Below are 285,360 nucleotides of genomic sequence, written 5' to 3'. Positions count from 1 at the left end.
ATTGTGAAATGAAATTGTGATATTTCTGATATATTAAAATATTGTATGTACATATGTAAGTAGTTTCAATTTCTTACATTTTATTTTTAATTAGGGAAAGCTTTCTGACTTTATATTGATTGCGAGATCTAATGCAGTAATTTTAACTAATGCTACTATATTAAAAAAAAAGAAATCAATTCATAAACAAGTATTCACCATTAAATAGAGCGCAACAGAGAAGTGAGTTATAACCAAAGTAGACTATTATATTGATTTGGTGATTTATTTTATTTTACTTTTCCAGAGAAGGTATTTCCAGAACGTATGTTGATATGATTAATTTCGATACCAAACTATTAAGATGTTAAGGTTTTTAATTTTCTTTCGGATGTTCCTTTATTTCTATCAAACATTCTGCCTTTGCAGTATTTCTACATTTTTTACAACATTCCTATTTCATTTATATGTATTTTTTTATTAAACTATGAAATATTCAAATTCTCTATTTAAATTTCAGTTAAATAAACTCGTTAATATATATAATGTCTATGATTACATTGATTGCCAAAATTATTTTCAAAATAGTGCCATCATTAGTGGTAAATCTTCGATTGCCAATTATTGATTTTAAAAAAATTGAGAATCGTTTGTTTTAGTACCACTGTGAAGAGGCCACATTGGACACGCTCCGTTGCCGAAGTGAAAATGAAATGTGAAATGTGCGTGCTATGCCAAAAAAAAACCCCCTAAAAAATAAAAAATATTTCTCGCAGTTGGAGCCGTTGCCTCAGTCGTCGTCAGCGTCAGCGTCAGCGGCTTCGCTCCACCTGCGCGCAAAACTCTTTCAAAACTCTTTTAAACAGCCGCATATCAGGTGTTTAAGGGGCCAGCCACAACATGCAGATGAAGAAGATTGTCCGAGAGAGACGTGTCATGTATGGGCTTTGTTGTTGGTTGTTGGTTGTTGGATGTTGGTTGGGCTTTGCGCTTTGTGCGCAACCTCTGACCGAATTTTCAAGCGATAATTATCGGTTAGCGTGCAAATATGCGGAAAGAATTTAACTCTGTTTGTTGTTATTGTTGTTTATGTTTTGACTGCTGCCCGTTGCAGTCGCTCGTTGCATATTTTATATGGAACTAATTAAATTTTGGCGCAGAAAGCGTTAAACTTCACAAAGGCACACCATCTCCAGCCACCAGGCACCAGGCATTCATACAAATGTGCAAACATTTCTGTGGACATACTGCATGCGTACGTATGTGTGTATGTGTGTGTTTGTGCCTATAATTAGGCCTTGTAAATCTACACAACTGCCAGAAGACACACAAGCACAAACATGCAGCACGCCCCATTCTGCCACATGCGCTCCACTTCACAATCCTCAGCCCTCGCCCCAATATCAAATGCAAAGCCCAATTTCGGCACAGAGACACTCACACATTTTGTTATTGTTGCCCAAGCTTTGGGCAGATGGCCCGCTTCAGACCGGGAAACAAGTGCGAAGACAGGCTGTCTGCCTCTGTCCGCCCCTTCGCTCCGCCCGCCCCTCGGCCACACACCGCTCTGATTTAGTGTCATATAAACTTGTAAGTGAAGATTATGTTACCAGAATTAATTGCAGCAAAGGTGAAGGTAACAAAGCGTCAAGCGTAGGCACATCAGACACACACACACACACACAACCACCCATTTGTAAGGCAATCGGAAGGGGGAAGGGGCACAGACAGAGCGACGGAGGAGCCATGGAGGACAGACCCGGCAAGCGTCGTTGACAGCACGTGCTGAAGTTGGCATCGCCTGTCTGTCGACTTTGCCGACTCTGCCTGGTCATGCCGCTCGACTGACTGGCTTTCCTGGTAATTTTTATAATTTAATTGAAAAAATGACAGGTTTACTTTGAATGGGGCGTTGAAGCCTTAAAAAATGTTGGCAATTGATGTGATATTGATTTTATGTACTGTCTGCGTTCCGGAGTCCCTTCCCCCTTCCCCATTCCCGCTTTACGACTTTTTGTCTGTTGTTTGGTATTTAATTTAAGTGTCGTTTGCTCATGAAAAGGGATGGGAGGATTGTGCTTAACTGTTGTTTACGGCCAGCTAGCAGGAAGTCAGTGCAGGTGTTTGTTCTGCAGATTTTGTGCCAGCGTAATATTATGACTTTATAACTCCAATATGTTCTTAAAGACAACAAAAACAATCCCCTTTAATTGCAAAGCATAAATGTAATGATGTCATATTTAGCAGAGCTTACAAGTATTTTGCAAAATGTCAAATAAGTAAAAAATACTATTTATATATATACTTATATATGGGATGCACATTTTCGTAACCGTAAAATATTCTAGATCTAATGTAGTTACCAGATATAGAAAAATCTGTTCTGAATTTGTACATATATAGTAACTGTAAGGTACAACTAGAATCGAGTCTTCATTGTCAGCTTGTTAGATGCAGTTCTTACTATAAAAATAATTATAGGTTCCACAGAATTGTAAAATATTACAAACATAAATTATTTTCACACACAATTTTTTTTATTGCTCAGAAATTTATTTATTTACAATTAGTGTTTTAAATTCGTAATTAACAGAAAAAAAAAAAAAACAAAACTGAGTTTTTCCAATATTATTATATTATTTGTTGTAATATCATATTAGCAGAGCATACAATAATATTAATGAGATTTGGAAAGATTTTTAATCATAAATATTCTGGATTTGCTTAGCATCTCTTCCTTTATCAGCGTGTCTCGTTTAGCAAATCTTCATAAAAAACATCTTTAAACGTATGTATTTAAATATCCTAAAACGACGAAATGTTCATAAATTTATTTGAAATACACAAGGGGTTTCACTTTTGTTTAGAAAAAGATCCATATAATGCATTACTTTGGCAGACATACCGAAACTGTTTGTTCTTTCCCAACTATTTTCTCTTTATGCACTTCATAGTTCCCTTTTCTTATTTGACTAAATCTAATGCATCATTCAATCAATATTTGACAATCAATTCAATGCAACTGCTGCGATATGCGATTTATATTCAATGTAACCTTTGTGTGAGCGTTTTCCACATGAGCGATAAAAATCATACGCACCGTGTGTCAGAAAAATGCTTAACGAAATTGAAATAAAAGCGAAGCCACAGCTGTTACTGTTACTGTTCCGCTTGACATTCATGCGCTTTAAAATTGAATAATATTATGGAAAATGTGTGATGAAAATGTTGCCATTTAATGGGCCGTCGTGTGGAAGAAGTAAAAAATACGTGGAGCTTGCTTCACGCTTCCTTAAATATAAACACACGGCATTCAGCTGCGCGCATACGCTGCACAAGGTCCTGCCTACAGTCTGCAGTCAATTTAGAGTAAATGTAGCATATCTCTCGGCTGCTCTATGCGGTTGTTGCGGCACCGGGGACCTTGGGAGCTTTTTCCCGGCCCAGGCCGTCTGTCGGCCCGTCTGCCGTTGATCTCATAATTATGCACGCAATTACATGCATGTGGGTGCCCTTTCAAGACACGCTGCACCAGAAATTCCTGCCATCCTTGCCATAGCATTTACAACATATATGCTTAATAGATATATGCTTTTACATACAAGTATATACTATACACGGAAAATATAAAAATTGCACGGCAGAAGTTGCAATCGTGTCAGGCAGCCGCACATGTTGTGGATTTGGATCGGGACGTGCCGTAAAAAACAATTACCATGCGCCGCAGTGAGTATAATGCATATCAGTAGATGTCCGTCCCATTCGCACAGTGGAGTGATTATATGCTTAAAATTTAATTAAATGAATTTGACGATACCAAAATAAACAAACATAGTTCGCTTTCTAGTTTCCATTTGGAACTGGAATTTAAATTTAAATGGTCCTTTTCCTTCTCCCACATTCATTTCAAAATTTCTTTGTAAACTGTCCTCCCAGAGTCTTTTCATTTGCTGCTAACATTTTTACTTTTTCTACATTAAACATTTTTCAAAGTTCTCAAAACATAATTGTAGATATCGAGAAGAAAGCCAACGTACTTGTACATATATATGTATGTATTGACATGTCTACATATGATTATTATTAGACTAAACTCGACTAGACTCGACTAGACTAGACTGGACCAAAAATTAGTTTCTTTTTGTTTGAAAAAGCTTTCACGCGAGAACGAATTTTATGTGATTCAAGCATAATACAAAATTTAAAATAAAATAATATAATTTTGTAAATAAAAGGTATTTATGTGAAGAAAATTGTTAACAGGTGGTTATCATACACAAAATCTGTAACTTATTTAAAATGTTGAAATAACTTCAGTTCATGGAATTTAATTTTAATTTCTCACTCGAGTTTTTGTACTGTTCAATTAGTATCTTAGACGCTTGAGTGCAAGGATTAAAAAATAAAATTATAAATATGAGTAATAAAATAAATTATAATAGGGAAACTGAATGAATACAAAATTCAAAATAAAATGATATAATTTTGTAAATAAAAGGTATTTATGTGAAGAAAATTGTTAGTAGGTGGTTATCATACACAATATCTTAAACTTATTTAAAATATTGAAATAACTTCAGTTCATGGAATTTCATTTTCATTTCTAATAATTGATTTTTGTGCTGTTCAATTAGCATCTTAGACGCTTAAGTGCAAGGATTAAAAAATAAAATTATAAATATGAGTAATAAAATAAATTATAATAGGGAAACTGAATGATATTAATACCTTCATCTAAAAAGCATTATGCTATGGAAGACTCGTTTCATTTCAAGGAACCCTTCCAAATTGAAAATAAAATACAGCATTTTAAAATTGGTAGCGAAATAATGTGAGTTGTTTGTTATATGCACCACTATATAGTACTCTCTCTGCATATATGTAGATGTACATATGTATGTATAGCTCGCTTGTATAGTATGTAGCAACGATTGAGCCTGAGGTTCTGTGCATGTTACGTAATCCTTTTGCGAGCACACAGAAAGCAAGCAGAGTTGTTGGAGAAAATTGTTTAGATTTTTCGCTACATGCATTTTGTATGCTGGTGCCTGACTACTGCCTGACTGACTGCCTGCTTCCTTTTCACTTTTCCATTTTTCCACTTTTCCACTCGTTGCTGTCTTCTGTTGGTGTGCTTTATTTTTGATAATTTTGTTTGTTGCATTTCTGAGTGGCAGTGGCAGTGGCAGTAGATGTAGAAATGGAAGTAAGAGGAAAGCGGATTTCGTGGCATATTTTATGAGCGCCAATGTGCGTTATACACTGCACGAAACTTTTTCACTGCTCTTGGGTACTTGATGTTTAATGAATGGAATTTAACCGCCCTATGCTCACTTGAACTTTTACTGCTGACCTTCATGTGCCACAAACTTTTTATGCAAGTGCACCATAAAGCCATTGAAGCAGACTCTAATCAGCATTCAGACGCAGAACGAAGAACGCATAGCGCAGAGAACAGAGCCCTTCATAGACAACTACTCGTATTGTGAACCCAACAAGCGCACAACTAACTTGGAGTGTATGCCTGGCATCGAGCTCAGAACAGAGACAGAGCAGTAGTTAAAAATAAAACAGTAAGGGCTCTGCTCACATCACCGAACTTAACATACCCTGCAAGAGAAGTAAACGCAAAAAGACAAAGTACTTTTATCAAATTGTTAGTAGTGGTTTGGGGTTGAGAGAAGCATTTGATGTTTTCAGACAGTAATGCGAAATCTTTCTATTTTAACTTAACCAATTCTGTGAGACTGACAGTTGCATCGACTCGTAGATTCCTACAACAAGTTGAAACTATTTCGCATGCATAACAAATCTACATTTCTTTTCTTTGGATTTTGGTTTTATTTGGCAACTTTCTGTTTTTTTTTTTAAATTTTTTTATTAATATTGTTCCCAATTTATGTGACGAAACAATGCTTTTGATACATACTATATACTGCCCATGAAACAAGTTTAAGATGAGATACATACGTATGGTACATAAAAAGGCCTCGTGTCTTTTTTCTGAACGCTTTAATGAATTTGAACAGATCCTGTCTATCTCCAATTGTGTTCTATATTATAATGTTATTCGTCACACTTCTATGAAGGAATATGGTCGCCAATGCCTCAATTTAATCATTTTAGTTAAGGAAAACATTTCAATAATCTTACCCCATTCAAATAGTACACTTTCATTAATATGAAATGAAATTCAGTTCAGTAATTCATGTTTGTTTATAAAATTTGAGTAAATGGTGGAGAAAAGTTAAGTTGAAGTTTGGATTACAAAAAAATTACATTAATTCATATTTTGTATTTCATTTACAAAATAATAATAGATCCTAACTCCAAGTGTTATATTTCAAATATAATGGATGGGTATCTTTGGTATAGAAACCTCCAACAGCTAAGTCCGCTTCGGTAGCTCGTATATAGGTAGTATGTACTTCATTGAATTTAATGTGGAATCTATAGCTTTAAAAATCGTTCGATTCAATTCAATTCAGCATTAGAAATATAAACAACTCTTGGAGAAGGGTATATGGAAGGAAATATGAAAACGCGCGTGCCACGATGAGCTGTGGGCGTGGGGGCGTGCAGAAGTCCATGGTGCACGAGGCAGAAGATGATGAGAAACTTGAGCGTCAAGCAGGCAGAAGCTTTAAGCCGCTAAATTGTATCGGATTACAGCAAATTCCAAGCCATGAAGCAAAAATTCCTTGCTCACTCTGTTCCGCAGCCGGTGGCGGGCGAACCCTGCACGGGTATGTTAATGAAGGTGCTTCAGTTGGCGGGGAGTGGACCGAGCGGGTGACGTCGCCATCTTCGTCGTAGCGACAACAACTAAGCCGAATTGACTGGAGGGGCAAATGCATAGAAACGAGGCAGCCAGGAGTGGGGCTGGCAGAGGGCCGGGAAGTATTAACTGCATAGTGTGGATGACGCACAAGTGCTGCTAGCGTCAGCTGAACTCTTGAACTCGCGTGGGCGAAGTCAAGCGGGATATAAAAAAATAAAGAATTATGAAAGCAGCGGGCACGGTTGGGGAAAAATCTTAACACAGTTTCTTCCGTTCACGAAGCGGGCAAACATTTAAAAACGCGAACTGACAATCAATGGGCCGCAATCTGCATTGTTGGCCGATCGGCCGGGCCGGACGTTTCCTTATTGCCGACCAGCACACAACTGTGTTTAGGGCACCTAAAGCATACCAAGCGAACGAAGTCCAAAACAAAAAATTGCAGATAATTTGCCTAATTCGCGCCCCAAAACAGGATGAGCCGAGGTGCTGGGGATTGAGAGCCCAAAGAAATTGAAGGCTACAAATACAACCACAGCTAAATAAAAGGCAAAAAAGTACTGCGGCTTTGTTGGTAACTGCAATTATTGTTTGCGGATTTTCAATTGCGCGGCGGCAGCCTCTTCGCACTCTTAGTCTTAGTCTCAGTCTTTCAAAGTTGCAATGCCAGTCTGCGTCTCAGTCATCATAAGGTGAGAATATAATGGCGCAGTCGTGAGATGCGTGACTGCAATTGCGGGCCCACGTTAAGGACCAAGAACCAGAAACCGGGCTGGTGCTGGGGCTGGGGCTGGGTCCATGGCCATGGCCGATGGGGCAAACGGCATTTGCTGATAAGCTGCAGCCCAAACAAACAAATAATAATGCACGATTTGTGGCACAAATGAAACATTGACCGACCATCCGTACCCGTCTTGCCCCTCCAATGAGTCTGATTGAGCAGTGCCTTTAACTAATTGAGGTTTTTATTATGCCCTGCTGCAAATTGAAGGGCTGCCCTTTGACCCGCCTCGGCAACGGTCCCAATGTGCATTCCCATTCATTCCCAGATCAGACAACTTCGCTATACTATATACGAGTATATTTAATTAAAAGCGAAATGCGCTTGTTAAGAAAAGGTCTGTCTGCCTGTCTGTCCCTTCTCCAGCTCAGCGCAATGCTCAATGTCAAAGCAGTTGCGGAAAATTAAAAGTTTTGTGAGAATCTCACATGTGAAAAGTGGAAATGTGGAAAACTGTAATGTCTGGACGAGTTGCTGGCCAAGTGACTGGCATGAGGCGTAATTGTTTGAAACTTTTTAAGATTTGAAATGTTTTTGCTTTTAAATTTTCCATTAGTATTTTATTGACAGCCAAGAAAGAGATGGAGACTTTACTTTCTTAATTTTCCCAAAAGCGCCACAAGCTCTATATATGTATGTATGTACATACGTTCTTTGTATATATAGTATACATACATATATGTAGTATACATGCGTATGAATATGTTACAGCATTGCACATAAAATACATATGTCTTTCTTCATTGTTATGCCAACTTTTGGCCAACCTCAATCAGAAGGGCTCCTTGCTGCTCCCACACTTCCTACATGCCCCTAAAAAAGCAAAAGCTTAAAAGACAACTCATAAAATTCCGTATCAAAACTTTTGTCAGTCTCGCAAAAAAGGAGAAAACACACGAAAAGGAAAATCATATTAAAGTGCTCACAAAAAGTCAAGTCTATTAAACTTCTTGCCACACACAGCGTTGTTGCCACAGAGAGAAAGAGAGTAGGACTGCCAAGCAGAACTTCGCCATGTATAAAACATATGATTTTTGCTTTATGGCCCCGCGGGCCAATTTATGTCTAGAACAAATGGAGTTTGCCGAGCACCGAACAAAGCAGGGCATCATACTCGAATATACGTCTAAGGCTGGCAGGACGGCAGGATGCTAGACGAAGGCGCGTTGCTCTAATAAAACTGACTTGAGTAAGCGTGGTGTGCATTTGTCGTGGACTGGTCGTCCTTAACTTTATGTTTCGACCAGGAATGGCAGCGTGAGGTTTTCACGAAATTGCAATAATACAAATAATTATAAAAAGACTTTTGTGTTGTTATGTTTTCTATTACACATATTTTCTATTACTAAAACCACATATATGCATAATATAATCGTTTCCGGTACTTATGGTTTGTGATTACCAACGATTTGTAAATGAAATTTTAAAGCTATTGCTTGAACTCTTTTTATCAATGAATTTTATTTTCTTCCATGTTGCTCATTGCTTTTACATTCGAGATTAACTTTTGTTTGAGCTTCTCATTCAAAGGCTGTGCCAGTTACATCAAATAAGTTATTAAAGATACCATTTATTTTTGATAATCATTTCAATTATCTAATAATGCTAAAAGTTATTAAAGCTGTTAATGGTTTGAAATAATATTAATGTAATTTATAATATTACTTAGATCCTTAAATACATCAAAAGATAATCATTTTTAAATTAAAATATTTTGTGAAATATTTCCCATCAAAATAAACTCTGAAAACCTTTCAAAAAGTATTTAAATATTATAAATTGTTCTAACTCCATAAAGAATACACCTAGAATTTGTTATTGCGAATAGCTAGGAAAAATTCTTTTAAGACAAGGAACAAACTTGGCGGTGTTGGGTGTTTGTGGAATTTGATCATCGTTTTGAAATATTTTGATTCGGTCCGAATAGGCAGCCAAAAAGATATGAAAGTTGGCTTTGATGTGTGACGATACTATTTTATAATATCTTATTACTATTATGCAGTATGCGATACTAAAAGAGCCATAAACGACCGTTCGTAATTTGGCTAAAGAGTGTCTAGGAATTCCCCTATTTGTGTGCTCACACAGCACGCCCATCTCCAAATACTAAGGATAAGATTGAGGCCCGGCACGTTGAGACTGAAGCTGGAAGCGGCTCCTGCTTGCGGGTTGTAAATTTGAGCGCCTTTGCGCTCGTGCAAACATAAATTGTGTGTTAAATACATTTTATGCGTTTGCGCTGGCAGCAAGTGTAACAACAAACCAACAGCTGTGTGTCGTCTCCGGAAGTCAGTTGTAAACGCAATCAAGGTCGTGCCGGCAACTTAAGACGCAATTTCTACACAGACGTCATTGCTGTTGTTATTGTTCCTACTATTGTTGCTGTTGTTGTTGCTGCTGCTGGGGTCGTCTTGCGTTATATGCCTTAGAAGGCTCAGTTCTACGCTTGTTATGATGTATGGCGGTCCTTTGCCTGTGCGTTTTACGTTTCACACAACGTGTCGTATACGTTGCGTATTATATACGCACGTAAAATTTGCGACCGTTTGTCCCTTCTCCCGCCAACCAGCCAGCCAGCCAGCCAGTTTGTAATCCTTTTGTGTGTGTGCCAAGTCTAAGGATGCTTTGTCAGCCACGGCACCAGCTGAGCGTACACATGTTTGTGTCACATTTGAGCCTGGCAACCTATATAATGCTCCTTCGTAAACACCCGACAAAATGAAAGGCTTAAAGCAACTAGAATACATATCGCCGAATAGAGAATTAATGCTGCTTGTGGTAATAAGAAAAAATAAAGGCAGAATTTTTACATTGGCAGTAATGCGTCCTTTACAGATTCTCATAACTGGTTGTATTCCTCCCAAAAAAGTATTTACCTTATTTCTGTTTTTAGAAATTAAAAAAATACATAATTCTTGTAGGCAGTCTCTTTGCAAATTTTAAAGTAGGGCGAAATGGCATTTGGCACTTGTTAACATTTGTGTTTCTGATCATAAACAATACCCCTTTCTATTTTGTCTAGAAACAGCCTAGAGCTGACAACTAACTGAGTTTGGTTACCATTACATATTTCCAGATAATATTATATAGTAAGACTGCTGAAAAACTTACGCAATGCAGTATTTTTTATGCTGATAATATACAAGTAATTAGTTAAAAGGACTGAACAATATTCAGAGGAGCAAACAGTGTTAAGAAGTTGAAGAAAGCGAAATACTCTGTGTCCAAAAAAGTACGTAGTACATAGGGTCGTAGTGCTGAAGTAAAATTGTGTTTTTGGGTAATAACTTTTCTTATGACTAACCGATTTGGAGTAGAGATAGAGTAGAGTTTAGATACCAAGTTCGGTTAATTTCGAATCTCAGTTCATCCAAACGGACGGACGGATTGACGTGTCTGAATCGATTTGTTTCGCTGTATTGATTAATATACCCACATACTTTGCAAAAACGCAGTTCGGGCAAACACATAAGGTTAATACAAATACAAATATTAAAATAATTAAATTATATGTCGCGTTTGCACTTCCGTGTTGATTAAAAATGGCTGTGCATTTTGAAGGTGGATAAAATAGCCCAAATGTCAATGAAAATAAAATAATCAAAGTCAATTGTGTTTAGCTTCCAGCTTACTAACTTCAATGAAAATAAATGTAAAATTGAATATTTAATACATTTTAATATTATTATTTGTATTTATTATTTGATTGGTATATATTGAATTATGTAATAGGTAATGTAAATGAAGACAAAATGGCAACTTAATGTTCGACGCGAGAACTTTTCAGCTTGACTACTTAGCAACTTTACAACTTTTAAGCACGACGGTTTCAACTGTATCGACTGCACGACCAACTGTGTGTACAGCGACTGACTGACTGATCTGTCCATAGGTTTGCCACATGACCGCAATACTATCCCTTCTTACATAAATACACTACTTGATATTAGAAAAACTAAATAAGCTTCGGCTGAAAAAATACTTATTTTTGCTTAAATCTGGATATTTCATCTTTGGTTCCTTTCTGTGTCGTTCTTAATTTTTTCTTGGCAGATACACATTTACAGAAAGAGTATCCTTACTCACTTTTATTTGCTGGGTGGGTACGTTTATATGTTGGTGTGTTTTACTCCTTTAGCTTGGCATTTCCTTTTGTGTATTATAAAGAAATTTGTCGGTCGTTGTTTCTGCAGCGTATTTCCATCGTTCTTTGTACAACTCCCACTTCCTAGGGCTTCGTTTTGTTTGCTGTTAAGCGGCTTCCGAGCAATGCGCTACAGTTGTCTGGGGGAAGCTTTGTCTCCAATGTATGTCGGTATCTTGGTGTGTGTGTGTGTGTGTGCGTAGGGTGGCAATTTATGCTGGCAATGCTGCATACAAATTCAAAGCATACTTTTTAGGGTATGCTCAGTTTTAATTTACGCAGGAAGAACTTCAGTGGCACCTAACCGGAAATGGCATTAGTCCCTGTCTTTTCCCAATCCCACTGCCACTTCTACACTCCTTGGCGACGCAACACTTGTTTGCATTCTGCTTCCTACATTTTACTGCATTTTAATGGCATCATCACCTCATCGTTCATCACTCGTTCCTTAAAATGTGCTGCTCTGTTATTTATGTTTATATTTAAATTCATTTCATTTTAAGTTGTTGCCTTACTTCTTGTATTTAGCAAAGTGAAAAGCGCGTTAATTACCATCATTTCTGGCACCTTCACCTCGGGTTAGCCCTTGAGGTCCTTCAGGCTTTCGAGGTTCCTGGTTTACTTTTCTGTTTAGTGGATTTGAATACTGGCTGCTGAAGTTGTTGGTTTTGTTGTGGAAACAGTTTTAGTTTATGTTTTATTTCGAAGAGTTGGCAATTCACTTCACTGGTCCTTTGGTGCAAAAGCTTAACTAAAACAACAAAGCAAGAGTAAATACAAAAAATGCAATTTAACAGCAATAAAATAAAATTGTTGTTTTTAGTTGGTTTAACAAATTTTACCGCAGGATATTTTCAGCTCGAATTTTTCCCATTCTTTTTCATTTATATTTTTTTTTTGTATTTGTATGCTTGTTTTTGCGGTTTATTTACGTGCTGCTGGCCACGTTTAATTCACACTTGTGTGTAAGGATGATGATGATTATGTATGTGTATGTGTGTTTGTGCATTTCATTTGTGGCTGGGCTCGCAGCGACTTTAAATGAGTTTAAGGATTTTAATTGATTTAAATAAAACATGCGTGAATTTTATTAAATTGCGATTTCAAATGTTTTATTTATGGTTTGCCATTGTGTGTAATTATTTGGTTATTTTCTGTGCATGTGCCTGTGTGTTTGTGTTTCTATGCGTGTTTGTGGCAGCTCTTAATTGTGTTTATCAAATGATAAAATCTACATATTTGCACATGCAAAGCGGCTTACGGCTAATCAGCAAAGTAAATGAATATCAATTGACAGAATTTGTAAATGCTATATACCTACCTAAATATTTATTTGTGGCTCTGCGGAGTGTATAAAGTTTATACAGTTAATACCATTCATGTAATAGACAAACGATACAACATGGCGCCATTATATCTCCACACTAATTGTGATTGGCAAGGCAGACTAAGGCAGAGCAAAGCAAATCAACTCGTCTAACAAACACACAGCGTCAATACAATAAGCACTTTGAAGTTGAGCTCTAGAATTTGTCATGAATTCTTTTATGGAAATCAATTGAAGCAGGCGAGTGCACAAACTCCAAGGCGGATAAGGCTCGCAACTACTTAACCTCGCTTTGTAAGCCCCCCACAATGTGCGCACAATAAAACAACAACAACAGTAATAGCAGCAGTAACGGCAGTAACAGCAACAAGCAACAAGAATAAAATAATAGCTGTTAGAGATGAACAATATGTGAGCGTCAGTGTATGAGAGTCACCGAATTGTGATCGACTGAAAAAATCAATGTATGTAGTACATACATACTATGTACGCTTTTCTTCTTCTATTAGTCCAGATAGTAATAGTCCAATTTGCTCTCAACATAATCTAAATTTTTTTAAAATTTGAATCGGGTGTACTATTGAAGGATCCAAAATTTTGGAAATTGAATAATCGGAATTTGTTTTCGTGAGTGCAATTCGGTCACGAGTCCATCTCTTGTTGCTGCTGCTGTTATTGCAGCAAGCGCTAGAAAATTGAACGAGCGGTAGTTGCGGCGAACGCAATGGCGACGGCGACGGCGACGGCAGGGAGCCAATAGATAGATAGATGCCTTTGTGTCACTGCAATTGACAAAATAATCACTGCTACATGGCTCGCTGTGCAGCGCCGCTCGCTCGCTTGTAGTCTACAAAGTCTTTACAACTACAACATGATGCAGAAGCTGCAGCAGCAGCAGCAGAACCAGAAACAACAACAACAGCACAGAAGCAGCAACAACTAGACAAAAGCCACACACATATTTTTGCCGCCTAAACGCAGCAAGTAAACCGACAAAAAATGCTCAGAAACAACAGGCGTAGCAACAACTACAAGAAAAAGGAACAGCAACAAAAACAAAAGCAACAGCAACAATCAACAACAATCTTTATGTTTTGGACTCTGGCGCGCTCAGCAACATTTTCTCATGTGCACGATTCTGGCATGCAGCAACATTCCGCATAGAGGCAACGTTTGCCTGGCAAACTTGTTGCAGCAACATGCAACATTTCAATCGGGATGCTGCCGGCAGATGCTGCCAGCAACATTCGTGCACAGCAGAAACAACAACAAGGCTTCGGCCAACACTTCGTGTCGACTTCGTGGATACGTTTTCATTACATTTTCCGTGCCATTTTTCAGTCGTTTTGCAAAAACTTTTTGCGCGCTCAGTCTGTGTTTGTTGTCGTTTGCGGGCGGTTCGTTGAGCGCTCCAAAAATCCATAGACTGTCTTTCGAGGCATCATCCTCAATCCATTCGCCTACGCTCGAACTCCGACAATTTTTGGCGTCGATTCACGCGCTTCTTGTTCGTGCGTTGAACTTGCGGCTTGCGGGCGTAAGTTTTGTTTACCAATGCGCATAAAAAATAAAACAAAATGAAATAAACGCGCGCAAAAACGAACCCACCCAGAGCCGAAAACATCCGCATCAGCTACTGTGCCGGCATTTTGTATGTGAGACCAGTCAACAGTGTTTGTGTGGATGTGAGTGTGTCTGTGTGTACGAGCGGAAGTTGCAACGCCACCATTGTTGTACAGCCGAATAAAAAACGGAAGTGTGTTATTAGTGTGGCGGAAAATTGTATTTACTTAAAATGTACTCAAAATTTATGAAGTAAAAAGTTTTCTTGTGCACCGCACTACAAAAAAGTAAATCAAATTAATTAAAATTTATGGCAGCTTGCCACGTGTGTGTATATTTGTGAGCGTGTTTTCTCTATTTATGTGCTCGCATGTTTGCCGGCTTTTCTGGCTTGCATATGTGCAAGCTTTTTGCCTGCAAAAGTTTTAATTGAAGAAAACTTCTAGCTGCATAAATATTCTTTATGCTAATTGAATTACGACAACAACTTCAGTAATAATAATACATCCAAAAGAAAAAGAAAAACAAAGGCCTAAAGAGGTTTGTATGCTTTACATACATATATGTATGTACATACTTAGTAATACTTTACATTTGTTTTATGTACATAAGTCACATGACTTTCCTGGTTAAGTTTGCTATAATTGTTCACTTTACTGAAAATAAGGTTCAGATTACTGTAAGGAGCTGAGAATGCCGAGTTGTATTTTAGCTTGAAAATATAATAAGATGATCAAATTCATTTTGAACAATAACTAATACTGAATTAATAGCAATATTAAGTAAAATTGAAAGGTGCCTATAATAATAATATATAGACCTATTTTAAATATTTGTATTTTTTTATTTATTTCATGTATTGTTTTGTTGTTTTGGATAATACATATTTCCATTCTGCAATCGCTTATGCTTCCTTTAATCCAACTACACAGAATTGTTATAGAAAGTAGCTAATTTATAAAATATTCTAAATGATACTTAAAATAACACAAAATAAAGAAATAAATCGCAATTTAATAAAGACTCTTTATGCACATTATATATGAGATTTATTTAAATAAACATAAATCCTTGTTTTTTGACAGATTTTAATAGATTTTAGAGATAAAGAACGAATCATCTACCGATCATCAATGTCTTTTTTACACTGTTATTTTACACGACTTTTTCTGGAACTAATTTAACGTGTTAAAATAGAATTAGATGTATTCCATGCTTCTTATTCTTGTCCATCTGTCTATTATTAAGGTATTAACCTTTCTACTTATTTTGTTGTGAACCTAACGTTGATACAAGGAACTTACTGTTGAATCAGTACATTTTCTAAATAAATTCCACTGCGCGCTTGTAGTTAATAAAGTAATAGCGTTTTCTCACTCTACAACATCGGTTTCCAACCCTTCAAGGCTTCAACTTTGCACCCACTTCAACGTCAACTCTCATAACTCTCGTTATGAACAATCTTCCGATCATTAATAATTTTTAATGTGCAAACTTTGCGCGGCCAATACAAAAAACCATATAATATTCAATAATCACTTAAACCTCATAAATATTTCGCTGGCTTGGATAAATGGATAAATAAGGGCAAGTTGGCACATAAATATGGAAGCTTGCCACCCTCGACTCTTGTTGGCCTATCAATGCCACGGATGCTGTTGATATAGTAGCCCGGGGCTCGTGCGACTGTCCGGACTGTCGGTCTGTCAATGTCACTTCAATGATTAAAACTTCAGCGAAAATAAAGCGAAGCGAAAAGCGATGCCGACTACCAATGGACTCAGCAAAGAACGCACCCCAATGCACTCTGCCCACTTTTTAATGAAAACATAAACATCTCTGTTACCGCAGTGCGAGTATATTTTATTTGCTTTCGTTTTTTATTTTTGATTTTCCTGTGTTGCCACAATTTGCCTTTGTTTTCTTTGCAACCGGAATAACGACGACGGTGGTCGCAACAGCCCTTATAATAAATTTTTAATTTTGCTTAATTGAAAATGGCCCCGCCTGGCGGCAAATCAACAAATTCAACACAAATATAAAAAAATTCAGCCGGCTGCAGAAGAGTGTAGGATTATTATTGAAAAAGTATTTCAGACACAACAATTTTCAGGGCTTTTCTAGATTTAATATTTACAAAGTGGTGCATGTCACCCCCTACCCTGCTGCTGAGGCATTGTGTGCGCATTTTTGCGGACGGTGTTGCTGCCTCAAGCTCTGGGCGCGAAATTGTTAAAGTTGCTTTGTTTGGCATTGGCTTGGACCCCGTGGGACTTGCCTCGGTGATGGCGCCCGCCGCAGACAATGAGCCACTGTGCCACTGCCTGAGCCGCTGTCTGCTTGTTATTATTGTTGCACTCTCTGAGCCACTTGAAAGAGTTGCATACGTGTGTTTGGGCGTGTGAGTGTGTGGAAAGGTGTTAAACGCTGCTCACATATTTATGTAGCTGCTTGTGCCATATATAGGCAAACATTTAAGCAAACAACGACTTGTGGGCGCTAAGGAGAATGAACGACAAAAAAATGGGTCACATTCTTGCCTGGAGGCGGGCAGACAACCCAGACTGACGCACTTGGCGTTTCTTATGAATGCCGGGCATTCTGTAGCCAGTTGTTGAACGCGTTAAAATGAGTAAGTGGCTTGCAGCAGCAATTGCCTCAAATTGTTTGGAATACAGCCTCATCTTATTTGTCTCGGTGTACACTCAGAAAATTATTTTCTTGTGATGCTATTAAGAGTAATCAAATTAGGGAACATTACTTTGTATTAATTTAGTCACAATTAGTCCGTGTAAGCACAAGATTGCGGGTGGTCATGAATATAAAAAGCCTTTGTAGTGTTGCAAAAGTGGGGTATTCTTTATAACACATTATTGAAGAGCACCCCAGGCATTCAATGGAATACGTCTAGACCGATGGATGGCTAAAATCATCTGTAGCTTTCCGACTTACATGATATTTTCGAGTATGCTGGTATTATATTCGATTTTTCAAGGTTGATTATAATTTTTTTTTTACTTTAATTAAATACTATCCTATGACGCCTTTGAAATAGAATTATATATAGATAGGAAACAAGGTAAAGTGGAATTAATTCAGGATTTATTTAGAAATAAAAACAAACTACTATTCTCAAAGGAATTAATCGTTTATTGTCACTTTGAAATAAATGGTGATAATTTTGTAATATACTTTTTTTTAGATATTTTTTTTGTGTTCTTTTTAGTAATGTTTTTGTTTCTGAAATTCATATTTTTATAAGTGTAGGCCTATGTTGGTAAAATGTTCCCACACACACAAAGAATCTACGAGCCAGTGAGCCTGCCAGGCCAGGCAGCTAGCAAGCGAGCCCAGCTTATTTATTGCATATAAAATGACACCTCGGCAGCAACTAGCCAACAAGCAGAATGTTCCCCTTTCCCCCTTTACCATATGCGGCTTTATACCTCCCATTCAGACGCTCTTCATTGGCAGGCAACGGCGCTTAAATGACGTCGTCAACGTCGCTTCAACAACGTTTTGGCATAAATTAAGGCAGAGTAGGTTCAGCATTCAACCAGCATTCGCACACAAACACTCACACACACACACGCGTACAGCAACCATTGTCCAGCGTGCCTGCAACATGGCATGCCCCCCAAGTGTGTGGCAGGTTGTAGTTGTGCTGTCTGTGGGCTGCTGGCTGCTGGCTGCTGGCTGCTGGATGTTGAATGTTGGCTGTTGGCTGTTTGCAATGCATTTTGTCACACGTTCCACTGAAAGCGACGCCAATTTGTCTGAAATGTTTTGAATGCTAAGCGACGACATCCACAACGATGTCGACATCTTGATGGCAGAGTACTTTCACCTCCATACGGTTTGATGAGCGTATGGGGGCCAAAACTGCACAGCAGGACATCTGAGCAGAAATCTCTCCTCTTCCCACCTCGCCTTCTCCATGCGTTCCTCTGCAGTAACTGCCCTCCTTGTTTAGCGAAGCTGCAAAGTTCGAAATACGTGAACACCCTGGTAGGGAGAAAAAAACATCATGCTAAGTGATATGATATTTGGGAAATAAAGGACTCTGGTATATTATATTTAAATTAAATGGACACTAGTTTATTTTACTTCAGTTATTGTACATACATTTCAAGCTTGTAGCTTATTTCATTGTTAATGTAAGTGAATAAAAAAGTAGCTCTAGAATATGGATTTGGATTATTATTCTTCGTACAGCTTTACTTAAATAGAAAACCTACTTTATCATTGTATCAAATTAAAAAGGCATTCTATTTATGAATCTATGTTCAATTTAAAATTTTAATTATTTGTACTATCCTAATTTCTATAATTCTATGTAATGCACCACATATTATTATATTATTCTATGTTATTTGTTTTTCTTATAAAAATAAAAAAAAAACTCTTTGTTTTATACATTGTTGGCTTATTTGAAAGAGCAAACATTCCCTTTTTTATGGAATCCGATTTCTTTTATGTGGCTGCCCCTGTTAGCTTCTAAATAGCACATCCAGGTTCTAATTCAGTCAGTCAGTCAATATACATAAAATGTATGACTTTTACAGTAGGGTATAAGCCGAATGCTATTCTAGGTTAGGTCGAATGTATGTAACACCCAGAAGGAATTTCAGCTAAATATAGTATGTAAGTATGTACATACAGATATACTTTATTCATCAGTACGATACAGTGGGAACGAAGGTTCACAAAAACTATGAAAGCTTTGATTACCAAATTATAGCCACATTATTTACGTTCTTACATATGTATGTACGAATTTAATTTTGTTCAGTTAGAACAATAACTTACGATTTTGTGTGATGACGACATCAATGTGGTTCCTTTGAAAGTTTCTTCAAATTATTTACTATTATTTATTTACGACAGTGTCTTTGAATGACAGATGCACTCGTTGCTGGTCAGCCTGCGGCTATTTGGTGAGCATTTGTTTGGTTTGCTGGGCAATGTGTGAGTGTATGGGTGTCTATTCTCGTGATATGACGCGCTCAGACGTGTTCTTGCATGTGTGCAAGCATTTAAAGCTGAACAGCAGTCGGTTTGTTTGTCTTTTTCATTTGCACAGTCCGATTCGCACTTGATGGTGAGTCAATCAAAATAGGTTGGTGGAGCACTTGGCTGTGGCCTCGAATTGCTGGCAATGATTGCGACTGCCTTCAGATCTGCGTCAGATCCCAGTCCGCTCCGCACTGCACGGCAACCGTCTGTGCTTATGTTTGTTTGTGTGAATTATGCGGCGATAAACTTGCTTGCAACTTGTTACCCATATTGTGTTGCAACATGAAAGCGAAACACCTGCTGCTGTGTGAGCTCTCTGTGTGCAGCAGATGCCACAGCCAGCGCCCGTGGATGTCGTGGTTGCTCACACGCTGATCTTATCGATGCTGCCGCTCCGCTCTGCTCTGCACACACTCACACACACGCACACACACACACCCAAATGAAAAAGCTGGCACAAGCGGCTTCAGCAGCTCGAAATGAGGAGCTCGCACCGCACTCCGTTCTCATTGCTCTTCTCTGGTCCGTCTGGGCTGCCGTGCTACGTAGCCCCCGATGCGGTCTTTTGTGCGCTTATCGCTCCGAACAGCGAGCTCCACGCGTTCCTTGGCTGCTTCGGCCGCCCTGGCCTTGGGCATATTGGATTTTTGATGCTGTTGCTGGCTCTGTCGTTTTTCGTTGCCATTATCCCTAGCACCATTTATTTACATTCATTTTTAATACCCTCTACCCGCGAAGTGGTTGAATGGGTTATATTTATTTTATTTAGGCAATTGTAACACCTCATTGAGCAACTTCGTGAGGTTTGGTACATGAGATCCTATTTATAGGTACTTTGCTTGACCGTATTAATGGAAATAGAAACTATACAAGTATATATTATAAAACAGTTATTTTACATAAAGATGGCTTTCTCCACATTCTCTGAAAACTGGTAATGGAATTGTAAGTTGTTTCTGAATGAGGCATTTACTTTCAAATATAAACAACACCTTGTTTATAAATCAACGCGTGAGATAAATTGAGATCTACGCTATAATGGATATTGTTTAGTTCTGGGTTATTTTTTGGAAATTCAATTCGGCTATTACATGATGTTAGTGCTTAGCTCAACTCTGCGTTGCACACAAAATCATAGACACCAGCCCGATGAAAATTCGTGTTTTACATATCATTTGTTTAAATATTTGTGGTTAACTATTTAAATTTGAAATTCTTCATCAAAAATTAAAATAAAATATTCCGTTAAAAGTGGGTAGAGAGCTTCTCAGAGTGAGGCCCTAGCATTTCATTGTTTTTATTACATTTCATTTTCTATTCTACCAATCGCTAATGTGGAAACCAGGGTATCCCAAAGTCCAAGGCCTTAGACTATTGAAATCTCGCTGGTTTTCGTTTTTTTCTTTTGCGGGCAAGCAAGTCAAGGGCCCCAGCTAGCATCACCGTCGTCGTCGTCTTATTGTCTGGCCATGATGGCAGCGGAGAAGACGACGACGACGACGACGACGATGTTGGCTGCTAATTTCACCTTTTCACAGATATTTCGTTGCTCCTTTTTGCATTTCAGTTGAGGTTGTGCGGTATGTGAATGTGTGTATTAGTGTGGTGTCTGCGTGCCTGAGTGTGTGGGTTGTGACTCAAGCTGCAGCCGTGTCGGCGGCATCTGGGAGATGGAGACGGCATCCGTGTTCCTGTTTCGAAGCCCAGCCTAACTCGCTTGTGGGAGGCTCATGAAAAATTGAGCAAGTGCCGCACTTGCAATTTCAACAGCTCATCTGCCCCAGCGCAATACAATTTCGTTCCTTCCGAGCGACTGTAAACTCGTATCTGCTTAGCCAGTCTCACCTGCCCCATCTGCCTGCAACATCAGCTCTTTGTGTAATCCCTCCGATTGTTGTGCTGTTTTTATGCCTTTTCGTAATGCCTACGCTTTGGCTTTGGCATTGGCATTGGCTTTCAGAGTGTTGAGTGCTTAATTTTTTGTTTTTTGACTGTTTGTTCTTGAATGCTTTAGCGAATGGCCAACAATCTATGAACTTCGATTTAGGATAGAAATCGCCTTCTTCATATTTTTCAAAGTCAATATATCTGATGAGCTTCAAAATGGCACAATATTTTCAACCTAAGTACTCTTAGCAACAGGTTCTTTTGAAAATGCTATTCCATTTACTTTCGTTGCCATTAATTGGAGTAAAGAAAGCTTACTTTTGAATCATTTTATTTAGCTTCAATTGCATTATGCCTTGACCCTTTTACCTTACATTCCTAATCGATAAGTTACGTTCTATTGATAAAGATTAATTTTACAATTATAGGTGTAGTTTTTCATAATTTCTTATGTACTGTATTATATGTCTTATCTTATTATTACTTTGATGACAATATTGACAATATTGTACCTTCTTTTTCACAATGAAAAAAATCCATGCAATTTTGTGTAAACTCTTATAACAACAGGACTCCTCCAGGTGGGAGGGGGGAATCGACCCCCTAAATCTTTAGAAGTCGACCACACATACATTGTTATAGCGCACTATTTCGCCTTAAAATGGAACTGAGTTGGATTTCTTGAAGTTTTTCTGTTGATCATATGCATAATTAAATATTTTAAAGCATCGTGCATTATTTAATAAAAATTTTAATTTTTTGGTCCAACCTTTGAAAAAAGCTGCGTAAGCCCTTGGGACTCCTGCAAATTTCAGTACTCTTTGATTTCAAAAATGAACCTTCAGAGATGCTTTTGTTAAATGCATTGAACTCTGATTTACATAGTTTTTTTTTTGTTGAAGTAGAGATATAGTATGTATACAAATATTGAGGAGCCGCAAGTAGCAAACCCCGTTCTATTCCATCAAAATACCTAGTATATGGATAAGAAGAATACAGAATATTGAACATCTTTGGCTAACAATAATTGTGTGTGAAAGACTCTGAGAGTTTGATGCACCATGTACGACTACACAGGCAGCAATTCAATTATATGCTAAGCTCAGTTCGGGATCTGTTTTCACCCACCCTGATGGCAAGTGCCATGTCAATGACCAGCTTTTCGTTTACCTGACATGACATGTACCCGCACGTGTGTGTCATGGGTATAGAGCCCTACTTCCGATAAAACTGCCGAGCTACATATGAATATGCAACCCATGTGGACTGCCGGTTTCTCGCACTGCTTGTGTATTTTCTGGATGATGTTGGAATGCGTTTTACCCTCATGCTGACAGTCTTTTGCACTTGCCACTGCCACTGCTGGTGCTGCTGGCGCTGCAATTGCTGTTATTGTTGTTTTTGCTAGCATTACTCCCCCTGCTCAATCTCTCTAAATATATGTGTGTATACTATATACATACAAGTATATCTGTCCCATACAGAGTCGAAGTGAAAACACACACAAAACGAGCCATAGATTTCCGTTTGTGCGCCTCGAAACAATGGCATTTTCATGTAGTTCGGAAAACGAATCATAGCACAAACAACATCATCCGTAGCAGTGGCAGTAACAGCCGCAGTAGCAGTAGCATTAGCAGTTGTAGTGGCAGTGGTGGTAGCAGCACCAACAGCAGTTACAACAACAAAGGGTACCGTCAACTTTAACGACAACAATAACAACAACAATTGAGCAGAGGATTTACGCACACGATAGATCTTAAGTGCAATTTCATTTTTCACCGATATTTGTGCCAGTGGCGCCATTTTAAGTGCAAATTGTAAAATGTTCAATGCATACAGTGGATACGAATTATGGGAAAGTGCATTACGATATGGGCTGGGGGTGGGGGTGCACAACTACTCTGAGGACACCCATAATTTGTCGAAGTTCTTTTAATGGAACACAAATGTCCGCTGGCCATGTGGACAGGCAGAAATATGTGAATTTCGAGATAAGGCGATATCCATGGTCAGTCTTTGTTTGGAAAGACTCGTATAAATAGCAACTTCGACGGCTTAGGAGCACAGTGCACTTGCAACACTCACAATGGTAAGGTGTAGGAAGCAAGAAAGAGCAGCTGAAAAGCTACTGAATAAGTATTTTCCTATATTTTCGGCAGCATACCCTACGTCTTCTGGCACTACTGGGCTTGGTGCTCGCAGCGCAGGCGCGGGTGATCAACAACAGCGAGATCTACCCAGATGAAAAGGTGGAGCCACAGTTAAACAGAGTAGAAGGTGAGCAGCAAGGGAGCAGTGTGGAGCAGAGACCACATCGCTATGCCAATGCTGACCTGTCCGAGGAAGAAATCAGTGACCAAAACCTACAACTAAATACCAATGATGTTCCAAAAACTCCGGGAAAGCAGCCTACAAAGGAACAGTCCAATAAGGCTCTTCAGAATCAAGTGATCGTTGAAACCAAGCCAGAGGGCAGTGAAAGTCACGTTGTTCCAGTGGAAGGTGAAAGTCGTATACGCGGTAGCATTGACAGTGAAATCGACAGTGAACCCAACACCGAGGGCATATTAAAGCAGAAACAGGAAGTGTCCAATGAGATTGGCAAAGAAGACGTACAGAGCTTAACAGTGCCAGAAAAGATTGTTATCCAATCTAAGCCCAATGCTACCCAAAATGTGCCACAACAATCCACTGAAGCGGTTGAAGAAACCAAGCTAGAAGGCAGCGGTAATCAAGTGGTCCCCGTTGATGGCCAAGGTCGTATAATCAATGGCACTGTGCAAGAAAGTCATGGGACATTCCCCTCACTAGCCTTTGTGAACAGTGTTGAGGAAGCTGCATCAGCATTAAATAAGATCCTCAATTATCGTGATGAGATTGAAGGCCCCTCTCACCACACACCACACACAACTACTCACTCAACCACTACATCCACAACAACAACAACAACTCCCTCAACTACTACATCCACAACAACAACAACGACTCCCTCAACTACTACATCCACAACATCCACAACAACAACAACGACTCCCTCAACCACTACTTCCACAACAACATCAACGACTCCCTCAACCACTACTTCCACAACAACATCAACAACTCCCTCAACCACAACATCCACAACAACATCAACAACTCCCTCAACCACTACAGACACAACAACATCAACGACTCCCTCAACTACTACAGACACTACTCCCGATCCCACATTGAAACCTCATGGCGGAAAACCTGGCGGGTTGCCATTCCCGTTCCCGATCCTGCCGAATCCTTTTGAGAAAATATTATCATCGCCGAAGGTTGTTGGCTTGGGTCTGGTAATGCTCCCAAACCCATTATATGTGCATGAAGAAGGCGAGCACAAGCATGATAAAAATAAGCATGGTTTCCGTTCTTTCCCGGACGGCTATACCAAGCATGGATTTCATACAACGGGCAGCTCTGATGAAGGAACGGCAAAACCGAATGCTGCCAACGCGACTACGGTTCATTTAATGAAGGTAGCAGCCCTACCAATACTGGTACCCAATCTGGATTATTTTATCCTAAAACAAGAGGCCTTACATAGTTCCAACAAGGACGCGACAAATGAATACGATGGACAAAAATTCGGTTCTAAATTCGGTTCCTCGAATGGTGGTCTGTACAATAAGACTGGCAGCAATAAATTTGGATCGAGCAGTACAAATGATAGTGCCCATAAGGACTTTTACATGGCGCATCCCCTTCTGTTTCCCCCGATCTTCAAAAAGGGCGACAGCGGTACATACAACAACACAAGTGATAGCGCCAATAAAGACTATTACTTGGCGCATCCCCTTCTAATGCCCCCGTTCTTCAACAAGGGCGTCGGCGGAACATACGACAACACCTATGACAGTGTCCATAAAGACAATTACTTGGCGCATCCCCTTCTAATGCCCCCGATCTTCAACAAGGGCGGCAGCGGAACATACGACAACACAAATGATAGCGGCAATAAAGACTATTACTTGGCGCATCCCCTTCTAATGCCCCCGTTCTTCAACAAGGGCGTCGGCGGAACATACGACAACACCTATGACAGTGTCCATAAAGACAATTACTTGGCGCATCCCCTTCTAATGCCCCCGATCTTCAACAAGGGCGGCAGCGGAACATACAACAACACAAGTGATAGCGCCAATAAAGACTATTACTTGGCGCATCCCCTTCTAATGCCCCCGTTCTTCAACAAGGGCGTCGGCGGAACATACGACAACACCTATGACAGTGTCCATAAAGACAATTACTTGGCGCATCCCCTTCTAATGCCCCCGCTCTTCAACAAGGGCGGCAGCGGAACATACGACAACACAAATGATAGCGGCAATAAAGACTATTACTTGGCGCATCCCCTTCTGTTGCCCCCGCTCTTCAACAAGGGCGGCGGCGGAACATACGACAACACAAATGACGTTGACCAAAAAGACTATTACCTGGCGCATCCCTTGCTGTTACCCCCGCTCTTCAACAAGGGCGGCGGCGGAACATACGACAACACAAATGACGTTGACCAAAAAGACTATTACCTGGCGCATCCCTTGCTGTTACCCCCGCTCTTCCACAAGGGCAGCACCGGTATATACGACAACACAAATGAAGGTGCCCATAAAGGCTACTCCTTGACGAATCCCTTCATGCTGCATCCATTCTTCAGCAAGGGCGGCAGCGGTACTTACGACAGTGACATCTTTAAGACCAATGGAATCTTCGGCCAGCCAAAACATAAGGAAGAGACTCGATCCAACAGTCAAGATGTGCCCGCGCCGAACAAGGAGGAGAACGCCGTGCTGTTTGCTGTGGAAATTCCAAAGCCCATCTACCGCTTTTTCAAATCTGTCTTTGGGGTGTTCTCTAACTGAATTCAATCAAATACAAATATTTAATAAGTTTCAAGCAAAATAAATCATTTTGATTAATGCAAACTCCAATGCCTTTCCCCTTCACTGCCTTGCTCTCCATCCAGCTCGTCAGCCTTCTTTTCGAGAGGAATAATGAATTTTATAATTGGTCTCCTTTACAGCACCTACTCGGATTGGACACCTACTACTAGCTTTTCACATTTCCATTTTACGTGCAAGGGGGAAAATGTGCACAGTCAGAGGGCTAGCCGGAAAAACATTCACACACTTGTACACTAGGCAGCTAACATATGTTGACAAGTCCGTAGCACAACCACCGCCCTGGTTCCTATACTTTCTTCTTCTCTTTTTGGTTATTTCGAACATTATTATTTCAAAAACAGCTAGAAGCTCCAAATAAACCATTGTGTACAACAGATCTCTGCTACTAGAAGCTCGAAAAGATAACTCGAGAATCGGTTACAAATCTCACACTGAAGAATGCAGGACAGTAACAGAGAAAGGCCTCTAGCTTTTGTTCGTAGACTTGATAACAAGACTTTCCCTCTATTTTTCAGGACACAGATACCACATATTTGTTCTCAAAATTGTACGCTTTCAACTTTTTTGCAATGTTATATCCAATTGAGACTCTTGAACATCAAATGTCATTGGAATATAAATATAGAACACAAACCTATTAAGACTGTGGTTTTATTTATATAATTAAGTATGTATTGACATTATAGTTTGGGATTATTTTCTATGCAGTATCTGCCGTAATAATTTTGTCGACCAGTGTACCTTTCTGGCAAACACATACATAGGCTCTGGTCACTTCAGCTTCACATATTGCTTCATTCATACAATAATAATGGTCCTTCGCTCCTGCTGGCTGAGAGCATCAAGAAGTGCTCATAATTGGCAGGATTATGCTGGCTCGTACTCGTAAAGATCCGCTCCATGCTGCTCCATGAAATGAGCGCATTCGTATGTTGGCACTCGTATTTGTAATTCACTTCAATGAGTTTTCATATGCAGGGCAAATTGCTTTTTGCCGCTGATAGCGTTTATTTAATATTTAATTGATTTTACGCCCAGCGATTTTTCGATTAACATTGCGCCAATATACACCCACATAGTACACAAATAACCAAACAAACCGTTTCAGGTTGAGGACCGACTGAGCATTGTTATTGTTACATTTTGTATCCTGGTGTCCCTGCTGGACTACCACCGCCAGATAGTCAGGTGGCTTATCAGTATAATTTTGTATTTGTTGAATAATCGCTGAAAGATTTTCAAAACCAAAACCACTGCACTGTGGTTTGGTGCAGACATCTACTCGTAGAGTAATTTGTTGTGCGTTTCATTAGCAAAGCTGTAGCGCCCATTTGGTCACAACTGTGCGGGACAGCGGTCGCCAATGCCAAACCACAAACATTGTAGAGCTCTTGGTAGAAACAACATGCCATAACCAGCAGCAACAACAACAGCCAGATTGAAATATAAATAAATGTGCCGCTGGAAGTAGTGGGACAGCTTTTAAGTTCAGGTATTCCAGATATGTTGGAGGAGGAAATTTTAACTATGTAGTGCAGCGCAAAGGCAAGAATCGATGATCTGCAATAATAACGTACTAGAAAAGTGTAGCCATCAGATGCATTAGAAATATATGCTATTTATTTAGAAATACTTGTAAAAAACCACCACACTGATTTTTTCACTGCTTAAAAGTAATTCTGTGAAGTGTAAAATATTATACTTCCACAATTTGCCATTTTTCCTTCGGTCAAAGTTGAATTTCCAAAACCAAATTCGGTTATTTTTATTCCTTGTATACAACGATTATTAATTTGTAAATTTTGAAACCGTTATATTTTGTAGTGGACAAATTTTATGAATTAATGCCTATTAATGATAGCTCCGCACAAATCTGATCCTGACAAACTTTTTATCATATTTAAATGCTGCTCATAATTGAGGAAATATGTAAATTTTATATTCATATTCTAACTATGAACAATATTTGGAAACGACATAACCCCTCAGTAGATTATCGCAATGCTACAGGAGCTTTTAAAAATGGATGTCTTGCTATGTCCTCATTCATCGAGTAATCTGCCAAACTGAAGCCAACACTTTAAATGCACATGTTTTAATTAGGATACTTTTATTGAATCCAAGCTACTATGATAAAACATATTGGAAACTATAATGAAATGCGCTTACGGTAGATTTTGCAGCGAGACAATGACCAGAAGCATACCTCGAAGAAAGTGAAGGAGTGGTTCCGATTTCACAAAATTAGTACTATGGAGTGACCTGCAGAATGGCTAGACCTTTATCGAATAGAACACCATTGTATAGATATTAAGAAAGGAGAAATGCTAAGCCGAAAAATTCGGAAAATATTTCAGTGTCTAAATGACGCTCTTTTATAGCCCACTTAAAGTCCAGATGTGTCGAAGTTATCAAAAATATTAGGGGAGCCAATTCATATAAAATGTAAAGGCCCAAGTGTGGGTAAAACTATAAATCTTTTGTTGAAATTAACTTTCGTGCATTTGTTTGTATGTGTGTTTTTTCCGAATAACGGATTTTCGATTTTCGATTTATCTCAACAAGCAACCAGAACAACAAAATAGGGAACATAAAATAATTAAATCATACAGGGTGCGCCATCTTTTATGTCGGTATGTAAACATTGAATATCTTTGAAAATAAACAACCGATTTTAAAGTATGAGATATTTTTATTTAATTTGGTTCTGTACAATTTCTTCAGTCAATCGGTTCACTAATGACAAAGTTATTCAATATTTACATACCGACATAAAAGATGGCGCACCCTGCATATAATATAAATAATATATGTATTATTATTAAATATATACAATTATTATAAAGTGATTCCAACAATTTTATGGAACGTTCACTTTTCACTTTTGTTGTTCTTATTTTTTAAATGTTCATTCCATTTATGGGCAAATATTGCAAACTCGTTATTTGGTTTCTTTTTTTGCGGCCGTATACTTCGGAGAATTTTCCTAATGTTCCAATTCGAAGTGAATGAAAATTCAATGATCCTCAGAATCAATGCCATTTTATGGGCGACTGACTGTTTACACAATATCAAGCAGTGCCCCCCCAATATTGAAACATAAAATTGTTGCCCCAGCTGAATATTAACTTGTAAGCCTTGCTGCTGCGACTTCACGACTTTTTAACCAAAAGTTTATTGCTCAGAGGAATTGCGGCCCAGTGAGCGACAGAAAGCCATAAATATATCATGAAATCAAAAACTTTGCCACAACTTTTGGCAATGCTCTTTGCTCAGCAGGTTTCCTTTTTATATTGGCGGCATGGCACGCTGCTTCTTCTGTTGCCCCTAAACTTGCGTGTAAACGTGCAGCAAGGGGAGCACCTCAAAGCTCGAGCGCGCCCACACGAGGGGCTTCCACAACAACATGGCTACAACAACACAAAGCAGAGTAATGCGTTTCCGTTTCCGTCTCTGCCATTTGGTCATGTAACCCACACCGCTCCACACGCTTGCCACTTTTTGATGCCAAAACTCACTTGTCGGCATCCTTCCTGCACACATACATACACACACGTACCTATGTACGTGTATATACATATATACGTGTATTTCTTTGGCCAAGTCAATTCAATAAAAGTTGTGTCCATTTAATTTAAAATTCTCTCTCTTGCTGCCGACATCCTGTGCGTCGTCCACTCGTATTTTTGCCTTTCGCACTCGCAAGTTTACTTGCAAATTAATGGCGTTAAAATTAGAGCCCGAAGGTGAAGCAGCCAGCAGTCTGGCTGCCTCTCTGTCTTTCTGTCCATGAAAACTTTGCCGTTTCCTTGGGCTATTTTGGTGTCTCCTTTTCTTTTTAGTACATATTTGTTTCTTTTTTTCTGTGGCAGAGTTTATTTGCTTGTCACTTTGTGAAAATTATGCGCCCTTGTTGTTGCTTTGCTTGTTAGGCATACGACACGTGTAAATGACAGACACTTTAATGGCACTTTTATATTGCAGATTAAGCCATTTTAAAGTTTTGCGTATAACTAACCTGTCTTTCCTCCTTTTTGGTCATTTAACAGCGCCGCCAGTGGAGGAGCTTCGAGTCCATCGAGAGCCCCAGGAGCGGGAACGTCGCTTTTTTGGCATACTCCGTGCTGTCAAACGTAAAAACGGTAAGCGGAAAAGAATTCAGTCCTAATGAAACCAATTAAGCAGCTGCCAACTTTGGCCGCACGCCTTAGGGAGGGGGAAGCCAGGCATCAAAGGCCAGACAATGGGTAAACAGAGGGGGGACCGGGCCTTCAATTACACCTCCAACTCTCCAACTCTCCAACTGCAACCGACGACCGACTGTTGTATTCAATTACAAGCTGAAACAATTTTGAAGCCGTGCACACACAGTCATTGAAATGGATCATATTTGTTGCTCTTAACTGGTGGGTCAGTCGTGGCGCCCTCGAGCTGCACCATATGCGGAGCCATTTGCCAAAATCAATACATTTAGTATTTGAAATACTGCCTAGAGGGCAACCTGTTCCTGAAAGTCAATGATTTGCAATTCCCCATGCATGTATGTACGAGTGTGCAGCATGAGTGTACTATGTATTTAGGTATTTTTTGAGCATTTGAATAGATTTTCTGTGGACGTGCAGTCAAACAAAATATCTTCACTCTGCTATTATGTGTATCGTCTATAGTCCATAGTTCGTCCTCTGCCGTATGCCATATAGCCGTGGGCAGCTTTCTGCATCAGCCACACTTCAAATATGTGCGCAAAGGCTTTAAAATTTCAATAACGTCACAAAGCAGCTGAGAGACAAAGCCGGGGCTCAACTCATCACCGCAAGCAGCTGCCAGCTTGCAGCTCAAAGCTCATAGCTAGATACAGCTCAGTGGTTTATTGACTTTGTTTAAACGAGTGCAGGCACAAGAAGAGTAGACCTTCCTTAAACGAATTCAAAAATAGAAATACAAATTAAGAAAAACTTGAATGAACAACTTCGCAATTAGTACTAAATAAAAGCCGAGATATTCAAAAGTAATAGAAACCTTTCTGCATTTTATTTATTACATTAATTTAGTTTCTATTACTTATAAAATACTTCTTTCAGTTTTCTTGAAAGTGAAAGAAGTATTTAATTGGCGCTTCTTTGGGGGATCTAAATACATACATACATACATACATTTATAAACATTTATAAACATACAGCCCACATCTTAAAAGAGCTGTAAAAAGGCGATTTTTGTAATTGTACAAGGGTACTCCGAAATATTTTTAGCCTGACAATAAAAGAATAGTTTAAAAAATTTCAGCATAATCTCTTTCTAACTCAACATACTTTTTTCAACACCTCCAAAATGTATTCATCGTCTCAAAATGGTTGTTTACGAAGGTAGTAACTCCCTTAATTGATACAAATTTCTGTCCTCCAACTTTAAACTTGAGGAATAAAAAGAAGTCTCTTGAGGCTAGATCTGGAGATTAAGAAGGGTGCTGACGCAGTTCAAAACTTATGTAGACATCTTGGAGGTCTCAGCTATATCTCTTACTTTGATTCGGTGGTCGTCCAGAACCCTTTGGTGATTTATTACAATGTTTTCGTCATGTATCTCATCTTCTATGCTCGCACGTTCATGTTTAGATTCCGCTGACGAGGACTTAATAGTTGCAAATAATGGAGAAGAGTGCCCATAGACAACGTCCATCTAGTTTTGGATTTGCGCACGGTATTAAACTTTATATATTTTTACAAGAGCCCTGACATAGATAATTGATGGATGTGCGATACCTACAAGTATAATATCGATATGGGTGAAACTTTGGAGAATTTACAGAAACTAGCGGATCATAACTAGCCAATAGCCACAGTCTAGATGGGATTTGAATTATATCTAATTTCGGATCTCAGTATTGGGCTTCGGATATGGATTCCAATATCGCGATGCCATTTGGAAGATCCGCGCCTAATTAAATTATGTTTCTGCTATCAAAGCTTCACTGTGAACATACGAGTATATGACACAGATTAGTCACATTTAAGCTCCTAAAATCTTTATTGGGTGCAACAATGTTGCAGCAGCCTTCGGACCTCTCCTCTGTTGTATTGCGTGAGCGGCACGTGCGATTAATATCGCTGCATTTAAATGTCATTACCACTTAAATGGCCTTAAATGGCCACATTGATCTCCAGGGACCACTGGCAACTGGCGCAACGTTGGCGCCACCCTGGGTCTGGCCACCCGTTGCTTCGACTGCCGCCTGATTTAGCGCGCCTGGCGAGCGAGGAAGCCAACAGCCAGACAAGCAATGGTCGTGCAGTCAGACGCATTTATCATCTGCCCAATGACACGCTGTCGCCTTCAATTACATTCGAATTATTTCGAGAGCAGGCATGGCAAGAATGGCGGCATTTTGGCACCTGTGCTGAGAGACTTTAAGTCTGCGAGTCTGCCCAGACGGTGAGTGATCAATCTAGTTTATGTCAGACACTTTTCTAGCTAGAATGAAATCTGCTGCCCCTCATTGACTGACACTTTAAATGGATGGCAGCCTCGCCAGCTCTCTAGCTCCAGCTAACTACTTACTAGCTGAGCTTCTAGCTTTGCAATCTTTATCTGAAGTTTATCTCGCACTTGTCCATCTGTCGATCTCAATTGTCCACCATAATGTTCTATGACGGAGCACTCCAAGTAACTCAAGAGCTATGCAAATATTCCTTCGTGGCAAGCTGCCCTTACCCTCGCACTCCGCACCCTCTGCCAAGTGGATTTGCGTGGCTGACCACATCAGCCAAGTAACAAGTTTCTTTGCATATCTTCCTTCTTCATTCTTTGCTTGCTCCTCCACGCTTTTAATTACACAATATAAAAACGGATTCGGCGGCATTGGGACACTCGGCAACAAACAAAGCGCCATCCCGAACCCAGACCCCTGGCCCGACGCCAACCTTGTGCTTCGACGGGCTCGCTGGCTGTCAAGGCAAAGACAACTTCATAGAATGAAAGTTTTTCGCCAGGAATTTACACAAGGCTGGCGACAAGACTCAAACAATTTTGTAATTACTTTGAACTCACGGCTCGATGGCGGCATCTTACATGCAAATTCTAGCTTGGAACCACTGCCGTTCCCGTCTTCTTTCAGTTGGAATTTTATAATTAAGCAGCCTGCTGGTAGGCATTGGTAATGGCAATCTGGCAAGCTTTTCGCACGCTCTCTTTATTCGCATACACATACACAGACACAAACACAAACACACAAATCACATCCAGGCATCGCGCACATCACTAACATCGATGAACTCGTCCTCCTCCTCGGGATAGTCCTCGTCGTCATGGCGAGAATAATGATTAAATATCATATCTTGATGTCCGGGCATTAGTTTGCCGCTCTCACAGCCGTGCATGTCCTCGTAGGTGATTTCGCCGTGTCCCATGCCCATGCCCATGCCCATGCCCATGCCCATGCCGATGCTGCCATGTCCCATGCCCATGCTGCTATGGCCATGACCGCCAGAGGCACCACCTCCATGTGCCGAATAGCCGAGTACCTTGTAGACAGTCTGCTTGATGCCGCCACCCCCCACCGCCTCCACCAGCAGAGTGCAACACTTTGTAGACGGTGTGCGTGTGATGATGGGTCTTCATCTTGACGGGCACGTGTATGATGAGACGTCTGTGCGAGATGCGTCTTGCCTGGAGCAGCGAAGCGGTCAGCAGCAACAACAGCCCCCAAACATTACGTCTTATGTGCAGCTGCAAAACAAAGGCAATAAACACTAAGCCACTAGATACGTGTATGTGAAGGACTATGCTTCTAAACAATCACTTATGTATGTACATAATACTGTTTTTACACGATTTAAAAATTCAAAATTGCATATATATTTCTTTAGCGATAAGCAACCAATCACCTCTTTTTGCATATGATCAATGTCTTCTTATGCACGGTTGTTAGAATTATGACGAATGACGAATGGATGATTTGACTCATGAATTTTATGAATTATATATAATAATTGCTTATCACACTTTCGATCTTTTAAATAAGACTCACTCTTGTCACATTGCGGTGGGCAGCAGCCGCTGATTGCCTGCCCATTGTTAAGTAACTATTATCCTTTCCTTTCCGGATCAAAGATGCGCCCACTCTGCCCGCCACTTCGCTCACAATCACTTCTTGTACTGGCTGGGCCAGTTGGCATCGTCCAACTTTTTATATCAACCTGGCTCGTTTGCGTTCACAGCGCGCAGGTTCAGTGCACCATGGCCGCTGCATGTGGTATGCAGTCTTATTGTCTTGCAGCGCATGCTTACTCCACATCATCAACATCAACATCAACCGTCACATCCACATCCACATACACATACACATACAAATCGACAGCAACATCATTATTAACAGCGCGGCCGAGTGTCGATCGCATTTCATGTCGGACAAACAGACCACAGACTCCGCCGCCACCTTCGCCTTCGGCTTCTTCAACGGCATTGCCAATATTTGCATGCCCCACAGTCCTCGGCACGTCCAACGGTGGCTTACGTGTATTTAATTATTATTTACAACTTCAACTCCAACTGCTCATTCATGCGCTCCACGAGCGTAACAAGCTAGCTGAACAATATTCGCCGCAGCTTCTTCTCGTCTAATGTGACAAACAGTGGTTCAACAACAAATAATTGTAATCAGGGGCTCAACAAATTGGTTGGCGTTCCGAATACTAATATAGTAGTGTACAAGCAATTGCACCTTTTCCAATTTAGTTTTATCCAACTCTGATTAAGATTGTTGACTCATATTAACACATGAACCACCTCATATGTTTGCTGGGACTATTCTCAAAAAAGTGTTAGCTTAAAATAAACTGAAGGCAAGCTATATACGTCTGTGCCAAAACCATATACCTTTTACTTTGGCTCACAATAAAATCATAAATCCTTTAACGCCATGGGCCGCCAATTATCTATAAACCTTACAGAGTCTGTTCTATATATTGTTCACCAGAAAGTATTTGATCTCTTTTCTGCATTTGCTTATCCGTGGTCAACTTTCATGATTGTTCCTTTGACAGCTATATCTCTTACATTTTTTCTTACATTACATAGCTTTAAATTGTACCAGAAGTAGTGACGGATGTGTACAAAGAGATTTATTATATATTCTTGATCATGACGTCGCCGTCTATAATGAAGATACGTCATCAGATAGCTTTTTAAAGTAGTATAAATTTTATGATAATTATGAATAAATCGTTTATCAACAAAATATAACCTGTCGAAATAGATTAAAATATACTTTCTTTAAATTTTAAGAAAGGAAAAGATAATCAAGCCTTAAAAATAGTTAGACAATATACAATAATGTCCGTTATAGGAGAAAGGAAAATCTCCACGCCGGTCGGGAACAAGCTATCCCTGACTCTACAGGGGTTAAAAGCTTCGCCGGAAATTATTATACAACAAAAACTTTTTATAGAAAGACACTTTTATCGAAAGTAAGTGAGAAAAATCATTATAATTAGAGCTATAAAAAGTGTAGTTAGTTGTGCAACTAGACAAAATCAATTAATTAATTGGTGGTTTACAAAGAACTGCAAAATTAAGGCGACCTAAAAGGGCAGAGGAGTCTACTTCACCAATATTCGCCCTGTGGAGAAGAACGACACAAACAACAGTTCTATGGGTTGTTAGTGCTGGAAGACTTAGAAGCAAAGCTTGCTAGAATACGATGGAAAGTGAACGTTTTAATCCTATCTTAAGCGTAAAAAAAATAGAAATTGCTTCTCTACCGACTCACTAAGTTCCTTATTCTTCTATACTGCGAAAACCAAACGCATGAGCAGTATTCCAGCACAGGACGTACTAGAGAGGTGTATAGAACTTTTGTAGTGTGAGGGTCATTAAATTCCTTGGACCGATTTTTAATGAATCCAAGTACAAATTGGACCGCTACAAATTAGGTCTGCGATACTGTGCATCGACTGTTATTGGAGCTGGCAGGCCGCTTCCGTTTTGCATAGAGTCGCTGCCATCAACGGCGCTTGAGCAGCTATCGGTGGCAGTTGGTGTTAGCTGAGGAAATTGTAAGGCGCCCCGCTGGAATTCCACTTAATGTGCAGGCAGCATCGCTTTGTGCAACATTTTATGCAATCGCGTTTAATGCGGAAAAGACATAGATTTCCATTTCACTTGATGGACGATATGTGGTAGGTAAATGGATTGCTGTGGCGACTGCAATTAGACGGCCAAGCCATATGTTGCGTATAATGGGCCCATTAGGCGACCACTTTCATTTACATAGGCACGCACTCCTAACTTGGATACTGGCTCACCTACTTAGTTGGACCGCCAAGTGGCACAATTCGCAGGCAGCTCACATGTTGGACACACTCCGATTCTAATATCTGCCACAATCTTGAACCAAATAATATTCTGACTAATGGAACGAGCAAAAGTTTTTGGCAATGCTCGGCAATAAATAAACTCAACGCGTTGCAGAAACGTGCCCCATGAATATCATAACTTTATGGCAATGAGCCATTTTAATTGTCCTAAAACATGCCGCTCTCGACGTGCCCACGAGCTCGCAGTGCAGCCTGCAGGATAGTGCTGTGTCTGCCCCAATGTGAAAATGTGGAAATGTGGAAATGTGTGTTTGTGTACGCACTTCAACGAGCACTAATAATTTTGATCAACTTTTATAAGCCTCATCAACGCAAAGTAAGTGGAGCACGCGAGGCGGGTGGGGCAGACGGTGCACCCCAAATGAGGAAGACCACCAGATGCCAGTTGCATGGCTTAGTTGTTTGCGCTGTCGTTGCTGGGCCTAGTCGTAGGCAACCATAAACTGCAGGCCAAATTGCCAAAAAGCACACACAGACATGTCCAAAAAGTTGCTCATTTCAGCCGGAGAACTAACAAGTAATGGTTGGAGAGAGAGAGAGAGAGAGAGAGGGAGACGGGAGCCTAAGCGAGAAGCTTCCGGAATGCTGCAAATAAAATGAAGCGCGGATAACCAAAACCCCTACGGAACTAGGGGGAGCCAGGCCTAGCCGTACTCGTAAATCCTACGGCTGCTCTATAGACATAACTTGCTCAGCTTTTACAACCAACCCAACCACGAACCCCATCCAGCACTATGCCTCTACCGACCTTTTTTATCGTAGTCCTCTCCGTCAGCAGCATCGCTGCCATCGCCATCACCAGCCAAACCATCCAAACCATGCCCAGCTCAACCAAACTCGTAAATTTGGGAAATTACAACATGAAAGTCGCAGGCGCCCAACTAAGTAAATGCGTTGAGCGGCGCGCAACTCTAAATTAAATAAAATTGGGCGGCGAGAGGGTGTGGTTGGGCCAGACCTGGTCTGCTGGACTTGCGAATATACACGCAGACCAGCTGCGGTTGTGTGTTGATGAGAATTTTGGGTGGTTCGGTTAAAAGTTTTTGCACCTGTTTCGTGGCTGTGGGTGGCTGCTCGTATCTGGATTGGGTAGAACAAGTGGCTCCGTTAATTATAGCTGCCTGCTGCAGTAACCATATTTCCCACAAAAGTTGCCAGAGTCTCTCTGAATTGGCAGACGCATCAGATTTGTGGCCGAACAAAGTTTCGCCAGGCGCTTGAGATTTATGTCAAACTAAAGTACTTGATAGTTGGCGTTTAATGGCTGTATTATTGCAGTTTCAAAACTGTGGCATTGAATGGCTCATATATATTGTCAAGTGGCCAAGTTGGCCCTTTCAACAGATAATAACCCATCAACTTCAATATTATACTTGTACGCAGTAACCAAGACTGACTTGAAACTAACTTTTTTCACCACAGAAGCGTATACTTTGCTCACAAAGCCTATATTGTACATACATATACATATATGATCGTTTGGAGGTGTATAGCTCCCAAAAATAACGTATCTAAAGCACAATCAGACTGAGGGCAAGACTCCAATAAATCTGGATCTATTCAGGTTAAGTGTAGTGACTGCAGTTAAAGCTACGTGAGCAAATGAGACATTTGAAAGAATTGGATGTAATGGAATTTTCAAGGACTCTTTTTGTTTGGTCAGATTAATTACACCCTGTACCCATACGGTATAAAGGGTATATTAAGTTTTTTGCAGAGTATGTAACATGCAGAAGAAAGCATCTCCAACCCCATAAAGTATATACATACATATACATACCAGCGATGCTGGTGATGGAGAGGACTACGATAAAAAAGGTCGGTAGAGGCATAGTGCTGGATGGGGTTCGAGGTTGGGTTGGTTGTAAAAGCTGAGCAAGCTATGTCTATAGAGCAGCCGTAGGATTTACGAGTACGGCTAGGCCTGGCTCCCCCAGCCGTGCATTCAGATTAGCACCTTAACAATAAATTTTTACAAATATAAAATAGCCCAACCTCGAGCACTTCCGCGCGAGGATTAATAAGTTAGTGGTGGATTATGCTTATCTAAATGTTTTGAAAAAACCTAATCCTTTCAGTCTTCGCAAAGGTCTAGCAGGAAGGAGTCCTCTTGCAAGCAAACTGCGGCCTGTCACTGTATCTACTTGTATGCCTTCCAATCTGCTCCCTCCTTCTGTATAAAGGCTGGAATAACCAAAATTGGTATCCAGATTCTCGCAGGACGAGTTTATTTTATTTTTTTAATTTTGCCACCGCTACAGAATTTTGTCAATAATGTCCACATTTCAAAAGCAACATAAATCAAACTTTACACGCATAATCTATATACAATTATCTACTTTTGTTTTTAATTTCATTTAAATCCGTCCATTCCAAAAAAAAGTTATTAGCGAGACAATTTCAATCCAGTACTACGCTCACAAACTGTAGAATCAATATTGCTGTTCTTCTTTTTTTGCTTCTGCTAGGGGCCGGAAGTTTGTCTAGTTACAGGGTTTGCTCGATGGAGCATTCTACCTTGCTTCAATTCTATAAACATACCACTGCACATTCTATAAGCAAGATATATAAATTCCAATTATAACACATAAGAAGATTAGGGGGTCTTAATATGACCCCGAAGACAAATTAAAAGAATTATTCCTTTGTATTAGTAATTAGATCAAACAAATGTTACATTTAACTGATACGTTGATAACGGCAATATATTATTTAACTATTCGCTATTAATATGCACGTCCAAGCAGAGCTTTAAATCAATAGCGGCTTGAGGCGGTACAATAAGTTTCTTGTACACTGTCAAGCTGCATGAAGCTGGTCGCCGACATGTCTTCAATGTGTTGTCTTCCAGCCACGAGTGAATGCCACGCACATCGGCCAACGACCATCAGAACCAGCTGTGCATACCGGCTGTCGGGCAAGCGGGCAGAGAGGGGAAACCCGTATTCAAATGTTAGCCCCAAACGAACTTGCCACACACAATGAGTGCGGCTGTGAGGCTGCTTGATAGAATTTCAAGTGCGTCCCAATGGCAGTTTCGGCCTCCAGACCTGCTCATCTGCCCGGGATAACTGAACAAAATGTAATAAATTTCGATTATATAATTTGTAAATTGTTATAACCCGGTGAAATTACCATGAAATCTTCCACAAAGCATTAAAAAATCTGCCACCTCACGCAGCCTTGTCAGCCCCCATGAGTTGGAGGCAGAGTCGCGTTGCCGACTTGCTCGCTGGTTGACTCCTTGGCTGCTCCATAAAGTTTTATTGTGGCATGAGGTTCGCGCTGCTTAGATCTAAACATTGTTTTCGGGGCATTTTAGCCATGAAATGAGGCTCCTCCGCATTGCACTTCCCGCTTGGGTGGGCCAATTGGTGGGCCGACCCGCTGGTTACGCATCGATGCGCACTGGAATGAGGCGTAGCACAGTTTGAGCCAAGTGGTGCCGCCCCTGAGATGATTCCTGTAATGCCGCGATTAGTTTTTATGCCGGCCATTTGAATTTGAAGCCCATCAGACAAACGACTCAAATTTGACGGTCAGTTGGCATTTCGTGCGGCTAATTAGTAATGGGCAATGGTGCGCCTGTAATGGCAAATTGAAAGGCGGCACCGGCACCGGCACTCTCCCAGCTTATCTCCCAGGTCTTATCAATGTAGCAAGGAGCCACGGGTACGCATAGGGATACAGAAACGGGTATGAGTGCGACAAAGCATCGTCATCGTCATCGGCATCGGCATCCATAGCAATGGCAGCGAGGACAAGGACAACCGCGGCGCACCATAAATCAACAGCCAATTACAATAAAAATTTATCATGCTACAATGTAAAACTGTCTAAGGCGCAGAAATAATTTACATGGCGCATTTTAAACATTTTTCACCAAAAGGAATTTATAACAATGTCCCCAAAGGGACTCGTGGAACACGGCACAAGGAACAATGCGATTTTAATAAAGTGCTCGGCAAGCTCTGATTTGTGCATACATATCTATATCTAAGTAGATTTTTGTATGTAACCGTATATATGTAAATGTGCACTAAAAGAAAAAATTATATTGCATTCAGGTCTGGAATAGAATATTCTTATTTTTTGCAGAATATTTATGAAACATTTTCCGAATCAAAAGTAAACTAATCACACTCTAAGAACAAATAATTCAAGTACCCTCCACAATAATTCTAATTCTTATGCTTAAATAGACAACTTCCAGGGTTTTTATCTTTTTATACCATGCACCCGAAGGGTAAAATTAAGCACGTGCAGGATGAAGCATATCCGATCCTATAAAGTACGATTATGTCCATATACTCGTATACTCTTAATTAGCATGATGCGACAAATCGATCTAAGCACGTTCCTCCGGATGAACGCCTGGATTTCAGAAAATGATGATGCAAAACTTGGTTTGTAGACTTTTTCGTAGTCTCTAGGAAACACAAGTTTATTTTATTTTTTTGACACATAACATACATACTTTTACATATGTATCTTCTTCGGGATTTGAAGTCACGTAAAGACTGTATGACTATGTGTATCTATGCAAGACAGTGTTTGAGTTTTGACTATGGCCATAACCAAATATCCAAATCCAAATATCCAAATACTTGTCCTCTTCTATTTCTTATACCTTCTGATATCCGAGACGTACGAACAAACGGAAACACAAATTGATTCGTAAATTTCTTATAATTCATGACTTACATATATTTTACATTTGGTTATCCATGGTAGACTCCCATGATTGTCGTACAACCATCTGATACGACTACAACAGTTTGACATTACCATATCAAATTTTCATCTCGACATAACTAAGAGTGTAAGACTATGGAAAGAAGGACAGATGGATGGACGAACAAACAGACAACGCGATTTGAATTAGCCTGATCATGCTATTCTTATATAGTACAGGTAGTATGAACCTATATTGTGTGATCTACAATTCTTTCTGCAGGGTATCAGAAAGAAACACAACCAGTTTTTAGAGAAGGGTGTAGGAGACAGAAGTTTGATGTTAAAGCAAGTACGAGATGAGAAAGAGTTATCTCCATCTGTTAAACATCAGTCAAAATATCTTAATGTTTTACTTAATAATTTAAATAAGCAACCTTCAACTATATGAGTCAAATGCTTTATTTCGAAAACCATCATCAAAATTGCAATTGCTATGCGCTAAATAAGTGGAAAAAGCTTAGATGTGGATCAGTTATATATTTCTTATAGCAGCTGATATTAATAGGTACAAAATTTGCTTAAATATGATTAAAGTTTTTTTTTTGCAGCTGCCTTATGAAGTTTTTGATTTATATATACAGACGAATTCATAGCCTCCTCCTCTTTTGAAGTCGGTTGAAAATGATTATAATAGAGGGGACTATTATTCATTAAAAGCAGTTGTAGAATATTATTTTTTTTAAAATAAAAATAGAGGGATTTTCAAATAATTGTAGTTATTTTAACCAATTCTTAAAGGAAATCGTTAATGATCTAAAAAGGGAATTACCATTTCACACTGGACTTGCGGACTTTTTACAGTTTTTTCCATATCTGATTCATTCAATCGATTGCATCTGCCATTATTTTTCGCTGAGTGTGCGTCGCGCCTTACCGTGGGTATGGAGATGGGTGTAGGAGGCGGCTTGTGCGTGAGATATACTCGTACGTATAGAGAGTCGTGGCTTTAATTTCGCTCTAGTAGTCAAACGACACTTTTTAGACATGAAGTATATGAATAAATGAAGCGATATACTTATACTCGTATATGGGTATATGTTAAAGAGTAGGCCAAAGTGCATTTTATTTTGCTCATCCATTCTAGGCTGAGGAAGCTCATCAGCATTTGGGGCCAGCAAATCAAATGCGTTCTTTTCATTTCCGTGGCGAGTTGTTATTTTTGTTGGTGTTGCCATTCGGTCTTTTGTTGGGCTAGGTTCGACTTGGATATAGCTAAAAGCTCGTAAGGGTTGTGCGAGTTATGTTTTGCGTTGGCCGCGTATTTCAATTTACATGCCGCCTGGAGGACTTATTGCTTTTTGCTTTGATGTTGGCTGTCCCCCCATTTCAGCGGCCATACGGAGTCAACTCATTTGAATATTTCGTACTTTTGGCCCACGGTTTTTTCAGTCGCTTCGCTCACTTCTTATCTGCCGTCAGTCGGTATTCATTTTTTTGTTTTGTGGGCCATGTCCTTTGTGGCATGTCCTTTGACGCTTATCTGGCGCTGCGTACTGTCAGTGCGACGGCATTTGTCTTTTGTTAACTTGATTTTCGTCTCTCAACTGGCGGGAGCAGCAAGCTGCTTGTCGTCTGCGCTAGCTACAGGACTCGACGGGTCTTTGCCATATGTAAAGAGTGCTTCAAGTTCGTCCAAAGTAGTCATTGAGTAGTAAATACGCTCACTAACAATTGCTTTTTGTCTGTGTGTATGTGCGTGTGTTTGTTTGAATCAGTGCCGCTTTAAGGAAAGTCCTTGAGCGTGCGGGCACTTTGTGAAGCAGATCCTTTCCATACTCACCCCAAATCCTGTTGGCATATATTTACAATTGCGGCTAACCAAATTTGTTTGCTGCAGGCAGTTCTATTCGAATCCTTGTTCGCTCAGTCAAATGTATGGCTTTAGAGTTGTAAACGACATTGCATAATTGTAATTGCGTTCGTTTAAATCACCAAAATTACGAGAGAAATTACAGGAAACATTCGGCACACCTTGCCACATTTCCATTGCTCAACAGCCCGGCACATTTAAATTTATTAAAGCTGTAAAATAATATTTCTGTAATAGGCATAAACGATGCCACAAATGGGCTCATAAATATTTAAAACCATTTGAAACGCACAATCGAACCGAGGAAATAAAAAACAGCTCCAATAAGCAGCAACTACCAACCGCCAACTGCCAACTTCCGACTGCCAGCCACCAACCCAGAACCACTAGGCAGCGTTTAATTTTATTACCCTGAAACCGCAGCCCAGCCGCGTCCCACGCTCAGACACGACCAGCTCCTTGAACCTGCTGGGGCTCAGCTCAGCCCAGCTCCCCAAGTCTATAAAAATGTAAATTCTTTTTGGCAGCTCTCTCGCACCTATTCGGAAATCGCAGCATCAAATCATACAAAGATTGTTGACATGCCCCGTAAGCGTGTGCTGTGGCCACCCAAAAGACAGCGGGCATTAAAAGGCCATGAAGAGGCATTAAAATTGGCTAAATAGTCTAGTCAGCCGCCGCTGGGGGCGTAACATGAGACGTCTAATTGCTTGGGTAAAAAAACTGAATTTTTTGTAAATTATTTTGTGCATAAATTTGCGCTTTTCATGGCATGGTTGCAACCGCCACGAAGTTGCCACTCTGCGGCATGTAGCGCCACAGCACAATGGTCGATATCAGATATTTTGCTTACTGAATTATTGCAGATTCAAGAAGAGCTTTAAAACGGCTTCTAAAAGTATTATACTTGTATGTATAGGTACATACATATGTGTTTAAAATCGTGTATCCAACACAATGTTTTTCTATTTCAAGTCACTTAATCAAATACATACAGTATATATGGAGTCCCAATTAGCGAATTCAATAAAAGCGCTGACTGTGCAATATAATTTACTTGAATAGTTTGTTTCGAACTTGAACAGCACCTTTAGTATTATGGTAATCAACCATCCTTGTTGACATAGAAAACAAAAATAAATAAAATACAATTTAGAACCCTGCTTTGGGTGCATTCCAATAATTTATTGAACATTTTAATGCGGTAACTACGGGTTTACAAGTATGTGGATAAAATCGGAAACTTTCTTTGAAGAGAATAACTTTAACAAATTCAGCGGAATTTACATTTTATATTTCGATTTCATGCATGCAGAGATTGCACTTCCAAGCTCTTATATTAATATAAAGAAACACTTCCATTAAAAATGTCTTCCTTTTTTGAAAAAAGTTTTTTCACTATTGGTCCTTTCGGTAGATGTTCGGGATATCAATTTCTGTAATGGGCTTGTACGATTTCGATACTAGAACTCAGAAAATATGGCCAAAACCTACCTGAATGTTAATTTAGGTTTTTATTTTATTTTATTTAGTACATCAACAACAATTCTGTCGATTATATAAAATATATTTTAACATTTTATATAAATTAAAATAAAAAATAAAATGATGATATAACTTAATATAACAATTTAAACTCAACTTAAAAGATAAGAAAGCCTAACACAAAGCTGAACAATAACGTTAGGGGAATTTTATTTGCCAGTTGGCCAGCTATGCCCCGATTCACAGCCATATGTGGTCAGAGACATTATAGAACTAAAAAACTATACAAAAAGTAAGTAGAGGAAAATTAATTCTATTTAAGAACTAATTGGAAAAAGTAAGAAGTAGAAAGTGGAAGAGGAAAAGAGAAAAAGAAAGATGAAGAGAGAGATAGAGAAACAGGGAAAGAGAGAGACGAAAAGAGAAAGAGGGAAATCTCCAACCCGGTGGGGGAAAATTTAAATGCCAGTCCGGCAAGCTATGCCCCAACTGACAGCAGTAAGTGGTCAGAGATTTCCCCGAAGATAATTATAAAGAATAATTTTTATAGAAAAGATAGAGAGTCCTGTCGAAAGTAAATGTGAAAGATCATTATAATGGCTGCACATGACCCGAAAACGATTGTGCAAAGCGTAATCGGTTGTGCATCTTGCCAATATGAACGGCAAATAATACCTTGTTGGTCTACAAGGAACTGAAAAATTAAGGCGACCTAAGAGGGCAGAGGAGTCAACCTCACCGATAAGCAACTTGTGGATAAAATCTACTCCAAGAACCTTCCTACAATTTTAATTTTTTTAAAATTTTATTTTAATAAAAGTTAGCATTTATTTTCTATCTATCCAGATTTGTTATACAGAATGTGCTTAGTAATAGAAGCTTTCTAATCGACTTCAAACCTGGATGAGTAATATGATTTTAATAAACTTTCGATTCATAAGAATGTAATACTGAACATATGTATGTACTTATTTTGATAAGATTGGATTGGATCCCAAATATTGAAAAATACATGGCATCCTGATATTAAACACTAACACCCCGATATTATAAAACATAACACAGAAATCTCTTCGGCAATGATGCCTCAATTTTTCCCACGTAGTTATAGTCCAATGCCCCATAGTGGACGTATGCTAGATTCAAAATGTCAACAAGGATTACGGGTTTGTGTGAATGTCCGTTGAGTTAGTGACAATCAAGCAAGTTTATGTGGGATTTTATGAGCTTTGCTCTCTAGCCTGACTGCAGCAGGCTGGAGTTGCTGTTGCTGCTGTTGTTGTTGTTGTCGTTGTTGTTGTTGTAAATGTTCTTGTTGAATTGAAGATGCTGGTTACTTTTATGGGCCAACGGCGCTGTTGTCACGCTTGTCAGCATGCACTTTTAATGACTGGGCCCGTGTGTGGCGCTGGTCGTTAAATTTTTGATGAGCGCTTTCAAATTGTTTGGCACCTCTGCACACATGCTGGAGTGGAGCTTTGGGGCGAACATAAAAATCAATTTTAATTAAGCCCGAACGAAATCAGTTTATTTGCTTACTACGTGAATTTTGTTAGTCCATTAGGCAGTTGTTAATACGACAACTCCCTGATAAATAACAAAATATGATGATTGGGATCAATACGACGACTATAATGTTTCCAATACTTTACAATACTCGTATGCAGATAGCTGGTCGCTAATGGAGAATTCCAGCAAGATAGAAATAATAACTTCTCGAAATGAGTTCATTAGCTATAAATTTTATTGATACATTTTTGGTGTGGATTTTATTTTATTTCATTTTTGGATACCCTATTCGTCTGCCATATGGGCGATCGCTGGAATAGTGAGTAGAATAACTTTTTGGTTCATTTAGGCCTCTTAACCAAATATTTCTTATTTTTCATACCCTGTACCAGTAGATACAATCCTACATTCTACATTCGAGCTATGAATTTTTTGTATTGATATATTCATTCAACTTAATTTTAACAAATTGTTGTTGCTTGCAGCATCCGCAAAATTAAATCTTTAACGTAAATCCATTCTTACGTGACTGATTAACTGATAGGGCTCCTCCAGTTCCTTATTTTAGGTACTTCGAAAGTAATTTCAGGAAATCGCCGGTAGGGTTTTCCTACTTGGCCTAGAGTTGATAGATCGCCAACGGTGAATTGTGAATTGCCCGACAATATGCATTTAACGTGGAAGCTGTTTAGATATATTACACATACTTGGTCGCTTTGATTCCTCCGTTGTGGAATCTGCCACATAACATAAGTCGGATAAATCTGAACAACAACTGCATGCAATGAGAATTGTATAAACAACTGATAAAATACCATCATAGAATGAAATATGTGCAAAGTTTGGTTATTGTAACTTTTGAAATGTGGACGCTATTGACGAAATTCTGTAGCGGGGGAAGGGGGGCGAAATTCCAAAAATTCCTTTCTCGGACATAGGAGAATACCAACCATGGATACCAACTTTGGTTATTCTAGCTTTTATAGTTTCTGAGATCCTTGCGTTCATCCAGACGGACAGACGACGGACAGACGGACTGACAGTCGGACGGACAGTCGGACGGACAGACGGACGGACAGACGGACGGACGGACAGACGGACGGACATGTCTAGATCGATTTCTCTCGTCATGCTGATTCAGAATATATATACTTTATGGGGTCGGAGATGCTTCCTTCTGCATGTTACATACTTTGCACAAACCTAATATACCCTTTTTACCCTACGGGTACAGGGTATAAAAATCAGTTCGCAAAAATATCATGATAATATATGTATACTTACTTAATAGTGATATGACAAAGATGAATGGAAAAGTGGTGAAATCCTATAAAATGGACATAATATTGTTTAAAAATATGATCCGGAATTAAGGATTAATTTCGATTATTATTGTACAATGTCTGAAATTATTCAACACGGACTTTTAATATTGTGCTGAGCATGGAATTTCTGCAGCCAAAACGCTAAGTATGTTGCAGAATGATTTCAGGTACGGGTATATCAAAAAGATTATGAATGTCAAAAAATGTTCTAAGCTAGGCATAACTAAAAGATCTAGCAGGAGTGAGCTTGCTTCAGAATGGGCTCTGGTTCGAATCACGGCACTACCGTCGTCGCAGAAGTATGATTTAATACAAATAAAATACTTGCAGTCTTCAATTATGTCAGTGTGTGGTCTCTTACAAAATTTTAAACTGTCGCGTTATGGCCAAAGTCGAAGGTCAATCCGCAACATAATAGTTAATAAAAATAATAATTTTATAAAAAATACAAATTTCACAGAGGGTGGAGAAAGCGACGACCAAAAATATCAACTGATTAACAACACGTTAAGCAAAGAAAAGCATTGGTTCCCAAAATTGTTGATTGATAACCAGAAGAAAACTTCTGAGGCTCGTTAAATAAAATCTTGTTTTATTCCAAAAACACTACACACAAGTCGCATATGGTTCCAAAACCTCCATATTCGCCTGATTTAGCTCCGTGGCGCTTCTGGCTAATTGATGAATTAAAAAGATAACATCGATATCACAGCTTTAACATAATTGAGGAGATTTAGGCAGATTGGAAGAAAGTACTGACCGGCCATTCCAGAAAAAGATTTTTTAGATTATTGCACTGCATCTGGAGGAGATTACTTTAAGGACTTTAAAGGACAACAAATAGATTTTGTAAATATGTTTATTTGTTCCATGTCATCTAAACCACTTGTTGGATTGCGAAAAAACTGAAATGCCGCACTAAGTAGAACAAGCGCGCCGGAAGCGTTCCATTTTTTGGCGCATAAGCATTAAGGTGGGCCGAAGACTCCTAGAAGGTGAATAAATTCCCGTTTTCCAGCTCAAACACATAAGGTGTTATTGAGCTTCCAGAGTGTCGAGTGGAGGGAACTACAGAGCTCGATCGAATTCGTAAATCTCACCTAGATATTTGAAAAACAGATCGTACAGCCCTCGATTGATGTGCAAGTGCATGGGATTCTCTCTGCGTGTGCATTTGTAAGAATGTGCTTGGATTTCTGAGCACGTCGTTCAATTTTACAGTTGCTTGGCCTACAGGCGGTCACTCATTGAGTGAGTGGAACGTCTGGGCGGATAGGCGGACAGACGGACAGACGGCCCCTTGTCTTGGCGGTGGCAGTGGCGCTGCCATGTTTAGTGGCAATTAAAATGTTTTTATCTTATTAGTGGGTCTTATCTGCAACCGCCATTTAAGATATACGAGCGGGCAAGCGGCCAAGCAATATGTATAGTGAACGGGGCCAAGAAGCGAACCAATCTATAATTGTTGGCCATTTGTTTTTTTAGCCATATATTGCCAATGTTGTTGGGCCTTATGCCGTGTTCCCGTGGCTGAAGAGAAGAACTGTTCATAATCAATTGCCTACACAATTATTTGTTCAATGGCTGCCACAGCCCACTTTCGTTGCCTCTGTGGCTTATCCCATGCCGCTCCAATCAATTCCAAACGCCTTTTACGCTGACACAAATCAAACGGCCGTTTTGCACGCTTCGACATTTCGAGATTGAATTATTATCACCAACAGCGATGACGATGACGATGGCGACCAACTGACCAACCGACAAACCGACCAAGGCGCAACCATATGGATATGTAAGTGGCCAATACCCCAAGAGGCCGTTTGGTAGGCAGACACATGTCGAACCGCTCGTCGTTCCATATTTGAGCCGCAACAAGTTGCAAAACAAATTTGTCAGAGTTTTTGCCATTTTGGGTGGTGGTGGCCAAAAGAAGCCCGCCGCAGCCTCCCAGCACATGCAACTGTGATTTCTGCAATCTTGTCATTAGCTAATTTGGCATTTGCGCCTGCCAGTATTCGTTGGTGTGTGAGAGTGTGGGCTTAATTGGTGGGGTGGACCGCACAAGGCACAACACTTTCGTTTTTTTTTTTTTTTGTTTCTGTTTTTTGTTGTTTTTTTGTTTTTGTGTTTTGTACTTGCCCGCCAGGCTCCCAGAGCTCACGTAAAGGCCATTAAAGGCCGGCCCCAGCATCACGATCTGCAGCAATGGCAGCAGCAACATGTTGACCGATCCACTGGACCGCTGAAGAAACGAACCTGCAAGTGAATGACTTTGACTTGGCCTGTCGTCACACCCCCATGCGTTGAGGGGCGTGCGCACTTACATGTAATCCTCGCACGATCTGGCATGAGCTCTAGCGATTACACTGTCCAGCGCGTGACAATGCTGCTTCTCACAGGCTTCACGAACCACTCACGACGTATAATTTTCAATTGAGCTTCACGCGTTAAGTGATTTGTTTCTTTATGTGAAAAAGTCGCATCGAGATGTCAGCTCTCGCGCAGGACAAATTTTAGAGTATTGCAAATTAAAGTCGTATGCACATTGACCATTTATACATTCAAGATCTGAAGCTAGTCTAGAACTAATGAGAATTAGGGATGAAAAAGTGGGTTTAGAATTTGAATACCGGATAGTATGTAACTGATATACAAGTATGTTATGCTGAGGACTAGGTCAACAAAAGCAAAAATGTTTTGATTAATCATTATTTTATGAAATACCTAAAAATTTCTGGACTGTTCTTCTATAATATCGTGAGTATGCGTTACATTTGCTCATTCACGCGATCACCACACAGCCAGTCTTTAAACGAGAGTCTGACTGACAGCTGCCGCCGCCGCCTTGTAAAGGTCGTTAAAGTCGTTGCTGGCCCGCAGCTTTTGCCTTCGCGACCTGCCTGCCTGCCTGCCTGTCTTTTCTGTTCTGTGGCCCAAGGCTGTTGCTCCTCGTTGTCCTTTCTGCGCTTCATCAAGTTTTAAGCATTTTTATTGAACGTTGTGCAAATGTTCGCGTCATGGCTGCCCAAAATCGGCAGCTCAAGAGAAAAGGGAGGGCAAGGAAGCTAGGGAGATACAACATATTTTGTATTTTTGAAATACCGTCACGTTTTAACATTTTACTACTCACTTCTGACCACGTTGTTGCCATTGAGCATATCAGTTTGGAATTTTATTGGCCACGCTTCTTGCGTATCTTCTAGTTTAGTCTGTTGTCTTCTGTTGCCGTTGCTGTTGCTGTTGTTATTGTTATTGTTGTTATTTCTCTCTGCTTTGTGTTGGTATGGCTCTGCAAAGCTTCGGATGTACCATTTCGAGCGCGCCGATCTTGGCCTTGATAGCGCACATAAATGTGGCCACAAACTATTGGCAGCAACTGCAGCCACGATGTGCGACGCCTGCTTGCCACAAGCCCATGAGGTTGACGTTTATATTGGCAAATATTTTAAATGTTCGCCGCTCAGCTTGTGGGGGTGTCGTCGTCTTCGTCGTCGTCCTCGTCCTCATCCACATCCACATTCCCTTCCCCATCCTTTGGTCCGCTTTTAAGCTGCCTTTTCAGGTGTTGTTATCGGTTTTCAGTGGTCTTTATGGCCGCAGGCAGAAGAGCAGACCGACGGACAGCCACAACATTGTTTTGAAGGGATTTCGCACATATAATTGGAATTTTTATTGTCAAAAGGATGCAAAGTTTCCCAAAGCCTAACCGCGATCAGAATAGCGTGTAGGTATGTGTGGAATGTCAGCAGCTTAGCCAACCAAAAACAAATCAGGTCTCAGGATGGAGCAACTAATTGGAAGGTGAATATCTAACTTCCCACCTACAACCCGCAAAACAAAGCCGATGGGTTCTCTGAAATACCTTTTAAAAGTGTTCTTGATAGGTGACCCCTTTAGGTGAACGGGACAGTAAATAACTTTGTTTGTTGAAATAAATCCCTAAAGAAAACGTAAGTGTGCTTTAACTTATAATATTTCTTTTATCTTCACCTGCAGCGTCCAGTTATCAGAACAATGGGAGTGCCAGCTCAGCAACTTCGCCAGTTTTAGAAGGTCTCGCCGGGTACGGCGAGGTCAGCACTTTAGAGTTACAGGCGCAAGAAAACTTATACGTGATAGCGGCTGGCAACGCAGGTCAGGAAGCTAATCGCCGTACTCCACCACCTCTGTACTATCCTTTGCCTCTGACTCCACCGCCCAGCTACACACCGCGACTGCCAAACAGACCGTACGTGCAACAGCAGCCCGAAGTAGCTCCAGTTCCGGCTCAGCTGCTACAGAGAGCTGGAGTGGACGATGCAGCAGCGACACGAGCAGCCGCAACAGCCAGAGCAGAAGTCGAAGCAGCTGATGCAGTACGCCAGCAGGCGAGACGTCGACGTCGTCAACGCGAATTGCAGGAGCAGCGCCTGGCCAGAATCATCAACGCAGCAAGCAGCTCGAGTAGCACAAGTCGCACCAACAGCCAAGGCCAAAGCGATAGCAGTGAGAGTGAGCCGGAACCACTAGGTCTAGGACACGTAGGCGAAACCAGGCGCCATCGAGGGCGAAGGCGCCGTCGTGGTTTAAGGGGTAAAGTCCTTAATATGAGAAAAAAATTTACAACAAACTAATCTGGCTAATTACCCCCACAGATGCATATTGTCCGGATCTGCTGCATGCTTGTGCTTTGATACTGCATCAGCAGCCCATCAGCAGCGACAGCTCCGTAGGAAACTTTACGGCAACGCCTCCGCCCACAGCAACTCCGCCACCAACAGTCGCACACATTTCAGCTTCAGCGCTTGAATATAGCTCGGACTATGTTGAGATTGATGAACTGTTGCCGTTAGTGGGCGCCGCACGTGCTAAGAGTACCCCGGAACTGCAACTGCAACATGTTGTAGGCTTGAACAGCAGTCTAGCAATGGGTCAGAATCTGAGCCTGCGACGACCGCGTATCTCACTGACCTGGGTGCTGAGGGAGCAACAGCAACCTCAACAGCAGCAGCAACAGCAACAGTCGCAGCAACAGACTCAAAATGATAACGACAACATATCCGGTGATAAGCCACCTAACGGACACGCCCATACCAACGGCAGCGCAAACACAAGCAGTACTTTAAGTAAACAACGCGTCGATCCTGTGCCGACCCAGCTGGACGTAGGGACCGGAAAGAAACGGTACCGTGTAAAGCAATTACCCGGCGGCACTGAGCCACTCAATGGGTACGCCACCACTCCCACCGCCCACTTGCCCCCCTCAAACGGACAATTGGCGGCCCAAAAGTTCTTCAGCAATCAGAATTTATTGGACTATAAGGACAAAGCGCGTGGCCCTAGTGCTCCAGTCGCCTCCACATCCACCAAAGAGCTACTCTTCGTCTGCACACCTCAGCGTGCCCCCAAGAGTGATGCACATAGCGAGGCGTTGTTGCTGGCGCGCAAGCGCAACGAGATTCGCAAGAAGTTGGCAAGCAAGTTGCAGCAGGCACGAGCCGCAGCAGCAGCTACTGCCACAGCAGCACCAGTTCCTGACGGGGGCGCCGAAGCCACTGCCGAGTCGCTAAAGGGCACCTACTCTGAGCCGAGCCTGGTGGCGGCCTCGGAGGGTGTGCCGCAGCAACAACACCGTCGGCACCGTCATCGCAAGCGACGCGATCGCAATCGCGTCCAGCGCTTTGGCTACGAGATACACAATGTGGACGAGTTCTTGTCCAAATGTTCGCTGGCGGCGCCCGGCAATATTCCCGTCGTCCTGGCAACTGCCAGCACTCTCTACCAAACTAGGCCGGGTGGCTATCAGCTAGAGATTCCATTACCTCTGGGCATGGTCGTGAATGCGGTGTTTAAGAACCAGAATTGGCTTTATGTGCAGACCCCGCATGCAGAGGAGGGGTACGTGGGCTATGCGTGTTGCCTGCCCCTCGGGATTCTGCCGCCAATGGCACGCGGCTCCAAGCACACCCCCTGCTGGGAGTCCAATGCGGATGTGTTTCCGCGTCCGTGCGGCAACATGACGGACTCTGAGAAGGAGATTCGATTACGTGGCGGCACGCGCTCGGATGGTGCTCGCACACCACGCTCCAAGCCAACGGAGGAAACTCTGCTGCAGCACAGCAATCACAACAATAACAACAACAACAATAATCACATGCCAAATGGCAGCAGCAGCTTGGCAGGCTCCCTCTATGGCGAGCAGCATGTGGACAAGCTGTATTTGCGCGCTGCTTCACAGCCCAAGCTAGTGGAGAAGGCCTATGCGCAGCTTCGGTCCACAAAACAGGTGGCCACCGCGTCGGTGCGCTCCACATCCAATGATGAGTACGTGACATTGCAGCAGTCCCGATCAAAGCAGAAGCATCTCCATCAGCCGCCACCACAGACGCGACGTCTATCGAACGCTTCATACATCACCAATGGCCACAATGGCCAGCATTTGCATCCAAAGAGCATCCAGCAGCAGCAGCCGAATGCTGTACAGCAACCACCGCCATTACAGCAACCGCCGGTGCTAACCGTGCCCCAGACGCTACTCAATGCGGTACGAAGGCAGCAGCAGAATGGCCTGCGCCAAACTCTAGTCGCCATCAACTCGGACTACATCACCGACAGCATTGCCGTGCACAAGGGCGAGATTGTGACGTTGTGTGAGTGTCGCGAGTCGAAGGACCAGCGGCAGTGGTTCTATGTCAAGACCCGCGACGGGCGCGAGGGCTTCATTCCGGCTGAGGTGGCCGGCCATGGCTACTTGTAATCACCACGAACTTGCACATCCTTAGAAGCTTAAGTCACACAACACAGTCATGCCACACACTCACAAAAGGCAACACACTTTTATTTCTTAATCCTTAGTTGTACGCTAACGCTTTTAGTTGTAAGTACCTATAACTTGTACTTGTATGTATTTACTATATGTATATGGGCGTGTTTGTATTTATTTAGAGAATAAGTTTATGTAATTCCCTATGTGATGTTACATAACGACACAATTAAAGATGCAATTCATAACTTAAAAATGCAATTCTTAATGTTTCAATTCGAATAATCAAAGAAAAACCAGAGCAGAGCTCGAATACAATAGTCATACTTGATATTGGGAATCTGATGATAAAATACAAGTATAAGCTCTTACTGGTCTTACCGCTCTTACTTGCATTTAAAAAGAAACATTTTTTTTCATGTTTCGCGGATTTCATCTTCTATAATTTGACGTTTTTGGACCGTTTTTGGACCGTTTTTTAAATTCTCTATTTTACTTGTAGCTACCAGCAGCAATTTAGTGTGCGATCTACAAATAGATAACTCCAGGTGTCTGTTCCTGTCTGTTCGTAGCCATAACAGCCAGAGACACCTACTTGATATGTTACTAATCTTCTCGAAAGAATAAAGATATCATTATCGAATTTATTTATGCTCATAATACAAGTTCATTTCTAATTAATTAAAAGAGGTAAGAGGTGGAATTGGTTTACAAATTTAAGGACAAATTTTTAGACGTGATCCAAATCATTGTCAGAAGCAATTAGCAGGTAACAGCTTTTAAGAAATAAGTTAAAATTATAGTTGCCTTGGCACAATTCCCTTCTCTTTTTGTAAATCCTGTACTTAAAAAGAAATATAATACTTTAACTTTAAAATTCAAATACATAGTAGGAATTCCTTAAATTCCTTCTTTTTATGGGTACATGGTTATTAAGTGTCGGGCCTATAAGAATCTAGTATTCCATTCTCATTTAAGAAATTTGTGGGTAATAACTAGGTTAAAAAAGACATTTCAGCCCGTCAATGTTAAGCCAATTAAAATGGCTTTAATTTGATGAAAACGTTATTTCTGTGGCATCCGAAATATAACACTCGCACTGAGCCTCAAATGATATTTTGTATACCTAAATAATTTTTTCATTTGTTAGATCACTGTTTAAAAATATATATAACACATCATTATTAACGTTTTAATTTATAATATATAATTTCTGTACGTGAAATACATATAAATCGGTACATTCAATGAAAAATTAAAAGAAAAAATGTATTTAAACGTAGCGACGGTCTTCTCTATACTTACCTAATCGTATCATTTGTATGAATTTTTAGTTGAACTATAAAACATCAGAGGTTTTTCGTTAAGTAGGATATAACGGTGTCAACATATAAGTAGATATCAAATTAGTTTATTTTAAGAGAAGTTGTTTTTCGTTTATTGTGATCAGTTATTTTATTGTAAATATTTTCTTTTACACAGCTACATGATCTTTTTGGCCAATCGAGGAAAGTCTGCTTACAATTTACAAATCTAACCCTAAAATACACTGTACTTGACTTGCTTGTATGATAAATGATATCCAAAAACATTATGCGATAAAATAAATGCGATATCGCAGCTATATGAGATGTATGCCCTGCACCCAAACGTATACCCTGCACCCAAACGAAAAATCGTTAGGGCAACAGTATACAACATGCAAACACGGATACATATACGCGCAATATTTATGTTTAAAATACATATTTTTTTCAAATTATCCATTTTACAAATGTGATCAAAAGGATTTGTTTAACGCATGGGTACAGGGTATAAAAGGGCCGAGCGCACACGCATTCCATTTTTAGTAATCTACTCGATAATTCCACTTAATTATACTTGTATGTATGTGTCTTATTTAAAATGTAAATACAATTTTATTATTTTTTATTTTAATGTATTATAAATGTATATTTATTGCTTTGTAAAAATTTATTGCAACCCTTTATTTATGCCGAAGCGGTACAGGTTGTCTTAAAGACGTAGCACGCGCAGCGCTCGCACAGCAAATTTTAAACTTTCCTCCAATTATATTGTACAAAATTTTCAACAGGAAGAGGTACTTAATTCATAATTAACAAGAGAGAACGCTACATTCGAGCAAGCCCGACAGTAAAATAGCCTGTACTCTCCACAAAAAAGGAAAATTAAACAAGTAAAACAGCTAAAGTCGGGTGTCCCGACTTTGAAATACTCTGTACATATGTTTACAATAATTATAGAAAAAAAATAAGAAAATTAAAAAAAATTGGATCGATTTTACCTTTCTCGGTATTCGAATTCACGTAAAGGGTATATAATTGCACATATACAAAGCAATTGCGTCTATGTGAGTGTATGTATGCCTATGCGCATCTATTTGTGTCTGTGTAAGCATTTTCGCAGTCAACTAAACAGCAACATCAACAACAGCCGCGGGCAGCGCTTGGGCAGCGCTGCAACAGCAAATATATTTTTGGATATAACTTCTTGTTAAATCGGTCTATCATAGTGAAACTCGGCATACGGACACATAATAACTAACTGGGGGAATTTCCAAAATTTTAGTTCGAAATTCCAAGAATTACGGGAGTTAGAGAAAATCGCGATTGCGGGGGAGGGGGAGGGAGGGAAATTCCAAAATATACATTTTCTGCGTATTCACACAAGGCATCTTGGACTAAAATTTGGTGTTCCTAGGTCTTATAGTCTCCGAGATATAAGCGATTATACGAATGGAAAATCGGGAAAACCCCCATAGGGGGAAGTGGGGGGTAAAATCAAAAAAATAAAACAAACTCGTATAGTGTACACATATAAGGCATCTTTGTGCAAAATTTGGTGTCTCTAGCTCTTATAGTCTCTGAGATCTAGGTGATCATACGGACGGACGGACGGACGGACAGACAGACAGACAGACAGGGCTAAATCGATTCATCTTGTCATGCTGATCAAGAATATATATACTTTGTGGGGTCTACCACGCCTCCTTCTGCCTGTTACATTTTTCAGCTCGCGCAAACCTAATATACTCTTGTACATTTCATGTACAGAGTATAAAAAAATTTATTTAAAAAATTTAATTATTTAAAAAGAATTAAATTAATTAATTAAATTAAATATAAATACATACATAGAAGACATGTTTATGTACAGTTTCAACAGCATACATTTTCATCGTCGTGTCTATGCGTGTTTTATGCGAGTATGTATGCAACGCAAAGTTGAACCAAAGCAGCAACAACAACAACTGCGGGCAGAGCTACAAGCAGAGCATTTATTTACGGCTATAACTTTCTTCAGAATTGACCTATCATGATGAAACTGGACATACGGATACATAACGACAAACTGGATGTATATGCCAAATTTGAGTTTACGGGAAAGAATTACGGGAGTTATGAAAAACACGAATTGTGGGGGTGTGGGGGTGCATCAGAAAAAAACATAAACTCGTCCTTTCTCGGACTTAGGAGAATCTGGATACCGAGTTTGGTTATTCTTGCTCTTGTACTTCTTGAGATCCTTGCGTTCATACAGACGAACGGACGGACGGACGGACAGACGGACAGACGGACAGACGGACATGGCTATATTGACTCGACTTGTCTTCCTGATCAATAATATATATTTTTTGTGGGGTCTGCCCCGCCTCCTTCTCTGTGGTACATACATTCTCGCAAAACTAGTATAGCCTTTTACCCTTTGGGTACAGGCTATAAAAATACAATGCACATAAGTATTAGAACAACTCAGCTCAATCAATAATTAAGAATATACAAAAAGGTATTACAATTTGTTAAGCAAAGGTGGCACAATTAATTTTGAGCAATATTTTAACACATTACGCTAGGGGTGTAGGTTCATAATTTAAACAAGAGAGAACGCTACAGTCGAGCAAGCCCGACAGTGTAATACCCTGTACCCAGGTAAACTTCCGTCACTGAGTTATATGCGCCCATAGCAGCAGCAAAAAGAGGAAGAAGACGAGCGAACTTGTTGCTGCAGTTTGTGGGGGTTGTACTGGCGAGAATTTGTTTTGCTAATAACTTTTCTTAGAATTGACCGAATTGAATAAAATTTTATACAACAGTAGACAATTATATATAAATTATGTGTGCAAAGTTTGGTAAATGTAGCATTTGAAATGTGGACGCTATTGACGAAATTCTGTAGCGGGGGAAGGGGGGGAAAATTCCAAAAAATAAAATAAACTCGTCCTTACTCGGACCTAGGAGAACCTGGATGCCAACTTTGGTTATTCTAGCTTTTATAGTTTCTGAGATCCTCGCGTTCATCCAGACGGACGGACAGACGGACAGACGGACAGACGGACAGACGGACAGACGGACGGACAGACGGACGGACATGTCTAGATCGATTTCTCTCGTCATGCTGATCAAGAATATATATACTTTATGGGGTCGGAGATGCTTCCTTCTGTATGTTACATACTTTGCACAAACCTAATATACCCTTTTTACCCTACGGGTACAGGGTATAAAAATCATGCAGACAGACATTTCACAAGTACAAATTATGCTACAAATATGTATTTATAAAAATTAAGAGCGATGCAATTATGGTAACAATACATTATTGACTTTTCCAGATTTATTTATTTCTGCGGCTCTGGACTGGAACTGGGCGAAGCCGTTACTGCTGACTCATTATCCAAATTGTTATTGTCAAGACTATCATGCTGCGGCTCTGGGTCTACCGGTGGTTCCGGTTTGCTTAGCAATACTGTCATATTTTTTAGATTGCTGGGCTTCTCTTCCTCGAGATTGATGTTCAACATGGTGTCGTTCATTCGATGGTAGTGCGGTTTTTGCGATGTGCTAGGTCGTGAGTAGTCCAAGTGATCGTACTCGTCTATGAGGGGGCAGAGGAAAATGTTATTAGATAACAACCATATTGATTATCAAACACATAAACTAGCTAGACAGCACAGATAAGCAAAAAGGGTGACATGGACGTAACGCTTGCTTACCCTCTGGAAACAATCGCTTGCTATAAATTTTCACTATTTCATGTTGGAGTTATGCGTATGGAATATAGTATATTCGATGCAATGGTTAGCTTAGAATATTTACAGCGTGAACAAAATGTTTCACCTACCGGGATCTTTGTATCCCTCTTTCTGCTTGATCTCATCATAGACATGCTCTTCCTTCAGCGGATCCTCGATACTGTTATACACATTCGGATTGGTGAGATCGGCAGTCATGTTTTTCTTTAGCAGTTCGTGGTTGTAGTTGATCATGTAGCTGCCAACTCTGCTGCTGGCGTTTGAATCGTCGCCATAGTCGGGGCAAAGTGAGGCATTGAGATCAAGATTATTCAATTTGGGAGGCAAATTATTGGGGAGCAAGCAAGACTCGGCGTGGTTCATGCCATAAACAGGATTATCGAAGTTGTGATTGCGCTCGGCCCTTGGCCCACTTGGATCGCTAATGTACTGTACATGTGCAATTTCCGTCTTCAGATTTGAAACGCGACGACGATAGTATAATAACACGCCCAAAATAATGAATATCAAGGGCGTAAAGAGCATCATAATCAAGGCAACGCTTGAGCGGTTAGCTGTAAGCATAAGTTGGATATGGCCGATTAAATGTCTTTCTCTTTTAATATTGATTATAGTCACTTACTTTCATTGTCCGCCTCGGCCACGCGCTGAGATGCAATCAGCTCATCACAATTGGGACCTGTGAAGCTGCTGCGACACACGCATCCCTTCGCTGCATGGCAAACGAAATTGGAAGTGGGGCAGGCGCACGAACTCATGCAGTGCTCGCCGTAGAAGCCCTCCGGACATACCTCGTCGCAGCGTATCCCCATCCATCCGGCCAGACAAATGCAGAGACCGTCATTCTTGCGACAACCCTTGTGATTCTGACAACGGCAATGCTGAGCACAATCCGGCCCATAGAAGTCCGTCGGACAGGACACATTGCAGTTAGGACCCGTCCAACCGGGCAAGCAATGGCACTGACCGCTAATGTGATTACACTCGCCGCCGTTTTCGCAGTTACATTTAAGCGTACAGCCTGGCCCATAGTAGCCAGTCGGGCAGGGATGCTCACAGGTAAGGCCAATGTACCCGGCCCGGCAACGTATACCACCCGTGATATGGTCGCAGCTCTTGTTGCCTGCAAAGATTAAAGTATAGTAAGTACATGGATCTACTCCTTGTATATAAAGATAGTGTAATTGGCTTTACTTACCGTGTGTTGACTCTGGACAACGTTCCTTGCATCCCATGCCGTAGAATCCGGGTGCACATGGCTGTGCGCAGTCCTCGCCGGTCCAGCCGGGCGAACAAATGCAGTTTCCAGTGTCGGGGTCGCAGGACGAGTTGTTCAGACATCTGCAAACTTGATCACAATTTTCACCGTAATAACCGCTCGAACAATTCGTCTCGCAATGGACGCCTTTTGGATTTGGACGACGGGAGTTGGATGACACCGAACAGACAAACAGAAGGTGCGAATTACAAATCAAAACAGCAACAAAAGATCATGCAGAAATGAAATAAATAATGGATGTGCAGCTTGGAGTGTTTGTGTGTTAGTGTGTCAATGACAATGTGAGAGTGAGAGTGAGAATAGAAGTTGAATGAGTGCGACCCCCCAACATACCTCCCCAGCCGTTCTTGCAGATGCATCTTCCGTCCACGGGATCGCATGCAATCGTATTGCTGCCATCGCATTGACATTTTTGCGTGCACTGCTGGCCAAAGCGTCCCAACTCGCACTTTTGCTCGCACCTCTGTCCCTTAAAGCCGGCGGCACAGGTGCATTTTCCATTCTGCGGGTTGCACGCGGCATTATTCTGGCATTGGCAGGCATTCTTGCAATCCTCGCCGTAGAAGTTCAGCTCACAAGGTCGATCGCACTTGATGTTCTTCCAGCCGGCCGTGCAGTTACACTGCCCAGTCTCGGGCACACACTTTGCGCCATTCTCACAGTCGCACTTCAGCGCACAGTCCTGCCCGTAAAAGCCCTCGGGGCAGGTCTCCTCACAGGTGGATCCTCTGAAGCCGGGCGCACACAGGCATGTGCCGTTCAATGGTGAACACCTGGCATTGTTCTTGCAATTGCAATTCTGCTTACAGTTCACACCGTACTTGAGGAAGGTGCATGGTCGGTTGCATTGGGCGCTGCTCCAGCCAGGCTTGCACTGGCAATTGCCTGTCTCCGGATGGCACAGCTCCGTATTTTCCATGTCGCACTCGCACGTACTGTTGCAGTCCACTCCGAACTTGTCTTCAGCACAGATGCGCTCCTCGCAGGTCACGCCCCGCCAGCCCCTTGCACAGATGCAGGCTCCAGTGGCCTTATCACAACTGGCGTCATTAAGACAGTTACATTGTTGCGTGCAGTTAACTCCGTAGGTGTTGAAGGGGCACTCTTCGAAGCAACGCTCGCCCATATAGCCGGCGGGGCATTCGCATTTGCCCGTTATATGATGACAGGGTGCTCCCTTGAAGCATTCGCATGTCAGCGAGCAATTGGGACCGTAGCTGCCTGTGGGACACTTGTTGGCGCACACCTCGCCCGTCCAACCGGGCGTACATTGGCAGGCGCCGCTCTTGGACTCACATTTGCCGTCGTTCTGACAACGACAGTCCTGTTTGCATTCGACTCCGTGTTTCCCGTCTGGACAGGACATGTCACACCTATAGGAGGGAGTCTGTTAAGTTCGATCTCAGTGCCTAGCGATCGCGATTGCCACTCAGCAACAGAAGTGGGCCATACAGCCCGTGAAAATTACATTTCGAAAATAAGTGGGACCGTGGGTTATCTTGCTGATAAAGCCCAAAAACCTGACAATTTCTCTTCTCATTCCAAGTTAAATAATTGCTGTATAATTTCTTTTGCTTATTCGACAACATACACACAAATATATTGCAGAGTACTACAGTCTACGAAACCTTTTAGAAAGAGCTTTCATCATGGTAGCTAGGTAGATACTTGTGGCGATAAACCTGTCCATGCTACCAACTAGGAATATTATTACCTAGAAAATATCGTTTTATGCAAAAGAAACCTAAGTGGCAACCGTGTTTGCTGGGATTGCGTAATTTCTCGTTCTGCTCCATCACTTACAATGGACCCGTGAATCCTGGAGCACAGGTGCACTCGCCCGAGACGTGGTGGCAGCTACCGCCGTTCTCACAACGGCACTCCTCCGAGCACTTGGCACCATAGCGATCCGGAGGGCACACTTGACCGCACTTCTCACCCTCATATCCCTTGGCGCATTCGCACTCTCCCGTGTACGCGTCGCAGCTGGCGTTGTTCAGGCAATCGCACTTCATGCTGCAGTCTCGTCCGTATAGGCCAGGCGGGCAATCTGACGGAGAATTGTGGAATTGTGAATTGGTAAGTTGATGTTGTGTTATCAGCCCTTGAGCTTAGTTCGTGACGGCGGTGGAAGTATCGGTGGTACAAGGTGGGTGGTTTAGCGCTGGACAATTACAGTTAGTTCGCTGGAGTGTTTGTTTTTTGGCCACAGGTGCTAGGCAGCTTGAAATAATTACACATACGCCACACGTGTCTAATTTGCATTGCGTGGTAGAGTTAGAGTTTGCAATATAGATAGATTATAGATATGTGTGTATGTGGCATATATAGTGTATGTATATGTGTATGCTGCTATTTGAACATAAAACGCAACACAAAAGCATTTGAACAAACAGAAACAAACAACAGTGAAAAAGCATTTACTTAATGTGCAAGAGCAGTTGGTAAGGACAGGGACTTGGGTTAGACGGCGTCATTGTAAACATATGGTTGTGGTCTCCTCATCAGCTCGCTTTGCTTTTAGAAAAGGGAGTTCATACAAAGTGTATTAAACATTTTCAGGAAGACAATGATGAGGAGCCATGTCATATGTTTTCCTACACACAAATTCACTCAAGGCAGTCCATTATCAAGGCTTATATATACATATAAAGAAGCAAATAAAATGTGGTTAGCTACATAGAAACGTGCCAAAACTAACTTATGTCACAAGCTGGTCCGCTATATCCATGATCGCATTTGCACTTCTCGGGCGCTATACATCGGCCATGCTGGCATTTCTCGCTGCAATGCGGCACGCATTCTTTACCGCTTCGCATGTAACCATCTGTAAGATAACGCACACATATGTATATATGTAGTTATTATTAAAGTTATAAATATACATATAGTAGTTAGAAGACACTCCAAAAAACACTCAGCAATTTCACAAACTTTCATACAAAATTTGAAAATTGTTATTAATTAATGAAAATTTGTCAAGCGAATCACGAAAAGGCACATATTTATGGTGTCTTAGCTTTTTATACCCAAAGAAATACCACTTTTAATAGGCACCTACATAAAAGTACATGATCGATGTCCGTGTCTGTATGTGTGCTACTCTTCTTCAATCATTACTTCAATCGTTAACCGAGTTTACCTATAGCTACATGTGTGGATTATATAGTATAGTGTCATAAAAACGATATGATTTTATACATTAAATTTAATATGAAAATATTCATCTGTACTATGCAACTTCTAATCATTCCTTGAAAAATTTGCTTCGGTTCGGCCACGTATCTGTCTCTTTGAGGATTTTCGCACTGCCTGGCAGCTTAATAGTGTAGTAATGCAATAATGATCATTTGATTCAGCTAGTGTTTTTCTATTATAGCAAGAGAAAAACACCCAAACAGTTGGCTGAAACATTTCACTTTGAACTAAGAACAGTTTACAATATCATTAACCGCGCCGAAAGAGAGATCAGGCTGGAATTGAACAGCTTTCAAGGCAAAGCCTTCTCCGCGGGATTGCTCAATAATTTAAAACAATTGAAAATAAAGCACAAACAAGCCTCAGCCCTCGTGTGGGCTCAGCTCCTAAATACCCAGTACCCATTTAACAAAAAATAAATTTATATCATATAGAAAATGTTATATTTCCAGTCTCCAGAGGTATCCTGTACCCAATATAAGTACATACTTACTAGAATCTCCAAATTCCAATTGTATATAATGGACTGAATAATAATGAATGGTACCACTTTTATATAAGTGCAGCGTTTTACAAAACGGACCTTATACGTTAGGAATCTTTCTATTGTAGGCTATGGCTGATGTTTGCTTTCACGTGACCTGCCATCGAGTCATTGGACTCGCTATAACCAAGGGTTGCCAGATATCCCGTGTATTTGCACCGTACACATGTACAATGCATCTATTATCAAGGCAAAACAAGTCGTTGCAGACAGTTCCGTGTATACGGCGTATAAGCAACGAGAATTTTTGAATGCTGGCAGCTTAATAGTGTAGTAATAGTTTCAAACTCTACTTTTGTTTATTGTGATATTACAACTAAATTATTAGTTGAAAGGGTATACTACAGTGAAAACTCCCTTAATGAACACTTCTTTTATCCGGAAACTTTCTTCGGCGGACACTTTTTCTAAAACATTCGATCGTTCGATACTTCGTTTCGTGCGAATGTATGTAGTTCACAGAAGGAGATGTAGCAGACCCCCAATGTACCTATCCTTGCTCAGTATGGCAAGACGAGTCGATATAGGCATATACGTCCGTCTGGATGAACGCAAGGATCTCATGAAGTATAAGAGCTAGAATAACCAAACTTGGTATCAAGGTTCCCCTATGCCCTAGGTAGATCAAGTCTATGTATTTTATCTGATGCATTAATATTTTATATGTTTATTTTATTTTTTGGTTTTGTGAGTGGGTATAAGATATTTAAGAGTTGGGTCAGATCGACTCTATCATTCTATTTTTGTTTTATGGGCATGTTTTAGTTTTTGGATTTCACATTTTCGGGAGATTTACGCTTTTTTATACTCACCACAACAGTCGCGGAAAATGCGCGTCTTTGATAATGTAGTTGTCTTGTTTACAATCCGATTTTTGATGCGGTACGTAGAGCAGCGTGGAGGTAAACTAACGCACCAGGTATTTCCGCGCTCCTGATATGATTGCCACTCAGTAGTGGTCACTTCCACGTCGTAGCTGCAAGGCAATGAATTCGATTTATATAGTGAGTCTGATCTGAGGATGTTTTGCTTACTTTTCCTTCTTCTTGCATATGTTGGGTCCATTCAGGTCCAATTCGTTGTCTGCATCCTCAAAATTATCGGCATGAACTAACACCAGCAATGCCAGCATTAAGCCGACCCTAAAAATCATATTTGCCCTCTAAGTTGGTGTTCCGGTTTAGCAGGCAGTGCGTCCGTCTAAGCGATGGTCAGCCCACAAATGGGGCTTAATACATGCCACTGAACTGAGGCGTTGCCTTTTAGAGACAATGAATCGTATTGATGTCAGTTGAGTCAGCGATGGCGTATCACCAGGAGACAAAGGCCAAATTCTGCACTCTACAATGGAAAACATTTTTCAATTAGTTTTAAAATTCTTTCATTGTTTCATAAATTAGTAGGCTGGCCGTAACATGGCTAAATTGAAAGGAAAAGATTCATCAGTAAGTAAACAATTTCGACACTGCATGCTCGAAAAATTTGCTATAAAATATAGGAACGACACCTCTAAAAACTTGGACGAGTGACCGTACAGCAAATTCGATAGGTAAGGGATAAAAGTAAATGATTGACAACAGAAATTTACAACTTCTCTGGAACAGAATGCAAAGATCAACCTACCCCGGGGGCGCCTTCAGCGGCACCAGTTTTAATACCGCCACCTACTCTGGCGCCAATTTCAACGCCCAGCACTTCAGCGCTACCAGTTTTAATTCGTCCGCTCTTGCAGGCAATCATTTCGACTCTGAGGGACTAAATGAAATGCCCTTTCTAACACAGGGTCAGTCGCCAAAAAAGTTGATGCGGACTGTAAATCATCGTCGTGGATCCATAGGTGGGGGGTGAGTATGTGTTTTTAAATAGTTTTTAAAGTTCTTAAATACTCCAACCTATTATTTTAATCTTTTTATTGTTTTTAAAAATGTTGAATGATGAAAGTACATTTTTAGGACTTCCAACAACATGAAATTGTCCGATTTTTTTGAGCCATCTTTTTAGCTACAGTTAATAAGCACAGTTAAACAAGCAACTAAAGAACTAAGTACACTCATAGACATGTCTGAAAGTAATAAATCAATGCTCTGTTAAGCACCCCATCCACAGGGGTGCATGCCGGCCGATCTTGCTCGCCAGCACAAATACATTTGCGAACATTGCGTTGCGAACATTGTTTGCGAATATCATTTGACAGAACATTTCGGCAAGTAATTTATCACTTGCTTTATTGTCGCTTTTGCTTTTCCATATCGACGGCTCATTGTGTAAGCATTCTAAAAAATCGAGCATGAATTCTTCGCTAATTTTCACAAGAGTGTATGTTTGGTCAAGCAGCAGGCACAGGCAGACCAGTCGTCCGCAGCAGACGCATAATTATTCATGCATATATACAAATTTTACCTTTCTTTCGAAGCAAAAAGCGCTAAACGTTTAATAACTCTTATGTTTGCTTTGATCGCGCTCAATAATTGCTCTCTTTGTACATTTCCTTTATTATCCTTTTCTTAGTCTCTGCTGCTGCCAGTGCAGCTGAATGCGAAGTTAGTTGACGTAGGTTCGCCGTGCGAATCTAACGCTGCTAGCTGTGCACCGTTACTTTTGCGCATACTGTTTAAAGGCTCAACTATTTGAGTTGGTAGCCTCTTAAATTCGTGTATATTAATTCGGTTTATAGACAAACATAATTGGCCCCGCGGTTAGTAGTGGGTCGCTGCCGGTAGAGCCCGTGAGTATCGTTGGTCGCTGCCGACAGCACCAGATTGTCGTATGATCCGGCCTGCGCTCGGCTTCTGCCGCCCGGCTCGTACGACACTCTGCTGCTGTCGGCAGCGACCCACGGCGAACAACAGTCAGCTCACACTGCCCATGACCTCTGCCAGTCGGCAGCGACCCATGACGATCCGCGGCAGAATTTCTCGTGGGTCCGAATGAGTTTTGCTCGCATTTTACGAACCCTACCTACCCTACTATATAGATTAAGTTCATGGTTTATTTTTCAGTATGGAGGATCAACAAATGTCCAATCACTTGACGACACCTCAGCGAGGTGGGATGTCTTATAGTCCACAACGCGTTCCAGAGAAGAACACTTTCAATGGCCACTACGAGGGCGACATATCCATGTTCCCGTCTGGCTCTAAGCTGGGAAACATCATTAGTCAGAATGCTTCTTGTCCATTGATGTGCACAATGAATAATCACCCCCAGCGACAGGATAAGCACAGTAACCAGGAGCAATTGCATGAAACCGATTCTGAGTCCGAATATTGCGCACAGCTTGAGAAAGTGCAGAGGAAGGAGAACACAGAGACGCGTTTCGGTGGCTTCTACAATTTGCTGATGTCTGGCATGCAGCCGCAGCGACAGCAGCAGCTGGAGCTGGCATTGCAGCGTTGCCAGACAAACTCCTTCTGCAAGTGTCTGCTCATGCTGCTGCAGTTTCTCGGCTTTTTGTTAGGAATCATGCTCGTATTGGGATTACGTCTGGCTCATGCGACCTCCAAGCTGCGCTTTCGCTTGTGGCGCAGCAAGTTCTTTCTGCGGAGCGCTATGCGGGAACTTATGTGGCGCATGACTAATGCAAAGACCAACGACACCGTGCTTTTTTTCATTGCTGTGGTGGCGACGCCCTGGTTGTTCCTCATCGGATTGATTGGCTTCGTGATTTCGATTTTATTCCTAGTCCATCAGCACCTATCCGAGCTATTAAAACAGCTGCGACTGCGCCTGCTCTACTGATGTGGGTGTGGCTATAAAAGCCAACTATTTTACACATGATGTTTAAATTCCAAACAAAGCAAACAAACTTTTAAATACTTGAACAAATACCAAAGCACTTACCGAAACACCCAAATACCAAAATACTCATGCATTGCAGTGCGTCTTACAATTAGAACACATACAAACAAAAATATATTTTGTGTTGCAGCAACGAAAAAAAAAAAACATTATACATTTTAAAAAGCATCCACTCTTTTTGTTTTTCATTGCTCATACACTGCGCAGCCCCTACATTTTACTAAAGCTATTATTTGGCAATAATATTTATCATCACTGGTGTATATTTATTCTAGTTATGCTAAAAAGGGCTCCCCACCAACAGCCAGTTTTTGCGACGATATCTTTGGGTTTTTCTATCTGAAAATAAATCCTTCATCATACAAATAAACTTTCTATTTGGTTTGAAAACTTGTGATAAAAATTATCACAAGTCTATATAATTAGCACTTCAATGCAAGTATATTCTTCACATCTACAATGTATAACGACGGATACCGTTGATCTGTTTTTTATTTTAATGAGCAATCAATGTGCAAAGAACAAATTTTTGTTTAGAACCCCTAAGGTGCGTTCTTTTATTTGATTTATTAAAGAGGCGTGAAGAAGTGGTTTGTAAGAGGGATTAGTAGACGCTAAGTACAAAATGGAGTTTTAGTCTAAGTTTAGCAACGAAGGCATACGATCCAATTTTGGGTTACTTTTATAATTTGATTTTTGTCAAGTGCTATTATGTTGCATATTCAAGATCAGATTTGTTTGTATCTTGTAATTTTGTGGAGTAAGCATGCTTATTGTCCATGTAAGGATTTGAAGTTACACATACTTTAGAAGAGATAAAGACCAGTATACAAATATATATATATGAAGGGACTCAACTTTTAAACCTTATACCCATTCCCTAAAAAACCACAAAAAAATTAATTAATTAAATTTGTTATTTTTTTAAATTTAATAAAGTGTCTATGCATGACTATGAATTCGAATATATGTGTAGTACAGAGTTGAGCCAAAGCAGCAACAAACCCAAAGCTGCGGAATTGGGGAGGGAGTACACTTTTGGCTATAATTTCCTGCACATTCGACCTCGTCGTGCTGATCAAGGGTACATAAACTTTGTGGGGTCTTCCACGCCTCATTCTGTGTGTTCCATGTACACTCGCACTATAATGATTGCATGTTTGTCCTCTTCATAAACATCTATGCTGGAATACAATTCTGGACAGTTGTTTTGCAAATACTTATGTAGAGTGATTTCTGTATCTGCAGCTCTGGGTTTGTTTATTATATATAATATATAGTATGATAAATACTATGTGCAACAACAAAAGCATTTCCGTTGCTCATCACCATCACCAAGAGCAGCTGCTTTATCAGTCGCAGTAGCAGCAACAGCCGCAACTGTAGCCCCACTGTATTCAAGTGGAATAATTTACTTTCAATTAGTGTCGCTGCACTTTAAGCTCACGCACATTGGTCTGCCTTTGGTCACAGCCTACTTGGTGTTTTCATAATTCATACACACACACACACACACACACACGTTCATACAATATACAAATTGTTTACTTTTATATCATATCATATCCGAATGAATGCAATGCGTATGTACACTGTGTACATATGTATGTGCAAGTGCGAATAAAGCGCATATACTAAAATGCGTCATTTATCCACTTAAGCAGTATGTAAATACTAAAATGTACATGTACTTCAAAAATATTAGCTGCAAATGTTTTTAAGACAAAAATGGAAATTGTATATACATTTATATATATTTAAGTTGATATGGTTTAATAACCTGTACTCTTTATTGTTAACTAATTACAGATACACACCAATTTATGATGCCAATTTTTGTGAATAAATGAAATGAAATATGAATATATGTAAATATGTATATAGTATAGTGCTATTAAAATGATTGACATTTAGTTTGTCCGTTGCTGTCCAGATCTATTTAAGCGTTTTGATTGTTAAATATTTGATAATGATAGGTTGAAATGGAGTGGTTTTTCTAGTCCGCACACTCAGGCTAAACTGGCCCATTGCACCATTTTATCGGTCTATGTCCGCCTTAAACCACCGCGGTGGTGCAAATGTTATCTCCTTTTTTGGTATTTCTTGGAGATTATTGGGCAAGGGTCCTGGATTTGCCTATATTCGAATCAACTGCCTTAAGTGCGGGTTTGCCATTTACTATGGACGGGAGTATCACTACAGTGATCTGAAAGAAGGAAGGAGTGGTTTACCCGAAGGTTCGGGAAATAGATCTCCCCCCGACTGTCCCATCACCCATCCATCCATCCGTAGAAACGCTAATAGCGCTGTATCGTGTATGTGTGAGACTTTCCCCTTCTTACCGTATAGGTATTACTAATTCTTTGATTGGAGACATAGCCTCCAAGAATCTTGCGACTTTAACCGTTCTACTAGTGAGCAATTGGTTGACGGACTTTAAACAACTGCTTAGCATTATTTGTAGCCACCACATCATTATCTTATTAGAGGGAACTAAAGTTAAACTGGTTGAATTAAGTTGATTCATACCTTCAAGAACAATAGAAGAGCCTGAATTATCAGAAGCGATACGTATCATAACCACGACATCAACAACTTAAAAGGAAAGCCTCTTTATATACAGTTTCAAATTTTCAATTCCAATAGAAAGCCAAAGCCGAACAATAGAGGCATCCGATTTGAAATATGAATGCAAGAAACACGTACATATGTATATGTAGCAAGCACATCAATAGAAAAATGCAAAATGAGACCCTAATTAAACAGGTCAAGATTACCAGTGACCTCAAGTATGTATGTATATGTAGTATATGTAGGACAATACTACAAATACCAGGGGCACGTTGCGCAATAATTTTTACAGGTGTCAGTACACCTGACATTGCTTAGCATCTGAGACATTTTTTAAAGTTATATACATACATAAATCTATTTATCTATCTATAAAAAATGGAAGAATGTATCTATGTATATATATATTTTCCGTATAGACTCCGAAACAGCCCAACCGATGTTGATCAAATTTTGTGGCTATATTCAAAATAGTCCAATGGGTAATCCTATGGCGATTCGTCAATGCAATTAACCATCGCTTTCTGGCCTATTTCTGCTCATTTTAATATGTTTGAAAATAATACAAACTCGTATAGCGTACACACGTAACGCATCTTTGTGCAAAGTTTGGTGTCTCTAGCTCTTATAGTCTCTGAGATCCAGGTGTTCAAAGGGACGGACAGATGGACAGACAGACAGACAGACAGGGCTAGATCGACTCGTCTTGTCATGCTGATCAAGAATATATATACTTTGTGGGGTCTGCCACACCTCCTTCTGCCTGTTACATTTTTCTTCTTCTTACATTTACTTCCCGCAAACCTAATATACTCTTAAACATTTCATGTACAGAGTATAAAAATGTCTTATTTAAATGAGTATTACAACCTTAACCAAGTTCAGTAGTTTTCAAGCAATAGAAATAGAAATACGAACTTATTTTGGTTATATATATTAAATACGTATATAAGTACAAGTATATGAAATTTAAAAGGGTATATTCGGTTTGTGCAAAAACAAAAATGTAACAGAGATCTGTTGCATCCTCTCTTGTTTTTTGTAAATATTTCAGGCAATTTCTTCGTAATATTATCCATAAGTCCATATTATTTCCATACATTCAATAAATCAAAGTCCAATTCAAATACATACATACCTCAGTAGTTTGTATGTACATACATACATATATGTACATATGTATATGTTTGCGAGTGAGATAATTATAATAAACTTCAATACTAATAAGCAAGAACACAATGTTAATAGTTAAACTATGCCATTACATTAGTAGTACATATACATATTTGTGACACATAAGGCAGGTATGCCATTGTTTGACTTTGGGAAAATACCAGCAATTAACGTTTATTATACCGATGGTACATGTGATTATATGTAACATGTAATAATAATTATATATTAGCTACGTCACTGCAAAGATCCAATAAAATTATTGCACTGCCTTTTGTAGACTATTTTTGTAAACCTAAATCACGATATGTGCGGTTAAGCGAATCGCGTGTCAATGTTTAAAAAGGTGCAAGCGTCAACAATGAGGCAACATTTTAACAGAATGATGCACGTGCGGAAATAATATTATTTGACAGTGAAAAGGACACGATGTGGCTTTATGACGAGAATTGAGATGTGCTTTATGGAACATTGCTTTTAAATATTTAATTAGGTCGTGCCAGCTCGAAGCTTGAATACCCATATAACTTAAATAAACCTTGTAGAAATGTTTCCTATGGCGCCCGTAAGCCGAATTGGATTCAGATTGAGGTGCCTGACGACAAATAGGTCCTAAGCAAAATTAGTACATGGTTACGATATCAAAAAACAATAATGTATTTTGATTTCTGGAACGACCGGTCCTATAGTAAATATATAAAGTAGTGAGGCTTCATATGATTTGTTATAATTATAAAATATAATGTGATATAATTCTCAAAATATGTGTTCATATAGACGAACACGTCCTATCGACTCGATTTGTTTATTAAAACCTCAATAGGTTTTCAACCTTTAGACTCGACATGCTACTCGGCGACCTCCACATCCAGTGCTGTATTCATATATTATTTTACTTGTAGTTTTAACTTCTTATCTTAAGAAAAAACATCGAATAACAAAAAAGTTCTTGTTGCTGATAAGTCAATTCCCAAAAAATTAAGGAAATCATACATATACTTACATAATAGTGTTTACATATTTTGAGCATTGTAAAAGCATTTATTTACATATATACTGAACAACTATTAGCTTTATATGTGTGTACTATTTCGTAAAAGCACAAGCAACCGAAGCTGCGAAATTACAAGCAATCTGTTCATAGAATGGATTACCCATGCGAAACAACAAGACGATTCAGTTTTAGGTACTAGACACGAAAATGACACGAGAGTGACTAATAGATGATACACATGCAGGTATACACACATTTTCACATTTGGGTAGTGCCGTTTAGGATTTTCCGTAGTGAAGACTAGACGAAACGAAACGTGACCAACAGACAGACACGCACCCTATACCCATAGAAAACTGAAACTAAGAAAAAAGAAATGGTTTTTGTGATAAATACGAGTATGTGACCCAGGCAGCAATCACAGATGTTATCTCTGGGATTATCAGAGAAATTTAGCTCAATGTCCGCTTAAACTGTTCAAAGACTGCTTTTAGAAATGCCTGACTATAGTGTGCAGGGTATGAGCAGCTCTCAATCGACTTGCTTTTGTTTTCGCGACTTATTTTTATTTGTTAATGTTGTTGTTGAATTTATTAGCTAAAAGAAAATGACAGGCATGAGTCACACACTCGTGCCGATAATAAGAAACTAGCCACCACCGCAACCCCCACGGCCCCTATTATTTTGTTCGTGTAAATAGTATTGGTTTTTTCAATGAAAAATCTGAAAGGCTTTCCGGTTATTCATTCATGAACAGCAGCCGCAACAGTCACAATAACAGCATCTGGTTTAGCAAATGCGCCCATAATTCATTCACCGAACAAGTTTATCGTTTTTATTATTTTATATTGAAAAGTAATTATGCACAGTTATAATATTAAGTTTTGTATTGCCCATACGGTTCGTCAGACTATTTGTTTAGGGTGATACGTGGAAGTGTCAACACTCTTTCCAAAGAACTAACCCGATCGCAAACACTCCTCCTGCATATAAGGCTTGGCCTTATCGCTTGAGTCCGTTTAAATAAAAATAAAACCTTAATCATCGCAATTTACTGGATCGTTGATTGTTCGAAATTTCACGCTATATTGCAATGCTAAGTTGCAATCTCCTGATAAATACTTAGTATATGTACTGGAAATACTCGTATGTGTAATCGGGGCCTTTTAATACATCATACACATCAATTGTTAGAAAGACTGAAAGTGGCAACAAACATACATATAAAGAACAAGAGAGTACGCTACAATCGAAAGAATTTTAATTTTTGTTAAAATTAACCGATTTAAGTTACATTAAATTAATTAAAACAATGTAGTAGAGAGAGAGAGAGAGGGGGGGGGGGGGGGGGGGTCCAAATAATAACAAATAAATAATAAACTCTGACTTATTTATTTATTTATGTCAAAAAAACATTGACTGTCGACATAGGAAATAGTACATACAAATTATAAAAAGCATCTTATAATCAAATTTCAATAATATCTAATTAACGCCTCCGACCCGGTGGAGGAATATTATTTGCCCTTCGGGTAGCTGTGCCCCGTCTCACAGCCAAGTGTGGTCAGAGGCGTTAATAGATCTACCGAAAAAAAAAAGAAAAACTTAACAGAGAGAAGCTTAGAAATACTTAAAAGCTAATTTTAAAATGAAAAACAAGATAGAACGCTACAGTCGAGCAAGCCCGACAGTAAAATAGCCTGTACTCTCCACAAAAAAGAAATTAAAAAAAAAAAAAAAAATTAAAAAAAAATTAAATTATTAAAAAAAAATGAATGAATTAATTATCGAAAAAAAACTCAAACTCGTACTTTCTCGGTCTTAGGAGAATATGGAAACCAAGTTTGGTTATTCTAGCTCTTATACTTTCTGAGATCCTTGCGTTCATACGGACAGACGGACGGACGGACAAGGCTATATCGACTCGGCTTCTCATCCTGATCAAGAATATATATACTTTTTGGGGTCTGCCACGCCTCCTTCTGTGTGTTACATACATGCGCACAAAACTAGTATAGCCTTTCACCCTTTGGGTACAGGCTATAAAAATTGAAATCTCAGACCCGGTGGGTCTGCACCAAAATTGGTGAATGTGGACTCAACTGCCTCCAAAATCCAGGCGTTCATCCAGACAGACTGACGGGCATGACTCTATCAATTCGGCTCGTCATAAAAAGGGGTAGTGGGAACGTCGTGTTTATTTATATAAGCTATCTACCATAGACCACATGATAACAAGAATAAATTATCTTGGCATGTTTGCCTTTTTTACGAAATCGACACTTAGTTCTAAAGCTCGGGAACTTCACACTGATATTATTATGAAATATGAAAATATCACAAGTCCAGTCTTCCTTTCTAGATAACGACAACTACTGAGAAAAGCCTTTGTCGTTTTTCTGATCCATGCTTAGCGACTTCAAAAAAATTAAAACAGATTTTGCGTTCTTGTTCAAATACAAACATATTAAAGGCGAATATTTTTTGATAATCTTATGCTAGTTTCCTTTTCATACATTTATCTTTTCGGTGACATACATATGTATATTTTATGTAAGTACATACAGTGAAAACTCTCTTGGACGGACACTCCCGGTCTGCCAATTTTTGTCCGCTCAAGGGGATACTTAAATACTTTATACGCCGATCGAATGTTTTAGAAAAAGTGTCCCCTGAAGAGAATGTCCGGATAAAAGGAGTGTCCATTAAGGGAGTTTTCACTGTATTTATACACACATATGCGTATTTAATGAATGAATGTGTGTGCGCGTCTGTCGCTGGACAAACCATGGAATGTCGCAGTTAATAAAAACTAAACAAAGACCATCGCGTATTGTATAAATAAGCAAAAGCAGCCTTACTCATCAGTTTTAATCTGTATATGCAATGTGTACTGAGCTTAAAGAAAACAAATCTGAAGCGTATTTTCATTATCGTATGTATTCGAAGTAATATAAAACTGTCGATGCAAGTGTTTTCTGCACATTTTCATAAAAAATAGCCATAAAAACTGCTATTGCAAAAATGTTAAAAGGCCAGTAATTAGAATACAAATGGTTCACCAAGGAACGTGACCAATAGCGTAATAAATGGGAGCAACTGTTTACTTGGTTCATTTTTAAATCGAAATAAAAGCAATGAAGTAACAAACAATTGGACATTGATGTTCGATTAAGAAATACAAGCGCATTTTTACATATGTAGGTATAGGAATCACATTTCATTATTGGGTTATTATACACGTATGTACATATACTCGTATATGTATGTAATTATAATTATTTTTTTAGGCAACCAACATTTTTTATTAACGTTTTTTCTATAAGTAATCGGAAAGAAACGTAGATTAAAAGTCCCATTTAATACGTGTTATAGTTCATATAAAATACTTAAACGAATTACATTTTATTAAAGTTATTCCCTTACAAGTTTTCATTATTCTTACTCACTACGTATGTATGTCTTGATTAAAACTCGGTTTTTGATGGAAAAAAGTAATAGAAATTGCTTCTTTCCATATGTCACATACGTTGAGATATACATACATATGTACATATGTAGCTTTCAACCTTTGGGTACAACACACTTAAAATATAACGATTATGATGATGATGCCATACGTACAAAATGTAAATGTGGAAATGAAATGCGCAAAGTCTAAAACCGTGACACGTACGAGCAACACTTTTGCACACGTAAGCACAATTTACAAAATAAAAATAAAAAAATATAAACAACAGTAATGCATTTTTCATACCCCGGCACATGAAATAAAACCTTAACACCACCTTCGCGTTGATCAATTAGCAAACGATTGTAAAATTCTGGTAGCAGTTGCTTGAAATAAAGAGCAATTTACACAAAATTGCAACATTTTTCACGGAATGAAATGACTTTAAAGTTGATACCAAGCATGCAACCATTAAATACAGGGAAATTGTTGCCAAGATGGCGACAGCAGTAGTCGAGAGGAGCTTATACCCTAAGTCGGAATTATGCAGTAAGAAACGAACGGTAAATATTTGTACTTTTCGTTTCTTAGACACACATGTTTATGAATCTTGCAAATAACAGATTTAGTTCTAATATTTCGTCTATAGTATAAGTATGTATGTATACATTTTCATCCTATAACAGAATTTAAAAGGTTGTATCCTAAACTGAGATATATAAGAAAGATATTCAACTGTGGCTGCACTTTTCATAATCATACGAATGTATATCCGCGCATTATCTAATGCTCTTCATTACCGCTGAGACAATGGAAATTCAAGATATGTATGTATGTATATTTGTAATGGCTGGCATCCTAATGAGACTGTTGATTTTAAAATTGAGTGGCTGTGTCGGTGTCGGCTGGGTCTCGTTCTCGTCTCTCATGGTTATCCGATTTGATAATGCACATGCCTGTAAACTGTGTACGTTTTCTACATATGTAAATATATACATACATATATGTATTTATGTGTTTGTACATATGGATGTATTTGCAAGTGTGCATATTCTCATATTTAACTTTAAAAGGATCGTGCTCGTGGCCAATTTTTTAAATATATCATACAGAACTAGGGTTTTGTCAGCCATTAATCGGATGAGTCAATCATTTGTTGTACATGCAAAATACAAGCATTTCTTGAGTGCATTGCACTTTTATAGAATACAGAAATTTGCATTCGTAGTTTTGAATGTCAAGACTTATTATGAGCAAAGCTTTGCATGTTTTGCAAAATGGATCTGCTCGTACTGGCCAGACAAGGCAATTTCCAATGTGTGTGTGGGTGTCAAAACTGTAGTTTACAAGTGGTCTTTTAACGATCCGCTAAAAAGTAAATGCTTAGTCCAAATTTGTAGTCCAGCAAAGAATAAAATTGTTGTGCTGGTACCTCTGGTGTCACTGGCAAGATTAGCTGTTTATCTTTTTTTTATATTTGCTCATTTGCTAACGACCTTCTTTCTACGATCAAACAAAACTTTTTCTCCAGCATTTAGTGAAATTAGCATAGGGGAGTAATTCAAGGGGATTCACAAAAATTTAATGTTTAGCAGCAAAACAAATAAGTTGGTTGTACAAATTATCTTATCTATAAATAAAGATAAAGTATAAAAACCTTTAAGTGGACAAAAAACTGATTATCACGACGTGTTCAAGTGTGTAGTATGTTCGTATGCATGTATGTACTTGTACATATGTACAATGTACTATATACTTGTATAGCAAATATATTTTACAGTATGCCCACACATACATAATATGTATGTATGTACAAACGTGAGAAAAGTTACATATGACATTTGAATACTTGTCTAAATCGAACCACCCCTATAAAACGTTGTCGTCTTATACTGACTTTTTGTGAGGCTGACAACTACTATATACTGAGCTCTATAGGAAATGGATGGTATTCATAGCTACCAATTAATCGGGGTTTGTTCTCAACATTGATACGCCACCATCTGCTGGCTACTCTAGCAACTGCAAATACAACTAATCATTCATGCGGGATATTATACGGCGAGTGGTTTGACTTAAAGAGAGTTTCTAATTTTCGCTTTTGCGAATTTTATTTGCTTTCACCGCTTCGCACAGAATATTCGAGTAGACTTTCTTTTGAGGCAAAGAACAAGCAATCAAAATAAAGTTTAAAAGAGCGTTCGCGACTCGCTAACCAGAACAGGTTTCCTACCTTATTTAACACGCTCAAAATAAAACGCTAATTGACACGCACACAAAGGCATGCGGCAATAAACAAAAGCAGGTATGCACACACACATACACATGATAGAAGTTTACCAACACACTCAACGTATCTATACGTTGCCGTAAACAACAGGTAACTGGAACTTTCGTAAACAGCTGAGATAATAAATGACACATTTTCAGGTGTAACTGCAAACAATTTTGCATGGTATGTTTTTTAAAAAATGATGTTATCACTTTAGGCAATTAGAAAATTACCTTTTTTAAGAACACATCTGAGCTCTCTGGATGGCTTGATGTTCTCACTCAAAGCCTATGCGAAGAATGCACTCACAATTTGACTCATACACACACCTTTTCAGCAATTAGCTTTTAAAATTATTGCACTCGGTTTGCGTTTGCTTATATATTTGTACATATGTACACATGTACTTCAATTTTGCGAAGCCATTTTTGGAATATATTGCGGAACATACCGTATTTTATTTTTAAATGCTTATAGCATCAGCGATTTCTTTTGCGTATGCTTTGCTTCACTTTCATCTTGTGGGCACCAACACAACAAAAATAAAATTTGCACTCAAAACTTGTTTTGCATTTTGGCACCAATTTTCCGTAACACGATTTTCTAATAGTATTCAATTATTTTAAATTATCAGATTTTAGTGATGAAGTTCTCACGCGTAGGTAAATTTCTAAAATACATACATACATATACTCTCTCATAAATAAACAACGCAATTTGTTGGAACTAAAAGCAAAAGCACTTCAACTTTAATCTGGTTTCAATTGGGCCAATTCGGTGCGTTTTGTCTACGCGGCAGCACTTATTTAATTCAATTATGTCTAAACACATTCACAAGATACTTATATGTTACAAAACCTCCGCATACTCAGCGACGTGCATTTAACTCTATCGACGCCCGAAACGCATCTAACTAAAAGTATCACTCGATACTGTGGAGTCGATAGTTGATAATTATGATTTTCGATAACATATATCGACCTAACAGATACGCAACTGTTGAGTGGACGTCCATTTATTGTATAAATTTAAAAACGGCAAGTGAACCTAACCTAATATAGAAGTAAAAAATAAAATGTAAAAATTAGGTGGTAGAAAACATATATTCAAATATATGTTTGCAAATATGTAATAAAATCAGGTCCGTAACTCGGTGCTCTTGTTGGCATAACGTCACAGTCAATTCTGGGGCGTAGCATAATGTTTACATTGTATCAAATGTAAAGCTTCACAGGCAATGCTGCCATTTGGTTATGCTGCATCGCGCCACAAAAAATGACTACAAATGTAGTCACCAAACATGTTTATTTTGTATCCAATTGCGAGAAATCATCAAATCATCGCGTCTACTTGTTTTAATACCTACTCCTGCTCCTATTAAATGCAGAATAGGTAAAAGATACTATCTAATAAAATACACGTATCGACGCAGTACATTGTTTAAGTAGATACATTTTATTCAGCATTTTTATTTTCCCTCTACTTAAATATAGTATAATGGCAATATGTTCATGTTCGCACCACCAATATGATATTCAACCATCAGAAAGCAACCAACTGTTTCGGTATTTAGTCTAGCCAGACTGTGTTGCCGTGTGGTTATTCGTTATGTATTTCCAAAACGTTGGATTTCAAATTCAACGCGCCATTCAATGCTACCACTTGCTTAAACAGTAACACCCATGATCCGCATGGTAAGTAAGCTTTTAATGCGAAACCACCTTTCCATCTCTTCTCTTCAGAAATTCTTACGAATGTTTGAATATTAATAAATAATTAATTCAGTTTGTGATAAGTAGAAATTAAATATTTCATAAAAATAAAACCAACTCTTGCAACCTTTGTTGTTTCAGATATGTGCAAATACAAAGGCCAAGCAATATTTGTGTTCCTGTAGCCCTGCCGGTGGCAATTTACAAGAGATGGCAACGCTAAACCTAGAGAGGGGTGAATTTCATCACTATTATATCACAGTGCGTGAAATATGTGTTCATATATAAATAATTATATATTAATAACAATAATTTATTTTTAATAATATAAAGTATGAGTTACAGCGCCGCCAGTCCGTAGGCCAGTTATATGTCATTATAAATGTATCTATGTTGTTTAGTTTATAATTTGTACCTAGTGACTTGCATATGCGAATGAAAATATTGCCCCATCTCTAACATTAGTAAAAAAAGGGGCTCGACCGCCGTGCATTGATAAAGAAAATCGTGAAGAGAAAATCTATAAAATGTATTTAGATATGATAATCCTAATTTACATAGTACCAAAGTACAAAATGTTGAATATTTAGTGTTAAATGCAAATGCAAATAGTAAGTTTAATTGAATCCCTGTGCTTAACAATTTTAAGATATAATATAAACATACATATGTATGTACATATATATGTGTACGCAATATGTTTATATTTATATAAATGCTAAGAACTTCATAACTTTTGGCCAAGAGGTTTTTAAATTGACTAATTGCGCACTGTTGTTGCTGCTGTATACTTTTTAGGGACTGTGGTGACATAGTCAGCCGCTAAGTTGGCCAATCAGCGAACGGCTTTAAAGGGGCTTGTCAAGGACACAGCCCAGTCGGGTATGACGCATGCAACAGTCGAGAAAATTGATTTTATACATACATACATAGCTGTTACGTTTAGCGCTCACGTGTTACCCAAAAACATAGCAAGCAAGCATTTGATTCTTCCGATTTGATAACAACGATCTTGTTCATTTTTCCCACGTTTCGTGCCCTTCCACAGAGCCCCATGCAGCGCCTCAAAACTCTGCCGCTCATCAATATTTCAGTTCAGTTTGTCGTCAGCCAAGCAAGCGGTCGCAACACGCGGGTCCGCAAATTGTAAATTGTACTTGAATTTTTTGTGCTCATGAATACGATTTGTATTTTCCCTGCATTTCTTATTAGTACATCTTTAATAACTTATTGCGACGCAGTGATTTATAACCAAGTGCACAGCAGATAACGCAAATTACATTTGAAGTGGTAAACAAAACAGTAAAAAACTCAAAACCAAATGCATAAATTAACATCAGAAATTGCATGCACAATATGCGAACTTGTTCGGGCTATTTGCATGTACACGTAATATTAGATGTGTTTATTTTTGTGTATATATGTACATACATACATATGTACATACATTTGGATGTACATACCTATGTACTTAAAACTTCGACGCCATGTTTTGTGACCTTAGCTATACAGAAACGCTGTTTTGATAGACATTTACATTAAAAAGCTACGACAAATTGTACTGTGATTAGCAACGCATTGTCGCTGATAACATGCACGCTTTCATAAATAAATACTTACATATGTACATGTGTATGTATGTATATACATATAACATTTTGTTCACTGTTTACAAGCAACTTGGCAAATGTTATTCCATATCGATTGACTTGTCAGCTCATCAGCATATGTCGCACGCTGCTATTAGCGCCACGACATCGCTGACAAATATGTACGAGTATGTACATACATATATAAGTACGTACATACATACATATGTGCAACAATTTCAAAAAATACTATTACCATCATACGATAGACTTTGACATTCGATAAGGCTGATAAGGAACCTAGAAATATAGTATATATGTATACAGATATGTACATAGCATATATTTGTTTATGCATATTGGCAAACTATGGACAGAATGTGAGAAAACTTTTTGATATATGCAGTAATTAACACTACTAATTAACAAACCTACATATGTATGTACATATGTAATTATGTATGCATACTCATATGGATATATGTACATACATATGTGCAGTTAGTACGTCCTGCAGTTTGTTGAACTTTGACGACTCGAGTGCATTGCTGACTTGTTTTTTATTTCAATTGCCTCACAATGCAAATGCTACGAATGGTGAAACATGCGGCTTACTCATGTGATTATGACTCATTATTTGATAGAAGTTCTTTTGAAACTGCTATGCAAAAGAGACAAGATTGGTAGATAGCTTTTTCCTTAATAAGCAGCTTTCATATTTAAGAATGAAATAAGTATATACTTGTATGAATACTTATGCTGATATGTGTACATATAGAACACTTTTTAAGCCAATATGGAATGGTTTTTGCATTATGAATCAAAGGTGGTCTAATTTTTTGGATTCAATAATGCACAACATATTCTATTCGAAACATGTACCGTTTAAAACTATTTTTAATTATTCAGTTTTATGAATCAGATTTTTAAACACACTTAAAAATATCATTTATCTTTGATCTAATTACTCCAAAAGTAACTACAAACTTTAGATCGACAACAATTAACAACTGAAATATTTTAATTTTGTACCAATTGTGTTCTGGCAGCTGTACGAGTACAATCAATATATAAATTAAATCAATATATTTCGATTTTTTCTATACGAAACTTTCAGCTCTAACAACGGATATAAAATACCCGCGTGCTTATGGATTAAATGTATTAACCTGGTGCAAATTTGTCTGGTCATCCTGGTGTGACTAGACATCTTATATTTAGAACTTTTAAGGCATTGGACCCATAGTGAAAATATACACACAAATTCAGCCCATAAATATACTAAAAATTGTAAAAATACAACGTCTGAACAATGTAGCGTTGCACAAAAATGAATTAATTATTCATTTATTTACGTATGCACATATACATACGTATAATATGTATACTATATGCATATAAATATATATAGCGCATACATACATACGTCGTTGTGCTTTATTTTTGGCAAATATTCAATGTTGATACACTCCCCCTTTTCTGGCCAAAAATAAAAACAAACAAATATTTTGTGCAGGTGACAGCTATTGGGACTTGAAGTTGCGCTTCTTCTTGCGAAATGTCAACATTTATTACCATTTGGGTTGGCAATTTTTTAATGTTTTGTTGTGCATTCATATTTGAATGTGGATGAAGAGGTTTTGTTCGCATTTTTATGCGAACTCTTTGTGTCAGAGCTGCACGCAGAGAAAAAGTTGAATGAAAGCCCACGATTTAAAGCAATTGTTGATAAAAATGTTATAAATAGCATGAGAATGCGCCAACAAATTGTCAATGTTTTTCAGCATCAAAAACAATACCCAAAATAAAACTAACCCATAAATTCGCAAGTTGAAAAATTGTACAACTAAAATATATATTTTTATGATATAAATTAATATGATATAAAAAGACTTCAAAAAAGGAGGTGGTTATCAATCCGTCTTTTTTTTTCATTTCTTATTAATATTAGTATGTAAATTTTAATGCTTATATTTAATAAGCCTGGTCAGCGAGAGGGCAAAACGTGTCTTTAGTACTTACCCTACAAAAGTTCTCTCTGCTCACACTGGGAATATTATGTTGATTAAGACTCACAAAGTGCTTTCTCTGTGTGTATGTATGTAAATAGTTGTACCCACGTGCATTCATCTGCTTCATGCAAATGTGGCTCAAATGCCAAGGCTATCGATGCTGTGGCTACGTCGACTACCTCATCCAGTTGCCAGTTTATTGCACTGACATTGGCATTCGCGACATAGCCCTGCACCGCTCCCCCTCTGGCCAGTCGACTTCGCTTGGCTTATCAGCCGTGGCTATTGGCGTTGCTACTGACGCTATTACCGTACATACAAATACACTCATATGTATGTATAAATGTGTATATACATATGTACATATGTATGTATGTGTGCCCTGTTATAGCTGTCGGGGTGCCGCCACCGGTTTTATTCGGTCAATGTGGTAGTCAATTTTTTGTCGGCGGTTCGTTGATTATTTCAATGCGTGTGACGTTCATTGAAAGCTCTTTCCTTACCGTTTGTTTTCATTGCGCGGACGCGCCTTCGGTTTCTGCCGCTTGGTCTTTGACTTCAGATTCTTGTTGGCGCTCGCCGTGGACAGTCGCGTTTGGGCGTATCGGGGAATTATAACAAAAATAATAATTTAAGAAATAGTGGCATTACTTCGCGCGCGTGCCTACTCCTATCACTCCACTCGAATTCTCTTTATTTCTCCCGCACCACCTTCTCTCTGTCTCTTTCTCTTCCTGTGATCTCTCTGTCACTAACTATTTATACAAGTGCTGCAGTTTAATTTGTTGTTATCGACGTTATCAATTGCGACTACACACGGAGCAGACCCGAAATAAAAGTGCGTTAAGTGTAATAATAATTGTTTTAATTAAACATAATGGAAATTCACTTTAGAAAGCTCAAGATCGTTTAATGGCAGACATTGTTATCTGAAATGTGTCAATTTTAAATGATTGGTAATTGCCTTAATTTAAAAGTCGAACATCGGCATAAGTCTTAATTACAAGTGCCAGGGCAAATAAGAATTTGTATCTCGTGCATAGTTTCGAGCTGCCTGCTCTACTTATCAATATGCTTTTATCAAACGTACCGCTTAGTACATAAATGGTATTTAGGGCTATGTTGATAATTTGTTCAATTCTAATCAGCAAGCCACAAGTGGTTCGGCTAACGTTTTTCTTGGAATAACCAGAATATAAACATTAAAAAAATTATTGTGAATAATCTCTAGATATTCGCCGTCGATAGCTTTTCATAGTTTGAACCCAGAGCGGACGCTTCTTAAGTCTCTTTTAAATTTCCATAGACTTTGAACCAAAAGAACTCGTAAATAATTACAATTATACAATACGAATACATATGTATGCACATAATTGATAACGCATAGAACAAATTATTCGACCATCGTCTTATCAGTTATCAAAACAACAACAATATGTGAAATACAAATATGTTTTCATGTCGATGCGTGTATACCCTTTTGAACTATGTACATGTGTATGTATGTAGATGTTCGCTGGTCTAAAATATTCCATTTCGGAACACGAGGATAGTGTGTGTACTGATCATCCACAGTACGAATGTAAGGAAAATACATTCGATTCGTGATTAGTTATTCGCGCTTTGGAGAATATTTTTCAGCAGAATATGGTCGCCGACAGAGCAGACCTGATTTACTCTTTGTCTATTATTTTAAGAGTATCATTCTATTTTTGCATTACTTAAAACTGCCTATGAGCGATAAGAATACATTTCTGGTTAGAGGGCTCGACCATTGCCATACACATATCTACGTTTGCCCCTGCCCCCAGAGTAGAATGATTTATGGCTGAAGAATGACTGGCAATAAGATTTTCGTGAGCTAAGCTTAAAACCAGCTCTCATCATTGTTATAATCTATAATTTCAGGCAGCATCATGACCGAACCCAAAAATGTTCCCAATTCTAGTGCAGATGTACCGTTTCGCAGTAACGAACTGCGCAAACAATCACTCGCTCAACCCTCGAGTCTGGTGGGGGTCATCGATGAAGGCACGAAAACTATCGCTTTTTCCATTTACACAACGCCGGACTTTAAGGAAATTGCTGCTCATCGCGTTGAGTTGACCGCAATAACGCCGCAGGATGGCTGGTATGAGCAGGATCCTCTGGAGATCATGGCCTCCATAAACGTATGCGCCGACGAAGCCATCAAACAACTTTCAGAACATGGATATAGCGCAAGCGATATCGCTACGGTAGGCATTACAAACCAACGAGAGACGACCATTGTCTGGGATGCGGTAACCGGGAAGCCACTGTACAATGCGATTGTATGGAAGGACATACGCACATCGACGACGGTCGAGCAAATTGTAGCCAAGGTTCAGGATGCGAATCACTTCAAGCAGAGTACGGGCCTGACCATTTTCACATACTTCTCGGTCTCGAAAATACGCTGGCTTAAGGACAATGTGCCAGAAGTAAAACGCGCTTGCCGTGAAAAACGCTGCAAGATAGGAACCGTGGACAGCTGGATCATATGGAGTCTTACGAATGGTAGGTCCTCATTCATCTGCTTCTAAAATCTTACTACATAACTTTATTCCCAATTGCAGGTGCTTTGCATATTACCGACGTGACAAACGCCTCACGCACCCTGCTTATGAACATCGAAACATTAAGCTGGGATCCAGTGTTGTTGAAAACATTTTCCATACACGAGGACATGTTGCCAGAAATACGCAGTTGTTCAGAGATATTTGGAAAGATCACCTCGGAAAAATCAGTCCTGCGTGGCATTACTCTGAGCGGCATTCTGGGCAATCAACAAGCCTCGCTGTTAGGCCAAATGTGCGTGAAGCCCGGACAAACGAAGAGTACCTATCGCTCCGGCTGCTTTCTGCTCTGTAATACAGGTGATAAGCCGGTATTTTCACGGCATGGGCTGCTCACTACAGTCGCGTATAAGCTGGGACCAAATGCAAAACCTATTTATGCCCTTGAGGGTGCGGTATCTGTGGCTGGTCATACGCTCTCCTGGCTGCAGCACAAGGTGCGTCTCTTGTCCGATTCCAACGATGCTGAAAAGTATGCAGAGGCGGTTCCCTCGTCGGGTGATGTGTACTTTGTGCCTGCCTTCACAGGTCTGTATGCACCTTACTGGCGACAAAACGCACGTGGCATCATCATTGGTCTGACACAGTTCACGAAGAAGAATCACATCGTGCGAGCAGCTCTAGAATCAATCTGCTTCCAGACGCAGGACATTCTGGAGTGCATGCATCAGGAGTGCGGCTACGAGATCAATAAACTGCATGCCGATGGCAAGTTGACCACCAACAAACTACTAATGCAGCTCCAGGCAGACACTGCAGGCATTCCCGTCTTCCGTTCTCAAATGCAGGACTCGGTTGCGTTTGGGGTAGCCATGTGTGCTGCCCAGGCGGAGGGTATTAATCTGTGCAAATTTGAACCGGAGAAACGCTACTATGAGAACGTGCATTATGACACGTTCCTGCCCACAACAACAGAGCTGGAGCGCACGGAACGCTACGGAAAATGGAAACGTGCGGTAGAGCGAAGCCTCGGCTGGGTCATCAAACAGAAAAAGACGCGAGGTAACACTGAGGAGTACTACAGGCTGTTATCCTCATTACCGGCAAGCATTTTCCTAATTAGCAGTTTTGCCATGCTGGTGCACTCGCTGGCATCATCTGCGAAGTAGCATCAAATTTGCAGGTTTAACTGCTGCCGACCCCAGATGATTGATAAAACGTGACATGTATCATGTCTCCATAACATTAACTGAACTGTAACGATTTAGAAATGAATGGGAATGACACTCAAAAGTATAAAATGTATAAAATATTTGTCTATAACGAGCAAAACCAAATAGGTTAACACTTACACATTTACGCGGTTGTATATACATATTGATATAAGAAACTCTAATCAGATATGGCCTCAGTGAATTAAGAGAGATGTGATTTTAGGCATTACCTATTTGCCCCCTTCCCCTTGTCCATGTCCATGTCAGTGTCCATATTAGCGTACTTAAGGCAATACTCAACGAATCATATTCGTAACACGTTGAATGGTGGTTTGCCATTTGTACGACGCTTACATTACATATTATACTTGTATGTACATGTACATCAGTGTTTGGTTGTGATATTTCCTAATTAGTTTAATGCAGCTTACGACTCATGTACATATTATTTGTTTAGTTCCCAACATGTTCAAAATGGTTAATTGCGCTTTAAATTGTGTTAATGCATATCTAAGAACTTAAACATAAAAATAGCTACACATGCCATTTGTAACATTTACATATGTATACTCGTACATATGTACGTATGTTTTCGTATATTGTATATTATATGTTTATATACATGACGTAGTATGTATAAAAGTCATTCGCCTAAAACTTTGATCGTAACAATTGTTAATCTTATCGTTTTCTTTTTTGTTGCACATTTTAATTAAAAGACAAAAGTCGTGTTTCATTAGGCTTTTTGCGTCAAATGTGTGTATGTGCCATGATTAAGTCTATATGTATGTATGTATGTATGTGCGAATATAAATTCCTAAATAAAATTCCCAATGCCAACTGATTATGTATGTTTTATCTATACAATACATATGTATATAAAACAGTTTGTCCTGACTTGCTGGCTGATTGGTGCCCGACTTATTGTGGCATTCTTGTTGAAAAATTGGAACACGAAAAGGCAAAGGATTATCAACGCACAGCCCTAACGGTAAAGGCCCAGCGTAGGGGTACTAAAAAGCAGTTTTGGAAAATTTAAACTCCAAATTGGGAATGGGCTCCAACGTTTGTATGAAAAAGCAGAATTTTTTTTATCCAAATAAAGTCAAACTTGGTATCTGTACTCCAAAAAAGGATACACAACAAGCTGATTTTTTTCACTTCGATCGACTTCAAATCTGCGTTTACGAAGGTTTTTTTTTAGTTTTTGTTATAAATGTTGTCCAACTGATTTTAAATGAACTTTAACTTTGCATTCAATGTTTTTCAAAATATGTAATTAAATTTTTATATCAATAAAAAGTATTAAAAAACTCGTTTACATACCAGTATTTATAGTATGTATGCAGAGCCGGAGACGGCAGACAAGTACCAAGTCAAAAGGCGGAAATTTAACATTTTTTATAGTTATATTATTAAAATGTTATAAACTCACAACATTTTCGCAACATGTAAGAACTAAAGCATGACACTGAATTGTAATAGTAAATCCACACATGTACATTCACAAATACAAATAAATAAACGCAACAAACACTGCAATGAGCAAGAATTTACAGTTAGTGTCAAGCGGGCAACGAAGCGGGAGGCTGTTTGTTTCAGAGTATGGCCATTGTAGTAAAAAAAATTGGCTGTTCCGATAGCCAAAGAATGGCGTCGCTGAAATAGGAGCACAGAACCCAGGCACAAATTACACATTTTCGTGGAAAATAAAATCTTCCAGGTTCCTGTTTTTGTTATCTGTTATGATACTAATCACGATATATTAAGTAGTTATGCATTAATGAATTTATTTGAATCTTAAATATTCGTTTCTTAAATTGCAGTATCTGTGGATAACATTTGACATCAATAAACAAAACAAAAACATTACTTTCATTTACATAATTATATCATTTACTTTACTATACAAGTATACTTCTATACAAAAAATGTTTTGATGCAGCAAAATGGAGCCAATTGTTTATTTGCATAGTATTTTAACGAAGGTTGATTGAAATTGATTTATTAATTATTTAGCCGAAGAGCTACACATTTACTCACAAATATGATGTAAATTTAAAATAAAATACTATTACTCTTACTCTTATCCCATATTGTTCATTCATAATACACGGGCCAGGCCTAAGATAATGGCCGCATAATTTATGCCGCACCGATCGTAAATCGTGACAGTTAGGCTTGTTTTCACTGAGTGTATGCCGGTTGGTTCCAACAATATTATGCAGATACAGCCATATGTATGTACATACATATATACATATGTATGTGCGTTTGTATGCTGAGCCCAAATGTGAGCTCATTTAAATTGGATCTACAGATGGCTAACAAATAACAACGTACATACTTACAAGCATAAGGTAGGGAACACTTAAACACATTCACCGACTGTAAGCCACACAAAATAACAAGAGTCTTGGCGATCCCATCGGTCAGGTAGCAACACCATAGGAGGCATTTACCTAAGAAACAAGGTATGTTTCGCGTATCGAAGATTTAATACTCTAAACAAGTCTATTGGCAACACAAAGGCAGCTTATTCAGTCCAAGTTCTATAAAAGATTCAACGGTATTTTTTAATGAGTATATCTCCTAAAACAACGAACTATAATTTGAAATTTATTGAGCGTGCGAACCAGCTATTGCTCAGGAAATTTCCGAAACTTTCGTTTGCTAAATATGTACATACATACATATGTATGTGTAACTCAATATGTATAATAGTTCTTTCAGATTGCTATTTATTGCAGTGAAAAGTAACATCTGAAGGATCTATAAATCAATCATGTTAGTTGATCATCCATATGAAAATACATTAATACCTTTCCAAGTTACAAACACCAGAGAAAAATTGGAATACTCTCAGTGAGGGTGTTAAGAATCAAATGCTCAACAAAGAAATTGATTTTCTCTGTTCTGGTGTTGTTGTTTATGCTGCCGGGTCTGCTCTACACCTTCAGAATTTATACTGAATCAGTGCAACAAAAGCAGGAGCAACAACAACAACATCAGCAAGAGAGGGAGAACCTGAATTTGTTTGAAGTTGCGCGCACCTTTCAGCTCAACAGAAAACTCCTGTCTGCCCAAGCGCAAGTCGTTAAGTGTATGGGTGTGTGTGGGTGTGAGTTGCAGCTCGAAGTTGCGCTCAAACCGATCGTCGATGAACCAAACGAAGGCACAACCATGAGACCACTCAGTTGTGTTTGAGCTGTGCCCGCGAATCGTCGTCGCCTTTGGGGTTGTGGCGGTTTAATTTTAATTTACTCGTTCCCCTGCTTCTCGACTATTTCTCCGTTCCAATCTAAGTCGCGCAGCGGTTTCTTTTGTGGCTTGTTTATGTTAATTTCGAATGTGTTATTTATTTATTTTGATTGGCGAGCGAAAATATTGCAACATTAGCAATAAATTCTGTCAATTTATAGTGCATGAAATTGAAAGAAGCGTGAGAGCGCAGCACACACGAAATATTCCCCCAATAGAGTTGTTGTTGGTGTTAGTGTTGTTGCTGCTTGTTTGGTATCTGCCAGATACTCCACTCATTATGGCCCGTCCACTGGCCATTGCCTTTGCCTGCGTATGCGATGCGAGTGTTTGTGTGTGCGCGCGTATGTAGCATAAATAAGCATTGGAAGGCATTAAAGGGTCAAACCGGTTTGCGGAACAGCAACAGTCTTAAACATAGACGCCAGTTGTCCGGTTAGTCAGCCGCCGTTGTCGGCCCCGTCGCTGTCGTTGTTGCTGCCTCCGCCAGCACCATGGAAACATCCTTGCAACGTGTCGCTTCGCATGCCAGCCTCACACAGGAGTTGCCATGCGCTTCTGTAGCTGCAGTCCCGCAATCGCAGTCGCAGCCACAACACCATCACTATCATTATATTCAGTATCCGGTGCATTATCAACCAGCCAGTCAAGCTGGTATTGTTGATGCGGCCAATGTCGATACCCAGCAATGCCAATGCCCCTGCTCCTGTGGACGCTCCAGTGCGACACAGCAGTCGTTGACAGCAATGCAGAAGCAACAGCAACAGAATACACCAATGGCAGTGGCTGTCATCGTGCATCAACAATCTCCGGAGCATCAGCCACAAAAGACGCCAATCAAAACACAATCCGCACAATCTCTGCTCAATCATTCCTATCAGGCACTACATCTGCAGGATCAGGAGCAGAAGCGTTTAAATTTACCGCTGGACACATCTGCGAGTGCAGCGAGCTGTGAATGCGATCTGGAGTGTAGTTGTGGCGTCAATGCCAACACAAACGCTTCCGCTTCCGCCGCTAATAGTAACAGCACCATTGTGGCCCACCATAAGCGCAGTCTCCTCGCCGATGCTATGCTGGGTGCTGATGAGATAACGGTAAGCGAATCGGACAACAACAGCACCATCATCAAGAAGAAGAAGGCCCGCTGCTCCAACACCGCCAGTGATTTACCGCCCAAGGCACGCCCCGTCAGCAGTAGCTGTAACGACATCTACCATGACACAGAGTTGGATGCTGCTGTAGGGACAAATGGCAACGATGTGAGTTGCTGTCGCAAATCCCAGGGCCTGGAAGATAATCGTCCGCCGTTACCGCCGCGACCGCCGCCTAGACCGCACAGTGCTGCCAATAGCTCTATTGGTAAGTGTCCAGGAATCATATTACAGATCGAAATTCTCTAATTAATTTAACTGTCGACTTAAGCTTGTAGCATCAAAAAATTCTCCGAACAAAACCGTTAGTCTAACCTTCGTTATTTTAAATGAATGTAATAAGTAAGAGAACTCACTTCTAACTACTTGTATATAGGATGTATCAATCCATACCAGTCAACTCAATTAAATGTTCTCGATATATGTAATAAAAAATATGATATAAAGACAACAAAGAATGTACAAGTATGTACCACTAAGTCTCTTATGCATCTAACCGTTTTATACATCTGTCAAAAACTTAAAATTTTGATTAAATAATGCACGTAGCGGTAAAATAATAACCATTACGATCAGACATGCTGATCGATGTCCTACTGTTCATCCGGTCGTATGAACAGTGAGTGTAGAAACTTTCAACAGCCTTAGTTCTGGAAATCAATTGTATTCCTAAAATATCCTATAATTCATAATATTTTTAATTGCTTTTCTATTTTATTAACTATATGGTACGACTCAAAGCTTATCCCACTACACTATACAATACATACATACATACATACACATGCATACTCGTACTGTAGATCTCGCAGTTGTTAGTTTGGCGAGAAATATATAGTGTGTATGCAGAATTGTTAAATATAACGCACATATCGAGATACATACTTGTATAATAGCAGAAACGTTGTACACATTTTTTAAAGTCACTATATTTGTAGAAATATTCGTTGTAGAGCTCGAAACTACAATCGACTGGGAGTGACAAAAATGGAATTATTTTTTTTATAAACAATTCTGAATCATCAACAGAAGAATTGAATGAATTCATAAAATAAATCATTGAAATAGACTATGCTTGTCATTTCCGTTTAAATATGCAAATAGGCAATTTTAAATTATTGCTAATTTCGCAGATCTCGTTTTGATTATAATGCGGGCCACCCAAAATGAGTTGCGTGCTCTTTTTCTCTTCTTGGTACGTCTTTCTGCGTTTTTCCATAGCTAGGAGTGTAACTATTGCTTACCTTTTCGATAAATTATCAAGAGCTGCAGGACGTACCCAGTAGACATTTGGACCAACAGCATCCCATTCAGCCGCACCACTTCTGAATTGGCGCCTGCGCAGGCTCACAATCATAGTAGGCCCTCAAATGTTCTCTCACACTCTCTCACAGCTCCCATAAATGCAGCACTATTCGCTGCCCACGGGTGGTGGTTGGAATTGTGTTAATGCCAGTCGGGACTTTCAGTTGACACCGTTCCGTAATTGCATGGATACAACGACGCACTCCACGCACACAAACACACACCGACCCATAGTCGTGCTAAGGCATCTCCATCTCGCAGTTCGCGCAGTCTGTGCTCTGGGCGTCCGAAACTTGTGTGTAGATATTTTTCTGTGGCGGTGTAGAAAAAAAAAAAACAAGTGGAAAAAAATATTCACGACGTATTCATGGATATGTTTCCTGGAATTTGCAACGATTGCGGTCAATTCTTTAAACGGGATGTCTCAGTTTAATCAATCGATGACCTATTCGAGTTAAAATAAAGTTTTTAAAGAGTTCCCCCCCACCCTACAAAGTCCTAACAATAATCCGCAACTGCAATAAAAACGACAACAGAAATCCCTATCAACATGCACGGCTATCCTGTGATGCAGTTTGTACAATACAGCATGCCACCGCCCTGCTCCTGGGTGGCAGCTCCACCACCACCCACAAATGCGGATGCACATCGCGGCGCAACGACTATGGGTTAGCTTCCGCCCTTAAACTACCCGCACATTCCCAAACATAATTCGTTTTCACCTAAAACAACTTATACTTGTATTCTCTGATTCATTTGCTTTGATTTCAGCTCACCGACATGGTGCAGGCATCAAGAAGTATGTGGTGTGGTGCCTTATATGCGGTGGCTTCTCCTGCTTACTGGGGGTGCTCTTTCTTGGCGTGTATTTTCTCCTGCATTCCTACACCATCACAGTGGGAAATTTTGAAACGGTGCCTACTTTTGTACCCGCCACGCTGGTAAACTATTATCAAACTATTTTCTTTTTATAAATAAATATATTTATATGCTAATCCTTAGCTCATTCTCACGGGCGTTTGTATTATGAGCCTAGCTCGACGACGGAATCGCTACAGCTATTTGGTAAGTAGTTAAATCTTCAATCGGTGCCTGATAAATGTAGTAACTTGTGTATGTCGCTCTGCAGATCAAGTTATCCGGAGCCTGTGGTCTAGTCTCGGCCTTGACATGCGCACTGGTAACCGTAACGACGACCGTATTGCACATGAGTCGCCTACAGGCGCTGCGCGAATGCGAGTACGCCCAGAAGACGCGCACCTGCACGTGCTATTCGGACCTGATTGAGTCGCAAGTGGACCGAGTGGATAAAGGTACGTTATTGAACTATCAGAAGCTGCTCCCAGCATTACTCCAAATCGTTGTTGAACTTCAGAAGGTGTCCGCCTTGTTTTCGATTCTCTCTCTGACTGTGGAGTGGTTCACGGATCCCTATACTCGTGCTTGCGCGCCATCTTCGGCCTCTCCGTTGCTGGAGTGCTTATTGCGGTCTTCAGTTGTATGCTGGTCTACCAGCTGCTCAGGTGAGTCCAAATAGTGGCATACTATACTTGTTTGATTGTACAGTTGATAATTGTACTTAATTACAGCCACGAACGGAAGAAAATGTATTGGGAGCAGTTGGAGCTACGTTGTCGCTCACTCTACGCCAGTCAGGCGCCACCACCAAGCTTGGGCGCCATGGCACCCCCAGGCCGTGTACTAAATTGCCGCTGTTGCGAGCAGTGCCACGCGCATCGTCAGTTGACGCTACCGCTCCAGACTGCCAGCTACCCGTGGGATGAGGCAAGTGCTGCTGCAGCGGCGGCCGTAGCTGCCGGAGGCACTGGACCGGATCAACGATTTTGGACGACCCAACCACCAGGCAACTTTTATTCACCCAACCCAGGAGGCGAGGACGCGGCTGCGGCAGCTGTTTGTCGTGCCGGAGATCGTGCGACACGCAGTAGTAGTGGCTGGAGCTGGCCTAGAATGCCATGGCAGCGCCAAACACCTGATACAGGTCGGCGCTTTCGGCAGGCTGCAGCCAGTCCGGATTCGCAGTACGGCTTTTCCTCCACGTCCGCAACAGCAGATGGTAATCAAATGCTCATAGAAGAACAGCTTACGCCTGCTGTGGCCGCCGCATTCAATGCAATGCCACCACCCAATGCCCTGCCCTACGGAGTCTGGGGTCCACCGCCACCGTACAGTGATCCCAATAGCCCGGCACGTCGCGGGTATTATCAGTACCTGCAGCCAAGTGCTTGTCTAGGCGGCGGCCAGGCCTTCAACGGGGAACGTGGAGCGACTTTAGTGGCCACCTCCCTACCTCATGCACACAGCAGCTCCCTGCTGGATCAATCGCATCAACAGCAGCATCAGCTACAGCTCCAGCAACAACAGCAACAACAACGTCTGTGCGGTCAGCATCAGGGAGCTGCAACTCTCGAGCGTATGGATGGCCTGACCCTTGGGCAAAGCACTGGCGGCGGAAACGTGCCACAAGCATCTGTTGCGCTTGGCAGAGCCGCCATAGCCGCCTACAAGGCCAAAGCAGCAGCCGAATATGAGAACACACATTCGGACAGTGATGGATGCGGTGCTCGCGAGCGTTGTTCCAACACTCTTCCCACGCGCAAGCTGAAGAAGCGAATCGAGGCAGGTGCTAAGAGCATCGGACCCAATAACAATGCCGGTCAGCAGCGACCTAATGTGCATCAAGTTTTTGCATGCGACTCTATAGTGCCGCAGGTTGCGGATGCTTCGACCAAGCAACAACAACTATCAAACAGCAACAATGGCGGTGTGGAGAACAACGGGTACCAGGATTCCAATGGCGCCATAGCCAATGGCACCGGCAACCACAATGCGCCAGAATGCTTAGAAGCCGCAGAATCAGAGGTTTACTTTGCTGATGTGAGTAGCTGTTGTAATATGTCCGTCAAAAATGATAATTATTACGAGGATGCGCAACAGCGGGCACACCGTACGGCTCATCACCACGCACATCCACATCAGCACCAACACCATCACAGTCATCAGCATAGCAATTGCAGTCATAGCAGTAATCAGAGCAGCTCCACCAGTACCAATGCAACCAACACCGGAAGCAACAACAACAATGCTAATGAGGACTACTTAGCGCAACGGTTTGGACGACGCGAACATTCTATACGCAGCCGATTGCCTTTTCCCCAGACTCAAGCGGAGGACGATTATGAGAGCTCCAATCTGAATATGCCCACGCTTAAGACCGCAGCCTTGGAGCAACAGCACCAGCAGCTACAGAAGGATATCTCACGCCAGAGCATGTGTTCCGTCGAATCAGAGGCCAAGACTGAATTCACCGATCTGTCGCCATCGACACCATGTAGCATCGGTCCCTTGCCGCCCCCACCTGCCAATTTTGCCAGTGATCCGCCAAAGCCAGCGCAGCAGTCTCCCAACTTTGTTGCCTCATTTCCCTACTCATCCGAATCTCAGTGCTTGGAGGCGCATCGTCGCTCCACTAAGAACATTCACGAGCTTCTCCTTTCCGGAGGAGGAGAATCCCACTACGAGGTAATCAACGATCGCAGTGGCGGCAGCGGTGGTAATTACCAGCTACAGCGCTCCAGCGGCAGTAAAAACAAGTCCAAGTCGAAGACACGATCGCGTGATCAGCTTGATATCTACGGTGGTACGGGGGAGCGCTCGGACTGGTCTGATGGTAGTAGTGCAGCACGGAGCAGCAGCAGCAAACGTTTGTGAGACGAAGTCTTCGTGTAGCCGGAGGAGACATTCGGCGGACTTTGTGCCTGTGACGGAGAGCGTGGTTTCATTTTCAGTATGTAGTTATAGTCCTCGATGCACACCTACGCATATTAACCAACAGCACGCAATCACAGTCTCAGTCTAGTCCGTCCGCATACATACACACATACATACAAGTATGTACATGAATATATTGCTTTTGCTGTGGTCTTCCCTATAGTTTGTTAAATCTACATGTAATGTTTGCCATCCAAAACAGACTTTCTTCCTAGTTAGTTCGTTGATAGGTAGTGCGCTTCTAAGTTAGGCTTCCTATATCTATCCCTATATGTTTATCACACCAACTATTTTTTAGGCTCGCACCATGTAGACGAGCATCATACAAGTATTTGCTTTAACTATTTTAAACCAAACTCTATGGTAGTTATATAGTATATTTATACCACACATCCATACATGCATATGCGTAAACAATATTGTAGAATTAAATTAATTGTTGAAATTGTAGCAACGATAATCCACTAATATTATACAAAAAATGTTTTAAATATTTACCTGCGTATACATACAAACATACATACATACATAGTTGCATATACACACATATATACATACATATATACTAGTTAGTTAAATGTTAGAGCGTGCAAGGCAAATTTATTTAAAAATATATGTATACATATTAGACAAGTTCAAAAGAAAATCTTTGAATGCTTGGGTGGCTAGTACACATTTTAAATTGCTATCTTAATGTTGTCACACCTTCCTGGGATATGTTTGCTATTTATCTGAAGAAACTACACCTGTGATTAGCTAGTTGCAACTGTTTATACGAAAATCCGCAAATTCATCCCAACCGGCAATTAAATTTAACGTTATAATTACCAGGGATGGCAGTGCACTTATTCGGAAATCGATAAATGCATATCGAGTGTACATGGGCGGCTTGGAAATAATAACGGCTAGTTGTAGATAAACTACTAGCGTATCCGGCTTGCGTTGTTGCGCAACTGAATTGTAGTGCTTTTAAGCATTCCGATGTCACACCTTCCCCAATACCTCCTTCGCTTTTTATTGCTTTTATGGCGATTAGATCCTTTATTATATTCTTCGTCTGTACAATGGACATCGCCTCTTTGTGTTTCTTGTATCATTTCGCGCATTTGCGAAGCCGCAAGTCCCATTCAATAGATCCTTTTTTGGTCGTCGTATTAGACAATTTTATTTATTTAAGTGGAGTAAAAAGTGACTGTCAATGTCGCCACGAAACTTCACAGGTGCACCTATTGAACTATTTTGAATATTGCGGCTTCGGGCTCTCTAGGGAATAAACATACATACTTCCATTTTTATATATATAGACTAATATTAATTTATTTTTATATAAAACTCAAATGACTACAGCTCCAACAAATTTACAACAAATCTATGGCGCTCACACATTAAACTGACAAATAAGATTAAAACAGAAATGCTCAAAGGAGTGCTGTTGAGGAAGGCGCCGGCGTTCTTGCGATCTGCGACGCCACCATGCGGTATCTCATTCTCCGCATCGTCAGGTGTCACCACCTCATCCGCAGCTATCTCCTCAAGGGAAAGCGTAATGGCTTCATTAATGGTACGTAATAGTGGATAGTTCTGATTGAGACGTCGTGGCGCTGCCGTTACAAGCTTAAAATCTGCGTAGACGTCGTTATCTAGATCACAGTTGCCTAGGAAATCATCGGTATCAGTGGACCAGACCATAACGCCAGCCAAACGTTTCATCATTGCAAATTTCACCTTGTTCGCAATCGACCTCGCACTGTCAAAGGTAACGACGCTGACTTCCCCGGTAAAAACGTTCCGCTCCGAATAGGCCAGCACTTGGGAGGTCTGCCCATCCCATTGCTTAAACCAGCCTGAAGTTTTATTGCCCAAAATGCTGCAGATCTCATTGTATCCTAAGAAACCATCTTCGCGAGTAAATGGTCCCTTAAAACCAACACCATCCGTAGCGTCTCCCAAGACTCCATTACCCGGTGTCTTGAATGTGCGCCCGTAAAACGGCAACCCAAGCACCAACTTAGAAGGTGGGGCACCCAGCTTTAGCAGATAATCGATGCTGTATTGCACACTCAGCGGATCAAGAGTGTCTGCAATCAATGGCGCATTATATCCTACTTTGCGGTCCCAACTGCCGTGATAATCGTAGCACATAATGTGTAAAAAGTCCAGATAGCGCGAAATCTGTCGCACATCGTAGGCCTGATCGATGACATTCTTGGCCGCTCCTATAGCAGACGTCAATAGCAGGCCATAATTATCGAACTCATCGCGCAGCTCTTTGGTTAACGAAACGAAATTCTCTCGATCCTGAGGTCTACCATCACGTTGTGTTGGATATTCCCAATCCAGGTCCAGACCATCAAAGTTGTATTTTCGGACAAAGCTCGACACCTGCTTGACAAAGCGCCCACGCTGTTGAGCATCGCCCACCAAAATTGAGTAGTTCCTCGATCCCTCATTCCACCCACCAATGGCCAGGGAGACTTTTAGATGCGGATGAGTGCGCTTTAGTCCGGTTAGCCGCTCGTATCCACCCTTTCCGTACTCCTCTTTTAGATCCTGCCAGGGATCTGCAAAGCCAGGTAATTTAACCGCACATGTATTTGTAAACTAGGGGCTTACTCACCTAGAGACTTTATAGCCGACTGCGTAATATCCAGGCCGGCGAATGCATAGACCACATGTGTACATAAGCTCGGATCGAAGTGGTCTATGGCATAGGCGCCTTGACCCGGTCGATACACAGCCCAGGTGGAAATATAGCAAACAACCACTTTGTCATGTGCAGGTCCTGTGAAAGAAGCCAGAAAATTCAACATTTACATACTCGTACATCAACCCTTGTTGCGGTTAACCATAAAACTTACCTGTTTTTGCCTCCACCACAGAAGCCAAAAATATGCCTGCGCCCAATGTGAGCAGCAAAAGCACCTCCTGCACGATGAAGGGCATACCTCTGGAAAATATTAAGTAAATGTTTAAGCTGTGCTTCCAGAATCAATTAAATCAAACAGTAAATATATCGTTGTACGTTAAATGCTTCGCGTGATAGGCCCATTGTCTTAATTGAACTGCAAGATGCCGAATGATTGGCTGTGTATCTATAAATATATGTACTTTTATATATACTCATCCACAAGATATTTTTTCATAATTTCAATTAAGTTCACTCGTTGCTTTAATTGACCAGACTTTGTCTGCTATTGGAAAAGTGAGGGGCCATTATATAATTCATACATAGGAATGTATTCTAAGAAAGAAGTAAGTCTGCGGTGAATCACAAATGATTATTAAGTTAAGTGTTGTTTTTGGTCTAAAACAATTCAAATGTCGCGCGTTCATGATGTTGATGCATTAATGTAAATATAAAGTATATACCGTTTCTGTATATGTATGTATTTCAAATAAAATTGATATAGCAATACTTTTATTCCAAATCGGGAACTTTAATTTATTTTAAGCCAATTTAATGTGTAGGCTGTGGAACCTGATTCTCTACTTTCACTCGTTCACCCTAAGACAGAATCGAGTGACGACTTTGCAGCCGGCAATGTGCTAACATCCATATCGTATATACATATGTATGTATATATAACACAAAATGTCCCAGAACATGAGTCAGCCAGTCAGTTGGTTGGGTTGAAAAACTTTTGTCTTGTAAGAAAAACAATGGCAGATAACATGCTGATTTAGGTAAACGAAAAAAGTTTGATTTTTGATAAGAAATAGCACAAACAATCACTTTAAAATACAACTTGCGATATCGTTATTGAACGATGCGGAAAACACGCCATTGGCATTTTTCATTTTAAAGCTTAATTTTTTACTCATAAACTTAGGGAAACCGGAATCCGCCGTCGGAAACAAAGACAATGCTAGAACCAAAATTATACAGGAAACAACGATTACTTATAAAACCAAAAAGCGTAAAAAGGTAATAAAAACTCGCAAGTCTGTTGTTGCTGAAGATATATTCCAGATGTCTCAATTTGTGTATCAAGAAGAGGACTGCGCATGCGTAGCTGCAGCCCCATTGCTGTGAAGTGAAAATCTAATTAGCATTGTTGAGCATGTATGTGCATACATATACACTCGCTCGTTGTGGGCGAAACCCTACTTAGAAACCCATACACTTGACGCACTTGAAAATCGTCAAATATTAGTATGTGACGTGCAATACATGCACAAGTTAAAAGTTTTATGGAATTACGCACTGTTTTTTTTTAAAGTAGTTTAAAACTTGCTTTGTTTTATCTCCACTCTACGCCGTTAAAAAATCGTTCCGTTGCCAACGCGTTGCTACCAATAACTAAACCCTGGCGCGGCCACAGCCACAGTGTAAATTGATACATAACGCCACTGAAGCCGAAACGCTAGCAAAAGGCAACAACAGAAAAGTAGCCCAGCAAGTCGCCGAAGAGCCAGCCGTGCCTAAGACGCGCTCAGCATAAAAAGAGCGCGCCATTCACCCAGCGCGGTTATATTCGAAATGACAAAGAGTCAAAATAAAGAGAATGATCGGTAAGAGTGGGAATATATGTATACATATGTATGTATGTAATAGTTCCGCAAATTCACAATGTTTATACACTTCTCTGAAAAGTGTAAGGGCTTGCTGTATCGTAGTGTGTAAGGATGATAGGTCAAATTTTTAAGGCATCGCATTATTGAAGTGAAACTTCTTATGCGAGGGTTTTGTCTGCTGGATCGGCGATCTTTTCTGTGAAAGTGAAATTATGAATGTATGTAAAAATGAATGTAAATAAAAATTATCCCTCACCACATAGGAAAGTGTGTACCCACAAACTTTCGTTTTTTTTAATATTTAATCGAAGACAATTTTTGATTACATTCAAGAAGTTGTACTCGTATACATACATATGTAAATATTCTTGATCAACATCGGGATGCGATTCGATTTAGGCAAGCTCAGCTAACTTCATAAATCCTATGAAGCAGCTGTTTTAAAAAAATTATTATTATTTTCGATTAGAGTAGTTTGTCAAAATTTCTTGTCCAATTGACATGACAACAACCAGAGCTAGCTTATAATCTGTACGTAATCTTTTAAAAGATTTGTTGACTTTTTAAAAGCTACGTCCGAAACCCGCCACTTAATCGATTTATCGAGTCGACTTAAAATCGTGCATCGTCTCTGCGCCATTTAACTGCCATCACTACGTTAAATTCCTCTAACATAAACAATCGTCAAAAATTCTGCTGCGTACACGGAAAAGTCTCTAGCAGAGTAACGTTACAACGCGGCTTTTTTTTAATCCTCCAGCTTAATTGACAACATCTTCCATAGTTATAATACGGGAAGCGAAAGTGAAAACGATGGAGCTGGAAATAGCAGGACAGGCCACAGCCTGTAAGCGACAAAAACGAAATACACTAGACGACGAGGACGTCACAATGCTCGTTGGGTAAGCTTAAGCTTGTGTTAGACAAATGCGATTTATACATTGCATCAATGATCGATTTTTGTTGTCTTATTGCACATGTTCGTAACAAAATGCAGTGTGGAGGCAGAGGAAACGCTACAGACGACTGAAACTACATGCGATAGTAAGACTAGTCTCAGCAAAATGTGCGAGAAAAACGATTTATCGGGGAACCATACACAATTCGCTGAAACCAATGAAATAAATACTGATAAAATCGCTGAAACTGCCACAACTAGTGAAAATAATGTAGCAAAACGCTTCGCCAGCGAGGATTCCTGTTTTTTGCCTTCACCACAAAGGACTGCTGACGCAAATACCGTGGACAATCCAACCTCCTTCAGCGGCGAAAAGCTGGGTGATACAAATCCATTTATGGAGTACCGGTTATCAGCCGCTGCTGCAAGAGAGGTAATCTCGGGCTCGCGCTCCATAAGCGCTCAACTCAGCCCTGACAGTGATGATGACGTTGACGCTGAAGGTGCTGGTGCCGAAGCCAATGCTGCTTGCGGCCGTACCCCCAGCCCCGCCTTAGCTTTAGACAGTGATAGTAATGATGGGGCCGTCGATGGAAATTCTTCAAACACTGATAATGTTGCCAGTATTCAAACATCACCGTCTTTCAATCACCGAAACATACCGCCCACACGATCGTATCGTCGCATTAACATAGAGCTATCTATGTCATCTACATCTGATTCCAACTCGTTAATAACTGACAATGTTAACGCTGCCGTTGATGCTGAGCGCGACGACTCTGAAATCGATGGTGATGACGCGGAAAGTGCAGCAGAGAATGATAATGATTTTAGCCCGGAAGAGGAGAATAGTTCCAATGCCAGTGATTTCTTTATACCACATTATTACTCGGATGGAATTGATACTGATGCCGAATCAGAAAGTAATGAGGTAGGTTCTGAAGGTTTATGATTGCAGTGTTGATATTTTGAATAATTACCCCGTAGGAGGAGGCTTATGAAGAAGTCAACCTCGAGGAAGTCGAATCGTCTGTAAACGAGATCTTACGCAGATCAAAGCCCTCGTATAATTGGAACTTGACTGCAGAACTCATGCACCGCGAGAACAATATTGTCAATCGCATTGGCTGGCGCGGAGGTCATACCTCGGCAAACGCCTTTGGCCGAGGCTACTACAGCTCACTACAAGCCGTTGAACGCTTAGCCCTTACCTCCACGTTACTTCGTCATAGAAGTTGTGTGAACAGTTTAAACTTTAATCGTGGTGGCGATCTAATTTGTTCCGGTTCCGATGATCTGCTTATCGTTATATGGGACTGGGCGAAGAACAAAATACGCCACTGTTTTAAATCCGGCCACACGTTAAATGTGTTTCAAACAAAGTTTATTGACAGTACCGGCTGCTTAGATATTATTTCCAGCAGTCGCGACGGTCAGGTCAGGCGTGCGGTCATACCGCCCTCTGGTGATTGCCCGAAGCCAACGCGTCTGTACTCGCACAGCGAAGCAGTGCATAAGATTGTCGTTGTGCCAAACACTCGGTATGAGATTATGAGCGCAGGCGAGGATGCTGCCGTCAAGCACTTTGACCTGCGAACAAGCGAATCTCCAACCACCCTCCTGCGTTGCTGCAGCTCGGGTCGCAGTGAAGGGCGTGTACGACTGTTTAGTATATCCCACCATCCATATGCCCCAGAGTTCTGCATTAGCGGCTGTGATGACAAATTGCGCGTTTACGATAAACGCAAGTGCGGTAAGCCTGTACACGAGATGACACCAGCTGTTCTCGCGGATGTAAGTAGATAGCTCTTAATAAGACTTTTTTAAAACCAAAAAACGGCTTATTTAATCTATTAAATCGTACCTCCTATTTGCAGACTAAAATAACACACATTACTTGTGCCGTCTATAATCATAGCGGTAGTGAGATTCTGGCTTCGTACAGTGATGCTGGCATTTATCTGTTCGACAGCCGTAATTATACGAGCGGCGAGTTTCTACACTGCTACGAGGGTCATGTGTAAGTAAATGCAATCTAGCCACCTATCACTTCATACTCACTCAGTTACTTCTGCAGCAATAGTCGTACTATTAAGGGTGTAAACTTTTTTGGACCCCGCTCTGAGTACATTGTTAGTGGCAGCGATTGTGGACATGTGTTCTTCTGGGATAAAAATACCGAATCAATCGTAAACTTTGTGAAAGGAGACCATTCCGGTATAGTCAACTGCTTGGAGCCCCATCCATGGGCACCTGTATTGGCAACTTCGGGCTTAGATTACAATGTCAAAATCTGGACTCCTACCTTTGAGCCTGTGAGTATGGAGATAACATATTCGCCACTCTGAGGCTTTTTACAATTTTTCATTTTTAGCTTGAACCAAAACCGGATAAGTTGAAGGAAACGCTGCTCCGTAATTTCCAACATAACATGTCAGGGCCGCGTGACTTTGACATTAATCAGTTTCATTATTTTATACGACAGTTTCTGCAAGGCAATCCCTCAGATTATGAGCGTCCGCGTCGTAATCGCGAACGTGCTGATCCCGAATCAGTAGACGAGCATCGACAGCAGCCGGAAAATAATACGAATAGCAGCAGTCAAAGTGCCAACAGCCAGCGTACCTCCGGCACTGAGAACGCTCGTGCGAATATTGTTGGTAGACACCGAGATGGGAACAGTTCTGATGGTACAGACGATGATCCCAATCTGGAGACGTTGCATTGTCGCACGCAATAAGTGTTAGGCAGTAGCAATCCAAAGTTAATTTAGATTTAAACTTTTAGGCGTGATCGACTTGAAAAGTCGCCAGCAAATTGTTAAGTTGTCCAATAGTTTTAATCTTTTATTTCTGTTTAATGAGGAGTGCTGCATATGCTGCATATATTTGCTGTGCTCCCAATTTTTCTTGAAAATTTCAGTTCTTTTATAGATGATGAACAGCTGTGAATGAATTAACCCCGATTACTGTAATAATACAAAATGTTTCACGATTTATGTAAACACAAATGCTATTTAGAATGTTTCCTAAACACAAACACACGTGAACACACTTATTATATTACGAATAAATAAAAAGTGTGTACCGCATCAGTCGTTGGTTTGGCAGATAAGCGCAACACTACGCTTCACCCAATGCGTTGCTTTCGCGTGTGTATTTAAAAGCAGTGGCACCACATAGTTTGTCGAATGACCCGTCGTCGAGAGTGTTCCCTTGCGCTCAGCTGTTTTGTAGAGCGGGCAGCGATACCGTGTTCCTTCCAGCAGATCCAGAATGAGAACGGGCTTAAAGTATATGACGGGCATCGCGTAGATAAGAACCTTGGGAAACTGTTCTACTAACATATTGTCGTGCCACTCCCAACGCGCACCTTCCAAAAAGAGACCGTTGCAGTACACACCATCGTCAGGTGGTGTCGACTTGTGGTCTACCTTTAGCACCTCATAGTCAAAGGTCAGCGTATCGATGGGTATCCTATATTTACGCGCAAAATTCTGCATGGCGCCGGTGAGAAAAGCCTGGGTGAAGAAGAAACCCGATAGCCAGAACGTGGGTGGTTTTCCATGGTGATGCCAATTATGTAGCCAGTTCAGTCGCTTGTACAAATCCTGAACGTAAGAGCCCAGCGGCTTAAGGCACGGGTATGACTTGGACATCCACTTAATTGGAATGCGGTTGAACTTCATAGCCGTCATCACATTTTCCAGTTCTGGTGTCATTACAATAATGCCCTTTATGGCCATAGCTAAGTCGCGACAAGAAGATCGAATTTCCTTTTGAAGCTTAAGAAACCTTTCCATTTCTTGAACAACTACCGTATTCATGGACTCATTGTAGTCGACAGGATATTTCTCGGCTGCTGCCTCAATGTCCATATCAGGCGGCATATCATTTTCAATTTGTTTAATTGTTTCCAGTACTTGTTGCTCAGGACTAATTCCAGCTCCTGCGGTGCCCGCGGCTTCGCTACCCAGCAATAATATCATGGAGTCTAGCAGTGTCTTGGTTGTTTGCAGATCACGTGTTATGCCAGAATTGGCGTGCAACCCGTAAACTTCCGGCGGGGCCAGAGATGGTATGTTTTCTTCTAAATACCGCAGGATCTCCCGATGCTCCGTCTTGCGCGGCAGTATATAGCGGTCGTCTGTGGCAAAACGATAGCGATTATCGGCAACCACCTGGGGATTAACATAGTCCGCGAGTATTGTGACTATAGCCCGTCGATCCCAATTGTCTGTAACTCTACCTCCGTAATTGCACTCGGCCGTCAAATAGGAGATTGCCTCATATGGCACATGCTCATATTGATTTAGCAGCATCTAAGAGAGAGAGGGAGAGAGAGGATACACTGGATAAGCAGGAAGTGAACGCGAATTTGTGCGACTATACGTACATGCAGCTGTAGAACGGAAATTTGCAAATCGGACTCATTAAAACCGTAAGCAATGTTCCACCCCAGAGGTCCATATTTTCGACGTTCTTGCACAACAGCATGGAAGAAACAAATGCCAAACAATAGGCGCGTGAATGCGCGATCCTGTTTGGCACAGCCGGTATAGAATTCATATTCGTTAATCGGTTCCGAGTTGTATGAGCGCGAGAGGTTCTCTCTGAGTCCCGTTGGGGGCTCATTTGTCATTTTTACACCATTTTGGAGTATAGTTACAGGAAATTGAGGCGTAGGATATGCAGTCAACCACATTCGAAAGTTTGCTGCAATGGAGAATAGATTAGAGCATTTCTTAAAAGCTGCTTTTACGTACGTGTCGTATTAAACGTATCCATGTTCTCCCATAGATACTCCAAGGTTGGCATCCACGAGGCAGCCAAATGGCAGTTCTGCAGGCATACCCAATATCCCATTTCCTGCGCGTTCTTAATTAATCCAGCCGCAATTGGGCCCTGACCCTGGCCCAAAGATATGCTCTGGAATGTCTCCTCCTGTCCCATTTTTTCCGCGAATGCCAGCAATGAGCCCAAAGGATCAGCGCCGGGTGATAAAATAAAAATCAAAGGCGTGAGCGCAGTGGAATCGGCGTAAGACTTTGAGATATCGAATTCGGGAGGTGTCACATATTGGTCGCCTATAGTAGCCGCTATAAAGTTGCGCACAGCCAGGAAAACCGAGTCTGGTCGCATGGCTTTTAACACTATGATCTTTTCAAAAGCAGTGGTCTTATCATGCCATGGGGCTGGCAAAGGTTGCAGCTCAGGCGACGAATGGTCATAAATGGCCTGCCAAGCTGGTAGATCCTTTCTGAAGGCGTCGACAATGCCACGCAGCTCCCTTAACTCCTCCAAACGAAGTACATTCAACCAGACCGTCTCTGTTATCCAGCTTGGATCGGGATTCGGAGGTACATTGGTTGACTCCTTCGCATTGGTGACTAAGTGACCAAGGTGACGCATTTCGATCTGGCCAGTGCCCAGCAGAATTCGTGCTGTCAAAATGAAGGAGAAGAGTAGCTTGTCCTTCTCAAAAATAGATCGGCAGACATTGCTATACAGATTCTTCGTAAAGCCATCGACGAGAAATTTGATGCGACGTGGCAGATCTTTCGATTTGTTTGCTGTCTCAATGGAGTACATATAGAGGTTTATATACCAGTTCAGTGAGAACTGGTACATGGGATCAATATTTGGCAGATCAGTGATTGAATAATATAGAATAGACGAGTGCACAGCTACCGGCTTATAGTTTAATCGAAAAGCCTCGATCTTGGCAGATGTCTCCTTGGCCGTCTCCTGCTTTTCCACTATGTCTTTTGAGAGCGTTTTAGATTCGGCAAGTATCTGTATAGCCGCCTCATTTTCCAATATATCACCTTCGCTCGAACTCAATGTTTTCAATATCATGTTCTCTGCATCGCGCAAAGCTCCTTTGTTCGCCGCTGCTTCTGTGGTGAGCGTTATACGCAATTCCTGAAGATCAGGTCGTTCTTTGGCTACGACAATGCTAAGCAATTGGTCCTCGAGCGCGTTTTGTGTTAGTGCAAAATTAATAACTGTCACCTTATTGAAGGTTTCAGGTAGAAAGTGCGGATTTCGAAGATTGCACGTCATGTACAACCGGAAGTTTGCTGAGACCGGCACAACATTCTCACCCAAGCTGATGTGTTTTACGCCACCCTGAATGAATGTCTGGTGCATCAGTATAGGATCAAGTGGCACTTCAAGTTCCTCCTGTACGTTTTCAATAATGATTGGTGTGCCGTACTCCATGGCCTCCGCAATGACCTTCATATAGTTGCCCTGATTAAACTTGACACAGTTAAGGCGGTTCTTGCGCTCCATGTTCTTCAGCCAGTTATTCGCTTGTCCTTGGGGATCTATGAACAAGCTATATCGGCTAGAATTTGCCGAGATAATTGCATTTTCACTAGAGAATTCATCGTTAGGTAACCCATCCAGTTGCCAGTTCTGTATAGTGACCTCAAGCCCAAGCACTGCCGAAATGGAATAGGTCTTTGAACAGGGAATTTGCAGAGTCTGACATTTCTTGAACCAATCGCGCACGCAGTCACTGCGGAATTGCAGATTCACAGCAGACAAATAGGCTATGATGCCGCAAGAGATCAACACATCACCGGGTAAGTGGTCATAGAGGTCCTGTAAATCTTCGGCTGCCTGGTTCCAGCGGGACTTCTCACCCCCCAAGCCGCCGATTAAGGCCTCCGCACGCAACAGCTTATTACGGCAGAGCTCTGCATGATCCTCAGTCTTTTTCATTTCGGCATTGGCCTTATCCAGCTCAACGTTTAGCAAGGCAACTTTTTCCTCCAGCGCTGCGGCCAAGGCTCGTTTCTCTGCCAGGAAACTCATGGTATCGGAATACTCTTTTTCGGCGGCAGCCAGTTTTGCCTTCTTTGGCGCCACAACCTTAGCCACATTATCATATAGATCCATAGCAATAATCCACTGGCACAAGCCCTTGGCTGCACTTGACGCTTTTGCAACTACCTTGGGATCGAAATCTTTGTTTGGTATAAATTCTTTGCGTATGCGTTTCATAATTTCCACCGGTATATTATCCTTGTCAAACTCCTTGAGAGCGGGCAGGAAGTTCATGTCGCCTAGTACACGCTTACTGGGTCCCCAGTAATCATTGACCATTTTGCCGGTTGACGGATCGGGAATACGTTCCGGTGGTAGCCCTTTAATAACACAAACAGCCGCCATAACCAGTTTAATAACCGGAGGCGGATTTTTCATCGACTTTACAAGTGTAATGTCGGCTGGTTTTAGAGTGTTAAGCGCGGCCAAGGCATCTTCCAGCACAGGAATGGCCTTAGCCAAGTCTTTCTCGCATTCGTTCTTGAGCACTTGCGCAGCCTCCGCCTGCACTGATGCAACCTCCTCATCTCGCTTCACCTGCTCAGCAGCAGCGCTCGCTGCCAATGTTTCCGTGTTGATTTCCAGCATCATTTTACGCGAAGCCTCTGCCAAGGCCACCAATTTGGGCTGCAAAGCCGCTAGATCACGTTGCATTATGGAGATTGCTGCCGCAGCATTGGCCAGTGTATCAAGGCCTCCAATATAACGCATTTTAGCTAACATGGTCTCCTCCTGCTTCATCTTGATCAACGTTTGGAATGATCTAATAAGTTCTATAAAGGAGGCATTTGTCTGATAGATGTAGCGATTCGAAAGCTGGCAGAAGGATCTCGTGACCTTTGCTGCGGTTGTGTGGAAATATTGGCAGGTGTCCACAATAGCCATCTTGATTTCCTCTGAGGGAACATTAACGTCCACAAGCGACATTTTAGCTATCATCATGAGGGCCTCCTCTGGCCAACTGTCATACCAATCGATGGTGCAGCAGTTCACGAGCGATGGATAAAGCCGAACTCGTGTGCGCAACGCGTCGCCAATGGGCGAAAAGCTAAGCACCATATGCAGCTTTTGTTTACATCGATTCACAAAAAATGAGAAGACTTGCAGTGGCGAAATGTCAATATTGCGATTTCCGCCCTGTGCGGCCAGACGAACCATTTCCAACACTTCCTGCTTCTCGTCTATAGGAAAGATGTTAGGTACCTCTCCCTGATTTAACAGACAATCGATGTCCTGCAGAAACAGTTCCATTTTGATTTGGTTTTCCGTCATGAGGAATGTGGTGTGCTTGTTATTGCCACCAGCCTCTTTGAGGATAATTTTAACATCATCATGCCATTCGTTGGGCCCATAGCTTTTGGTAATTTCCGGCTGAAAGAATGATGTTTGCACCATGTTGGTGGCTAACTTGGTTAGGGACTGTCTTCCCGAACCACCAAGACCGATTAGCAGGGCACTTGCGCCCTGAATGGAGATAATGCGACAGATGCGGTTAAGATGCTGTAGCGCAAATGTAAACAACGTGATATCCATTTTAGATCGGCGCGTGGAGTTGTAGTCATCGAGGCTGGCCATGGACAGCTTAAAGAACACCTCCATGCTGGGCACTTCCTCGTAGCGACGCTCGTCCGGCACACTGTCCTCGTCAAAATAGACACCAAAGAACAAACGGTTGGCCGCCTCAATGGTAAATACCTGCTCGTCACCCACCTGTGTGCAATACCGATCGAATATCGACTCGACCTTATCCTTAAAGTTGGCCTTCAGACATTCGTTAAGCTTGTCGAACATCCACTTGCGATCGGTTTCATCAACCAGTCGGTCGTAAAAAACGCGCATAGCTTCATGGTACCACACGCGTACTAGTATCTTTTTGTCGTTTACGGATTCCTTTCGCACCAACGTACAGCCGGTAACAACGCGTGAAATGTCGCGCAGATTGAAAATATAATGTGATTTGGCGGGCGTGGCTCTAATTTCGGATTGCACACTTTTGTAAATGCTCTGAGTAGCGCTGATAATCTGATTTGTAACTACATAGACGTCCTGAGCATGTCCAGAACGCCTGAAACCATTTAGCGCGACATTCAGGAATATACGGAACATGGTGTCATCGCTAAACGTATTAATGGAGTACACGTGGAAGTGGTTGAGGAAGCGTGCATAAACATCCTGTCGACTTCCACCAGGCAGACCACAGGCACACATTATGAGAACGTTGTTTATATAAATCTTGGAGCTGTCCCTTAAATCGTACACATGGCCATAATCAAAATATTGACGCAGTAGCTCCAAGGGAGGCTGTGCGCCGTATTGCTCCTTTACCGGCATATTCATGTCGTCAACGAACAACACGCTCTCCATGCCTTTGGGCGGACCATAAATGCCTCGTTTCCACTTCACCAGTTTCGAAATAAGCAGATCTTGCGTCTGGTTTGCTGTAATCATTACCGTAAAGGTAATAAATCCTGTTTCGTACACCTCGGTGTCAAGCTTATTCATGAGGTAGTTTTGGATATAAACGCTTTTGCCGGTACCCGTAGGACCCACCAGCAACATACGCTTCTTGTGATGAACATGCATTTTTAGGAGGTGCACATACCGTGCCGTGTCTACTGTAGGAACAATCACTCCTGACTTGGTTTCTTCCACATCCATGCGCTTGGCCAGCTCTGGCCAATATCGCCAAGTGCCGCGCTGCTTAAACACGTACACATAGTCAACCAAGAGACCTTCTATTGGGGGGGTAACTTCCATTTTTCCCAGCGATTCTGGAGGCTCTGATGTTTCGCTATCATATATCTAGATAATAAACAAATTTAAAGGCTTTTCATTTAGCCAAATTACATTACCCACGTTTCTTAAAAAAGCATCGAACTTTTCGCGAGAAGACGTGTCCAAGACTCCCCCAACGCCCCAAACGAGTGCGAACAAAATGGAGGCTTGTATATATTGCTGAATATACTTTTGATATTCTTCTGGATTTTCCTCAATTGCCTCATCCAGAAGCATATCAATGAGGTCGAATGTAGTCATCAGGCAGTTGAACTCTCCCGGCTTAACATACTGAGTGCAGTATCGTCGCACAAATGTTTGACACTACAAAAGAGTATATGAACAATAAATTGGATTGCCATCATTTTCTGGACTTACCGGCACTAGCAGCCATTTCAACATGGCCATCATATACTCAATATTCTCCTCGTCCGCCCATCTTGGGTCTGCTTTTTTTAGCCAGCTATTTGCAAATGAGCGCCAGCCCAAGGTCGTGGGCTCCATGTAGATCATTCCGCAACGTGAAACAGTGGCAGGTGAGGCTTGGGCCAGATCCATTACTTCAAACACCATTGACATTTCGTGCGTCATTGTGATCACTTCACCGGAGGTCAAACAGAGCTTCTTGTTGTCATCGAGCACAGTATTCATGTTCTCAATCCACACTGCATCAACAGGTCCATCAAAAATCACCTAATAAAGTAATTACTACAATAAATAGTTAAAGTTATCTAATGGTGGCATACCCATTTGCGGTCCGGCGTTGGAGTCATGGCAAAATCACGAAAGATTTTTGCAACGAGCCCATCCGTCCATTCATACGATATGGGATCAAAGGAGCCGTACAGTTGATTCATTGTTATTGACTTGGGGTTCATAATTCCCATTTCTACGTGCTGAAAGTAGCTGCTCTTCGACGGGGCCTTTATCTTAAGAGCTGACATCACCTTGGCCAAAACTTGGAGAGTTTTACTCTTGCCCGCCAGGGGCTCACCAACTAACATGAATCCATGCCGTACGATGATCATCTCGTATGTCTGAATTACCTTTGTAAGAAAACTTTGCGCCGGCTCTAGCACCTCCTCTTGGCAGACGCGTAAGAACTCAGCTTCAATTAGAGTGTAATCAATGTAGGGCAGCTTAATACCGGGAAAGATATCCGAGATAATACCCTCAAAGAGTGGTACATCGAAGGAAAGAAATTTGGGTAAATTCACATCAATTAGACTTCGCAGCAATAAAATATCTTCCACCTCATCAGGAAATTGTTTCTTAATATTGCCGCACGCAGAGAGAACAGTTTTCACCGCTCGCATACCGTAATCATAATGGTTTTGGCTGGACAACTGTTCTGAACATAGCCGATATGTGGTCACAATCTTCACAGCTAATTTGCGAGCATCCACAAAACCGTACGAATACAGGGATATTTCACCAATCATGGCATAGTCTGGCACCATCATGGCTACCGAACGGAATAGCACCTTTAAATTATCCGGCAATTCCGAGCGCCCTGCGTATCCGGGATTCATCGTGATACATACGTATACCGCCGGATTGAGCAACAGTTCCGTCCCCTCAAACATGAACTTCGTCACGTTGGCTCGCACGGCCTGTATAATAAGCAAGATTTGCTGAGCTACCACCGACAACACCTCCAATTCAATACGGTTGAACTCATCGAAACACGCCCAGGCACCGCAAGAAGCAAGTCCCTTGAAGAACTTCCCCATTGCCTTGTAATCCAAGCCATCCGAGCAGTTGAACACCTTACACTGTACGGCCAGCGCCTTCGCCAAATCCTTTGTCGTCTCAGTTTTGCCTGTTCCCGCCGGGCCCTCTGGGGCTCCGTTAAGATGAAGCTAAAAACGTAATATATTTTTTAAGTTTTTTTAAACACAAGAGTTGGAAGTAATTACCTGGTACGCGCCAACTAGTGTACGATAGCATCGATCGGTCAGAGGCGTGATCACCAAACGATCCGAATTGCCTAGATACTCGTTGGCAAATGGCACAGTAGCATTGATGATACGGACCAGGGTCTTCGAATCCTCCCAGTAGTAGCGCATTTGTGCAAGCCACTGGAAATCGTATTCGCTGTTGATCTTCAGACGTATCAGCTCCTCTGTCACATCCTTTGCATGCACATCGATCACAATTAACGATTTAATGGTGATGCGATTTAAATTGCTAATTTTTGTGGATCGCACCAGGGCTACAATGTCGTTAAGCTCCTTGGTGAGGTCTTGGAAGAAGTTAGTGATCACCGTCTGGTTGCCTCCATAGGTCCGACGCAGGCAGCTGTGAACACGCGATGCCCAAAATACCTGTGAAATGGCCAACACAACCATCTGGGGCCAGTGCAGCACCCACTCGTGCCGCTTGACCTTGGGATAGTGATTGAATGAGAGCTCATTTTGATTACGCACTGCCTTGAGCATTTCATCTTCCACTCCAATTAGCCACTTTTCCACACTGCCACCAGCCGCAGCAGTCGACACCTCGTCAATGAAATCGATCTTCTCTTTGTCACTACTGTACATAGCCAGCACATTCTTCGCTTCATCGAACTCTAAGCTGTTTATGCCTTCGAAGCATTTGCTCAGATGGGGAAGCACACGCAATGGATCCTTAGTTTCTGACAAAATTTCAAGCATTTCGTCGTTGGCCAAGAAGAAAAATCGTGGAAAGAACAGTCGCTTCTTCTCCAAATAATTGCTTACACCTGTTGTAATGTCCTCTAACAATTCGTTGGCTTTTTGTAAAGACTCAAGCAGTCCAGCGGCAGGTGCCGTCTCCATGACCAGCGGTTGACGCAATACTAGGCCCATATTACGATTATATGTCTGCTCTACAATAGTAAACAGCCGGCCCTCCTCCGGCATCTGGGCTACAATGTCTTTCGACGAGAATATAGGCAATAGATACAAAAAGTTTGCTTGTACCTTGCCCCATTGGTCAAGTGTTTCATTCACTCTCATGATCTTCTCGTACCACGCTCGCACCTCCTCCTCACAAGGTTTCATGAAAGCGGATCCACGCATGGCAAGTGTCTTCAGTATATGATCGTCAAGTAGCGCCTGTATATCATCTAAACTGGAAAGTATTGTGACTCCCGTTTCCTTATAAGGACCCGTTGGGAACACCTTATTCTCCCATTCCTTAATCATAGCCTGCAAGCTATTCCATAGTTGAAGCTCCTTATTTGCACTTATGCTAATGATTTCGAACTGGTCCAATATATCGTCAAGACCTGCGTTCAAAATCTTACGCAGCGTAGTACCGGCATCAGGAGTTATATCAAAACCGGCGATTTCAGACATCTCTTTCCAATGACGCTTACGTAAAGCCGGATTACACATTGTGTTGACAATGAAAACACCCGTGGTAAAATCTTTAATTGATTGAATCATCGAAGTGCATAAACGCAGTGGTACGGGGTGTTTTTCAGGGTCAGGATCTTCGGTTTGCCCCTGTGGATAGAAGAAAACTTGTATTATACAAATATATTATTAGCTCTTTACCGACCTTAAATTTGCAAACAGGATTCTCAATAAGATCCTGTTTAATTTTTATGCGATAATACTTCTGGTTCTTTTGAAATTCCTTCAGATAATTGTCTGTGGTTGATTCCACAAACTTTGGCTCTAGATACTCAAATGGCCCATCCTGCCAAACATTTAAATAACGTTGCCAATCGATACAGCATCTGCAAGCAATAAATGTAAATAAATGGTTCGATTATACACATACAATATAATTTCTATGTACTTCATTAGTTCTGCAAATGGGTAGACGAAGCCTTTAATTACTTCCAATGTTGGATACTCGGTCTGAGCTATTTTAAACAATTTTTCTTCTTTGTTTATCCAGGCCACATAGTCGTCAAAAGTTTTCAACTGATCGATAAAATTCTGTAATATTATGTAGGAATCACGGAACTTCTCAGGCCGACTCATATCATCAATTATGGCTAGTTTCGGGAGAATCTGTTCAATGTCTTCGTTCAATTTCTTGACCACCTCTTGCAAGTGCTCTTCGAACAAGAATTTGTAATGTTCCTGCTGTGATGCATTATAATCACATATCTCATTTATATCCTTTATCCAATTGATGGTTTTGATGGTTAAGTCGAAGTGATATTGAGACATCTCCGTCAGCTCTACGATATTGGTGCCCACTTGTAGGCAGTACTGAATACGATCTGTCAGCTCAAATATCTTCTCCTTTTTAACATAGATCATATAGTCGGCACTCTCAAGCAACTCCTCCGTTGATTTGGGAATTTCCAGAGCCCTAAATTTAATTTTCTCGAACTCTTCGCAGATCTCCTCCTCGGCCTTTATGTGCTCACGCACAACGACTTCCGTTATTATGGCTATCAGGCTTTCCGCCAGACCACGTAAACTAACAATGGCCGGTTCATTACTTATAACAGCAATCTCAAAGTAGTCTGTTTGGGGTTCGCTGCGTAGCATATTGATAAACTCGTAATAAACATCGATCCGTTCAAAATACTCCTCAAATTTGTGCGGTTCCTCCAAGAAGAGAGTCAGCTCATCCCGTTCATCCGACGAGTATAGCTTGAAATATTTAGTACGATATTGCTCAATGTATTCGGTTAGCTGGCTGTATGTTTTAATTATAATATTCTGAACCTTATTAATAACCTCCCTGAGGTAGTTTTCATTCATTTCGATTTTTAGATAATCGTTACTTTGTGTGTATAATGCCGATGCATCTACTTGTGACTGCAGGGCCTCCATGCGGTAGCCAAGCATAGAAATTTCCGTGGCGATTTCAGCAAAAGTTCGCAATATGTTATAAATATTCGGACGTATATCGAGGTCAGCGGTAATTTCACTAAATTCCAATGCCATGCGAAACACTGGCATTGTACGTGTGCTACCGCAAATACGGAACATTTCCTCGAATGTCCGTATTTTCAAATTGTTCAACTCGCGATTCATCAGACCCTCCAGTGCTGGATATGCGCGCTTCCACATATACGAGGGCATCACACGCTTTCGCATCATTTTACGTAGCACCAAACCCAACTTTGTATACCAATTCCAGCGAAGAAAAGTGCTGACTTTATCCAGCTGGTTTTGAATAAACTTGCGATAAAATTTATAGGAGAGCACCTCGCGCCCTCCCAACCCAAGCTGCTGTTGCTGACCGCCCATACTGCTAGTGTAATTGAATTCGCAAGCGAATTTCGGCAATTCAGCTACCGATATGCTCAAGATAACCCGCATGGGCATCTGAAGTATAAGCAGCTTTTGCGCGATTTTTCGTCGATTCTCCAGATAGGTCTTATAATTGGCCGTACGTCCAGGCAACTTGAAGCGATAGTCGGTACGCGGCAAATCAAACGCTGTGGGATCTTCGTCAGAGAACTCTGGATGCAGCAGTATGTTCTTCATGCTATAGATTTTCATCAGTCTATCGTACTCATTGTGCACTTCCTTCATATATTCACTTACGAGCTCCGGATACTTTCGTTTCAGGCGTTCTGAAGCAAAACTCAGGATCTTGGCCTCGGTCTTGCGCAGCATGGGAGGCACCACAATCTTACGTACTTCACGGCGCAAGTTATCGACGTAATGCGATTGTGGCAGCAGACGCATGTCCGGCTCCGGTTGCCAATGATTTCTGGCTATCTTAACTTTGATATCGGCCGCCTTTTGCTTGAGAAAGGTGTAATGGCGTCTTTCGTGTACATCAGAAATACGAAACTTGAGCAAAGGATTTTGCATGTACGGCTCATTATCATATTTTGATATGTCTGCGGGCGGACGATGCATCCGCTCCAGCTTGCGACTGAACATGGTGCACAATTTTCGCCGATGGCCTAGACGATATGTGGTTTAAGTATAGCGCCGCTGAAGGTAGGTTTATTTAAGTTAAGCCACCAACATGCAGTGTTTTAAGCAATCTCTACCTGAAAATTTCCAATTTTTCAGTCGCTAAGGCAACTGTTTGTGTACATATATATTTTTTGGTTTTAGGTTCGTTCGGAGACGTTTTGTTTATTTGAATTGGAGTTGTTTACCAGTGCCATTGGTTGTTACGGATCAATGGACACCCCCACATAATTCACATAATTTCGCAGAAAAAATCGTTACATACAGATGTAAACATTTTATTTTATTGACTCAATCGAAAATGGCATAATTATATAACAACTCTTTGCAACGGCTCATCGTAGTTATTAACAATAATTACAAAATGAATCTATAACTTCTCTTAAACTGCATTCAAATATAAGTATTCCAAAAAAAATCACTAAATTGTTAATCAAAAACAGCCTTAAGTTTATGCAGATAAAATAACGACGAGAACTCAGCGCATGAGAGAAGTGCGACAGGGCGCGAGAGAAACCCAGATTGGTCTTCACGATGCACGCATAAAAAGTATTCAATAAGATTACAAACATTTATGAGCGTTATCAACAATAGTTTCATATAAAAGAAATTGCACGTGTTTGATTATTACGATGCTTTTAGGTACGTTTAAGCGTTTTCATATTCTTTTTGTTTTTTGTTATTTGTAATTAACTACAATACATATTTAATGGTATATGTATTAGTTGTATAATTTAATATAATTCTAGATATTTAGTAAGATATATATATATATATATATATATATATATATATATATATATATATATATATATATATATATATATATTTATATATATTTGCAGCATTAAATATAATATTGAACGGCAACATTCCAATTGCAATTATGATTGACTCTAATTGGAGTTCATTGGTCGTTAAAAAGTTAACATTGACGACGATACTGTTCCAGCTGGCGATTGTATTTGCTCCACTTGTTATCTTTCGAACTGTAATACGTATTCTTTTAGAGGACCAGGTAAATTTAAACGGTTTACGTTTTGCGCCAGTTTGCGATTTACTGCCTCATAAATGGCCATACGAGCTAGCTGCTTTAAACTGCGCGGCTTGCGATACAGCGTCGAGATCAGAGCCATTAATTGTTCAGTTTTCTTGCTCGGCACTTGGGCGACATAGAAATTGTGCAGGGACTTGAGGCAATTATAGAGCGGTTCATGCTGCATTGTCAAATAGAAGAGATGTATAATGCGCGTAAACGTCAAATGCGGATCGTTAAGTATAAATTCTTTTTTCGTTATCAATATAATGTAGTAAAAAAGTAGATAGCGTGAGTTTGTGCGAAACGAGTTGCGAAATGTATTATCGCCAAGTGCTGCAGCAGCACCTCCACCACCCAACGCCTCGCCATAACTGGCGATTTCGCTCGAGAATATTGCAATACCGGGCGTTGTCTTGCTGCTTAGCACAATGTTAGGATCGGCGCCATATTGTATCAATACCAACGTCAATTCATAAATACATTGCATATCGTGGCAGGTGCGCACATTCTGCACCATATCCATAACCGCCTGCAGTATGTGCTGATATGTTTTATTACAGTCCAAGCCATGCTGCAGCAGCAGCAGCAATATGTTCTTGATAAAGTCAAAGTTTGTGCGCTTCTGTGCATCACAATTAAGCGTAAAGTTTTCACTAACGGTAAACACGAGTACGTGCAAAGGCTTGAGGTTGGCACGATACGAACAGTTTGCATTCGCGCCGTGCTCAAGTAAAATGCGAAAGCAGTTGAGGTAACAAACCTGTAGGCAAGGGAAAAGAAGGGAAAATACCAATGAGTTAGGCCTCAAAATTGATATGCCATTTATATACCTTCATTGAATGTGTAAAATGATGCAAATGGTCCTTGTTTATCAATGGCACCAACAATACCATAATTGGTACAGAGCCATCTCTTCCGACAATGTTGGGATCACCTATGCGTGCGACATGATATTATTAGTGGCAGTGACAATTTGAAGCATGACTATGCATTTGCATACCATCCTCTTTTATAAGCATGTTCAGAAGTTCATAGCAAACTTCCCAGTCGCGCAAATGACGAAAGACACAGGCCATAGCGCTATTGCCTGCCTGATTAATGGATTGCTTGGCGCCATTTTGCAGCAGAAAGCGCACCAGGTGCAAAACATCCCATTTGCTCCATTTGTCGTACCCATAACGCGCTTCCTCGAGCGCATAGCGAACAATCAGAGCGTGCAATGGTGTATTGCCCAGCGAATCGGGAGCATTTATGAGCTCTTTACAGCCGCGCTCCAGCAAGATGCGCAGTGTCGCCAGTGTATCATCGGCAGATTTGCGGGCTGCAAAAATTACTGAAAAAAAATTGTATTCCATTAAGTTTTTTCGCCTGAATAAGCTGTGGCATATATGTATACTCGAACTTACCCACATGTAGCAGGGTCATTTGTTGCGTACATGTACGTACTGTAGTCACGGCACCATGTTGGATGAGTAGCTCAAGGAAACGACCATCATGCAGTACCGCATGATGTATGGGAGCGTATTCGTCCATGATTAGGTTTATCTCCTCGGAACGCGTGACAACCAGCTGTTGTACGCAATTCCAGGCGCCTCGCTCGCATGCCAAATGCAGTAGAGGTTTCTTGGCGCGAAACGGTATCCATGGCTCCTCCATCTTTTGTGTTAGCATGTTCAGCACGTTGTACTGATCACCGTCGATAGCATAACATAGGGCGTTTTGCAATTTGGTATTCAAGCGCTCGCTTACATCATCCACATTATTTCCATGCCATTTCCCACTTTCCTCGCAGTTGTGTGAATGTGCGCCAGGGAAGCACATGCGAGTGTCCGCGTCAATTCGAGCGCCATGGCGCAACAAGAGCTCCACACACTCCTCGTAGCCCTTAAGGCAGGCAATGTGCAAAGGCAGGGAGCAGGGCGCCCGGTTAACGTCGGGACGATGGCGATGCAGAAGCCATTTCGTAAGATCGATGTGGTTCAGGCCCACACTACGCTGCAATATGTTGTAACCACAGTCATCGTGTATCACCAAGATGTTCTCATGCTTGGGTATCTGAACCAATAGACTCTCGAGTGTTTGTAGCGATACTTTCGGATTGGCCCTTAAAATCTCGAAGAGCGTTTGTATCTTCTCTTCCGTCGCCTTCGACACCTTGTGCTCGCGATGTGAGAGCAAAGCAGATCCTGACCGAAAAACTTGACTTACGGACCCGCCCATGGCAGTCTGTCTCTCGCGTTCGATTGTATCGTTGTTGCTGTCAGCTAGCCAATACTGTGGCTATGGCTGCATATTTGTCGCTGCGACGCAGTTTTTGTTTTAGATTGTTGTACAGACCAATAAACAATAGCTGTCTAAAACAAATCAATACGCACTTTAGCACATTTGCTCAACTAAACACTTGACAGCGCTCCATGTACTGCATATTATTTAACCATGTACAAGTGCTACATAGTCGCATCCACTTTTAAGTGCCTGTACGCAATAAATAGGTTTTAAACATATTTCCAAGATATTTTTATGGACCTCGACCACTTAAGATTTTTCTTACGTTTAGCCTGTTCTTCTTCTTGCCTCCAAATCTGTGTATCACAGCTGCTGTCGCGTTTTCCTCTTTGACGATTACACAAAGGTTAGGCCTCCAATCGATAAATTTTATATCAATAACGATTCCCACTCTGTTCTTTTGTTGGCGCGTAAAAGCCCCACGGCCTCACAAAATAAAAATATATAAATAAATTGAGTTTAAAACATGGCTGAACGTTTGGAGTGCACATATCAGAACTTGAGCAGCAGATTTCTGGTAAAATCGTTCGACTACCAGAAACAGTTTTGCCATTTATATGCGCACCGTTTGGGAGAAATGTCGCGTCTACTAACGCCGATTATACAAAAGAAGTTGGGCTCGCAGTACCCAATCAAAAAACTTTGTGAATTGCGCGGGGAGCAGAACATAACATGCATTATCATTGGTACCATCTACAAACATCAAGCTCACAAGCCTAGCATTCTGCGTGATATCTCTGAGGAGAACCAACTGGCGCCTCAACCACAGCGGCAAAACTATTCGGAGCCTGAGGACAAGGTTATTCTTGAGGATGAATTGCAACGCGTGCGCCTCCAATTAGATCAACTGCAAGGTCATCTAATGGCCACTGGCGTCGTTTGCGCTGTTCTGGGTGACACCGACAGCGACGGTCATTTTGATGTAAAGGAAATAATCTACCATGAAAGTGGGCCCCAAAGGCCACTAACCACACGGGGACACAGCCGCCTTCTAGTGTTAGTTTCAGGCTTGGATCAGCTACAGGCGCACAACTACTACGATGCCCTAAACATGTTTCAGTATTGGTTGAGCGGCAGTCTCGGAAACTCCACCGACGCGAAGTCTATGCTGAGACTCATCGTAGCGGGTAATTCTGTGCGCAGCACCGCCGTGGCTCACGTACCCACTCTTCAGGTGGCTCGTAACCAAGCGAATGCCAATGATACTGTGCAGGCGGTCACTCAATTAGACAGCTGGTTCGCATCGTGGGCTCAGGCACTAAATGTGGACGTCATGCCGGGTGCCTATGATCCGGCAAACTTTATGCTGCCCCAGCAGCCCTTTCACAGATGCATGTTTCCTCAGGCCTCGGAGCTTGCCTCGTTTCAAGCGGTTTCTAATCCCTATGCCTGTCTAATCGACGATGCGCTAGTTGTGGGCACCGCCGGTCAAAATGTAGCCGATCTGCTACGTAGTACTTCGGTGGAATCTTCGCTACAAGCTCTACGTTGCACCCTTACGTGGGGCCATCTAGCACCAACATCACCTGACACACTGGCCTGCTATCCATACACCGACAACGACCCTTTTATAATGCACGAATGTCCCCATGTTTACTTTGCCGGCAATTGCGACTCATTCGAAACTGAACTGCATGTCGGCGCAGATGGAAAGCAAACGCGTCTGATCTGTGTGCCAAACTTTAGCAAGACGCAATCTGTCGCAGTAGTGGATTTGGACACGCTTGATTGTCGTCAAATTGATTTTAATGTAGATGGTAGTTAAATGAGCTGGTATTAAAGAAAGTTACGCATTTTTATATGTACTTATGCATACGCATTTTATTTTTAAACATATCAGTGCACGACCGGACCCAGCGGCTCACCGCGTATATTCTGCAGATCCAAACGTGAATCTATGGCCTCGTCTATTAATCCAATTACAGCTATGTTGTCACCGCGTATGATATGTAAACCTAGCACAATTTGTTCAATGCCTGCCGTTGTGCTGAAGACGCGCTCGTGGCATTCATCTATGATAATATTAGTGGTCTGGTCAAAGCCCTTAAGGGTGCCAATAAAATTTCGTCCATCGGCTGTAATTATTGACACTGTGTGGTTAATATACGATTCCAAACCAGACATGGTGCACTTTTAAATGATTACAAACGATGCAAATTGCTAGCCAAACATTCGAGACTTGACCGACTGAGCGATAGCAACGATAACGATAATTTAAGCAACCCTGCTGTGGGCAACGACTTGTTTTGTAATCTGTTCAATTACAATAAAATTTAGCATATTATAAAAATGTTACGCCGTATCACACAAATTGGCACACAACTGGGGCGTTCACAATCGACAGCTGTGGCCCCAGCCGTTAAAGAGAAGTGGGACTTGTACGCCGGTGTTCTGGTTGAACGTATGCCTGTAATATCTAAATCGCTAAGCCCACTGGAGCGCCAATTTCAGGACTTGCTGTGGCGAGTTGAATTCGAAAACAGCCTTAAGTCTGACAGCGAGCTGAAGCACGAACGTGATCTGATGCAAGCTGAGCTTATTAAGAAGGGCAAGGTGCAAGTAGATTTAGATGAGTCGGCTGCCAAACAGACGGCCCAAGATCTCAAAGATGCCCACACGGAGGAACTGAAGAAGTTTGAATTCGGCTCGCGCACTACTCCAAATGATGCTGCAAACAAAGTCACCTCAACGGACCGTGCTCTTGAGGAGACCTTGTACTTATTGGTTCAACAAAAACTGGGGTCTAAGCCAATATTTTTACTGCCACAAGGTCAGCGGCATGAAGGAGAGACAATGCGGCAAACTGCGGAGCGAGTGCTTCGCGAACAATGCGGTGACAAATTGCAGGTTCAATTCTATGGCAATGCACCCGTCGGCTTCCATAAATACAAATATCCCAGCGACCAGCGCGACAACAGTGTTGGTGCCAAAGTGTTCTTTTACCGCGCCTCCTTGCGAGGCGGTAACGTTGACGAAAAGCAGATCCCTTCCGTTAAATTTGAATGGCTGCCAAAAGAAGCCCTAAACAAAAAGCTTAAAACTTCTGCCTATGTAGAGAGCATTAATAAGTTTTTGTTGTAATTGTAATGTTTTCCATTATATGAATCTTAATAAACGTTGTTTTATATACCCTTTATATGCATATCAGTTTTTTTATATTATTTTAATCTACAGATTCATAGTGTTCCCATTCAGAAAATTCTAAGGTGTGTATTTTGGAGCCCCAATAAACGCATAAAAAATGTGAACTATATTAATTTAACATTTTTGACATGCAGCAATATTTATTTTTTATTTTTTTGCAATTCTGACATTGGTTGATTGTATATTTTAAATATTTTTGCTATTTAAGTGACTGGTTATTGGGTATCTTAAATTTTTCGTATTTCAATTTCATTTATGCTAATTCTCAAACATTCAAAAACTGCGAACATTGAACAATTACAAGACGTAAAAAAGTTTTGCTTATAAGTATTTATATGTATCGCGTTATAATATTTGTATTTTTTCAAAAGCAAAGCTATTTTTTATTCGCAATTGTTGGCATATAGGTGATTACAATTTAGGCGTGACAAGAATAGTTTTGTTTCCATTTATTGATGTGTGTAACATTATTGTTCATATCTATGAAGAGTGCCAAAGTCTTTCGCAAAGTTAAAATGAAATGCAAAAATTTAAGATACTTCCCGGAAAATAAATGCATAATCTACAAAGTGATTTTTAATATGAATATTGCTAAGTGTTTGTTGCAATGTTGCTTTTGAATTCAAAGAAGCATACATTCTTAAATAAGCATAAAACTCTTGACTTAATTGCTAAAATTATCGAAAATAATCGTGTATGTAAATATATATTTTTATTTGTTAAGAAATTTTCTCAGGCGCCAGTGAAGTTTCCAAACGTTAAACACGCTGCTTAATTTTGAAAAAGCGTTCGTGTAAAATCTATGTAGTCTAGAGCGTCCTTAATGGGCTGACCGGATCGCGGTTCCGCGAATGGCTTCATGCGTTGTACACAATAGTCCGCCATGTCCTTGGTGAGGTTCTGTAGATAAAAATGTGTGAATGGAATCATATAATCACAAAACTAATTGTATAACTTACGCAGTAGAGTTCCTCCTTTGTAACGTAGGGTCGATCGGCGGCAGTGATGGCGCGGAAGGCATTTTCGATTTCTTCGTAGGATTGAACATTCTCGGTTTCTTTCGATATCATGAATGCAATGTATTCTTGCAGGGAAACGTATCCATCGCGATTTGGATCGACAACGTCGAGAATGGCTTCAAATTCTGGATCCGGCTGTCCCTCTTCAACCATGGGCAGATCGTAGCCAAGCGCGCGCAGACAAGATTTGAACTCTTGATGGTTCAGTTTTCCGCTCTTATCCTTGTCAAAGTGCTTGAACATCATTGAGAATTCCTTCAGAGAATCCTCGGAGACGCCCGAATGGTTACGTGCCTGTATCTGTTGTTCCAAATTATGTTGCATTCGCATTGACAACTGATCCAGTTGATCCCATTGCTGGGCCAGGCCAACTGTCGAATGTTCCGTATAGCGATTGTCCAAAATCAAATGTTCCTCAAGCAAGGCGCCCAATTCTTCGATTTTCTTTAGATCGACACGTCGTGCGCGAACTTCTGTAGCCTTTACGCGAAGAGCCTCCAGTTGCTGTTCTAGTGAACCAGATCCTTCCATCATGGATGTTCTATTTTATAGAGCACGATGAGTCGTAGTGTAAATATTGATTTAATAAACAAATTTGATCATTAGTAAGGTACAGAAGAAGTGCATACATATGTACATATGTAAGTAGTTAGGGCATGAAAAGAAATTTTGAACATTACACAATGATTTAATGCATAAGAAAAGCAAATCTTGTTAGAGGTCTGTTATTCGGCAGCTTTTCTTTTGTTTGGCGTAAAACTAGATTGTTTTTCTTTCTTGTTTATATTTACAGAGTTGTCGAATTAGGGGTGAGTGTAAGGGTATAACGTATGTATAGTTATAGTTATTTTCGATAGCGTTCGGGACATAAATTAGTGATTAGCTTTCGAATCATTGTTCATTGATTTCAGCAACCAAAAAAGACGGCATTTCACTAATACTATTAAGCGAGTTGAAAGGAAAACAGCAAATTGTATTTGTAATAATAAATCAAAAAGCTACTGAAGTTTTTTTTTTTTTAAAGGAAAACGCTTTGTTATAAAATTACGAGTATTTATAAATTGCTTTCTACTACTTATTGTTTCTTTTTGTTTCTACGTACGCACTTTACATGCTGAATTTCAATATTATTTGCTCAAAAAATTTCATAAAAATTTTGAAAATATTTAAAGTAATAAAAACAGTTAAAGATTCGATTAAACGCTGATTTTCCGTTATATAAATCCAATACGTGCGACTAAAATATTGAATATTTTACTACCACGCGTTGCACCAAATGGATCTGTGTCGACTGCCTGTGCACTCTATAAATGCAACTGCAACTAAATACATACGTACTAAAAAGGAAACGTTTGTTTTATATATCGTGTTTCCCTAGATAGTATTTACAAAACGTTTGTTCACAACAACAACAAAAGTATTTAACTTTTGATTAGTGAAGGCGACGCAGCTGTTAATGGGTTTGCTTTCTTAGCTTTTAGCAATCTGAAACACGCGACAACGACAAAGTTTGCTGTCAAGTAATAAAGCATAACAAAATCACAACAGAAAATAAATAAATGAAAAAGAAATGGTAATCGCAGAGCCTGGTGGCTTGGTAGCGCCCTTTTTAGGCATTTCTTAATTACCCTTGACGATTATAACCCAGCATATAATATCTAGAAAAATAGAATTGAACGTTTCAGTTACGCTTTTCATGTATTGGATTTGGGAGTGGTATTTTTGTTTTTGTAGACACAGAGAAAGAGACCACAAGAATTGTTTTCATTTAAAATGGAATCATGGTATTATGGATGTGTCTGTGTGTGAAGGGATGTTGGGACAAAGAGGTACGCAAAACCAACACCTACACTTAACAGAACTTTTGTGTAGACCAAAACTACATTGGTGCATTCTCACCTTGTCTCGGTCAGCCATTGATGGAAGAGATTCGCGTGCTTGGCAAATTCCTTGCGCAATTTATCATTCTCCTCTTGACGCTTGGCTTCTTTGGCAAGTTCGCCATCGCGTTCCTCTATGATCTTTTGCAGATTACGCCAGGTCTCCTCAAGAGCTTCCATGGTGAACCATGTGTATGGGTTCGGTCCAACATTAAAGCTCTTGATCTTCTGGTCGAGTGCTGCCAATGCCTTAAAGTCAGCTTCGGCCGATGACAGTGACGCTTGGAATTGTGCGTGTGCGTCTCGTAGGGCGCGTATTTCTTCGATCGAATTGCAGCGAACAGGATCAGTAAGATCCTCTTCGGCATTTTCGAACCAAGAATTGAAGGCCGAAGCTTTCTTGGCAAATGTCAAGTAGAGTTCCTCGATTTGGCGGAATTGCTCCTGCATAGCGAGCAAACGTTGTTTGCGCGTATCGGAGGCGTCGCGCAGCTTCTGCCAGCGAGCTATCACATCTCCATGACGTTTCAAAATGGCCGGCGATTGCGCATGATTAGCATTAATAAGTTGATCTTTTAGTGCAGTAATGTTGTGTATGCCCTCCTGTTCAAATGCATTGAGACCTTCAACAAAAAAAGATGATAGCATTATTTTGTTGCCACAACACCTACAATTTGTTTAGGCTGCTATAAACTCACCTGCATCGAATGTCTCCTGCTTGGTTAAAAGCGTTTGCACAGTGGACAAATCACGTCCGTACTCGTCCGAGCGAACATAGTTCTCTTTGTCATCGATCCAACTCTCGACCACGTCGGCCTTCCACATGAATTGCAAATAGGCTGAGTTGTCTAATAGAGCTCCCTTACGACGTGCAGCCAATGCATTTAAGTTCTCAAGCTTGTTGCGCAATTGCTGGCAACGTTGGGCAATCGAATCGGCGTGGTGGTTTTTAGCTTCAACCAGATCACTTCCCTGGTCACAGATCAGCGAGCAGCGATCCTTGTGGGCGGCAAAGTCAGTCTCGAAGGCATCGTGCTTCTTCAATAGACCTTGAACGGCTGCCATGGAATCACCATAGTCCTCAACGGACAGAAGTTGTTGTTTTTCGGTTATCCAGGCCTCCTCTTCTTCGACTTGTGCCAAGAACTGCTGATAAGTTAATGATTCGTCCAGTTTTTGACCGCGTGTAGCTGCCAGATTCTTTAGTTCAGCCCAAGCTTGGTTTAATGCCTTTAGACGCTGCTCAATTTCTGGTACACCCAGGTTGGATACATCCATGAGCTTCTCACCAGCCTCCTGGACAGCTTGAATAGCAGGCTCATGGGATGCCAATTCCGCTTCCAAACGCTTGTGTTTCTTTTTTAAGTTCTGCACTCCTGTCAAGTCACGTCCATAATCATCGGAGCCCACCAATAGTTTTTTCTCCTTAATCCAGCTTTCCTCGTCGGCAATGTCGCGGAAGAACTGATGCAATGTTAGCGCCTCGTTGAGACGCGCCTGTCTATGCGCGGCCAGATTACAGATACGTTCGTATCGTTCATTAATGCTCTGACGCTTTTCCTGGATGCCAGCAGTATCGAACTGACCGCTCTCGACCAAGGAATCGGCCTGGTTGTTCATGTCCTTGATGCGGTCTTCGTGCGCCACGATATCCGCCTCGACCAACTGATGTTTCTTCATGAGGTTTTGGACTGAAGCCAAATCCTTACCAGAATCCTCAGTGGTCAATAAACTCTCGACCTCGCCCAACCAGAAGTCCAAATCCTTGACAGCAGCGATATATGTGCGCTGCTTGTTGGCCTCCTTCAACTTAAGCGACTTTTCAGTCGTCTTATGAGTCAGATATTCCCACTGATCAGCGATTTGCGTCAAGCGTTTCTGCACAGCATCCTCGGAGCCACTGCACTGTTTCTTGTCAATCAAATTACCGCCCATGGCAAGCACACTCTGAATACGATCGGCATTGGCCGCCAACTCTGCCTCGAAGGCCTGATGCTTCTGATGCTTGGATTGTATGTTTGCCGGATCCTTGTAGCTCTCTTCAGTGGCCAGCTGCAGCTTCTCGGCAATCCAGTTTTCAATCTCATCTGCATCGCGTGAGAATTGCTGCAGAGTCTGCTCGTCACCAAGACGGGAGCGTTTCTCAATGAGACCCTCCTTAAGATGTCGCCAGCGCTCGAGCACCTGCTTGCGCTTATCATCGACTAAATTGGATGCATAATGATTTTGGGCAATCAGTTGATCAGCCACTGTTTGCAAGGCGGCTATCTTCTGCTCGTGTCCATTAATAGCCTTGTCGAAATCTTCATGTTTCTTGATCAAGGCTTCCACATTACCACCCTTGTCATCGTCGTCGGCATTGAGGAAAGCCTCACGGGCTGACATCCATGACTCCGCCAGCTCACAATCGCGCATGTACAGTTGCAAATCCAAATTTTGCTCCAACTGCAAGCGACGCTCAGTCCAAGCCTTCTCCAAATCTTCCCGTGCTTTTGCCAGATCCTCGATTTTCTCCCTGATTTCGGGAGAGGCGTAGTGATTGGCTTGCAATAGCTCGTTTCCGAACTGCTCAAAAGCCCCAAAGGTTCCAGCACGTGCATCGATTTCCGTGCGGTGTTCCTATTGTGTTTCGGAATAGATTTTGGATTAGTCAGTAGGTCATACTAAGTTAAGATACAGGTCCTTGGTTAGAATAACACGGTAACTGATGTTAGGTGTCGCGATCAAATTGTTGTTATTGCGCCGAATTAATCAAAAACGAACGTTGAAAATGTGTAAAGCTACTTGAAGCTGAGCATTTCCGCAGGATGATTGATGTGTGTAGTACAATGGGTGCTTGATAATGAGATTCTTTACTGAGATCAATGGGCGACAAGCAGCGATTTTAGTTAACACACAAATTGCACGATTCCAATTATACAGTGTCATAGAGATTTGCACACAAGATTTAGGACATAGTGGAAATAACATTAATGATAACATTCGAGTGTAGTGTGGACCCAAATCGTCAGTTAGGCTTACAAAGAGAATATTTGTATTAAAGTTAAATATGTACACATAACTTGATCGGCTATATCTTTTCTTAAGCTTTGTTCTTACTTTAAAACAGGAATACGGAATACAAGAAGATAATTACAATTATCCAAAGTTGATGAGAAATTTATCTTTAACAGAAGCAGAAAAACATGAAAACTGAATTATGTCCTATTGAAACAGTGGTTTTTGAGAGCCGCCTACGCATATTACAAGTAGATCTTATTTTTTCTAGTAAAAGCAAATGAGCACATGTAGGCAACACCTGGAAACTTATTTTACAATGTATGAGACGAAACAATGAAAGTTTGATGATTAAGATCAACATATAGGATTGAGAGGGTGGTGTGAAACACAAACGAACATAGACACAAAAAAATCGTAAGTAGTAGAGAGCACAAACAAAAACATTATTTTATGATGAGAATGTACGAACAACTACCTCGTCGCTGGATGGTGATGTCGATGTTGTGGGTAGTGGCAAAGCGCTCACGCCACTATTACCAAGTGTGAACTCTATTTCGGAACGATGTGCCTGCGAGACACAATGCGATTGTATGGATACATAAGTCATGAGTCGGTGGGTGGCGACGAATTGTTTAGTTCAGAGTTTTGTTTTGAATCAATAGTTTGGATGTGTAGTTGACGTGATATGGACGCACCCCAAACCAAAAATGTAACAACGCAAATATAAAGATAAATTGAAATGAAGACAAATTCAGAATATTATAGACATCGATAGACGGCAATCAGCTAAAAAGGGAGCGGGTAAATTTGATTAACAAGGGGGCGACATGCGCCTAACCTACCTGGTGACGTTCAATTAAGGCTTCAGCGCCAGTGACATCATTGGCTAGCTCGTCAGAGGTCACTAGACTCATCATGGAGTTAATCCAGGCCAAAAGATCACGATAGTCGCTTAGGAAGCGCTGCAAGTCATACGAGTCAAGCAGCTTTTCTTTGCGAGCTGTAGATTTGGTTATAATCTGATCCCACATCTCGTTGATTTCCTTTTGCTTGGCATAGGTTTGCTCTGCAGTATCAGGATGAGATTGCATCAAGCGATTGGCAGTCTCATCTAGTTGACGGATTTTGTCACGCAATGCGGCCAAATCACGTTCGACGCCTTCGTGCTTGCGTTGCAATGTCTGCACACTACGCAAATCCTTTCCCAGATCATCATTGTTCAAGGCATTGGCCTTCTCATCAATCCAATCTTTAGTCTCATCAATGTCACGATGGAAGCGCTGCACTTCATGGGCTGAACCCAATTGGCTGGCCTTCTCGGCTGTCAGCGTTTGCAAATTGTTCCACTTCTCATTGAGATCCTGCATTTGTGTTTGGATCTTTAGAGCCGCCTCGGTTTGTCCCAAAGATGTTAGCTGCACGGCAATCTCGTTCATATTAGCCAGACGCACCTCGTTAGCCTTAAGATCGTCGTTGAAATCATCGAACTTCTTTTGCAACACCTCGACCTCTTCCAAATCTTCGCCCACAACATCGGCAATTTGGGCATGGTTTTCTTTGTCGCGTATCCATTGCGCCAAATCGGCGGCCTCACGTACAAGGACATAGGCTTTGACGGTTTCGTTCAACTTGTTTTGGCGCTCACGTGCCAAAGCTAATAGGTTGTCATACTGCGAGTTAATTTGGTTCTGGCGCTTGGCGATCGAATGGTTGTCGACCAAGTTTTGCTGCGAGGCGCTAAGACCAGCCTCGATCTTCTTGATGTAGGCAGCCGGTACAAAGCCCTGACGATCATTCACCTCCACTTTCCACCAATCCTTGTTGTTTGAGTTCAAAAGTGTCAGCACGTCGCCCTTCTTCATTGACACCTCACGCGGAGACTTCTCAGTGTAGTCATAGAGCGCGACCACGCACTCCTTACCGGTGATGTCGACGACAGGCGTCTCTTGTTGACGGCAGTTCTTAGCCTGCTCCTGTAGAGCCTGAATGGTGTTGCCAAATGCCTCCAAATCAGACACCAATGCCTCGTGCTTCTTTAGCAGGGCCTCCGAGGAATCCTCATCCTTGCCGTAGTCACTTCCGGTTGCAATGGGCTCCTTTTCACGCATCCAGGATTCAGCCTCATTGGCATCGGCAAAGTACTGATGCGCCTGTAGTGAATCATCCAGATCCTGCTTTCGCTGATTCGACTTCTCTTTAAGAGTGTTCCATTGCTCTTGCAATGCATCCAGGCGCTGACGAATATCGTCGCTGGCAAATGGCTGATCCTTTAGCATATTCTCGCCCGAGCTGATGACATTAAGCAAGCGTGCCTCGTGGTTGTTGATTTCAGCAAGTACAGCCTGGTGTTTCTTAATTAAGTTCTGCACTCCAATCAAGTCACGACCACGATTTGTGGATGCGGCAATGGGCTCTTTCTCGCGTATCCAAGCTGCTTCGTCCTCTAAGTCACGGAAAAGCTGTTGCACCTGCAGTGAGTCCAAGAGGTGTTGCTTCCGCTCACCCATGGGGGCGGCTAGTGCGGCATAGCGTGCCGACAGATTTCCTTCCTTATTGCGAATGTTGTCCGCATCGAAGTGGCCCGACTCAATGAACTTATTTGCTGCCACCTTGATGCTTTCAATGCGATCCTGATGAGCCATTACATCGGCCTCAAGCAACGCGTGCTTCTTTTGCAGATTTTGCACCGAAGTTAAATCCTTGCCATGATCTTCAGACAGCAGTTGGCCTTCGATTTCGCTGAGCCAAAGTTCAATATCTTCGATAGTGCGATTAAATTGCTGCTGCTGGCAGGCCTCGTTCAGCTTGCAGCCCTTCTTGTCGGAAGCCTGCACAAGGGTCTCCCACAATACAACGATCTCCTGCATGCGTGTGTTGATTTGATCAGCCGCATAGTGCTTCTTCTCGATCAATTCGGTACCCACATTTGTGATATCCTCAATTCGCGACTTATTTGCATTCAACTCGTGCTCGAAGTTTTGGTGTTTTTGCATCTTGCCATTAAGATTGGTTGGATCTAGATAGCTGTCATCGGTTGCGAACTTCAACTTTTCACTGATCCAGCCCTTGGTTTCGTCACAATCACGTTCGAATTGCTGATAACGATTCGAGTCTTCAAGTAGCTGACGACGCTTTGCGGACTTTTCCTGCAGAGCCGCACGACGAGCCAAAAGCATTTGACGTCGTTGAGCTACATCATCAGCGGCATAGTGCTGACCGTCGATAAGTTTAGTTGCAAAAATGTCTAATGCCTTGATCTTTTCTTCCTGTGCGGCCAGACTCTTCTCGAAGTCTTCGTGTTTCTTGATCAATGCCTCTACAGAGTCCAGTGAGTCACCCAAATCCTCGTTGGCCAAGAAAGCCTCCTGTTTGGCCATCCAAGTGTCAGCCTGTTCAGTATCGCGATAGAAAAGCTGCAAGTCCATGCACTGCTCATACAAAATGCGGCGGTCTTCCCAAAGCGAAAGCAACGAGCTCTTGTCATTCTCAAGCGCCGCCAGCTTCTCTTGAATTTCAGCGGCAGCGTAATGTTCTCGCTCCAACAGCTTTTGACCCGACTCTGTAGTCAGCTTGAAACTATCCTCGCGCGCATCTATCTCGCCTTTGTGCTCTTGATGACGCTCCAGCAGTGCTTCAGCACCCGCCACATCTTTAGCCAATTCATCGGCAGAAATAACTGCCTTCATGCCATTTATCCAAGAAACTAAGTCACGGAAATCGGCCAAAAAGCGATGCAAATAGTAGGATTCATCCAACTTTTGTTTGCGCTCACGGGCCTTCGCTGTCAAACTCTGCCAATAGTTGGCAATTTCAGCCTGCTTGTCGCGTATTTGATCACTATGATCGGCATGTATGGAGCACAGACGCTGCGCCTCAGCTCCCAGTGTCGAAACCTTGTCTTCTAATGCAGCAAGATCGCGCTCGACTCCTTCGTGCTTGCGTTGCAAGGCCTGTACGCTAGCTAAATCGCGTCCATAGTCGTCCGATGATAGTACTACATCCTTTTCGGCTATCCAGGCGACAGTTTCATCGGCATCGCGGTTAAAGCGCTGAATTTCATGCGCTCCGAACAGCTTCTCCTGACGGACAATGGCCAGCTGTTTTAGGCGCTGCCAGGCCTCGTTGAGCTCCTCCTTGCGTTTGGTGATTGTGTCACGCTCGGGGTGCCCATCTTGGATCAGTTTATCGGCCAGCTGATTCACCTCGGTAACGCGATACTCCTGCGAGGCCATGTCTTTCTGGAACTCATCGAACTTGCGTTGTAATACCTCGACATGCTCCAAATCCTGTCCAAACTCATCGGCAGTGACAAAAGTTTCCTTGTCCTTGATCCAAAACATGACCTCTTCGCACTGACGCAAAAACTGCACCAAGACCAAAGCCTGTTGCAGCTTAAGGCCCTTCTCCGCTAAGCGGCTCAGCAGGAGCTCCCAGAGCTGATGCAGCTCATCCAGACGGCGCTGAATAGTCTCAGAGGCAAAGTGCTGCTGATTGATCATTTCCTGGCCAGTATTGTCTAGCGAGACAATGGCATTGCTATGGGCCGACACCTCTGCTTCAAAAGCTTGATGTTTCTGTATCTTGGCCTGCAAGTTAGTTGGATCGCGGTAACTCTCCTCGCTGGCCGCTTGCAATTTCTCGTGTATCCAAGACTCAAGTTCATCAGCATCGCGCTTAAAATACTGAAAGCGACGCGAGTCCTCGAGCTTCTCGCGCTTTTGGCGTGTTTCGATCTTAAATTCATTGTACCGCGAGAGCACTTGCTCACGGCGCTCTTGTATATCCTCGACAGTCTCGAGGATTTTCACCTCCTTCGGAGTGAAATTCTCCATGTTGCGGTCGTCTAGTGTTTACCTCTTTTCGTTCGTTTCAGTTTTGTAAAGCTGCAAAGAAAAAACAAACATTAGGTAAGTCTTGGCGCTTCTTAATTTATACTAATATATGATGCTTATCAAAAAACAAAATAATTTACAAAGTACCCTATTTATCGATTTACTCAAACATCCAATTAAATATTGTTCAGTAATTGAACTTTTTTTGGTCCCCATGTTTATTAAATGACTATTTAAAAAATTACTACACAAAATAAAGTTGTTAAATACATATTCCCAATGCATTTAGAATATGATAATTATGAAAAATTCAGGATCTGACATCATTCAAATTTTTACTTGGACTTATACGTTACGTATATATGTGCTCCAACATTTTTACCGATATTTATTAATTGCTGACACTATTAATATAAGGAGCTGTCCCGATCATATCCGTCTGTCTGTTTAATAAACTTACAAAGAGTTCTGCAAGAACTTTTCTCATATTTGTAAGAGAGCTAAGTAACGAAGCAAATATTTCAAAATTATGTTGTACTTTTGAAATGTTTAATTCAGTTATAAAACATTACGTAATCATGATTATTAATTTATATTAGTTAATCTGTGAGGTAATACTCCATAGAAAATATCATACTAGTATATTGTATCATATAGCCGACGAGATTTCAGTTTATTTGGTGAGAGTATTTGAGGTAATCGTACTCATGTCACGTCGAACTTACCTTAATTTCTCACGCTCCCAACGCTGCCTCAATAGCTAAATTTAGTTTTAATACTGTTGCTCGCTCATCAATTTTGCGCTTGCGTCCAAAGTTATCTTTTTGTTTGTAGCTGCAAATGTAGATAATTCATTTCAATTAGCTCAAAAACGCCAACTTGGTTGCATAATCAAAGCCCCCATTCAAAAGTAGCACACACACAAGAGCTCCAACATATATACATAGAGTATGTACGAGTATATATATGTATATATGTATATGAATATCGACAAAAACACACACATACGTCCCATACGCACTTGCTTCTAACTCATACTACAGGCGTGGTTCCGAGCTCGTTATCGTCGTGGTCGTTGTCGCCGGTGACCTCGTTGAACACTGAGCGCATTTTCAGTGCGAGCTTGTGGTGAAGCATCAACTATGCCGCCTTCCAATAGCGTTTGACGATGACGCACTGACCCCTTCAATAACAAACCTCCTCTGCTGATTAGCAATGTTTATCTTATCGTCCTACATGGCCCGGATACATAAAGTAGACATATTTTGCAAAAATAGCGCTTTATTCACACACACTGAGTACACGAAAGCAGAAAGCTAAAAAATACATCGAATACTTATTAAGAATGACATAAACAGCATAAGAATGTGCACTTAAGTTTAGGTACGACTAACAATCATAATTAAAAGTCCACATCTCGCGATAAATCAGCTAAAGCTTCCATGAACAAATGTGACTTGGCCTCTTCCTCGGCGCTCGCAGGTATGGCGGTTGGGGTTTCTCCAATGCCATCTCCACCAGCTACGCGATATTGCGCCACCTGCTGCAAAAGTTGGGAGAGCGCGTTCCAAATGGGTGGCGCCCATTCCTCCTTAAAAAGCGGCAAAAAGAACTCGTTAAGTAGCTCAATGTGGAGTACACCGGTCGTCAACATGGCCAGTAGTAACTCCTGCAGCAACTGGAACGATGAGGGATGGGCCATGCTTAGCTCTTGCACAAAGCTAACGCTTAGCAGTGCGTCAAATATTCCAGGATTACCCTGTTGCTCGGCTTTCGTCTCTGGCCGATGAATTAGTTTTTTTAATTGTGGGGCACGCCACACATCACAAGCCATAGACATGAACGTAGGGGTTAGTAACTGCGGACGCCTGACAATGAATAGTTGTAGCAGACGCACCAATCCTGATCCAACTAGGTAGTAAAAAACTGTAGGAAGCTGGGACTGCAGGACAGCTTGGTGCGCATTCCTTAATAAATCCAGAATATCCACACATCCTGCCAGACATTTGGGCCTCAAGCTGAGACAGTGCAACCACGTTTGCAAATGGTACAGGAAATCGGAAAGACTGATATTTCCATCACCGCTCAAGCAAAGTTCTGTGGAGGAGTTCGAATTGGACGGCATAGATCCCGTATTATTCTTGTTTGCCCGGCACACCTTAATCGCCACTTCCTGTAGATCGCTGTAGTAAAAATTAGATTGCAAGACGTTGGACTGCAGCCATTGTTGAAGCTGGGGCTGAGCCTGAGCTCGAATCAATTTGGCGTAGGTGCGTTGCAACACGTCGCTTGTATTTGAAGGAAGTAATGAGTTCAGCGACTTTTGAATTCGTCTCTCCAGCATAGCCGGCACTTGCTCCTGCCATTGGTCGCAAGCCTTGTGACATGCCTCGCTATAGATGCGTTTAACATCCCTGTAGACTTCCATTTGTTGCGTGGAACGGATAGCATTTACCTGCCCATCTGCTTGCGCCTTAGAGGGCAGCAATATCTGCTGTTGGGCATCCTTGACCACACACTTGAAACTACGCTCAGTAACGAATTCTAACAGCCGCCGCATACTTGCGTTTTGGGAGTGCAGAAAGGCGTCAATCAATTTGCTCTGCTGTGGCTCCACCAAGCTCAGAGTAATCTTGTTATTGTCTCTTTCGCTAGCTTGACTTTCTTCGGGCACTGGACTTTTGACTGAATTAAATTGTTCAAGTCTTGTGGTTATGTAGCGGAACCGTCCAGTGCGTGAGGTGCTTTGAACTTGTTTCGATGGGGTAATAGCTACGCGAAACTCAGGCAGAAAAGGACAGGACACAGGCAGCAAGTACTCTAATAAAGGAGCTCCATTTTTAGAGCTTAAATTCGAATTGCTTGCGCCGCCTTGCTGACACGTCGATGACTTCACCTTAATGTGAAGAATTTCTAGACATTGCAACACCAGAGGGTTCGTTTTTCTAGCCCTGGACCACTGTCTTCGATAGCTGTAATAGTTATTCGTCAATGTTGCATGAGATTCTAAGAGCCAGCCAATGCAGGTGCGTATCACAAATTCAGCTGTGGGTTGGAGGCATCGCTGGTTGGCTGCCTCAGCATAGACCGTATATAGAAGCTCCATTGTTGCCTTGTTGTTAGGCAACTGTATTGTGATAACATCCAACATGATGACGTACTGAACCAGCCAGGGAAGCGTTACCAAAAGCTTACCTTCACCCATAGCACGCTCTAGCACTGAGCTAAGATTAAAATCTGGCTGAAAATTACTCCGCAGTTGAAGCTGCTGTAGGTCGGAGCAGTTGGAAGCCGTTGTCGTAGTTGTATTCAACACAGTTGCAGGATTTTGACGATTGTATGGCAATGCAGTGACATAACCCAAAAATTTGGCCAAAATGAGCATGGACGCCATTGTCGAGACACGGACAATATACGGGCCCTGCACCTGTTCGGAACTTTCATCTGGTTCACCTAGGACATCTATTTCACCACTATCGAAATTTAATTGAACCAACTCGAATGTGGAATTATTATATCGCATTAGCTGGGCATAGAGAGCCAGCTTGAGCTGCACCAAGAACGATATCGAGCCACACTCGTTAATAAAGTCACAAAAGAAGGCCTGGGTACGGGGGAATTGGTCCTCCACGCTGGAACTACTTGTCACTAAACGCTGGGCTAAGCGATTTAAACGCAGCTGATCCAATTTGAGACCCAGTTCCTCCGGTGATTCCGTCGCCTCGCTGGCCGAAATTAGCAGCTGGCTTACAAAAAGTTTAGCAAAGTGTGCCATATTGACGACATGCTCCGATTGCTTAAAGATGTCGCGTATCTTGGGAGCCACCTCAGAACTAAATTTAAAAATTCGGTTTAAGTGATTAAGCTCCCAATACTTAAAGGCTTTGTAGAACAGATCACGTTGGCTCTTAAATGCCGAAAATTCAGATTGGGTGGGAAAGTTATCCCTTGAATCTTTATCGTGTTGATAGTAAACATTTAATTTTGAATTTTTTACACCTCCTGTATCGCCACTGACAATCAACTGCTGCTGTTGCTCAAGCTGTTTTTGTTGGCAGGCCAGATTCAACTCTTCATGCTGGCTTTTGGGTAACAGCAGTAGACGCTCATTTTGCAACACCATGGCCAATGATTTGCGATCCAGCTGCAGAAGAAGCGATTGCTGTAGCTCAAGTACCTTTGCTGCAAAATAGATACAATTTTTGTATTGACAAAGAATAGCAAGTGGCGATTCTGGTTCTTGGGAAAAGCTATTCGAGACTCCTTCTCGAATGTTGAGCAGCTGCAGCGTGAAGCAAAGCTCGCTAAGCACATTTGGGATCAAATTGAGATCCATCAGTTGGGCATATATGCCGGCGAGCAATTGCAATTGAGCAGAATTTGGTAGATCTGTTAAATCAATTGGGTCCACAGTTAGCTCAGCAATGGACTCTGATTCTTCCTGCTCTTGCGTTGCCAGTGCCAAATTTTGTAGCCGGTCTGTTGCGATGTGCGCCTCAATCTTGATTTCTTGCTTGTGTAGCAACAGCGTTTTCCGTGCCTCCATATCCAGTGCTGCACTTTGACTGCGATCGACAAGTTCGGTGCTTTGGGACAGGCGCCAGAGATTGTAATCATTGCTAAAAGAACTGGTGCCGATTCCTAAAGGCACCTCACCAAAGGAAGAGCCCGACACATTCTTGCTGATGGTCATGGGTAACACACGTCGCCTGGGTTTATTTACAGTTTCTGCGTTTGAGGTTTCCTGTGGGGTTGTTCCTGGCGACTGATGCTGGGGGGTTGCCTTCTTCTTGGACCGCTGGTTAGGTGTGTTGACAATGAAGTCTCCAAGACAAAAACTGGAATTACCACCACCACTGCGATTGGACCGCTCGCTGTTCTGAGGTGTGCTACAAAAATGGCTTTGTGAACGTCGTCCATGATTGGGTGGATTCGGTGTACCACACGCTGGTGTGGATGGGTTGCTCTGATATGCGGAAGACGTTGTGGAAGTGTTACAGGAGCTATTCAGACTATGTTGAGATTCATTGGTAAGATTGCATGTGTTAGAAGATTCTGGCGTAATCAGTTTTCGGTTGCTCTGGACAGTCACTTTTGGCGTAGTAGTTATAACCGCCTTCATCTGCTTTACTGGCGTTTGGCATTTGGGCGTCTCTTCTTCACTGCTACGAAAATGTGCCTCAGTGCATTGGCGCAGTCCAGCCAGATAATAAATGGCAAAATCCTCTAATGTACAACTCGGCTCATCCTGTTTTTGGAAGTGGTTCAATAATCTCTGTCGCAACTGAGGGGTCGGCACATTTTCGAGGTCTTTCAGCAATTGCTGAAGCTCTTGCTCTTCGATTGTGCTCATTTTCTAATATTTACTTTGTTTGTTTATATTAAGTTAAAGTTATTTTTGTTGCACATTTTTCTTATTTATTTCATAACAATTTTCTCTCTCACTTCTCCTGTTCAGGCAACCAAACGTTTCCTGTAACAGAAGATGAGAGAAGAATTTTTGCTTGTACGCTTGTTTTTGTCATGTTTGTGAGTTTTCATAGTTGTTATTTTGTGTTTTCTGCATTATATGACGTCACTTTGCTCACACATACACACAGATTGAACACTAATGGACGTAATCAAAATAACTAAATCAAGATTAATTATTATAGTAGACATTTAAGCTACACTATATATGTATATATTTTCTTTAATTTTGAAAGAGGTGACGTCACCTGCAAAAACTTAAACTACAAATATGTAAGAGCTAAACATACATATTTAGTTAGCTAGTTCAGTTGGTTAGTTCAATTAGAGAATTTAATAGATAATTTTATTTAAAATTGCAATTAACTAACTTATTAGGTTTGTCTGGCCGCAACAATAAAGCATCATAACACAAATATTCGAATTTTTTTCTTTTTACATACATATGTATATACATATGTATATGTATGTATATCATATTCAATAATTTAAGTAGCTTTAGAGTATGTACAATTAATAATACTCCAAAAAATTTCAATATCTACTCTAGAGAGAGCCAAAACCACTAACACTAACTATATTATGTACCACAAATTTAAATACTTAAATACATGATTAAGCAGCAATATAGCAAGACTAGTTGCAAGAAAATGTAACGACTTTAATTGACCATCAGTGACATCACCATCGCAATTAAAAGAGTCATAGGATAAAGGGTGAGAAAGAGCGTGGAGATTAAAAATATCAACAAACACACAAGCAGAACAGAACAGTAAGTATACAAATTAAATAATAGTTTTCAATCACGCTAGCCAATATAAACGATTTTAGGTCGCTGCCGCCACCCCAAAAACACAATAGGAAATTCAATAAACATAGCCTAGGCCCGGGTTTCGGAGCAGCCATACAAGTTTCCCGATACACACACACTGACATTCAAATTAACTGTTTATCACGTACAAACAATAACAACTACAATATGACAACCAGAGAGCGGCATTCGGTGAGAGAGCATAGCGTGAAATTTTGTTTGGAATGCGTGTACTCTCATACACACAAACACATGCAAAGGCTACATTAATTGAAGTGTCTATCAGAAATAGCTGAATGACGTAATGCACGGTGCTTGGAATTATGAGCAATGACAACTTGCTTACTTAACTCGAATTTGAAAAAAGCCCTAAGTTCACGTCCCGATTTCAAAATTTAAGAAATGCATACACCAAAATGCGCAATCGATAACTTTATTCTTTAATTCATTTAATAATGATTTCCACCCATCCGCTTTGCATTAAAATGTCCTTCGTACATAAATTGAAGCCAAAGCCAAGGACAATGTAAGGAATCCGGCATAGACGTATAGGTTTGGACAAATAGGCAAATAAAATTGAGTGTCACTCATATAAACATTCACACACATAAGCACACGGGCAAGATAGATGCTCTCTCACTTTCTCTCGCACCAGCCTGAAGTTGCCGCAAAACACCACCCGATGACGTACACATAGGCACACAGTATTGACTTTTTCTACTGCCTGAACCAACACACTCAAATAGCATATACATTAATTGGAGCTACATAGATACTTTTCACATGCAGAAGATTTTGCAGTTTTCACACACTTTTCACCACAAAGTACTAACATGTTTTGTAAATTAAACATTCATTAATTAATCATCGTTACTAAATAAAGTTGTTCATTTGTTTTTTTGCATTTTTATCGTTTAAATTGGATATATTGTTTGCATGAGGGTGTGGCGTTGACCTGAAAAAAATTTCACTCAAGCCGTTTTTCAAATTGTGCTTTATACCATTCATACGATAGCTATGCCCGCCAAACTTAATGCAACTTACACTTTGGTACTTTTGTGGTCGTTTTACTTTTAATTTGACAATTATAACATCGATTATCAACATGTATTTTTAATTTTGTGCAGCTTATTACTTCTTACGATCCGCACAAAAAAGAGCACTTTACAAAATGGTGTTGAGTGAAAATTAGTGCTGCCAACTTGCGATGAGAGCTCCCGTGATATGCCAGTGTTACCAGATGGCTATTATAGTTTTAGTTCCCTGTGAATACCAAATACGCACAATTGTTTTGAGTGATGCTCAAGCTATAGAAATGGAAAAGCTGATTACACCCCCCAACCAGATTGGACATCTAATACTAAAGGATGATGGAGCTGTTCTTGAATCTGGCGGCGAGCTGAAAAATGATGAGCGCAGCGCAAACGTCATAATGGGTTTACTGAATCTGACTGAAAGGTGGGTATATGCAGATCCTTTTTAAGTTCTCTTATGACGCATCCGATTATCTATTCCTTCCAGTATTGATGAGAATTTCATGCCCAACAGTAGCTGTGAACGCATCACAATTGACTATGAGGAGCACAGTTATAGTATTTGCTTGTCGAACAAACGCATTTATGTGGTAAAGTTGAGCAAAACTCACAGTGGCAATGGTGCAACAACCAGTTCCCCCTCCTCGACTACATACAACGACACGGAGTTTGTCGAAGGCAACAACGCTAGCAGTTCAACCGTGCTAGCTTGAAAACGAGAGCACAGCGCATGTTGCCGTTTTTGTTTGAGGCATTCGCAGGAACGGCATACGCGGCCCTATAATTGGAGAACTCCCTTTATCTATATTTTACTTCTTTTTATTTGTCAAAGAATACATCATCTGTGAGCTCTTGTTCGAATATACGCTTTGCTTCTTGCGTAACATCAAGCAGGGTTGCTTTGCTATTAGAGAGTATTACGTAGTACTGGCGCCAATTGCATCGTCGCTTTACTATCCAAAAGTCATTGGTGGTTTTCACCTGCAGCTCCTCGGTGGCAGCAGCAGCGCCATCAATATTGGTTGGCTCGTTCGCCAAATCAGCAATAAGGTTCATAACGTTGCGGGGAATACTCTGTTGCCCCTTGGCATGCCGGTCTACATTCGTATGATGCTTAAGACTCTGCTCGTTGATGAACAAATATTTAGGGGAGCAATCGGTGGTACTGTTGCTACTGGTGGGCGCAAGGGCAGCCAAGTTTTGTTTGGACACTTCAGTGGCAATATCGCGGGCCAAAGAAATCAACTGCGAACCCATGTACGTATGAACATCATCATAGAACTCATGCTTTGGAGGGGCGTTCTCAGCTGTAAGTTAAAAAAAAGATGATACATACATATGTATGTAAGAATTCAGAAGTTAAATTGATTTACATACCATCGATAAAGAGGCACAGCGTAACATTCAAAACGCGATAGATAAGTAGATAGTGCGGCTTTAAATCCGCGTCCAATGTTACTTGAACTTTAAGTGGCGGTTCATCAGGTACGTTATTCACAAATCCACCCTTCTGGTAATTGTCGCTGCTCCCACTAGGACTACTACTTCGAGCTAGCACTGGCGCTGAACACGACTCCAAGACATTGTCCAGAATGTAAGCGTGTAAACTATATAAATCGACAGAGCTCAGTTTTCCTCCACATACCACCAAGTCATTGTGCAGCATAATGCACTCTTTTAAAACGGGGAACGTTGCACTCAGCATTCTGCTGAAGTTATGGGCTCGCAAGAAGAGCGCCTTACCTAGTGGGAGGTACTGAATTGAATGTAACATATCTATAATATCACAGGGTGCTAGTTGCTGGCGTGTGGCTATAATCTTATCAAAGAATTCCTGGATTTTTTTGGCCAGCTGTACGGCATCTCCATTAAGTGCTAACGCGTTGTCCTGTAATGTGCCGTATTGGAAGCGGTAAATGTAGTAGAATTGCCGGAGCACAGAGTGATAAATGCGATCGCAAACTTCACTGCCTCGGTACTCGGCCACTTCAATGCCATCCTTGGACTTAATCTCCTTGGGTACATTAAGCACCAGCACTAGCCAGAATCCGGGCTCGGGTTGATAGAACAATTGCGTCGTTTTCTGTGTGTGGAGCGCCTTGCAATCATCGTCGGATGTGAATGTTCTGTAAGTCAGAGAGAAAACTAAAATAATATACATATGTATGTATGTAACTTTCGGGCGGTGGATACAAAACGCACCTGGTAAATGTTATAATGGCCTCGCTCAGTCCAACATCTTTGATTTTGGTGTTTAACTCAATATCGTTGGGATGGTAATAAAGAATTTTCTTGTATTCCTATGTACGTAAATACTTTTACTTTAGTGGGCGTATGTCGTCATATTTATCACACTTCCCCATACTAACCTCTCCTTCCGTCTGGCCATAGCTGGAATTGAATATGTAGAAGCTCCTCAACGTAACCTCAATGCGCTGCAACAATTTTGTCATGTTTGTGTTTATTGAATTCGATTTTTGTTCAAAATAAACAGGTAGCATTAAGATTTACAGTTCTATCTGAGCTTTGTGTTGCATTTTTTTTGTCATTCACAGTGAATAACATAGTAATTGCAAGGTCGACAATGAAGCACCCTGTAACAAAACTAAATTCCCCTACCATTTACATATATGCATTCCTATAACGGCTTACAGTAGAAGTAAAGATAACACGGGCGAACCCGGTGATGATGTTTGTAGGACATAACCTTGTTTAATTAAAATTTTTAAGTATAAGAAATATAAGAATTCAGAATGCAAAGTTGAGCTTATCTACCTTTAGAATTATGAAATGCTGATGCAGGGGAATGGGCGCAAACAGGACAGGGATCGTATAGATATCAAGACTAAATCGAATTATCTCGTTTTGTATACCCTTTTCGCATTCTGCTCATTTTTGTGCTGAATTTAATTTTGTGGAATAATTAAAGATTAGTAAAATTAGTTGTCAGAGCGACCATTTTAAAAAGTAGACAAATAATATGTAGTTCCAAATGAAAGCACTTAAAGCTTCAGTACACCGATGTATACGATGGTTGTTATATGTATGTATGTACATATATAGAACCAAACTAATATTATAAAAACATTAGCTCCAGAAAAACGACCATCCTTATAATAACATTTAAAAGAACATTCGAGTTGATTGTTTTACCATAAATAGTGTTACTATAAACAGTGACGCTTGCTTGGTCCAACCGCAAAATCTACTTGGAGCATCTGAAATATGAAAATCATATGTCCATATATGAAAATCAAGAAAATTTTGAGTTACATACACAGTTTGGTTAATATGGGCTCTGCCGTTTCCGAAATCCATTCGTTCGTCCAGACAGGTTTAAATCCATTTCTATATATATATGTACCTGGGGTTGGTTAGGGTTCCTTGTGCCTGTTACATACTTTGCACATATGTATCTAATATACCCTCTCGACCCTAGACAATTTCAAATATATACGTTTAGAATTGATTTATCTTGAAATAACTTATTGAAAAGTCGATTGTTTTCTGTTTTAAGGCCATTCAAAATATAAATTAACACTTTTGTTTCTTAGTTATACTTATTAAGGTTGCCCTAAAATCAAAGAGATCCTTTTCCAAAGTCTTACACTTACAAAATAGTTGAAAATACCTTATAAATATTTTTGGTAAGTTTTTGAAATGTATAATGTTGGATATATCTGAAAGTTCTTTATTGTTTTTATGGGAAACATTTTCTGAAAAATATAGGTGTCTTTTATATATTAAAAGCACTGTAGTATATTTTTGCTTTTCATCACGCTTCTCCAGTTGGCTTACACGTTTTACTTGATTCAGAAAACCGCTGCACGCAGATAAATACACGGTGGCATCTGGAGGAGTAATTGTTTCCATTTGTGGCACTGTGCATACGAAAGAGTCAAGGCACTACTTTTATTGCTACCAAGGAAAGTAAAAACGGATTGAAGTCTTTGAACAATTATTAATTTATTTTAACTGTGCATTTGGAATTTTAAACAAAGCAAATTATTTGGTTAGAACTCGAGCCAGAAACAGGAGTCTTGAAATTATATTTTTGAAGTGGAAGTGTGTTGTTTTGGTCATATGGTCGAGATGCAGGTACTCCAAATTTGGAATTTTTTACGTGTTGCGGTCTTGTCATAGCATTTGTAGAAATAATATACTGGCTAGGAATTATGTCGAGTATATATATGTGTTTTGCCCAATTGGAGACTGGATTGTGTGTAGGATTCAACAATATTGATTGAGTAATTAAACTTGGCCACCACGCAGACGGAGCACCAAGTGAAGGGTCGACTCCTTTTGGATGTTGTAGTCAGACAAGGTGCGCCCATCTTCCAACTGTTTTCCGGCGAAGATCAGACGCTGTTGGTCTGGGGGAATGCCCTCCTTATCCTGGATCTTGGCCTTTACGTTCTCAATGGTGTCGCTGGGCTCAACCTCCAAAGTGATGGTTTTGCCGGTGAGAGTCTTCACAAAGATTTGCATGCCACCACGCAGACGGAGCACCAAGTGAAGGGTTGACTCCTTTTGGATGTTGTAGTCAGACAAGGTGCGTCCATCTTCCAACTGTTTTCCGGCGAAGATCAGACGCTGTTGGTCTGGGGGAATGCCCTCCTTATCCTGGATCTTGGCCTTCACGTTCTCAATGGTATCGCTGGGCTCAACCTCCAAAGTGATGGTTTTGCCAGTGAGAGTCTTCACAAAGATTTGCATGCCACCACGCAGACGGAGCACCAAGTGAAGAGTCGACTCCTTTTGGATGTTGTAGTCAGACAGGGTGCGTCCATCTTCCAACTGTTTTCCGGCGAAGATCAGACGCTGTTGGTCTGGGGGAATGCCCTCCTTATCCTGGATCTTGGCCTTCACGTTCTCAATGGTATCGCTGGGCTCAACCTCCAAAGTGATGGTTTTGCCGGTGAGAGTCTTCACAAAGATTTGCATGCCACCACGCAGACGGAGCACCAAGTGAAGGGTCGACTCCTTTTGGATGTTGTAGTCAGACAAGGTGCGTCCATCTTCCAACTGTTTTCCGGCGAAGATCAGACGCTGTTGGTCTGGGGGAATGCCCTCCTTATCCTGGATCTTGGCCTTCACGTTCTCAATGGTATCGCTGGGCTCAACCTCCAAAGTGATGGTTTTGCCGGTGAGAGTCTTCACAAAGATTTGCATGCCACCACGCAGACGGAGCACCAAGTGAAGGGTCGACTCCTTTTGGATGTTGTAGTCAGACAAGGTGCGTCCATCTTCCAACTGTTTTCCGGCGAAGATCAGACGCTGTTGGTCTGGGGGAATGCCCTCCTTATCCTGGATCTTGGCCTTTACGTTCTCAATGGTGTCGCTGGGCTCAACCTCCAAAGTGATGGTTTTGCCGGTGAGAGTCTTCACAAAGATTTGCATGCCACCACGCAGACGGAGCACCAAGTGAAGGGTCGACTCCTTTTGGATGTTGTAGTCAGACAAGGTGCGTCCATCTTCCAACTGTTTTCCGGCGAAGATCAGGCGCTGTTGGTCTGGGGGAATGCCCTCCTTATCCTGGATCTTGGCCTTTACGTTCTCAATGGTGTCGCTGGGCTCAACCTCCAAAGTGATGGTTTTGCCGGTGAGAGTCTTCACAAAGATTTGCATGCCACCACGCAGACGGAGCACCAAGTGAAGGGTCGACTCCTTTTGGATGTTGTAGTCAGACAAGGTGCGTCCATCTTCCAACTGTTTTCCGGCGAAGATCAGACGCTGTTGGTCTGGGGGAATGCCCTCCTTATCCTGGATCTTGGCCTTCACGTTCTCAATGGTATCACTGGGCTCAACCTCCAAAGTGATGGTTTTGCCGGTGAGAGTCTTCACAAAGATTTGCATGCCACCACGCAGACGGAGCACCAAGTGAAGGGTCGACTCCTTTTGGATGTTGTAGTCAGACAAGGTGCGCCCATCTTCCAACTGTTTTCCGGCGAAGATCAGACGCTGTTGGTCTGGGGGAATGCCCTCCTTATCCTGGATCTTGGCCTTTACGTTCTCAATGGTGTCGCTGGGCTCAACCTCCAAAGTGATGGTTTTGCCGGTGAGAGTCTTCACAAAGATTTGCATGCCACCACGCAGACGGAGTACCAAGTGAAGGGTCGACTCCTTTTGGATGTTGTAGTCTGACAGGGTGCGTCCATCTTCCAACTGTTTTCCGGCGAAGATCAGACGCTGTTGGTCTGGGGGAATGCCCTCCTTATCCTGGATCTTGGCCTTCACGTTCTCAATGGTATCGCTGGGCTCAACCTCCAAAGTGATGGTTTTGCCAGTGAGAGTCTTCACAAAGATTTGCATACCACCACGCAGACGGAGCACCAAGTGAAGGGTTGACTCCTTTTGGATGTTGTAGTCAGACAAGGTGCGCCCATCTTCCAACTGTTTTCCGGCGAAGATCAGACGCTGTTGGTCTGGGGGAATGCCCTCCTTATCCTGGATCTTGGCCTTTACGTTCTCAATGGTGTCGCTGGGCTCAACCTCCAAAGTGATGGTTTTGCCGGTGAGAGTCTTCACAAAGATTTGCATGCCACCACGCAGACGGAGCACCAAGTGAAGGGTTGACTCCTTTTGGATGTTGTAGTCAGACAAGGTGCGTCCATCTTCCAACTGTTTTCCGGCGAAGATCAGACGCTGTTGGTCTGGGGGAATGCCCTCCTTATCCTGGATCTTGGCCTTTACGTTCTCAATGGTATCGCTGGGCTCAACCTCCAAAGTGATGGTTTTGCCGGTGAGAGTCTTCACAAAGATTTGCATGCCACCACGCAGACGGAGCACCAAGTGAAGGGTCGACTCCTTTTGGATGTTGTAGTCAGACAAGGTGCGTCCATCTTCCAACTGTTTTCCGGCGAAGATCAGACGCTGTTGGTCTGGGGGAATGCCCTCCTTATCCTGGATTTTGGCCTTTACGTTCTCAATGGTGTCGCTGGGCTCAACCTCCAAGGTGATGGTTTTGCCGGTGAGAGTCTTCACAAAGATTTGCATGCCACCACGCAGACGGAGCACCAAGTGAAGGGTTGACTCCTTTTGGATGTTGTAGTCAGACAAGGTGCGTCCATCTTCCAACTGTTTTCCGGCGAAGATCAGACGCTGTTGGTCTGGGGGAATGCCCTCCTTATCCTGGATTTTGGCCTTTACGTTCTCAATGGTGTCGCTGGGCTCAACCTCCAAGGTGATGGTTTTGCCGGTGAGAGTCTTCACAAAGATTTGCATACCACCACGCAGACGGAGCACCAAGTGAAGGGTTGACTCCTTTTGGATGTTGTAGTCAGACAAGGTGCGCCCATCTTCCAACTGTTTTCCGGCGAAGATCAGACGCTGTTGGTCTGGGGGAATGCCCTCCTTATCCTGGATCTTGGCCTTTACGTTCTCAATGGTGTCGCTGGGCTCAACCTCCAAAGTGATGGTTTTGCCGGTGAGAGTCTTCACAAAGATTTGCATGCCACCACGCAGACGGAGCACCAAGTGAAGGGTTGACTCCTTTTGGATGTTGTAGTCAGACAAGGTGCGTCCATCTTCCAACTGTTTTCCGGCGAAGATCAGACGCTGTTGGTCTGGGGGAATGCCCTCCTTATCCTGGATTTTGGCCTTTACGTTCTCAATGGTATCGCTGGGCTCAACCTCCAAAGTGATGGTTTTGCCGGTGAGAGTCTTCACAAAGATTTGCATGCCACCACGCAGACGGAGCACCAAGTGAAGGGTCGACTCCTTTTGGATGTTGTAGTCAGACAAGGTGCGTCCATCTTCCAACTGTTTTCCGGCGAAGATCAGACGCTGTTGGTCTGGGGGAATGCCCTCCTTATCCTGGATTTTGGCCTTTACGTTCTCAATGGTGTCGCTGGGCTCAACCTCCAAGGTGATGGTTTTGCCGGTGAGAGTCTTCACAAAGATTTGCATGCCACCACGCAGACGGAGCACCAAGTGAAGGGTCGACTCCTTTTGGATGTTGTAGTCTGACAGGGTGCGTCCATCTTCCAACTGTTTTCCGGCGAAGATCAGACGCTGTTGGTCTGGGGGAATGCCCTCCTTATCCTGGATCTTGGCCTTCACGTTCTCAATGGTATCGCTGGGCTCAACCTCCAAAGTGATGGTTTTGCCAGTGAGAGTCTTCACAAAGATTTGCATACCACCACGCAGACGGAGCACCAAGTGAAGGGTCGACTCCTTTTGGATGTTGTAGTCAGACAAGGTGCGCCCATCTTCCAACTGTTTTCCGGCGAAGATCAGACGCTGTTGGTCTGGGGGAATGCCCTCCTTATCCTGGATCTTGGCCTTCACGTTCTCAATGGTATCGCTGGGCTCAACCTCCAAAGTGATGGTTTTACCAGTGAGAGTCTTCACAAAGATTTGCATGCCACCACGCAGACGGAGCACCAAGTGAAGGGTCGACTCCTTTTGGATGTTGTAGTCAGACAAGGTGCGCCCATCTTCCAACTGTTTTCCGGCGAAGATCAGACGCTGTTGGTCTGGGGGAATGCCCTCCTTATCCTGGATTTTGGCCTTTACGTTCTCAATGGTGTCGCTGGGCTCAACCTCCAAAGTGATGGTTTTGCCGGTGAGAGTCTTCACAAAGATTTGCATGCCACCACGCAGACGGAGCACCAAGTGAAGAGTCGACTCCTTTTGGATGTTGTAGTCTGACAGGGTGCGTCCATCTTCCAACTGTTTTCCGGCGAAGATCAGACGCTGTTGGTCTGGAGGAATGCCCTCCTTATCCTGGATCTTGGCCTTTACGTTCTCAATGGTATCGCTGGGCTCAACCTCCAAAGTGATGGTCTTGCCAGTAAGGGTCTTTACAAAGATCTGCATTTCGGATTATTCTGCAAACTGAAATTGATTAAAAGAATGTCTTAACATTGCAAATGTAAGAAGGTAAACAGCTAATATATTTGCAAGTACTTAATTTTTTCCATACATGGGAAGAGTTTTTGTGTGTATGTATATTGTTATTCGACAAATGATTGAGATAATGACAAAGAATGAATGTATACATACATGCATACATATGTACATATACATACATACATACATATGTATACATTGATGTACTTTTATGCAGTCTGGAACGTTCACTTTGTGACGGCATAAAATAATTTCACCAGGTTATTGAAAAACCCTGGTTCTGCTATTGTATATGTATGTGCACAGCCGAAATATATGCATATGGATACGAGTACGTACTACATTGCATACATATGTATGTGTAGGTATCATTATACATGTACATACATACATACGTATGATATTACACAAGAGAAAAGAATTAACACGAAATTAGCTTCGCAAGCGACAACAACACGTATACAGTTAATTAAATTCAACCGTCCCAAAACTTACTTTATCTTTAACACTTCTGAAATTGTTTTGCTAATTTCGTCTTTATTCTTATTGTATTCACGCGGATCTCTTTACCAGTCTGGCCTCTAATTATCAATAATTTCTATGGCATTAAATCGGGGTCTTTTATAATTTGCGCTGCTACAAGGCAATTTTAGGGAAATTTCCAGTACGACTATGGATATCTCACTTGCACTATAAATTTTCACCACACTTAAAATATTTGTAATTGCAGACTTAACAAAGAAATAGCCAAGGAATATTAAGAAAATGCACCTAACGTTTTGAATTTGCTGATATTCATTTACGCAATATGGTGCGCATGCATTAAAGAGCCTAATAACATTTTAATTGCAGATACGTAGTAAGAAATTTACTTACATAGAAGGCTGCGTATGTATGTTCGTCTCACTCATAAAAATATCACACGTTGCCACCTAAGTGAACGACCCACCGTGAATTAGTATTTATTACCCACCTCTACTCAAAATTTAAAGCAATATACTTTCACTCACCGATATAAAACACGTTAGCTTGAAATATTGCGTATATTTCACTTATTACAGCTGTTAGTTCGTTGAATGCAGGATTTATACAAATCGTTTTTTTTTTCGATGTGTTTTGCTTCGGAGTCAAATGCAAAATAAATTATTCTAAATATTTTCGTTACGATTTTAAAATCAATGCCTACTTTTATTGTTTATAAAACTTGAACTTACCACAAAAATGAATGTAAAAAATTATTTTGAACAAATTCAAGACAAGACCTCTTTAACGTACTGAGTTTACTGGCCGAGTGATTTTTTTGAATGACCTTTTATTTGCAAATCTGATAATAGAATCGTAGCCCTCTTAAAATAAAGCCTACATATACATATGTATGTAACTATAGTTTTTTCTACTTTTTGCACTGTGCTTTTATTTCTTTATAATAGCGTATAACAGGACTGTAGCTTTAAAACACCGTCGAAAGATAAGTCCGCTTCCGCTCATTGTAATTGAAAGGAATACTTACCGTTGGTGTCTCTTTTTTAAAATATATGTGTATGTATATATAACTTGTATGAACACGTACATAAACTAAAAACAATCCACTGATTTTTGAAAATTTAAGCTTCTTTAAATGAATCGGGACTATTATCTTTTTACCGCAACAAATACAGATCTTTTAGCTCAACTGGGATATGATGAATTGATTTTCCGACTGATTTTGTCTATTGCTATGTTGAGTATTTGGGCTATGGTCACTAGGCCTGAAACTTGAATGACTATAAAAATGTGTTTCAGCTAGTTGTGTAGCAAAGCATCGACTGAAATTTCAAGTTTTCCTTAGATTAGATATGTATATTTATTCATATGAAGTTGGACAAAAAATTGAAAAATATTTATTTGATTATTTGCACAATAAATATTGTGCTGTGGGGGTATTCAAAAATTGTGTGATTTTGCATTGTTAGACCTATGGTCACACTTCTGTGTACTTTGACTTTCTCATTTGCCGATTTTATTCATTCCGTATTAATATCAGTTCGCTAGTCAGGCATTACCCGCACAAGAAATGGAGGTGAGTTAATGCAGTCGCTTAAATGGGTGCAAAAAGTTTTTAATTGAAAAATGTCCCTATAGCTTGAAATACTCAGTGCCAAAACTACTAAGCCCTATGGCAAGGTAAAGGCTCCGTCATCGGGCACAACGGTTGCTGAGCTGCGTGTGATAATTCACAAAACTCTAAAGTCGACCCCACATGAGGACCGCCAGTCCCTGCGCCTTGATGTGCGCGACAAGTCGCTAAAGGACACCGACACCTTGGACAGTTTGAATGTCCGCAATGGTGATAAGGTCTATATAAAGGATCTGGGTCCTCAAATTGGATGGAAGACTGTATTTTTGGCCGAGTATGCTGGTCCTTTGATAGTCTATTTAATTTTTTACTTCCGACCGGAGCTCATCTATGGCAAGGCGGCAAGCACCCCGATCTCACTCACAACTCAGTAAGTGGACATTTATATGCAGATATATGTATGCATGTACGTACATGTGCGTGTGTTTGTGTGTGTGTGCGACTTTCCCTTACGGTTGCGCGCACATCTACATCTTTCGATTTTTTGATTTCGTACAAATCGACTATGACGACGACGACCCACTTTGACCCCAACAGCGGCTAACGTTGCGCTTATGCAAAGTTTGGTTCGGACAGAAACGCATGTATTAGCGCGGTTTTCGTATCCGCATAATTATTAACCCGTTTTTCGATGTATATTTTGTAACAGCATTGCCGCTGGCTGTTATACAGTCCACTATGTGAAGAGACTGCTGGAGACGATCTTTGTACATCGTTTCTCGCATGCGACAATGCCCTTGCGCAACCTCTTCAAGAACTGTAGTTACTATTGGGGTTTTACAGCCTATGTGTCGTATCATGTAAATCATCCTCAATACACTTCACCATGTATGTGCACTGTGTGGGCTTCATTAGCTGCCTTTGCGGTAAGTATCTATGAATCTTTGGCCATTGAATAAATCTGTACAAATAACACCGTTTTCTTTACAGCTGTGCGAACTGGGCAATTTTTCCATACACATTGCTTTGCGTAATCTGCGTCCACCAGGCACCAAAGTCCGCAGAATACCTGTCCCGGATGCTAATCCATTGACAAAGCTCTTTAATTTGGTATCTTGTCCCAACTACACTTATGAAATTGGCGCCTGGGTATCTTTTTCAGTGATGACATCTTGCCTGGCCGCTTATCTGTTTGCCTTTGCCGGCGCCTTCCAGATGACCGTGTGGGCCCTTGCTAAACACCGCAACTATAAGAAGGAGTTCAAGGATTACCCCAGACAGCGTCGTTCCATTTTTCCATTTGTGCTTTAAGCATTAACTGCATACATGCACTTACAGTACTGTTCACTGTATAAGAAATTCCATGTCTTTTACACACCACAAATATTAGTGTGCTTAGATTGTAAACAAACTGTAAAAGGGGTAGTTAATCTATGAACTTTGGGTTTTCTTTAGCGTCTGTTAAAAACAAATAAAAATATAAACAAATAAAAATATAAACAATAAACCTGTATGCGTGCGTATTTGCTTTCGCGATTTAGTGCAAATTTACTTAATACTTACATATGTACAAATTAAAACTTTTGGCGCGGTTTTAATTTTGCATTAATGGTGTTACCAGACGCCAATAACTCTTTGGCATGGCATTGCATTTGGTATTTACATTTATTGTGGAAAAAAATACATAAATTAAATGATGCCCTTTCTACCTTTGGCAATATGAATCTGCTAGTCTAGGGGTGTCGTAATTTTAAAATATAAGCGCGCATAAGTAGAGTTGCCAGACTGCGATTACAATTCTAGTGGTGCTTTTTACAGACTTATTTTCAGGTGTTTTTGGGTCAGCGCCACAACAAAACAAATATAGAAGTGGAAATATAATGCTTGCACAATGAATCTTTTTGAGGAACTGGACACGCTAGAGCCTAGCGGAAAGCCGACGCCGCCGCGTATCGAAAATCCTACGCCACATAAAATTGCCGTTCTAATATTACTCAAACAATATATCGCGGTATGTTTGCTAATTTCCAACCATGGCTTGCAAATATTTGTAAATTAAATTGCAGGATAAAAAATCCTCGTTAGATTCAGGGGTCATAATGAATCCGCAGCGACGTCGAATGTTCTGCATGCTGATGTTTAAGATTGTGCAGGAGGCGGACATGAGTTACTACAAATTCCACAATCTTCTCACTTCTCATCGCTACAAGTTGGACACTCTGCTATTGGAAGCATTCGAGAAGGCCATGTCGGAGTTCTGCGCTAATGGCATTGAGGCGCTCTTTGATTTTTCCGAGTCCCAAAACATTGATAATCTGCTGAATGAAAGTTGGGGCGTAAGCCAATTCAGTATGATGGGCGTCTATGTTCGCAGGGTCGGCGTGGTGCTAGAACGGTTCAGTTTCTCCGAAATGGTGGGCATGTATAAGAACTTTTGCACTTACTATGAGACTGGTGTGCGCGCCCTGGCTGTTGGGCCAAACAAACAAATTGCAGGTGGCATTCTGCATAGAGCTGAGACTCCACCGGCGACAACTGAAGAGAAGACAGACGACAAAAATGAAGTAGCATTAAGAATCAACAAACCGGAGTCTGCCAATGCAGCTCCATCCTGTTCCGACGCGGTTGTAACTGAACCCACTGGCAGTAGTTCGATGGGTAAATGGGCACCCAAGCAAGCTAAGGTCTTTATTAACAAACAATCCGAGCTGCTAGAGCATAGCGAGCGAAATGCGCTCCCACCCATAGAGCTGCATCGCAAGGTGCAGGAAATAATCAATGATATACCGTTGGCAACGACCCCATACTTTTTGGGTTACATGAATCAGTTGCGAGTGCGTGACTATAAAAATGCCCTGGCAGCCCTACATCGCGCTCTCGATCGTAGCCCGGTACGCATGATGAGCCAGGAGAAGGGATATCAATATTTTTGTGTTAATTTGGCGGTGCTGCATGCTACTTTCGGTCATCGAGACGAAGCCTTAGCTGCTCTTAGAGAAGGCATAATGCTGGCACAAGAGCATGGGGATAAGCGCAGCTTGAATTTGGCCAACACTTGGTACTGTCTGCTACGTGATGAGCTGCCACTGTCCTCTGTCCAACGTAGCGTTGCCGAGGCCGCAGATACTGATGGCTCATTATTGCAAAATCACACTTTGGCCTTGCACTTTGCCGTCAAGCTAGGCACAGTTGCTGGATACCAGCCGCTACGTCTCTTTGATCTGCTTCAGCGCAGTGATAATCTAACCAATCGAAATAATTTTGCAGATCACGCCTCGGAGGCTCTGGCCCTGCGTTCGGCTGTCTGGTGTGCCTATGGGCGTCACGAGTTGTCGGCTCTCTATGCACAGTTGCTACTTGTGGAGCGAGATCGTTTCTGCCGAGGCTCGGCGAGCGTGGGCAGTGCTTTGGCTAGCTATGCTTTATGGCTGCAATTGCAGGGCGAAATGCAGCTGTCGCACGTGCTGCTCTATCGCGCTCGTGAGCATCTTCCTCGAATGCCCAGTGCAGAATGTTGGATGATCAGCCAATGCCATGTTATTATACAGTCGGGTATTTATCGTTGTCGGTGGCATGATGCCATGAAGGCCTGCGATCAGCTGCATCTGCTCGATCCCGCCGATGCTATGCTTCAGCGAGCAACAATCTATGTTGCAAAACGGGAGTTCTTCAATGCACGCCGTTTGCTGGACAAGTTGGTGTCACAAACTCAAATGCCCTTTCTTATACGCATACGTGTTCAGCTGCTTTTAGGATATTGCAGTCTCGCCGATGGAAGATTCTCAAGTGAAACTGTGACTCTTCTCCTGGGTGTAGCGGAAGAAATGACGGAATCCCAAATGGACTACGAACTAGCGTTGGTGGATATGGTCTTGGCCCAACTACTGCTGCTTCTTGGCATGCCGCAAAAGGCTTACCAAGCCATTAAGCACTGCATGGAGGACGTCCATATAAATGGTGGATTGTATGAACGTGCTAAGACTGATTTCGTTTTTGTGCGCTGTCTGCTTGCCATTGCAGGCACAGATGCAGATCTACGTAAGGCACAGCTGTTGAAATCCGTAGATGTGTTGCAACGTGCAGCACAGGCGTTTAAGAAACTTGAAGCCCATGCCAAGGTGCTGGATGTGTATGTGTTCCTGGCGCAGCGCTTTAATGAGATCGGCGAGCGCCAGCTTCGCAATAAATATGCAGGCGAATTTAGACGCTACTATACCGAACACCCCATTCCACGCGAGTACCTTGGCATGGTCTATTAAATCACATGGCAAAGCACCGATTAACTCTTAATAAACATATTTTTTTATTAAATTTTGTTTAAACAGTATTTGTTATTTTAGTATACACCATCTACAGTACTAAAAAGTCCTATTTGAATTTTCACAACTGCTCGAAAGTATATCTTTACTGTATGTTTTGTTAATGGCTGAATGCTCTATGCTTAATGTGTTGCTGTGATTGCAATGCTGAAAAACAGTCGTAAACGCTAGTAAAGTAGGCTGTGCCATATAGTTCGCGTAAATGCTGAGGCTTCCAGGTATGCTATGGGATATTAAATTGGGTTGTCCATTATTTTGAAATTTAGCTATTGTATGCGAGGGTGGCTGGGTATCGCATTCATGGGTGTGTAACTTAAACTAACTTCTGGCATTTTTCGTTATTTGGATTCGCTTTCGTTATGCAGCTAATAATGTAAATAATGTAAACTAACGAATCAATGGTAAATTGGGCGCTGGTCCAGATGCGGCCATGGCACTGCCAGGACCAAGAAGCACTTGCTTCTGCTGCGACTTGTGTAGTTCCTCCATCTGAGCACGCTCGGTCTCAAAGATGACTGGCGCAAACAATATAACGGAGCTTGTAAAGAATATCCACGATGCATTGCACGAAAACTGGTAAACGCTGCGGAAGCTCTTTACCGTGGCATTGGTCACTTTGCCGGCGAAATTGCGGACAGATTCCGGAAACATTTCGGTCAATCCCCACATGCGTTCACCGACGCTCTCATCGGGTTCCTGGCGTATTGGGAAGTTTGAGGTTAGATCATTGAAAATATATTGTTTACAAACAAATCACAATATTAATATCATGTGCCACTTACGTCATCATAGTTCTCACCCCCGTCCTGTGGATTGTTTGATGTCTGCAAAGAATCAAAAATGCATTTATGTATTGTATTAATCAATATCAATGCGTGTTAGGGATGGTGCACGTTTTTTCTAGCAATATGCCAATTACGCAAACGCACACAGGCCAGCGACAACCTCGAACTTGCACTTACAGTAGCAACTGTGCGCCGCTCAGGTGTTTCATCCTTGCTACCACCCAATGAGGACATTCCACTATCCTTTTCAATGAACTCTATGTCAGGATCAGAGTCCATCAAATCCTCGATTTTCACGTTATCGGTATCCACTTTGCGGCTTTAAGTTAACACTATGAATATTGAAAAGTCGTGCAGGCGTTTATCAGCCTCACAATAACGCACACGCAGACGTAAACGTACACAATAGACAATTTAGGTAATTTTTGCTACCGTTTAATTGAATTTGGCTTTCGTTTTGTTCGTTTTTCACAAAAAATAATATGATTCGCAACTATATGCACGGACTACACGACAACGACGAAACCATCGAAGTAATTAAAACTACGATGTTCCGCATTTCTATCGATTTTTAGCAGCCGATGGTAAATTTCAACTCTTAGCATCACTAAATCATATGGTAGTCGCGAATTTAGAGTGACCGAAGCGTAGAACTGAAAGCCGCCATATAATGCCGTAGATACAAATTAATTTGTATGTGTATTACAGATTGGGTGGTAACAGAAATAGCAGATAACTTGATTTAGCGTGCTTACCTTTTCGTCACCCATAGTTGTTTTTCAAAAAATATGCGCTGCTATTTCAAAAGTTTCTGTATTTAATTTTTGTTATTTTATGCACAGCGAAAAATTTAGAAATGTCGTAAACTGAATTTTACGTATTACTTGTTTGCTCCTTGTGTGAAAAAATAAAATTTCACAATGCCGGGCCAAAACAGTAATGACACGGCATACTTTGTTGTGAATATATGTATAACATTTCGAAAAATAGAGCTGCTGCCTTCCTGAATGTTTTTTATTGTTTTATTTTACTAAAGCTGTGTGCGATTGTGTACGCTAGGTTATGTGATCGTATAAGACTAAAATGTCTGTACATTTTGTGAACGTGACAACTTCGAAAATTGCCGTGAGCTCCATGTACAGCTCACAATTCACGACTTAACGAAAATTCATTCAAACACAGATTGATGGTGTAATTTGATGTAACTTGATGTATACTTTGTTATATTCAAATATTTATTAGGTTTAAAAATAGGAACATTGTAATTCAGATAAAATAAAATCTAAAGATTTAAAGATATTTTGTGAATGTACATACTTACATATACATATGTATAAATAAAGGCACATTCGAAAAGTATAAAAACTATATTTATTTAAACAACATATTTATACTTTGAGCGGACTAGGACACGTTTATAAAAAAAAAAAACTTCTCCCCTTAAAAATGTACATGTGTAAATGAAATGCACGTTTTTCCAAGTCAAGTTATCTTTACGATACTTTGTAATCGACGGTTAAAAAGGGAATGTTGAATTTATGAAATGCATCTCCGACTCCATAAGGTAGTAAATTTTTTTTCTGTCGATCTCCCCATCTCCCTGTATTAGTGAACTTCCACAATTTTGCATTTCATTTAAGAATTTATGGAAGTATACATGCTCAATTCTCACTTGAATAATATGTTTGTTTATGTTCGAACGATTTTTAGTCCAAAAAACATTTTTGTTATTGAACGTGCATAAATTTGTAGAAACTACAAATTTACAAATACTACAAGTAATAAATAGCATGCATTTTGATCTGTTAAGTAACTTTTACCATTTTCTATGGCCACCTACCGACTTAGTTTGATTTCCTCAGCCATAAATTTATTATCGGAGTCAAAGTAAGATATATATATTTTCTCAAAGCAAACACTTCTGTAAATTTTTAATAAATGAAAGGATCTAGTAATTGAGCGTTGGTTTATTTTTCTTTATTATTTTTTATCTTTTTTCACAATTATAAATTATGAAATTGTTTATGCTTACATCAAATATGTAACTAAGTATGTTGTTTATGCATTTATATAGATAATGTCTTAAATTCCATTATACAATATTAAGTATTTAGTTTAATGTTTTCACTTTAAACATAAACAGAATAGTTATATAGTTTTTCCCATCAACAGCAATATGCATATGTGTATGTAAGTATATATACATATATGTATATATATATATATAGCTCTGCGTATAACTATGTAAGTTAAGCACACATTTAGATGTCACAAAAACTATTGGAGTATAATATAAATATATATGTATATGAATATGCAATTTTTTCTTGGGTAAGGTATTTCTTTTGAAAAGATTCTATTTAAGGTCGCCTTTTCGCAGGGACGCCTATTTATCCAGCTGTAAATTTCGTACAAAAGTTTTTGGGGTAGCTTTCTAAATTTTCCAATGAACCATTTGTACCTTTGACCTGATAATTTATGGCACCAAATATATAGTTTTCTTTATATAATATTTAAATAGAGTTAGTTTCATCATTTAACTGTTGTTTTAAAGAGCACTTTTGTTCAATACCTTGTAAGCTGGAACTACAAGTAAACACGAAACTAAATTGAAACCGCAATGCCTAAATTAATAGGCATGCTTTATGGGGTAAGTGTGTGTTTCTATTTGCTTTTATTTTTTTAAAAGGCAATTATGCAACTATGGCTAAGCCGGGACGGCAATTAAATGGACTATTGTCTTTTGTTGGAAACAAAGAAATTAATCATAACTGATTAAACCTTTCTCTCTTGCATTAATTTTCAAACCAACCCGGCTATACACGACTACCGATTTTAAATAGCTGGCACATTAGGGCATCATAAATTTCTTTCGAATTTCTTTCCCCAACTTTACGAAAATGTGAAAGAAGCTGAGTTAAAAAAAAACCTAACCATAAAATCTTAGTTATGTATGAAAATACGGAAACAGTTGTTTTTGAAAATAAATTTACTTTTATATTTAATTTATTGGCTTATCTTCCTGAAACTTTAAGTCGATGTGGCGGGGACCTCCAGAAGGAGGTTAATATTTGATTTTAAGTTTAATTGTTGGAATTAAGACTTTCTAAAATTATATATGACTAGATTTCAGTTTGTGGGACATAGAATGCATCAAATTTTTATGAAGTTAAGTTAGTCTACCAAATCTGCTTTCCCTTTTTCAAGTTTTAGGTTAATTATTTTTATTGTTTGGCCGGCTCGAGGTCAGAGTAAGAAAAACCAATTTATTTAATTTTCTTTTCTTTTTCCGATATATTTCGGTTACGCCACGGTAACCGTCTTCAGGGCAATTATTTAAGCAAGTCTGCTCTGTTTGACTTGGAGTTTTAGGTTAATATTTAAAACAATACTAATTCATATCGACTCCTTTATATGCAAATTTTTGTGATAATATTTATTCATTAAAATTGTCTGATCAATTGACTAAGAATCGGAATTGGAAGAGTGGTAATTTTATATATTTTTATAGCAGATTTAAGCCAGAAGTTAATAATATATAACTGCACTTTTATGTTACTTAATATAGTGATAAGAAATGATGGATTCCAAATACTGAAAAACTAGTCTTTGATTTAAAAACACGAATTACATTTGAAAAATAACATTGCCGTTCAGTAAGAATAGTTTTAAGTTCTACAATGTTGCAGCTGTAATAAAGCTTCATAGATAAAATGCTACATCTCATCTCCATTGAATACAAAACCACGATCAAGATATTTGTTTGCAAAGGAGTCGATATGTTTTTAAGTTTTGGATAAATGGTTTGCTTTTACATTTTATACAGCTTAGTACGTAAGCTAACAAATTCGTAACATAGTTCTTTTTTTATATTGTTTTAACGCACATACACATAAAAAGCGGGATAATCTTTGTATTTATTTATTTTTGTATTAAAATATGAATATACTTTTTTTCAATAAATATATAGTATTTATATATATGCATTTATTAAATTTTTGTATGCTTTTTTTTTTTGTTTTTGCAGCACCCTAAACACAATATCACTCACGCGCTCAGACTTATCCGAATATGCATATATATTTCTTTTTAAATGTGTAAGAATTTTATCTTTAACATAATGCCATTTACAAAGATTTTATCAGAAACCCTAAACTGAAAATTAATTGATTTCTTTGTTTGTTTTTTGTTTTTAACTTATCCAAAAGATATATATTTTTTTACTCAGGCATTTTGTGACCTTTTCTTATAGTATAACATAAACATTTGCGCATGAAGTGAATACACATGATTATTATGTTGAATAACAAACGATTATAAGAAAACAATTACTTAAGGAATAATTTACATTTACAAGTGTCCAACGCTTAATGTGTTTTTACGCCAATCTAAACGCCAAACAGTATCAGCCCAAGATGTGTGTATGCGTGAAGCTTTCCTTCTCATACCTAACTATATAGTATATGTATATGTATGTTTTGTATAAAATATTAAGTAATTTGCTTTTCCTTCTTTTCTTTTTGTTGTGGTTGAGTATGCTAAATAATTATGTTAAGTTTAAGTTTGTTATTACTTTGCAAGTAACTTTATTAAATTTGTTGATTTTTAGTTGTTGCTGTAGACAATACCAGGCGTGGGCGGCTTAGAGTAGGAGTCTCGTGAATTCTGTAAGAAAAAAAAAAAACAAAATACAATATTAGATTGTTGCAATGTTAACAGGTGCATATTTAATAAGAAGTATCACCAATTTGTTACCATTTCGAATCAAAATATAAACTGAGAAAGTTTTAGACCAGTTCCTTGTTCAAACACATTTAATGATTATTGACATCAAAAGCTAAACTTAAGCACTGTATTTTAATTATATTTAGCATTAGCGCCCGAACAAAGCCCTAAAGATTTAAATACTTATCTACTAAGTGCTATCGAAAACTAATTGAATTAGTTTCAGACCGAAGAATAGGAATTAACTTGTTCTTCAACGATATTTTTAACAGTCTTATATGCGTAAGTATTGAGTACAATGTACGCAGTATTATTAACAGATTTAAGTTGTCAGCATATGGGGACATATTTTTTGTTTAATTAAATACAAATAAAATTGTAAGAACCAATCGATGTTTTGAAAATTGTTGGACATTTAATGATCCACCTCTCGTAATTTAATATATAAATTGGAACGATGGCACGTAGCATGGAAATGCCGGTCTTGTCGCCTGCTCCTTTGCAACGAAAAATGAATAAACTTTAAAATTGAGCACTAACTCAATTTTTTCTAGGATGCATGTCGTATGTGTGCCACATGCGTGTAAATACATACATAACTTTGAGAATGGACAGGAACACAAACAAGAGAGGCAAACATAAAATCAATAAGTTGCACATGTCAGCAAACAAATAGAGCGGACAGGACACATGTTCGTCGTAACGTTCGGTACAAGGTCAAAGTATCAACGGGCACGAAGCCTCGGCAAGTGAACCCAATGATTTGTACTATTAGGCCACACCGGACTATTCAAGCAAAGCTTGGGGTCGAAGGCACCCACTTATCATTCAACAGGCTGCTGTCTGTCCGTCCCAGTGAACTTATGTGTGGGTGCTGTTTATTAGTTTAAGCTTAGTAAATCAATGTACGTGTGTTAGTATGCCATGCAGTGAGCCTGTTGCTGGGTCACCTTTTTACCTCTCATTACGTTATATTTCTGTGCCGGTATAAGTTCTACAATTACAATTTTTAATAAGCTTGTTCTCTTAAGATTTCTTTTGCATATATGTGTAGTTGTATATTAAAACTCCAATCTCCAATTTGGCATCTAAATTTTCAGGGAGGGGAACGTGCTAGTTTCTTTTCGATACACCTAAGACTTCTTAGCATTCTAGTCGCTTTCTTTCGCCTGCAACATATATATATGGGTCGTCTATATACAACTGAACAAAATTTCAGCTATTATGCTATCTAACATTTGTATACTTTGTGAAAAACTTATGCCATCAGGTTTAATCGAATTGTAAGTACTTAGAAATGACAAAGAAACTTCTGAGAATTCTGCAAGCTATCTTTTTTTTTTCTGAAAATCACAGCCAACCAACAACAGGAATAAAGTGACCTTGAGAAGGCGTAAATTGCTTCTAATGGAAACGACTACAGCGCCAACCCAATACCTATGTTAAGGGTGTTGATATGGCGCCGCATCTGTTGCAATCGTTGCGCAAACTGATGCGTGTTAACGCCTGGCCCCCAAAGTCATCATTATTTTTACTTGCTTTTTTTTGTTCGGCTCATATTTGGCCATAGTTGGGCACTAACAAAAACTTCTCGGGTAAATAAACAAATAAAAACATGCGCGCATATTAAGTTGGGTTCACTTGGACGGGGGTTTATTCAACTTTTGGACACAGTTGTCACGCCGTTGGCGACGAGACGATGCCATTCTGTTGGTACGTGTGCGTGTCTATCTGATTTATGAGCGGATGGTTGTTGGTGCTGTTTTGCAAATATTGGCACAAGGTTATATTTTATGTTGCGGTTTGATAAACGCCCAGACAACTGGGTTTCATTTTCCATTTATGTCCTTCGTCCTGCAAAATCAATGCACCTAAAACCGCACACAATATGCAGCGCCTGCGTCAGCAATGGCCTTTGCCGTTCAGACATTGTAACGGTTCAAGTGCCTTAGCGGCCACTGTGCACTTACCCTCGTAATTAATGCGCCCATCCTGATCCAAATCGGCTATGGCCAACAGCTGCTCCAACTGCGTCTCATTCAATGGCTCGCCAATCATTTCCATGGCGGTTTGCAGCTCATCTCGTGTTATAAATCCATTGCCATCACGATCGAATACCCTGATAATTAATTAAATGTTGATTGGTGTTAGCCGAATTACTTTTTTATGCGTATTTAAAATTTGTTTTACAAAAGTTAAAAGAGATTCAATAATGACGAGCTTGAATTGTGAAAATCAAAATCACAATTCATGCAATGTCTGGCTGGAATCTCTTCTTTGGATACGTCAACAAACAATCTTGTTCGCACGTGTATCTTCGAGACTTACCTAAATGCTGCTATCAAGTCTTCAGTGACATCATCGGCCTCATCCACTGGCTTGCTGGCGTTCTCCTCGTGTTGTTGCTGTTCGTCGCGGAGCGCCTGAATGCGTCCAACCCACTGCAGGAATTCAGCCTCGTTGATTAAACCATTTCCTGTAATTGAAAGTTGAGCGGTTAAGTGCAAGTTTCCACGGAAAGCAGGCAGCCAAGTATGTCTGTATGTTGTAGTTTAAATGTATGTGAGGGACATATTGTAAAAAAGTAGCTGCTAGGCAGATAAAGATGTAAACTGTCTGGTTGACATAAAGAGAAACCGAAAGAGAGACTGGGAATAGAAAACAAGTAAAATGAAATTGAAAGCATGTAGCAATGTGCCATTGTTGTTGCCTGCAAGTTGAAAAATGTTTACACGCTTCAAGCGGCAGAAGCGAAAGCAGCAGCGGCAGCATCGCCTTCACTGCCAACACTGCAACGAAAACAAGGAGGTGGTAGTGCCAACGAAACAACTACAAAGAGGATGACCATTGTTGTTCGCCTGCGGTACTTTTGAGTTTACAGTCCACTCGAGTTGACTGGAAATCTTCACTCTGAAAAACTCGTAATTCAAAATAGAAACACACTTTTTCAATATCATTTATAAATTTTAGCGCTTTACAGTTTTGATATATTATAGACAAAAAAGCAAACGATGCAAAAAATAACATAAAATTTCCAAGAACCGTGCTTTAAAGACAATTTAAAAATTTATTTTAAAAAATCCATCCTCGATTTTAGAAATAAAATTTCCATGAACTTTGCTTTAAAGATTTGCTAACATTTTTAAATATATTTTTAAAAATCCATACTCTATTTTAGAAATAAGTATTAAATATATTTGTTATGTAAGATTCTTTCTATATTGTAGTTTAGTATAAAATGTTTGACCTCAAATAGCAACTAAGGCGAATAAAGCGAGCAAATTAATAAAATACATTTCAGCTTTTTTTAAGCTATAACTAAAATTAAAATAAACTTACTTATAATGAAAAGGTAACATTAACATTAAATACTTTGATATATTTTATTTTATATTGCTCATAATATACGTATGTGTAATGTTATGTTTGCTCGATTTTTGATCTTTAACCAAATGCTTCTGAAATATTCTTAGGCGTAGTTGCAAGTTTTTAATAGGCTTAAAACCTGTCATGTTAATGGGAGTAGACTGTGCTTGCTATTGTATGTGCTTATCCACACACATACTGTAAATAAATATGTACACACAGTCGCATGTACATCGGCGAATGCAACGGATTGTTGCCTACTTTTGTGCGTTGGCGTTTAATGCGCTCAGCTAGCTGGTTGTTCTGGTGGTCGTTGGTTGGTGGCTCAGGGCATGGCTGGCCACGACAGTGGACGCGCGCATTTGCCAAAAACATTTCTCGCTTAATACCAGCATGGAATTTTCGGTTTTTGCGTTTCCACCATTGTGGCGTCGTTTCCCTTCACGACTAAATCGCTGGCAAATCCTTGCACTGTACATTTCTTGTATATTAACTTTGAGAGCACTGGTGCTTACTTTGCTCATCGCCCTCTTACAGTCACAGGTTTGTGGCTAAAACTTTTGTAATTAAACGTAAAAATATTTTCACTTCTGATACTCGTTGGCACGATTATGCGGTAGATGAAGATAAATGCTTGTCCTTCAGAACTAACACAACAGCAATGAGACTACTAAGTTAAATATTTTGAAACCAACATCTTTGTTGACTCGTGTAATTTAAAGGTAATTAACAACTCACGGCTAACCGTTACTTGAATCCCTAACAATACATATACATAGAGATTCACATAAATAAAAAATAAATCTACATATTTTCGTGTCTAAGTATTTTCTTGCAAGCTCAAAAGTAATTTATGCGGCTATAAACCTTATCGGAGGCAGCTGCTGATTTGCTTTTCGCTCCGGCTAATGTTTATTTTGGGATGTGACAGCAATACCAAACAGGGCAAATGATAATCAATGCACAAACATTTTTGCACTTTACAGCAGTTTGCAAAAATGAAACGTCAAAGCAGTTGCGAAGACGCCGCAGGAAACTCGAACTAAAAGCCACAAATCCAAAAAATAGCAACGGGAACGCAAAAAAACTTTAAGGCAGGTAATTTTCATAAATTGTAAAGTTGCCAAGTTTTTTGGGAAGCCTGACGGTGGCGACAGCAACAACCGCAACAGCCACAACAACAATAATGGCGACAGCCATGGAAGCGCCAAAGTCTACAAATGGCGTCCATGAAGCCAATGTCAAGGCTGTACCACAAGGCGTATGAGTAACAAAATATGGTTTGTAATAAAAACGGCAAAAGGGCGTAAAGATTCGCAGATATGTTGCCTATAAAAAATTGCAACGCCGAATGAAAAAGAAATTCAGCTGTTGGGTAATTACGCTGGCCACCAAATGCGGCGGTTGAAGGGCGGTGGTTACGACCTTGATAAAGCGCAAACCAAATCTGTCGATGGTTGTGGTCTTATGCGCCTCGACAGTCAGGGCCATTAGAAATGCATACAAAGTCATAAAGTGCGATGCCCATTTAAATCAATTAGCCATAACATCAAGCATTGTGTGGCAATGATTGTCTAAGTTGAATGGAAGAGGAGCCCTTACGACAGAGCTTGACGGACCATGCTGTTGATTTATCGCAGACAAATATTATTACATCATTAGAGTAATGTCTGGGTATCACAACAATAGTGTTGCGTGCTCTAATTCCACTCGGTTTTTGAACTCGTGTACTACGTTTAAAGATTTTTCTTTGGCTAAGTTACATATTTTAATTACCGTATTTATTTATAAAAATGATGTAGGAAAGTTAGAAAAGTTGTATATGTATTTAATGCTGACTTAACATTAATACCAGATAATTCTTACATAAAATAAATAATTTCCTACTGAAATGAATCGGAAAATGTGGCTGCTATCGCCATATCTTTATAAGGAGTTAATGGACTTTATTAAGAAAGAAAACAAGTGGAGACTTTGAAATGCTCTGTACATATGTACTATGTGTAGAATAATTATAGAAATTAAAAATAATATTTACTAGACTTTTGTTTTAGCCGCAGTGTGTTGATCGGCAGTCACCATTTATTCAAATGGGAAGTGTAATCGATATTCTCTACTCGGCCCATTTGCGCCAACACAACTCAACTGAACAAATTTGCAGATGTGGGTGCTAGAACTTGCTCATACTTGCCAGCATCAGGCATACTTAATAGTTCCATTGCTGCGCAGCAGGCTCTTTTATTGCTGTTGTTACTGCTGTGGTTGGCATTCGTTTGACATTTGCGACATTTTTCATGTTGTCTGTACTTGGCAATTATTTTCATTTGTGCTTAGCGCGCGCTCATGTGCTTGACTGAGGGCTTGAGTCTGAGCCAGGGCTTTTTCGGAATTCTCTTGGTACAGCATTTTAAATACAAAACTAAATGTTTGCTTGGGATGCAGTTGTATATCCGAGTGAGTGGGTGGGTATCTGAATGTGTTTTCATTGTGTCAGACAGCACAAATAAAAATGCCTTCACATTTATGTAGTGTGTGTGTCTATATCTAAGTATTGTTTGTCTGTGCGACAAAAGGACAAGTCCAAGGATAATGAAAATGGCACTGCAATGTGGCTGCCATTGTCGTCGGCGTCGTCATCGCCTTCATCGCTGCCAGCATTGTCGTTGTCATTGCCTCCTAAGGCCATTTTCTGCCTCCACTGTCTCTCGTCTTCCACGCGCTTCTCTGCGCTGATTCTTTGTGCATATTTTGGCAATGTCACTCGTTCGGTCTGGCTGCTGGTCCGCCATTTATTCCGCCATCTTCCTTTATGTATGCGTCCGGTAATGCGCTCATTTGTAGCATTTTCCCTAAAGGCATTTGCCCGAAATGAATTACGTGTCAGAGGGACTACTCCGGGCTTATCGTGGGAGTTGCTCAATTGATTGTTGTTTTTCCATGATCTGCTGGCAAGGAAAGAGTGCCAGAGAACATTTGTTATCTGCAAATGTCTTATCGTAGGTGTCGAAACCCTGAACATACATTTTTATGTAATATAAAACACTTCTTCAAGTACACATTTATTAATGTTAATATGACCAATGTTTTATGTGTTTAGTTGTATTTTTATGGTTTCTTATGTTTTGGACAGACATGCAAATAACTTGCATATAAATTTGTACTACTTGTATTTTGCAATTATTCCTTGAGTAGTAAATCTTAAATAAGTTGGAATTGTTTTTGGTTTTAATTGATATACTTGGAATATTTAATAAATTTGTATGCGAATTATTTGGCAGTGTGATCACAACTTTAGACTACTAAAATAATATATATTAACTGTACCTGATATCTTTTTCTAGACCTGTGGTTCTTTAAGTGTACCTGATATCTTTTTGTATACCTGTAGTTCTTTCAGAATCACATTGTTTATAAGTACTTTCTGTTTCTCTTACCAATTGGAAAACAACGACATACATAATTATGTTTATGAAATACCATATATACATAACTGTGGCATTTTAACCATTAAATATAGTAGAGGCTATAAATCGAGTTTCTGATATCGAAACTTTAAAAGCGGTTAATATTTAAAAAAATATAATTAATTGCAGAAGACGCAAGTAAATCGATTTGCTTTTAATAGAAATTACATATTTTTCATTTCTAGAAAAAATTTGAGGCACAATAAAATATAAGTAAAATAAACAAATAAAAATGCACTTTAATCTTAACGCATGTTGAGACTTGCAATAAAAAAATGTGGATTCGCATAAACACAGAGCTTATCCAAGTAAGATACTTATACCATAATAATCGAAAACACTTTTACATCTTTTATAGACAAACTATTATATGAGTAAAAAATAAAAATTCTTAGTCATATATGTGCTATAGTTAAGCAAGTATTTAACCTAAAGATGAAAAACAAATTATATACATATATGGATGACATTATAAATTATAAATATATGTACAAATCAGTATATTCCTATGTAGGTGGCTGGTTGTTGATAGCTCACTAGCAGTAAACATAACTGACAAATAAACCAGAAATTAAGCAGTTGATGGAATGGCAGCCAAGTACCTAGCGCCGACTTGAGTGTTAAACAAATTAAGTTCTTATATGCTTAAGACAGGCCACAAACAAGGAGGTGGAACCACAAGCTACTGCCAACTGGCAACGAATACGACGACAGCAGTTGGAACTAAAACAACAACAGTCCCAGACTTTTGTATGCAATAATAACAAATGGCAATTGCAGCTGTCAATGCATTGTGGTAAAAACAACGTATTGTGGCAACGGGGGCGCAGTGGGACCAGTAACCAGGCAACAAGGCACTATGTACTTGTATTGGGTCTTGCAACGTGAAAGGTTTGTGGCAACAACTTCATGCCGAAATGCAATCAATTATTGGCAAATGTACCTCCTGCTGACCTCATGGTGTGCTTGCATGTGTATGTATATATATATGTGGAGGTGTGTGTGTGTGTGTGTGTGTGTGCAACGGAAACGGAAACGCAGCTCAATGTGGGGCCACAGGTAAGTTTTTTATTGAATGTGTATGCGCTTGATTGTTGACTATGGGTTGCTGCTGATATTGCCGAGCTTTGTGCCAGTGCCTAGCAGTTCTGTGCATCTGTTTGTGTAATTTGGCTACATTTTGCTCGTTAAACATGCAATAAGTGCTCCGCAGCTGTTCATGACCATATTACAAATACAAGTATAGTATAAATGTCCTTAAGTCGTGTGCATACATGTGTATGTGTGTGAGTGTGTGGACGACATTTCAGTAAAATAAATTACATGCTACTCAAATGCATTAAAGGCACACAAACACACACACAAGCCCTGCAGCTGCCCATTAATTAATGTCAGCAAGCATTTTGAAACTACCAGTGTTCCGTAAAAGGTATAGTTGGTCGGTATTTGCATTTAAACAAAGAAAATCTAAAATGTGTACAATTTAGTTAGAGAGCATGCTACAGTCCGGCAAGCTCAACAGAGAAACAAAAAAAAAATAAAAAATAAAATAAAAAAAAAATAATTTATATTCCAAGTTTGGTAAATGTGGTCTTAGCTGTTTCTGAAATACAGACAGATCGACAGACGGAGATCGATTTCTTTAGCCATGCTGATTAACAATATTTCAGCGCATACATGTTTATATTTAAATTTTTAAAAAGACATACGACTATAGTTGCGTCGTTCCCATTATAAAGAAATTTTATTGCATAGGTAATTTAAATATAGTCGTTTATTGTTAAATTCCTTTAAAACGCTTCCGATTAGTCATTTAATTGATTTGTTGCTTTCTAATTTATGAAAGAAAGGACAAGGAATGCTTCAATTTAGGGCAAATTTCGATTCATCAAATTCCACGCAGTTGCACATTTCCATGAAGTTTTTATTCGATTTCGCCTTTAAGCTTTGTCTGCTTGTAAGCGAGTCTGTTTTTCTAGCTGCTCGAAACTTGGGCACGTCTTCATTATGGAATCACTCGTAAGAGGAAAACTAAAAAGGAGAAAGAGTGCGGGACCAACATTTTTGGGATTCCATTTTCCTTCGCACTTGACTTGCAATTTTCGGCACATTTTCTCCATTTCTTGTTCGGGCTCGGCATTTCGGCATTTCGGCATTGGTCTTTCTCTTTTCGCTGGCATTTTAATCTGTATTTAATTACATTTATTTAAAGTCTACGGCGTTTTCTATGCAAATGCTATGTCCACAGCTGCACGGGCCGCTTGATTCGATTAGACTTCAAAGTTGTTGCTGGCGCATTTGAATGCACAAAGGGAAAAGCTTTCGATTTATAGACTCGTGCCTGAAATTGGCACACGCAAGAGCATAGGGAGGGCATGAACCGCATGAGTAGATCCTCTGATTGCGATTGGCTGGTGTGGTGCCTTTGACCATCTGAGTGTGGTCATCACATACTTCTAATGGGCCCATAAAAGGCTTCAAGGAGTCACAGGTCGGCGGCATTCAGAACGTGAACATCACATGGCAATGACATTTGGTTATGGTGTTGTAGTTCCTCTGCGCTTGACCTGCGGCTAAGGCGGTCATTTCAAACAACCACACGCATTCACAAATGTATATAGTACATACACTTTAGATGTATGTATATACACTTATACATTTGTATGCACAATCAGCTGCGTAAGCAGTGTTAACTGGCTTTGACACTTAACAAGCCGCAACCAACAACAGCAGCAGCAGCAGCGTCAGCAACAACAAATACAGTACAGCTAGAACAACCATTAGGTTAGTAAACAATTAACATGCAATGACAAATATGTAGTGGGACTAGTTTAGGATTCATTTAAACGCATTTGTTTTAATATTAAACGGCCATCTGGGCTTTATAAAATTAAAGTTGTAAGAATAACAAATGTGATGAAATAGTAATAAATTGAAAAAAACAATATATGTATACATACATACATTTTTTCTATAAATGGTACAAATAACAAATGTAATATCATTGAAAATGTTCATTATTTATAGAACCATAAAAATGATTTTACGAAAACGTGAAGGCAAACTGTGATAAAATAATAATAATCTGACAAAAACAATATACAAGTATGTAACTTTAAATTTTGTCTATAAACGGTACAATAAACAAATTGAATATCATTTAAAATGTTCATTATTTATAGATCCATAAAAAATGATTTCACGAAAACGTGAACTTCTTAAATGTAAGGCAAACAATAAAAATTATTCAATCCGGAAAGTCGTACAAAATATATATTAAAAAACTTGCTAATATTAATTCTTCGATCTTAATATAAACTTTGAGCTCAATGGAAAAGCAAGATTTTAAGAAAGAATTGAAATCTGCAGTAATTTGTATGTACTTCTTAACACACAACCTTGTTGCAAGTAAATACATAGTTGTTTATTTGGTTTCATCCTTGTGAAGAGACTCGAAAATACTGCAACAAAATTTGGTGTACTGTACTTACAAGCAAAATATTAAAGCTGGTTTAATGTGCGCCAAATCCGCTTAAGCGAAACAAAACAGTAACAAAAGCAACAATGAGAGGCTATAGCTGGCGACCATTTTGTTGGGTCTTCCATTCCTCGCTGATACTAATTGATGTTGTAAGTAATTACGGTGCTGTAAACAGCATTATCTACATTTTTCGAAACATTTTTAAAAAATGGCTGCGCCTCAAAACAGGCAATAAATTTTCCTATTGGCGTTTAAGACAAAACGCAAGCAGCCCACTGGTGAGAGAACAGGGGCACTTGTAGGAGCAGCAGCACGTTCTTGTCTTGGTTGTCACTTATGTGACAATTGACCCCAAGTGGAACCCTAGCGCGAAACTGTTGCGTGTTGGTCGGTTCGGTGTCGAATACTTATGAGGCTCGTTTAAGACTCGAATGAGAGACTGCTAAAAAAAAGTACAAACAATAGGACACACAAGGCTGAAAAGGCTGGCAGAGTAGCAAGCTCTTTTTTATTGGATTTGGATGGCGTAAAAAACGCAAGCAAAAAGGTGGGCAACGCACAAAGGTGCGTAGTGGAAAAAAAACGACTAAATCAATGCAATAACTACGTTGGTGTGATTGTCGGGTTGAGTGCGCGCCTTTGTGTGATTGAAGCCCCGGGAATGTAAATGAAGCCATAAAATTCCCCCTTTGCTCAGCATTCAACAGTTTGTGTGGCGCCCTTTTTATATTCCTCTTGTTTTTGTTATTTTTTTCTTGAACGCACTGTTTGCTCAGGCACTAGAACAAAGACAAAGAAACATTTTGCCTCCAAACGAAAGTGCCATGTCTACACGTATTTGATTAGCTAGTATGTGAGCTTATTTAAGATATACTAAGACAAACGTTTCGCTTTTATTTAGATCGTTGAATTTTGATTCACGTGCTTTGGCCTCTGCTGCTACTGCTAAATACAAGTGTAACACCCATCCTTTATGCATATAAGTGTAAATGTCGTCTGCTCGTGACAGACATCAGAACAACCCGAGTGCTGTCGGCAACAGTTGTGCATTGTTATAAGATAAATATGCATGCATATTGTGTGCACGTGTCCGTATTAGTTTCAATTATAATGTATATACGCAGCTCGTACGTACTAGTTTTAATCGCTCATTGGAGATGAACATGTGAGGATAGACAAATTCTGAGAATAAACAACATTTTAACCTAAATTAATGTTTATTCCCAGTGCCCATATTACGTATGTCTTATACATACTATATACAGTTAACCCGCTGTTGTCAATAATTGGGACTCATGTACGAGCATAATAAAACTCGTTTTATTTTTAAGAAAGTATCTTCAATAGGTTTAAGTTAAATAGTGAGCTTTTGTCGTACAAGAAAAACAAGAAACGCAATATCTAAATAGGTTCCTATATCTTGATTACCAAAAAAAAAAAAAAAATAATAAATGCAATGTCTTGTCGCAATAGTTCTAAGAGTGTAGGAGGAGTGGGATTAAAACAGACAGACAGATGATTACTTCTCGCATTAAACATTTCAGAATGTGGAGTGTCAAACAACCGAGACTTTAAAATCCTCATTTTTTAAATATCATTACTTTTATATAGTTTGTTAAAGGTGTAAATAATGCGTGTGATTATAGGTACATGACATGTATTGCTCAGATTAAAGAATTATTTTACTGAAAGAGAAATATATTCAAATTAACGATATTTACTATTTCTGAACTGATGTGATTTTTCGTAAATAAAATAAATCGAACACTGCATGGCTGCCAGCAGAGCATGTGTTTTCACTAAAAGCCCCACAATACACAGATGTAATGTGTATTTAATACAGATTGATGTGAAGAGCATTTAAATATACTACAAAGGACATGTACACTGATGAAATTGCATGTTAATAGTAAATTCAATTTTCAGAAACGTTGCATTAACTTATTTTTAATGCCCGTAGAGAGCAACAGGAAAAGTTACATGAAAGCTGGCAGCAAAAATGCGATAAAATAAATTAAATCAACATTGTACAAGCAAATGGAAAAAAAAGGAATAACAGCAAGATAGCGACAACGAGGAGGCTTAGCTATGTGTTGGTGAGAAGAAGAATAGTGTGGAAGAGGGTGGTGAGAAGGCTGACGGGCTAGTAAGTGCAACGGACCTGAAGGCAAAGCTTCACATCGGCCTCTCCATAACTGAAAACTAATAAAATGCGATTACATAACGTCCGGCAGTCACGACTTTGAATCCAGGAATGTGCGCCGGGAATTTATATTATGTAATGGAAGAAATTTCATTGGTTAACGAGTAAATTAAATGAAAAACTTGCAGCCATACAACAAATTGGCTTATTGTGACTTCGCACAGGAATTTTCTGTTAGCAGCAAAAATGGTTCTTTCCTCGGTGATCTGTGATTTGCGATGTTGGTGGAGAGAAAATCCGAATCGAATTGCAATGAAATGCCGCGTGCCTCTCCTGCTCCTCTCCTAAACTTTAAATGAGCACTGTGCTTGGATGCGTTAACCCGCCTGCCACTCATATATGTCGCAATATTATCAAGTTGGGCGTTGCTAACGACCATTTGCAGCACATTTATTTATGGCGCTCCGATCCAAACGGCAACTAAACCAACAAACAAGGCAAACCAACTCTGTGTCACGCCTGCGGCAATGAGAATGAGATGTGGCCATGTGGACTGCCCACAAAGGCATTGAATGTCCGAGGGGCACACATGCCCATGTACGTGCCAGTATCAACAATTTTATAGCTTTTGCGTTTACAGTTACGACTGCCACTGTAGCGTATACGCAACATTTGACTTCTTGGCCCAGGCATTGAGCCAGTGTAATTATTGTATGGTACACAAACGCTTCTATTTGGCCGAACCGCATGAGTTATTAAATGGGTTATACAAACACAGCCCTATACATACATGCTGACTGACGATATATATATATATATGTTTGTATATATACTAAATGCTTGTATTTCATTTCACGTAAACTGTTGCACACAGTTGGGAACACAATAACGGCGTCCCTGCACAGTGGCCTGCTATTTGAGCCATATATTAATGGAAAATGTAGTATCAAGAATTGTTGATAAGCTATTGTAGTAAAAATTTTCATGAATAATATATCCAAATATTGATATCAATTTTTTGGCGCAAAATTGATTTTTGTATGTTTTACAACTGAACTGGCACGACCATATATATTTTAGATAATGCATTCTTTTTAAACAATTTGTATACTGAATTTTGAATGACTAAACATATAAATACAAATAATATATATTACACAAAAGTCTCACAATTCTGTTTTTATCACCATTTTGCAGAAAAAGGTCTTGGGTATTACAGCGCAGGGTAATGAACAAATACACAACTATTTCGTTAAGTTACTGAATTTTCTCTCTCGAATTATTTCCACTACTTTTTAGCAACTATTCATTGGTTAGTCTTCAACACGTTATCAAATATTGGGTGAATATTAAATGCTATCTTGGGTACATATTTTAAATCAGGAGCACAGCAGAAAGGTAACGTCTACCACAAAAGTTAACGCATCATCAAAACAACGAATGAAAGCTTCTAATGCTGCTATAAGTGATGGTTGTGAATAAACACAGAGGTACTCATTATAGACTTCGAAGATACGAGAATAGTGCTTTGCAAATATCTTAAAATAATGGTTTAAGCAAGTTTTGTTGGGTCAATGGAACGAGCCACTGTGCCTAGTTCGTTGCATAATTTGTGTGCCCATTTGCTGACACTTTTTGTTGCCACTTCACATGTAAAGTGCCACCTAAGTGGCATGTTTGTTTGTTGCTCTGGCTAAGCAAGTGGCACTTACCTGAATGGCTCGCCTCACGTATGAGATCGTGTATGATTTCATCACGCACATTTATGCCCAGATTCTTGAGCATAAATTGCAGCTCATTTGCAGTAACGCGACCGTCGCGATTTCTGTCTAGTAGATCAAATGCTGTGCGTAGGTCTGTAAGGAGAGGGAAAGCAAAAGAATTAGTAATGTTTAAGTTCCATTCGCAGTAATTACACAATTTTCTAAGTCATTAATATGAACCCACGCCAACATGAACAAATCGTATCATAAAATTATACGAAAACGCCAACGCAGGAAAAACCCAAAACCCCGAGTATAACAAAAAAAACTTCAGTAGATATGCTTAAGTGGTAAACCAAACGAAAATATGCCCTACACACAAACTCGTAGGCAGGCACTCACACAGACGAAATAAATGTCTGTATTTATACACATAACTATAGAAGTGCGTCTTGAGCGTTGGCGGACCCCTACTTCTTACCACCCCTGGCGACAAGGACTTTTGACAAAAAAAAGAAACACAAATACACCAACAAAATGAAACCAAAACGCAAAAGGCAAAATGCCAACATTATAAAAAATCAAAGTCAGTTTCATGAAAATGGGTGATTTTTTTTTTAGACACACAAACTTAGTCAATACAGCAAACGAAAACGACACAAAGCAGCGACTGTGACGCCTGCCAGCCGCATTGTTTTTATTTTGATTATATACAAATTTTATAAAAAGCTCAAACGACGGGAATTTGTCGTTCGTTATGGCATATATATAGCATATATCGCAATTCAGATTTTCCTCTTCCATGTCTTTCTGTTTGCTTTTGTTTGCAGGTACTTAACATTTTTTGAGATGACAACGAAAAGAAAAAACACGTGCGACAAAAGTTGCATACCTTTACGGGTCTTTGGGTCTATATTGCAAGTGCAAAAGATTGTCAACGTAAAGTTAAACAACAATAAACTAACAAAATAATATTTAAACTAGCAAATGGCTTTTAAATTTGGGAAAAGGGTTGGTTAAATTTATAATATATAATATATATTTGCTGGCCGAACATTGAATTATGTTTGCATATTCTAATAAATTTGATCTTTATTCAATAAAAAATATTTATACAAAATTTAAAATTTAGATAACAGCTCTTACTTGATTAGGCACATTTACATTATAACATAAAGCGAATGGCTAGCAAAAGAATTCAAATAGGGGTTACATTAAAGTTGTATGAAATGAGGAAGCAAATTCCATCGAAGGCGATAAGACTGCCTTGGCTTTTGCCTTGTATTTCCAACAGACAAGCAAGCAGACAGCCTTCTCTCAAGACCTTAGGACCTTTTTGTCCCCAATGCCAAATCGATCAAACTTTCACATGCAGTGCGCGCCAAGTTTTATGAGCAAATTGTAAGACATCGTTATAATTATTATACAACATAGTCAAATCAGCACAAACTGCCATGCACTTTATCTATATTTTATAGTTTTTCAATCGAGAAAAGTTGGCGTGCCCATTGCCAACTTATGCTTAGCTGCTAGGCGAATAATTCTCATTCAGAGCTTTGGGAAAAAGCAAGTAAAATCAAAATGCAAACAGCAAAAAGCAAAATCAACACACACATACATGTATAGAAAAAAATTGCAAAAAAGAAATACAAAACATTATTTGCTATTATACAACATTTCATATGCACTATGCGCGCTAAATAGAGCTTCAGCTTAGTGTGTGATGTGAGTGTATGTGTAGTCATGTGTGCGGTTGTGTGTATTGTCCATTGCGCAAAGAATGTGCGAAAATTGCATTTAAATTGCTTTAGTCAAAGCCTCTGCGGGGTTATGCATCGGTGTGTACTTCAATCTGTAAGAGTGTGTGTGTGCTGACACTTCCTTTACAGCTTTGTTATCGGCAACAACGTGCCTCCTTCCTCTTAAGCTGTAGTGCCTCTGCTATGTGCTTATGTCTGTGTATGGCTTGTAATTGCACACGTGTTTATGCCTCACATATTGACGGATTGACACAAATATTTCACAGCTACGTCGTCAGATTGAACGCCGTCCCTACCTCAGGTAGCTGATATACTGCACAGTGGTTAAAGTTTTTGTTTAATAGCTTAGAATATTCATACTCTTTTTACTTTTTATAATTATGTATTTACTTGTAATAATATGATAATGACAGCCTGAAGGCCTTAGTTGAACTGGCTATAAATTTACGTTGCAATTAAGGATTACTTCAAAGTTAAAATAGTGTAAATAAATAATATAACAATGAAAAAGGGGCAGCTTTCAGATTAGCGTCCCATAAGTCGATTAAAGAAACACAACTCGCGGATCTTATAGATTAAAATATTAGAGTGGTTTCAAGCTTTTCATACCTAACCTTACATAATTATAAAATTTGTTATATTCTTTGTAACTTTTGGTTTCTTTTCGTAATATAAAATTTTTAGACTGAATCATTAATAAAATAATAAAAAACCGAAAAGTAGTTCTGTTCCTTTCACGTTTTTTAGAGTCATCTACATTATAGATGTCTCAAGAAACCACCGCATTATTTCTCATTACAACATACGTGTGCTAGCTTCGACGCTAAAGAAAATAATTTGTCTTGTAATTTTTGATTTCCATTAAGAAATAAAACAGTTCTTCTTAAAAAGAAATGGTATTACCACAGTGCGTTGACTTTAGGCCGAGCAATTTGTATATCCTTTTTGCATGTGTGTCAAGAAAATGAGGTTACCCCTGCCCACTTGACAGACATTTTGTTTTGTGGCTTGAAATTTTGGCAGAGCCCGCAAAACTGTAATGGGGTTGATTGTAAGGTATAGTCAGGTTGAACATGTTGTGCGGACTAAACACTTGCCAGCGACCGGATGTAATTGTAGGCCCTGCCCCATTTGCCACTCACACACACTCACTCGCTTGTGTATACGTGTATACACTAAGAGGAAGCAGAACAAGGTGAGCGGAAAGCGAAGCAAACTAAAGAATACTTATCATTCATCTACAATATTTGCCATCAGTTTCTTAGCTCGTTGCTGCAAAGGGCTCTGCCAAAGTCCCACGCACACAAATGCAAATACTTAAAGCCCTAGACGTAATCGCACTTCTGGCACAAACCTGGCGCGTCGACTGCCCTTGACCTATGTTTGTTTGGTGCTATTGCGGGGGTGCGGACGACAATGACAAAGGCACATTTTATACCCTTTTTAAGCGGGTTAATAAACTTCATACGATGTTGGAGACACAAAGAATAGCGTGTTGCTCCTAATACTATATTGTACACAACTTCCATTGTTTTATAAATATAATATTTTCAAGATTAAACCATCCTTTTGTTAATGGAAAATATGATTATTCATTTTTAAGTATTAGCTTGTATGCCGTCGACATACGTCATGAATTTGTACTATTTTATTCAGAATAGCTTTGAGCATTACTTAACAAAAACAAAATATTAAAATAGAGTTTTCTTGGTGATAATACTAATTACTGCAAAGGTAGATTGTAAGACACGTTGTCGGTATGCTTGTTGATTGATTTCAATTTACCAATTTCTTCAAAAACAAGCACGTTTTTAAATCTATTTTGGCATTTATTATTCAACATTATTCAAATGTTTAGGAAAGGACTTCTATTATTAAGGGCTCACATTTTATTGAGACCGTTAAATAAAGGGTAATGCTGATTCGACAATGCTGAAAAAATTGTTTTCATAGTTGCTTTTTTCTATTCTTCTGTCACTGCCAATAGGAAGACATTTTAGATTGTTTTTGTTGTTGGCTGGCGCGTCAAATGGACGCCATCATCATTGTCATATTATTATTTTTATTTTTCTGTTTGCCATATTACGAACATTTGTCCGGATAAGTTTTGCTGCTCTTATTCAAATGATGTGATGCTTGGTGAGCATAAAATAAATTGGTGGCCAAATATATTTGCTAATTAGGGAAAATGTCAAATGCCAGGCATTCGTTGGTAACTGTCCCGTTCGCGCACACCCAAACACACACGGCTCAGTTATCAGATCGTATTGGTGTCCTTGTTATCTGGTGGCTCTGTCGCGTTGCCGTTGACAACAACCGCCAACAATCTGCACAAAGTGTTGGCTCGCAATTATGAAAAGTTTTTAATTACAATATTAAATTGATGCTATCGCTCTCATGACAACAGCGGCAATAGCAACACCAACACTTGAGGCAACATGACACGACTGTCCAAAAGACAAACTTGGTTTGGCCGTGGCTGCGGATGCTGACAAAGTGCGACCAGCCAGAAGTTTATAATTTGTGTATGTCAGAACGACTAATTACAGCGATGATTTTTGTGGTCCCATCTCCACCCCGCTTTGTATAACTATTTATATTGTCCTGCCTTCAAGCATAGACAAAGGGCATCCAATTTGACTCAATTCATTGCAACTTTGTTTCTTTCAAGCAATAAAACTCTGTTCGTGATGTTTCCCGTGCGTTTGTTAACATTGTTGCTGTTGTGTAAAACAAGCTTGTTGTTGTTTTGTTCTACTGAACTTGATAATTGCATGACGGCGCTGCTCTCAATAGTTGTTTTTATGTCTGTTGCTGTTAACCCGGGGCTGCATGCTGCACAATTCTTTGTGACAACACCTCTTGGGTCCCATTAAGTTTTCTAGCATATTTGTTGCGCTTAGTTTGTGCAGCTTGAAAATGTAATTGAGTTGGAAAACTTGCAAAATAGTTTCATGAGTTTTCACAAAATCGTCGTTGTTGTTGTTGTTGTCGTCCTCGCAAATAAATTGCACTCGCTTCTGTCATAAATAACGCTCGAAAGTGAAAACTTGCACAACATTGCTGGCAATAACTGCACACATGCACGCACACACACGCACACACATCAGTAAGTGAAGCGATTTCAAAGGGCTTTGCATTGTGCCTCGCCACTGCATTGTAAAGTGGTTGTGAAATATGGGTCCTGTCTAGCAAGTAGATCTGGACTACACAAGATTTGTTATTTGTGTCCTGGGAGCAACAACTCAAGCAAAGTGTTAGGCAACCTACAATATGAGTGACACTCTATTCTTATCTATACTCACATACACGCATATGTACAATACATAAAGTGTGCGAAATATGTCTCTGGGACAAAAATATTTTTTGTTGTAAAAACTATATTGCATTTTTTTTTTTACTTTTTTTCCAACCAATATTTAAAACCATTTTGCTTATAGTAATCCTAAATAAAAAACTGGTTATGTATTTTATTAAATCGGGCGCCCATTATTATTTATAACCTCAAATTTACTGGACTCTATTGAATTTTTTACGTTTTGACACATTTTTTGTTGTCAATTCTAACTTTGAGATTTTGCTTTTTGAAAAATTTGGAATTTCATGGAAATGGCAAACGTTCTGGCTGTCGCTTCTTGCTAGAACGTTTTATACGATGAAAAAAAAATTAGCAAATAAAGAGAGTCCGTCCCAAATTCATCATGAACTTAATCTAACGAACAATGTCTAAAAATAATTTTAAGCTCATCAGTATTTTTTTCATATAAAAAAAAACATTTCAAGCTCTCACCATAAGTGAAGCACCATCAAAATTTGTTGTCTTTCGCAATTCCTTAGCCCGCCTAATGTGTTAATAATAGAATTGCGCAATGCAGATTGAACTTCTTGTCGCTTAATGCGATATTTTACCACTCATCCTGCCAATATTTTCATAACTCTGCTCAATAGTGTCGACATATGCCTAAGTAGTAACTCGGATTTGGACAGTTTTTTTGCATATGAATCCGATTCTTATACCAAACCTTATACTTTTAAAGTTGAATTTATTTTGTTGACCTATGGATACAAAATGATATAGATCTCTAATACTTAATGTTATTATCAATTGATTTTTCATTATTTAATATTCTAAATATCGCAGCCATATTCCCGTTTGATATTCTGCTTAAATTTAACAGAACCCCAAATCGTTATTTTGCAAATAAAGCAAACCCCTAAAAGTATGCTGTACTTTCACAACTGGATCAGTCATACTGCATTGTATGTATTTCAAGTTTACGGAATAATACACAGGCGAGCATCGGCTATGTTTCTTATTCAGCAGGACAAAAATAGTTTTCGTCTTCGTGTAGTTCCATACTTTATTTTACACCGTATTGGTTTCCGCTTTTTCTATTTTATGTTATTATTTTAGAATCATAAAAACATGACAAAAAGTTTTCTTATTTACCCTTTAAACACTATATTTCACACCTTCAAGGCTATTTTGAAATTAAAAAGTTTGAGTATTTTTTGTTTGAGTAAAATAATTTCGGCCATGATTGATCTACTCTTATTTCATCCGTAGCTACATTTAATTATTTCGAAAGTAAATTATTCAGGTGTTTTTCCTTGAAACCATATTTCAAATGTAAGATAACCTGTTGTATCTTACAAGCTACAAATTGAGGAAGACAAGTTTTGCTTGGGGTCTTTACCACAAATTCGGCAGAATTTTTATAACTTGATTATTTTTCTATTCACTGCATTGGTTGAGTTAGTACATACTATTAGCTCTCTTTCTTAAAAATTGTTTCTAATTTCCTGGCATAAGACAACAATGATAGAGTCAATTTGTAAAATGCCTTAGAAATGCGCATTTCAATATATGCGCAATTGCTGGCCATAAAGCCCCCACTTGAGCTTCTAACAATATAATGCAGCTTATTACGTACTCGAGCGCTCGGCCATGCAGAACTGCTGCATCAAAGGTTGATGACAGTTCTTCTTTGGTGCTTTCGCATGTGTGTATACAAGTATATATAAATACTTGTATGTTTGAAATGCGTCAGATCAAAAGGCAACTAATTCTACGGCTTGCTTATGCTTCCAAACCGTTATAGCCAGGCAACGCTTTTCGTTATAACACATAGAAATAAAATACAAGTAATGCCTCACGAGCAGATACTTGAAAGATTTCGCGCGCTTTTAAGCATTCAATACGCGTAAAGTGTTTGGAAGCGTGCACAGGTTTTGTCAACCTACAACATACTCATATGTACTCGTACATAGGCTAAACAGTTATAATACTTAGGAATATGTGTGTGCGTGGGCTAAACATGCTAATGGCCTCGATATAAAAGCGAAACAAAATTCGTTGAAGGGGAATAAACTGTGCGGGTGGGTAAGCCGCTCAAATCGTTTACTCTGTGTCGCATTTAAGGAAGAAAGTAGAGCAATTGGAAACACAAAAGCACACCTAATTGTAATTAGGATGCTGTAAATGTGATAAATATTGTCGAGGTACTGTACATAGTAAACAATAGACAAATGTTTTAATAATAACAGGCGTAAAAATTATAATTTGGATGCATACCATGAATTATATGCCAATGAAATATTTATGCATATGCCGATAAGATACTTTGTGGTAATCCCAATCAAATCGACCACCAGCGCCTTTATCAAATGCTTAAAAAGAAAGCAGCAACAACAACTGCAGTGGCCTCAACAATATTTATCACATTGATTAGATTGCGAATGCCAATGAGTGACTCTACTGGTCCCGCTGTTGCCATTTCATTTATCGTTGTCACAATATCATGTGCATGCCTTAATTTCTATTTTAAACCTAATATGATTATCGTTTTGTTTACAATTCGTGCTGTTGTTGTTGTTATTGATATTTAACGCCCGCGCGCGACATTAATTCATTTACTTCTACGAGTACAAATATGTTATATGTGTATGGACATATGTGTTGTACTTTAGCAGCAGTATCATGTGGCTGGCAAGTGGTGGTTGTGAAATGATGAATCAAAATTTCTGTATAAATGTTCTATGTGCTATGTGTTTCGTGTTACTCAGAGGATGACAAAAAAAAGTAGTTTCAATGATACAAAATATGGAATTTCTAATTGATTTCAATGTTCGAGTTAAAGGGTTACCAAGAAATTTTACATGTAACAAAGAAAAAACCGTGAAAGGCCCCATGTTCTAGGTATATTATACATACATATATTATACATACATATGTTCAGAAACAAGTGATTTGAACTTTCAACAGAAAACCTTTCCAAAAAAGACAAATTTTATCTGCTTAGCGGGATATGTATTCAACATTTGGTTAGTCTAGCTCTTATACATGTACGTTCCGAGATCCTTGCCCGCGTACAGATGAACAGATGGATATGGCTTTATACTTGTAGACTAGTTTTGTCTAACTAATCAATAATGTACATATATACAATGGACAGGGGTTTTACCCATTACTCATAAAAAAAATGGTGGACTTATAAAACCTATGCTTGTAGCTTTTATATTATCGGGATTTTTGCCATTCTATAAGTAACTCGATAGGTGGTAGATATCTAGATAGAGCATGCCTAAATCTTATTGATAAAGCCGTTCATAAATACTGAAATCTTATTCGATTATATCAGTTATCAGGATTATAGTTTATCCAGTACCATTAAATTTCCCCACTGATGTTTCCGTCCTAAAGTAAGTGACTGATGCTAATAGTAAATGGAGCATGCAAGTGAATTATAAAAATTAATTTTATTTTCACACTATTGCTTAGAGAAGAACCCCGATCAAGTGTTTCTTCAGGGCATCCGATTTCTGTAAATTATGATGAAAAGGAATAATGTTTACCTCTCAACTAAACACTATAGATATAGTGAGCACGCATGGAATTAATTACTTTTCTCAATTGATTGCTCACCATAGAAGGTCAAACATATTAAAAATTTGATATGAATCGCTGTGAAGCCCATGCAATAAACACTCGAACGCAAATAACAAAAATCTTGCAAAATTAGGAAGTTGACGGAACGTTTCCCACGCTGCATTTTGTACAAGTATTTAATATGTATTTTGTGCATAAATCTATTTATTTTGTTTTTTGAAATTTTATAATAATGGTGAAGAATAATTGAAGTGTTTGTTCTTAATACACAATTGTACGTTACAAATAGATTCAAATTAATATTGCAGTTCCATACTTAGCTCACCTCGCACTTGACTTGCGATTGCTTTGTGATCCATTTTGATGTTCTTCGATGGTTTTCTATATGTATATTTATAGCAATGCTTTTTTATTTTTGATGTTGGTATTCGGTGTGTTTATTTTTGTTGTTTCCTTCAAATTCTCCTTGCTTGTTTATAAGTTCAACAGCAATTATAGCACGGTGATTATGTCTTTGTAGGACCGAAAATTGTTCTATTAGGCGTATGAGTAACACATCGACTGTTTACTGGCGGCCAAAAGTTCTTTGTACGCTTCTTTCTTTAAAAATAGCAAATACAAGAAAAGATGAGAATTATATTTGTTGGCAGCACAGCACATATAATGATCATCTGCAATGCAAACTTTTGTGTACAAATTCAAATGAATTTTTCCGAAGAACACAGTTTTGTTGTTCTCGTCCCCTCTTGCCCGCCTGTCTGCCTGCATGCCACGAGCCTTGTTATCATTGGCTCGACTATTGTGTCACGCCTTTTTTAATTGCAATTAATTATACAAATCAAATGATGTCTTTACGCCTCGCTGCCGCTATGAGTTGGGGTCAAAGTGCCGGCAAATGACGTGACTGGACGGAAACTGGAAAGGCGTTGGGAGTGCCCGTCGGCTGTCCGCCACTCATTACTTGGCCGCTTTAATTGCAAACCGGGTGCATTGACAGAGCGTTGTGAATTGGCAGATGCGCCGTGTGTATGTACATATGTGTGTGTATTCGAACAATCTGGCACATGTTGTAAGTCAAGCAATTTCAAGGTCCCGGCAGTTGTCGACTTTCATAAATTGATTGCTCTCATCTGTTGAGAAACCAGACATTTAACACACACAAATCACAATAATTGCGATACCAATAATTTTCGATTTCAAAATGAAGAGCAGACAGTGCTTGATTTTGCGCATAAAAATTGAATTATTTGCAAAATGAAAGTGATTTGCAGTTGTACTTTTGTTTGCTTATTTAATTGATAACAGCTAATCAGAAGAGTTGGCCATCACTTTGCTAACACTAAGACTTTGTTCGTGCTATGTCTTAAGTATCTTTAAATTTTGTACGCCTATAACTCTACGAAAATCAAAAGCAACATTAAGACTGTCTATGAGGACTCTTCTTTTTCTGTGTGCGTCAAATGAGTAGGCTATTATCTTTATAAACAACCATTTTGAGCCGCTGGACGGTGAATACTTTTTGGTAAGGTTAAAGACGTAGGAGCATCGCTGGGAGACTATCTTGAAACTTTTGTAAAATATTGAATCAGTGTCAATGTCGCACTTCGATTTAAACAAACTTGAACATTTAATAAAATCTTTACAAGTATACCCTTACTATTCTCGAAACATTTGTATTGCGCACATTTCTTATTTCTTTATTTTCAGTAATTAAATCAATGACCTGGCATGAACGAGAATCTGATGCGTATAAATCCCAGCTTAAATTTCCAAGCAGATTACTCTAAGCCCGGGGCTTCTCTTCTCCACATTAGTCGATTTAAGTATAACTACACTGGGAAATTTATGTAGTACATTGTTTTTTCTTTTTTTTGCTTATAATTTTACGCTTCATAAAGTTTCATGTGTGCAGTGACGGGCGATAGACGCCGACATTGTCGATGGGTGGAAAGTAAGGCAGGCTAAAACCAATTTAAAAGTACGCTACTCCTATATTTCGCCCCTTTCTGCAAATGACATAACAATGCGTGAGAGTGTGTGGGTGAGTGTGGGTTGCCTTTGAAGCCAAATGCAGCATGCAAGCAATATGCTTGGCTTGGTTCAGAGGCTCGGCTCGAGTGTCGAGTTGCTGGCACCTCTGACGCTGGCGCTGACGCTGACGTGCCAAGGACGCGCTTCAATTATTATTGGCAAAGTTCAAAGTATTCAAAAAGACGCGCCAGGCAGGGCATCCAACCACACACACTCCAACTCACAAACACACACACACTCGGCGGAGCATCTGATCCTTTGTCTAACTGATAGACTGTCTGACTGACTAGTAGGCTGGTAGGGAAGGCAGGCAGGCAGGCAGGCAGGCAGGCAGGCAGGCAGGCAGGCAGGCAGGCAGGCAGGCAGGCAGGCAGGCATCGGCAATACTTCAAAGTGCGGCAACTTGATTGAATTTGTGTTGGGTCTAATAATGTTATCAAAAAGTTTGGCAATTGCATTAACGTGCGCGTGTGATTACCATAAAATGTTTGACAAGCAAACAATGAGAAGCGATAACACTTGCGTACACTCTGAACACGCGGCGAAAGTAAAGAAAACAAGAATTTAACCCCACTCTATGAGTAGTTTAGAGATTAGTACTAGTTTTCGTTGGTAGGTAACCGATAGACCTGGCTGACTAACGGACAGCACATACACGGATAGCGTTGAACTCGAAGCAGAAACAGCACGGATAGTTGGATAGTGTGCGTAAAAGTGGTCAACAGAATTTAAGTACGAATAGTTAGTGATAGGGCGCTTGTGGCTCGCGGCGCGTTCTTTACTGGCGCGTTGACTTTTAAATACTGAATACGGTGCCGTTGGCAGCGACTTCGTTTGTTTGGTGCTTGCCTGCCGATGATGAGGAGGCCACACGAACCGAAGCGCAACGAAGGCTTCGGCGCCCAACTGTTTCATTCATTGCCAGCGCCAAAATGCCCCTTGGGGTGAGCTTCCGAATGTGTGTATGTGTGTACGAGTGCGCGAGTTTGCTGATTTGTATTTGTTGCTGCTTTTGTTTTTATAACGTGCTTCTTAAAACGTATATAGGGGAAATACAAACGCCACCGACTCTCAGTTCTCTGATTCTCTCTCCTTTCTTTCCTCTCTTTCCATCAACATCAAAATTATCTGTTGGCATGGGGCCTTCCTTGGAAAATGTCTCTGGCATCGTGGTCGCGTGATAGGTTCATTCTGGTCCGATTTGTGCCCATTTTCTACCTACAATTGTTTGAGGGCCCATTAATGGTATTTTGCAAGAAACATTCTTTAGAAAACTCTGCCAAATTTTTCTTCTGCGTCTTAACACAAATTCGCTGCCTGATAAGAAATGGTTATCAATTCTACCTAAGCAATAATAAACCCATTATGGTACTTAAATTCAACTCACAATTATTTTATAGTTGTTGACTTTCTTTCTCTTATTTTAAATGAATCGACTGAATAACTTATTCTATGACTTGTCTATAGTGCATTGAATTTATGACCCAATTTTCGGCGAGCTCAACTGAAACTGTGATTATAATATATTTTGACGTTAATTAAAATAAAATCTTAAAAATGCAATTATATTACAAATATCAATTCACTTATTGCGTATACGCCATTTGAGACGCACCTGAACACACCCTGTATGCACGATATATGTAAACCCCTTACGAAATAAATCGGTAAGAAGATATCTTCCAATGGCCTTGAAAACGCTGCATTAAAGCCACACAACAACAGCTACAGCAATGAGAGAGAAAAAGATGCGAGTATGCAACAATACTGAAAACCAACAACAACACAATCTCCCAACCACGCACAATATGTGTGGCTGTATGTGTGTGTGTGCGTGCGTGCTTATAAAAGGGGAAATTGAGCGCACGTTGAAGCTCTCTCTCATACTCTCTCTCATTGGAAAACGGCTGACATTTAGCGAATTCAGGGAACAAAACAAAATAATAAAAACTTGCTGGCTTTGTAGGCAGAGCCTGTACGAGTGCGTGTATGTGTGCGTGTATGTTTGTGTGCGTGCGTGCTAGGGTGTTGCTGCAGCGGGAAAACTGCACGTAAGGATTTATGCAACAATTCGGTCGGATTTTATATAATTTGTAATTAAAACACCAAAGGCAATGGAATCCTGCAAATTTCTCATCAATAGCGTGTACATTCCAACATTTTAAATTAAATGAAAATCTCGTTTATGAAATAAGCCTGGATACTGATATTGCGACAATATATTCGATACTAAAATTTAACTAAACAAGTCGTGTTTATATGATCTATTTTATACAGATTTAAGCTGTTCTATTTTTTAATTTGTTTGCACTTAAAAGCATAGGGCTCATCTATACACATATTGTTTTGAATTTTCTTACTAGATGTGTTAATTTTATGCGTTATTTATTTATAAGTATGCCTTTTACATTTGTAGAGCTGTCCAGAAGCAGCTGTTTTTAAATGAGTTTTAAGGATTTTTTTTTTGTTGTTGCCAATAATAGATAATCAAAATTTATCCTCTCTCATGTTCTGAAAATATGTTATTTTTAAATTTCTTTTCCTAAATTTAAACATTTTCATTCATGTGGATACGGTTTTGGCTTCTACAGCGAAAAAAGCGAAAAATAATAGATGTCAAAATAAAAATTAAATATTGTTGAGCCCAATTAAAAATAACTTGCAGTATTAAAAATGTTGTAAAAGTGTAATAATTTCATATCAAACGGTCGTGTTATAGACAACTCTACAGGGCGATTCCGCACAAAATAGTATTTTAAATTACAAGCTTAATAAACAAAAAAAAAAAAAAAAAAACGGTCACAAAATATATCTCGAAACATGTAAGACTTTTTTCAGGAGGAAAAAAATTGATGTGATTGTATGGTATTTGTATGATATTTGTATTTACAAATTCGAGAACGCTTTGAAAACGGAATTTGTTCTTTTCGAATAGTGAATGGAACCAACCATTTTTGTTTTTGAAACTTAAGACAAAAATTGTCTACCAACAGATTTATATAATTATAAATGTTAAATTGTTATTAAGACTAAACACCTAGTTTAAGTTATATTTGTTTTTAACTTTAAGTTTAATTGAAAAAATAAAAAAAAAAAGACAAAAATTGTGGGAACACTTTTTCCTTTTTAGTTAAAGGATCTCGGGGTTATTGCATTTTGCAGACCATTTTAAAATGGATTAAAGAAATATGCTGATGAGGCACAATCTGCAATGTAGAGATTTTTCGGATATAACTTAGATAGAAAATTAGCTGCACATATTTTCCACACATACATACTGATATTTCAATTAAATGCCAAACACGTTAAGCAAATGAACTGAAAACCATTCGCTCTTTCCTACATCTCTTTATTCTTTTAGTTGCTGCTTAGCCATATTCCTTTGTTTTATGCTGGTTGGCTAAAAAGAGTTGACTGAACCTGCCCTGCACAGCATGCAGCGAAACTTTTTAATTAAAAGGAATAGCTAAACTTTAAATGGCAAAATGCAACACAAAATATACAGATCAAGTACACGCACACACCCACACATTGATATGAGAGTCATACGCATAGTTCATTGAATTTGTAGCATACCTTAGGGCTGATAATACATATCATATACACGAGCAGCAAATCAGTTTGCATCAACACCAACCTTTGTGCTATAAACGTTGAGTTCGACGAACACAGATGCCTCGGGTCACGGCTAAAAAGCTGCCTGGGCAGGCATAAATACAATTTAAATATTGCGCCGCAGAACTTTTAGCCTGGACGAAAGCTAGCAAACGGAAAAAAATGTCCAAATTATACAGTCAGCAGGAAAGAGACATAAAAAGAACCTAAGACGAACTCGGTAGAATGTTGAATGCTCTTTGATTGTTGTTTTATGAATGTATTGTTGCACTGTATAGTAATGGGTTCTTTTCATATAACCAATAAATGTAGCCAATTAATTATATTAAAACAATTTAGTTGAATTTAGAAAAAAAGATCCCATAGAATTATAATTTGTAATATACTATGTACTATTTAAATACAAAATCACAACCCTGGTAGCTGTCAAAGTGACTAGTCGACTTTTTATTGTGCGCTCCGTGAAAAATTGTAATAAATTCCTCTTTTTCAATTATTTCGCGTATAGTGCGTTAAAAAAAAAAAAAACCACCCGGAAACCTAGTTTCACCTTGGCTTTTTGGCAATCGTTTAGTATCCTTATTTTCTTGGATTCCAATCAACAATTAATCTGCTGTATGGGGCTGCTCTGCTGACGTATACACGTCATCGGAGCAGAGACAGCCCAGAATTTTTCTTCTTTGCTTGTTTTGCAAGTCATCTTATCTCACGTAAATGAATGCTGATGAAGACTCGGCCGCTCTCGGAGCAGCTGAGGAAGTAGTCAATAAGCTGCCGAAGTACGTGGAGATGAGAAAAATTTCTGGTAAATCACCTTCGGAGCTGAGAGCAAAAATAACCAAGGACTTGCATATGTCAATGGGAAAACCATACTTAAAGCCGTCAATCTCAACCAGTAACTGGATTGCCTCAACCACTTGTACATCGACTACAAGTACCCTAACATTTTCTGTGGTGAACTCTCAATCAATGTATACTACAGTAGCGACATCAAATGGCAGTTTGTGCTCCACACCCGCCGTTGTGAGTACACCGGCTTCAATGACAAACTTAGTTGCAAATCCAACTCTGGACAAATTTTGCTCGTTTCAAATGCCAGTACCCGGTATTAATAGGAAGCGGAAAGGAGCCGTCGAGTCACTAAAATCGGCTCAAAAAAATAAGCCAACTCCTGTCAATACAACCCAGGGACAACGAACTGCGTCCTCCTCTCCGCCAGCGCTTCAAAATAATAGATTTGCAGCCCTTTCGGAAGAAGCTGATTCCATTATGGAAATGGAAGAGCCAGATTCCGAAGATCCATCGAGCCAGCAAAATGAAGCCAGCCGTTTCCAGCAGGGAAGTAGTATTCCTAAGCCTCCTGCTATATGTGTGCCACAAGTCAACAAATTGGATAAGCTGGAGGTGGCGCTCAATTCTGCTGTCTCCCCTAACGATTACGACATACGCACATCGAAATCTGGGATCTCGCGTATTTATACGAAGAATTCGAATGCGTTTCGTGCAATAATCAAATTATTGTCCAATCAAAATTGTCAATTCTGGCACCACCAGTTGAAGGAGAACAAACCCTGCAGATTGGTGCTCAGAGATATTCATCCCAATGTACCCAGGCAATTAATAGAGCGCACCTTTACCGACAAGGGCTTTACAGTTTTGAATATATATTGCCCCAGAAAACCGGACTGGCGTAACATTCAAATTAATGAGGAGGATGGTGAGGACATAAATAATGTTAAAACAAGTAAAAAAGCTAAAGTCGGGTGTCCCGACTTTGAAATACTCTGTACATATGTTTACAATAATTATAAAAAATAAAAAAAAAAATAAATAAAAAAAAAATTGGATCGATTTTACCTCTCTCGGTATTCGAACTCACGTAAAGGGTGTATAATTGCACATTTACATAGCAATTGCGTCTGTGTGAGTGTATGTATGCCTATGCGCATCAATTCGTGTCTGTGTAAGCATTTTCGCAGTCAACCAAACAGCAACATCAACAACAGCCGCGGGCAGCGCTTGAGCAGCGCTGCAGCAGCGCTGCAGCAGCAAATATATTTATGGCTATAACTTCTTGGTAAATCGGTCTATCATAGTGAAACTTGGCATACGGACACATAATTACTAACTGGGGGTATTTGCAAAATTTTAGTTCGAAATTCCAAGAATTACGGGAGTTAGAGAAAATCGCATTTGCGGGGGAGAGGGGGGAGGGAGGGAAATTCCAAAATATACATTTTCTGCGTATTCACACAAGGCATCTTGGACTAAAATTTGGTGTGCCTAGGTTTTATAGTCTCCGAGATATAGGCGATTATACGAATTGAAAATCGGGAAAACCCCCATAGGGGGGAAGTGGGGGGGAAAATCAAAAAAATAAAACAAACTCGTATAGAATATACACATAACGCATCTTCGTGCAAAATTTGGTGTCTCTATCTCTTATAGTCTCTGAGATCCAGGTGTTCATACGGACGGACAGACGGACAGACGGACAGACGGACAGACAGACAGACAGGGCTAGATCGACTCGTCTTGTCACGCTGATCAATAATATATATACTTTGTGGGGTCTGCCACGCCTCCTTCTGCCTGTTACATTTTTCAGCTCCCGCAAACCTAATATACTCTTGTACATTTCATGTACAGAGTATAACAAGACAAAATATGTTTTACGTTAACCTCCAGAACGCACCCAACGTTGCTGAGGCACTAAAAATAACTCAAATTGGTAGACACAGGGTTACAATATCAAAGGCCAAACAGAGTAAAGAGCTGGTACAATGCTTCAGATGCCAAGATTTCGGGCACACGAGGAACTATTGCCTTAAAAAGCCGGTTTGCGGTAAATGCTCGGGGGACCATGATACTGGCTCAAAATCATGTAACCTGAATGATAATGGGGAATTTATATGCGCTAATTGCGGCGAAGACCACATGTCGAGCTTCAGAGGCTGCAAGGTAAGAATTGATCTAGCCAAAAAACTTAAGCCAGCTGTGAGGTTGCCGAAAGATGGACTAGTTATCGGTAGCAATAGGAGTTACCCAAATAACCAAGGCACTAAAGTACAGTTTATCTCAAACTCTACTGTTAAGAGTGGCTTCTCTTATGCTGATGCAGCTAGGCCAATTGGAGAAAAACGTACCAGCGCGCCAACAAACCAAAACTCGCCCCGATCACACAGTTCCGCCGAAGATTGGCATCTAAACAACAAATTTAGTATGCTGGAAAAGGCGATTTTAGATCTAAACGCAAGAATGGATCAAATGTATAAGCTCATTCAGGAAAATATGGATTCCAATAGAGCCTTCCGTGACTTGGTACAAAAACTAATATCCAAATGTTAAATCCGCTGTTAAAAATCGGATTATGGAACGCACGGGGCCTGGTCAAAAACAATGATGAACTCAGGCTTTTCCTAAGTTCAAACTCGATCGATATCATGTTAATAACCGAAACGCATATGCGTCCTGGCTTGAACGCATATTTGCCAGGATACGACCAGTACTACGCTAATCATCCTAGTGGCACCGCTAAAAGTGGTTCTGCAGTCATCATTAGATCAAGTATCGCTCATTCACAGAATGAGCCAATTCTAAAAACAAGCATCCAAGCGGCCAGCGTAACTATACCGACGAATGGTGGAAGCATCAAAGTCTCCTCCCTATATCTTCCTCCCAATGAAGCTTGGTGCAGGGCCGACTTTGATCTATTGCTTGCAACCTTAGGAGATAAGTTTATTGTAGGCGGTGATTTTAATGCAAAACACCAATGGTGGGGTAATTCCAGATCTTGCAGGCGAGGAAGGTGTTTGCAAGAGGCCATAGCTAGTACTACTTGCCAAGTTCTTGCTACTGGAGAGCCAACTTTCTACTCTTACAACACACGACTTAACCCCTCTGCACTAGACTTCTTTATTGTCAACAGGATTGCCCTAAACAGACTCACCGTTGAAACAAAATATGAGCTCGCATCGGATCACCTTCCAGTAGTAGCGACGCTACATCATGCACCGCAATATAATCCCAAGAGGGAATATATTCTACCACCTGGCTCCCGTATTGATGTTTTTAAAGCCGATCTCGAAAGAAGAATTAACCTGAACGTCGAAATTAACAGCCCAGAGGATATCGAAGACGCGATATCAATCCTCATGAAGAACATTTCACTGGCTGCGTCTTCTGCTGCACCGAAAACTTTACGCTTGCCAACCCAACATAGTCAAGCTAGTCTACCACCAACGGCTGCTGCGCTCTTAAGCCTGAAAAGAAGAGTCAGGAAAGAATATGCAAGAACTGGAGATACTCGCATTCATCAAATCTACAAAAGACTGTCCAATCGACTGCAAAAAGAGCTTGCTAAAATCAGACAAGGCAGAATTGATGACATATTGGAAAGTGCTGGTCCAGATGCATCATTTAATTACTCGCTCTGGAAGCTTACGAGGCGATTTAAGAGGCTGGTCATCCCTAAGACTCCAATTAAGGATCCTACAGGTGGATGGAGCTACTCCAGTCAGCAGAAAGCTGAAATCTTTGCAAACAGCCTAGAGGAAAGATTTAAGCCTTTTGACTTTACAACAGCAGATAGGCGAAGGGTAGTCGAGCTTAGGCTGGAGATGCCATTCCAAATGGCCTTGCCTGCAAGCCCAGTTACACTTCAAGAAGTGGTACAGCAGATAAAAAATCTAAAGGTAAAAAAAGCGCCTGGAGAAGACCTTTTAGACAACAGGACGCTGAAACTGCTCCCCACAAGGGCTCTGCTGTATATTGTCTTGCTCATGAATAACATACTCAGGCTGAGGCACTTTCCAAACTGCTGGAAAATGGCGCTAATTACGATGATTCCAAAGCCAGAGAAACAGCATACTGAAGTAGATGGATATAGGCCGATTAGTCTGCTACCTGCCCTCGGGAAGATGATGGAACGCGTGATTCTGGACCGGATTCTCCAGCTCGAAGCCGTGACGCGCAGAATTCCAAAATGGCAATTTGGTTTTCGAAGAAGTCACGGAACACCGGAACAGCTCCACCGTGTGGTCAACTTCGCCCTGGAAGCCATGGAGCAAAAGATGTACTCAGTGGCTGTGTTTATGGATATTAAACAAGCTTTTGATAGAGTGTGGCATGATGGTCTCCTCTGCAAATTGAAAGGCATGCTAACTCCTCAATTGTTTCAACTCATCGAAAGCTTTCTAAGGGACAGAAGCTTCAGAGTTGCTGTTGATGGAGTGAAATCCACGAGGCGCTCAATTTGTGCAGGGGTGCCCCAAGGCAGTGTTCTCGGTCCTACCCTGTATACATTATTTACTGCTGATATGCCTGCACCGCAAGAGATCATTGGAGTAGACGAGGATGACGCACTAATAGCTACTTACGCAGACGACACTGCGGTGCTTACCAGAAGCAGAGATATCGATGTAGCTTCGGAAGCCTTACAGCAGTATGTAAGTAGTTTCGAGAAGTGGGCTCTGAATTGGAACATTGGTATCAACGCCAGCAAGTGTGCGAATGTCACATTTACAACAAGGCCGTCGTCATGCGGAGATATCACAATGTTGGGGTCCACGCTCAGTCATACAAATTCGCACAAATATCTTGGTGTAATTCTGGACAGAAGACTCAACTTCAGCAAGCATACAACAATGGTCAAGCGATCGGTCATGGCAAAAGCCGGAAAGATGGCATGGCTGCTTGATCCCTGCAACAAGCTGTCTCTGCACAGTAAGGTGACAGTATACAAGTCCATATTAAGTCCAATATGGAAGTATGCGCTACCAATTTATGGCATTGCCGCTGCATCGAACCTAAATAAAATAAGAGTTGCGCAAGCTAAAATACTCAGAAAAATATGCAACGCTCCCTGGTATATGCGCACTAGGGACATCGAAAGAGACTTATGTGTCCCCAAGGTTGGCGATGTCATTCAAATGCACGCAAGCAATTACGAGAAGCGACTCGGCAGTCACCCCAACGCACTAGCGAGGCGGCTCCTGTCCAAACCTAAGAAGAGAAGACTGAAGAAGTGCCATCCAAAGGATCTCCCCACAAGAGCCCTTGTATAAAATACATAGTATATATCATAAAATATAATCATTTTTCATGTAAAACATTGTAAATATTGTATATATGTACATAGATATAAGTGCGTCCTATAGATGCTTACTATAGACAACTTTTGTATTCCCTAACTTTCAACTAGCTTAAGCTGCCATATTGGTAGTAGAAAACTAGTTTAATAAATTGTATATATGTAAAAATACAAAAAATATATAAGAACAGGCATTCATTACGTTCGAATTAACTTGTATTGTCTAAGGTAAAAATATCAAATAACTTGACTTTGACGCCTGCTTTGAGTGTACCAAGAACTATAAAAAGAGACTTCAGGCAGTCACGCAGCCTGAAATTAAATGAAGTCACGTGCTGCGTTGATGCTGGCACTGTTGCTGTGACTGCTACTGACCCAGCTGCTGACACAGTTACTGCCTCAGCTACTGCTGCTGCTCCAGAGCGCCTTCGTGAGAATTGCTCGAATCTTATTGCGAATGGTTAATGCGCCTGATTTCAACGTCTAATCAGAGTTTGTGTGCCAGCCAAATGAGCAAATATTTATGGCCATGTTGCGGCTTGTTTGTTTGTCAGTTGTTCACCAGAATGGCCGCTCTGGGCCGTTGTCCGCTGTTCTAGCCGCATTCGATTTGTTGCTAATGGTTTTTGTCACTTCAGCGGGCGGCCATTGAACGAATGGACATGGGCTGAGCAGTTTGCTGAGCCATGTTGGAGTGCTTGAGAGCATTTAAATTATGCAAAATGCATACATTACAGTCGCTTTATGCTGTGTCAAGAGGTCATCACTTGTTTCGCTTTGGTTTTTTTATTGGCTGTCAAAGAGACTCGGGTATTCCTTTAATGCGTATGTATATACATATATATATATATATATATATATATATATATATTCAAAAATCAATTGACTGATGCCAGCAGCTGAGTTATCAAAGAATTTAATATACAAAACGTGCACGTTATTGCAATGCCATAGAGTCAAGGACGCACGGCATCTGCTAAAGGCAGGAGGATATTGCAGGCTACGCACGAAAGCATGCTACACAAAAAATTTTCACTTTGAAATTGAATACATTTACGTGACCAAATTAGAGCCTGAAGCCTTTGCTTCTCAACACATTTTCATTGCAACAACTTCATATTGCTTAACAACAAAAAATTAATGGTCTAAGTTTAAAAAGTTTGCTTTTTTTGAAGCAGTCCATAATTTGATGGCTTCCATTTTTTCAGATATTCCAATTAGGTTTTGGGTAACACATCTTTAATGGCATTCTTGTTTATTCGCTTAAATTCTTGCATTGCAACGTTGGAAATTGTATAGATAAGGCTTAATAAAATTAAAATGAATAGTTTATGAAAATATGAATTTATAAATAAATACTTCGCCCCCCAAGAAATTCCTAAAAATTGTGAACAAAATGCTTAAAGTCTTAGGGCTTCACATCAATCCAGCTAGTTGCAAAGAATTGAAATTTTAAATAAAGGAACTTCTTTGCTAATACTATACCCTTTACTGGCTTTAATGAAGATCTTATTTATATTTATTTTATTTTTTTATTGGAATTAAACTGCGCTCAAATAGTAAACAATTATTGTATTAAATACATTTAATTCGAATATGCCACAAAATAGTTATGTATTGCCAACTTTTGTTTGCAACAGCTCAACAGTAAGGCAGATGTATTTTTCTGGTCACGCTCAATAAAATTCAATTAGCGCCTTTGTTATTCACCTAAAATATATTTTAGAATATAAATTTTAAAGTGGGTAAAAAATGTTTCCAATTACAACAGATAGCTACTATAGAATCAGCATCAGCAGTGGCGGCTGCAATCGGAGTCGAGAATGCTCGTAACTCAACTGGCAGCTCAAGTGTCAGCGAACGGCAGAAATTGTGCGAAAAAGGGCCAAATTATTGTGCAATCATAAATCAAAATGTAGGCGTGTCAAAAATGGTTACGACTGTCACTTCTCATCAACGACAAAGTGGCAACAAATTAACTGCCGCTACAGCCACCTCGACTCATGCTAGCCAAGATAAATTGTGACTGATAATGACAGCGTTGGGTTGATATTGCCGTTGTTGTCGCCATTGCCATTTTCTACAAACGTTTAATTAGTTTTACAAGCTCTACGACAAATTGACATTGCGTTTCATTTTTTGGCATTAGCAATTTCGGGCTCTGATCACCCACACTCCTCGCCGTGCTGAATTTCGACAAATTGGATAGACCTGTGATTGAGATACGCATTACGAGTATAAAGTCAAACAAACACCTTGAAGCACCACCAATCCCCTCGACCACTCGACAATCGGTAATCACTGTTCAAGTTCACAGACTATAATGCATAAATGCATACAAATATTCGAGTAGTCAGACAGAATAATACATATACTCGCATAGTACTATACTTATACATACAAACCAGTCGGTATTTATGAAGGCCTTCTGGCATACTCACACTTATCATCTTTGCTCATATTTCTGCAATGTGTTAATTATCGTTGCATTTACTAGTTTTCAAACAATAACACAATGCTGACATGTGTGTGGAGTAGTGCTTGTGTATGTCTAAATGTTATCAAGCAATCAATCAACAATCGTATCTTTGGCTCTACAATTTGACACAAGAGTGGCAAACACTTTTGTATACGTACAAGTATTTATAACTCACAATAATAGTTGGAATTAATGCACATTTATTGTGACTTAAGTTGCCGGAAAATGCCACTTGTAATTCACACTTGAGCTCTATATGAAAAAATTCCACATTGGCGAACGAGAAATGCTGTGTGAGAAACGAAACCGCTGTCGCGCGATTTATCTACGAAAACTCCAAGATAATGACTGACTTTTGTTTTTCGGCACGCTCGCTGTTCTAGGGTCCCAGGTCTCGAGTTTTTTTTATTCTGCCATACACATATACAATGTATATATTCACACATACATAGATGTGTGTGTGTGTGTGAGCTACCAATGAGTGTGTGTGTGCCTGTGTGTATTGTATTTCATTTTGTTGATAGCTGACAACACAAGGCAGCACACCTTGCACAGCAGCATACATACATAAATATATATGAATCAGTTCATATACATATGTATAAGTGGGTACATATGTACATGTATGCATCGGAGGCAGTCGGCAGCTGAGATAACTGCAATAGTATAACGCGTTTTTATCAGTTGACAGCATTCTGATGGACGGTTAAATGGGCACGGTGGGCTGTTCGCGTCGTTTTGTTGTTGTTTTGTTTCATTAAACCTCTGTATGAACGAGTAGTATTTAATATTGTTGTTGCTGTTAGAGTACTGATTGTTATTCGAGTGTTGACAGATTATGAGAATTGAGCGGACGTATTGTTACGAGATATGAAAAGCCTTAGCCCACATTAAATGAAATGAATTTTCAGCCGATATTTGTGTTTGGTTACTTCAAAAGATTAATGACTGATAGTTCTTTGCATAACATCTTCAAACTCCTATAAGCGTAATATTTTGCAACAATTTTAAAGCAAAGAAACTACATACTTAGAGTATTCTGTAAATCTTAAGCTCTTAGAACCTGGGACCGTTTTCTAGGAATTGGTGAAAAGACAAGAGTTTTTCATTTTCAAACCGTAGTTTAAATATTCCTCAATTCTCATTTTATATTATGTCTCTTATTAGCGACGTTGCGGAGCTTTCGAAATTTTCGACATGCAGTTATCTGATAGCGGTACTTAAACACAACCTCTTATTTTTAATTGAATTAATTGTCTCTGCTTTTATTTGATAAACACTCAGCTCAAAAAACATCAACATGTCGGTTTTTATGACATGTACTTACTTTTCCATGTGAATCATAGCTGTATTTTATAAAGCTTTTATAAATGTCACATGACATGCATGTTTAAGTTAAAACAGGACTATGTATTAAGTACTTCAAATATTTGCATCTTAATATTTTTTCCACTTACGTGGCACTATAAAAACACATTCATGTCGAAAGAAAGTTCCCAAAGCAAAGAGTTGAGCAATGCAAACAAGTTATTACCCTCGCTTTTTATCAACTCTTCTACATGAGCTTGCAAGATTTAATTATTTGATAATTATAAAAGTCACACCGATCGCTGATAATGGCACAATTTTATGTGGTCTTTTTTTTCTCGTGTTCACCATTGATAACTGAACTGAGTACCCACCCACTATTGTTTACCGGTGCGTATGCGTAATGCATGAAGGTGGCGACTATCGAAAGTTCCTTTTTTTGCCATTGTTTAAATTTGGCCAACTTGGCGCTAATTTGGCACGTGATATTTACAGCTATCAGTTTGAGGTGAGAGGCACTTTAATTAAGTTTTATACGAGCCCACATTTTTAATACCATGGTGGGATCTGCTGGGCAGATTAGATTAGCTTTCAATGTTTTAATACACCCACTGGATTTATTTATTTATGACGATTTAAATAAATGAAGCATATTTCATGTTTAGCTTTGAAATACCCTAACCGGGGCTTGTGAATATTTGGAGATTTTTCGTTTTGAAAATTGAACTCTAAACAAAAATCCTGCTACTAAAAATGATTTTTGTTCCTTACTTATATGATATTTTAAACACTCAGAGCATGGCTTAAAGTGGAACATTATCGACTAAAAAGTTTTATTAGTATAAATAATATACGAGTATATTCCCCCACTGAGTTAGTTACACAATTATTTTCTAGAGAGAAAGAATTAAAAGAATACAAAGTCCGCAATTGACAGGATATGGATCGGATCTGTCCCGAGAAAAAAAAGATTGGGATCCGCGTGTTGCTTAGGAAAAGAAAGCCGAAATTCAAGCATATATTTTCAAAACGGTGGAGTAGATTTAACGATCATATGGTTGTTCCACAAATAACCGCATTATGAGTATATTTTAAAGTTGAAATGGTCCCCTATTATTCCAGTCCAGTATAACTTATATTTTATTTGTTCATTTGAGTTATAACATATGCTTGTTCAAACAATCCCCCAATTGCAGTGTCACAAATAGAAATTCAAAGACTACTCAAAGTGTCAGTGCACCTGTCAACATTTCATATGCAATTGCAGCTATTAATAATCGCACCGAATTGAAAATGTGTGCATCGGATTTTAATAGCATTATGAAAACTAAAAATGAAAGCGCAGCAATTTGCAAACAGCAACAAACAAAAATTAAAATTAGAATTTAACACGCAAAAGGCGGTCGTGTTCAAATTGGCAGCGACTGAAAATGTGCCGCGTCGAAAGGTGAGTGTGCGTTGGCGTGTGTGCGTTTGTTGTTGGTGTTGTGTGTGTGGGCCATTGCTAAAATTAACGCGCTGCAATAGCTGGGCACACATTAAATTTTATGACAATCTAGATTGCGCATACAACATGTAGGCCATGCGCCTAATGTACCAGGCAAATTATGAGCAATTATTTCTAATAGTTTGGCCATAATTTCTATTCTAAAATGGTAACGAAACCAATGATAATTCGCTTTAATAAAACATTCTAAGTAAATGTATTATCAGAAATAATAGGAAATTCTGCCAATTCTGGAAATTTTGCTCCGTTCATCAATTAGTAAAAATCTACCATTAACACAAATTGGAGTTGTTCATATATGGAGTATTCATATAAACCGATTATCAAAAACTAAGAGAAAATTTAAACCCTACCCGAATTTGATTATATTATCATATTATATTTTGTAGGACCTAGTATACTTTACTAGTACACTGTTTAAGTAAACGACCTTTTGGAATAAATACGTTTTTTAAATCCTTAGAACTTTTTCCAGCACATTTCATTTGATAAAATAAGCTTATAGTGATAATAGAGTCTATTGAGAAGCATACGACGAATGTTGATCATCAAAAATTCGTGATTATCGAAGCTTCAGTCAAAAAAGTGTGTGAATTTATTACATAACACCCAAAATCTTCGGTGAAATTAATTAAAATGGAATTAAATATCTCATAATCAACCATACATCACATCTTCTGGCTCTTACTTTGATCCGCACTCGATTACTGATAGCCAAAAATTGGGCTCAAATTCGCATTTTAACCATCAACCACTCCCTGATTAGGCACCGTGCGACTTTTATCTTATCGGAGTAAATGCTTGTGCCGATCCTGTTTACTTTCATCATAAGTACTGCATATATAAATAATTGTAAATTCGGTAACTTTTTAAGAGCCATATGTCTTCTTTAAATTTAAAGCATTTTTATTGTTTCGAAACAAATTAAAAATATCTTAGTTTTGGGAAAAATTTTCGGTTGCTGTAGCAAAGCTATATCTTATTATTATTGTGAAATTTCTATTCCAAGAAATTGGGAATTATGTTTTTAAATTAAACTAAATCAATTATCGGATTGTAAAATCGAATACAGCAAGTAATCATTCAATCAATTGATCAAATAGTAGAACAAACATATCTTAATGGTAGGGTTGGAGTGAATCCAAATGAATAGGCAACCCTTAGGCTTAAAAACCTTTATTAAACTTTACTACTTTAAAAGTAATATTCGTTTATTACAATAAAATGTAGTATTAAGTTCATATTATATTGACTATTTAGCCTCCCGCACATGAAAGCTGACAAACATGCATTCAATTTACAAGTAAATATTTATTTGTGGCACTGTCTTTGCCATCATTAATGAGCATAGCTTACCTTGAATTTCGACCTCTGTAAATGGTTTCTTTTTAACGGACTGTTGTGGTTTTTTAGCATGTTTGTTTACATTGTCATGGCAGCCGCAATGGAAATGAAAAAAATATACAAATAAATATTAAAGCAAACAATAAAGATTCAATTGTGTTTTATGAACTACGCATTTCTCTGAATTTAACGTGTCCAATAAAACACGTGTTATTGATTGATGCGTATGCTTTTCTACAATTGTATTTACCTTAGTGGCACGTTTCCCCAGCAGTGCTGTGCCCAGCATCTGTGAAATAAATAAGAATATAAATATATATGCATTAATATTCGGATACTACAACCACATTCTAAATGAAATAATAAACTGTGAAGTTTATCTTTATCCAATTTAATGATTGTCCATGATGGACAGTTTTAAATAAAATACGAAAAAAAAAATAAAAATATTCGAGCGATTAAAATATCTTAATTTAGAATTTTTTAAAACAATATGTTTATTGAGAACACCTTTACAAGCTTTAAAATAATGCATGCAAATACAAGCGGATTAACTTAAAATGGATGTACAGTGGTAAGAAATAATTTATAATAATTGATAATATGCGGGAATGAGTGATAATTTCAAAAACCTTCTGATCAAATTCTGTGCTTATATGAATCATCAAATTCTATGCAGAGGGAATCGACTGGATAGCCGGGATAGCTGTATAAAAAAAGATACTGCAATCAATTTCGTTTTCTGCAAAAATCCGTTGGTTTTTATACTGGCTCCATATCAGATAAATACTAATACCCATTAATCGCTATAGCCGAACAAAAATGTTTGTAGTCTGTGGCTTATTGTTGCATACTTTTTAGCGCAAATAGAATAACGTCAGCAGCCATGGGCGGCTTTTGAATTCTTTTGTTTTCGATTTGATGCTCTTCTGGTGCACATTATTCAGTTAGCTGTTGGCATGTTGTTATTTTTGACAATTTATTTTATTACGTCTTTATTTAAGCAGCCATTTGTTATTTGTATTGTAAATTCTATTTTCATCTTACGTTCAGTTTTATTTTTGTGCAAGAATTTAAAACATTTCTTTTGTGCAGACATTTTTAAGACCACAAATGAGGACAACAATAGCATATATATAGTACTCAGCCGAGCTGTCAATTTACAAAATATGCCGTACAAGCAATTATACTAATTAATAATATTTCAAAAAACAAGCCAACATTGTGCGTTCGAGACATCAATGATATGTACCCTTACAAAATATGCTCTCCCTTTTTGTTGATGTTTTTGTTTTTCTAGTCTTTCCCCAACATATGCGGGTTTTACGTTTTCGAATTTTGTACTAGATATTTTGTGATATAATTAAGCTATATTTCTTCTGATTTCTGCATTTTGTTATTGGGGAACTTTAATTAGTTTGTTTTCATTTAATTTAATTGCAGATATATTTTTTTCACTAACACCAACATTGAAATTATTTGAAGAATTTCAATTAGCTTTCCTCATTTCGTATTTGTAAAACTTTTGCTTGGAATATATTTGTGGAATTCGCCTTAGCTTCTGTCCTACACTATTTACATACATGCATAAAATATTTATTAAAGCAAGCAAAAATTAGTAGAGCGTATGAATAATTGATGTCTGTGCAATTTTCGTTGAACTGAACGCAAAATCAATTAACACGCCATTTACAAAATTAATGCGCCCTGCTTGTATGTGTGCAAATCTGATTGTTTGCCTGTAAATTGCTTTAAAAATAGTACGCGATATATTTGTATATTTAGACAGCAGTCGCAATTTAAGCAGGAAGTGTTTACATGACTGAAAGAGTTCGATAGAGTATGAAAAAATTAGAGGCTTTTAGCATTATAAGCCTTATACTGTGTGCTGATCTCGTTAATTCAAAAATAAATAATTCCAGTTACTCAGAAATCGCTATTTTACTGCCCATTTCGACAGTTACGTCATAGCGCCAACACTGATTAATATGCAGGAGAGAAACCTGCGTCTTGTTCAACCTTATCCCAGGTTAGTAGCCTCACGACTTTGAGAAAAAAAAAAAAAATAAAATGAAATCTATTATGCTAAGCACTCGCATGATTGGCACCCTTCCAGTCTCACGGCACTTTAATGTTCATTTTATTGCATTTTTCACAGCCTTTGGATAATTTCATCTCATTAAATATTAAGTTTATGCGATATACAGTGTACATGTCAACGTTGTTATGCTTTTGGTCTTGTTTTATTTTCGCGTTTTTTATGATTCGCTTTGTAGATTGGCAAAATCATAAATCTTTTTTTACTCAAGCAAAAAGAACGCTAAGAATTTGCATATATGATTTAAATTTAACCTAATTCAACAATAAGTATATAAAAGCAGTTCAAACTAGATTGAAAATAACAAAAGGTGGTTGTTTTTAATGTAGAGTGAGACTCGTCACTGGAATTATTTTAAAGATTAGGTGGTTAGGTTCCGGAAGTCGATTTTTGATTAAGAATATGTCATCTTTTTCACAAGCGAAGCCTCAAATTGTAAGAAATATACATACTGATAACAAATATGCGGCAAATATGTTCCAAGAAAGGTATCGTACCCTGTCTAGTACAGTTCATTAATTAAAGATTAATACGCTTTGTGCTACATTGCATTTGATCAGTTTTATTTAGTATCAATATAACAATATAGACAATTAAATTAAAGTATTAAATTGGTAGAAAAACCATCAAACTATTATTTAAATTCACATTAAAGGATATACTAGCTCTTTTATTCTTTGGTACAAGGTACACGAACTACAAATTTTAATTAAACTACACACCAACACACACATGAATTATCTGTGAGATAAGGATAAAGGATAAGTTAAGTTAAGTTAAAGGACAAGTTATTTATCCACTTTTTATGCCAGACTGAATGTAGCGCAAAACTTAGGCCTGTAGTTGAAACTTATGCACATAGTCTTCTATGAAGGAAAAAGATTCATCTCCAATTGCTTAATATTTATTAAGATAAATGAAGCATTAAACAGGAATCTGATGATTTAGACTTCAAAGAAGTACTCTTTATATATAATTGTGGTACTTAGTTTTCATAGTGTGATCATAGATTAAATAACTTGATTACATTGTTGCGCACAGTGCGTAGAAAATATCTCTGCATAGAGGTAAGTGTGTATATCTTGTGCCATCTTTAAACAAAACACACACAAAATTCGAAAGCCAATAAATGCCTCTGTTTATATTTTGGCTGTGTCTTCTATAAACAAATAATTTTTAACGCCTTAGAAAATATTAAAAATTACGAAAATATACGGCAACATTTTATTTCAGAGACTCTACAAAATGTTGTCTTAATTTTCCTCGCATTGTGCACAATTTTCGCAGTAAAATATGCACTCTTACTTGTATTATTTTTTGCAAATTTGTTGATGGGAATGGCCGTGAATCAACAATAAATCTTCAGACAATACAAAACAAAGATGATGCACATGGCACTGAAGAGTGTAAGGTATACCCTTTGTTTGTGGAACCCAGAATGTTGAATAGTACACGATATACATAGATTGGTACATATATGATCGGCCAGACGGAGGTTTTTATTGAACCATCATAAAAAAATTATGATTTTGGTTTGATGGTTTTGATGGTTTTACATCGGTCGTGGGTCGCCAATTGTAACCATGGATGATCAAGGGCAAACTTTTTTCTAATGAAACGGTAACATTAGGGTATACGATATAGTCCTCAGCCTACGACCATTAAAGGTATAAAGTTTTGACGAAAATCACTTTTTAGCTGGTTTTTAATTCAAATAGTATTTTTTTATGGTCTACAGAATATGTAATGTATGTAAAGCATGGAAAAATATTATTATTTCACAAATCATCGTAATTGTATTGAGTGCTTCAAATTATAAACTTAATTTTCATTTTAATTTAAATATAATGCGAAGTAATTTATGAGTTGTAAATTGACGATATAACAAAAAGCAAAAAATATGTTTTTTGAATCTTTCATTAGTATTTTACAAGAATTTCTTATGGAAAAATTCCAAAACACAATCCATTGCATTTTTCAAAATAGTAATAGTATTTTTGTCGAGAAAATAACATTTTATATATTCATTTTAAAAATATTAGTCGGATTAATACTGATAGTCAAAAGAGAGTATAAACGTGTCGAAAGTATATATAAAATGTCTCTAAATGAGTTCCAATGTTGTCATATTTGAATTCAATAGTTACTTGTGTTGTCTCTGTGGGAAAGTTCGGTTTTTAAATGAATCGCAAGGGTGAAACATATAAAAATCGGATACATTCGAATACTGTCAAATAAATATATTTTAATGAAGAGTTTTCCGAACAAATACTTACATATTTTCGTTAGGAAATTTTTAGGCCGTAAAATTTGTTGTATAACAGTAAAAAAAAGTCCAATCGCCAACGTGTGCTTCTTCAAATTTTAAGTGGGAATATTGGCTTGGAGACTAAATTCGTAGTCTAAATATTGTACGATGGTTAGCAGGAAAATGTTTCGCGAAGTCTACCGATTGCCGCAAAGAATCAACTGGTATGCTGGACATTTGACTAGGGGCTTACGCGAGCTACAGAAGAAAATGTGTGATGTGGACTGCATCGTGGAGATGCACGACGCTCGCATTCCCATTTCGGGCCGAAACATTCAGTTCTACGACTCACTCACCAGCAACTTTATACCACACATACTGCTGCTGAATAAATGCGATTTGACCGACACTTGTGACCATGGTCAAATAGCCAGTCAAGTGGAGCAGAAGGACTCCTTGCAGCATGCGATCTTCACCTCTTGCACCTCTAACAAGTACGCCGCAAACGATTGCCTTTTGCCCTATCTGCGGGCCCTGGCCGTTAAATCGCAGCAAAAACGGTTCCACGTTATGGTCTTCGGCATACCGAATGTTGGTAAGCGCACCCTAATCGACCGCTTTAAGGAGCAGTCCATGCCGAAAAAGGGGCGGCCCGATACGCATATCAAAATCTCCGAGTTTCCAGACATTTATTTGGCCAGCGAGCCGGGTCTCTTACAGCCTCGCATTTTGAATGATGAGATGGGCTTGAGACTGGCGCTATTGGGCTGCATACCCGAAGAGAAGGTCGGCATCGACATTATAGCCGACTACTTGCTGTTCTGGATGAATAAAAATCATCATTTTCATTACGTAAATAAGCTGGGATGTGTGGGTCGCACGGACAACATGCAAAACGTGCTCGCGAGTCTGGCCGAAAAGGAACGTCTGTATCGGGAGATCAAGCACCAAAATGGCGGCTCAGTTTTGGTGCCCGACTTGGAGCGTGCTACGAGACGGTTCGTGGAACTCTTTCGTACTGGGGAGCTGGGCGCTATTAACTTGGACATTCCCCATAAGTAGGGACTTATTGGTTCTATCCCTGTGCAGTTTTCTTGCCGCTGCGTTTCTATGTTGTTGCTCGTCTGTTTGTAATTGTTCTAAATAAATGTGAGTATGGAGTATCCTGAAAGATGTTCTTTGTATTATCAATAAACAGATACGAACGTTAAGGAACTTTATCAAATATTTAAAAACAATTATCTTCACCTTAGCCTAACCTACATTTTGCATGTAAACTCGAAGGTATTTGACTCTACATTGCATTGACTTCCAGAGTTACAATTCAAGGAAACTTGTAACTATACAATTCTATTGGGAAAGGTTCTTAATTTCTCGAAGAGCGAAACAGTGCTTGTAAATTCCGACTAAACCTTAAGCAGATGGTTCATAATCAGTTAAATAATAGTTCAAAACGCCAGGGAACCAAAAAAAAAGAACAATTGCATTACTTTACATAGCATTTTTAGTGAAGAGGGTTCGAAACAGTTCACTTAAAAGCAACATTGTAGCAATTAAAAAAAAACGCTTTTCGAAAACACTGCAGCTGTAGATAGTGAAGGGTCCACCAAGGCAGAATCTCACTTTATTTTCTCACATAGAGAAACCTCTCTGCCTAAATAAAAAGCGTGCATTTTTATTTTTATTAATTTTGTCTACAAATGGGGAACACGTGTTACTAAATAGTCCGCTAAAAAGAAGCAATCGTTGAATCAGTTTGTACTTTAAAATATTAGTATTTAATCGATTTCTGAATAAAATGGTAAAGTTAACAATTCTCAGGACTTACTGATCCAATCTCGTATATCATGCTTCAAGAACTTTCTGCATTTTTTTTTACTATAGCTCATAAACGGTTGAAGAGAAAGTGAGTTAAAAGCTGATTGTTCATGTACTACTTGTGTATATATTATGAATTAAACCAAACAAAAATTCAACCAACCATTCGGAGATATTATTATTGAGCTTTTTGTATAATTAGCCCCACTAAAATATTTTTTAATGCTTTCCTACTCACAAATAAAATATATTTTTTCCTTCATGGATGGATGATGCGAAAACCAAACACTACTATATACTATACTATATGTGCATATTATTAAGTAAACGTATATTAAACAATATCTCGCGCGCTAAATGACGGGATGAGAAACGAATTGAGTGTGGCTGTGCGAAAGCGAAACAAGCCATAAAATGTGCAAGTAATATTGTTGTAAAAATTATTTATAGTCAAGGCAGCGCAACAGCAATAATTATTTGTGCTGACTAAAAGAACAATGTGTATAATGAGAAACTGCCAGACGGGTGTAAGTGTGTGTGTGTGTGTGTGTGTATGTGTACACGGCAATTTTAAACAAATTAAAACAATATTTACACACATGCGAGTGGGTACGACACGAATGACACTAATTGTTTTCTTTGTAATCAAGGGTCTGGACAGGGCGATTGTTGCATTCGAGGAGCATTTACTCACCTTCAGCTGATGACGTAGACCGCTCATTGGGCTCATTCAATATTGATAACTTGGCGAGCGCGCGATAAAAAAGAATAATATTATACAAAAATAAAACGTAATCCAAAACAAATCAGCAAAATTTGCGATGGCGTTGGCGGTGTTTGTTGGTTGTTGGCGTATGAGTAATTTAAATGGCAACTGATTTTCTTACTTATTCATTGGCCCACTTTCTATTGGATTGCGCGATATATACATATAAGTACATACAAATATTGTTAAATTGATACAGAACCTTTGTTAGAGTTATGGAAACAGGTAATAGAAAAAGTAAATGTTGCTGGCAATTTTAAGGCTATACTTTATTTTTGCCTTTTGTTAACACTTTTCACATCTGTTTTTTAATTGCCCAGACGCGTGCAATCAATTAACTTAAATTGCTCTCTAAAAACTCGAAATAAACAGTTCAAAATAAATAATAAAAAATGTACTTATTTAGTTCAGGCAAGCTGCTTTATTTTTGAAGCCGGTTGCTCAGTGCATTTGTAACATTTCACTTTATAAAAAGAATCTCAAGACTTTAAATACCGAGCATTTGCAAATATAACGAGTGTTGTCGCATTAAGATTTAAAATTTATTATTATGTTAATTCATTTGTTTTATTTTTCTCATTTCTGTGTTCGCTTTGAACGCAAGACGTGAATAACGCGCGTGTTTCGTGCGATCGTTTCGCCACGAAATCCCGAACAATATTGAGCGGTGCGATCTGGCGATCGCTCACAAAATTGCCGAAATTGTGGAAAAGAAAAAAAAAGAACATAAAATAAAGCAACAGCAACTAAAATACACAAAACAAGCAGCAGCAGTGGCAGAGGCAGAGGCTTTGTATGTATGTAAGTAGTGGGAATAATAATAACAACAAAAACAAAAACAACTAACGCAAACAAAAACAATAATTCGAAAACCGGCAGCTGCTGCGTTGTTGTTGATGTTGCTTTTCGTAAATTTTGAAACGGCTTCTTGTTTCTATTGCCATTTCGTAAATTTTAATTTGTGATTTTTTCAGTTCGTCTTGAATTTAAATATTTATTTATTTTGTATGTTTTTTTCGTATGTCAACAACAAAAGTGGCTTATGACGGCGTAGCTTTTGCATAGCCTTAACCAACTCGAAGCGCATATTTATAGTAGCTATACTATATTATGTGCCGACGAGTAATATGTACATATATACTCGTATCTGCCTGTATATATGTAGGGCGAGAAGCAGCTTCGTTGTAGATCAACATTTGTATATAGATATTTAAATATACAAATATGTACTCCTATAATTATACTTGTATGTCTTTACAGTAAATGCTCGATATAGACAATTTAAGAACATGCAGATTTCTATTCCGAACATATTTATCAAATAATAATGTTTATAGTTTTTGATGTTATACGAATTTCTTTTAAATTATCTTGTAACAAACAACATCGTAAAAACTTTCGGCTGCAGTACAAAATTGCAACCTTCGTGAAAATGTAATATTCTAGTAAACATTTTGACAAAAAAAATTGAGCGTTTTCTTGGCCCTCCAGATCTTGCTTATCATTTTCGTGACTATAGTCTTAATACTTTTGAATATTTTTCCGTTAAGTCACTTAACCTAATTAATGGACAGACGGATAAATAAACACATTATGAGTGACAATATGTTTTTAATTACAAAACAATATAAATATACTGTACAAAATTAGGATGGAATATTGGTTTATATGAAATAAATATTCAAAAATATATAACCAACTAGCAAATTAAATATGGTGATCATATCTTGTCTATTTACTAAGAACTTACGATTTATGTAGTATCTTTGGTGTTATTAACTAGAATAGTATTTCTCATTTGAACAGAAATCGCACAAATTCGTATGATAGTGTCGGTTCATATCGAAGTGGAATTATTAATGAAGTAAGATATTTTTCATTTAAAAGCATCATAAAAGTTAAGTATGTAAATCGATTATGAGAGAAACAGATGAAACAAAACACGTTTAAGTAATCAATTAATGGTGGTCTACACGAGACTTACTAAATCAAAGTCGAAAGCAAATAATGTTCACATATGTACAGGCATATGTCTGTATATTTATAGATCCGACGAAATAAGAAAATGTAATAAAGCACAGGCTGCAATAAAACGCTTTCTAATGATTATATAAATAGGTGCACATCTACATATGCTGCTTTCTATTTCAATCTGGTCTAACATAAGTCATTCAACCCATTCAGCAGAGTCTGTGAGCGGCGCCTACCGGAAAGTGCGTGCTGCTAGCGATGGTGGTGCACGGTGCGTATGCGCTATTTTTATGGTGACGCTGACACGCTTCTGGCGAATTACGATATCTCATGCAATGCGCCTTACACTGTTCCTATACTACTACATGCCTACATGCTACTACAATGTGAGAAGCCAAGAAAAAATTTGGCAGCCGAATAAAACAAGAGAACAGCGACAGGCTGAAAAAGTCAACAGCGCAATTCTCGAGTAAACGAGAGAAAACATCTAAAAAAAAGATTTAAAAACGCCATAAAGTACTTTGATAATTTTAATTAGGCAGCTGTCGTTTGTCGTTGTTGCATTTGTACGTTTAGAGGGTATTTAAGGGTATGGTAGCTTTGTTGAGATAGAACAATATTGGAATTAGTTATATCTTGAAAAGCCAAGTGAAACGTAATGAGAGCAATCTTTTTTTTTTTACTTCTAGCTAATGACTGACTAACTGACAACAATCAAAATAAGTAGTTGAAAGTAATATGGATTGTATTTTTGTAATAAATACAATATAGTTATGATCGAATTTATGATTTTTGCCGAGTTACAACATTTTTGAACGGATCTATGCCGATGTCCACTGAATTATTTAAAAGACAACTTATTTATTTAAAAGACGACATTTTCGAATGTGATTAATATCACGCACTTTTTGATTTCTCTTGAAACTCTCTTGAAAAAAGCTTGCCAGATTTCATCGAACATTCGAGTTGAAGGAAAAAGGGGTCTATGACATACTACTTGCATTAAATACAAAACTGAGGACTATGAGCTATAGGTTTATGGGAGCTATTTGAAAGCAGCTAAGCTAATGAACGATTTTATTCCTCGAGTATAGACTATAAAAATACTATTTATACATATTCGAATTATGATTTGAAGGGAGACAGGATATACATTAGGATGCAATCAAAACTTTAAACGTTTTGAAGGTAGGGAGGAGGTATATATTTTCGATCTGCGCGACGATACGAGACGATTAAGAAATGCCCGTCTATTCTTCTCCTCACTCACTAAATTTCGCAAATGCTGCTTAAAATTCCAAACTACAATTGGCGGAAGAACTTGAAGTACAGCGTATTTCACAGTCGGGCTAGCTCGATTGTAACATTGTGTCTCGTTGTTACTAGGTAAGAACTTATAATAACGCAATGGGTGCTGTAGCTATATAGTACTTTTGTATGCCTAATGAATCATGCGTCACATTGTTGCCTCATTATTTCGACAAAATGCAACAGTTTTACTCGACAGCAATTTAATACTTCTAAGTATGTGCTTGTACATACAGATGTGTACAAGTATAGCAAATATTATTTAGTTGGAATTTCCTTGCCATTTCAATTGAAACAAATACGTACATTGTCCGCCGCAATGTCAATTGCTTGCCGCATCTGTTTTGCATGCAAATGAACAGACAGACCCAATCCAAGGCATTGGGAGCGGTGCTTTGAACTCTTTATATCCTCCATCTCATTCGCAAGTGTTATCAATGACACTTCTCCGAACAGAATCGAGCTATATGAGCTGGCTGGGCCAAAAGAAATGCAAACTTTGGGCTTTGGACAATACCGCCTTTGTTTATTTTGTTTGTTTTGTCATTTGTTTTTTTCTTCTCAATACCTCTTTATTGCCTTACATGTGTTATTATTTCATGTACATCAGTTGAATTTGTATTTAAGAGACGTTAATATATCTATTATTATTAAATTACTGAACATTTTTGTGACCATTTTCTTTTTGTAAATGATAAAAAGTTGCAATTATTTTAGAACATTATATTCTAAAATTATGAAATGAATAATAAAAATGATTTTAATGAACATTATAATAATAACCGAGAGGTACTATTTTGGAAAGCTCGTTAATCAATAAAATTAATTTAAAAAATCTATTAAATCTTTCATTAAAAATTGCAAGGGTATGCTTTATTTTGTTTTGTCTGTAAATTTGTTAGAGCCTTAAGAATGAGGATTGTATGTACATTGTTCATAAATATGTATATCGGCAAATTAAACCGTTTTTAATTCTAGAAACTAATTGCCCTCAATGTCACATTCGATACATATACGTATGTATTTATGCACATATGTATGTATGTATGTAGTTGTAGTTTGTATGATAGAGTTGCATTTTCAACCCATTTTTTTCATTGGGACTTTATTTTGTTTTCATTGGGGCATGGATTTTTGTTGAAAATTGGAATACAGAAACTATTTTATGTATGAATGTATATATGTATGTTAGTATGTGCAATCAACGCACAGTCCCTATATATGTAAATAGAACGTGTATCGTGTATTTTGATTTAATGTATCAGAAATTTCACTATTTAATTCCACAATATTATTATTTAATTTTTCAGAAATTTCACATTTTAATTCTGGATTTGCCAGCGCTTAGGTACTTGAGAATCGCAGAGAAGGGAGCCAACAATATTTTTATTAAATTTTTCAGAAATTTCACTATTTAATTTTACAATATTGTTATTTAATTTTCCAGAAATTTCACAATTTAATATTTGTATTTAATCAGAAAGTGCGAGAGTATAGTATATATTATTCTATATACATATATATCGGAATATATACGCCATCTTTTATGTCGGTATGTAAACATTGAATATCTTTGAAAATAAACAACCGATTTTCAAGTATGAGATATTTTTATTTAATTTGGTTCTGTACAATTTCTTGAACTGAGGTTTTCAACACTGGTCTACTCAAGTCAATCAATGTCAATAATGACAAAGTTATTCAATATTTACATACCGACATAAAAGATGGCGCACCCTGTATAAGTAATTTGTTATTGGCAGTTTCTTTAGAAACTTTAGAGAGTACCGGAAGAGAAATATCACATTTGAAATAAACTTATAATTGTAAGCAAAAATACTAAGCCCTTCAAAGACGGGAAAGACCTGCTAGTTGATTTATTTAATATAGAAAATATCGGTAGAAGCTGCGTATGTAAGTATGTACATATGGGTATATTTATTTGAGGGAAAAGTTTTTAAAAGTATTGACGTGCTGCACGTTTGGGCAACAGCTTTGACATCCTGAGTTAAATGCCAAAACAAATTATTGTTTATATATGTACATAAGTATGTATGTATCCGTACTTATATCTTTACTTTAAGAGAATACACCTATATACTACGAAGAATGAAATGCAGCAAAAGTTGCCATTGATGCGCTATCAAGGCTTGCTCTTTGCAATTCTCTGCATTTTGATTTTGTTGCCGCTTGTAATATTTTCTAATGTAAATATTTACAGCGTATGTTTTTGAACATTTTACAAATTGCGGCGGCTGCTAGTATAGCTGGCTATATATCCATAAATATACATATGGCCATACATATGTGTTCTTAAATATTTTGTGTACATCTTATGATCACGTTAGATAAATATTATGAAATTCGTGGTGTGGAATTGTGCAAAGAGGGGCATTCTTTTTGGAACTAACGAGTGTATTTACATATAGGCTGTTCTTAAAAGTCAAGAACGAAAATAAATTATTTGGAAATTGACTGTGAGAAGATATTTCTTCACAGAACATGAATATTTTTATATGAGGTTTTGATAAATGATAGCAGATAGCATCTAGATGAGAAATGCTGAACATTACAAATGTAAACAACAATGAAATTTGTACAAGCAGACATATATCATGTATGTATATGTACATGATTGGTATTCACACAAATTTGGGCATACTCGTAATATAAGCTCTTGTTATTAAGCTAATTTAACTAATTGTGGCTGCTGTTCGCTAACGAAGCGTGACATTAGGCAAGGTTAAATATTTGAATGTAAATTGAAAAACAAGGAAACAGTCGAACAAAACTCGCCACTAATGATATAGAATTAGTTGATTGTCACAGAAACTTTTAATTGCTGTTTTGGAAAATTATGTAGTCGTAAAAAATTTAATGGTCATGCCAACTATTTAGACTCTTTATTTCAAATCTAAAATTTAACCATTCCTTATTTCCGATATAGCTTTTGATTGATTTTTTGTTTAATAATCTATACATATATAGTATAGTACATATAAGCTATTCAATTTGTTAATAGAGGTTCCTAGTTTGCCTCAAAGAATTAATACAATAATAAGTTTTATCTGATTCAATTTTAAGTAAGTTAAGAAATAATTTGATCAATATATAAATTATAATTAATATTTTAATTAAATATTTTGAATCAAAATTTAATTAAAATTATACCTGAAGCCTGAAATATATAAAAAGAACTCAGAAGACACTACAACTTTACTCCATACTTATGTTCCATTTTATCGCACTCGTGAATTTGTTATTAAACAGAAATGGAGCAAAATGTTTGGATTGTGTTTCTGTGACATCCACTAATGATATTTTGGGTCGTGCTCTTGTTCCAACTAACTACACTTACAGCGAAGGGATTGAAACTATTATCCTCTTGTTCCGCAATTTTGATAAATATAATTGGACACGTTTTAACGATACACGCGACACGGCACGGATAATTAGGAGCGTTCAGACCCTTCTACTTATCTCGCAGACACTTTTTGAACTGGGGCCCCAAGTGTAAGACTCTCAGCATTCAGTTGTCGGATGTCTCATAATAACATTTTTATTCGACCAAAGAGGCGACGCGCGCATTAAAAACGCCACATAAATAAAATGCACAGACGAAGATCCAACGATCACGGAAAATAGCGACGACAGCCACATCGGCGCGACCAAGCGCAAATGATTTGAGAACAATTCTCGGGACTGTCAACCCAATGTCTGTTGTGGGTGGCGGTGGCCAGTGGTCTGTCTGTCTGTGTGGGTGTGTGCGTGGCTGGGTGTGGAGGTGCACGCCACTGGTAATGGTCTGTCGGTTCTATCAGTCTCACAATTTAATGGACATTTTTCCCACATGAATTTCATTTCAATTGAATATTTACTACGTCCACTAATAAAATTTCAATTCCATTGAAAAACGTAGGAAAATGTTGTAAAAAATGTTTTTGCTTTTCAAACATTTTTCACTGGAATGGGACAACGATCTAAATGTTGAATATTCTTTATATCTATCATATCTAAAAATAATTTGTGTATATTTAGAAGTTCCAATTAAAGCGCACAATGATTTAATACACTACACATAAAATAGTAAACGGGTACACTGAGTTAACTGAAGGATTTGTATCAGAAATTGAGAGGCACATACGATATAAGTTCCACTCGCCCATTCAAGAAGTTCAAGGTACGCAAAGTTATATTCCTTAAGTACTATTGTGAAGTCAACGAAGCTGTTTAAAATGTAAGTATCTCGGAAAGAAACTGCAAGCATTAGTCACCAAATTTCAGATGATCCTAAGCTCGAGGAAGGAGGGAAATATATGTACACCTAATTCTGCTTTTACACGGTAAAATGGTTTTAGAAAAAGTCATGTTAAAAAAAACCGTCGTGCAACCACCGTGTTAAATGAAAACCGTGTAAAAACAGAATTAGGTGTATATATTATATACGAGTATATATCTAATACCAGAAGTGTTATGATATCTTGATGAACTGAAACTTCCACTACACTACACTTTTAACATAATTATAAGCACAATTACAAGCATATTCCATTCATATGTATAACGAAGGTAATTCTCAATTTCATTTCTTATCACATGGCATTTAACAGTCGCTAGTTATCTCATAATAAAACCTCTTAGAGTGAAGAATTTTAAAGTGCGATCGCAGAAATGACGTAATAAAAACAATTTATACGCCCACTGATTACAGGGTATTCACAGATGCTTCATTTTGCGTTTTTACTTTCTTTTTTGCTGACTTTATCTTCATTTGTTGTGGATACTACGAACACTTTTATAGAGAATTATCAAAATAAAAATAGAGATGTATATTTTTACAAAATATTTCCTGATGTCATTTGTTCTTCTTTTTCAAACGCACATACATATATGTATGTAGTTGACCGGTCGTATTAATGCAATTGAAACATGCACTACTTATGTATATATGGCAAAATGTTTTCAACTGAAACATAAACATCCTATGCAAGTGGTAAGAAAATTCCAACTGATGGCGCATAAAACATGTAAAAATGCTACAACCACGCATCAGAAAAGAATGAAAACAAAGCTGTAAAAAAAGAAATCAATAGCGATTAGCTTGACCCTGAGGTAAAGGTTCACAGTAGTTTCTTTAATAGTCCCTTTTGAGGGCAATGTGTAGTTGCATTTTATTATAAATTGTAATTAGCGAAATTTTCTTAACTACATCTAGTTTCCCTTTGGCCAGCTTATTGTTGTTACTACATATTATTATTATTATTATTGTTATTGAAGTTGGAAGTGGAAAGGTTCATTAATTGTGCGCTATGCGTTACACTAGATTAGTATTACATATCAAGTTTACTACACTATAGGCTTATGCTATAAATATCACAAATTCGGATATTATCTGTGTTCATGATTCTAGTACAAAAAAAAAATAGTATAGTTTAATAAAATGCCCATAATTACTAGAAAAACTTTATATTCATTAAAATTGAATCCTGTAATGTGGAAGTATTTTAGTTGTTTGGTTAGAATTTTAAAGCTAATTGTATGCGCTTGAAGCCTAAAAGCAAAGTTTCAATTTGAATGATTTTTGTAAAAGTTTCATTAGTTTACGATCCTATCACATTATACATATGTATGTTTCCTTATACCTGTAAATAGCGATAACCCCCGCCGCTGCTACGATAATTGCACTCGCTTAGCTTAATGTATTGACCCAAAAAGTTGAGTAGCAAAGGGCTGCGACAAATTTCATGAATGTAGGCCAACAGATGAGGCGTTACAATTATGCCCAGTATGTAAGCGGTGTGCGGCAAGGGCGAAGTGTGCCCGAAGGGGCAGAACCAAAAGCCGCGACGTACTGCGTCCCGTGTGTGATGAGTAATGAAGGCACAAAGCAGCGCGCCCAGCATTAGGCTGGTGCGGAAATAATTGAGGCACGCGGTGCAAATGTAAAATATCAACATAACCACCACTATACTGGAGCAGTGTAGAAACGGCCGACGGGACAAATTGGTGGCATCCTGCAAAGTAACAATCAAAATATGAAACATCGTTTGTATAGTTCTGCGAGATTTCGGCAATTACCTCCAAATACAGCGAACGCGCCTCCACAAAGTGATCCAAATCGATGAACGATGACACAACAAAGCATGTGAAAATCAATAGCCAACCAAATAGTTGTGTAGTGCGCTCATAGAACTGCATTGCAAATGCAATGCCCGTCAAGGCACCGATTGCAGCATGGGTGGCATTGTCGGCCAAAGCCTTTAGCAGTGGGTGCTGCGTCAGCTCTAAGAAATTGTCGCCCAGCAAGCACGTTATTGTAACCAAAGTTGTTAATACAATTCGCATATAAACCATTATGTGGCAGTGAGGCATCGATCGGGACGGATAACGGCGTTGCAGCTTACACTTTAATATTAAACACAATAACGTCGATGTTTTTGTTATTGTCGTTTCCAACTGAGTACATATTGTTCTATTTAATGAATCACTGTCGGGTAATAACCGTCAATACTATATAGTACATATAAATATATGTTTGTGTAAAAATTAATAAAAATTTGTTTTGCACAATTGTATTTGACATTTGCAAATACAAAGGTTGGTCTACTGCTACTCACGTGTTTAAGTCCCTCTATGCCGCATGTAACGGCAACAACTGTAAGGCAGCGGCACGTTTGGGGTTGCAATCGCAGGTGCACATACACCATGCCACAAACTCCGCAAATCCAAGAACAACACGCAACATATTTACGTCCAATAGTTTGTTTTGATTTTTAGTCAGGGCCGTGAACAGCTGTTTGTATTGCTGTGTTGCCACATCGCTAGAAAAACTTCTAAAAGTGTTGACTTTATATGTTTGTATTGCAATAGGAACATGTATTTCTGGTCACTCTACAATTACATTACTGTTTATTCCGCGAAAATTTGATTATCAAAGATTTTTTTTTTAAAGGGCGTTAAATGAAGGATTCCTTCTATATTTTAAAGGTCACCTTGAGATTCAACAAGTAAGATCAGCAATTCAGAACTTTCGTTTTTATTTTCGTCTTAAAGCTCTCTCGCAAAAGTTTAGAACTTTTCCATATCGGTGTTAAGCAAGTGCCTGGAAAAGTGCACACAGTTGCTTAGTATATGTACATATGTATGTATGTATATTTACAAACATGTGTAACTTATCAACAATGATGTGTTTCTGGATTACAGGTGTGGCTGTTTAATATTCAATATTGAATGGGTAGTGCTTGCTCTTACGAGCATGTTCCATTTGAATTAAACGTTCGCCGCTGTTATATGTGTCCAACACTTTATGATCAGCAGCGTCCAATTGAAAATCAAACACATTCAAGTTCTCTTCAATGCGCTTCGGGTTGGATGACTTTGGTAGCGGCACCGCCCCGATTTCGATCTGAAGTGGAAGAATCCGTTAACCACGAACGACCCACATGCCCTCTGATAAACTACTCACCAGATAGCGCAGCACTACTTGGGCCGTAGACTTCTTGTGCTTATCAGCAATGGCCTGCACCTTGGCATCATAAATAAAGTTTGGCTTCTTGTTTGCCGGATCCGGTCGACCTAATGGACAGTAGGCGGTCACAACAATGTCGTGCTTTTTACACAAGGCAATAAGCTTCTTCTGATTCAGTGCGGGATGACACTCGATCTAAAATGTGAGAGTAATGCCATACGCTATTTATGTATTACTGTAACCGCATGCAGCTTACTTGATTGTGTATGGGCTTGATTTTGCAGTTGGCCAACAGGCGTGTCAGTTGCTCGGAATTGAAATTCGACACCCCAATACTTTTGGTTAGCCCCAGTTCGACGAGCTTTTCCATGGCGCGCCACGTGTCCAGGTAATCGACGTCACTGCAAGGAACAATAATTCGAGCTGTCGGTGAAAATAGCAGCTAAAAATCAACTGAGTATATATTTATACCTAAGCTCGACCTCGCCCTTTGAATCTGTGGGCATCATGTCAGTGTCGCTACGATAAACGTACGAGTATGGCCAATGCATCAGATAAAGGTCCACATAGTCCAGCCCGAAGTTCTCCAATGTCTTGCGGCAAGCATATTCAACTCTGTTCGGCTCATGAAAATGGCACCAAAGCTGGGTAGTTATGTAGGTTATTTAGTTTATGTCGCTTATATGCATTTATGCTAATTGACACACCTTTGTGGTTATGGAGATATCCTCACGTTTAATTACACCCTCCTTAATTTTCTGGCGCACTGCATTTCCCACTTCCGCTTCATTCTCATAGAAGAAGGCGGTGTCTATGTGCCGGTAGCCCACATCTATGGCATGCAAGGTCGCACGCTCACAGTCGCCGCCCAGAGACTATAAATTGATAGAACCATTTAATATTAGTGAAATGTACCCCTAATCAACGACTTCTCTGTCGTCCGATAAGCCTTTATATGTTCCTACACACTCATACATATGTATGCAAATATAATTTGCAATGCTAGTTAAACATGTTTCAGCTCACCGTGTAGGTTCCCAGGCCAATTGATTGGATTTGCGTGCCATTGTTGTGTTTTACGTATGGAATTTTAGAAGCCGACATGATAATTATAGCTCTTTAAAAATATTCCACTCTGCTTATCAAAACTACTGCTCGTTGACTGGGTCGCTCCATGTCAATGGCTGGACTTATATTTAATTGCGCGGCAAAAAGCTCATTCGCTGTTCTCTTTCTCTTTCTTTGGGTGTGGTGGATTTCGTGAAAGCTTAGCGAGTTCTAAAAAGCGTCAATTGCTTGGATTCGGTCATATCCAACTTTCTTAGACCCTTCAAGATGGAACTAATTTCGAACTTAATTAGAAATAGTATAAGAGCTGCCTGAATGAAATTGGCTCTAAATTAAATTTTTTTTAATTTAAAATTTTTCCCTATTTGAAACTATTGTTGGGTCCATGAACTCTATACTATATATGTATACTAGCTACTAAGCTCGTTGTGCGCATGCGCAGGTCTCGGGAGCGGGAACAACAGGAACAGGAACAACATCTGTTATTCAAAGTGGCACAAGAAAAGCGTAGTCCTTGCAACTCTCACATACCATCACATAGGATAGAAAACGAAATTTGACGGTTGGCCTGCTGGTAAGTTTTCAGACATACGAACTGTATGGTTAGAGCTTAGAAATGTGAAAAAAAATATAATGATATTACAAATTATTCATTTGGCACACACATGGTACCTTGCTTAATTAAAATCAAGTTTAGTTTATAACAAATACAAGTGATAGTGAATATAAAAAAATGTGTAGTAGAAGAATATTGCTGCAGACTTGTTCAGAAATTTGTTAATGTGAATATATTTGATAGAGCTACATACATATATATGTGGATTAATTGTAAGTATTTTAGGGTCTGTTTAATTGAGTTTAGGAATTGGGTTTCCAGTTAATCAAAGTGCTTGTCAATAAGTGATTAAGAATGTGTTTTTACTTATGGAAGACACCTGAAAAATATTGTATTGTAATTTTAGTATACGCAGCACGTCTACCACTGCGCATGTCCCAGTCGAGAGGCAGCAAAAAATCAGCAGCAGGTGACGCCTCGGAGGTGTGAAAACTGAAGGCTATTTTGGGCACGTTGTTCGATTTCTCCAGGCGACAATGGCAGCGTTGGTGCATGGTTGCTCCAGTCCGCGACAGCGCTCCAGTTTCAAAAGCGATGTACTAGTGGGGGGCAATGGCGGCTCCAGCGCCTCCCCCAACGCACACCACAGCTCCACGCCCGCCATGTACACCACAATGCCCAAATACTCACGGACAGCTAGTCAGACGTTGTATGCCACAACTCAGCAAATATTTGGAAATGGCGGGGCTGTGGCAGATAATCAATATAATGGCCCGCTCTATATGTCGACAACTGGCGCCATGTCTTCTATTCCACAGCAGCGACCCTTATCCGCATCCGCTTTGCCCGAATCGTCCGCCGCATGTCGCAATTACTGGAGTCACCAGCAGCATCCGTCTGCTGCCATGCTCTATCACACCAGCGGACGACACTACAACAAACGCAAATCCGCCGTGGAACTTCTCGCCGAGTCGAAACCCTTCTATATCAAGTCGGATGCAATCTTTGAGCGACTGCAGCAGACCAGTGGATATCGCACTGTAGGCACTGGCACTACAACAAACAGCGTCGGCGTCAAGCGCGGCCGACGCCCAGAGGACGGACACTACAATCCCACGTACGAGGAAATCGAAGACAGACGCTTCATGACCATGATGGGCAGCAGCACTGCTGCTGGCAATCGATCTGCTTCCCAGATTCCACAACAGCAGTCACAGCAGTATATGCATCATCATCATCACCATCACCATGGCCGACACCACGGCCAGCAGCACGCAACCCATTCAAACCGACACAGCGCTACTGCCGCCGTCAACAACAATCTGCTGCAGCACAAGCTTCGCATGCTGCTGGGCTCCGAGGCCAACAAGGAGCGCCAATGCGGCGCCAATACGGCTGCTCCTGGTGCCGGCAGACGCCACGACCTCAACGATGCCAACGCCGAGCTGTTGCCCGCTGAATACGATGATGATGGCTCGCCCATGAGAATTCCACCGCCCCTCTATATGCCAACGCACTCGTTTGCCAACAATTCCTACAACTACCCCAGCGAGCCGAACAGTGGAGGCGAAGAGCCGCTCGTGCTGACGGAGAACTATAGACCAATCAGTCCGCCGGCAGAGTACGCAGCCAAATCGGGTCAACCGCACAATGAGCGTTATAGGTACGTTTCTGGAATATTCATGCTACTTTGAAAATCAACTTAGACCATGGTCCGACCATAATTAAATACACAATGTTTTCAATTATGGTTGCGGGTTTTCTAGATTCACAATCGGCAGAATAAAAGCTGCTTATGTTGGTCGCTCAACAAGAAAAAAGGAAGAAAGAAAAACTACATCATTCAATTGATGAACATGTTTGAGAAAATTAGGCTTGTAATGTAAATATAATCAGATTGGTTTCGTTTTTATACCCTGTACCCGTATGGTAAAAAGGGTATATTAGGTTGGTGCAAAGTATGTAACATGCAGAAGGAAGCAGCTCCGACCCCATGAAGTATATATATTCTGAATCAGCATGCCGAGAGAAATCAATCTAGACATGTCCGTCCGTCCGTCTGTCTGTCTGGATGAACGCAAGGATCTCAGAAACTATAAAAGCTAGAATAACCAAAGTTTTCCCCCCTTCGCCCGCTACAGAATTTCGTCAATACCGTCCACATTTCAAAAGCTACATTAACCCAACTTTGCACACATAATCTATACATAATAATCTACTTTTGTTTCAATTTCATCTAAATCGGTTAATTCTAAGAAAAGTTATTAGCGAAACAAGTTCTCTACAGTATAATCCCCCCAAACTGCAGCAATAAGTTCGTTCTTCTTCCTATTTTTGCTTCTGCTATGGGCGCATATAACTCAGTGACGGTTGTTTGTCTGGGTACAGGGTATTTCACTGTCGGGCTTGCTCGACTGTAGCGTTCTCTCTTGTTTTAATTAGTTCTACTTTTTGCGCAGTTCCGTATTGTATCTCAATCTTTCAAACAAATCCAAGCATCCTGCTCGTGATAATTTGAAGTTTGAACAAATTTTTAGTGATTTTTAATAAAATATGTTAATTTTTGCTTATGTTTTTCAAAAACATACCAAATTTCTTTGGTCTGGCAGTGAAAAGGACGCAAAACAGAGAACTGCAAACATTGCATATTCCCTACTGTGGACGCTCTTTATTTTGAATATGTTGATCAAAATTGTGTGAAACATGACTGATACCAATAAATATATAATTACATAGTATTTAATCCGAATTAATCGACACATTGGATCTCCACAGATACAATTATCAGCGCTCCTATTCGCATTCCCACGAAGTGGCCGACACTGATGAGCGTGCACCCTACACTGGCGGCGACTACAACATCAATAGCCACAAGTCTCTGCCCGACTTGCACACCCAGATCAGTCGCCATTCGCCGCACAGCGAGATCTTAAGCTGTTGTAGCCGCGGTAATCGTTCCATCAAATCGGCCGGCGAGTCCTCAATCAATCGCGACTCCGGCGGCAGCTCCGGACACTACACGCATCGCAGTGAGCCGTGCTACAAGCGTCAGCGGGAGGTGATCGAACGTGATCCGAATGCCAGCAGTACCATCAAGAATTGCTGCAACTTGGTGGCAGCCACGAGACGTGACAGCGGCTCCTCTACGCAGCACAGTGCCAATTCATATTGTGGCTATGTTACGCCCGCCGATTATCCGCCGCTGCATATTCGCAATGCCGACTGTCTTGATTGTCGCTGCAAGCCGGATCCGGGACCCATGGGCTATGACAGCAATGCCGCTGCCGACTATTTGCTCAATTTTACGCCCACGCCGGAGGTGCCGGAGGCTTTCCAGGATGATTATACGCCGACGCCGCCGTCACCGTCGCCCAGACTGAAGACACAAACGCCGCGCTACTCAAGCTCCTCCAGCCAGCAGTTGCACACCAGCTCGCAGGGCTACACGAGCATTAATCACTCGCAAAGCTCGCTGGTGCAGAGTCCCGGCTCAGCACCGTCTGTGGATGACATTAGTCCGCCGCCTATACAGTTTAAGCGGCAGCGCTGCATACGCTTCAAAAATCGCAATCGTTTGCCTGCCCAGCCGCGCACTTCGCCCATCAATAACGTGGACTGCATGGGGGGCTCGGCTGGGACAGCCGCCAGTGCTGGCTACAAGCGCTCCACGGAGCATGAAAATGTGTTCTTTCCCAAAGGTTTCGCGACAGATGGTTACACAACGACCACACCGTCGCAGTCACATGTGCCTCTAAGTGCGCACACAAGTGACCACGCCATGGATGTTGAACGTGAGGCACTCAATGCGAGCATCTCGGAGCTGGAGAAGTTCTTCGATCGGCTGGGTCTCAACGATGAGGCCTTCCACGAGATCTACAGCCAACCGCGGCGTACTCGCAGCACCGAAAACGATTCAGATGACTCGAGCACCGTTTTCTTCTCGGACGTGAGCACCGTCGACTCGATGCGTTTGCCGGACAGCACTGAGACCCAGCCACAGACCACGCAGCCGTATCGACCGTCGGAGCCACCGTCTATTGTGGAGCGCAATGCACGCATCATCAAGTGGCTCTGTAATTGCAAGAAGATGCAATGCGCCTGAAAAGCCCATAAATTTCGTTAAGTAGTTGCAAGAAACTGTAGCTGCAGTAGGCAGTGCGAAAATTGAAGATTGTTCTTTAAATACATGATGTATTCTTTGTCTCTTATGGTAGCCAACTCGGTTCAAATGCAAAGCATCAATAGATCAGACCACTTTAATGTACAATTAGAATTGCGGTTTAGCGGTTTTTTCGTTTGCGAACAATTCATCATAACCAATAGCCACAGAAATAAATACATGTTACTCGTATACAACAATTTATAGACGTACATACATACAATATTATAGATGAATTACACTTTATTATGATGATTATTATTATTATTAAATTATGTATTGTAATTGAAAAGAATTCAAATGTAATGAAATCAACCTACCAATTTAAGTATAAAAGGTTTGCATGATGTACTAAGTATTTACGATTATTAAATAAAACACAAAAATACAAATACTTACTATAAAATATCCGTACATCGTGTTCTTTAATCAAAGAACGTGATTAGCAATTTACAGAAAGCCACAATGGCGCCCTACATAGGGACTAAGTATTATCGTGTCGAAGCTATGTATGTTGGTAGAGCTGCAATTTGTTTTACTTTTGTTCTCGTTGCCATTGTTTAATGACCCACTTACAGTTGAAAGGCCTACATACATTATTCGCAGAGGGTGCACAGCTGTGTGCCCAAAAGCCCCCTCCTTGCAATTATTGGGCTATAAAAGCCGCAAGTCGACAGTGCAACAGAAATCAGTTTTCTTGATAGCCCCACAATGCGACAATTATTAAAACTAACTGTCGTTCTCGCAATTTTCGCACTGGTAAGTCACACTTAGCCCTAGGATGAGCGCGATGGGCACTCTGTTTTTCAAAATTACATGTATTCCTATATATTGCAGGTTGTTGCGCATAATGTGAGTATAAGTGTATGCGGAAAAACATTTACTGGATCTGCTATTTAATAACAAATGTCTGGGTGTACACATGTGTATAGGAACCACCTCGCGGTGCCCAACAAACAAAAAAAACGGTAAAAGTCCTTCCAGTTCCGGTGCCCGTGCCAGTGCCAGTGCCAGTTCCGGCGCCTAGCACACCAGGTGGCCAACCAGGGGGTCCATCGGGCACATGTCCAAGACCGACGGGAGAGACCCTAAGAGTAAGTCCAGTACATGTGTTTTTTAAAATTCCGATGTACGGCAGTTAAACTTTTTATATATTTGATAGGAGGGATCACGACATCCCTTAAAAGTTTATTCTTGAATAACAGTAATTGGAAGCATAATACTATATTTCCAGAAGCTACGGTTATAGTCTTCTTCTTGTGTATGGCCTTCTTCTGTCGCAGTTTTTCAGTTAAGACTAAGTAGATTGCCAGTTCTCACCCTTATATAATAAGAACTATAGTCTGTAGTTTTTTTTCTGTAGTATAGTTTTTTATATTTAATTCTATACGAGTATATATAGCAGTAGCCGTGGCAGATCCCATGTGTTGTTGTTCATGCATGTTGTTCTTTCAACAGGTATGGTAGATACTTCTATTATCCGTAGGTAGAACGAGTATAGGGTCATCACCTTATTTAGTTGCCATATGACCGATCGCTCTAAAATATATTTTAGCACCAAAATATCTTTACTATTTATAAAATGCTTATAGGTTTCATTAACATCTTTTCACTATATCATATACTTTACATAGGAATGATTGGAACCACAATATTTATTTTAGTGAAATGGCTGTGTCAAGAGTATTCATGCGCCTTCACCTTCTTTTTTTTACACTAAATTTTTGATGCGATGTTCGTAGTCAAGGGTTCTTAACTCATCTACTATTAGTCTAATGATTCAAGTATGTTTATTAGTTAGATAGCAATCACTTCAATATAGATTATTTGTTTTAAAGATAGATCTATTCTTACAGCCCGCTTATACGCACTATGGTGTTAAATAAACATGACACCCTTTTATGAATTGTTAGCTACGCCATTGGCTATAAATATAGACTTTAAAATATAGATTTCGAATTAAATTAGAGATTAGGGAGCTTGTTGTTATAATAACTAATAAGGTTGAATCGGTGCTTGATGATAAGATACTTTCTAAAGAGATAGATAAATTCCATACTGTTAAAAAGTAGCTAATTAATTGATTGCTGTTAGCCCAGAGACTTTGATAACGTAACGCGTTTTTATTACTTCCTTAAAAATGTTACACTTGTCTTTCAGTGTCTGCAAGAGTGGGCCTGCCAACAACTTATACGCTTGGATCTACGGTAAGTTCTGGGCCAGGACCTTCTCAGCTCATACATTTACATACATAATGCGTCTCCAACAGCTGTCTGTTGAATCTGAATGGTAACCCACTCCTGGGCAATCTCATTTCCATACCGGGTGTCACATCTGGTGGTAGTCTACTGGGCGGCGGTGGAGGTGGAGGAGGCAGTGGCGGAGGCGGCGGCGGTGGTGGCGGCTTACTTGGCAACCTTTTGGGCGGCAAATAGTCGAAGAACTTTAATTGAAATGTGTGCGCATTATCCAATAAAGACTTTCACATATTTGCAGTGCAATGGTCGTGCGATTGCAAGCGTTTTGCTTCAGGTTGGCTAACATGTAATCGGGGGCCAAGTGCTCTGCTGCTAATTGTCGACAATTGGCGCAGCTTTTTATGGCACATAATAATCCTTGGCATTTGATTGGGTGACTGTAACTGTAAGAGTACTGTAACAGTAACAGTAACAGTACGATTGTCGTCGATAACCGTTAACTCAATTATTATTTAAGCGCCCGGATTGCTCAATGGATCGGGGAATGCAATTAAGTGAGCCATTGTCAAATTAGCCCAACCAATAACTTCATTTTAGGTATCAAACGAGATAAAAATAAAGCAAGTGCTTTAAAAGGGCCAGTAGACGTGCTACTGTTCAACCTTAAAGACCTTAAAGAGCCCAGCTCAGAGCACAACTACAAAGTCCAGAGAACTTGTAGCGCTTTCGAATAAAGTCGCAAATCATTGAAGCATATGCAATTATTCATTTTGAGGTTGAATGCGCTCGAACGCACACAATGATACAAGAACACGGACACGGACACGGACGAGAATGGCGCACGATTCGTTTCTGCTTGAGCCTTTTGCCTTTGATTGCACTCGACGAAAAAAATAACTGGTTTTAAATTAGCTTGGCTTATCAGTTCTTTCAACATTCCCCATTTCCTAGAGCAGCCTTCACCATCAACTTTTAAAATAATAAATAATTTTTAAGCCAAACCTAAACCAAAGCGTGAATTATTTATGATTTATTACTATTTATCCATGCCACGATTTAACTGCTGGAAATATACTTTTGGAAGCATAATTTAGAGTCAGTTTATTTGGACATTACTAAAGAGTTTTTACTTGTATGTCGATGGTTAGTATAAATAGCCTCGCCTTCTCAATAAATATGCCAACAACGTTATGAGTGGATACAGAAATGTCGTTCAATAATAATACTTGTACTCCCCTAATTACCAGTAATTATTATTAATTTCGGAATCTAAGTTCATATTTTCATTCACTACCATCCTTTGGTTTGAGCTAATAAATAGATCTTTATAAGAAATTGGATATAGTAATTTCTGGTCTCTGTCTCTCTAAACAATATAAAAATTGCATTCCTTTGATTGATTTGGTTTTTCTATTTGATTCTATTTTTTATGTTGAAAAAGTTACGAAAACCTCTATGTATACTATTGGCATGATGAATTCAACTATTTGAATTTTTTTTCAGATTACTCCTTTTTTTGATGCAGTTGCAGTTCAAATTTGGGGTTGAATAAACTTTTGCCACAGAATGATATTTTCTTTTTGGAATCCCAATTTAATTTTGAGTGTGGGTCTGTGTGTGAGCGCGGCATGAATGTATTTGTGTGCATGTGTGGGTATGTGGAAGCCACACAAACGCAAACACATACATGTTTTGAGTGCAGCAAACGAAGGAAAAATTTAAATTCAAGAGCAGTGCTTAAGCTTAGCTCCATAAAAAGCGTTTTTACTATTCTTTTAATACCGTCTTGATTGCATTCAGTTAGCATTTCGTTTTTTGGTGATTTGGCACGGCCCTGTCTTGGGCTTAATCCGTCAATTGCATTCAATGCGAGATAGTCGAGACCTTCGTCTGAATGCCGTTGCCCCTTTATAATTAACTTTATGCGTATATATTTAGTTTTATTGCTCGTTAGACAGCTTCGCCCGCAGACAATGAAACAACAATTTGTGCCCAAAATGGCAACGGGACCGCAACGTGTGTGTAGGCCATTTTGGAATTTTACTTTGCCGCTGCCGCTGCCACCGCCATTATATTAATTACAAACGTTTGTGGCGCAAGCTTTTCGCTTCCGCCAAGTGCTCTTCTTCGTTGTCTTCGTTGCTAATGGGCCCAACCACAACAAGTAAATCACAAACACTCTCCCACCCCACACCCTTACGCGTACCCGCACCCGCACCCGCACACAAAAACCTCTAAGGCGATTTGAGACCATGGGACTGCCATTTTGTGAATGTGCGAAATTTACGGCGTGGAATCAAATTGGCTCAGATACGACAAGACGCTGTTAATGAGCTTGGGACTATTCCAGAATGGCCCAAGCCATCGAATAACTCTGCATAAATTCAAAGAGTTTCATTAGTAAACTAATGCTTTTAATTCGATTTATTTAACTGCATTAATTATTTATTTTTTGCCACCGATAGACTTGAAGTGTTCAAAACTGACAATGTCGGACTCAGTCGTTGAATTAGCTGGCAATTCTTCAGTGGCTGGCAAATCTCCTTGCACATCTCCATTGGGTTTTTCATTGGATGCTTCCACTATTGATGATTCCTCGGTTTTGGGAGCTTCGATGACTAAATTCTAAAATGCATGTATCTATATAGGTCAGTAATGCTTGATTTAGTAAAACCATGTTTAGAGAAAGCCAGATATGCATAAATCATCAAAAAAAAAATAATATATGGGCATACAGATTAACTCGATAGATCATGAAGGAAATTCAGATTAAGCTTCAATGCTGAACTAAACAGAAATTGTTGTCGCGTTTATTTATAAACATAATTAAACATTTTTGACGTGGCTTGTAATTATGGTAAGCATCTTATGTATTTGTAAACAAGCTTGCAAATATCGCATTTATCCATTGGTATGTGACTAATTCTGCCCAACTTTTTATTTGATTCGGGCTTGTTTTAAACATGGTTGCTAAACAGAGTCTAGCCTTTTCACTTACCTCTGCCTTGAGCTGACCCTCGTTGCTTTCCTTGAAAGCTTCAGCCAGGCCAGGATGTATTTGGTCCAATGGCTCATCTCCCGTTCGTATGTAGACGGGCACATGGCCTTTGCGAGGCGGCAGCTCTTGAATGGGCGCCGCTAAATACAAAAATAAAATGTAATTAAATTCATATTTGTTTGATAATATGTTTAATAATATGATATTTTGCCTAATCGCGACACACACCCGGAAGCCTTGAAGCACGACCAGGCAAGCTTAATTCTAATTATGACTAACAAGCTGAAATAATATAATGACTCGCTGCCCAACCCCCGTAGCAGCACCCTCTACGCTCATGCCCGCTGATGCTCTATGGGAATTTAAAAACCAGTTTCTTGTTCATACACTCGTCCAACAATTAACATGGTCAGAAAAGTACTTACAATAAATATTGCGTTTTGAAAATTATTTAAAGCGCTGACACTGCAATTGATTTCACTCACCAGTTGTCAAAATATAAAAATTAAACATTATTATGACCACGAAGATGGCACTTCTCGAGATCGTTGACGAATTCATGGTTTCTGGCCGCATCTTGTTAAATCGGGCTGCGTGCGATGCTGCTGCTGGTGATGATGTTGAAGTGTTAATGCGCGACTCAAGACTATAGATCAATCCACAGTTGCGCTTAAATCTTATACCGCGTTCTCATTTCCATTCTAAGCGAAGCGCGAGATATTCAACATCTCTCCGCTTCAACAACAATAAACTTTTGCTTGGCAAATTACTCATGGGGAGATGGAGACGGAGACCGAGATGGTAGCGATGATGGCTGTAATGAAGCTGTCGGCGAACTTTTTTGAGCATGGCTCATCTTTGCTCTGCTCAGCTCTGCTCAGCTCTGCTCTGGGATGAGGCATTAAAAGCTTTGCAGCAACCTTACTAGTACAAACGATTACCAGAAGCCCCAACAGCCCCATCAGCCTCAGCTGCCAGTGCCATTGCCGGTGCCATTGCTATCGAGGCAGTTGTTACGCATTTAGCGGCGTTCCCGCTCTGTGGCCATAAAACAGTTGCCGGTGATTCAAATTCAAACATTTTTTGTTTCGAATTAATTGGGTCGTTAGAGAAGCCATTTGCGCTCTAGCATTTATGTTCGCTCCTCTGCGCTTTTTTCTTTTCCATCTCGCTTGGATTGTTTACCCACTTTCGTTTTTGTTGAGCACTCAAATAGAGAAATTGCTGACATCTGTAGAGATGTACATATAGTATACATACATATGAGTATGTGCTAGTAACGCGGGTCTGTGCAACGTGTGTGCAACATAGTATGTGTCTGTGTGTGCGTGTGTGTGCGTGTGTGTGTGTGTGTGGGCGTCAGGGAGGTGCTGGTTATGTTTACCCTCTTCGATTGTTCCGTTGTGCGCGTCCTTGATACAATTTCATTCGACATGTAAGGGCGCAAGATTTCAAATCAAATTGTTGAGCAAATATTCAACAGTAAATATGTTTATGCCGAATCAAGCGATTTTATTCAAACACACACCATCAGCACACTTACATACTTGTACTTGTATTTCGATTATGTCAGTTAAGTCTTGCCAGGAGGGCTGTTGACTAAGCTCCTGTGTTTACTTTCGTTTAAATAGAGTTAAAGCAACTGCGCACTTTTCATAACAATAAGTGCTCCAAAGAAAGAAAAGAAAGTTCAACAAACTGATTGGGTTGAGAATTTATATATTGTCCACTAATCAGGTTCTGGTACTATTTTTCCAAAATGTTCCTAAAAATGTATAGTATGTTAGTCAAATGCTTACTTCAGTATCTATTACCGGCACCTTCTATTAGCTCAAATATCAGCAGTTTGTAATAAATAAATTCAACAATAGTTCTACTATACAGAAATTACAATGCAATATTAAAAGATAAAACTCTAGACTTCTCTGTGATACTTCAGTTGGAATTCAAGCACATTTGTTTATTTTCTTTTTCCCTCATTGTGTGGTTTTGTTGGCCATTTGTGTTTTTTATCCTGGTTTCTATTGGAATACGGAGGTAAGAATTAAGAAATTACATTTTTAAATATTTACCTGTACACTTACGATTCAAAAAGTTTCCATTGTTTTCCCGACCAAATAATCAATGCCTTCATTTTGCTGTTGTTTATTTAATATGTTATGTATTTTATTTTTATTTTTGAGGCTCTAAAAATAGTTACATGGCTGCACTAATGTGTACGTGTAGCTTTTATAACTATATCTAATTTATATTTGTTGTTTTTGTTTTTGTTTTTAAGTTTTGCTTGTTAAATACTTTCATAATAGATTCTGTGATGCTTGTCTCATATTTGTTAATTTAAGAATGGATAAGCTTGGGAATATAATAGGTAATATACTCTACATATTTGCCATAAAATTGTATGGTTATGTATTTAAATGTTGCGCATATGTTTGTGTATATGTATTTATGTACGATTCATACCACCGATATACTATGTATGTATGTATGTATGTATGTATGTTGTTCGAAGTACTTTAGTATGTACGAGTAACTGTGAATAGACTGAGTTTTAATTCATAGCGGCCATTGCAATTATCGTGTAGAGTTAAGCGGATTTCCCTTGCTTCCACTTGCGCAGAGCCTTTTTTGCATTCGCAACTGTGTGTGGGTGTGTATGTGTATGTGTTTGTGTGTGTATCGTCTAGATATTTACCTTTAAGTGTTAATATTATGGTATCTCTGTTAAAGCCCTACGAAGCTGAAACGATTTAACTGTTGCTCATTGCTCATTCCCATTAAAGAGAAAGGTATTTTCTAACTAAATGAATTGCAGAACAAGAACAAATGCTAAGGATGCCCGAGAAGGCGGGCAATGATGTCCTAAGGTATGTATATAAGTATATATAAGTATATTTGTGCTGCCTCGCTACCAATTGGTATTTGAATACATTCAAGGGGCAAGTCAAGTTTACGGAATAGGAATATATTTGAAAGATACTAAAAACCAAAGACTTCAAACATTTCATTCTGTCGTGTCATGTGAAGATCAAAGGTAATAATACATAAATATTTGAAAATGAATGGAATGTATGGCACTATTTCTAATTTATGGGAGGTAATCTACTCCTTCGATGTTAACCATGAAATATTGGATAGCTATATTTAATTTTGTATGGCAATTGATCAGGGTGTCCACCCCAGAAATGAACAACAGAAAATGGTTGGCTGTGGGCATCTCACATGAATGAGTGGAAATTGATTTCGCACCCACCCCATAATCTGGATTTGGCCCCTCTGATTACTATGTATATTTGTCCAAACTAAAAAAAAGGTCAGCTTTGAAATGCCTTTAAGGATCAGGCAAATCATATTTATGAAAATCGTTAAAGACTTTGAGAAACTATAAAAACGTATATCAAGCTAAAAGAAGATTTTGCTGAAAAATATGGTTTTCTCCGAAAATACGCTTAGGGAGTTCAAATAATAAGAAATAAAATTATTTAAGTAACAATGACATTGCTATTCCAGTTACTGGCATTTGTAAAGGTTCTCTAGATGGGTTCCAACAACATATTCTGAATCTTGTTCATTTTGAGTGTCAACAACAAAAATTTCAAAAGATTGTGAAATAAACAAAAATAGTAGAACAATATGGATTCATTGCGATATTCCCTGCTAAATCATGAACTTCGTGACCATTCCTTAAGCGGCATGGCAAATGCCTTAGTCATTGAAGATATTTGTGTCTTAAAAACTTATTTTGTAATATGTATCTGATTGCTGTGTGGGATTCTTACCATGCTATTTGAAAAAGAGTTTATGGTTCTCTGTAAGCTTGTTTATACGTACGTACATATATGTATATATATATATAAATAAGTTATACATATTTAATTAAGTATACAATATATTGCAAATTTAAATGTATATATTACTGTTCAAGTCTTTTTGCATCTCTAATATATGAATATATAAATTAATATCTTTACGTTATTTTCAGTGTTTTCTTATTTTTGTTTTGTTTTTTTTTTTTTGTTTACTTGTAAAATATATCCTTTTGTATACTATAATAAAAATTTAATTGGTGTCATTAATTTGTAACTTATTAGCGTCATATGATGAGGGTGTATGATCTTTTATGACTTGCAGCAAGGTTGTGAGTCAAAGGAGGGGGCTCAAGAAATTTATGTACTGTGTAGTATGTGTATTGTAGAGATAGAGAGGGGGCTGGGACTTTGAATTTGTCGTTACTAAACCAAGAGTATGTGTAAAAATATTTTGTTTTAATTTGCGGTTTTTCGTTTTGGTTTTTTATGGTGTATAATGTGTAAATAAATCCTAAATTAATATTAAACGCTTGCCTCAATATACAATATATTCGTAATTACTTTTATATATACTTTGAATGTAAAATTGCAAATCACATAATTGTTACCACTACGGTTCAATGGAATTTATTTATATTTAGGCATTTAATGCTATTTAAAACGCTATCAATAATCATCAATAAAGCCATGCATAAACACGATTCGAACTATGGCCCTATAAACAATTTCACATAGCACTGTGGTCTAAACTCTAATCTCAATTATTATTATTTCTTCTGGTTGCTATTAGATACGGCATGCGGCATATTGCATACATATATGTAAGTATATGTATATATGTGGTGTATATATACGATATAATAATTACATTTGCTTATAAAATTGTGTGCCTGTCCATGTACCTCCGAAATTTATAATTAATTTTTTTCTCGTTGTATAATTAAGTTCGAATGGTTTTCAATATTTTTTGTGGATTCATTTTCTTTCATTTCATATTAGGTTCTTACTTTGTTTAATTTCGATATAAAACTGCCTTATTTTCTTTTTGTTTCTTTAAATATATATGCTTTTAAAAAATAACCTCTATCAGCGTCAGCTTTTCAATTCTTAAATTAAGAAATAAATTTAATTGACAATTTAATTAAATTGTTTATCATTTGCTTCTTACACGTTTTGTTTGTTTGTTGCTTTTGGTTTTTTGTTCTTTTGTTTTGTTTTGGTTTACGGATAAAAACTACACGTAAAATAAATACATGTTTGTGTATATATCAATACTTTTCGATTTTATAGAGTTACAAATTTTTAAAAACTATGTCACTTAATTTTGGAATTGCTTTTAGTTTTCATTTGTTTTACAAGAGTGTCACATGGTCAAACACTTTTGAAATTTGCCCATTAACTATCAATAATATTCCATATCCTGCGCAAAGAGGCGCTGGATTGAAGTGATTTACTGCTAGTTCTTGTATGACGGAGGAGGCATTTTACGTGATCCTTTGCGCAGGATAAGACACTTCGGCACAACCGAAGAAAAATGTACGTCTCGGGATTTCTTTGTATAAAATTATTTTATAATCTTGGTTATACTACTTATTTACACAACTTAAATATGATAATAAAATAATTATCTCGCCAATACATTGTGTATGAAAGTGTGTGTTGTATATCTTAATTGATTTTGCCCTATGATTCCATTTTGTTTTGTTTTATGTTTTTTATTATTATTTTTTGTTTTGTTTTTAATTTCAATGTATTTATGTTTAAGTATTGTCCTTGTGATATGTTTCTAAATTGTATTCTCATTTATTTAATTCATTTCTAAGTAATTGAAGTAGTTTTTTGTTTATCGAGTTTTAGAGCATATTTTATGGAAGTTATTCATCCTAAGTAGGGTTAGAATGTAAAGTTTGCATTGCAGTTTAAAAATGTGTACCATCTGGCTGACTCCTGTGGCACCTCAGTGATTATTTTCAATTTCCATTTCTAATCTTGTTGGCCTACCGAACGAACTCTTTGCTTTGTTGTTTCTTGTTTCTTGTAGTGTAACGAGTAAGTATTCAAAAGACTAGGAGCGAGAGAAATACAGAAATACGGGAAGTGCTATAAAGTCCACTAGTTGATTAGTTGCTAAGATTTAAAATGAGCTTTTTGTCATAGATGCTGCATTGATTACGAGTACCTTAAAGTGGTTACTTACCGAACTGACGCGACAGTCGTCTGGTATGCAAGAACTCCCGAGCTCCTCTGGGGGAGTTTCTATCAAGTGCAGAGATCTATAATACATCTAAGTAGTATGTATGTATATCATCTGTATATAAACTCTAGAGCCCTAAAACGACGCCTTAAAGTATTTACCAAAAACATGCAAATTGGTTCTGCTCGCTATGTATTATTCATATAGTTTATGTATATATATGTATGTATATATATATAATTTTTTGTATATATGCTTATTTGATCTGTGTATATATAGAATTTCTACTTATGTTCCATAATATTCGTTGTGTCAGATTTTTACTATAAGTTACGTTTTGGATTTTATAAACCTTTTGTTTTTGTCAATCATTTAATAAAAATGTTTCATTTTCCAAAGTGTTGTTGTTGCTTTCTTCTTTTCTACTTTTCTTTCTTCTTCTTATCTTACCGCCCTTGTGCCCAACCCAGAAAAGGTTCGAAAATATTTTTAAAACTAGTCATACTAATTAGATAAGATTGATGTTGCCAATAATTCATCGACTTGCACTTCCAGTTCATGCTCAGAACTATAAGCGGCTATTTGACTGATTTATAATCCGATAAGGGTGCTTGAGTATTGCTTTAGGTTATATGTTGTTTTGAATGGGCTAGGGACATAAGACATTTAAGCTACCACTATATCCTGACTGTTCTCATCACTGCTGTCCAGCCCATCGTTCTTAAGATCGTCCTCATCGTCCTCGTGTCCGTCCTCGCCACTCTTGCCCGTTATTATCGCGCCCACATCCCGTAGACAAGCCGACTCCAAGTGCTTGTTCAAATAGGATTTGAGGGCAAAGGTCTTGTTACAATGATGGCACTTAAAGTTCTTGTCGCCCGAGTGGGTCTGCATGTGGGCACGCAGATTGGAGCGATCGGCAAACGCCTTGCCGCAGTGAGAACATGCGTATGGCTTCTCGCCGGTGTGCGATCGCAAGTGACCTTGTAGCAGCCAGGGACGAGAGAAGAGCTTGCCGCATATGTCGCAGCTGTGCGAGAGTTTGTGCGTTAGAAGATGCATCGCCAGAGCCGGCATGCTCACGTACGCCTTTCCGCAGGTGTTGCACTTTTTTGCCGACTGCGAGTCCAGAGAACGGTGTGTCTGTTTGTGGCGCGACAGGTTGCTGGATGTGGCATATTGCTTTCCACACTCCGAGCACTTATAGCAGCCCCGCTTGCGCTTGGCATAATTTTCTCCACTGGAGCCATCGGCGCCAGTACTGCCACTACTGACATTGCCTGAGGCTGTGCTTCCAATGTTGCTGTTCTTTTGACGCTGCTGCTCCTTGCCAGCGGCCGCCTTGCTGGCCTTTGTGCGTCCGTCGAGCATGTTGAGGCACAGCTTGAGCGCAGAGGCGCGTTGCTGCGGCTGGTGATGCTTGCTGGTCCAAGGCAATTGGCCGGATTCGGAGGACGAGGACATGTCAATATCCACGTCCGAAGAGTGGTCCGAGTTGGGCGGTGTGAGCGGCGAACAGGTGTTGGAGGACTCCGGCGCACTCTGCATCATGTCGTAGGAACTGCTGCCGATGAAGCGAATGTTCGAGCTCTGATATTGTGGCGGCGACTGCGGCTGTGATTGGATCGTAGACTTATTATTGGAAGCATTCGATATCTCCTGCATGATGGGCAAGTGCTCGGCCCCAGCCGACCTATGTGCCATCTCTGTCTTCATGATGGTGACCACGCAAGGAGGTATGAGCGGAGGCAAGCTCTGAGAGAGCGATAGCAGATCGTGAGCTGCCTCTGTCTCCTCGACGCTGCGGCCGCGATAAATCGACATTGGTGGCGAGGTAGTCGATGTAGATGGCGATAATGTCGCCGGCACTTGTTGCTCCCGCTTGATGGCAACAGGTTCCGGTTGCTTGGCGCTGCCATTTGCGGGCGGTGCGTAGAAGATTACCTTACCGTCTTCTGTGGGCGCACGGCCAACGGCAAGTGGACGGCGCATTGATACTGCAAAATAAATAATTATGCGTTTTTAAGAAGCCTATACCGAACATACGTTATAAAAAAATACTAACAATTCAATAATATTGCACAAATTTCCTCATCCGCCATTTTCGATTCAATTTGACAACCCTGAGCTTTCTTTTAAGCTTACACACATATGTATGCATTGCTAGTGCTGCCAATTGAGAATTCAGGCAATCTGCGCTTTGGTATTTTTTAACACTGAACTGCCCCCCACACACATTAGCAAACACTTACACACACAGTAAAGTAAAGTAAATTAAAATCTATTTGCCTAAAGACTGCGACTGACCTGTTACGTTTATTTTCCCTAGACCGACAATCAATATGGCTCCTTCCCCCTCCCTCTTACAGCAAATGAGACTAAGTATTCGTGTTTGCTGTTTGCCGTTTGTCGTTTGCATTCTTTGGCTTTGTCAAGAGCAGCAAGCGGCGAGCAACAAGCAGTGAGCAGCAAAAAGAGGGCAAACATGAAAATGTCAACATACGCTAAAAAGATTAGCTAACGGCGACAATGTCAAAAACGCGTGCACACACATACACACAAAAGCACTTACACCACACACACATATGCATAAGTAGTTGTGTGTGCGTGCAGAGCGAAGGATGATGATGACGACCATGGCCATAGTTGTTGTTGTAGTTGTAGTTGTGGTCGTCGACTGTTGCTCCTCCCCACGTCAATAGACAGAGTGGCTGGAATGTGGCTGGGGAGGGCGAAGACTATAAAACGGCATGGCGGCCTTTGGAGCGTGGCTACCAAATACAAATACACAAATTGTCACAGCCACCTGTTCACATTGCTGCCCAACAGTTGGTGACAAACTTAGGTTTGGGAAATTGAAGGGAGGAGACGGACTTGCTGTGTCAATACGTAAAAGCTACTTATGAATGTACTCGCATACAACCTATATAATAAGTATGTATGTATGTACATACATAAGTAATACATACTTAGTATTCTACTATAATTAACTCATACAATTTCTAACTGGATTCAAGTATAAGACCTGGTAATAAAAGATTTGATAGTGCTATGGATAAGAAGTTTTGGAACAACATGTTTGTCCAAAGCGAAGACTTTTTAAAATAGCAAACTCTAGAGCACGCTTGCAAAATAATTGGGTTGGAGAGTTGTCAAAAATTGTAAGACAAGAAAAATAATTATTAAACATGGAAAAATATGAGTCCATGACTTTCGTGCATACTTTGTTGGTAAATTTAACAAAATTAATAGTAATAATAACACAACACGATATCAACCATTTGTAAGCCTCTGAACGTTTTTTCAAAATTTTCTACTCCGATTGCAATAAATCACCAACAATATGTAAATTTATACTTTCCAAAAAAAAAAAAAAAAAAAAAAAAAACCCAGCGTTAAATTTTCCATTCCTATAACAGATTTATGTTATAGTTTACCGATTTTGATAAAACATCAAAATATAGTTGGGATTTCAGAATAAACAGAAATTTATTTTTTTATTTTGTACTAAGATTGATATTTCATATATATTTTTGATAAATCTTCAAATGCATAATTTTATCAATAAGAGCAGCAACTTAAAATATTCAAAATAATGGCCCTACTTTTTGATTATTTTATGATTTTAAGTTCCAACGGAAGGACAACTGGACATTGGTCTATTATGCCTCCTTCTCCTTAGATTTTTGTATCCTTTATCTATTGAGGTGCACGTTTGCACCTAAAGAATGAGAAAATGCTGAAGGCTTAACTAATTCCCTAATAAGACTCACTCAAAAAAATTGTTCTTACGTTCACTTATGTTAAATGATTGAAGCGACGTTAATATGGAAATCGTACATATTTTAATTTTCAAATCTATTTTATCTATGGCGGCACCGAAATTTTGTGAATTGATTTTCATCGAAATATTTGGTTTTTTTTTTGTAATCCTTAACTGATATTTTGAGACTTACCTGGTGCTGGTGTTATTGTTGTTGCTGGTGCCGGTGCTGATGCTAAATGGTCGACATTGTCCAACAGCAGACGGCCAATACGTCGCTGTTTCTCCTGTTTGGAGTTCATTTGCACCAATGACTGGGCCGCGGACCACTCCAAGTGCTCGCACAGCTCATCGTCATCATCATCAGCTTCGTCATCATCATCATCGTCCTCGTCTTCGAGCACAATTATCTCGCGCTTCACTACAGACCTGGCAGACCGTTTGGTCTCCTTAGTGCCGGTTCTGGATTTACTGCCATTGCCGTTGGCATTCTTAAGCACGGACTTGCTCTCGGCACTGGGCGGTTTTAATTTCCGCAGCGTCTGTTGATTATTCCTGGCCTTTGGGCGCCGCCAGCTTTGCAAGTCGGTGCTGGGCGCATATTTCTTGCTCGCATAGGCAATCGTTTGTATCTTGTTGCGATTTGGCAGGATAAAATCCACGGACATTGTTGCCTGTCGCCAGTTGCCAGTTTTCTATGAGTTGCCTATACAAGTATATACGTTCTTGTTTTTTTTTTTTTGGTGCTTATCTTTATGCTGTATGATTATTTTTATTATGTATTTAATATGTAGCACAACCTTCTTTGACATCGACGTCAGCGTCTGCGTCCGCGTCGCTGCAGTAAAATGCTTCAGTTTGACTTGAGTTGCCTTGAGAGTAGCGCTGAGGTGTCGGTGTGCCGGCGAGCGGACATCATCGATAGCACTGAAGCACTTGGCTGCGTTTTCCTATAACATTTACAGTGTCTTATATAACTATGTACATACTATCTTGCGTTTGTTTGCTTGCCAAAAATATATTTCTTTCCACAGAATTTAAGGTATTGCTTTCGTTGTTGCGTTGTTGTGCATTTGTCAAGGTTCTTGGTAAAAAGAGAAATAAATTTCTATTATTTGCCACAGCAATTATTTGCCACAATCATTTGTAAAATAGAATTTAAAACAAAGCGGTTCCTATCCTCTCAAAATACGAAACTATGCTAATAGTTGTGCCTCGGATTCCAAATATAACCAGAACGGAATGCTAGAGTTGAGCGCGCCATTTTTAAAAACCAGCAGCACGAGCATTTTATTTTTTGGTTAGTCTAGATTTAGAACCAATTCGCGCATTCATTTACAAAATCAAGATATTAGATATGAAATAATAATGAATATGATATAAATTGTTATACTCTATTTTTAAATTTAATTATGGGCGAAAATTGGGGGCACCATCGTTTTTAGCATTTTAAGCTGTGTTACGGCCCCTCCTCAGTAACTATATTTTGGGTATTTGATGTTAATTTGTGTAATTGTGGGGTATTCAGTTAAAGAAAGGCATTAACTTGAAATCCCGCACTGTTTCTTCACGAGTTATCCATCTACAACAAAGTCTTCGCCCACAAAGAAATTGAACTTTTTCTTAGTTTTTTCACCCATGCTCATTATTTGCGACCCACAGGTAGTTGTTATTATCTCTCTGCCAATAAGTGCTCCTGCAAAATGCACTTAATTTTGAGAAGAAGTGGTGCAGAAGTTTAAAACTATTACTTGTACTTCTTTTGTTACTTGTTTAAGGTTTTTATATAAGCCTTGTCCTCGATTTTGCCCCGTTAGTGTATCGAATTTTCAGGAAAACATTTTTTGGAAATGTATTTCGACTCAACAAAATTTCCTTAACGGCTCACACAGACTTCATTTTTCAGATACATTCTTTTTTAAATTATACTTTTATATATTATACGGGTATATAGAGATTTTAAAGTAAGATCATTCGTAAAATAAACTCTAATGTTTACTTCCTTTTCACCATTCTATCATATGGGTGTACCACATTTTGAATGTTTAGGTATTTAAAAGTAGATATTCGAGTCATAATTGTTACATATACAGTTTGCTGAATCCATTTCAAAAACAGACATCTGATAATAAAACGACGCATCAAATTTATTTTCCAATAAGAGTCAAAATGTCACAACGTAATGGACTTTAACAAACATTGAAAAGCAAAAGATTCTGTTGTCAGAATGGCTTTAGTTTTTATTAGTATGAGACTCCCAAATTGCATAATTTAGTTTCTATTGTACGCTGCTAGAACTGTAAACAAGTTCGTAACTGGTTCCTATTCACGTTTTTTCTTAAATAGCTACGGATTATAAGAAAGAGCGGTTTCTTATAATCCTTTGGTAAATACTTGAAGATAATTATGACTCATTAATGCGTACATACATAGTGCAAAATATGTAGTTATTTGGCATTCATGCGTTTAGTTTGTTTTTGCAAGCTTAATAATCAGCCTTTCCGTTCCACACTAAACGTGGAAGTTGGGCTTCCAATGGAAAGCGCACGCAAGCACACAAACTATCTATCCCTATCCCACTTTTAAAAATGGCGCATACACTCGTTGCTGTTGTTTAGGAAATGCAGACTACGAATGCAGGCCTCAGCCTCAGCCTCTGGCCCTTGCTTTTTGTCTGTCTTTATTTTATGGCACACTTCAACACACCCACTTCCACATTGGCAATTATCACAAATGGCATTGTAGAGCAATTAAATTTTGTTTTCACTGCAATTGCTTCATTTTTTTAGTGTTTAACACTTGATTGGAAAATTTTTTCGTCGTTCAGCAACAACAACTTGTTTCACTCTGCACTTGTCGAATGTTTTGTGAATTGAATTCGCATGTGTATGTGGTCGGTCGGTCGTCGCCAGAGAGGCAAATGGACAGACAGCGAGAGGATGGGAATGAGAGAGAGAGAGAGAGAATATGGCACGAGTGGGAGCAGCGAGTAAGAGCTTGCGCTAGAGCTTGAATGAGCGTAAGTGGGAGTGCAGCGAGTGACGAGTGCGGCGTACATGCAACAAATAGTCAAGTCAACTGTTGGTTGTTGTCGTAGCCTACCTCACTGTGCCGTCTTCGGCTTTCGCTTATCGGCTGTCGGTTGTCGGTTGTCGGCTGTCGTTCGTCTTAGGCTTGCACATAAACAACATAACAAACGCGAAATTTCATAGCACACTTTACAGCGCCAAATGCAGCAACGAGTGCCCTGCCACACACTTCTAAATACATGCATACACAGATGCAGGTATACTGCAGGCTGTACAAACTCACACTCGCACTCACTCCTTATAGAAACACATGCACATGTATCTAGACCGCGTATACGTCACTTTGTTGCACATACAGCACTTTCTATACAAGTAGCCCGGGAAGGACTCCTACCGACTGATAAACGAACAAATTGTGCCTCAAATAATGCTCATAATATAAATTTGTCAGACTACAATTAGACATTTGTGAGAATATAATTTAAACATTCATTTCAGATTTAAAAAAGGAAACACAACTTTTTTTTGTCGAGAAGCACATAGGACTTTCGTTATTGCCGCACTATCAAATGCATCATTCATTTCTGTTTTCATTTCAATTTAAATATATTAATGTGTGTATACATTTCTTTAGCTCCCACCGCACTCAATTCTTCATTTTATTTTGTTGCATGTTTACCTTCGAGTCGCGCTTCCTTTTGTCGGCTAGCAACAGAAATTTTTCATTGATTTCATATACTAGGAAGCAGGCGGAAGGAAGCATAAAGCAACACTGGAAAATAAATGAACTTCGTACTCGCTCTGATTTTTGTTGTTTGCCTTGTTTTGCTGTTTGCTGTCTTACTGCTTGCTGCACTTGTTGTTTTGTTTTTTTTATTTTATTCTTTGTATAAGTATATTTAGTTATATTTTATTGCATTGGTGTTTGATTTGCTTGCACTTTTCAATTGCTTTTATGTTGTTTGTTATTGCATTTATTTTGATATATGTACGTGTATGTATTTTATTACTAGAATATATTTGATTAAAAAACTATGGACTTCTCTTGTTGAAGCACAATCGCTGCGGCTGTGCGTCAGTTTTTGACGTACCACTCCCTTCTACTAAGCTGCTGTGCTGCCTGAGGATTGTCCAGAGCACAATCGCTTAGTTTTCGCAGCTTTCGTGTTTCTCTGCCGCTCCCGTCCACACGTCACAGTTGCCAACGAGCTCTGATTCTGTGAGCGCAGAGAGCATCACACACACACACACACACAGACACACTCACACATAGGTGTAAATTACAAGCATCTAGCGAGTGTGCGTGATTTCGGGTCAAAACGGCTACAGCAAATCCAACACCGACGCATTTGGTGGTGTCGATTAGTTCGCTGAAGTTGAAAGCAATGAGGACGAGTTTTTTTTTTGCTCACATCAGGATGCAGGGGCAACCGGAAATGCCAAGGGGTTGGAATTGGTGGCGTGTTGCCTGTACAGGCTTCTCTATAAAGTTACGGCACCTGATAGAGCTTCATTGTTTAACAAAAGCAACAACTGTTAATTACACTTAGTTACTTGGTATTTTGATTTGGCAAATCGATAAGTTGCTGTTTTTATTACCGATTTGATTCAACAAGATAGTTGTAGCAGCACCAGCAACACTACCAACACAGAGACACACAACAAGTAGCTGAGACCGTTAGCCATTCAAGCCAAAAACTGTGAGAGCCGCCGTTGCCCAACAACCCCAAAACAAGTCAGCCCAACAAACAAGCAGTCGGGCGTCAAACAGGAGGACAAACTGCGAGTGCGCCTGCGCCGATTGCGAGTAACCTAACGAGTATATATACTTACATACATAGTTATTCGCGAGTGGACACACACACTTGTGGATTGTAGCAACGGAAAATTATGCAACAGCCCAGCACCAAGAGCCAAGAGCCAAGCAAGGAAGATGGGTTAAGGGTTGCAATTTTCGCCCACTGTTCAAAAACATCAAACGGGGGTGTGTTATGAAGTCTGCCACTTGGCGGCTGATGTAATTCTTTTTGTTATTGTTGTTGGGTTGGAGTCGGAATCTAAAAAGATGCGGCATTTGATGGCTTGACTGATTGAAGCTGATTGAAATAATCAAATATAATATAATGTTACAAACTTCTGGCGCTGTGAGTAGAAGATTAAGAAATCGCGCCATAAGCATGCATGTTATGTTATACGAGCGGCATATCATATACCCTTGCTTGAAAAGTGGGGTACGTATACATATATTGTTTTTGGTGTGTAGAACTCAGATGGATGAATGGTAGACTATACGCTATAGGTATATACGAGTATGTAAATGAACAGCATGTCGAGACGAATCTTAGTCCAGATCAATCACTATCAACTCAGATAATACATATATAGTCTGTTCAAAAAAAGGTGATTTTTTTGGAATTTGGAATTTTTTTAAATTTATTTATTTTTCATCAATATCCATTTTGTTCTTGTCTGATCACTATAACTTATAAACTATGTATCCCTGAATATTAAGAACTTATTTAAAGTTCTTAAAACGCAGTTATACTTTCGGGTTGATTTCGTTTTAGTCCTTATTTTCCAAAGATGATCTAAAGGCTCTTTCTTACGATCTGTTCTCACCATTGAGGGACTTTATGAGCAAAATATTTGCACTTCGCACGATTCTTTTTATAAATTTTCAGCTTTACTTAAAGTGTCTTTTAAGTAAATATATTACTATGAATAAAATATATTATTTCTTTAAACGATTATATGGGTTGTTACCAAGGGCGTCGGCAGGGGGACATATGAATTCCACCACACATTTTTTATTATGGCGCATTATTTCGCCTTAAAATGAAACCGAGTTTGATTTCTTGAAGTTTTTTATTGATCATAAATGATTATTTTAACGCATCTCGCATTTAATCAAATGCTTTGTTCTCCCCCCCCCCCCCCCTCATCCCTTTTCCGTTACATTCCAAAAAATGTTGAAATTGAAATAAATGTAACAGCTATACTGCTATACCATAAAGTTACCAAAGGTCAAAAGAGGAAGAGGGAAATAATTCATATATACTTTTGCTTAGTATATTCATTTATTTTTAATTAGACGGCTGTTAAGGTTAAGATCCGATTCATAGAGACCCATAAATTATGAACAGTTTTTTATTAAATAAATACGTCCATCACTTAATTATGCATTCATGTATAAGTATTAACATTTTCTTGCTGTTGCATTATCATTTTCAAAACATTTTCGAATTACATATTTAATTTAATATTTGCGCTTTCGGGCAAACTGAACAGTTTTTGCATATTTTAAACCATCCTAACCAAAAGCTGACACAAAACTTGGCTAGGCCACAACAATGGCAGGCCGTCCGACAGGCATCAGCAGCCACCCGGCACTGCCTGTTGTCCTTTTCAACGATTCTATGTATGACGGAGAGGGGGAAGGAACCGGGAATTGGGGGTTTGGGTTTATTTCGTTACGTTTCGTTTCGTTTGGTTTGGTTTGGTTTGTTTGCACAGCAGAGCAGAGCAGAGCAGAGCATAGCAAACCAAAGGGGGCTGGAGCTGGCAATGTCTGCTGCGTCCATGGCCCATGACCCGTAGCCCATTGCCGTTATTGCCATGTCCCTTGTGGTTTTTGGGCCTCTGTTGCGTTGCGTTGACATCAGCGCTTCCGTCAGTGGCCGATGCTAGCTTCCTTATTATTCTTGTCACTAAGCCGCCCTTTAAATTCGCAATGAATGCCAAACAGTTAAATGTTTTGCTCGAGCCTCGACCGGAAGTGCAACACCAAACCCGACTGGACGCCGATGTCGCATGGACTGCAGGACGTGGCCGTTCTGCGACACATGCCAACCGCAAGGTTGACGCACAGATACGAGTACAAACACACGCACAATTTATGAACAGCGACGGACTGCGTCCTGGAGCTTTTTATGCTTCATAAAAGACGTCCATTGGCGACCATTTATAGTAACTACAGTCGATCTTATCTAAGTTAACCACATCCGGTTCGGAGATTGTTGTGAGCCTCAGCTGTCAACACAACAGCTATTAGTCAAAAAGATAAATATACATAGCTTGCCTTGGGATGTTTAGTCAACTATAATTACATGGTAGTATATAACTGACAGATTTGGTATCAATCTTTATCAGATTAATTTCATCAAAGGCCAATATTAACTCTAAAAGAGTCTTTAAGCAACAGCTCCAACATCAATTTATTTAAAGCAATCGCTATTGATTCAAATGCGACTTAAAAGGATAAAGGAATCAACATCTCCGATAAACGATTTGTGAAAGAACAACACTAAGAACTTTTCTACGGTTGGCCAACGTTTGGTGGTAAACGAAGATTAAAGCAAAGAACAAAAAGAAGAAATTGTTCCTGTACTGCTCCTGATGTGTTTCATATTAACAGAAAATTTATTGTTTCCAAAGTGAATGATGACCAAATGGCTGCTATATACTAATATATTAATCGATTAGAAGCTATGGTATTAAAAATATATATTGATGATAAGAAAGAAATTCAATTTATAACAACTATGCTGATATATAATTTGATTAAAGAGAGAAGAGGGCAAGAATTTATACAACTATGCTGATATATGATTTGATTAAAGAGAGAAGAGGAGAAGAATTTATAACAACTATGCTGATATATGATTTGATTAAAGAGAGAAGAGGAGAAGAATTTATAACAACTATGCTGACATATGATTTGATTAAAGCGAGAAGAGTGCAAGAATTTTATGAAAATTGTGTTAATTTCTTCAAAGATTTGTATATGTATAATTTAGAATAGATATTTTTTCTGCCCACATCATTTTCAAATGAAGATTATTTCAAAGATGTAGGCAATGTTTATACATCCGTTTTGGTATAAAACTGAAATGGTGGCAAACAGTTCAACATAATGGTCCTGACTGTATACATAGTATGTATATATTGTCATATCGCGGACACATTTTCGCGGTTTCAATGACCCTCTTTTCCTTTTGTGGTTTGCATTTTATTATTTTTCGTCAACACTAATGGAGCTTAAAAAGTTGCCAGGATTTGTATTTTAATTTTGTGGCGTAAAATAGAAAAGTGTTGAGGCAATCAGACCCTTTTGTCGTTTTCTCATTTCTGCTGTCATTCTTTGACTTCCTACGGAGGCAGCAACACCAACACCAACACCAACAACAAAAATTGCTACAAGTTCAGTTAAAAGGCAGAGTCAGCCCAACATGATATAAAGGAACAAGAAACGGCATCTAACGGCCAGTGTTGTATCCTATTTATTTTCATGCTGCACAACTGTGCGCTCACACCACAAATCAGTCGCCAATCGCCCCACCCCCCCTCTTGACCGTGGCATTTATTACCATATGCTTACAGTGTTGCCGCTGCTGATAGTATATTTGTTGCTGTTGCCGCTGTTGCTGTTCTTGCTGTAGTTGCTGTAGTTGCTGCTGCCCCCGTTGGCGTTGCGGGCGCGACGACGGGCCAATTTGAACTGTCATAAAAATGTACAACAACTGCCACAAAGCAAACAATGCGACGAGTGGCAGCAACAACAACAGCCACCAGCCAGGCTTGGCCACATTCAGCAATTGTGCAAACAAATTGCTGTTGCACTTTACTTTTATTTTACGAGTGTTTTCTTTTTGCAAGTTTGACTCTGCAATGCCTGCTTGCTGCCTCCAATCCCCGCTCCGATCCGCTCCGACCCGCTCCCCATTTCCCGCCCGTCCAATTTGCATTTTACTATCGTTGCAGGTTTTATAGTGACCGTAGTTGTTGCCACTCACTGTATTGTTGCTGCTTTAGTTGCTGTTACTGTTGCTGTTGTTGCTCTTGATGTTGTAGTTGCTTTTTTGATGCCTCACTTTTGCGCTGGTTTTATTTGCGCCCCGCAATTTTCTTCCGCTTGCTACTGTGCTCGCAATAAAGTTTACTTAACATTCCGCCCTTTTTTGCTGTGAAGTGAAGCTGTTAGATTTCGATTGCAAAAGTCAGGCCGGCGCTTCTTCTTCTTCAGCTTCAACTACAGCTTCTGCTTCTGCCTCTGCCTCTGTCTCTGTCTCTGCTTCCTTTCATCTTATTCTCACCAGCGCGGCACAATGCAATAAAATGCTTTGTGTGTGAATCCTTAAAGGTTGTCGGCGTGTTAATTCCATGGCAAGGATGCGATCCCTTTTCACACCGCAGCCCGTTGCCATAAATTATCTTGATTCGTGCGCCTTCTACACATTTTCAACATTTGTATTTATTGTATTTGCATGGGCGCAAAGTTTAAGATGTTCTTGATATATGTTAAGCGTTTTGTACGCTGTCGCAAAATATGACAGCAACACCCACATGCACACACACCTCCTCAAAACATACAACACATACTCGTATGCATGGCTCCAGCACCAACAACCCGACCACCCATCCACCCACAACTTTAGTCAAAGTAAATTAGGATTTATGCTTTTGTTCTATTTAAACGAAGCAAAGCCATAAACGATTTTTTATGCACAACACTTGGCAACTGTTGGCAATTCGCACCTTTCAACATGTCCTTGCCACTATTCAGCGATGCGACAACGGCGGCAATGGCGGCGTAGACGTCGACGTCGGCGACGTGCCAAAGACGATTTACGACTGCATGGGAAAGCGTAAAATTGTTATAAATTTGCATGCGACAAGGGCAGTGTGAGCCAACCAGTCTGCCAGCCAGCCAAGCAGCCAAGCAGCTACTGAGCAGCCATGTGTAGGAGCGAGTGTGTAGTCAGCATCCATAAAGCATCCGTAAAGTTACCTAACTGCCAAGCACTGCTATTCAGATCAATCGCATCGGATTGTAACTTAATGGCACATGAAACAGAGCACTCAAAAATACGCTGACTCTGATGTTGATGTTGACTCTGACTCTGACTCTAGCGCTCATTTCTGCTCGGCTCTGTTGCTACAAGTTGAGGTAACGTCCTGGGAAACACATAAGTTCCTATACACTGTACAAAAAAAAAAAAGAAGATATACATATGTAAGCGCTATCTACTGTGTAGATAGTTTTTTAGATTTTTCACATTCTGTTCTCTGAAGAAAAAAATGGGTCATCATTTTGTATTTGAATGAAGTCCGTTTCGAATTTTAGCAAGATTGTTGAAAAATGTTTTAAATACTTTTTGAATTGTACCGAGAGTGGTAAATGATATACATACTAGAAAGTCTAAGCTTCATATATCCATATCCATATACTTGGTAAACTGATTATTAACGTATTGCTTATGAATACTTATAATTAATTAATATGAATCATTAATCATTTCCGCGACTTTAGCTTTCTTGTCATTGTTAGTATATCATTGCAAGGGGTTGATAGACGTTGGTCTGGTCGAAAACAGCCTGATTCGATTATTAAAATCTTATTTTATTTTGCTAAGACTATAAATTTATATACATACATATATCGTGAATCCGAACGATATATGTATATAGCGTTCGGAGCATAACGTATGTTCTTGCTTGCGATTAAGTGTCAACTTTCTCAATTCATTGCAAAAATATGAATAGTTTCTTGGCACTTTTTTTAAATGAAATGTACCTGAAATTCCAGGCAATGCATGTGGCATTTTGTTTGTTTCTGAAATTAATTCACTAAGCGGAGAGTAGAGGTGGGGTAAGGGAACTTTCATTTCACAATCACTCCGGTTAAACTTAAAAAGTAAAGGTATAATTGAACAAAATCGGAAGCATAAGCCGTCTTTGCCAGATACCAGATCGTTTGCCGTGAAGTTCTGATAAGTAATTGGTTTTACACCAAAACTTAATTATGTTCTAAGATTTAACGCCGCCTCTTATTTTATTTTGTTTTCTAATATACGTAATATACGTATAATCCTATATATTTTAAAATCTTCGAACTGTATCCGCTCAGTATTTGGTAGTTTACGAGTGCAGTCCAATTTGTATCGCTGAAGAGGCATATTGTTTGCTGCTAATTAAGCAGATTCTCTTCTTATCTAGCTTAAAATTTGACAGGTTCTCTTTCAAACTCATTTCTCCAGAGAGAGCTGTACTTATATTAGAAGAGAATGTAGTTTTTCATTTATGTACAAGTATATAACCTTTTGTGATGATTGTATGTCATACCCAAGTGTTTGTACAAACATCAGATTAAATGCAAACACATCGCCTTACAAGGCATTGAAACATTGATGAAAATTAAGAATGTGTGAGTATCCCATTGGGAGTACACTATAAATCTCAATTCAACTCTGACTGCACTTCTCTTCAGCCCACCACAATTTTCACAGTGCACCATGTAGTATGTACGTTTATGTATGTGTGTGTGTGTGTGTGTGTGTGGCACAAGACAGCAACAACGGCAACAAACTGGGCGTAATTAATGCGCACAAATTTATCAACCTGCATTAGCAGGCACACATTTGTACACACATGCTCGTAAGTACTCGTACATACATAACAAACACATATTCTTGTACTAATGGAGCCGCAAGCTCGACACACTCGACATGTGAGTGAGTCGTGGGGCTCACTTTCCTTTGCTTTGCTTTGTCATCCAGCTGCTTGGCGGGGAATCCCCATCCCCCATTTCCCTCCCCCCTCACCCATGGAGGCATAGGCCTATGAAATAATGCAGTGAAAACTGTTGCCTAGAACTGGTGGCATTGGGATCAGAAATTGCGTGCATATGGCATTAAAATCGTTTGCGTTTCTTTACAAGGTGACAGTTTAATTTTGGAGAAATATATGATGACGCAAATCTTAAAGGCATAAGTAGCAGCTACTTACTACACCCACACACACACACACACACACACACAAACACGCACATACGCTCGTTCACATGCGAGTATATACATACGTACATACAAGTAAGTATGTAATGTACTAGTATATATAGCGCGATTTTGTTAGAAGATAGTCGACTGGATTAATGTTGCCATAATTCCTGTTCCTGTTGTTGGTATTGTTTGTTGTTTGTTGTCGTTTTCGGCATCGTTCTCGTCTTTGTCGACGGGCGTGGCATGGAGTGGAGTTCATTTAATATATCCGATAAAAGTATTTGCAATAAATCCTGTAAAAGCTAATGATTAATTGCTATGTAGCTTTTAACGTCAACGCGCATAGTAGGCACGGATTGTGTCAGACGTGGCGTATGAGTAATTCGACTTTGACGCCGCACGTGGTTTGCTACACACAGACACACACACGCACACAAAACTCAGCCACACACTCAATCGCATAGTATGTATGTATGTGTATTCCACATGTATAAGCATTTGTCTTGCTATTTTTGCTGCCATTTTTGTTGCTGCTTCTGATGCTGAATTTGTTCATGTTTTGCGTTATTGTCGCTCCAAGTAAAAACACAAAAATATTTATTTCAAATGAGAGTCTGTATACAACTGGGACTGCCGCAGCGACCGCTGCGGAACTGGTAAACAGAATGGCTTTTTTCCACTGTTTTTGTTGCTTCGCCCGTTTTCTCCAAGTTCGGTGGGTGGGAGGACAAAAATTACAACAGTCGTCTTTATGTTAACTCGACTGCTGATGGGGTGGCGGGTGGCTGGGCCGAAGGGCGGGCGGCTGGTCGGCTGGGCGTTCGGTTTCCCCCCGCCATAATGGTTAGGGTGAAAGACAGCATTTGCCATAAATTGTGAAAGTGTCAACGAAACGCAAAAACACACACACACACACGCACACACAAGCCACAAACAAAAAAACAGTTGGAAAAAAACAATGAAAATACGTACAGACAAACAAATCTATATATATGTGCGTGTGTGCGTGTCTATAGTATATGTGTGCATGTATTAGTGTGGGGACGCAACACGCACGCATATTTATTTTGAACACATATTTCCGTTAGCTACAAGTATAGGCGCATACATATATACATACATAAGTAGTCATTGCCAATGTATACATATTTACGCATATTGTTCTAATCAGTAGCGGACTTAGACCCGGACCCGGACCCACGGCCGCACTCGCACCCGCACCCAAGCCTCGAAGCGCGCGCTCGAACTGTTCGCAGTGGTTTGGCTTTAATGACAAGCCCGGCATGGCCCGCCGTCGACATTGGCTTGGCTTGGGTAAAAATGTCAATTTTTTTTTGCCTAATTTATTTGGCTAGAAGCGCTGGCATTGCCATACCGTCTGTCCCATCTGCCCGCCCACCACTCGAACGCTTGCTGCTGCGGTTGACTGGGAAGACACCCCGAAACTACCCCCTGGCCCAGGCAACGACGCCCACTTTTGACACCATGCAGAGGCTCTTCTCTCCGGCAATGGCGAAAGACAGTGCTGATTATTGTCACGACAAATTCCAGCGATTGAAGGCGAGCGTGGACGTGAATGTGAAAATGAAAGTGGAACTGGAGGTGGGAGGTGGGCGATGGGAGATGGGAGTGGAACTGTGTAACCGTGGGTAGGAATGGAAGTGGTAGCGCATATTTGTGCCTAATAGCGGGAGCAGAGATTTCTCAGTACAACAGCGAGGTATGGTGCTTGGAAGGCGATTTGAGCGCCTTTGGCATTTAGCATAAGCTGCTGGCAAATGAGGCAAATATAGTTTTTGGTCGGGATCTGGCCATAAACAGATTGCAGCATTCAAGCATTGTGACAGGTACAAACTTAAGCTGATACATCAAGGATACTCGATATTTATGAGTCGACGGCGACCTTTCATTGACCTCCAAAGCCTTGGGCCCTAATTTGTACGAGTTCAGTGGATTAAATGTAGCAAGGATTGTCTACAAGCACCGAATTAATTATCTATGGATGAACGTATCGCAGTAGTTGTGTGAAAAGGTTGAGAGAGCACATAATTAAACAATAATGCAAGAGTTAAATAGTAAATTATTTATGCTGAGTTGTGTTACTTATTATGATAATTAGGTCTGTTTTTATACAATTTTTAACTGACTAAGCAGATGAAAAACTATTGTGTTTTGAAAGGCATATTGATTTTTAAGGCTTTAAAAACCGAATCAAAGTACTAGTTTAAGGCATAAACTTACGGCTGGCCAGCAGTTCTTGATGTTGTTGTTATTCGTAGTATCTGAGAGACTAGAACTTAACCCTTCAGTTGCTAAATTCTGCCTTGCATCTCAGCTAACAGAAGTGCCTTCGTCTCTGTGGCGAAACCCAAAAGTCTCTAACTTTATACGCACCGTGCATTTTTAATTCTACCATAAATCAAAAAATTAAACAACATTTGGTTTCAATGGTGCGTTTAAAAACAAACTTTTTAAATTGAAAATTTAAATAGCACGATATTGTTATTGATTTATTTTCAAATATTTTCGCACACTTACAACATTAATTCATTTAGGAAATGGTGTTTTATTAACCAAGGCATTTGTCTAAATTAATAATATTGTTATGAAATATTTTTATAATGGAAAATGTTGTTCGGCAGAGTAGTTTAATAGAAAATAGGCAGAAATTTCCAGGCATCGGCTTCGAATAGAAATTGTGCCCATTTCATGATTATCTTTGAATATATTTTGCAAACGCAATAATTTAAAAGTGGCAGCCGTGATTGCGTAAGAAGGTCAAGTTGTATCATAGATGAAAAATTCGTTTCTATATAGTGGCTCGTGGTGGTTGTGGTTCTGATGCTGATGCTGGAGATGGTGGTTGTGGTTCTTGGTTCCAGTAAATTGGACACATCTGCACAGTTTTCTTTTCATTTCCTTCGCCATTGTTTTCCCCCGTGTAGTTTGTGCCGTCGCCTAGAGCATTTGGCAGCGTGTCAATCTTGCAAGTCAAATGGCGGCACGCATGGCCCTAAGCGAAGTTTTCATCTTTCGCTATGAGAGGCAAATCCCCGCACGTACATCTGCATGTACACACAATTTGTATGCTTAAGTAAGCCTCCCGTCTCCGTGCATGTTTCTAATGGGCGGCACAAATGGTTACCTGATGTTGAAAAACTCGTTTCGCCCTCGGGCGTGACTTTTATAGCACTTTATCCGACGGTTCTTGAAAAAAAAAACAAAATAAAAAGAATCAGAAACAAATGGATTTTAGCAGCTCCGCTGTCGTCCTCAAACCTCAAAGCTTGAAAGTTGTTCATGTAAATTCCAAAATGTATTTTCAACATACATGCTTCCAATTGCAAAAATGTCATACCAGTTTTAGTTGCTGCTGCTGCTGCTGCTGCTGTTCTTGTTGCTGCAAACTTATCGGGGCTCTGATCACTTGCGACAGTTTCCGTTGCACACACACACACAGACACAGACCCGCCTAATTGCCCCGCACCCCTCCCCACACAGGCAAGGTGAGCAATGTGAAAACTTCCTGTGCACTCATTGGCCCTGTGCCGGTGTTTTCGATTCTGCCCTCTTATGTAAGCGGCTCTCACGCTGCCACACTGCCATACTGCGGCAGCAATGCTCGTTGCAGCAACAAAAAACGGATATAGAAATTCAATACTTTGATTCGTGCCACTCGCAAAAGCAACAACATCAGCCGCAACAATAAGACGATGGAAGTGGAAGTGCAACCATATATCGTAACTAAATAGCAGCACCAACAACACGTACCAACAGCAGTTGTTACTATTGTTGTTGACATTGTTGTTGCCATCGTTGTTGTTGTTACTGCAGTCTGTGGGAGCTAATGAAGCGGTTTTTGGCTTCGGTCAACAGAAGCTTATACGAGTGCGAGTACGAGTACGAGTTCGAGTTCGAGTACGAGCATGTATGTACATATGAATGCATTCTGAAACATTTGTGCATTACACTCGGTGGTTTCCACTTGATTGAGGCCAGATGTCCTGAGTCCTGTTCTGTGTGTCCTGCCTCCGAGTGGGAACGATTAAAGCTGCTCAGAACGCGGCCAAGCAATTGTAATTGCAGTCCGCGACTAATAAGCCGTTGTTGACCAACGACAGGACAAACACGCAATGCCAACAGCACACAATGAGGACATTACCGGACAATTGTGTGGGAACTGTGTGCATTATGGGAAAGTGGAAGTCCGCAAGGCAATTCACAGTTGCCGCACATTCGAAGTCACCTACAAATAATAAACATTCCCATAACACATCCTTCTCAATACTATTGCCAGCAGCTGTCCAATTCAATTGATATTTCTGATCACACTTGAATGTCCAGTGTCATTTAGTTATACAAAATGTCTGGCATAGACAGGGGGCAGGCAAAAGTAAAACTTTAAAGTAGGATGAGTTTAATTTGAACTGTTTTCTATTGTCATTCAATGATTACTACAAATAAACTGAAAACTTTTTGAATAAATCGATAGTAGTTATTTTTACAACTCAATATTGTTGACACAGAACTCACTCAACAAACTTGAATAAAAGTTGAAAAATATTTGAAAGCAAGCTTAAATAATGTTTGTAAGATATTTTATAAGAAGACAGACACGAGTGGATCGTTAAAGTTCTTACAGCCCGACTCTTCAATCCCCTGTATCAACACAGATCCCCGCTACAACCATTGACCTAAAATATATTGAGATCACAAATCTTTCATTTGCAAGTTAAGTATATGATTGAGTTCGCCGATTTGGATCAACTTTGAAATTATGCTGAGGCATCAAAAAAATGCACGATTGCTTCTATGGCAGCTATGTAGTATATAAAATAGTAAATCGATTTTGTTGAAACATTAGATATATGTAATAATTTTATGTTGATACTTCAATTAAATTTCAAAAATTATCAATTTTATAACACACACGCATACACCCTTATTTTTACTATGGTATTGATATTATTATTTTAATGTTTTTTTTTTTGTTCCTTTTTAGATTTATTTGTGATTCTTTTGAGTCAGAACTTGTCAGTTGGCGATGAGTAAAACATTCGTTTCGTAGGTCACAATTCGAAGATTTGGCCTTGGGACTTCTAAGGATTTAACGCGAAAGATATTTTTACCAAAATTTGAAGCCGCTGAAATGGGATTGACAGATCAGTTGGGATCATCGGTATCCTCAGTATATAAGCCAGTTAAACGGCTGCTGAGTCATTGGTAATGGTTGCGCTTATATTGGTTACATATCCGTTAAATGAATTGCCGAGAAATATACATTTAATTTGCAAATATTTAAAAATTGTATATTGTTATTTATAAGAGTCTAAGTATAGAGTTAGAATCAGAAACTTAATATTCATATATCGCATTTCATTTACAATTAAGAGCACCATGTTCATAAAATTCAATTGCATGTTTTAGTTAAATATCCGTTAAATAAATTGCCGAGAAATATACATTTAATTTGCAATAATTAATAATTATATATTATCATGTAAAAAAGTCTAAGTATAAGAGTTAGAATCAGAGACTTGGTATTCATTTATCGTATCACATTTAAAATTGAGAGCACCATGTTCATAAAATTCAATTGCATGTTTTAGTTACATATCCGTTAAATAAATTGTCGAGAAATATACATTTAATTTGCAATAATTAAAAATTGTATATTGTTATTTATAAGAGTCGAAGTATAAGAGTTAAAATCAGAAACTTGATATTCATATATCGCATTTCATTTACAATTGAGAGCACCATGTTCATAAAATTCAATTGCATGTTTTAGTTACATATCCGTTAAATAAATTGCCGAGAAATATACATTTAATTTGCAATTTTTTATGAGTGTCGCGAGGAGTGTGGTGGGAGCTTTCTAGTTTGTTAGTGCCTGAGGTCGTTATTTAAGTATTGCTGCATTGAGCATGCATATGCATCCGGTTGCTCCAGAGGTGCAGAAAGTTCACAACTCGCATGTATACCAATTATAAGCAACTAGACCGCAGATATCAGGTCCTGCCCTTCGTCCCTCCATTGCCGTATTCCTTGTCAAAGCGACGTGACTAAGTGGTGAAAAATGATTTTGTGGAAACGTGTGTACGCTCTGCACGTCCTGCCGCTGTGGGAACGGCGGAATGTGTTGCGTTAAGCGTTCACAGCTTCCCCCCATCGAGAGGTCACTTGACGCCGCCATTGCCGTAGTCGTCGCGCCACCTTGGGCGGACTGCGAGGGGGCAGCACGTTGCACGTTGCACGTTGTACGTTGCTCGTGCAATCGTCAAAGGATCAACATTTTTGGTTGGCTCTCTGCCTAGCGCATCGTCTCGTACACGATGCCAAGTGCCACTTGAAGTGAGTTTGCGACGCATTGTCGCTACTTCATCAGCAGCACCAGCAGTTGTAGCAGTTGTAGCAGTAGTAGCAGCAGTAGCAGCAGCAACACCAGTAGCACTAGGCGCACGATGGGTGGTTAGGGGGTTGGGGGGATGGGGGACAGGATGCGACAGCATCAAGTGCAAGTATCATGTCGTTGCACAAAGTTGCAACTGTACGTCCGCAGGAAATGAGTACGTGTTGAATATTTGTCGCTGCTGTTGCTGCACGAATGTGCCAAGTGAAGGACATGGACGTGGGCATGGGGGTGAACATACCTTCATAAATACACACATACATACATATATACATTTGTATCAACCCATACAAGCCCGTACGTATGTATGAATATGTATGTACGTGTACATATCGAATCCCAAAACGATATATAGCCTGCGAATTTCTTACTGCCTACTTGGCCGTTGTCTTAATGCGTGTAGCCCAAATATGATATACGAGTATGTGCAGGGATTTGCAAGCGTTTCATATTTACAACAGTAGTAACAAAAAAATATATAAGAGTATACATATACTCGTGTGTGTAAAAACGCTTCGGTTCGTATGCGCCAGCTGCTGCAAATGGCAAATGGCACGCCTCGCATGCCACACAAATGAAAATGAAAGGTCTTATGCCTATGGAATGGACGCGTTCATTGAACATTTCTTCTATTCAATAAGTGCTAAGGCAGAGGACCGAAGTAGAGGACCCTTTGGCGCAGACTAAGGCCTCGGCCCATGGCAAAAGTTGAAGCAGTTGGCAGCAGCAGTCTCTCTCGTCCAGGAACAGGAACAATGCTTACAAGGCGGCTTCTTCGTCTACTGCTGCTGCTGCTGCCCAACTTTCTCAAGTGGGCCACATTGCATGCTGCCGCCACTAAAATGCACGTACAGTATATATCATTTAATGAAATCTCAAAATTTTCAAGCTGAACTTCTTATCGAAAGTTGAGAGTCAATTATTGTTTCTTAATATATGCAAAATTATTTCAAATTATGCAGTTTGTAGTATCTATGGGCTGTATTACTTAACTATCACAGTTTGTGATAGTTATTCAGATCTAACTACACCTGCAATTTTACAATGCAATACAAAGGCTTTGTGCAACACAATTGTGCTGCAAAAAAACTGTCTTAACGGGATCTACACCTCTTAACTCAGCAACTAACTTAAATATTTTTGTATTCAAATAAAAATAATTTTGTCTGCCAAAATATGTACAGGATATTCATAAAAATAAAAAACAGTCGTACCATAAGCAGCTGTTACGCCAGTTGTAATTCCCAACTAGTTGGGGGTTTGACTGAAACAAATTTCTGCTTAACAGGATTAAGGTCGATCGTTTCGCAGTAGCTACACAAACAATATACGCACTGTTCAGGATGCATTGCTTTTTGAATTTATTAATTAAAAGCTATTTTAGCGTTACTTAAAATTTTGCCATCTATAAATATCAGGCAAAAAATATCTTTTAAATTTTCTTTTTCAAATACTTATAGACTTTTCGAATTGACTATTTGTTTGATTTCAGCAATAATTTTAATTTAAAAAAAGTATGTATAACAAACGACACATAGTAGTAATATGAATTTCAGGCTACATCATTTTTTTATACGATCCCCACTGTATGCACACACACACACACTTATTTGTCCTTCGGAAGGTAGGCAGACAGGCATGTGGGAATATCTAGCAAGTAATTACTTAGTTGAAGTGCCGCCGCATAAACTACTCAAACTTTTGGCACATTCTTCAATAGCAGGGCCATTAATTGATGAATTCAAAATACAGCAAACACACATAACGCTCATAACACAAACACACACATATGAGCATTTTGAGCCCGGGGGCAGTAACCCAAAGGAAATTCAAGAACTGGAACTGGGTGCAGCCGTCAGCGCCGTGGCAGGGAATCAGCTGCTGCTGCTGCTGCTGCTGATGCAGCTCATCAGAAAATTTAATAATGCAAACGTGGACAGCTGTTGGGAAATTGTTGAAAAGCAAATGAAAAGCAACGCGCGCATTTTACTCGCAGCTCGGCTCACAGCTCGACTCGCCCTTCGGCACTTTTTTACAAGCTGTTGTTGTTGCTGATGTTGTCGAAGCCCTTGCTGATGTGGATGTTCTATGTATGTATGTGTGTATACTATATGTACACATATATGTAGATCGGCAATGATGTCCCTTGACTGCATCAGCTACGGCAATGGGATCGCACAACGACCCATAGCTAAGCTACCAAAAATATTTTGTCCTTTTTTTGTTTTCCCTACCTGGGACGCAGGGTACGTGTCCATGCCCTTTCTTCGCATATCGACGAGGTCTTTGAACTCTCTAACATCTAACGATTTGTGAGTTTCGTTGCTTGTGCATTCATTGAGCCAAAGAGCTGTAGAGCTGTAGAGCTGCAATGGCAACAGCTGCTCGGACGCTCGACCTTTCGGCGCAATGTGTTGATTCGCAGTCGAGAGATTTGTTGGTTAGAGTTAGGGGAAATGTAATTAAAATACAAAGTTTCAAATTACAACCGCTAGCTGAGGAGGTTGAGAAGCGTTTAGTGTGTGCTGTCCAGTCGGAGAATCCAAAAAAGTGAGTTGCATTCTCTACTCGTATATCCTGTTGCGGACCAGGCTCAAAAGTTGGCAATCGAAAGGAGTGAAGCACAATTCGACGATGACGTAAACCCAAAAAAAAAAAGTTCAGGCACACGCATTAGTAAAACATGGTGCTGTTGCTACTGTTGTTGTTGCTGTTGTTGTTGTAATACCTGTTTGCTGTTTCTATGTAAACGCCAAAATCCTGATGGGGTGGCGCTGGTGGTGATGACGGGCTGTTGTTGGTAGCGATGATGACGGTGGCGGTGGTGGTGGTGGTGGTGGTTGCAAAGCCATTTAAAGGAGTAACAATGAAATTATAGCAAGCGCAGGAACAAACATTTGGAAAAACTCGGCAGCCAGACAACAACAACAACAACAATAATAACAGCAACATCAGCAGCAGCAACTCGTGCCTCTTCCCATTCCTGTTGCCACTTTAATAGCTGCACACAAACGTACATACATTTATACATCATTGAAAGGAAAACAGAAAGAGCATGCGAGACACCTGGTTCGCTTTCGGTTCGGTTAAATGAGGCAGCGGGTCTGGGTGCGGGGTAGGATCAACAGTTTCTGCTACAGCTGCCACTTCCTGGCCGTGCCACGCGAACGTCACACTTCGCTCGATAGACTTCTTGTGTTCTATTTCGTTGGGCACACGGCATTTGCTGGTGACATTGGACAAAACATGACTGGGGGGTTTTTGGGCATGGCTCTGGGCCTGTGTCTTGGTCTACGCTTGGGCCTAGGTCTGAGCCTGGGCTTTGACACGGCAGCTAAGCAACGTTAAGGCAGTTGGCAAGCTGACAAGTTTACGCACACTAGCCACGTGTCCTCCAACCCAAGCCAACACCCACCAGCTGGGCCAGCTGCACTTGTAGAGCATTTCCTGTTTTCGCAAACTACAAACCAAAAAAAAAAAAAGAATAATAAAACACGCTCACAATAGCGCTCAACTGGAGCCAAACGACGCACAGTGGGTTGCAATGATTATCTATTCATATATTATTAGTACTTTTACGATATAGTTTCGTAATTAAATATGCAGAATATTTTATCAAAAAATAATAAATAACACGAAAGTGAATTTTTACAACTGTCAAATGAGTCTCAATAAATGCTGATTGGATTGAGAACCAGCCCTGTGAACAAAAGGTTCCTAAAATATACCACGATCACTAAGAGTTAAAAAGCATCTATTAAGACTAAGGAAGAATATATGTATTTTATAATTACGACAACAAATATAGGCTGTCGACATAGTATGTTAAAAAAGTACAATACTGTGTTATTTCAACTTCAGAGAGAAGAGCACCACGAAAAAAACTTGAAATTACTTCAATAATATCTATTAACGCTTCGAATAGGTTTACGGGATTTTGTTTGCAATCCGGCTAGCTATATGGTTAAAGACGTCAATAGTCCAAACAAACTTAACAGCGCAGTTAGCCTCAAATGGTAAATTGAAAAGAAACATTTAACTAAAATTAATAGCTTAACTTATATTATACATATATACAACAACATTAGACATTAAATTTTCCTAAAATTAAATGGAATTCAATTGTAATTCAAATATTAATAAATATTTCATTTGATAAACGAGTACATTAATTTTATTAATGTAAGTGTATTGCCTCTCAATACTGAGAAGGTGGATGCCTTTTCAGCGTTTGAAGAACAAGAAAGAATAACTCTTTTTTAGCTGACCTTAGAGCAATAACTGAAAAACTTATTATAGTTGGTGCATGAGATAAATGAATTGAAAAGCTTTTTTAAAAATCATAATACCCCACTGTGCTTTGATGGCGGCACACCGGGCTTTGTTAGAGCACCACCACCTGCTCCTTCACTACCACCGCCACTGCCACCGCCACCACCACAAGTACCGGCAGCGCTTGTGGTGCACCTTTGTTTTGCCCTAAAACACATATAAATATACTAATAATAACATAAAACGCGACAGGAAGGGCTTATGGTGGAGGACTGGGTCTGGGACTGAGGACTGCATTAACCATATTGTTCTGTCCTGTCCTTGTTCCAGGTGAGTGGCCGTAGGCTAGCCAAAATGCATAATTTGGTTTCCTGTCGTGAGTGACGCGTGTCCCGAAGCCATATGGATCGTTCGCCTGAGTGCGTCTACGCCTGCGCAAGGACTTGGAAAGTTGGGCGATCGCGCCCCGAAAGCGGCTAACGAAGCGCAACAATTTTGAGGTGCGTCTTTTAAATTTATACTCTTACTTATGCATGTACGAGTATGTTTGTATGTATTTATATACCTTTGAATAAACCTACATGCGAGCATTACCGTATATGGTCTGACAGGCGCTTTTAAAAAGGGTCGCCTTGAGTTTTTGTTTAGCTAGAAAAGCAGATTACCATTTAGATGCAATGCCTTGCGTTTGTGTGTGTCTGTCTAGAAAATATGTTCCGGCCCAGCCAGGACATGTGTGGTTTCACCGAATGGTGCATATATAGGGCTTCGTAGGGGCCCCTCGTTGTAATTAGTGCAACGCCATTCCACAGATGGTCTATACGTTACAATTCAAAGAATTTTCAAAAAGTGGAATTTGGGCTTTGCGTCCGCGTCAGCGTCAGCGACAGCGTCACTAACAACGTGAATTGTGGGATCAATTGCACAGGAAGCCGATGCTCCAAGTAGGGGTGCAACTTAAAATCTTGTACGTTTGAATGGTTTCAGGAAATAAAAGTGCCATTCAATATTTTTAATTTATACCCCACCACCTTTGCTTGGCTGCCATCAACTGTCTGGATCGTTTGCCTAAATCAAAGTTGAGCAACAAATGCAACAGCAGCATTTAACTCGCATAACTTTAACTGCGACATTCGGCGCGATTGCAAAAATCCACCCCATCGTTGGTCCGTCATGTTCAATAACAAAAAGGAGCCATGAGCCAATTCAGGTATCGCAGCCTTTTGCCTTTTGCCAAGCACGGAAGACACGGGGGACAGAGAGAAAGGACGAGAGTGGAGAGAGAAACGCAACAATTTAAATGCAGAGAATGTGCACGGAATGGCAATGAAACACTTCCTGATTGTCGGCAGGAAGAGCCTCACCCATACCCCTAAATATGAGCCCAGTGGCGGTGCCAAGTTCTGTAACATACTCGCACTGTAACACAAACGTTCGTTCCATATCCACATCCATGCCACATGCAACACGCGAGTATAAAATCAGCCCTATATGCGCAATGTGTTGCGCCAGCAACAGCAACAGTCCAGAGCAACAGCGCCAGCAACAGCGCCAGCAACAGCAACAGAAACAGCAGCAGCAGCAGCAACAGAAACAGCAACAGCGCTTTGGGGGTTGTCATTTAAGGGCAGTTCAATATTCCATTTGTTCCGTTGGAGTGCGCTCTTTGCCATTTCGTTCTTCCACCCTTATAAGTGACGTTTCGTTCAGTTGGACGTTCATAAGCATTCAAGAGTTGCTTACGTTCGGTTCGTTCGCATTTCTTCTCTATCTTATATAATATTATATTTTCTCCTAAATCAATTTTTTCACTACCAACAACAACAATAATTAAAACTCAACTCTTCTCAACTCGCGTCAACTTTAACTTTACAACTACGCCTATATTTTCTATTTTCTAACAAACATATTTAAAAACAAAACAAAAACAACACAACAAGAAAATCAAATTATTTAAATCAACATCAAAAGTTTTGTTTGAAATTGTTTGAACAAAATAAAATCAAAAGAATAAAAAAATAAATAAAGAAATAAAGCAAAGCCAAACAACACAAGCAAAAAGCAAAGAAAAAGAGAGTAAAGAAAAAGGAAGCAGCGCAGAGTAACAGGCCAAAGGATATACATATATGTATATGAACGCATGCATCAAATACTATAGCGAAACCGTTATGTTTAATCCCATTGTGTAAAAACAAAACGTAAAAACGTAAACGCGAATGTAAAAATCGATAAACGAACGACAACACGCAGCAAAACGTGTCGAAAAGTTGACCAACAAAATTGGCCAAAAGAGAGACTCCAGCGGTATCGTCTGCTCTGTGTTTTTGCTGATTGCGCTTCGAGGCCTAACGGAAAAATGTGTGAAGTGGCTGTGAAATTTGAAAAGTCCTAATAGCAACAACTACAACAACAACAACAACAAACCAATTTACCATTTTAAAATGCAATTGAAATAACACGCCGCCAGCACTACAATGCCAACAACTTAACAATAAATCTTACCAAACATTTCGGCGAGCCAACTCTTTTTTCACATGAGTTAAACGTAACGAGATAAAAACTGCAACATTTCCTTTCCGCTTTTGCAACATACGTATACCCTACGACCTACGACGATCTTTGCTCGTTCGAAACTAAATATTCACCTCACGGACACTCCATACACTCGACACTCGACAAACTACACTCAAGAATCCAATTGCTGGACCAAGCCCAGATCCATAACCAGTCCCAGGCCGCAATTCTTGCCCACTACTACCACTTAACACTTATTTGATTCATTTGGCCATATCGCTTCACCATGCCGCGGTGCCTGATTGCCAAGAAATGGAAGGCCTATCCTTGGCTCGACCGTGCCGAGGATAGCCAAACAAACACAACCGAAGCTTCCATCACTGATGCGTGCATGAGCATTAGCATCATACAAAAACGCGATACGAGCTCACCCTCGTCCTTGCCTACGCCCACACCCACATCCACATCCACAACGGGAGCGTCTATGGCACTTAAGTCGCGACGCTCCACACTGGACGATGACGAGGAGATCGATGTGGTCGGCGACAATGCCAAGGTCGTGACGAGCGCAAAGTTGGACAAGCAACGCACAACTGCCGCGGCAGAAGTACTATCCGAGAGCACAACAACAACAACAACAGCAACAAACACCACAACAGCGACACCAACGGCCAAGTGCTGGGGTCCCTCCTCACCAACGGCTGGCACTACGGCACCCAGTCCGCCGCCGCACTCGCCCGAGGCAGCGACGCGCGTGGCCACAAATGTCTATAATGGTAAGTAGTGCCACAAAACGGGCTGTGGGTATGGCTTATTAGTTTGTGCCTAATGACCCTTCAATTGCTCAAATTGTTGCACATTGTTTCGGCTTTATTGGAATACTATTAGGGGAACCACACTCAAAACAAATAATGAGTATTTGCAAAGCATATGCATCTTTAAAAATTCGAACTTTGTTAATTTATAATTCATTATGATATTGTAACCAAATAAATATTTCATTAATGGGTTGGTTGCCTTTAGACATACTTGGACTATGCTTTTAAGCCTTTAACCTTTTACAGTGAAAATATTTGGTAATGAAATTTAAACTCAAATATGCAGATCCTATTGGTTTCGATATTAAGGTAGAGGCACTTCATTTTGCAGAATAAACAAGATACTTTTAGTAAAATATAATTCAGGTCACTTTTTCACTATCGAAATGCTTAACCTCTTTAAATAGGAAAATACAATGCTTATCATTTTATAATAATAATAAACAATTTTATTTTCGTCTGAGCTGTAAGCAAAACACTTCATTATAAAAGGAAATGTATTGTGGAAGCTATATAGGTTCTTCAAAGAACATACTGCTTTCTTGAGACTTGTGCTCAATGATCAAGGATTATATTTATGTAAATTTTTTTTTAAGTTCCCACATTCAGTTTTGGGGCCTGTTCTTTTGCCCCACCTATGCTCTAATGCATGCCTTTTATTCGTTTTGCCGTTGCAGGATATACGCGCGAATTATCGCCTCTTCATTACACCGCGTACCTGCCCAGAATGAAAAGCGAGATAACGGTTATTCGTGCAGCGGCCACAGCACTGGTGGCAGCCGCCTCCAACAGCAGCGTCGCGGCAACCACAAATCCAGCTCACGAGCAGCCGACGGTCGTCGCCATGCAGCATTTGTCCTCGTACCAAACGCCGCCCTCGTCAACGACCTCCTCGCCGTCTTGCTCGCCCACAAGCCATGGCAGCGATCGCTACAGTCCGCATAGCATTCACATCAAGACCGAGTCCTATGCGGCTGAGCATTTGTTGGGACACACAGCCAGCGAACGGAAATGCTTTAGCAGTACGGGTGCAACTATCTCATTGCCGCCAAAGAAGAAGGACATCTATAGGCCTTACTCGCTGGAGGACAAACCCACGCACTATGCAAGTAACGTGGAGAGCGGTGCAGCTGCAATTGTTGGCTTTCGTAAGCGCATTCCGGCTGAGGAGGACTTGCATGCGGCTCATGCCATACTCGACCTGAGCGCCTCGACCGCATTCCATCCGCCCACGCAGCCCCATCAACTGCATCAGCATCGGCCGCCATCGCATTCATCGCATCACTTGCCACTGCAGCAACAGCCACAGCAGCAGCAGCAGCAGCAGCAACAACAACAACAACAACAGCCGCAGCAGCAGCAACCCCACTCACACGCCCTCGCCCACTCTGGAGCGCAGACGTTGGAGGCGCATGCGCATGTACGCAGCACGTCATCGATTGCCGAATTGGCTGCAGCAGCCAGCGCCGTTAATGAACAACGCCCCTTGAGCAATGCCTCGAGCGCTTTGAGCGCTAGCGACAGCCTTGGCAGCCTTGGGAGCGAGCGACAGCCCAGCAGCCCGGCCAGCGTGCAGAATGAGAACAGCAACACCACTAACCAGCTGCAATTGCATCAGAGTCGAGAACATGGTCCGCTGAGTCCGCTGCAAGGCCACCACGACGGGGATAATGGTCAGAATGGAGCAGCCAAAACAGTTGCCTACACCTACGAGGCCTTCTTCGTTAGCGACGGACGCTCCAAGCGCAAGCATGTGGCCGATCCAGCCGCCGTTGTGGTGCAGGACCAGCAGAAGACCAAGTACACATGCTCCGAGTGTGGCAAGCAGTATGCCACCTCCAGCAACCTGTCGCGCCACAAGCAGACCCATCGCTCTCTCGACTCACAGTCTGCAAAGAAGTGTCATACCTGCGGCAAGGCCTATGTCTCGATGCCGGCGCTGGCCATGCACGTGCTCACCCATAAGCTCTCGCATAGCTGCGGCGTTTGTGGCAAACTCTTCTCCCGTCCCTGGCTACTTCAGGGCCATCTGCGCTCCCACACTGGAGAAAAACCCTACGGCTGCGCCCACTGCGGCAAGGCCTTTGCGGATCGCTCGAATCTGCGCGCGCACATGCAGACCCACTCGGTGGACAAGAACTTCGAGTGCAAGCGTTGCCACAAGACATTCGCGCTCAAGTCGTACCTCAACAAGCATCTGGAATCAGCCTGTCTGAAGGACGAGGAGGAGCTGATGATGACGATGCATGGCGCCGGTGGCGATAGCAATAGCGAGAGCGGCGCCAGTCTAGCATCGCCCACGCACGAGTTCCAGCATCGTTTCGACGGCGCTCTGGAACGTGTCAAGGTGGAGCCGACGCACCCGCCTTTGGCGCTATCGGTGCCGATGGCAATTGGGGCCTTTGCTGTCTAAGTGATGTGAGTAAGGGGGACTGGATGGCAGAACAAAGCAATTTTTAGTTCATTAAGTTTAGAGTTAAAAGCAACGTTTCTAGGAAGCTGGAAGTTCACGAATAGAAAATAATGAAAAATGAATGCCGAGCTTCCTGCAAATGCGGCAACATTTATATTCTCAGTTAGCAATATTCGATACCAGTTTTTATATATAAACATACTTGACATCACAATACGTCCAAAGCAAGTGTAGTAGAGTAACACAGAGACTGTAGAATTTCGCATTAGGCACGTTAGACAGCAACAAGAAAGCAAACAGAAAACCTATTAGAAACCCTAATCTCGTTCTTCTTTTAATCTTAAGCGAGTTCAAAAACCATTCCTAAAAACATTCCCTCTAAGGAACCCCACACATACACACACACACACACACACACACACACACACACACACACACATACAAAACGTACACACAAAAGCCTTTGCACGACTGCATGGGGTCTAGGTCTAAATGGAACCTTAAATGCAGTTCAAACCTGAAAATTAAGCAATTTTATGCAAGCGCTCAACTATTATGAGAAACGCATCTATCTATATATTATATCTATCGAATATATATTGTACTATAACCTGTAGCTATCAAACTTTTAATCTCTAACTCTCTCTCAAGCGTAAAGTGACGATGACAAAGACGAAGTGATTAAAATTTAATGCAACGAATACAAAAGCAAATGCAATGTTTCTCAAACAACGAATTAGGTGGTAAGGGCAGCCTATCTATAAGAAGTAATTAGTAGTACCAGTGAGCAGTGAGCCAGTGTAGCTATTAGGCCATTTGGCCATTAGAAACTCGCTGCAATTGTCATCACAAAATTTTAAATTAAGTCGCATAGAATCAAGGACAGTAGGAGCACACTCAGCACTCGAATCCTTAGAGAAAACATACAACGAAATTTCAAACATGAAACAACCCCCTCAAAAAAAGTAATCGAATGCAAATAAAGCAATACTACATCTCCTTTTGAGAGGCGCCTATAGCGTCATATACATAGTAAGAGTGTAGGACTAGAAAATCAGTTTCTGCTTATATGGGGGAGTCCGAAATATTTGGGCGATTTTTTTTTTTTTTTTTTCATTTTCCAGTATCCTTCATTTTAGCATTCCGTCGCGTTTGAGTTGAGTAACCAAAAACAAAAAAAAAAAACATGTAATTGTCAATTAGCAAGAGAAATACCAAACAAACAAAAAACAAGCACTTAATATGCAAATTATTTACGAGTATAACATATAGAATTACATACATATATTTATAAAATAGAAAAAGTATCTCTAGTCGCTGTACAACAGCAACATAAACATTATTTAAAAAGCAAAGTGCTTATCTTCAGTTTACTCCAATATGTCAAGTTTTCAAAATGTGCGCACTTTTGCAGACCAAAGTATTCCAGACTAAGAAAAACAAAAAACACACGAACACAGAAACTAGCAAAAATTTCAGTACATTTTGTTGAGGCCCATTACACATTAACAATAATTAGAAAAACTGCAGTGCAGACCAAGACCAAATGATTTGAAGCTTTTCGCTTTTGTAGAGCGCTTCAAAGAGTTCGCCACTACAGCGCCCCTCACCCATGAAAAAATATCGAGTGTGATCTAGTCTCAAGCATTTAACAGTACACTTCGTCCATGCGTGAAAATACTTTGCACTTCTCAAAACTTAACAGTCTAATATGATATTACTTACCACTACATATATTACTTATGTATCTCATATTTTCATTTATACATACGCAATTACTTAAAATACGGTGCACAAATACGATTATGTAAATATCGAATCATAGGTACATAACATTCCATTGAAATCAGCTTCAGCGACCGATCTCAAAGAAGTGCAACGAACATTGTGGCCATAGATGTAGAGAACGTAGCCTAAAAAAAACAAAAACAAAAAACACTAGTAAAAAGCAAAGTTAAGACAAAGCTGACGGCGCTTTATGCGAAACAGAAAAATTGTTAGGAAGTCTAAGCAGGTGAAGGAAGGGAAGAGGAATATATATATATATGTACATATATTATATATATATATATATATATATATATATATATATATATATATATATATATATATATATATATATATATATATATATATATATATATATATATATATATATATATATAGATAATACGTATGTAGCTGCGTAATATTTACAAACACACACATATATACATATTAGCATATATATATATATATATACATAGAACATACTTTTAAGTTAACTTAGTGAGTATAATCATGAAATTATTTTTATACTGTTGAATGTACCGATGAGGACGAAGAGGATGAATTGGGACGAGAAGCAAAAGTTTTAAGGCAAATATAATCGGCTAAAGTACCAAAGCAATACTCAAAATATAACATGAAACGAGAAATATTAAAGTAGTATTAACTTTATATAGGCTGGTTTATTATTTCCACTGAGAATTATAACTCCTATATAGTATATTTATTTGTAGCATACTTACTTAGTAGTAGTGAGTTTTCTTCTTAAATCAAATTGTTAAAGAAGAGAATGATGAGAGATGTACGTGTATGTATTCGTAAGCGACAAGCAAAATATTTATTAAATTTGCGTTCGAGAAAGTTGAATGAAAGCCCGGCAATAATACTTATTACAATTAAATTTTGTATAACAATGTAAAAAGAAAATTGAACAAATTAAAAAAAAAATCTACAAAAACAAGTTATAACTGCATAATTTATTATGCTGAATGAAGCAATAAAATACAAGTTAATACATTTACTAGACTCTAAGTACTGTAAGGTTGAAACTACTTACAATTAGCAATGCAGCACACATGTATTAAAACAACAAGAACAATATAAAGTTATAAATATACAATATATATACATATATATGTATATATATATGAATACTTACACCATAAATACAAAACAATCGTTTTTCATTTACATACAATTTAGTTTTGAATTTATTATGACATACTATATTCTTTATAATATTATTTGATTTTTAAATTCATCATTCAATTGTTTTCCGCACTATTACAAAATACGACAATATTCCTGCAGAGAGGATAACAATGCAATGATATTCAAATTCACCATTCGCATGGATCTGAAGCTTAATACGCAACTCAAGAAACATTCGGAGCTAAATTACTCCAAAGAAATGCAATTGATAATTCGATTTGAAAAATCAGGAAAATTTCAAAGCTATACGAAAATTTGGTGGGATGGTAAACGATTGCAAAGTAACTTTGAAGAGTATTTCTAAATCAAGGAACAACTTCATTTAACAACAAAGAAAAGACTATGAAACCAGATACAGAGGTTACTCAAATGTTATTCAATAGGACTGCGTATTAAGCTTGAGGCAGTCCGATTTGTCTAAATATAAGATTTGCATACTCCAGTCAATATGTCGAAACTCAAAAGCAATTCTAGTATTGTGATAGCCCGCAATTACAATGATACAAGACGAACATACATACTTACATACAAACATACCTTGATTCACATTATTTTGCTCAACTGATACTCTGATTATAAATGCATGCCGAGCTCCAAAGATAAGACATAGTATTTACGTGTATCCAAAAGCAATAAAACGTAGTTTTCAACAAACTTTAAGGCATAACAAGCTTAAATAGTATTATTATTATAGAAGAGTAAAACATATTTTAGAAATCATCAAAAAAGAAAAGAAAAAAAAACAAGTAGCGAAAAGCATCATACTTGGGCAAGCTTTACTCCAAAACTTTAGTGGTCGAAATTTAATTTTTACCAGGCCCTCCCATTTTTGTTTAATTATGTTTACAACAAAACGCACAAATAAATCCAAAAACAAAAGCATAAAAATGGGGGAAAGAAAAATTGTGTGCATTTCGTTTGTTCTTTATCGCCAAACATTTGAAAGGGTCATCAAATATTGTTATAAAATTGTTAACGTTGATAAATTTGTAGCATAGAGTTATCTGAGAAAAAGGAGAAACATACAAACACACAAACACACACACACACAAATATATATATACATAGTTGTATACAACAGAAGCAGCGCAACTTTAAATGCAATTGTTAAATTCAGTGTATTTGTAGCATTAGGTTATGTCATGATCCATTGTTTTCATTATCTGTTGCTCCCCCAAGTCAATGTTGTCCCTTTTTGTGTCAATGGTGCATTTTTACGAGCGCTCGTTTCGCCGAGCTGCGCAACAAAGGGAATTGTGGCAAACAAAAAGAGAAACGCCAATTGCGGTCGCCTCTGCCTTTCTTAAGGTATGAGGACGACGACGAGGACGTGGACGTGGACGATGAGTAGGAGGAGGAGAAAGTGGAGGAGGAGAGTGATAGAGTGAAGCAATGCAAAGTCCGAAGGCATTCGATGACATTTTACAAGTATATTTATTTATGTAGCAACACCTCAGTATTTACAAACAACATACTACACTAAGCAACCGAGTATTGAAAATTATAAATAATTAAGCGATTCGAACAACAACGAATAAACAAAAATAAGACTTAGCACGTTAACACTTAAAATTCCAAATGACCTAATAAACTAATAATAAAACAAAAAATCTAAACACGAGTTATGTATACTCTCAAATACATACATATAAATAGTAAATAGAAGAAGCAGAGGCAGTCAAGCGACTACTAACAACGAAGAAACGAAAACAACAACAACAACAACAACAACAAGAACAGTAACAGCAACAGCAAAAATAAAAGACTTAACACTTTGAATATATATTGAAAGGCAAAAACTTATTTACATTTATTATATTGTATTGTATTGTATTGTATTGTATATGGCATAATCAGTAAAAAGAACAACGAAAAGGTAACTAAGAAGTACTACTTATATTATGAGTAAATATTTGGAATTCGTTGAATTACAAAACTAACAAGGCACTAGAACAAAGCATCATAACAAAAAATTAAACGACAAAACAAGTTTAGCTTTTAGTTAACAAAGCAAAAGGAACATAAATAAAAGCAATTGCATTAGCAATTCTCGATTTAGCTGGCAAAATGAATTGATTTATATTACGACAACGAAAAATATACGAGTAATAATAGTGTTGTTTTTCATATTGTTATTGCAACATTTGTGCTGCTTAATGACCAATTGATGTACTTTATACAACGAAACAAACAAAATTCAAAACGAAAAATGGATAATGAAAGAAACACGTCTTATGTTCTTAATAGGTGCATTAATTATACTTATGTATGTATTATATATAAAGAGTATTTTACTGGTTGCAGTTGCAGTATTGCGATAAACATATTTTTGGCAGTAGTAGTAGTAGGACAGAGGCCTCTCCAACGCACACACACACACACACACACACAAGCAAACAGCTACACACAAATACATACTACATATACAGAACATAGTGGAAAGAAGTTACTGCGTAGAAATAAATCATTTTATCTTGTATTAGAGTACAATGCATAAGTAGAATTGTAGAAATTGTAGCATTGAGGCAACTTATAAATATATATATATATATATATATATACATACATATATGAACATAAAGAGACAAAAAAAAACATACATACACATACACTTAAGTCACCCAAACTGAGGCAGAGAGGAAGTTAAGCTTAATATTTAGAGTATAATTAACAGCACTTTAGTGAGCCAGCAAAAAATTCTGTACCTAGAACTACAAACATACATATATACATACATACATGCATATGTATTTTATTGCATTACATTGTATTGATTACGGAACTAATACATACATACATACAAGTATATAACTACAACTATATACAAAAGAAGGCGTTTAGCCTGCAGCATAATTATATATAGTACATACTATGTAGTAGTATAAATGTATATAAGTAGTGTATGCATTATGTATGTATATGACAGTAATGTACACGAATTTGCATTGATTTGCACCCACACACACACACACACACACACACTGACACACACACTCACACGCATATTCACACACCCACGAACACACGCAGGCATGGGCCGTCAATCACTTGAACGAGCATTACGAACAAAAACAAAAAATGATGATGAAGATAAAATACTAAACGATAATAAATTTATACAAGATGTGTGTGTGTGTGTGTGTGTGCCTGTGTATATCGGTGTATGGGTGAGCGAGTGTGCTTGGGTGTGCCCTTGCAAGTGACTGGCGGCCCACTACTATATGCGTATTATGTCAATTTGCAAAATGGTCAATTTCAATTGAAAAATTGTTTCGCGTTTCTGTAGTTTATGCGTTGTTACGAGTATCATCCATTCCCAACCACTTGTATTTCAAAAATTGTCTTCAGTTTGATGCTGATGGTCCATCCAGCAATCGATTTACAAACAATCAAGCAATACAAATTCAAACAGCATCCTTCATATACCTACTATACCAGTACATATGCAGTATACACGTACATGTATGTATGGGGGGAGAGTCGATATAAATATATACGAGTATATAGTATATACATATATGCACATATTACCTAAACACCAACACCAAATCACAACATCATAACAAAGCAATTGCAATGGCAAATGGTAAATGAAAAATGAAAAATGGAAAATGGCAAAAGGCCTATGGCCACATTAATAATACATAGTTACTAACTACAACAAAGCCAAGCATTCTGTAAACATTAACATAAACTTACATAAGTATATTATATTTTCATAACACATGAGAAATTTATACATGACAACGCGAAGATGCAAAACAACTTGCGTAGTGAATGAGAACAAAGAAAACAAAAACATAGTAAATAAAATAAAATAAAAATCTGAAAAAATATTAAGCATGCGTGATGTGTTTTCATTTTGGGAATAGCCAACGGAATTACCATAAATCCAAGTCACTTGTGAGATTAATTATCTGCGGTCGTGCTACACCCTTAAGGGAATAAGGGCCTAAGGTTTGTGCAAACGTATGGGAAAGGCAGACGAAACAATCTCTGAACCGACAAATCGATCTAGTCGGTCCATCTGGAAGAATGCCAGCGCTTCGACTGCTAAGCAGCTATATAAAGATAATTTGAACGAAGGATACATAATGTGGTTGACCCCTAATTAATATATTTTTATGATTTCGAACCATCCAACAGACAACTTTAATTATTTCCGAGCTTTGCAGGCTTTGAATTCGAATTTATGAAAAATCCAATCAACATTTTAAATCATTTTTTTTTAAATTTATTTGGTACTTTTAAAGTTACTGTTCAAATCTGTAGGCTTAAAATATATATTAGCTAATATATATTCTGCAATGGTTTTTTAATATGGTTACATAAAATGCTGTAATAGGCTAGAATTCAGAATTCTTAAAAGATTAAAATTAATACAGAAAAACATATTTGTAGGGACTCCCAATGCACCAAAGTTTGTCTCAGGGTTTGTATTTATTATTATTTTGACAAGTTAGCTATTTTGCATAATTTATAAATGTCAACCATTGTTTTCCATATACCCTAAGGCTACAAAAGCGGACCATTCTTGTGCAAATGTAGGTAATACTCTCGATATTAGAGGGAGTAGCAGGACACAGGAAAAAAGCACATATGACAATTGTTCTCCATTAATTTTTTTGGTCAGCCCCCTCTTGGACTTTAGTTTATAAGATTTGCAGCTATCTAAATTTTCACATAATATTATCTAAAATAAGTAAAGCAAATGTACTATTAATCCTGCAGATACTATAGTCAAGGGCGTACGCAGTTTCTAAATCTTTAGAATTTTTCGCTATCTAAAGTCGACCATACATTCATTATTGTAGCGTGCTATTTCGCCTTAAAATTGAACTGTTTTTTTTAAGTTTTTCTGTTAATCAGTCTCTTTTGGTGACAATGGATTCCAAATGAAAAATAAGTAAATAAAATTGACGGCCAATGAACCCTTTGTGTTATCGAAGACAGTGAAGCTTATATAGATTCGGCACAACTCACTGAATTGTTCTAGAAATTTTAAATTCTTAACTTATAAAAGGTTGCTATTATAATTTGGTTCACCTTGTGCCGTTGCTCTAAGGCGTCTGTCTTCAAAAGGATACGGCAATGTTCGCATGAAACTAAAGGTAAGCGTAATTTTCTTTTTCTTCATAAACATAAGATGGAACTTTTAAATAATTATACCTTTGCCAATAACTCGATAAAGACTTGTAATAGATTCGTCAGCAAATGAGAATGTATATATATCCGACAAAATTATGTCTTTTATTCGCTTACCGGTGTCATTTTTTGGACCGGTATCAGTTCCTCCCCATTTACATTTATGCTAAAATCGTATCACTCTATCCCAAAGTTATTACGCAAACAATTTTTAAAGGATCCCCCTCCAAAAAAAAAAAATACCAAACAATTCACAAAAATTTGAAAACTTTGCCATAAACGGATTTTGCAGCTGACATTAATGGGTTAAGCAGGCAAACAAGTTTTTGGAATGCCGGGCAGCCGCATGGATGATGTGCTCATAGTTGTTGTTGTTGCTGTTACTATTGCTGTTGTTGTTGTGCACATTTTCACATATCATAAGTTTTTATGCTTTATGCTTATTAAAAGCACAACAACAGAAAATATAGGATGGAAAAGTAGAAGAGAAATTGCGCATAATTTATATGATTTGCCTATAACACAATAACAAAGCAAAAGCAAAAGCGAAAGCGAAAATTCTGTTTATGCGAATTTTCCAGGACGATCAAAGCGATAGATGCCAGCAGGCAGAAGTCAGCATTTCGAAGTTGTCAGTAGACAGTAGTCAGCAGGCAGAAGGCGCTAAAGCGCAGCAAGCACATAAAATGTTTTAAGTAGATTGTCGTCAGACGACGGCTTATTTATACAGCTTAAACTTATAGAAGAAATTGCCTAGTAGATTGCCTAGTGACACACATACAGACACACACACACATACGCGTACTCGTACTCGTATAGTCAGTCGTACAGCTTCATTCTCAGCACCAAATAGATAGTTTGCTTCGCAGGGGATGGAGCAACCCTTAGGCGCTTCCATCACTTCCACACACGCGCACGCACACACACACACACACACACACACACAGACACTCCTAACACCCAACAGCTCAAAAATGGAAAAAACAACAACAACAACACTGGCGGAAGTACAGATAGGCTCTAGCCCTCAGGCCGGCGCAAAGAGCGCAAAAGAGGCACTAACGGGAAGCCCGGGGCAAAACCCGTTCCAAAAAGCATCGAGGCTACCACGCTCCCCAGTACAAACCCTGCAGGTGCGGAGTATGGAAAGATCACGGTCATCTCCTCCTGAACTAGAGAGCGAACCAATGCTAGTCCAGGTTCCGAAACAAGGGAGAGACCCTCTCACGAAGTTGGGGGAGAAAATCGGCGAGCTCAACGAAATGTTTGGTGGTGGGAGAAGGTCTATCCACCAACCAATGCGCGACCTGGTGGCGGTGATAACATCACTATACCAACAAATAGCTAGGGCCAAGGAGCCGCAGGCAGAGAAATCCGTGCGTACAAATGATAGGGGCACACAGACTGCCCGACAGCAAGAGGTACGCGGCACACCAAAAAGGCTAAGAGAAGAGGTAGAGAGACCTAGAAGAACACCTCCAAAAAAGACGAAAACTAACAGACAGGAGAACCAGGATAACACAGATGCAAGCATGCCGAAAAGAACACCGAAGCCAAAAACCGACAAAGCAAGCGGACCGAGTCAAGAGATGGAAAAGGCACCAACACAAGGAGGAAGCAGCCAGGCAACCAGCAAGTGGATACAAGTATCAAAAAAGCGAAGGAGACCGCCTAGGCCTGATGTCATGATTATCAAGCCGACGGAGAAACTGTCATTCGCAGATATTCTCAGGAAGGTAAAAAACGCCCCTGAATTGAAAACAGTCGGAGAAGAGGTCCATGCCGTACGGAAGACGCAAAAAGGAGAGCTGCTGCTCGAATTTAAGAGAGCAACCGATGTGACCACCGGACAACAACAGGAGCACATCAAAAGCATACTGCCCACTGAGGTCGAGGTCAGAATGCTTACACAAGAAGCCACGTTCGAGCTAAGGTACCTCGATGAAGTGACTACGGAGGACGAAATACTCACCGCATGGAGGAACCAGATAGGTGACATACATGGCGAGGCCATCAAAGTAATCAGGGATGCTCCTGGTGGCACTAGGACGGCCATAATCGTCATACCGGAGAAACAGGCAAAAGAGGCAGAAGAGTTAGGCAAACTGCGAGTTGGATGGACAGTCTGCAGACTACTCAAAAGGTCTACACCGACAAGATGCTACAAATGCCTTGACTTCGGGCATATGGCAAGAAACTGTAGAAGTCTCAAAGACTGGTCGAAGCACTGCTTCAAGTGCGGGGGACTTGACCACCTAGCCAAAGCGTGCCAAGGAGACCCACACTGCCTACTATGCAGAAACGACCCAAATGCCGACGCCAGGCATGTCACAGGAGGGCCTAAATGCCCCCACTATATATCAGCCCGCAGGAAGGTCCTGAATAAACACAAATGAGGGTTCTTCAATTGAACTTAAACCACTGCGAGGCTGCCCAGGAGCTTCTAAAACAGATAGTGCGCGAGCAAAAAATCGACCTAGCAATCCTCAGCGAACACTACAGAGCGGATGACTCACAACGATGGACCACTAGCGGATGCAATAAAGCATCAATATGGACATGCGGCAAGTATCCACTTGAGAAGACGCACAGCGGCGAGGAAGGATACGTAAAAAGCACAGTGAACGGAATAACATACTACAGCTGTTACTACCCCCCCAGCATGCCGCTAGAGACGTACAGACATGCACTTGATAAGCTCGTCAAAGACGCGGAAGAAGTAAAGCCCATAGTTATCGCAGGCGACTTCAATGCATGGGCAGTCGAGTGGGGCTCAAATCGCACGAACCTCAGGGGAGAATACCTTCTTGAAGCGTTTGCAACCCTGGATGTAGCACTGCTCAACTGCGGTGAAAAGGACACTTTCTCCAGAGGGGGGAGAAGCTCAAAGATCGACATAACTTTCATCAGTTCTGCCCTACTACCCTCAGCGGAATGGCACGTATCGGATGAATACACGCACAGTGACCACCAGGCAATAATATTTGAGATCCACAGACGACCCACGAGACGGAACCCAACAAATGGCACCCGACCAAATCCAGGATGGAGAGACACCACCTTCGACAAAGAGGCATTCAAACTGTCGATGGGTGAGTGTCACCTAATGGGTAGTGCGAGCAACAAAGCGACCATCCTGATGCGTTGCATTGCTGATGCCTGTAACGCGTCTATGGCCAAGAAAGGCCAACAGGCTAGAAGACAACCCGTCTACTGGTGGAACAGACAGATTGCCGACCTCCGCAAGAAATGCATACGCGCACGTCGAATATGCCAGAGAGCTAGAGGTCGCGAAAACTTTGTCGAACTTCAAGAAGAGTATAAGGCTGCGAGAGCCACCTTAAAAAAAGCTATCACCCAAAGCAAAAGGAACTGCTACAGAGAGATGTGCGATGACGTTGAGAATAACCCATGGGGCACAGGGTACAAGCTGGTAATGAAAAAGCTAAGCAGCTTCCGTCCACCAGTCACAACATGCGCTACGAAGCTCAAGGCAATTGTGGAGGGACTCTTCCCCCAGAGGGCAGAAATTACATACTCAGTGGCAAGCTGTGAGGCCACAGAAAACATCCCAGGTGTCACTCTTGAAGAATTAGAGGCGGCGAGCAGAGGACTAAAACTAAAGAAAGCACCTGGAGTGGATGGAGTCCCAAACATTGCCCTCAGGACGGCTATCGAACACGAAGCTGAACTATTCAGAGAGACCTTCGACGCATGCATTAAGGAGAGGAAATTCCCCCGGATCTGGAAGAAGCAAAGACTGGTGCTAATCCCAAAAGGAAATATCGCCCAGGACGCTTCAGGCTACCGGCCGCTCTGCATGATTGACACTGCCGGCAAACTACTGGAAAAAATAATTAGCAGAAGACTGGACGAAGCACTGGAAGGAGATGGCCTCTCAGACCGACAATATGGCTTCCGCAAAGCCCGCTCCACAGTAGATGCGATAGCAGCAGTTATACACACAGCGAAAGACGCCATTAAAGGAGTGCGGTGGCTCGAGGGAGAAAAAGAGTACTGCGCCATTATCACGCTGGACGTGAAAAATGCCTTTAACTCAGCAGACTGGGATGTCATTCTTGCAGCACTTGATGGGAAAAATGTACCAAAGTACCTAGTAGAGATCATTAGGGACTACCTTAACGACAGAGTGCTCCTGTACGACACAGACGAAGGCAGAAAGCATTATGCCGTGACAGCGGGTGTACCACAGGGATCAGTGTTAGGCCCAATACTATGGAACATAATGTATGATGGCATACTTAGGCTGGAACTGCCCAAGAGGGCAGAAATCACTGGGTTCGCGGACGATATAGCAATAGTAGTGACGGGAAAACACCTTGACATACTGACAAGAATGTGTAACAAAACTGTAGCAATAGCTAGGAGCTGGATAGCAAGCATAGGACTCAAACTAGCTGACCACAAGACAGAGGTGCTACTTGTAAGCAGCAGGAAAAAAGTAGAGTTCATAACAATAGAAGTAGGGAATGAACAGATCACCTCAAAAGCAGCAATCAAGTACCTGGGAGTCATGATAGACAACAGACTCAACTACAAGGAGCACCTCAAATATGTTGGAGGACGGTGTGCTGGAGTAAGCAATGCCCTAGCACGAATAATGCCCAACCTTGGTGGACCGAGGCAAGACAGAAGGTTACTATTGATGAATGTAGTCACATCAGTAGCCCTATACGCAGCGCCCATCTGGTCTGAAGCAATGGCTAAAACTTCATATAAGAAGCACCTGCTCTCAGCCTACCGAAGGTGTGCCCTTAGGGTAGCTTTCTCGTTCCGTACTGTATCAACGGAAGCAGCAATAGTAATCGCAGGAATGCCACCGCTAGAGCTGCTGGCAGAGGCAGAAAAGCAGAGGTACCTTGGCAGAAGAACCGGCGTAACATACTCCCGGAGGCTAAGTGATGAGGCGATGGCAACATGGCAACGCCGCTGGGACACATCCACCAAAGGAAGATGGACACACAAGCTGTTAGGAAACATAAAGGAGTGGATCGAAAGGAGACATGGGCAGGTCAACTACTATTTGGCCCAGCTGCTAACAGGACATGGCTGTTTTCGCGCATACCTGCACAAATACAAGCATGACAACAACAACACTTGCCCGGAATGTGCAAGTTGCATAGAAGATGTAGAACACGTGTTCTTCCACTGTTCGCGATACGACCGCCAGCGGAACCACCTAGAAAGGGTAGTAGGGGCGCAGGTTACACATAGTACGGTAGTAAACCTGATGCTGGCATCCATCGAAAACTGGACCCATGTGTGCGACTTCGCCAGAGAAGTCATAAAGCGACAAAGGATGGCAGAAAAAGAAAGAGCTGCAACCCTAGAGATCAGCACTCGCTGAATCACCACCCCCTGAAGTCATGCTTGACGGCGGTACCGGGGGGAACACATGGTCTGGAGGATACGGATAAGGATGGGGGTTTAGTACGTAGGCGCGAGCAAGCCAAAGAGTAAGTCTTGTCTCACATGCGAATCGTGCATATTGGTAGCTCGGGCTACCAATATCTTTCGAAGATTACCCAGCCTTTAGCTCGTATAGCTATAAAAAAAAAAAAAAAAAAAGACACTCCTTTTGAGAAGATGGCGACAGCAACAGAGGCGACAGTGGCGAAATCAAAACACGAATCGTACTGGCAATGAAATGGGGCGGAGTGGGAGCCCGTTATCCAGCAAAACAATCAACAGCGCGCTTTTTAAGCCATGCCAGATATATTTTCTAATGCTTTTTTTCTGTAACTTTCCACATTCACCCTTGTTTTTCACGCTTCGAGCACTTTATGGTCGCTACGTCGACCGAAAGGGCAGCAGCAGCAGCAACAGCAACAACAGTTGTAGGCCTAGGCCTGACTAGAGAGCCCTGTTCTTGCCTTTTTTTTTTGTTTTTTTGGTTTTTTGGCACTCTCGTCGGCGACGATGTTGGCTTCGACGTCGG

General features: G+C 39.8%; 28 protein-coding genes and 1 long non-coding RNA gene across 48 annotated transcripts; 13 read left to right on the top strand and 16 right to left on the bottom strand.

Annotated features, from left to right (window-relative positions):
* Nucleotides 1-33,638: 33,638 nt before the first annotated feature.
* On the bottom strand, nucleotides 33,639-34,477 carry LOC115628410. Its single transcript, XM_030524498.1, is given in 3 exon segments — nucleotides 33,639-33,959; nucleotides 33,961-34,131; nucleotides 34,433-34,477. Coding segments are annotated over 3 exon segments (537 nt in total).
* A 17,956-nt stretch (nucleotides 34,478-52,433) lies between these two features.
* Nucleotides 52,434-54,381, top strand: LOC115628362. The gene has a single exon (XM_030524439.1). The coding sequence runs from the start codon at nucleotides 52,552-52,554 to the stop codon at nucleotides 54,379-54,381; it is 1,830 nt and encodes a 609-aa protein (XP_030380299.1). The 5' UTR covers nucleotides 52,434-52,551.
* Nucleotides 54,382-58,939: 4,558 nt separating this feature from the next.
* On the bottom strand, nucleotides 58,940-79,611 carry LOC115628285 (protein draper). 6 transcript variants are annotated; one of them, XM_030524322.1, is made up of 11 exons: nucleotides 78,954-79,611; nucleotides 65,496-65,802; nucleotides 65,274-65,437; nucleotides 63,421-63,546; nucleotides 62,523-62,769; nucleotides 61,053-62,092; nucleotides 60,639-60,845; nucleotides 60,063-60,563; nucleotides 59,530-59,994; nucleotides 59,402-59,434; nucleotides 58,940-59,283 (listed from the first exon to the last, which is right to left on the bottom strand). In XM_030524322.1, exons 2-11 carry the CDS (start codon nucleotides 65,612-65,614, stop codon nucleotides 59,027-59,029), a joined length of 3,159 nt encoding a protein of 1,052 aa, XP_030380182.1. In that variant the 5' UTR covers nucleotides 65,615-65,802; nucleotides 78,954-79,611; the 3' UTR covers nucleotides 58,940-59,026. The 6 variants fall into 6 exon arrangements, with proteins under 6 accessions (XP_030380182.1, XP_030380177.1, XP_030380176.1 ...); XM_030524317.1 differs by lacking the exon at nucleotides 59,402-59,434 and having other exon boundaries at nucleotides 78,954-79,323; nucleotides 79,404-79,611; XM_030524316.1 differs by lacking the exon at nucleotides 59,402-59,434.
* LOC115628286 lies at nucleotides 65,918-68,427 on the top strand. The gene is made up of 3 exons (XM_030524323.1): nucleotides 65,918-66,010; nucleotides 66,066-66,305; nucleotides 67,461-68,427. The coding sequence occupies exons 2-3, from the start codon at nucleotides 66,067-66,069 to the stop codon at nucleotides 68,197-68,199; spliced, it is 978 nt and encodes a 325-aa protein (XP_030380183.1). The 5' UTR covers nucleotides 65,918-66,010; nucleotide 66,066; the 3' UTR covers nucleotides 68,200-68,427.
* A 1,295-nt stretch (nucleotides 79,612-80,906) lies between the features above and the next one.
* LOC115628329 (glycerol kinase) lies at nucleotides 80,907-88,987 on the top strand. 3 transcript variants are annotated; one of them, XM_030524387.1, is made up of 3 exons: nucleotides 80,907-81,043; nucleotides 85,942-86,571; nucleotides 86,631-88,986. In XM_030524387.1, exons 2-3 carry the CDS (start codon nucleotides 85,950-85,952, stop codon nucleotides 87,737-87,739), a joined length of 1,731 nt encoding a protein of 576 aa, XP_030380247.1. In that variant the 5' UTR covers nucleotides 80,907-81,043; nucleotides 85,942-85,949; the 3' UTR covers nucleotides 87,740-88,986. The 3 variants fall into 3 exon arrangements, with proteins under 3 accessions (XP_030380247.1, XP_030380246.1, XP_030380248.1); XM_030524386.1 differs by lacking the exon at nucleotides 80,907-81,043 and adding an exon at nucleotides 81,554-81,722; XM_030524388.1 differs by lacking the exon at nucleotides 80,907-81,043 and adding an exon at nucleotides 84,642-84,871 and having other exon boundaries at nucleotides 86,631-88,987.
* A 5,035-nt stretch (nucleotides 88,988-94,022) lies between these two features.
* Nucleotides 94,023-97,675, top strand: LOC115628293. Its single transcript, XM_030524339.1, has 6 exons — nucleotides 94,023-94,172; nucleotides 94,276-94,445; nucleotides 94,507-94,569; nucleotides 94,634-94,817; nucleotides 94,880-95,027; nucleotides 95,094-97,675. Exons 1-6 carry the CDS (start codon nucleotides 94,055-94,057, stop codon nucleotides 97,234-97,236), a joined length of 2,826 nt encoding a protein of 941 aa, XP_030380199.1. The 5' UTR covers nucleotides 94,023-94,054; the 3' UTR covers nucleotides 97,237-97,675.
* Nucleotides 97,676-98,637: 962 nt separating this feature from the next.
* LOC115628408 (probable chitinase 2) lies at nucleotides 98,638-101,554 on the bottom strand. The gene is made up of 4 exons (XM_030524497.1): nucleotides 101,502-101,554; nucleotides 100,155-100,243; nucleotides 99,914-100,078; nucleotides 98,638-99,857 (listed from the first exon to the last, which is right to left on the bottom strand). The coding sequence occupies exons 2-4, from the start codon at nucleotides 100,237-100,239 to the stop codon at nucleotides 98,638-98,640; spliced, it is 1,470 nt and encodes a 489-aa protein (XP_030380357.1). The 5' UTR covers nucleotides 100,240-100,243; nucleotides 101,502-101,554.
* Nucleotides 101,555-102,255: 701 nt separating this feature from the next.
* LOC115628298 (DDB1- and CUL4-associated factor 8) lies at nucleotides 102,256-105,765 on the top strand. The gene is made up of 7 exons (XM_030524346.1): nucleotides 102,256-102,535; nucleotides 102,596-102,713; nucleotides 102,809-103,640; nucleotides 103,697-104,503; nucleotides 104,587-104,729; nucleotides 104,787-105,024; nucleotides 105,084-105,765. Exons 2-7 carry the CDS (start codon nucleotides 102,625-102,627, stop codon nucleotides 105,447-105,449), a joined length of 2,475 nt encoding a protein of 824 aa, XP_030380206.1. The 5' UTR covers nucleotides 102,256-102,535; nucleotides 102,596-102,624; the 3' UTR covers nucleotides 105,450-105,765.
* Nucleotides 105,696-118,151, bottom strand: LOC115628297 (dynein heavy chain 12, axonemal). Its single transcript, XM_030524345.1, has 9 exons — nucleotides 116,092-118,151; nucleotides 115,849-116,029; nucleotides 114,240-115,793; nucleotides 113,067-114,182; nucleotides 112,699-113,013; nucleotides 112,402-112,644; nucleotides 107,475-112,347; nucleotides 107,105-107,424; nucleotides 105,696-107,030 (listed from the first exon to the last, which is right to left on the bottom strand). Exons 1-9 carry the CDS (start codon nucleotides 118,149-118,151, stop codon nucleotides 105,801-105,803), a joined length of 11,892 nt encoding a protein of 3,963 aa, XP_030380205.1. The 3' UTR covers nucleotides 105,696-105,800.
* An 883-nt stretch (nucleotides 118,152-119,034) lies between these two features.
* On the bottom strand, nucleotides 119,035-121,740 carry LOC115628278 (ankyrin-1). Its single transcript, XM_030524307.1, has 4 exons — nucleotides 120,633-121,740; nucleotides 120,227-120,559; nucleotides 120,057-120,160; nucleotides 119,035-119,986 (listed from the first exon to the last, which is right to left on the bottom strand). Exons 1-4 carry the CDS (start codon nucleotides 121,444-121,446, stop codon nucleotides 119,165-119,167), a joined length of 2,073 nt encoding a protein of 690 aa, XP_030380167.1. The 5' UTR covers nucleotides 121,447-121,740; the 3' UTR covers nucleotides 119,035-119,164.
* Nucleotides 121,741-121,962: 222 nt separating this feature from the next.
* Nucleotides 121,963-123,321, top strand: LOC115628299 (DNA polymerase delta small subunit). Its single transcript, XM_030524347.1, has one exon. It carries the CDS (start codon nucleotides 121,979-121,981, stop codon nucleotides 123,275-123,277), a length of 1,299 nt encoding a protein of 432 aa, XP_030380207.1. The 5' UTR covers nucleotides 121,963-121,978; the 3' UTR covers nucleotides 123,278-123,321.
* Nucleotides 123,306-123,684, bottom strand: LOC115628300 (U6 snRNA-associated Sm-like protein LSm8). Its single transcript, XM_030524348.1, has one exon. It carries the CDS (start codon nucleotides 123,634-123,636, stop codon nucleotides 123,349-123,351), a length of 288 nt encoding a protein of 95 aa, XP_030380208.1. The 5' UTR covers nucleotides 123,637-123,684; the 3' UTR covers nucleotides 123,306-123,348.
* A 62-nt stretch (nucleotides 123,685-123,746) lies between these two features.
* On the top strand, nucleotides 123,747-124,648 carry LOC115628326 (39S ribosomal protein L46, mitochondrial). The gene has a single exon (XM_030524383.1). The coding sequence runs from the start codon at nucleotides 123,802-123,804 to the stop codon at nucleotides 124,591-124,593; it is 792 nt and encodes a 263-aa protein (XP_030380243.1). The 5' UTR covers nucleotides 123,747-123,801; the 3' UTR covers nucleotides 124,594-124,648.
* Nucleotides 124,649-125,320: 672 nt separating this feature from the next.
* Nucleotides 125,321-142,809, bottom strand: LOC115628224 (spectrin alpha chain). 4 transcript variants are annotated; one of them, XM_030524224.1, is made up of 9 exons: nucleotides 142,712-142,809; nucleotides 136,113-136,221; nucleotides 131,398-135,438; nucleotides 131,031-131,123; nucleotides 128,254-130,174; nucleotides 127,575-128,178; nucleotides 127,304-127,333; nucleotides 125,616-126,216; nucleotides 125,321-125,556 (listed from the first exon to the last, which is right to left on the bottom strand). In XM_030524224.1, the coding sequence occupies exons 3-9, from the start codon at nucleotides 135,385-135,387 to the stop codon at nucleotides 125,428-125,430; spliced, it is 7,368 nt and encodes a 2,455-aa protein (XP_030380084.1). In that variant the 5' UTR covers nucleotides 135,388-135,438; nucleotides 136,113-136,221; nucleotides 142,712-142,809; the 3' UTR covers nucleotides 125,321-125,427. The 4 variants fall into 4 exon arrangements, with proteins under 4 accessions (XP_030380084.1, XP_030380085.1, XP_030380086.1 ...); XM_030524225.1 differs by lacking the exon at nucleotides 127,304-127,333; XM_030524226.1 differs by lacking the exon at nucleotides 131,031-131,123.
* Nucleotides 136,651-142,826, bottom strand: LOC115628225 (protein disks lost). The gene is made up of 2 exons (XM_030524229.1): nucleotides 142,712-142,826; nucleotides 136,651-140,860 (listed from the first exon to the last, which is right to left on the bottom strand). The coding sequence occupies exon 2, from the start codon at nucleotides 140,738-140,740 to the stop codon at nucleotides 136,790-136,792; it is 3,951 nt and encodes a 1,316-aa protein (XP_030380089.1). The 5' UTR covers nucleotides 140,741-140,860; nucleotides 142,712-142,826; the 3' UTR covers nucleotides 136,651-136,789.
* Nucleotides 141,558-142,571, top strand: LOC115628228. The gene is made up of 2 exons (XR_003995788.1): nucleotides 141,558-141,628; nucleotides 141,688-142,571. It is a non-coding gene; the product is annotated as an uncharacterized LOC115628228 (long non-coding RNA).
* A 26-nt stretch (nucleotides 142,827-142,852) lies between the features above and the next one.
* Nucleotides 142,853-143,562, top strand: LOC115628227 (ragulator complex protein LAMTOR4 homolog). The gene is made up of 2 exons (XM_030524231.1): nucleotides 142,853-143,125; nucleotides 143,189-143,562. Exons 1-2 carry the CDS (start codon nucleotides 142,875-142,877, stop codon nucleotides 143,412-143,414), a joined length of 477 nt encoding a protein of 158 aa, XP_030380091.1. The 5' UTR covers nucleotides 142,853-142,874; the 3' UTR covers nucleotides 143,415-143,562.
* LOC115628226 (vacuolar fusion protein CCZ1 homolog) lies at nucleotides 143,505-145,189 on the bottom strand. The gene is made up of 4 exons (XM_030524230.1): nucleotides 145,071-145,189; nucleotides 144,904-145,001; nucleotides 144,079-144,827; nucleotides 143,505-144,008 (listed from the first exon to the last, which is right to left on the bottom strand). Exons 1-4 carry the CDS (start codon nucleotides 145,152-145,154, stop codon nucleotides 143,521-143,523), a joined length of 1,419 nt encoding a protein of 472 aa, XP_030380090.1. The 5' UTR covers nucleotides 145,155-145,189; the 3' UTR covers nucleotides 143,505-143,520.
* A 1,458-nt stretch (nucleotides 145,190-146,647) lies between these two features.
* Nucleotides 146,648-153,099, bottom strand: LOC115628380 (polyubiquitin-C). 4 transcript variants are annotated; one of them, XM_030524463.1, is made up of 2 exons: nucleotides 153,065-153,099; nucleotides 146,648-151,539 (listed from the first exon to the last, which is right to left on the bottom strand). In XM_030524463.1, exon 2 carries the CDS (start codon nucleotides 151,519-151,521, stop codon nucleotides 146,953-146,955), a length of 4,569 nt encoding a protein of 1,522 aa, XP_030380323.1. In that variant the 5' UTR covers nucleotides 151,522-151,539; nucleotides 153,065-153,099; the 3' UTR covers nucleotides 146,648-146,952. The 4 variants fall into 4 exon arrangements, with proteins under 4 accessions (XP_030380323.1, XP_030380321.1, XP_030380324.1 ...); XM_030524461.1 differs by lacking the exon at nucleotides 153,065-153,099 and adding an exon at nucleotides 152,565-152,660; XM_030524464.1 differs by lacking the exon at nucleotides 153,065-153,099 and adding an exon at nucleotides 152,565-152,649 and having other exon boundaries at nucleotides 146,648-151,532.
* A 403-nt stretch (nucleotides 153,100-153,502) lies between these two features.
* LOC115628301 (very-long-chain enoyl-CoA reductase) lies at nucleotides 153,503-155,123 on the top strand. Its single transcript, XM_030524349.1, has 4 exons — nucleotides 153,503-153,613; nucleotides 153,676-154,040; nucleotides 154,320-154,536; nucleotides 154,601-155,123. Exons 1-4 carry the CDS (start codon nucleotides 153,608-153,610, stop codon nucleotides 154,919-154,921), a joined length of 909 nt encoding a protein of 302 aa, XP_030380209.1. The 5' UTR covers nucleotides 153,503-153,607; the 3' UTR covers nucleotides 154,922-155,123.
* Nucleotides 155,124-155,443: 320 nt separating this feature from the next.
* LOC115628324 (anaphase-promoting complex subunit 5) lies at nucleotides 155,444-157,895 on the top strand. The gene is made up of 2 exons (XM_030524379.1): nucleotides 155,444-155,621; nucleotides 155,677-157,895. Exons 1-2 carry the CDS (start codon nucleotides 155,502-155,504, stop codon nucleotides 157,867-157,869), a joined length of 2,313 nt encoding a protein of 770 aa, XP_030380239.1. The 5' UTR covers nucleotides 155,444-155,501; the 3' UTR covers nucleotides 157,870-157,895.
* On the bottom strand, nucleotides 157,890-159,619 carry LOC115628325 (mitochondrial import receptor subunit TOM22 homolog). 2 transcript variants are annotated; one of them, XM_030524382.1, is made up of 3 exons: nucleotides 159,470-159,619; nucleotides 158,712-158,753; nucleotides 157,890-158,625 (listed from the first exon to the last, which is right to left on the bottom strand). In XM_030524382.1, the coding sequence occupies exons 1-3, from the start codon at nucleotides 159,482-159,484 to the stop codon at nucleotides 158,317-158,319; spliced, it is 366 nt and encodes a 121-aa protein (XP_030380242.1). In that variant the 5' UTR covers nucleotides 159,485-159,619; the 3' UTR covers nucleotides 157,890-158,316. The 2 variants fall into 2 exon arrangements, with proteins under 2 accessions (XP_030380242.1, XP_030380241.1); XM_030524381.1 differs by lacking the exon at nucleotides 159,470-159,619 and adding an exon at nucleotides 158,892-159,227.
* Nucleotides 159,620-162,619: 3,000 nt separating this feature from the next.
* On the bottom strand, nucleotides 162,620-218,354 carry LOC115628287 (calcium-binding protein E63-1). 5 transcript variants are annotated; one of them, XM_030524324.1, is made up of 8 exons: nucleotides 218,188-218,354; nucleotides 211,479-211,527; nucleotides 204,871-204,909; nucleotides 204,633-204,672; nucleotides 177,606-177,749; nucleotides 165,768-165,915; nucleotides 165,410-165,558; nucleotides 162,620-163,379 (listed from the first exon to the last, which is right to left on the bottom strand). In XM_030524324.1, the coding sequence occupies exons 2-8, from the start codon at nucleotides 211,512-211,514 to the stop codon at nucleotides 163,357-163,359; spliced, it is 579 nt and encodes a 192-aa protein (XP_030380184.1). In that variant the 5' UTR covers nucleotides 211,515-211,527; nucleotides 218,188-218,354; the 3' UTR covers nucleotides 162,620-163,356. The 5 variants fall into 5 exon arrangements, with proteins under 5 accessions (XP_030380184.1, XP_030380185.1, XP_030380186.1 ...); XM_030524325.1 differs by lacking the exon at nucleotides 211,479-211,527 and having other exon boundaries at nucleotides 218,188-218,351; XM_030524326.1 differs by lacking the exons at nucleotides 204,633-204,672; nucleotides 204,871-204,909; nucleotides 211,479-211,527; nucleotides 218,188-218,354 and adding exons at nucleotides 186,562-186,845; nucleotides 188,755-189,046.
* Nucleotides 218,355-219,962: 1,608 nt separating this feature from the next.
* LOC115628343 (transmembrane protein 267) lies at nucleotides 219,963-221,600 on the bottom strand. 2 transcript variants are annotated; one of them, XM_030524407.1, is made up of 3 exons: nucleotides 221,447-221,600; nucleotides 220,908-221,339; nucleotides 219,963-220,843 (listed from the first exon to the last, which is right to left on the bottom strand). In XM_030524407.1, exons 2-3 carry the CDS (start codon nucleotides 221,199-221,201, stop codon nucleotides 220,466-220,468), a joined length of 672 nt encoding a protein of 223 aa, XP_030380267.1. In that variant the 5' UTR covers nucleotides 221,202-221,339; nucleotides 221,447-221,600; the 3' UTR covers nucleotides 219,963-220,465. The 2 variants fall into 2 exon arrangements, with proteins under 2 accessions (XP_030380267.1, XP_030380268.1); XM_030524408.1 differs by having other exon boundaries at nucleotides 220,908-221,316.
* Nucleotides 221,601-221,849: 249 nt separating this feature from the next.
* Nucleotides 221,850-223,455, bottom strand: LOC115628249 (aldo-keto reductase family 1 member B1). The gene is made up of 6 exons (XM_030524264.1): nucleotides 223,324-223,455; nucleotides 223,005-223,172; nucleotides 222,769-222,941; nucleotides 222,554-222,698; nucleotides 222,295-222,492; nucleotides 221,850-222,234 (listed from the first exon to the last, which is right to left on the bottom strand). The coding sequence occupies exons 1-6, from the start codon at nucleotides 223,399-223,401 to the stop codon at nucleotides 222,043-222,045; spliced, it is 954 nt and encodes a 317-aa protein (XP_030380124.1). The 5' UTR covers nucleotides 223,402-223,455; the 3' UTR covers nucleotides 221,850-222,042.
* Nucleotides 223,456-223,914: 459 nt separating this feature from the next.
* Nucleotides 223,915-228,115, top strand: LOC115628339. The gene is made up of 3 exons (XM_030524402.1): nucleotides 223,915-223,939; nucleotides 224,328-225,584; nucleotides 226,697-228,115. Exons 2-3 carry the CDS (start codon nucleotides 224,458-224,460, stop codon nucleotides 228,021-228,023), a joined length of 2,454 nt encoding a protein of 817 aa, XP_030380262.1. The 5' UTR covers nucleotides 223,915-223,939; nucleotides 224,328-224,457; the 3' UTR covers nucleotides 228,024-228,115.
* Nucleotides 228,116-232,684: 4,569 nt separating this feature from the next.
* On the bottom strand, nucleotides 232,685-233,902 carry LOC115628248. The gene is made up of 3 exons (XM_030524263.1): nucleotides 233,762-233,902; nucleotides 233,277-233,416; nucleotides 232,685-232,903 (listed from the first exon to the last, which is right to left on the bottom strand). The coding sequence occupies exons 1-3, from the start codon at nucleotides 233,850-233,852 to the stop codon at nucleotides 232,724-232,726; spliced, it is 411 nt and encodes a 136-aa protein (XP_030380123.1). The 5' UTR covers nucleotides 233,853-233,902; the 3' UTR covers nucleotides 232,685-232,723.
* A 5,650-nt stretch (nucleotides 233,903-239,552) lies between these two features.
* On the bottom strand, nucleotides 239,553-244,102 carry LOC115628247 (zinc finger protein 37). Its single transcript, XM_030524262.1, has 2 exons — nucleotides 243,236-244,102; nucleotides 239,553-241,276 (listed from the first exon to the last, which is right to left on the bottom strand). Exons 1-2 carry the CDS (start codon nucleotides 243,708-243,710, stop codon nucleotides 239,946-239,948), a joined length of 1,806 nt encoding a protein of 601 aa, XP_030380122.1. The 5' UTR covers nucleotides 243,711-244,102; the 3' UTR covers nucleotides 239,553-239,945.
* A 23,424-nt stretch (nucleotides 244,103-267,526) lies between these two features.
* On the top strand, nucleotides 267,527-271,309 carry LOC115628309 (zinc finger protein 681). Its single transcript, XM_030524363.1, has 2 exons — nucleotides 267,527-268,822; nucleotides 269,542-271,309. Exons 1-2 carry the CDS (start codon nucleotides 268,333-268,335, stop codon nucleotides 271,275-271,277), a joined length of 2,226 nt encoding a protein of 741 aa, XP_030380223.1. The 5' UTR covers nucleotides 267,527-268,332; the 3' UTR covers nucleotides 271,278-271,309.
* The last annotated feature ends 14,051 nt before the right edge of the window (nucleotides 271,310-285,360 follow it).

Source organism: Scaptodrosophila lebanonensis, unplaced genomic scaffold (genome assembly GCF_003285725.1).
Source record: "Scaptodrosophila lebanonensis strain 11010-0011.00,11010-0021.00 unplaced genomic scaffold, SlebRS2 tig00000113-arrow-arrow-pilon, whole genome shotgun sequence".
Lineage (NCBI taxonomy): Eukaryota > Metazoa > Arthropoda > Insecta > Diptera > Drosophilidae > Scaptodrosophila > Scaptodrosophila lebanonensis.
The sequence above is the reverse complement of the archived record's forward strand: the minus strand, read 5'-3'. Positions and strand labels throughout refer to the sequence as shown.

What these genes read in the sequence shown, in the direction of transcription:
- LOC115628298 (XM_030524346.1), top strand. Translation starts at nt 102,625, where the DNA reads ATGGAGCTGGAAATAGCAGGACAGGCCACAGCCTGTAAGCGACAAAAA. An exon ending in CACCAGCTGTTCTCGCGGAT is followed by an intron (nt 104,504 to 104,586) that starts GTAAGTAGATAG and finishes TCCTATTTGCAG; the next exon opens with ACTAAAATAACACACATTAC. An exon ending in CACTGCTACGAGGGTCATGT is followed by an intron (nt 104,730 to 104,786) that starts GTAAGTAAATGC and finishes TTACTTCTGCAG; the next exon opens with CAATAGTCGTACTATTAAGG.
- LOC115628293 (XM_030524339.1), top strand. Translation starts at nt 94,055, where the DNA reads ATGCACGGCTATCCTGTGATGCAGTTTGTACAATACAGCATGCCACCG. An exon ending in TCGCGGCGCAACGACTATGG is followed by an intron (nt 94,173 to 94,275) that starts GTTAGCTTCCGC and finishes CTTTGATTTCAG; the next exon opens with CTCACCGACATGGTGCAGGC. An exon ending in AGTGGACCGAGTGGATAAAG is followed by an intron (nt 94,818 to 94,879) that starts GTACGTTATTGA and finishes GTTGAACTTCAG; the next exon opens with AAGGTGTCCGCCTTGTTTTC.
- LOC115628329 (XM_030524388.1), top strand. Translation starts at nt 85,950, where the DNA reads ATGACCGAACCCAAAAATGTTCCCAATTCTAGTGCAGATGTACCGTTT. An exon ending in CATATGGAGTCTTACGAATG is followed by an intron (nt 86,572 to 86,630) that starts GTAGGTCCTCAT and finishes TCCCAATTGCAG; the next exon opens with GTGCTTTGCATATTACCGAC.
- LOC115628248 (XM_030524263.1), bottom strand. Translation starts at nt 233,852, where the DNA reads ATGCGGCCAGAAACCATGAATTCGTCAACGATCTCGAGAAGTGCCATC. An exon ending in TTTTTATATTTTGACAACTG is followed by an intron (nt 233,417 to 233,761) that starts GTGAGTGAAATC and finishes TTTTGTATTTAG; the next exon opens with CGGCGCCCATTCAAGAGCTG. An exon ending in AGGGTCAGCTCAAGGCAGAG is followed by an intron (nt 232,904 to 233,276) that starts GTAAGTGAAAAG and finishes CATGCATTTTAG; the next exon opens with AATTTAGTCATCGAAGCTCC.
- LOC115628225 (XM_030524229.1), bottom strand. Translation starts at nt 140,740, where the DNA reads ATGAGCACAATCGAAGAGCAAGAGCTTCAGCAATTGCTGAAAGACCTC.
- LOC115628324 (XM_030524379.1), top strand. Translation starts at nt 155,502, where the DNA reads ATGAATCTTTTTGAGGAACTGGACACGCTAGAGCCTAGCGGAAAGCCG. An exon ending in TACTCAAACAATATATCGCG is followed by an intron (nt 155,622 to 155,676) that starts GTATGTTTGCTA and finishes ATTAAATTGCAG; the next exon opens with GATAAAAAATCCTCGTTAGA.
- LOC115628380 (XM_030524463.1), bottom strand. Translation starts at nt 151,521, where the DNA reads ATGCAGATCTTTGTAAAGACCCTTACTGGCAAGACCATCACTTTGGAG.
- LOC115628309 (XM_030524363.1), top strand. Translation starts at nt 268,333, where the DNA reads ATGCCGCGGTGCCTGATTGCCAAGAAATGGAAGGCCTATCCTTGGCTC. An exon ending in GGCCACAAATGTCTATAATG is followed by an intron (nt 268,823 to 269,541) that starts GTAAGTAGTGCC and finishes TTGCCGTTGCAG; the next exon opens with GATATACGCGCGAATTATCG.
- LOC115628287 (XM_030524324.1), bottom strand. Translation starts at nt 211,514, where the DNA reads ATGAGCCCAATGAGCGGTCTACGTCATCAGCTGAAG. An exon ending in GACTTGATAGCAGCATTTAG is followed by an intron (nt 165,559 to 165,767) that starts GTAAGTCTCGAA and finishes ATTAATTATCAG; the next exon opens with GGTATTCGATCGTGATGGCA. An exon ending in TGGGCGCATTAATTACGAGG is followed by an intron (nt 163,380 to 165,409) that starts GTAAGTGCACAG and finishes TTTTTCTTACAG; the next exon opens with AATTCACGAGACTCCTACTC.
- LOC115628247 (XM_030524262.1), bottom strand. Translation starts at nt 243,710, where the DNA reads ATGTCCGTGGATTTTATCCTGCCAAATCGCAACAAGATACAAACGATT. An exon ending in AACAATAACACCAGCACCAG is followed by an intron (nt 241,277 to 243,235) that starts GTAAGTCTCAAA and finishes TTTATTTTGCAG; the next exon opens with TATCAATGCGCCGTCCACTT.
- LOC115628285 (XM_030524322.1), bottom strand. Translation starts at nt 65,614, where the DNA reads ATGATTTTTAGGGTCGGCTTAATGCTGGCATTGCTGGTGTTAGTTCAT. An exon ending in CGGACCAGCTTGTGACATAA is followed by an intron (nt 62,770 to 63,420) that starts GTTAGTTTTGGC and finishes ATTCTCCGTCAG; the next exon opens with ATTGCCCGCCTGGCCTATAC. An exon ending in TTGTCCAGAGTCAACACACG is followed by an intron (nt 60,564 to 60,638) that starts GTAAGTAAAGCC and finishes TAATCTTTGCAG; the next exon opens with GCAACAAGAGCTGCGACCAT.
- LOC115628408 (XM_030524497.1), bottom strand. Translation starts at nt 100,239, where the DNA reads ATGCCCTTCATCGTGCAGGAGGTGCTTTTGCTGCTCACATTGGGCGCA. An exon ending in TGTGGTGGAGGCAAAAACAG is followed by an intron (nt 100,079 to 100,154) that starts GTAAGTTTTATG and finishes CTTCTTTCACAG; the next exon opens with GACCTGCACATGACAAAGTG. An exon ending in GTCGGCTATAAAGTCTCTAG is followed by an intron (nt 99,858 to 99,913) that starts GTGAGTAAGCCC and finishes CTGGCTTTGCAG; the next exon opens with ATCCCTGGCAGGATCTAAAA.
- LOC115628326 (XM_030524383.1), top strand. Translation starts at nt 123,802, where the DNA reads ATGTTACGCCGTATCACACAAATTGGCACACAACTGGGGCGTTCACAA.
- LOC115628300 (XM_030524348.1), bottom strand. Translation starts at nt 123,636, where the DNA reads ATGTCTGGTTTGGAATCGTATATTAACCACACAGTGTCAATAATTACA.
- LOC115628278 (XM_030524307.1), bottom strand. Translation starts at nt 121,446, where the DNA reads ATGGGCGGGTCCGTAAGTCAAGTTTTTCGGTCAGGATCTGCTTTGCTC. An exon ending in CATGCTTATAAAAGAGGATG is followed by an intron (nt 120,161 to 120,226) that starts GTATGCAAATGC and finishes TCGCACGCATAG; the next exon opens with GTGATCCCAACATTGTCGGA. An exon ending in ATTTTACACATTCAATGAAG is followed by an intron (nt 119,987 to 120,056) that starts GTATATAAATGG and finishes CCTTGCCTACAG; the next exon opens with GTTTGTTACCTCAACTGCTT.
- LOC115628286 (XM_030524323.1), top strand. Translation starts at nt 66,067, where the DNA reads ATGCAAAGATCAACCTACCCCGGGGGCGCCTTCAGCGGCACCAGTTTT. An exon ending in CGTGGATCCATAGGTGGGGG is followed by an intron (nt 66,306 to 67,460) that starts GTGAGTATGTGT and finishes TTTATTTTTCAG; the next exon opens with TATGGAGGATCAACAAATGT.
- LOC115628224 (XM_030524224.1), bottom strand. Translation starts at nt 135,387, where the DNA reads ATGGAGAATTTCACTCCGAAGGAGGTGAAAATCCTCGAGACTGTCGAG. An exon ending in CCTTAATTGAACGTCACCAG is followed by an intron (nt 131,124 to 131,397) that starts GTAGGTTAGGCG and finishes TGTGTCTCGCAG; the next exon opens with GCACATCGTTCCGAAATAGA. An exon ending in CATCACCATCCAGCGACGAG is followed by an intron (nt 130,175 to 131,030) that starts GTAGTTGTTCGT and finishes GAAACACAATAG; the next exon opens with GAACACCGCACGGAAATCGA.
- LOC115628297 (XM_030524345.1), bottom strand. Translation starts at nt 118,151, where the DNA reads ATGTTCAGTCGCAAGCTGGAGCGGATGCATCGTCCGCCCGCAGACATA. An exon ending in ATCCTGTTTGCAAATTTAAG is followed by an intron (nt 115,794 to 115,848) that starts GTCGGTAAAGAG and finishes TTCTATCCACAG; the next exon opens with GGGCAAACCGAAGATCCTGA. An exon ending in CAACGCCGGACCGCAAATGG is followed by an intron (nt 113,014 to 113,066) that starts GTATGCCACCAT and finishes TTACTTTATTAG; the next exon opens with GTGATTTTTGATGGACCTGT.
- LOC115628227 (XM_030524231.1), top strand. Translation starts at nt 142,875, where the DNA reads ATGAGAGCTCCCGTGATATGCCAGTGTTACCAGATGGCTATTATAGTT. An exon ending in TTACTGAATCTGACTGAAAG is followed by an intron (nt 143,126 to 143,188) that starts GTGGGTATATGC and finishes TATTCCTTCCAG; the next exon opens with TATTGATGAGAATTTCATGC.
- LOC115628249 (XM_030524264.1), bottom strand. Translation starts at nt 223,401, where the DNA reads ATGTCGGCTTCTAAAATTCCATACGTAAAACACAACAATGGCACGCAA. An exon ending in TTGGCCTGGGAACCTACACG is followed by an intron (nt 223,173 to 223,323) that starts GTGAGCTGAAAC and finishes ATCAATTTATAG; the next exon opens with TCTCTGGGCGGCGACTGTGA. An exon ending in AAGTAGTGCTGCGCTATCTG is followed by an intron (nt 222,235 to 222,294) that starts GTGAGTAGTTTA and finishes CTTCCACTTCAG; the next exon opens with ATCGAAATCGGGGCGGTGCC.
- LOC115628226 (XM_030524230.1), bottom strand. Translation starts at nt 145,154, where the DNA reads ATGACAAAATTGTTGCAGCGCATTGAGGTTACGTTGAGGAGCTTCTAC. An exon ending in ATGGCCAGACGGAAGGAGAG is followed by an intron (nt 145,002 to 145,070) that starts GTTAGTATGGGG and finishes TTACGTACATAG; the next exon opens with GAATACAAGAAAATTCTTTA. An exon ending in GCCATTATAACATTTACCAG is followed by an intron (nt 144,828 to 144,903) that starts GTGCGTTTTGTA and finishes TCTGACTTACAG; the next exon opens with AACATTCACATCCGACGATG.
- LOC115628301 (XM_030524349.1), top strand. An exon ending in CCGATCTCACTCACAACTCA is followed by an intron (nt 154,041 to 154,319) that starts GTAAGTGGACAT and finishes ATTTTGTAACAG; the next exon opens with CATTGCCGCTGGCTGTTATA. An exon ending in CTTCATTAGCTGCCTTTGCG is followed by an intron (nt 154,537 to 154,600) that starts GTAAGTATCTAT and finishes TTTTCTTTACAG; the next exon opens with CTGTGCGAACTGGGCAATTT.
- LOC115628339 (XM_030524402.1), top strand. Translation starts at nt 224,458, where the DNA reads ATGGCAGCGTTGGTGCATGGTTGCTCCAGTCCGCGACAGCGCTCCAGT. An exon ending in CCGCACAATGAGCGTTATAG is followed by an intron (nt 225,585 to 226,696) that starts GTACGTTTCTGG and finishes GGATCTCCACAG; the next exon opens with ATACAATTATCAGCGCTCCT.
- LOC115628325 (XM_030524381.1), bottom strand. Translation starts at nt 158,993, where the DNA reads ATGGACTCTGATCCTGACATAGAGTTCATTGAAAAGGATAGTGGAATG. An exon ending in AGCGGCGCACAGTTGCTACT is followed by an intron (nt 158,754 to 158,891) that starts GTAAGTGCAAGT and finishes GATTCTTTGCAG; the next exon opens with ACATCAAACAATCCACAGGA. An exon ending in GGGGTGAGAACTATGATGAC is followed by an intron (nt 158,626 to 158,711) that starts GTAAGTGGCACA and finishes CCAATACGCCAG; the next exon opens with GAACCCGATGAGAGCGTCGG.
- LOC115628362 (XM_030524439.1), top strand. Translation starts at nt 52,552, where the DNA reads ATGGGTCAGAATCTGAGCCTGCGACGACCGCGTATCTCACTGACCTGG.
- LOC115628343 (XM_030524407.1), bottom strand. Translation starts at nt 221,201, where the DNA reads ATGCCTCACTGCCACATAATGGTTTATATGCGAATTGTATTAACAACT. An exon ending in CGCGTTCGCTGTATTTGGAG is followed by an intron (nt 220,844 to 220,907) that starts GTAATTGCCGAA and finishes GTTACTTTGCAG; the next exon opens with GATGCCACCAATTTGTCCCG.
- LOC115628299 (XM_030524347.1), top strand. Translation starts at nt 121,979, where the DNA reads ATGGCTGAACGTTTGGAGTGCACATATCAGAACTTGAGCAGCAGATTT.